This window comes from Schistocerca piceifrons, chromosome 5 (assembly GCF_021461385.2).
Source record: "Schistocerca piceifrons isolate TAMUIC-IGC-003096 chromosome 5, iqSchPice1.1, whole genome shotgun sequence".
Lineage (NCBI taxonomy): Eukaryota > Metazoa > Arthropoda > Insecta > Orthoptera > Acrididae > Schistocerca > Schistocerca piceifrons.
The window spans coordinates 425,860,865-426,149,222 of record NC_060142.1 but is presented as its reverse complement, the minus strand read 5'-3'; the positions used below and the strand labels follow the sequence as shown (position 1 = coordinate 426,149,222).

At 44.0% G+C, this 288,358-nt stretch overlaps 2 protein-coding genes across 2 annotated transcripts; one reads left to right on the top strand and one right to left on the bottom strand.

Moving 5' to 3' along the window:
• Positions 1 to 134,242: 134,242 nt before the first annotated feature.
• On the top strand, positions 134,243 to 270,401 carry LOC124799057 (facilitated trehalose transporter Tret1-2 homolog). The gene is made up of 7 exons (XM_047262595.1): positions 134,243 to 134,404; positions 143,539 to 143,707; positions 188,572 to 188,669; positions 246,847 to 247,188; positions 257,561 to 257,992; positions 263,079 to 263,324; positions 266,092 to 270,401. The coding sequence occupies exons 1-7, from the start codon at positions 134,243 to 134,245 to the stop codon at positions 266,428 to 266,430; spliced, it is 1,788 nt and encodes a 595-aa protein (XP_047118551.1). The 3' UTR covers positions 266,431 to 270,401.
• LOC124797958 lies at positions 193,313 to 198,595 on the bottom strand. The gene is made up of 2 exons (XM_047261115.1): positions 198,333 to 198,595; positions 193,313 to 194,575 (listed from the first exon to the last, which is right to left on the bottom strand). Exons 1-2 carry the CDS (start codon positions 198,570 to 198,572, stop codon positions 194,264 to 194,266), a joined length of 552 nt encoding a protein of 183 aa, XP_047117071.1. The 5' UTR covers positions 198,573 to 198,595; the 3' UTR covers positions 193,313 to 194,263.
• Positions 270,402 to 288,358: the final 17,957 nt, after the last annotated feature.

Sequence of the window (288,358 nt, the reverse complement as noted above, 5' to 3'; positions counted from 1 at the left end):
GGAGGTCTAAGAAGTCTGTGAGTTTTTCTTTTTTAACAGAAACGAACACAAGCTTAATGTAAAAATGTAATTATTTGTTTCTGAATGAAGCATGCGACAGTATTTAACGAATCTCTGTAGGTTTCATTTGGTAAAAAGAGACGCAATTGAAGATGTATATTTCATTAATGTAAGTCTGTCAACTATTTCCTTTTTGTTTTTTTCTGACTTATACGTCTTCCAGAGTGAAGGCATCTTCAGGGTTCACGGATTTTATCTGAAGCTTTCCATCACAGTCTTGTGAAACAGTCGCAACTGGTTTTCGTCAGCACTGAAGCTTACCCATATTATCAGCATAAACTCATGAGCGAAAAATTTGCATGTGGCCAAAGGTTTCATACATATGTTACGTGTGCGTGTGCGTGTGCGTGTGTGTGTGTGTGTGTGTGTGTGTGTGTGTGTGTGTGTGTGTGTGCGTGTGTAAAAGAAAACTCGTGAAAAACAGGTGAAACTGTTTAACTTCGATTGCTGCACCAGGTCATGATGGACCAGAACAGTTTAATCTGTGACCCCCTAAAAATAGTTTTATCTGTGACCCCCTAAAAATTAAGTTCTCGCTCTGAAATACGCACAACTCAATAAAGAAAACCAAAACACTGACACCTGATGGATTTCCAATTATGTAATTTAAACATGCGACAGCTTCTCTTTTCATATTTGATTTCTAAATGGGGGTTTATTAAGTTTCCTTGCGGAAAGTAGTTATTGATCATCACTGAGATGATTACGGGGCACCAAGAGCAACTAATCACGATTTACTTCGACAGATGGTAGCATTTATGTGTAAAATAGCAGTGAAGCACTCGCAATTCGTAGCCAGGGTTGTGTTGCTGGTGAAAGCAAATAAATTGAGAGAGCGTCTGATAAAATGTGCTTAATAAATTCGAAATAATTATTTTAATTCCTTACACGTAAAGTAATGCAATTGTTTGTATGAAACTATGCCACTGTGACGACACTATGCATTAGCATGTTCATGCATGTTCTACTTCCTTGAGGATTTCCTCACTATGTATCTCAAAAACGGTTCAAATGGCTCTGAGCACTATGGGACTTAACATCTGACGTCATCAGTCCCCTAGAACGTAGAACTACTTAAACCTAACTAATTTTAGGACATCACACAGATCCAAGCACGAGGCAGGATTCGAATCTGCGACCGTAGCGGTCGCGCGGTTCCAGAATGTAGCGCCTAGAACCGCTCGGCCACCCCGGCCGGCACTATGTATCTATGGAACGAAAATTAGATTAACGCTTTATCGTGTTGCGACTGTGGTTTAATTCTCTTATTATTTCCCTGAATAGTGTGGACGAAAATTCGTTCCACCAACAAGACCACGGCGGTATCAACTGAACCAGTGCTCCATCCGTGGACAAGATTCCGAATATTAAAAACAAAAGAAATTAGTATAAATGGCAGGCCTGTCCAACTTCAGTTTTGCTGCTACAGCTACCCATACATTTTCTGGCACGTATTACGTGAGTTCTCCTACTGAACTAGGATAAGATGCCTGCTCCAACACAGTACAGCGTAACAGACGTTGTGTATTGCCAGTAGGATCGACAAGTGCAACGCACAGGAGTGAAGACAAGGAGCCTTGCATGCACCCACAATAACTCCTTTGTACGACAGAATCATCTGACTGCATTCCATGAAGCAGTCGCGAACCAGGAAATGGTGCCACAGTGAAAGGAGGTATTGTGCCGCCTCCTCCTCAAGCTTAGGACCTGCTAACGAATCCGGTACAAGGGAGAAGTCAACGGCAAAACGCGAAAATAACATTTTAACACATCCCTCACGAAGAGTCGCAGACCGGTATGAGATTCCCTTTAGCTTGCGCAAAAGGTACTGTTTTGCGCCTCTCCAACCCCTTACAGCAATATAAACCATGGCGGTATGATCTCTCACAAACACACACACACACACACACACACACACACACACAGAGAGAGAGAGAGAGAGAGACGAAAGTCACAGTTCGTAGCAGCCTTCACAGCGTAGTGAAAGATTCATGATCGGTTCTCAGAAATATCGTGAAGGCCCTTTGAAGAGTTCACAACTTAATGTGATCACTACTGAATTTTCAAAAGTAAAGTTCCGCGTCTTTTGAGTTCTTTCAATAGATATCATATCTCCCACTTAGTTTACTAATTCTAAAGCTCTCATGAAAATTACGAACTATCCTTAAATGTCTTCCGTCAACCTCACTGTCTTAGAAAAATGCTGCAACACTACCTGCTTAACACATACTACCGGAAAAAAGCAGAAAACCCGTTGAGAGTTTTCCAGATCATTCAAAATTTAATGCAGAAATAATACATACGGAGTACATGGAATATTTACGTTTAGAGATTAATACCTCAAGCTGTTTTAAGGTACCAGTTATGGGCCGGTGCTGCTATTAGTTCGCAATGTAGCCTCCACGGCCGGCAGTGCAGGTATGCGCTCGATCTGTTCCCGTTGCACTGTACTGGTAGCGGATGGACTAATCGTACCAGACACTTGCCGTCTCATCATGTCCTACAGGTGCTCGGCTAGCGGTGCTGGTCAGGGAATCTGCTACACCTCTTGCAAAACACATCGTTTTTAACGGGTGATAGATGGGCGAGTGATATCCTGTTGGAGCAATACATCACCTTCCTGTTGTAAAGAACTGCGTAACAATAGGTGGAACAACAGTCTGCGCGTATCGAATGTTGTTCACCGCTCCCTTCACAAACGCAAAGAGTGAACGTGAGTTGTATCGCACCTCAGATCATGAAGCCTGGGATCGGACCAATGTTTCTGATCGATACAGCGCTCGGCAATCTATATCGCACGGGCTTACAACCATCACTTGACGAGTTTCTTTGCGTGCCCATCGCTTGCGTGCTTTCATCGTTAAGACCACGAAGCACCATTCTATCCTCCAAGCGATCCTTTCGCGGCACCAGTCGAGACCTGTATGTCGATGCTGTGGCGTGAGTGGAAGACGGGCTACAGCTGAGCGTGCCAGTAGTTCCGCTACTAGTAACCAATTCGCGACAGGTTGTGTTGACAAAAAAAATGGTTCAAATGGCTCTGAGCACTATGGGACTCAACTGCTGAGGTCATTAGTCCCCTAGAACTTAGAACTAGTCAAACCTAACTAACCTAAGGACATCACAAACATCCATGCCTGAGGCAGGATTCGAACCTGCAACCGTAGCGGTCTTGCGGTTCCAGACTGCAGCGCCTCTAACCGCACGGCCACTTCGGCCGGCAGTTGAGTTGACACTTGTGACATCTGGCCTTGCCCGTTCCGCGGGAGCTTTACGATCTGCCACTGCTGTCCTTATTGACACGATGGTCTTGGCGGGCGTCTATGCTGCTTGGCCGTCCAGAACTTCTTTTACGACTGAGAATTCTTACGTACTCATGTTCCCAGCATCGCTGTACAACTGACATGGCACCTCCAACTTCTGTGGAAATTCTCCGAAACGTCATACCGGTACTCGAAATGCCACAATTTGATGCCTCTCAAACTCACTAAGTTGGCTGTAGGAAGAACATGTGGCAGTGCCGTGGCGTGGTGCCCGCTTGCTCTAGACGTCAGCACCACACTATGCCTTACGACAACGGGCATTCCTTTTTAAAGGATAGACACATATGGCACTCTGCTACCCATGCCCTTACGCCACCAGCTGGCGGATGACGTTCAGATTATTATTACAATCCCCCAGGTAGAACATTCTGTCATCAGATTAAAGTCTACATCATCTTTCAAGGTGTTCTAATTTCTTTCTGGTTGTATATTTTCTTCAGTTCAAATGGTTCACATGGCTCTGAGCACTTTGGGACTTGACATCTGAGGTCATCAGTCCTCTAGAACTTACAACTACTTAAACCTAACTAACCTATGGATATCACACACATCCATGCCCGAGGCAGGATTCGAACCTGCGACCGTAGCGGTCGCGCGGTTCCAGACTGTAGCGCCTAGAACCGCTCGGCCAGTCCGGCCGGCTTAATTTCTTCAGTAAATTAGAAAAGTTGTCTAAGATGTCATCAGAGACGAAACAGTGGCTCACTAAGTCAAACGAAGGGGATAATTACCACTCGTATAACTGAAGGAACCTTCATGGCAATTGCTTAATGTGATTGTATGGGAATTCACGAAATATATAAACCAGGTGATAGGGTGAGATTTCGAATACCGCTCCTCCTCAATAAAAGACTCCAGTGTGTTGGACAACTACGTCATCATTCTCGGGCAGGCTAGCTGAGTTCGGTTAGTGCAGTGGTGTCTGCTGACGTTGATCTTCGTCTCTCGCAACTGAGTTCAGAATCCGTGGCGTTGGACGCAAAACGCTAGGATCCGTCCTCGTCTGGCATAAAGTTTGCATATGCTGGGAACGGAAAAAAGTAATTTCTTTGTGTTTCACATCTGAAAGCTTAATTTTCAGGAAGTACCATTTAGCGAGTACGTTTACGGCTACTTTTTTCCCGTCACTACACGTGGCAGATCCCCAGCTGGATTCCTTGGTAACATCTCCTTTAAGAGGAGGTATTGGGACGCTGGCAAGCGGACGTAAACATGGCGAGTGAGGACTGCCGCCTTCCCTCTGTGTTGCTGAAAAACAGCGCGTCCCCAAAAGCAATGGCGCTGGTTGTCAAAAGAAGTCCATAGTTTCTTCATGCAAGATGCCGTTCGAAACGTAAAACTGTTAAGCATACCCACTCCTCCAACATACGTATATTAAAATTTGCTTAAGGCACTCCGACCTTTCGAAAGGGGATAGTAATTAGCTGATATACGATTTAAAATTTACTGAATTCGTGCCTAAAATATTTGACTTCCCTCGATTATATTCGTTAATCGTTTAACGCTGGTGAATAAACGTTTATCGTTACCAAAATTGAATCTACAATTACTAACACTCTCGCACATTTTAACACGAACAAACTGTGAATTCATACATGAATAAACCATTGCTTCAACCATTCACTGACCGAATGATCAGTTCAGTTGTCGCTTGTTAGTATACTGTTTCTGCAAAAGGCCTTAACAGTTAATCACTTCCAGTTTCATGGTAGCTATAGTGACTATTCTTGGTAAACGGAGACAGCAAAATAAGCAGAAAGATCTCAGTAATAACTATCAACTATTTTTATAGCATTTTTTCACGCCTATGTACTTTTCAAAACACCACATTCATCATTGGGGCTTTCTGTTGTTATGTAACCATCTTCTAGTTGTTGTGCAAGTTGTGCGAGTTATGTTTGTACCGCTGTCTACACTGCAATGAAGTCCCATATCTAATGAATTCCTTTCCAACGCTCTCTCTTCAGTGCCTCTTAAACACATTAATTTCGCAATCTCACACCATTTCGTGACCCTGTGCGCTAACTTACAGTCATACACACGTATTCATCGGCACAGACAGCTTTGCGACTAACAGGTAAAAAGCTCTTTTTCCTTCAGCTCTAAGGATGTTAGAACGATTTGTGGCTGCTTAATTGTTTGGTTCTCGGTTATAAAGGGGAGTGACCACACACGGTTGCACTCTGTTCCACTGAAATTCAAGGTCTCTGCTTACAACACCCGTGATTATTAAAATATAGAAAGCGAGTAACCAATAACTCTAAGTGACACAAAAATGGTTCAAATGGCTCTGAGCACTATGGAACTTAACATCTGAGGTCCCCTAGAACTTAGAACTACTTAAACCTAACTAACCTAAGGACGTCACACACATCCACGTCCGAGGCAGGATTAGAACGTGCGACCGTAGCGGTCGTGCGGTTCCAGACTGCAGCGCCTAGAACCGCTCGGCCACAATGGCCGGCTAAGCGGCACATGAGAATCTCTTCGACATTCTGTTTAATTAACATTGGCAGACTATTCCACAGAGTGGGGCACTTGTGTATCTAGTGAGATAAGATGGGCGAAAGTGAGGTTATCTTTCAGATCTACACTGCAGTTCTTTGTCAATTAATGCTGCAGATTACAGCACTGTAAACTAAGCTGAAGACTGTCACCAACTAACCAACACAGTTTAGACTTCAGACTGCTCACTTTAAACCACTGCACGAAAATTGTACTAAGTGTGAGCTGATATGCCACACGAATAATTCAGAATCCAGTGCCACTGAAGGGTGATCTTTACGAAGTCTGAAACTTGGGCATCTGCATCTAATTGTAGAAAGTTCAACACCGCGGAATTCCAGTAACACAGCATCAGTCTCGGTAACTCCCATCAAACTTTGTAACACATATAACACGCGGATTCCACTTAACTCATTGTTTCCATACTATACCCCTCCCTGCGAGCCCAGTCCCTATGTGCCCACGCCTCTACTCTGCCTATAAAGCCCATTCTTTCGCTGCCCAAACACAAAAAATTACTTCCAGTAATCTACATTAAAACAGTTGGCACTACAGTGTGCCGATTTCAAAGCTGCATCTACTGATAGCAAACAAGGTGATATTTGCGTCTACTGTTTGGCTTCGGTAACGATTTATTAAATTTCTCTTGTCATACTATACTTTAAATAATTTAAAGAATATCATTAAAACGAAGCAGAAGTCTATTCATTTGTAAAGTATGTTTCCATTACCATTGACAATTTGTCTCTAATGTGAATCGTTCATCGCTGATTCGGGATTTTTGATCGCTGTGTTCCATGGTTCCAAATCATCAGAAGTTGCAGTCGGAAGACACTGAGCGCTAATGCATACTTGTGGCCACTGCGAACCTTCCGCATCTAACAATAAAAATACTGTATAGAGCATTATATTAACCACTGCAGTGTAAATTGCGTGCTCAAGTTGTCACACATGTTTGCTTCAAAACGTGTGATGGCGAAAGTCTAGGCCCATCATGGCAGCTACTTATGACTCTTGAGAGAAGATCTGTTACATTACAGAGTGAAGCTAGGGAAAAAATTAACAATGGCCATTGTAGGCTGAGATATACAGTACTAAGTATTATTACGCATTAGTCATTTCCAAATTTTAAATACATTTGATGTATAAAGCTGTATTTAACTTACGGAGGAAGGCTGTTTTTCTACTCACTTTGACGCCATCTTCAGTACTTCGTCTAACTTATCCAGGAAGCAACACCTTAACGCTCAAATTCCATTGCGGACAGTGAGTTTGCGTGTTTCGCTGGTAGTAGCTTAACCACTGGCAGACAAGGACAGGCTCTAGCGGATGGACCGAATGGAATGTGTCCCTAGACACCCATCACTTCAATGACTCATCCTTAAAAATCAACCTATGTAACTATCTAGCGGCCACGAGATGTCTATCGAATTCTGCGTCATCCATGGCGTCATCATCATATACGACCGTTCTCTAATATCCAGAAGGACGCTACATCAGACCCTGGTAGCTTTTCCTAGCTATTAGTATCTACGTGAGCCGAGCCCATTGGCCGGTTCAACTCTCACTGCAAGCAGAATCGCTAAACGCTCAGGTTACAACTACCGGCTGCCAAACCTATCGGCAGCCACGTCAAATTGCCTTACCGATCAGCGTAACCATATGGATAAGTTGTGATTTTTATGTAAATGAGAAAAAATACTATCCACTTTTGGAATCTATTCGTATCAGTGGTCTACAAAACAAATATTCTGTCAGCTCTTGATAAGATTTCATAATTATACAAAGCTTGGAAACTTGCTTTAAATGTTCATAAATACAAAGATGTGCTCTTGACAAAACAAAAAAAAAACGTACCATGCTATGACTATAATATCAATGAGACACAGCTGGAATCGGTCAACTCTCACAAATACCTGGCTAAACACGTAATAAGGAAATACGATTCTACCTGGATCAAACACAATTTTTCTTGTTTTCTTTTCTTCAGAAAAACTATACTCGATATACCGTGCAAAAAATAATAAATACAGTCCACTGAAGATGCAGAACCTTCTCCAAAACGTGTATGAGTAGTAAAACAAAAAAAGATTGTGCTTGTTCAAGGCAGGACCACATTTCTTTATTACATATTAGGAAGCAAACTTGGATAAGGAAAGAGCTTCGGCCACAAAATGATTACCCGAATACACAATCTGTAGGGATATATGTAACGGAGCGATTACTTAATCTCAGTCGTAGATAAAACAGTTGACAGATTGCGGTTCGTTGGTATAACAGTAGGAAAATGCAATCAATCCAGAAAGGACACTACATGCAAAACACTTGTGTCAATCATAAAGAAATATTGCTCAGGTCTGTGGGATTCGTATCAAACAGGACCGACAGGGGATACTGGACAATACAAAGAAGAGCACCAAGAATGGTGAAACGTTTGTTTGACTCATGGGAGGGCGTCGCGTAGATGCTGAAAAAACTGAACTGGCAGACGCCTGAAGATAGACGTAAACTGCCCCGTGAAAACCTACGCAGGCGATGAAACTAGGAATGCACAGGGTGAGGCAAATAAAAGTGGCCCGGACGAGTGGATACGACTGGACGTGAATTTGTGGCAGCATTAACGAAGGAGGAAAGAGAGCAACTGCCCACACAGCCGGACGAACCTTGGAGCACTTTTACATAGTACCGAGTGATCAAAAATTCAGTATAAATTGGAAAACTTAATAAACCACGGAATAATGTAGATAGAGAGGTAAAAATTGACACACGTGCTTGAAATGACATGGGGTTTTATTAGGAACGAAAAAAAGAATGGCTAGACGCGTGCAAGATCTCTTGCGCGCGTCGTTTGGTGATAATCGTGTGCTCAGCCGCCACTTTCGTCATGCTTGGCCTCCCAGGTCCCAAGATCTCAGTCCGTGCGATTATTGGCTTTGGGGTTATATGAAGTCGCAAGTGTATCGTGATCGACCGACATCTCTAGGGATGCTGAAAGACAACATCCGACGCCAATGCCTCACCATAACTCCGGACATGCTTTACAGTGCTGTTCACAACATTATTCCTCGACTACAGCTATTGTTGAGGAGTGATGGGGGACATATTGAGCATTTCCTGTAAGGAACATCATCTTTGCTTTCTCTTACTTTTTTTTTTGCTAATTATTGCTATTCTCCTCAGATGAAGCGACATCTGTCGGACATTTTTTGAACGTTTATATTTTTTTAGTTCTAATAAAACCCCATGTAATTCCAAGCATTGGTGTCAATTTGTAACTCTCTATCTACATTATTCCGTGATTTATTCAGTTTTCAAATTTATACTGACTTTTTGATCCCCCGGTACATCTGAGAGCAGAGGCCAGTCCGGTCGCGGCCTAGCCTGGCCACCCAGGACACCTGATCCGTCAGTGTGCGATTACTGTGTGTGGGGAGACCTCAAGTCTAAGGTGTGTCGCAACAACCCTCACAGTCTTCACGAACTGCAGCAGAAAATTTCGGCTGACACTGCGGCAATTCCAGCTATCCAGCTGCCATCCGCCTTCAGCAACTTGCTGACCAGGGCCCAAAAGTGCCAAGAGATGAACGATGGTCACTTTGAACATCTGCTATAGTCAGGTTAGTACTGTGATTCTTTGTATCTTGGAACTCTGTTCTCCGGGCCACTTTCATTTGCCACAACCTGCAACATATGGCTCCCACAGGGATCGCGAAGACAACATTAGACTAATTACAGCGCGCACATAGACATTAATACAATCATTCCTCCCGCGCTCCGTACGTGAGTGGAACGGGAAGAAGTCCTAACAGCTGGTACAATTGGACTTCACACTCGTTTGCAGAGTGTAGAGGTAGATGACCAATAGTCTAATAGACGAGTTTGGTGAGGGATGACAATTCTAGACATTAGTCGATGTCTTGGCCAATCGATAGGTCCTCGTTCTACAGGTCGATCCGAGATCGGCTTGGTTTAGGAGGCTCCGCGAGTCTGGTGGCATCTGGGCCGGAGGCGGCGGCGTCGTCTTCGCCTCACATTCCGGCGATCTGAGTTATAGCTGCCTAGCCGTCATCTCGATCGCTCGTAATAACGCACACCCCCGGCAATGCGCATCTCTCTGCCTCACTCTACTGTGTGTGTGTGAGTGTGTGTGTGTGTGTGTGTGTGTGTGTGAGAGAGAGAGAGAGAGAGAGAGAGAGAGAGAGAGTGAGTGGGTGAGTGAGTGAGTGAGTGAGAGAGAGAGAGAGAGAGAGAGAGCACAAGTGTATGGCGTGAATCAAACTGACGTCGCGTATCTCCGACAGCCATCTTAAACTTCACGTGTCGGGCGGAGTACTTCAAAGGCCTCGGGAGCCTCGGGTGCCCTCGAGAAATCGCCGGAGAGGTAAGTACGCAATATTTACAACCCAAGTTAAACGATGTAAAGCGATCGGTAGAATAAGAGCGTCTTGTAGAGTACACAGGAACCCCCACAGGAACCTGGATTATCGACCATAAATGTTTAGTGCGTTCGGAAGGTCTATTCGTAAAAATCACGCAATACTAGAACGTACGTCCATGTTTTAGTTCCACTTCGCTGACAGCTCGATTTGAATACGTACAATGATAAATGTAAATAGCTAGAATTCATTAGAAAGTAATTGAGCAGATAAACTGCTCTATGGAGGTGGAGATATTAATTTTTCTTTCTTCGGATTGGGACTGTTCTTTGATTACCACGATATTTTTATCTGTTTTTTTTATTTAGTGTACCTTATTCATAAATACTAATTGTGCCGACTCGACTACTAGAAACCAACCACTCTTTCGCCTTTCTAGAATTTTACCTGGATCCCCCCTCCTGTTTTAAAACTTTCTCGTTGATTTATTGCTTAGCCTCATTCAAGAGAGAGTCATCAAAAAGTGTAGATATCAATAAGTTTTTTTTCATATCGCGTTTCAAAGCCACGAATCTATTAGATGGCAATTCAATTTGCCACTGGGAGTGTGTATTGTCATCACAGTCATTTATGTCACACACTCAGCTTATTTCGGCAATGTGCCATTCCACGAGCTTGTCATATCCTTATAATTTTACAGAGACGCACTGTGTGTGTTTTACAATATATATCTAGCATTTAAAAACATAAATCCTGCCGCAGTACATCCGAAAAAGAACAACGTTTACACGCATCAACAACTTAATTAACACTGCTGCCATACTGGTATACGCATGTGTAAACATAAAAACTCATGACTTACCGCACAGAACATGGGTTTTTATGTTCCTAAAGCACCCATCATCATCTCCAAATGCTGTATTATTAGTAGCAGAAGAGTTTGCTGCTGATCTGTTCGTATGACTTAACGTACAACGCTTTAGACGACGAGATCGGATCTTCGTGCCGGATTAACAGCCCTTGGAATGTTACGACAGCCAGCTCGAGGGTGATTTTCAGGCGGTTTCTTACATTCGTCTGGGCAAATTCCGGTCTGGTGCCAAATCTCCAGCTCAGAAAACACCATACACGAACAGTTCAAATAATACAATGCACAGAAGAGACGGTGCACATAACATTCTTCCCTTACGTCAACTGATTGTAATAATTATATACAAGTAGCTATAAGTTTTAAACACTTGTAACAGCCTCGCCAGCATGTGTGTTTAAAGGATCGGGGGCAGAAGTACACTGCTCATTGCTAATTCCGTAGTATGTATGAAAAAGAAATACATTTGTACATTTGTATACAATAATACAGAGTTAATGTTAGCATTTTTCTTAATTTACGAAATTTTGAGGATAACAGGGACAAAATACAGAGCTCGAAAGATTATTTCCTGTACAGAACACATCCACTGGCTTCAAGAGTCGAAGAACATGAAAGGGAAGCAGTAGTTCAGAAGCGAGTGAAATACGTTTGAACCCTATCCTCAGTCATCTGTGCATCGAGCAACCAGTGAAGGAAACCAAGCAAAAATTTAGACAGACAATTAAAAGTGAGGGCGAAAAAATAAATTTTGAAGTTTGCCGAAGACATCGTAATATTATCAGGGACGGCAAAGGACAAAAAAGATCAGCTGAAGGGACTGAGTAGTATCTTGGAAAGAGTTTGTAAGATGAATATCAACAAAATTAAAACGAGGCAATGAAAGGTAGTCGAATTAAATCGAACGATGTTGAGGGAATTAGCTGAGGGAATGATACAGTAAAAGTAGTAGATCATGTGTGCTGTCTGGGCAACAAAATAAATAACAATGGCCGAAATATAGAGAATATAAAATGTAGAAATAGAAATTTGCTAACATCTAATACAAATTTAATTGTTAAGAAGTCTTTTCTGAAAGTGTTAGTCTGGTGTATACCATCGTATTCAAGTGAATCGTGGACGATAAACAGTTCAGACAAGAAGAGATTAGAAGCTTTCGAAATGTGGTGCTACAAAACAACGCTGAAGATTATATGGAGTTATCGAACAACCGACGAAGAAGTACTGTATCCAACTGGGGAGAACAGAAATTTATGACTATCTTAAGTAGAAGAAAGGGTCGCTTCACTGGACACATCCTGGGTCATCAGCGAAGCCTCAACTTGATAATGGAGGTGTTAAAATTAAAGACTGTAGATGGAAACCTTGGCCTGACTACAGTAAGTAGGTTCCAACTGATGTCAGTTACAGTAGCTATGCGGAGATGAAGAAGTATGCACAGGGTAGAGTAGCGTGGAGAGCTGCATCAAACCAGGCTTCATTCTGTAGATCTTAACAACAGTACAGTTTATGTTAAATCGTATGGTCCTATGAGTCTGTAACACGTACTTCAGAATGATACATATGGAATGGATTGTGTAGGAGACATAAACGTCATGTCAGACAGCAACGTAACTGTAAAAGGAGTAACAAGGGGAAGGCCACAGACACGGCCAACCGATTCGGCTCGTATTTGGCACGTTGCTAAAATGAACACTCTTGAGATATATTGGCTCAACACTCCTCTACCCCCCCCCCCCTCTCTCTCCACTGAACCGATATTGAGAAAATCACCCAAACAGTTCGAAAAAATGACGCTTAATCGACTCAAAACTGTCAAGACCGGTAGAAAATTGAAAACTGAGCACTTTTCATCATAATATATGGAGTCAGCAAATGCATATATTTCCATAAGTCGAGGAAAGAAACTTTATTGACTGGCGCTCTTGTACCCAAAGGGCAAACGCTGTGCAACGAAAGCGCCGCTGGCGTAAGACAAAGGGACTTGGCTGGGGAGCAGAGAACTTGTGTCTGATTGTCAAATGTGTTCATTTTTTTCCATTTACATTTTATTCAGTTTCGAAATTGGTACGAATAGAAGGGTTAATAAGGTAACTAAATCGATATGGATAATAACAAGGAAGGCACATAAAGTTCCCAAACTCTGATAAGAGAGCTGCGAAGTCGAACATTCGACGCACTTTATCGCATAAGCGGCAAAAATGAACTTTTGTCGCAGTTGGTAGTACGGATAAAACCACGCATTCGTACACGACGCAATATATCATACCAGCGCCTGGAGAAAAGTTGACTAAAGTTCACGTGCGCTTATAAGGAACAAATGATTAATTTAGTCCTCGGAGTTTAAAAGAGGTCAATCGTTTAATCGACTCGTTGAACTCTGTTTACGTCACTTGCTCCAAATCCAGTAAACTGACAAACTAAATTTACAAAACACATCTTGCGAACATTTTAAAACCATATATTGCTGACACCAAGTTTTGTTTGATATTAATTCCCGGGATGGTCAACCTAATACTTTAATGTGCGATAGCATGTTTGTAGATGGTGAGGGTCAATCGACTTGGACCGTACAAGTAACATCGCCAAACCTTGGATCTGTGCGCCAGCAAAGTGATGTTTATTTTTATCGCCAAGTTCAAAACTTTATTTCAAGGCTTCAGAATTCTAATCTGCTTCTGGAAACCCAGAGGGTACTGCACAACCGTGCGGATGCAATAACGATTTACAGCATAATTCATGATTGTAAGCGATAATCGCGCTGGTGTAACAAAAAACGTAATTCATCCGACCAAACGACACGTTTCCATTGATCCACCGCCCAACCTACATGATGCCGTTCCCAAAGCAATCATAAATGACGATGTTGTTGCGTCAACATCGAAACACTTACCTGTCATCTGCTGCGTAGCCCCATGTTCAACACAGTGCGCGGAACGGTGGTCTCCGAAGTACCTTTGCCCAGCGTTGTACTCTCTTGTCGGACCTACCACAGATCGCCGCCTATCCTGCTTTAAAGAGCGGACAAGCCTCTGACCTCCACGTATTGTGTGGTTCCACCGTTCTCCAACCAATTTCCATAGACAGCCCTCACCAATAGCTGACTAGCATCGCTGTTTCCGAGATGCTCATTCCCTGGCGCCAAGTCACAACAGTCTGCCCGTTTTCAGTCTCGTACGTCGAAGGGTTTTTCATTTGTGGCCCTTATGGTCCTTAAATATTTCACCACTTGTCTATGCTCCCCTAACATACGAGGGGCCTCCAATAAATAATGCAACATACTGTTTTGCTGTAAGCAGTCTGGTGTTATTCCACAAACCATATCATTCTCCATTCTTTTGGCTATAACACCCGTTTTTTAACATAATCTTCTTCGATGCGACGACCTTATCTTACCTTACTGGGAGGGCCTCTCTGCCCGTCTGGTAGCACTCTGATGGCCGACGTCGGAGTAACTGTCTTGCTTCATCAATAACCTCTTCATCATCCACGTATTGTTCCCCCAGCGCGTGACCTTAACTGGGCCAAACAGGCGGAAGTCCGCAGGTGCGACATCCGGGCTGTCGGGTGGAGAGACGGAACTGTCCAATGAAGTTTTGTGAGCTCCTCTCGGGTGTGCAGACTTGCGTGAGGCCTTGCGTAGTCATGTAGAAAGATACGATCGTTTGCATTTTTGTCGTCTCTCCAGTTTCCTGAGAGTAGCACAATACACCTCAGAATTGATTAGTGCACCATGAGGGAGGACGTCAAACAGAATAACCCCTTCAGAGTGCCAGAAACCATCGCCATGACCTTACCTGCTGAGGATGCGGCGTTCAACTTTTTCTTCGGAGGAGAGGTGGTGTGGCACCACTCTGCGGATTGCAGTTTTGTTTCCGGTTCGAAGTGATGAACCCTTGTTTCATCGCGTTTGACAATGTTCGACAAAAATTGTCACGATCAGCCCCGCAACGCACAAGCAATTCCGCACAGAAAGTCCATCGTTGCCTTTTATGGTCTTCTGTGAGGCGGGCACACACCTTTCAGTACCCCAGTTTGGCTACGAGTGTGTCAGCACTACCAACAGAGACGTCCAGATGTGCAGCAAGGTGTTTGATTGTGATTCGTCGACCACCTCGAATGAGAGTGTCCGCACGTTCCAAAATTGCTTTCTACGGCCGGCCGGCGTGCGGAAGATCGGACAGGTTCGCATGTTTGCGCGAACTTGTTCCGACCATGACAGATGCTTCGCCCAACGACTCACCGTTCACTACCGGTCTCCGAAGACATTTTGCAAGCGCCTTTGAATATCTGTGATGCTCTGGTTTTCCGCCAACTGACAGATCTACACTTGGAACGCACCATCATTATAGACGCCATTTTGAAAACTATGTGTAGCGCCACTACCTATCGGAACTCCATGAAACTATAGGGTCTGAAGCGGGAAAATTCCACGATATCTCACAACAATTTCCGCATTCTTTCAATCCAAACTGGCAGAGAAAAAAATGTGTTGCATTCTTTATTGAAGGCCCCTCGTACTTTCCCTATCATGTCATGTGCCCGCAGTGTCACCAAGCAGCGTTCATTCTCGCGGTATAAAAGTGGAAATGTCGTGTGGGCAGGGCCTCCCGTCGGGTAGACCGTTCGCCTGGTGCAGGTCTTTCGATTTGACGCCACTTCGGCGACCTGCGTGTCGATGGGGATGAAATGATGATGACAACACAACACGCAGTCCCTGAGCGGAGAAAATCTCCGACCCAGCCGGGAATCGAACCCGGGCCCTTAGGATTGACAGTCTGTCACGCTGACCACTCAGCTACCGGGGCGCGCAGTGAGCAGTGTTCTTGATGTTCTGGCTCATCAGTGTCTGTATACCTGTGTGTGTGTGTGTGTGTGTGTGTGTGTGTGTGTGTAGAAGCTTTCATCGCTGCTTATGGAGGTTCTAATAATTAGTTATATTAGGTAGTTGCAATTGATCGACTACCGTAACTACCATAATGCGGCCTAATTCGTACCACTTCCTCATTTTAATGGCCCCTCGCCTTTAATAAGAACTCTGAGGACGTCCGCTAGCTCGCCTCGACCGTGGCTTGCCCTCCGTCCTATACTGGCGCCCCTCCACACACAAGCGGGTTACCGACCTGCGCCACGCGGTCGTGTGTGACGGCTCTATTTAAGCCGCGCCGCGCCGCTTGCTCGCGCTGTAAATGGATTTAACGACCGGCTGATAGGCTGTCGTCCGCGCCCACTGCCTGTACACAAACCGGCGTCACTGCTCCGTCTGTTATTTACATTTCTCGAGCTGACGCCGCCCCGTCCCACATTTGGTTGTTTGGCCCTTTATTAATGGTTCGGCCGATGATGGCCGTAAATCCTGCAGCCAACAAGTGGTGTCGGAGACGGCTTCGGCATCTCGTGCGGGAAACAGCGGCTTGCTGACAGGTTTTGAAGCGATGGTCCAGCTGTCTCGGTGCTGATCTGATTTCATTTATTCATGCTACCCTACTAAAACGGCGGGACAAATACAGTACACACGGGACGACGAGATAATAACCCGACGAGATGATAACCATATTACAGGGTGGCAGCTTTGCTCCATCACAAGATTCCCCTCAGATATCCGGTGTTTTCCTGAGCTGGTTTTTAGTGCATGAGAGACGCCTTACTTTCATAGTTTTCATGGGTATAATGAATTTCTTTATGTTGCCATGTCACTTAGTGGTTTTTTAGAGGACAGATAGCATGTACGGTTTTATTATCGGTGTTGTTAAGTTATTAAGTTCTTGCCGCCCTGGAAACTCCGTCGTGACTTCATTCTTCACCATTCCAAGCCATGCCCTGATACTGTACGTTAACGTCAAGTACACGACATATCATCGCAGGAACAAAACTGAAATGCAGTATCAATTGGCTTTGACAGCAACGACGCATCATGTTTAAGGCTGGACGCTCTTTTTACAACAGTCATTGTTGAGTTGAAGCAACACACTGCAGGGAAGTTGGCAAAGTATTACTTTGCATTGAAATTATTAAAAGGAGAACCGAAGCATGAATATTGAATGCTGATCTACAAATCACCTGTTCAAAAAATGGTTCAAATGGCTCTGAGCACTATGGGACATCTGAGCACATCTGAGGTCATCATTCTCGTAGACTTAGAATTACTTAAACCTAACTAACCTAAGGGCATCACACACATCCATGCCCGGGGCAGGATTCGAACCTGCGACCATAGCGGTCGCGCGGTTCCAGACTGAAGCACCTAGAACCGCTCGGCCACTGCGGCCGGCAAATCATCTGTATTAATATATGTTAACTTACTAATTTTTGAATAAAATATCACCTTTAGCCTTCGTGTGAATGACGAATTCACAAGTATGTGACAACCACGCAATGGCAAATGGGCATGGAGCCCGAGAACCCAGGGACAACAACGAAGATTAAACTTCTAGGCAGATTAAAACTGTGTGCCAGACCGAGACTCGAACTTGGGACCTTTGCCTTGTGCAGGCAAGTGCTCTACCGACTGAGTTACCCAAGCACGACTTACTACCAGGCCTCATAGCCTTTCTTTCACCACAACTTATCTCGTAACTTCCAAATTTCACAGAAGTTCTGCGAAACTTGCAGGACTAGCATTCTGTAGCTCAGTCGATACAGCACTCGCCAGCGAAAGGCAAAGTACGAGCCTCCGTCCGCCACACAGTTTTAATCTATCAGGAAGTTTCACAGCAGCGCATACTTCGTAGCAGGCCGAAAATTTCTTTTTGGAAATAACAAAGATCACCGATGTCAGCGGTTGTTTGACAAAACATTACAACAATTCAATGCACTATTTCACCTTTTATTACGCGTCACCACAACTTATTGCTTCTGTGATCTGTAACAAAAAGACTCAGTTTACATCTTTCCCTCAACGAACTGTTCAACCCCCTGTAGATTATCTCAGAAATCTAAGTGTATTTCAAAGCAACAAGTGTCTCCCAGTATTCCATAAGATTTCTCTGCCTTTTCCAGTTAATGCAATTCCATGTTTTCCAGACAACTGCCAAGCTGTGTAACGTAAAGCAAGCTATGGCAAAATAAGAGGCTTGGTATCGAACAACTAATAGAATGCAATGGTGGAATTATTTCACATGCTGCCTGAAACTGTGTTTCACACATTCCAAATCAAAGAAGTATGTATAGGCTGTGTTCGAGGGGGCGCCATTAAAGTGTAACTATCACGTCAAAAAAAGTAACTTAACGTAATTAATTTTCTGATTGTCGCAATTAAGTTTTTGATTGCTTGTCTGCAAATACACGTCTGCAGACACAGAAAAAATAGACGCCTCAAGCCGTAGTACCATAGCACGCCGCTGAAGGGGACGAAACAAATAGCCGTAGCCCGTTGATGATGTGGACATGGGCTGCGCAACTTTGTTTTCGCTACTGTAGTAGCGTGTTAAGGTACTGTCGTTTGTTTTACTATGTCATCGTAACTTTAACCACCTACACGTTTTTTTTTTATAATAAATAGTGCCAAAACGACGTATGTTTTGATAAATCTTCGATGCCTTGAAATTACATGCTGTCATAGCTCACAAGTTATAACAGTAAAAAATCGCCAAATTCGAAAAGTCTGTCCCATCAATAAGCTTTTTCTCGTTATTTTGTTAGAAGAAATCGTAACAAAAAAAGAGACGCGTTTCATTGCCCTTTTAAACCGCATAAACATAAGTTTATAAAACGTAAGTTATAATATAAAACCCGCCAGATATGAATAACTGTGTAAGACGTAATCTAATACGGGGTCTCTAAGTTCTGCTTATGAGGGAAACGCATCTCACTGAGACGTTCTTTTGCACAAAGCAAAAATTTGACTTGTTTCAGTTTGCCTTTCACTCTAGAATATGCTCCGAAACTTGAAATTATATGTTCTGACGTTACAAAATATGACAATGTCCCCGTCAAACCCGCTTTCACGTGATGTCAAAAAAATGGCTCTGAGCACTATGGGACTTAACATCGATGGTCATCAGTCCCCTAGAACTTAGAACTACTTAAACCTAACTAACCTAAGGACATCACACACATCCATGCCCGAGGCAGGATTCGAACCTGCGACCGTAGCAGTCTCGCGGTTCCGGACTGCGCGCCTAGAACCGCTAGACCACGAAAGCGTTTCTGAAGAAGAGAAATTTGTTAACATCGAGTATAGATTTAAGTGTCAGGAGTGTAGCCATGAATGTAAGTGAAACGTGGACGATAAATAGTTTGGACAAGAAGAGAATAGAAGCTTTCGAAATGTGGTGCTACAGAACAATGCTGAAGATTAGATGGGTAGATCACATAACTAACGAGGAGGTATTGAATAGAATTGGGGAGAAGAGGAGTTTGTGGCACAGCTTGACTAGAAGAAGGGATCGGTTGGTAGGACATGTTCTGAGGCATCAAGGGATCACCAATTTAGTATTGGAGGGCAGCGTGGAGGGTAAAAATCGTAGAGGGAGACCAAGAGATGAATACAATAAACAGATTCAGAAGTGTGTGAAATCTTATGGTACTTAACTACTAAGGTCATCAGTCCCTAAGCTTACACACTACTTAATCTAAATTATCCTAAGGACAAACACGCAAACCCGTGCCCGAGGGAGGACTCGAACCTCCGCCGGGACCAGCTGCACAGTCCATGACTGCAGCGCCTTAGACCGCTCGGCAGATTCAGAAGGATGTAGGTTGCAGTAGGTACCGGGAGATGAAGCAGCTTGCACAGGATAGAGTAGCATCAAACCAGTCTCAGGACTGAAGACCACAACAACAACGTGATCGAAAATCGATTTTGCTGTTAATAAATCATCAAAATTACGGCCAACACTGACCTTCCTTCTATTTTTTTTTTTTTTTTTTTATCTACCTATATGTTATGCGAGGGCTTGAATTTCCCCTGTCCGGCATTCATTTACTTTTACGGAAGCTCGTGTACCGCAGTAGCTGGTACGGGGTCGGAGATTAAAAAGCAGTGCTCCCAGAAGCCGCGATTCCCGTCCACCTCTCGAGAGCGACGTGAAGAGAGGAGCGGCGACCTCTGCCGCGCCATTGTCCGGCGGCCCCAATTTGGACGGGCACGGATTTGGGCGGACGGCGCTGCGAGGCGCTGGGACGAGGCGACGCATTGTCCGCCGGCCACGTCTGCCAGGGATTAGCCCCGCGCTGTGTCCTGCCGTGCCCTGCTGATAGCGGGACAGCTCTGCCGAGATCGTCGCTCTGGCTGCGGCGGCCGCCTGACGGCTGCAGGGGGACCGCGGGGACAATTAGCTTGTTACAGCGAACACCAGCGCCGGCTTCCGGCATTAGGTGCGGAGCAGGAAATCCTCAAGCTGGCCAACATAGTTACAGCTGACAATGCGAGTGTTGTAGTTGCAACGAACGCCGCAGTGTTATACACCGCGTCATTATGTTCACCATATCCGCTACACTGGATGACTCGCCCACCATCAAACAGTTTAAGAAATTTTTTCCTACAGAGGGAATTACATTGCTTTTATTCCCTTTTTATCACTTTAACCACTGAACTACACTTATTCTTTTCCTGTTTAAATACAATGGCCAGCCGGGGTGGCCGAACAGTTCTAGGCGCTACAGTCTGGAACCGCGCGACCGATACGGTCGCAGGTTCGAATTCTGCCTCGGGCGTGGATGTGTGTGATGTCCTTAGGTTAGTTAGGTTTAAGTAATTCTAAGTTCTAGGGGACTGATGACCTTAGAAGTTAAGTCCCATAGTGCTCAGAGCCATTTAAATCATTTTTAAATACAATGACGCCACAAAAGTCATGGGCTAGCGATATGCACATATACAGATGGTGGCAATATCGCGTATACAAGGTACAAAACGAAAGTGCACTGGTGAAGCTGTCATGTCAAAAGGCTTCCGATGTGATTATAGTCCACGACGGGGTGCTTGGAGCTAGACGCATGGGACATTCCATTTCGGAAATTATTCGGGAATTCAACATTCCGAGTGTCAAGAGTGTGACGAGAATACCAAATTTCAGGCATTACCTCTCACCACGGACAACGAACTGGCCGATGGCCTTCGTTTGACGACCGAGAGAAGCGGATTTTGCGTAGAGTTGTCAGTGTTAAGAGACAAGTAACTCTGCGTGACATAACCGCATAAATCAATGTGGGACGTATGACAAACGTATCCACTAGGACAGTGCGGCGAAACTTGGCGTTAATGACTATAGCAGCAAGACCGACCGATGCGAGAGACTGCTAATAGCACATCGCCTACTGCGCCTCCCCTGGGCTCGTCACCATATCGGTTGGACGTTAGCGACTGGAAAACAGTGGCCTCGTCAGATGAGTCCCGATTTCAGTTGGTAAGAGCTGATGGTAGGGTTCGTGTCACAGTTGGTAGTAACTGACGAAAAGGCATCGAGTAAAACAGAAGTGATTTCTGGCGTTCCCCAAGGTAGTGTTATAGGCCCTATATCCTTATCTATATAAAGTATTCGGAAGACAGTCTGAGCAGCCGTCTTAGGCTGTTTGCAGATGACGCTGTCGTTTATCGACTAACAAAGTCATCAGAAGAACCAAACAAATTGCAGAACGATTTAGAAAAGATATATGTATGGTGCGAAAATTGGCAATTCACAATAAATAACGAAAAGTGTGACGTCATCCACATGAATCCTAAAAGGAATCCGTTAAACTTCGGTTACACAATAAATCAGTCAAATCTAAACGCCGTAAATTCAACTAAATACCTAGGAATTACAATTACGAACAACTTAAATTGGAAGGAACACATAGAAAATGTTGTGGGGAAGGCTAACCAAAGACTGCGTTTTATTGCCTGGACACTTAGAAAATGTAACACTACCTACACTACCCTTTTCAGTCCTCTTTTTAAACTACTGCTGCACAGTGTGGGATCCTTACCACATAGTATTGACGGAGTACATCGTAAAAGTTCAAATAAGGACAGCACGTTTTGTATTATCGCGAAACAGGGGAGGGAGTGTCACTGAAATGATACATGATTTGGGATGGACATTATTTTTAACAAAGGCGTTTTTCGTTGAGGAGGAATCTTCTCACGGATTTCCAATCACCATCTTTCTCCTCCGAATGCGAAAATATTTTGTTGACGCCGACAAACAAACAGAGAGAAACGAACAGCATGATAAAATAAGGGAAATCAGAGCCGTACGGAAAGATATCGGTGTTAGTTCTTTCCGCGCGCTATACGAGACTGGAATAATAGAGAATTGTGTAGGTGGTTCGATGAACCCTCTGCCAGGCGCTTAAATGTGATTTTCAGAGTATCCATGTAGATGTAAATGTAGATGTAGTTGTGTGTGGCACAGATCCCACGAAGCCATGGAACCACGTTGTCAGCAAGGCACTGTACAAGCTTGTGGTGGCTCCATCATGGTGTGGGCTGTGTTTACGTGGAACTGACTGGGTTCTCTGAATCGATAACTGTCCGGAAATGGTTATTTTCGGCTACTTGGAGACCATTTGCAGCCATTCATGGACTGCATGTTCCCAAACAACGATGTCATGCCACCGGGCCACAATTGTTCACGACTGATATGAAGAACATTTTGGACAGTTCGAGTGAATGGTTTGGCCAACCAGATCGCCCGACATGAATCCCACCAACATTTATGACACACAATCGAGTGGTCAGTTCGTGCACAAAATTCTGGACCAGCTACACTTTCGCAATTATGGACGAATATAGAGGCAGTACGGCTCGATATTTTTGCAGGGGGCTTCCAACGACTTGTTGAGTCTAATGCCACGTCGAAATGCTGCACTACGCAGGGTAGAACGAAGTCCGACGCGGTATTCGGAGGTATACCACGGCTTTTGTTGCCTCAGTGAACTGCTGCAGCCACCAAATGTATCTGGAGTCATGTGCCAAACAGGGTTAGGCAACAGTTTAACAACAAAAATATATGACAACAGTTTAAAATAATTTACAAAATGAAATACTGCGCTACGAAATTTTTGTATGAGGCTAGTGTGTGACAACAGTTTAAAGTTCACTTACGTTGATTTGACAATATATCTGACCTAGCCGTGATTCCAGTAAACTGTAATTACGATCACTTGTAGGACGTCCAGTTTGGCTCTTCTCGGTGGGGACTGCAGTCAGGGTCTTGATGGGGTCTTCAGGTACTGTTAACACTGCCGCTGATATGGTCTGAGAATAGCTGTGCGTCCGCTTATGTCCGCTTTTGGCAGACGGTTGTCCGCTTGAGAACTAAGAGGGCTAAGTTCATTTTTTTTAACTTCCGATCGGTCGCGAAATTAAAACAACAATGAAAATCCGGTGAAGTATTGCACAGACCTGTTGTGTAGTGCCTCTAGTATGCCCATCTATCGCGTCACGTCGCCCTTTCCAGCTCTGAGAGCTCTTGTGAGCACATAACGACGCCTAGAAAATAGTGTCACCTGCCAAATATGAAGTCCTGTTGAGAAGCTTCGCCTGATTCCATGTAGCCCACATAACGTTATCTGTTCTGCGTTTCCTTCTTCGTGACAATTCTCGGCTGCAAACTGTAGGTGTAACGAAAACGCTCCTGCAGGGTTTTCTGTGGAAAGTGTTTGATAACCCATCATCCACCATACAGCCCGGGCTTGGCTCTCTCTTATTTTCATCTCTTCGCTCAGATGAACTGCTGTCTCTGAGGACAGCATTTCGGCACAGACAACGAACTGTAGACCAGCATAGGGAATTGGCAGAAGTCACAGGCAATTGCCTTTCATGACGGGTATTGTAAAGATGGTAAGAATCTACGACAAATGTCTAAGTCGGAGTGGAGAGAATGTAGAGAATCAGCTGGAACATGTAATTAAATGTTGCAAATCAAACATTTTTGGTTTGCACTGTGGTTTCATATTCGCAACACATCGGAAGTTAAAAAAAGTGGCCCTCGTATTTTCGTGACGTACGGAGGACGCATAACACAGTCTGTGTTGTGCGTGCCCTCTATGACATTGAGTATAATCACGTAGATTGGCCTTGCTGTGTGGCGGCCTCTGTGTATGGCTGTAGGCGGTATCTTCTGGAGGGAGCAGCAAATACTATCGATTCCGATACTCCTCCTTTAGGCAGAACGACGCGAAAATCGATTCTTCTACTTCTTCCTCCAAGCCTTATTCTGTGTCTCCACTAGGTCGGTGTGCTATTTTGGGTTAAGCAACGTCACTGGTAGAGGATGGTCGGATGACTCTTCCTGACGCCACCACTTCCCCGCAGTACGGAATTTGTATACCCTCTCTATTTACGTCTACTGTTATGTTAACGTATGAGAACGTTTTACAAATGTTGGCATAGCGTGTATCTTAGCCGGGAAATCGGTAGCAGCCCGGTATTCACCCAGTTAGAGGCGGGAAACGATGCGGAAAGAGATTAAATCCGCAAAATATGCGAGTATCTGACACAGTGCATGAGGACACTGCTAATCTTCATCTACGTCCTTAATGTGCGAGCCATCTAAGAGTATATGTGGCGGAGGGTACTTCGGGTACCGCTATCGTTTGGCCCCTTCCCTGTTCCATTCGAGAATAGTACATGGGAAGAATGGCTATGGTTCAAAATGGTTCAAATGGCTCTGAGCACTATGGGCCTTAACTTCTGAGGTCATCAGTCCCCTAGACTTATAACTACTTAAACCTAACTAACCTAAGGACATCACACACATCCATGCCCGAGGCAGGATTCGAACCTGCGACCGTAGCAGCAGCGCGGCTCCAGACTGAAGCGCCTAGAACCGCTCGGCCACAACGGCCGGCCGAAGAATGTCTATCGATAAACCACCGTATGAGACCTAGTTTCCCTCCATCTCAGTGGTCACTTCGCAAGACATGCGTGAGAGCAAGAAATACGACCTTGGAACGCACACTCTCGGAATTTCAAAAGTAAATTTCTCCGTGGCACACAATGCCCTCTGGTAGCGACTGCACTGGAGTTTGTTGGGCATCCCGACACCCTCTCGCTCACAGCACGATGTAATGAAAAACATTACATCCGTATTTACCCTACCTGAAAATTAATAATTATAGCTATTCGGAACAGTATGTTTTCAGGTTGGTTAGTACATCCATGTACAGGTGCCAACAGTAAGCCATTAATGCTTACTTTCGCCTGGGAAGTAGGTTAGGAATTCAAATGTGGACGCATGAACGGAAAACGGTTAGTGTCTACTGACAGCCGTAGTCTACTTAGAGCGCAGTTACGACTGTGCAGAAAACTACAGATAGTAAATTATGTGACTTGTTTGCGGAAAGACTGTAGGGACATGTTAAGGTACCAGTGATCACAGCATCTGCACTTATACACCAAATAGCCTGTATGTAGAAATATATTCTCGGAGCACTATCACTGTCGTTTCAAAAGGTAACACTTCGGTTGCTTTATGTAATTTGTAATGAACACTATAATAACTCAATACCCACACCACATCTAAACAGGCGTGAAAATCAGCGCTAAATGTTCTATGTGCATTGTGCATTCGACAGGCCAGCGTGGCAGAATGATGCCACTGGTTGGAGCGAAACTTGGTACACCGCCCCCACCCACCACCCGTCTTCTTACGTGCACGGCACGGTCTAGAAAAACTTTTTCTCAGGACAGATTTCTGCCCCGCGTCTGGAGCCATCGGATTACACCGATAGCACAGCGATATATATAGTCGCGGATGCTGCTGCTGCCGCCCCCGCAGGCGCTGGGTGAACGTGGCCGGCGAGCCATGTGCTCGCTCGCCCGCTCCCCACCCACGCCGGGACCCGATGGCCCCATTTCTCAAGGACGGCGGGGCGTGAAATGAGGAAGAAATGCGTTGCTGCGCCGATCCCCGCGAGCACGCACGCTCAATTAATACGCGTGCGCGCACTTATTACGTGTGTGTGTGTGTGTGTGTGTGTGTGTGTGTGTGTGTGTGTGTGAGGAACTGGGGGAAGTAGATGAGGCGCCCTCCGCCCCCTCAGCACTCTGTCAGCTGTATTCCGAGGGGGAGGAAGCCTATCTCGTTACGTAAACATTCATTACCATAAGTACAGCCGATGCATTGTGTACACTGGGACCGGTAATTGTGAGGCATCTGCTGTATTTGTACGCATGAATAGTCATAGCTGTTGTCGGTTGTCTGCTGTCGTTCGTTCCGTGGGAGTCGGCAACACGCTCGGTTGACGGTGAGGAATGAACGAAGGGCCGCACCTTGCGCCAGGTGTTCTTCTGGCTTGTGTACGCTCCAGCACACGTGCGCCGCGCTCTCTCTCACGTTCAAGAGGTTACTTAAATGTTTGTAAGTAGCAGCTTCGTACATATTCCCGACTTTTTTCAACTTTGGGTACCACTAAGTGGAAGGAGAGCTTTATCGCGACACAGGAGGAAATCCGAAACATTTGCCTCTGTGGGAGACCACATAATTTCCAGCGAGATTTGTGGATATTTTGCATCAATGGATGCGAGAGCTAAAGACGCGCTAGCGCGCTACTTTCTGGATTAGGGGCTGGCAGTATAAAGTTCTCAGACGAACGGCTCCTCGATGCAATGGTTTCGCAGGGCTCTTTTCGCAAGGCAAAGGCAGCGCTGCAAACGAATTTTAAATTTATCTCTGTACGAGAAGTTTGGTGAGCATAATACGAGACCAATAAGAACTGCCTCTGAAGGGCATACACGATCAACAGCTGGAATTACGACGATTGGTCGCTCAAGGGAAAACAAGGAAGAAGCAACTTGCTTCGGGTCGTGTACTCTGTTATATGTATCTCGTGAAGCACACAGTTTAGTGGAAGATATCAGTGAATAAGGTCGCTCATTAGCGTTCGAGACGGACAAGGCAGTTGCGGCCTCAGAGATGGACACAATTTCCGTCACTGGACTTGGCAGGAACGCGGTTAGGACGTGACAGCGTACAGGTTCTTACCATCAGATCGTGCACTTGTTTTATCTTTAGATACAAGCGCTTACTACTGATCTTTATCGCGCTGCCACGTGCAATTCGCAGAGAAATACGTTGCTTATGCCATTTCAGCGCTAACTGTATAAGCCACCTTGTGGAGATCAGGAAGTGGAAAGTTGTAGTTTTGAGGACGCTGTAGGTCACGCTTGGGCGGTTCAGTTGGAAAAGCCCTGTTTGCAGGACGTTCGACACGCCGACACCTGGTCCGGCACACTGCAGTGCAGTGGTTAGTATACTGGACTCGAATTTGGGAGGACGGCGGTTCAAACCCACGTCTGACCACTCTGATTTAGGTTTTCCGTGATTTCCCTAAATTGCTTCAGGCAAATGCTGGGATGGTTCCTTTGAAAGGGCACGGACGATTTCCTTCCTTATCCTTGCCTAATCCGATGGAACTGATGACCTCGCTGTTTGGTCCCCTTCCCCAAATCAACCAACCAATCTGCAAATAGTTTTAACTAGTCTCAAAGCATCGCCACTGCTCTCTCTCTGTCTGTCTGTCCGTCTGGCTGGCTGTGTGTGTTTGTGTGTGTGTGTGTGTGTGTGTGAGTGAGTGAGTGTGAGAGAGAGAGAGAGAGAGAGAGAGAGAATGTGTAGAATGACTGATGTGTTGGCAGAAGAGCCAACACCGTGTTGCTAGAGGAGGCCGAAATGCACGCGTTTAAGCTCACGCAGACTGGCGTGAGGCCTGGAACAGTTAAAGGAGTTGAGTCTACTAAATAAAGTACGGAGTTGCTTGAATACTTAACTTTAATCCATAATTGGAGAACATCGCTCTTGATGATACATTAATTATAATCTCAATATAAACTGGTAATGGCACCCTGCTAGGTCGCAGCAAATGACGTAGCTGATGGCTATGCTAACTATCGTCTCGGCAAATGAGAGCGTATTTGTCAGTGTAGCATCGCTAGCAAAGTCTGCTGTACAACTGGGGCGAGTGCTAGGACGTCTCTCTAGACCTGCCGTGTGGCGGCGCTCGGTCTGCAATCACTGACAGTGGCGACACGCGGGTCCGACGTATACTAATGGACCGCGGCCGATTTAAAGGCTACCACCCAGCAAGTGTGGTGTCTGGCGGTGACACCACAATGACCAAGGCAGAAAACATATAATCTGCCGGGCTGGATTCAATACCATACTGCTTTTAATACCATTTTTTATCGATTTTCGATCTGTAAAACTGCGTCTGTGATGAATAAAGTTATTCAGAAATACCTATTACAGTCACCTTTCCCGACAGAATTTTTATTATCCGGCTACAGGTTTCAAGTCGTCTAGCGACTCATCATCAAGAGATTCGAGGTCTTAGCATTTCTTCACAGCATGGGGCAAGTCGTTGCTTAGTTGTGGCAAGATAAAAATAGAACGAAACATCGAAGCACTGGATGTGGTGAAGTATTTGGAGTTATTTACATCATAAAATGCCATCAAGTCCACCTTGACGTTTTACAACGTCATTAACTCCAAATACATCACCACATCCACAGCTTACTTAATTCGATATTTTTCTGTCTTGCCACAGTTACAAAATGACCCTACGATGTAATGAACGAATACTAAGAACTATACTGCCCGATGATGAGTCGCTATGCGACGTGAAACTAGTGACAAGAAAATAAAAATTTTACCTTCACAAAAGCATACTGGTTGCTGTCATTTATGAAAACCTTTCAACAGCCATTAACTTTCAATGCCATTTTTATCGATTTTCGATCTGTAAAACTGCGTCTGCGATGAGTAAAGTTATTCAGAAATGGCTATTACCAGTCACCATTCCTGACAGAATTTTGATTTTCCGATTACAGGTTTCAAGTCGTCTAGTGACTCATCATCAAGTGATTCGAGTTCCCCCTTCTTCATTTCAAATGTCACAACGCTTAACAACCGCAACCCTTAGGAAACAGCTCCAGCGTCAGCACTTAACACTAATGGGTCCGCCTCCGTACCTAGTGGTTAGCGTGGCTGACTGCCATGCAGGGGACACGGGTTCGATTCAGAGTACTGCCAGGAATTTTTCCTTGGTGAGAGGACTGGTAAGTGGTGTACTGACCCTCGTGAAGCCAACTGAGGGCATACTCAGCTACTACTAGCAGAGGTTCCAAGGTCAAGAAACCCGACAACGAGAGCGATGTGCTAACCACTTCTTGTTCTGCACTATGTCCAGTCGATGACAGAGGAAGGACCAGATGGCCCCCGTGTTGTATGTTTATCTTTACTCTCGTCAATAAATTTCTAAACTTCATCTTCGGACTGTTCCTTGCAATTCTTCTTCTCAGTCATTGTTGGACAAAGCTCGAGAACCTCTGGCTACACTACGCAGTTACACATACAACGTTACAAAGAGGGGTTACAACTTTTCATTAAAATTTATTTATATATTAGTCTAACAAGTTTTACGTAACACAGTGGTATAGTGGTACAGTTTAGAAAAGTTGGCACCCTAGATGCTTTCGCAGAGCTTGTCATTCTAATTAAGTAATTAAATATTCAACAACAGATGACAAACTGTACGTTGCCTCCTAAGCCTGTCTGATTATTCTGAAAACTAACCTCCTGGTAATAGAGGGTTTCGATCCATTGGATCTCAACGTGCCAGGTATTTGCTATACTTAACATAAAATTAACAAATCTAAGAATAACACTATCAAACACATTAAATTAATAAATCAAATGTTTGAGTAGATCGAAGATAAAAAGCTAGTAACGCTGCTGCTACTACTACACAACCACCAGCGTTCCATTGTTTTACGAGTATTATGATAGCAACTCACGCTAACCGAAATTTACTCGAATAATTCAAACCGAAGCGGTAAAAAGGTGAACTGATCACATTTGTCGTCGTGCAGCGCGTTCGGCCGCTCCTTGTTTACTAATCCGAATAAAGTGAAGAAAATGAAATGAATCTAATTTTACGACTTTTCACTTGGAAGTGACTTGAAGGCTCATCACGTGTCACTTCGCTACTTTTATTCAATGACACCTTAAGCAGCTATCAGTCGACAAGTCCATGTGTTACAGGGATAACAACAAAGAGTAAAGCTTTCAATTTCATACTAAAATAATAATCTTACACAGCGTGGTCTGTAACTTCCGGGATTAATTTTACTCCAGCGCGTGTGTGTGTGTGTGTGTGTGTGTGTGTGTGTGTGTGTGTGTGTGTGTGTGTGTGTGTGTGTGAGAGAGAGAGAGAGAGAGAGAGAGAGAGAGAGAGAAAGAGAGAGAGAGTGAGTGAGTGAGTGAGAGAGAGAGAGAGAGAGGAGGGGGGGAGGTGAGGGGGACGAAGGCGGGGGGAGCATATAGCAATCAGATTCAACTAAAATTTATTTCTAAGCGACGAAAGTACAGAAAGTAACACACAAAACATACGATTTCTGGGTAGGTAAAGATGGTGATGGTCACTCTTTTCCGTACTAATGGCATGATTCAAAAGGAATCCACAGCTGCACACAGAACTGAAAGTACAGATACCACCGATCCTCCTTTGAGCCACAATATCATCAAAATGGTGGACATAAACCACTCTTCAGTGTCTAATAAGCATAAAATAGGGGCCAGAACAACAATGTTGGATTCACCAGACCACATAAAAACTATTATCGTCCAACTTAACCTAGATCTCGGATTATGGTTCAAATGGCTCTGAGAACTATGGGACTTAACATCTATGGTCATCAGTCCCCTAGAACTTAGAATTACTTAAACCTAACTAACCTAAGGACATCACACAACACCCAGTCATCACGGGGCAGAGATCTCGGATTATGCTACACATTAGTAACCACAACCTACATCCAGAAAATAACATAGAACGTAAATATCATCAGCATTTTGTTCTATTTATTTTTGCGCAAGTAAATGTGACACACAACACAATTAAATGTCACACCCGACGTTTAGTATCGGTAGGTTCGCCTAGCCCGAATACTGAATAGGTAAATTTATCAAGAAGTGTTAAAATGCTTTCTAGTTCCAAACCTTTTCGCCGTCGTGACTCTTTCTTTCTGTTACACGACACCCCAGTTAACAGTAACGAAACGTCATTTCAAACTTAAAATGTATCGACGTTGCTCCACCCAAATTATTCGACGGATCTGTCACCTCCTAATTGCTTTCTCTCTCTGAAACTGAGGAAGCACCACGGGTGCCCAATCGCCAACTTGATTGAGGAGATCCAAAAGGCTGTGGCCGACAAACTGCCGACAGTTCCAAAAAAAAGAAGACTTCTTTGAGGCCACGAAAAGACTGAAAATTGGTGCTCATAAATTTATCTCGTCAAATTGATCCTGTTTTGAATAAATAGTCGAAATTCATAGGTCTCTGGTTTCGTATTTATGATTGCTTTAGTCAAGTAACTTAGCAACCGCGCTGTGTTTCTGTGAAGATTTGAATTGTCCTTTTTTTTAAAAAATGATGAAATCAGATGGTCCATGGAATTAAACGGAAGTACGATGTAATCGAATGCGGGTACCAGAACAGCTACGGAACAATCAGACCAGCGCCTATGTAGAATCGGTCGATTCGTCTCGGTGTCCACACCCACCGCTACACGGGCAGCGTTATATCCGGTCTGCTGAAAATACGAGTAATCAACCGGCCGCAGGAACAATAGACCGCTTGGCTCATCGGCTGTCGCACAACGACCGACCGAGACAGCAGAGACGGTGAAAAACATGGACTGCAACTGGTGGACGGCGCCCGCTGCCACTCGTCACACACTGGATCACCGTAATGCGAGTAAAACGCCACCAGACCGTGAATTTGCATTCCGCACAGTCAGAAGTACACTTGTTCCCAAGCCTGGCAAAATTCTACCAATGAAGCTTCACTGGCTGCAATATTTATTTCCCAGCCGTGTCCTCGACTATTGTGAACGTCACAGTCCGACTCACGGTATCCTAGGGAACTGGGGTGTTATTCACTCTAGAGATTATGCGCCGTAATCGTTTTTAAATTGGTTTGTTCTGGGGGGGGGGGGGGGGGGGCCTCACTATGCCTGCTGAAGAGTGAGTGATTTTCTTATGATAGCTGGTGCTTTCCAGCTCTAGTTTCAAATCAGGCTTTAGAAAAGAACTGGCAGGAAGCAGCACCATGCCTAGAAATGCTACACTGCCTCACAAAAAACTGAAGCACCAAGCGGAAGACATGGCAAAACGCCCACATCAATGAAGTTTCACTGAATGGTTCGCACGCTGTCACTTGTTGGTGGCCCAGCTTTGAAATTGGCAGCAATTTGCGGAAGGCTGCACTTGGCACGTTGAACGATTCTCTTCAGTCGTCGTTGGATCCGTTCCTGCAGGATCGTTCTCCGACCGCAGCGATATCGGAGATTTGATATTTTACTGGATTCGTAACATTCACGGTAGATTCGCGAAATGGTCGTAAGGAAAAATCCCCACTTTATCGTTATCTTGGAGATGCTATCTCTCGTCGCTAGTGCGCCGAATGTAACATCGCGTTCAAACTCACATAGATCTTGATAACCTGCAGTATTGTATTGCATTGTATGTTAACCGGGGGCCTATTTGCGTGGTAGAGTAATGGTGGTGTACGCGTACATGGAGTACTTGTTTGCGCAGCAATCGCCAATGTAGTGTAGCTGAGGCGGAATAAGGGGAACCAGCCCGCATTCGCCGTGGCAGATGGAAAACCGCCTAAAAACCATCCACAGACTGGTCGGCTCACCGGACCTCGACACAAGTCCGCTGGGCGGATTATCGCCGGGGACCAGGCGCTCCTTCCCAATCCGGAAAGCCGTGCGTTAGACCGTACGGCTAACCAGGAGGGGCTAACCTGCAGTAATCGATCTAACAAATACGCAGGGCACTTGTCTTATATAGGCGTTGCCGACCGCAGCGCTGCATCATGCCTGTTTACATCTCTCTGTATTTGAATACACATGCCTATACCAGTTTCTTTGGCGCTTCAGTCTATAAATATCGATATGATCGAAGATCCTTAAGCCAGAAACGGGTTATGTAGGAGATTCTCTCTCTCTCTCTCTCTCTCTCTCTCTCTCTCTCTCTCTCTCTCTATGTGTATGTGTGTGTGTGTGTGTATGTGTGTGCGTACGCGCGTGTGGATATCGTTTTTCAGCGGTTTCCCACAACCAACTAGGTGAATAACTGTCTGGTAGCCGAGTCTCGCCCGAGTTGCACGATTCGGAAACATTTAGAAAAACTTTGCACACTTTCACATCGATCACACTACACCCAGGCAGCTGAGTTACACAGACTCCTTCCGGGGGATAACGGGGTGGCGACAGGAAGGGAATCAGAGCACCCCTTCAATTAACCTCGCTAAATCCGTTAATAACAATGCCGACCATACGCCGATACGGGACAAAGGCAGGAGGCGGAGGAAGAGGAAGAGGAGGAGGAGGAGGAGGAGGAAGAGGAGTAGTAGAAGAAGAAGAAGAAGAATTGGCGAAATACGGCGACATTTAAAAGATGCGATCCCGCGGTTGGCTTCTCGGTAAAGGCGACACTCCTCCTCTTGCTCCCCCCCCTCCTACCGCCAGGGGGCAGGTTGTGTTCCTCCCCCCCCCTCCCCTCCCATCTTGCGTCAGAGCGAGCAGCTCAGTCTCCAGAGCGGAGCGGCGGTCTCCTGGAACCGTCCTTCCGGGGGATAACGGGGTGGCGACAGGAAGGGAATCAGACCACCCCTTCAATTAACCTCGCTAAATCCGTTAATAACAATGCCGACCATACGCCGATGCGGGACAAAGGCAGGAGGCGGAGGAAGAGGAGGAGGAGGAAGAGGAGTAGAAGAAGAAGAATTGGCGAAATACGGCGACATTTAAAAGACGCGATCCCGCGGTTGGCTTCTCGGTAAAGGCGACACTCCTCCTCTTGCTCCCCCCCTCCCACCGCCAGGGGTCAGGTTGTGTTCCTCCACCCCCCCTCCCATCTTGCGTCAGAGCGAGCAGCTCAGTCTCCAGAGCGGAGCGGCGGTCTCCTGGGACCGTCACCAGACGGGCCTCAAGGCGGACGCCACTCACTCGCGTAATCCTCTTAGGAGGCCACGTCTTCTTTCCGACTCTAGCTCATAGTGCTGTAATAACGGTCTCCATACCGAACACAGAAAACCTGTTCCATCAGGACGCAGCTGTGCACGTGCGTGGAAGTCACATGCGAACAAACATCTCACATGTCCTCTAATACCCGACTCTTTTTCTCTCCCTCTCTTTCTCCCTCTTCCTCCCCCCGCTCTCTCTCTCTCTCTCTCTCTCTCTCTCTCTCTCTAGCACACCCATATAAGCAACAACACACTTATCACCTCCAACGAAATTTGTAATGCGAATAAATGATGTAATTCCTGTCCGACCCCGTTAGCTGAATGGTAGCCGGCACGGTAGCTCAGCGTGTTCGGTCAGAGGGTTAGCTGCTCTCTGTAATAAAAAAAACTGAGTTAATGGATCAACGACGAACTGAAAGGGGTGTCTTGCGACGTCCGTCCCAAGCAGACACAACGATCAAATACGAACAAAATGGGATTAAAAAAAAGAGGTCAGCGTGACGGATTGTAAATCCTCCGGGCCCGGGTTCGATTCCCAACTGGGTCGGGGAATTTTCTCCGCCCAGAGACTGGGTGTTGTGCTGTCCTCATCATCATCCTCATCGACTGCAGGTCGCCGAAGTGGCGTAAAATTGAAAGACCGGCACCCGGCGAACGGTCTGCTCGACGGGGGGCCCTAGCCATACGATTAAATAAATAAATGAATGTAATTCATCACTAATGGTACTCTAAAATATGACATATTAAAGTTACGAAACACGACATCTGAATGTTTAGTATAAATTTTATTTGTTCTGACGAGAGGGTAAAAGATAGAGTTGATTGTATGTTATTCACTTCTCTGATAGTGTTCTCGTACGTTCTGACTGTATATTTAGATGCGCATTCATTCAAATGTAGCTAACTTTCGAAATTGCTCTGGAGTAGGCGGTATTCCCTTAGAATGATTGAGATCCTTGGGAGAGCCAACCATGACAAATCTATGCCATCTCTTGGGCTCGATATATGAAGAATGTTCCAGTGAGTACAAAAAAAAACTATTACACAGCTTTTTATGTTTGTGCGTCTAAACCGTACTTGCATCAAAAGTAATTTCTTTGGTTACATAAAAGCGCAGAAGTTATGGGATCAACTACGGTTTCTTACTTATAATACGCAGTTTATATTTTGCAAGGATATAGAAGTCTACACAAAGGACTAACACCAAGGATATACAATAGTCTACACGAAGGACTAACACCAAGGATATAGAATAGTCTACACGAAGGACTAACACTGAACTATGTGCGGTTCTAATTACATGACAAACAAACAAACAACAAAGAGACGTCGTCAGCTGCCAGTTTCTCTCTAAGACATTCATTATGTTTCGTTCCCTACCAGTGCTACCTCTACTACCGGTAATCCAACCATTTGCTACGTCATTTATGTAGTGTACCAAAACGACCGAAGCGTAGTTTTGGTACAGCGCAACTCCAGACACACAAAATACCCGTAAGACTGCAAGATGAATGTAATAATTCCACGTTCGAAACGCAGGTGCTGACTGGTTTGAAAATGACGGAACTATCTGTTTAATAAGGCATTGTGTCAAAATTCAGATACAAACTATTTACTGAATAATGGAAAAATCGGTAGAAGTCAAGCCTAGGAGGATATTAGTTTCTGTTCCGGAGAGATACAGGAACATAGCGGGCCATGTACGAGTACAAAAGAAATGCCCAATCTTTGGAAGCGGTAACATCCATCAAGTATCTGGGTGTGACTATTCGAAATGATCTCAAATGGAATGATCAGATTACACAAGTAACGGGCAAGGAGAACTCTAAAGCCGTGAGTGGGACAGAGGGGGGGAAATATGACTTTTGCGCGAATTGTGCCCTCCGCCACACATCGCTTGGTGGCTAGCGGAGTATATATGTATATGCAGATGTAGACCCAACGACTTTTCTTACGAGGCAGAGTAAAGAAAGGCAAACCTATTTTTATAGCATTTACAGATTTAAAGGAAAATTTTGACAAGGTTCACTCGAATACACTCTTCGGGATAAGATGTAGTAACTCAAAGATCATCTACAACCTGTACAGAAACTAGTATGTAGTAACAAGAACGTACACGAAAGAGTAGTAGTAGTTCAGAATGGCCCTTCTCGATGTCATGCGATCTCTACACTGAGCAAGCTGTGAAATAAAACAAAAATAAATTTACAAAAGGAATTAGAGTTGAGCGAGAAGAAATAAAAAAATTTGAGATTTTCTGAGGACATTGCAATTGTATCAGAGGTGACAATAGACATGAAAGATCATCTGAACGGAATGAACAGAAAGAGGCTGTAAGATCGGCATGAAAAAAATTAAACAAGAGTAATGGAATATAGTCAAATTAAATAAGGAAATTAGGCAAGGGACTGAGACTGGGCTGTAAAATAACAGATGACTGCCAAAGATGAGAGGATATGAAATGCAGACTGCCTATATAAGAAGAAATGGATTCCTTGAAAAACATATATTAAAACTAGGTATAAAGTTAAGTATTAGGAAGTCCTTTCTGAAGGTATCTATCTATATTGAGAGTAGCCTTCAACGGAAGTTAAACGTGGACAATAAGTAGTTCAGACAAAAAGAGAGCAGAAGATGTTTTAAACGTTCTTCTACAGAATAATGTTGGACCGTTAGCTGAGTAGATCGAATGAGGAGATGGTAAACCGATTAGGAGGATAATAGAAATTTAGGGACCCATGTCCTGGCTAAAAGAAGGAATCGGTTGATAGGACACATTCTGAGGCATGAAGGACTCGTCAGTTTGGCAATGGTGTATGTGTGTGCGGGGGAGAGGGCGGGGGAATCGACTGGACGTAGAGGGAGACCTAGGTATGAATATAGTAAGCAGGTCCAAATAGATGTAGTTTTCAGTAGTCTTTAGTTAGGCACAGTGATGAGGCTAAAAACATTCAACAGCCTAAACGCATAAAATATTTCTGTGCTTAAGACAATCGGTTTCTCCAGACTTTGTTATCTTCAGGTCTTAAAAGTCTTTTTGTTCTGAAAGTTTTAATTTTACATTGGACCTCACGCCGAATGGTCATGTAGATAAAAATGGGCACTTTGGCCTATCGTCCAACGTAAATGGAAACGTTTCACAACAAAAAGGTTGCTACGACCTAAAGATGACAGCAAAGTCTGTCGAGACGGGTTGTCTTAAATACAGAAATATTTATGCGATCTAGGCTGTTGAATGTTTTTAGCAAGACAGATCGCTACTTCGGTATTCTCAAAATGAGAAAATCCAGTCACACAGAGGAGGCCTGCAGAGGATACACTAGCTTGGTGAGCTGCATCAAAACCGCAACAACAGCAATAAACAAGATAAAAAAGAATTGTGAACGGTAGGGGTCTGTCATAAAACCTGTTTTATAAACAATATCCGTATACATGATACTAGCTGCTGTGGTGGTGTACAAGCCGAAGAGCGTAGTTCTTGTGTGGGCTACACAGGTGTCAGGTCAGAGCGACAGGCGTGTCGGTAGTCGCGCAGCCCGCGCTGTGATGAGGTGCGGGCGTCTGTCGCTTGAGACAACAGCGGCCGCGTCTGTTTATCTTTACTCTGCCGTAGCGTGGCGTGGCGGAGGGACGGCCGTTAAACGGGATTAGCACCAGCGGTGGGTGGTCCTGCTTGCTTGCTCCAGGTGCGCCGTGCCTCAGGGCAGGTGGCGGGACCACTGCTCCAACACTGGACGTTGTCACAGACACACCTACTGGGATACCACGTGTCCGACCGGCAGCCGTCAGTAACCAGGCGGTCGGACGGCCGGGGTGGCCGAGCGGTTCTAGGCGCTTCAGTCTGGAACCGCGCGACCGCTACGGTCGCAGGTTCGAATCCTGCCTCGGGCATGGATGTGTGTGATGTTCTTAGGTTAGTTAGGTTTAAGTCGTTCTAAGTTCAAGGGATCTCAGATCTTAAGTCCCATAGTGCTCAGAGCCATTTGAACCAGGTGGTCGCATTCGCAAACCTCCAGTACGCTGCTCTTGTGCAACCCTTCGCCTTTATGGCGGTTTCAACGCTCCTGGGGACATTTTCAATAAGGTGTTGAATGTCTATGGAAGAATGACAGCCCATCTTGCCTCACGAGCCGAAACCAGAGAACTTATGGACGGTGGACGCTGGTGCCCGGAGCGAAGTAGACGTTCTAACTAATATGTATTTTAATGCGTTCAGATCGGGACTCCGGACAGGCCAGTTCATTTGAGGAATGTTATTGCCCATAAGCCACTGCCTTAGCGATGCTGCTTTAAGACTGGGTGGACTGTCATGTTGATATAAAGTCTTCAAAATGTGCGATCATATCCTTGCGCATTTAGCGTTTTCTTATGGGCAGCAAGGGAACCACGCTTACTACGAAAAACACCCTCATAACTATAAGGGAGTTGTTTGTGTTTTTCAAAAAAAAAAAAAAAAAAAAAAAAAAAGGCTCTGAGCACTATGGGACTTAACTTCTGTGGTCATCAGTCCCCTAGAACTTAGAACTACTTAAACCTAACTAACCTAAGGACATTACACACATCTATGCCCGAGGCAGGATTCGAACCTGCGACCGAATAACCTCTAAAAATCGGAGACAATATTTCTAACATGCAACAGAACTATCCGTGGCAAAAAATTTCATCAGCAATTTTACACACATCCCCCCATTAAACTGTTGCTAGAAGGGGCGCACGTTATTTTGCATTATCTTACACGTATCTCATCTGGTCCTGATGCCTTTTCATTTTTATGCGACTCTGACTGCTTTTCTATCTCGCGATAGGTTATCGATATCCGTCATTTCAAGATTCGTACGATGACTACACACGGAGACAACTGTTCCGCTAACAGATGACTCAGTACAGGAGGCATTTACAAAGAGGACACACAATATTCAAGGTTGAACAGTTGTGAATGGTCCAGAGCCATTCTGGTGATGGCTCGAAATGAACGGGTACGTTCGAAACTAGTCACTATCCAACCAAATGACAGTGCATCTGAGAAAGGAAAAAAAAAAAAAAAAATATGGAACACAGTAGCTAATCCTTCTGCCAATGCAGAGCTGGAACTCTGCCTTACGCACTTAATATGAAATAGCAGACACTGGTGCCAACCTGATTATAAATCGCTTTTCAGCAATTAGTGCGCCCGCATCCCGAGATTGAAAAGCCGCTACAGTGCTGACGCGAAGCCAAAGCTTCGGCTAATCATTACGTCGGCAGGGCAGCACAGCACCCCCCCCCCCCCCCCGACTCACCAAATCAATGGCGACGACTAAGCAAACGAGGCACGGCCATTGGCCGCTGCGTCATTAGGCGCCGCTAATCACTTCATTGCCCGAATTCTGCCAGACTGCCCGACGGATCTGAATTGAATTCCCGTTCGGTCGGCGATCGCAACAGCTGCATCAAAGAAACGCGCCGAATTATTCGCAGTCGAGATTTAACCGCCAGCTCAAAGGGGCGCCGGCGCACGTAATATATAGGGATTTCGGCCGGCTGCGGTAATTACATCGCGGCTATTGGAAAACGATGCACCGCCAGCAAAGTGGCCGATTGCACACACTGTGTACGGACCGCGCAGTTTGGGAACTGAGTACTTGGAATTGCATACACGGTGGACGTAAAAACAGTGCAATATTTCGCAACTTCGTCAGCCACTCTTTCATCATGTTCCCGCCCTGATTCTATAGTAACTTCTACCAGAAACGGATTTCGCCAGTTTAAAATGCTTAGTTGCTGCTACAGTACTGCACGGACCAGGTAAACATATTACCTTAACAGATTTTAACGTTGATTGAAAAGTCATCCGCAAATTGTGTTACAGCCATTTGGTAACAGCCAGTATCTTCCGTTTCCGATACCTTCGAATGACATTACGAAGAGTGCATCATTAATAGTTCTTTCAGCAACTCGCAAGAGTTATCAACATTAATCATTCTTGTAATTATTCGGTCACTCATTTCGATAATTTGAACCTTATCTAAAATATCCGAATTCGCTGGGATATCATTTATCCTGTTTTTATCACTGGTTAGTTTAATGCGACGATGCATTACGATACGAAATGTCTCAACGAATTACAATGTCAATAGATAAACTAAATCTTTCAAGTGTAATGAGATTTTCACTCTGCGGCGGAATGTGCCATCATATGAAACTTCCCACCACATTAAAATTTTGTGCCGGACGGAGACTCGAACTCCGGACCCTTGCCTTTCGCGGGCAAGTGCTCTACTGACTTTTTTTCTTTTTTCCTTTCCTTTGCATTTTGTTCGGTATTATTCGTTGCGTTTGGTCTGCGCGGACGTCAGAAGACATCCATTCACATTGATCGTTGATTCCTTTACTCAGTTTTTTATTACAGAGAGCGAGTCGCTCTCAGTCCGAACACGCTGAGCTACAGTAACGATTCAGCTACCCAAGCACGACTCACGACTCGTCCTGACAGCTTTATTTTCCCCGTTATCTCATCTCCTACCTTCCAAGCTTCACAGAAACACTCCTGCGAAACGTGCAAGACTACTGCGCCTGCAACAAAGGTTATAGTGGAGACATGGCTTAGCCATAGGCCGGGATGTTTCCAGATTGAGATTTTCACTCTGCAGCGGAGTGTGCACTGATATGAAACTTCCTAGCAGATGAGATACTACTGGAAGTAAAGCGTGAGTCGTGATTGGGTAGCTCACACGGTAGAGCAACTGTCTGCAAAAGGCAACGGTCCCGAGTTCGTGTCTCGGTCCGGCACACAGTTTTAATCTGCCAGGAAGTTTCATCTTTCAAATGTCTCGAAGATCACACCTTTGTCATTTTCACAGTCAGTGGTATCCTAGCCTAACATATACTGTGATTATGACAAACGAACGCAGTACTAAGTTTCAGACAAAATATAGCGCGCATGCAGAGCCAAAACACTTGTTGAGAATGTTTATGGAAAAGAAAGATGTGCTAAACAAGTACGATCTTATTTTCAAAACTATTATTAGTCAGTAGTCTGGACCCTAAAAAATAAGAAAAGAAGGCTAAATGCCCCCTAGACAACGAAGTAGGTTCAAACGGTCGATAACTTCAAATGATTATTAATATAAGAAATGCATTACGCAACCAAATTAAAATAATTGTCTCCACTGCGATGCATCAGTTTGAAATTTGGCTTAAAGGTGCGTACAACCTTGCTTTGCAGTGGTGCAAAGTCATGGCGCTCTGTGGTTCACTCTTCGGGTCGGCGGCGCTTCAAACAGCAAGGTGTTGACACTTGCGAGAAAAAGGCCACGTCTGAGCAGTTCATGTGAGCTGTAAGATAGGTTAATGACGTCACATTGGCACCAAATTTCACCACAATTCTACCCAACGCCACCGTGGACATGTCACACGATGGGAAGGTCGTCACACCCCCAATTACCCACATTTCATCCCTTTTTTGACGTCTCTGCGATGGAGGTCAGAATGGCGACACCCAGTGTTGAAATCATGCTGTTTTCGTGTGGGTGGTCGAGGAAAACATTTAAAACACACCGCCGCTCGGAATTTTCACGACCAGGCCTCTGTGGCTAGCATTAAGAGGGCCTTCATTCATACGAAATTCGCGGTCGAAAACGACCCCTTTGAAGTGTAGCGTGACATCAATTTTTTCTATGGCACACAAGATGGTATCACTAGTAAGCAGTCAAAATAATTCGACGCAATTTGAACGTGATCCGAAGCCGATAAATGTGTTTATGCCATTTGATCCCTCCTTTTTCGTGCCTTCTGTGGTGTGATCACAGGAGAGTTTGACATTGACACACGCGTGAGTAAAATGGCACAGTGTCCCTCGAAAACCACCCAGTACGGCAATACCCTCGGTACCACCCACGCACCTTTGTTGTGCACGTTAACAATGTACCTGTCTGAACCCTCGAACCCAATTCAGCCGTGCAGCTGCTCTACTGCTGAACGTAGGCGAAGTCCATCTACGGGTGTCGAAGGGTTTGGCTAACCCTCAGGCCCTACAACAGCCCCGCTGCTAAATCGCTACTGGCTATGTAAACAATTTAGATATCCAGATGTGAATTTTGTGATACATTATTATTATCATCGATTCTGAATATGTCATATTTTTATGTCTGACACGTGCGTGTTAACGTCCCACCGACATGACATGCTTCGTGATATATACTACAGAATACACACACAAATAATAACAAAAGCGCGGTTTTACATTGTTAAAATTGCTTCAAGATGTCTCGTGTTTCCCGTCTTTCCGGCGGGAAACTATTTCGGAGTGACCGTTTGGGTTTTCTACACGGATAAAATCGAAGATCAAATCAAACTAAAAGGCAACCACGGCTCAAGTCGTTGCACAAAACACACACGCGCGCGTGCATAAGGATGTTTTCTCTCCTATTAGCTCACATTAAGTCGTCACCCGATCAGATGCTGGCGACTCTTCGGTCGCTCGTCGGCCTCCTACCTCCTCAGGGCACGTACAGAGGGAATTTTCATCGGTTCTCTTCAAAGCAGCCGCAATACCATTAGCGAGCGTCGCTTCCATGGTGTAATAAAAAGAAAAATTCTGGCCAATTATGGCTAATAGCATCCCCCTCCCTTCCCGCGGCGGTGCAGAGTTTATCGCGGAAAATTGTTCGACAGAGCCTGAGGCGACCACGACCTGCAGGCATGCGCATACCCACCTAGCTACTAGCACGACGAGTGGGTGGTGCCGTTCGGCCGCTGCCTGCATTACCACGCAACAGCGAGAGGCCCATTCACAAGTTCTCTTGGGCCCTTCCCACCCGCTGGTAGTTTTATTTCGTCCTCCTCAAAATTTCCCCCGGGCGAGTAAAATACTCCTTACTGTAAGGTACACCCTCTCGCGCCGTCCGGGAAACGCCGTGCCTCATTCGAACAAAGCCGAGAGGCAGACCAGCTTCATCAGATACAACTGCTTCTCCTCTTGCCAAGGGGAGATAAATCTGTATTCAGTACCGAGCGAAGGGAAATTTATACGGGCCCAGATACACAGTGCTCCAAACGGGTGTGCGCTCAAGGGTAAATTTCAGCGTCGTTATCGGAGAATTCCCCGCCCGAAAGCTCGCAGTGGCGCATTTACGGGCGCGCAGCTTCCTGAATGCCGTTGTAGGTAGGAATTGATGTGAAGAGTGCGTAACAGTAGGAAGATCAAATGATTAACGCCTGACAACTCAAGTGCCTTACACTGCTGGCCATCAAAATTTCAACAAGGAGGGATAACAAGTACCGAAGCATGAAGAATACATGACTAAATTAGAAGGTTAACTAGAGCTGTGGAGTGCACGAAATTTAGTAAATAGAACTGCCACTTGCACGAAATTTAGTAAATAGAACTGCCACTTATAGTGGCTCTAACATGATCAGTCATCGAGTAGAGTTCAGACTGGATGGCAGAAACGAGTCCGTCATTCTAGGCTCTATGCCAGAATTCATAAATAGGCGAACGGAGGCGCGCCGATCTCCCAACAACCCAAAACCAATTATTTTCAATGGGTCGGAGATCTGGATAACATGCTGGTCATGACAACAGTCGCGCATCCTCTGTATAGAGGTAGATCAGGGCAACAAGGTGACTTGATTATTGAAAGATGACGCTGTGGAAGCCTCGAAGACTGGGCTCGTCACCGGCATTTTTTGAATAATCAGTCTTCTAATTAGTCTGATGCGGACCGCCACGAATTTCTCTCCTGTGCCAACCTTTCCACCTCACAGCAGAGCTTGCAAAATATGTCCTCAATTGTTTGCTGGATGTCTTCCAATCTCTGGTCAAGGTTTATAGTTTGTTGGCACATCTGTAACGCTGCAGGTAGTGCAGTACAGCACGAAAGTAGTTCAATTGTAGTTCTCAGTAGAATAAATAGTACAGCAGTAGCTTTCCCATTGGAATTAACTGTATTAACACTACCAGACATCAGCTGCGTGTTTAACAATATTGCAAGATCATAGGACACACTAATTAGCAAGGGAGAGGGTTACTGATGTAACATTAACATTGTTATGAAAGAAGAATACTTTTTAACGAAAAAAAGATCTATCTTCATCTACTATTTTTACCCTCTACAGCGCCCTCTAGTACCATGGAAGTTATTCCCTGATGTCTTAACAAATGTCTTATCATGTTCCTTTTCCCTGTCAGTGTTTTCCATACATTCGTTTCCTCGCCGATTCTGTGGAGAATCTCCTCATTCCTTATCTTATCAGTCCACCTAATTTTCATCATTCTTATGTAGCATTACATCTCAAATGCTTCCATTCTCTTCTGTTCCAGTTTCCCCACAGTGTATGTTTCACTACCATATAAAGGTGTCCTTCAAACATAATTTTTCATAAATTTCTTCTTCAAATTAATGCCTGTGTCTGATACCAGTAGACTTCTCTTCGCCAGGAATGTGCTTTTTGTCAGTGCTAGTTTGCTTTTTATGTCCTCCTTGCTCTGTCCGTCATGGTTTGTTTTGCTGTCTATGTAGATAAATTCCTTAGCTTCATCTACTTCGTGATCACCAATTCTGATGCTAAGTTTCTCGGTATTCTCATTTCTGCTACTTCTCATTGTTTTCGTTTTCCTTCGATTTACTTTCAGTCCATGTTCTGTACCCATTGGAGTGTTCTTTCCATCAAGAGATCCCGTAATTCTTCTTCATTTTCACTGATGATACCAATTTCACCATCGAATCTTATCATGTCTATTGTTTCGCTTTGAATTTTAATCCCACTCTTGAACCTTTCTTTTATATGCGGCCATAACACTTCAGAAATGTACAGACTGTTGTCCAAATTACTGGCAATGCGCACCATTATCGTGTTGAGTACACAATGACACCATATATCATCACGCCAGACGATGAATCTGGCAATTTTCTACTCTGATCCTGCATAAACAGATAGCCTGATGCGGTATGCAGTACCGGGACTAGTATCAAAAGAAAACTTGGTGGTATTCCTGCGTCATCTGTTGTTTCGTCTATTACTATCGGCACACCTCTCTTTCCCACCGAAGCAAATGAAGGAATTAAAAAAATAAATCAAACGAAAGAAAATAATGTGTCACAAACGGCGACAAACTCCACTGCTTTCAAAAACCTCACGTACAGTTTCCACGGAATAACATCGCTGTCTTGCGGCACTGCTGGAGTTGGTATTACAGGAAGGATGCCTTAACGATCGAACCAGGTGGTACACAAGCCACACCTTCCCTTTACCGTGTAATTATTAACCAAATATTTACCCTGTATCAGCATAACTAGCCGATCTCTGGTCTGTCCGCTGAAGAAAGAAACAAAAAATTGAAGAAGGGGCGCCAGTTGCCGTGGCGACATCACTAGCTCGGGCGGCCAGTAATAAGTTGCTGATAATTACAGTGGCATACCAATAGGGCCAGGGGTCTCCACCTGCGCCTGCGCCCTCTTTCCGCGCCGCGAACAACCCTCGTCAGGAAAGGCCCGAGCGAGGAGATAGGTTCAAATGGCTCTGAGCACTATGGGACTTAACAGCTGTGGTCATCAGTCCCCTAGAACTTAGAACTACTTAAACCTAACTAACCTAAGGACATCACACACATCCATGCCCGAGGCAGGATTCGAACCTGCGACCGTAGCAGTCCCGCGGTTCCGGACTGAGCGCCTAGAACCGCTAGACCAGAGGAGATAGGCTCAGCACCTAATGTACTTCTTTTCGATGATAAGATATGACTAATACGAGGCGTGTTTTCCGTTTTGAAATTAAAAAAAAAGACGTTCTAAAATATCTTAATAATTTTATTTTTACATGAAAGCCTGTACCTTAATCTACGCACTGACACCATTACAGTCTGATTCTTCCTTGTCTACGTTGTGTACTGAGTGCTTAAGATGCCTCCGATAATCGTGAGTCCCGCCGACTGTGAAGTACGGGCTGTTATAAGATTTCTTAGTGCTGAAGGCCTAAAAGCGATCGATATTCATCGTGAGATCTGTGCAGTTTACGGAGAAAACATTATGAGTGATGGAATGGTAAGAAAGTAGGTGAGAACATTTGAAGATGGCCGCACAAATGTGCATGATGAACAACGGAGTGGGCCTCCTTCGGTCGTTAATGAAAGTTTGGTGCAGGAAGTGGACAATAAGGTGAGAGAAAACAGACGCTTTACGATTTCCTCCTTGCGAGATGACTTTCCTAATGTTTCTCGTAGTGTTTTGTATGGCATTTTAACCGAGCACTTAAATTACCGAAAATTGTGCGCACGTTGGGTACCGAAAATGTTGACGGATGTGCACAAAACCAAACGTTTAGACAGTGCATTGACTTTCCTTGAGCGGTACCACAACGACGGTGATGATTTCTTAAGCCAAATTGTTACGGGCGATGAAACATGGGTGGTCTACGTCACACCAGAATCAAAGCAACAGTCCATGGAAGTTGAGCAAGAACATCGTTTTGCAGCAAGACAACGCCCATCGGCATGTGGCGAATCAGACCAAAGATCTCATCACATCTTTTCGATGAGAAACTCTAGATCATCCTCCGTACAGCCCCGATCTTGCACCCAGTGATTACCGTTTGTTCCTGTACTCGAAGAAACACCTGGGCGGTCAGCGTCTTCAAGACGATGACGAAGTCAAAACAGTGGTGGTGCAGTGGTTAACATGTCTGGCGGCAGACTTCTATGAGGAGGGTATTCAAAAGCTGGTACAAAGTTATGACAAGTGCCTCAATATTGACTGAAATTATATAGAAAAGTAGATTAAGGTACAGCTTTCACGTAAAAACAAAATTATTGAGATATCTTAGCACGTCTTTTTTTAATTTCAAAACGGAACTTATTAAAAAACACGCCTCGTATATTCATAACTGTTACACGACGTTTCTTAAGAACATTGCTTATTGAAACAATTTTGGCACTGACTACTTCTTTCTTTTTCAGGTATGTCTTGAGATCCCACCTACAACACTGGCGGAAAAAGTAAGTGTGCACGTATTGGTAATTTACGTCCTGCCTGCGGTACTGACCATCACCAGTTACAAAATAAGCCTATTTATGTAAGTTTTTCAGATTGTACAGTATCAGACTAAATGTCAAGAACTTTAAGAGTTAGTAATGACACAACAGTCGACAGTCAAAAAGCGGAGAGCCCAACATTAATTTAGTTTTTTATAGTCATGAGTTTTCGATTTGGTTCATGTTACCTCTCACCTCCTAATATTATTGTCCCTGCATACCTTCAACACACAAACGTCCCCAAAAAAAACTGTTCTACATGTATTCCAATCTTTATGAAATTCCTTGAATTCTTCGTTCTACTGTTAATTTTAGTGTCGCTAATTATCAATGCCTCTATACAAGTCGCATGAATGTTTCTTTATTCTGCTACGGATTTTCCATAATTTTTCCCGTTCTATTCTTTCCAGTGCCTCTTGTTCTAAATACTTCATTTGTCCACATCACTTTTAACCTCTTTCTGTAGCACTACAACACAAACGCTTCGCGTTTTCTCACCTGCGATTTACGGCATTTCATAATACTGAAGGTTTTTGTAAAGTCCCACAAATATTACAAAAGTACCGTAGTCTGTCTTTACTCTTGCTTCCACACTAGAAGCAGTGACAGAATTGTTTCCACAGTGTACATTTACTCTTTCTTAAGTAATATATTTCTTCATCCCGTGCCTCTTCAACCTTCTGTTTTCGTTATTCTAATTAGTAATATACACCTACCAATTGTTTAATAAGACTGGCATTCCACGCTAGTTCATCCTGCACAAACTTTTTCATTTCTGCATGAGTAATACAACCTACATCCATTTGAACGTGTTTACTGTAGTCCAGCCTTGGGCACGCTCTACAGTCTCCCCCCCTCCCCCCCCCCCCCCCCCCCCCACACACACACACATTTTGCACCACCACCGAAACGACGAGTCCTTGATGTCTCAGGATGCAATAAAGTTCTTCCAGAAATTTCTTCGCTGTGCGATTCACAACTTCCTGATTATTTATTCAATCTACCCATCTAATCTTGAGGATTTTCCCGTAGCACCAAATTTCAAAAGCTTCTATTCTCTTCTTGGCCGATCTGTTTATTGGCCACGTTTCACTTCCGTACACACTCCACGCAAATACCTATAGAAAAGACTTCTTCACATTTTTTTATTACATTTAAACAAATTTCTGCTTCTCAGACGTGTTTTTCTTGCTATTGCTAGTCTGCATTTTGTATCCTTTCTACGGCGTTCACAGTCAGTTACTTCGCCGCTCGAATAGCAAAAAAACATCTTCCCTACGGCGATAACAACACATTTTTAGGTGACAGAAAGTGAGTCTCCTCTTTCACGTGCCAAACACGCACATGCACAGTGAAAACCCAAGTTCTTTTACAGCTGAGATTTTGTGTTGTTTCCACGTGTCGCGTGCGCCTCGACCGTCGTATCCCGCGCCAGAGGCCAACCGGAGGAGACATCGCGAGGAGGGAACTGCTGCGGAGCGCTCGTGCGTGGCTTGCCCACCCCTAGAATGGATGGCGCCCGTACGAAAACAAGTATAATCGGGGTATGAATATGTAAATAAATGAGACTACATAAAGAAAAATTTTATAACAGGAGAATCGGGGAGAGGACAGGGTCGGAACATAAACTGGGGAGGAGTGGCCCTCCTGTGCAGTCGCCAGATAAATATCTCGGTGCCGGCCGGCTCCCTCTGCCGCCGTCTCCCCCGATGCTATCTGCCGCAGCGAGCAGGGCGTCTCCGGCCGATCTCACACTCCGCTGAACAAACAGGGGCGACGTGACGCGGGCGTCAACGCCGCGAGTCGCCACGAATCGGCACCTCCCCGTCGTCTGGAGCAGCGATAAAAACGGAGCACTCCAGCCGGCCGTGATTAATAGACCTGCTTTCAGGGACAGTGTCGCTGCTGTAGGCGTCGGTGCAGGAGCAGCAGATCCACAAAGAAACGCGCCGCGTCGTCGAAAGCTGAGCGACAATTTGTGGTCGATTCACACTGGAACGGCGGTGTGACGGCAGTCAGCTCACTCTAAACGAAACGTCATGTTCAACATGGTCATGTTACGTCACATTGTGACAGTACTGAACAGTGAATGTGATGTTATAAGGATCTAAACGTGTTACAAAAAGTCACAATTTATCTCTGCGTTAAGCAACTGAAGCAAAACGCACAGAGGATGTCCTTGACAAAGGTATTATGGCCACTGATGGAAGGATGGATCGATGGATGGATGGTTGATTGGTTAAGGAGACCACACATTGAAGGTCATCAGTCTCCTATCTGCCCAGCACAACGTATACAGTGTATTCAATCCGTCTGCATATAGAGTAAATACTGTGTGCAAGAGTAACAAAATATTTTTAAATATTTGCGTAGCTTTTAACTGAGACGGGACTTGGGTACCACACTTGTATTCAACTTATGGATTTGGAAAACCGCCAAAAAACCACATTCAGGCTGGTCGGCAACCAACCCTTCGTCGTCAATCAGTCGGGTGGATTCGACCCGGAGCCGCTGTACCTCCCCCATCCCGGAAGCAGTCGCATTAACACGCGCGGCTAACCGGGCAGGTGTATGGTAAGGGAAGGACGACCCAGAAAACTTAAAAAGAATGGAAAGTATCTTACATTTGCAAAATCTTAAACATGGCTGCGAAACAGCAACTGTGTAAGTCTGAAGAGGTAGAAAAACTTCAGACAACCAGTTCCCAAACAAAAGCTTACTAGCCCTTGACCTGGGTTTCGATAGTTCTAAAAATATCTTCTGGGTCTTGTTATGTCACTTGATGGTACATTAGATTAGCTCGGCTGCAGCTAATTTAATGTACCATCATGTGATATTTCTAAAAATATCTTCTTCGGAAGGCATGGACCTTGTTACATCACCACCATGATGGTACATTAGCTCGGCTTCAGCTAATCTAACGTACCATCGTGTGATGTAACACGGTCCACTCCTTCCGAAGAATATATTTTTAGAAATATCGAAACCTAGGTCGAGGGCTAATAAACCTTTGCTTGGCAACTGGTTCGCTGATTTTGTCAAGCTCTTCTTACATTTGCATTTTCTTCTTTTTTTTCATCAATCCTCTAACTGATTGGATGTGGTCCGTCACGAATTCCTCACATGTGCCAAGCTCCCCATCTCAGAATAGCACTTGCACCGAAAGTCTTCAATTATTTGTTCGACATATTCTAGTGAGTCGTCTCCCAGTTTCCGCCCACCACAGATCTCTCAAGTACCATGGAAGTTATTCCTTGATGTCTCAATATATGTCCTAACATACTGTCCCTTCCTCTTGTCAATGTTGTTCTCATGTTCGTCTCCTCAGCCATTCTACGGAAAATCTACTCATTTGTAAATCTTATCCTACAAAAGTAGAAACCAAAATATTTAGAGCGTAATTCACAGGGCCCCTTTTAATTGCCCTTTTGCCACGTTCCCTTCTAGTTACGAAGTAAAGTCGAAAGACTCACTCTTGAAGCAGATACCAAGCCATAACGAACTCAATTCTAAGCGTCTATTCATGTCCACATTTACACATAGTATAGATGTTTTCGTTGTACATTTATCGTAAAATGCAAATAATACGTCTATGTCTGGCATTGAGTCTCTGTAGTGGGAGAACACTCGTAGCGAAATTGTCGTAGTATGTCATAGTAAAATCTAATGGATTAAAAATTTAAAAGCAGCAAACGGGGATAAAAATCTGATCTTTGCAAACCAATGGGCTGTATTAAATGAGACGGTCACTTGACGAGCCTGTCCTGTCCGTATATGTGTCAATAAAGTTATTAGGTAGATACCAATCTGCCCTAAGACATTCCCTACAAGGCAATGAGGATGTAAGCTGTTCTATATTAAGTGGATAATACAACCTCATTCCCAGTCATAAATTGTTTCCATCATACAAGATCGTTATTGGCACTTGCACTAATTTCGACATATATACCACTGTGAACATTGCAGCTTACAATGTGCGGTGTATTTCAATTTGGACGATCAGGTAGAAACGTGAACCGCCTCGTCCAGAACATGTGGCCCGCGTCGTCTCTCTCGGTAAATTTAGTCATAAAATGATATTCTCAAAACACATTTTTATTGTCTACCTGTGACTAAAAAACAGATAAAATGTTCACCTGAATTGTTAATGAGTATCTGCGCCTATGACGAATTTCAAATCAACAGGTTTAAATTTGACATTGCAATGTGCATAAAAAATGAGTTATACATTGTATCAACAGTAAAACTGAACATATATCTTCCAAAAGTATTTGCCTTATGTGCATCTCCCATGACAATAGTTCCAATAGAATGCGATACATGACATACTATCAATTAGATATGTCAACAGTATCGAAATAATTCAATCTAGGGGAGAAAAAACTAGTCCACGGAAAAGCGAGAAGTAAGGAGAGCTGAGATATGTTGAAAAAATGACAGAAACACTGTCGACAGGAAAGCTGCGCGAATGATAAAAGGGAGAGAGAGCAAATTTCACTTTTATAGTTCCAACAGAAGTAACGTTCATTTCTGACTTCACATTCCTGCGCTCGTATGCACTGAAAGGCTCCTCCAAATATATCAACATTAATGAAAGTCGAAGCAGTCAAAAGGTGAAGCACACAGTCAACGAAAAGTGCTTCTTTTAACGGTTACTGGCTTTGATTTTTACATTGATATATGTATGTCCTGCACATGACAAATAGACTTGTATACACTCGTAATATCACATATACATGTCACATTTTCACATACCCGTATGGTTTTGTTTGCCCCGACGAACTTGAACAACATTGGCTAAGTTCGTGATGTCTCGCATAATCGCCATCATAACACATACAAAGCATAAAACCAAACAATATCATATATACAAACAATAACTTAATCAACTAAAACTTCTTTAAGGTCTCGTACATCTGCTGCTGGAGAGATAGGCGTTGTAAAAGTTCCACTTCCACAGCGGCAGAGAAAACAGACAAGAACTGGAAGATCTTTATGTCCTTTGTTTTCAGGAGCGTTTTCACTAGAAATGGTCCGCTATGCCCTATGCTACTCAACTGCAGGGGTAGGGCATCCACCGTTGACATCAAAGTCTCACGTGATTACAATCTTCTTCCTCTGCACGTCACAACAGCGGTGAATCGACGAGCTCTTTATTTATTTTTTATTTTTATTATTTCTCAAGCGTTCATCCCTAATTTTCGGGCTTACAAACAGTCTTCGTGGAAAGTTGGTTTGGAAGACCACTGTGTTGCCAATAAAGGAAGCTCCCTAGCCCACCCCCCTCAGATTTACTGGTAAGATAGCCTAGTGGATAGCCCGTCAAAAACTGAACACAGATGAAACGTTAAAACAGGAAGAAGATTTACTGAACTGTGAAAAAAGAGGCCAAATCGAAATAGTGAAGGTTCAAGCTCAAGATATGCAACATCGAGTGCATTTAAATTATGTGCATTATGTGGTCACGATGTAGGACTGCGAAGGGGGAGATCCGTTTTTAAATCTCCCTCGTGGTCCGTCCGGTCATTGACGACTCTGTTCCCTGTATTCAAATTTGTCCCTGTGTCGTGGTGCAACGTCCGTTTGCAGCTGCGAAGAAGGGACCTTCAGACGTAAGTACCTCCCATTTGTTGTACACAAGTACCGCATGTTATGACTCTTGTGTTCCGTTTTGGAAGTTTTGACTCTTGAATTCCTTTGTTGTAACACCGTTCATACCCTTTTATTTGTTGTTTTCATTTCTGTGAGAGGTCCGCACGGTATCTCACCTGCTCTCACTATTCATCACATTTACTTGCAAAGATAATATATTCTTACCACATGACTTATTCTGTAATCAGTGTATAGTATAACTATTGCCAAGACTAGAGAAGGAGAATATACACGGATGGAAAGTTGATAATTTTGTGAAAAAAAATATGGAGAGCAAGGGAGATATGAACATGAATCTCCCACTCTGCAGTCCAACACCGTGAGCACTCAACCACGGCAGCGTGACTCTCGCAGTTTGCATGATGTTGCGTATATTGAGCTTGGACCGTTCACTCTTGTTTCTATTTTGTTCCTTTTTCACAGTTCAGTATACCTTCTTCCTGTTTTCATGCTTGATCTATGTTCAATTTTTGACACGCTATCCACTAGGTCATTTTATCAGTAAATCTGAGGAGGAGGTTTCCTTGTAAGATGCAGGGTTACACCTCAATATTACTTCCCCCCACCCTCCCTCTAGAATCGCTAGAAGTTATAGACTGTTCTACTGGGTTCTTAATGATTGTGTTAGCAGTTGAACGTTAAAGAATAAGATGACGATACGTGGAACAGTCTTCTTGAAAATATAATCAGGAGTTTAATATGTGGTCATACATATATTTGAAGTTGCAGCAGACTAGCGAAGGCACCTTCTGTGGTGGGCAGAGGTGACGTAACGTTGTGAGTGCAGGAACGGCTCAGCAGGGCAAGGAGCAAGACTATTCAGCTTATGGTGGCCAAGAGGGCGACATACACTCTACCGTATAGTAACCAATGTACTCAACCTGTCACGTATATACCAGTTTTCATTCTTACAACAATGGTACAACATCTCGAAAGCGAGCTCATTAGAATATGGATCAGTTGGAAAAGGACACAGTAATGGGTCGGTCATGGCATTGGGGGAGAACCACTCCGAAATAAACCTAGAGTAATTTACGAACTCGGGTACAGCCTATATCAGGATGGGCAGTCGAACATTGGACACGACCCCTTTCGAAAGTGAGTCGAATAGCTCGTCCACTGTGACAAGTCACGGTTGATCATTACGTCTGGACACCAGAGAACAGCAGTGCACAGTAATTCACGGCGCAATAAACCCCGAAAGTTTGCTGTTGCAACATCCTCCGCCGGAGAGAAGAAAGAGCAATAACACCGTAAATTAGACGAGGGAAAGAGAGTAGAGGGGGAGGCAGCAAATAGCCTGGGCACAGCCGAACGAGCACTCTGGCCGCGTAAACACACGACCAGCCAAAGGGGAACTAATGCAACGGCAAACGAACCACCCTGTGACACGCGAAAACGCCATTAGAGATACGAAAATAGCCACGCTAGATTCATTGTTCCTTCGTGGAGAAAACTTTCTCTCGCCACTGAGTGCGGAAAACTGGCGGATTATACACAAAAGTCTGAGCGCAGGCACTACAGCTCCGCCTCTGAAACCGCCGTCCATTACTCTTTCGTGACAGACTTGCTATCGCGAACATTTTTCTCCTTTTAAATCAAGAATTACGGCGTCGAAACAGCAGGCGCGCGTCGATTAGAGTAGCACGCGAGGGGTACATTTCATTCATTAACAGGCCGTGTAAGAATCGGCTCCTGTTTCTCCTCTAGCACAACTTTCGTGATGGAGGCGCAGTGAAGAAACTGGAGGGAAAACTCAAGTACAGGTCTAAACACACGCAGGACTGAATATTTCTCATCTCAGCCCTGCGTGTGTTTAGACCTGTACTTGAGTTTTATCGTCCCCCTGATAACATCACCCTTCACTCTCAGAGTAAAACTAATATAAATGAATGGGCTACACAGAATAAGACATACGAGTAGATCGCTAATAAACAAAACGAAGACACATGTGTGTTATCATAATAATAAAAGAATGAAATGAAAGAAAATAAATGAAATGATATATAAAATAACTTGTAAGTGCCGGTAGACATGTTCCTATCCATATCTCAAGTTGGGTCACAGGACTTTATACGTTCCCTATCTCATAATGTTCAATAGACCGCTTTTTCCGCCTCAGTTGTCGAAAATTCTAAAACAGTCACCCAGGTATATCAGCGACATTAATGCGTGAACTTTAACACTTGTGGAAATTTAATAATCTGTGTACGGACGACCTGTCGGCCATAAGGTAATCAGAGATAAAACACCATCTGATCTAGCTCAAGGAATTTTATCAATATTATCCTGAAGTCACTAATAGAAAACACTGAAGTCTAAAATCAGAAAAGCGCAACCGGAAATTTGACCTGTCTTCCCCAGGATAAGACACAAATGTTTTTTTGTTAGACGTTTTACTTTCTGTTATGTATTTCACACATTTTGTTGATTTTCATTTGCGATATGGGGAGGGCAGTTGTAAAAAATATTTTTTCTTTCGTATTGATCGAGATAATTCCGTTTCAGCTCCTCTTCTTTCACCGTTGTTCACTACGTATCCAGAATATTTCCTTCTTCCCATGTCGTTTTCTTCCTTTAGTATATACTGCTCAAAATTTCATATTTGGATGCACAGACATCAAAGTTTTAGTACTTCACTATCAAAAGAATTTCTCGCCGTGAATCAAGATTCATGGGTACGGTGTCTTTGTAGAACTATTTTTTTTAATGTCCTTGAAACAAGCTGTCTAATTTTGATTGCAGTTAATGTCCCACGGATAGAACGGATATCATGCATCAATAGCTCAGTTCTGTCAAGGAATGACGGAGGCTGTGTGCCTTATTGATACTACGTCTCCTCACTGGCTTAGAGCAATCTGATAAAAACTAAGAGGGATTAGCATACCAGTGTTTCAGTTCTACTTACTCCTTTCATGAGGCAATTTGAAACAGTGCAACAGGTGTAATCCGTCTTTTCGTACGAGAAATGAATTTGTTTCGATAATAGATTACGTATGTTTAAAGGATAACTTGTTCCGTGCAATGTTTTTCAGCGCCCATTCCATTATGGACGTCGACATAATCATCACCGTAAAGTATGTTTTGGATATCTAAGCGAAATCTGATGATCTGTTTCGTCTCCAAAACAGAAGAATGCTCAGCAGCGAATAGGTTGTTGGAGCAATTAAAAATGTCAGATAAAATCGAACACAAATTAGGGAGTGCTATTCCATGAACCAAATGTACTATTAAGTAGTATGAGTGCTTGCAAAACGAAGCTTTCTGCAAACGAGTGACGCGTAGCGTGTTCGTCTACATCTACATTTATACTGAACAAACCACCTTCCGGTATACTGCGGAGAACATTTCGGTTTCTCTCTCAAGTCCTTTCTTTCCTGTACACGAAAACTCCCGTATGAGCTGTAATTTCTCATATTTTCTCTGTGTGGTCATTACGCGAGACGTATGTTGGGAAAGTACTGTGTTCCTCTACTCTTCGTGGAAGATATGACCTTAGAATTTCAGTGGTAAATGAATGAATGAATGGACGAATGTTTGGCCTGTCACTGTAATGCTGCAGTAGACGGTGCTCCATGTGTGGACGAACTCTATGAATTCGTGCTTTCAGTTTTCTGTCGGTCTCGCAGTAGCATCCCAGAACGCTGTGAGCACGACTATGCCTGCTGACGGTTCGGTCTTTAACTTTTTGGGCGTCAGTGATCCTTTGTGGCGGAACTGTACTGATCCTCTCTTGTTTTTGGGGTCGAAATGGTGAACCCACTTTTCATGACCTGTCACACTACTGATGTGACAATCATCACCGTGTGCAGCTTTCATTCTTCTATGGATTTCAATTGTATGCACCTTTTCTACGGCTAGAAACTCGATTACAGCAAGCTGTTTCTCATGCACCGACACAGTTACGTTGAACACCGCCATGTTACACGCTACAATTGGGAGCCCTCTTGCGGCAGAGGGTTGGAACTAGGGTCATCTACGGGGGACAGTCGACCGAGTAAAATGCATGATACGTAATTCCTGAAACGATATTGAGAACAGAATAAAAAATTCGCAGACATTACTTTTCAGCACGCCCTCGTACGATTACTCATATTTACATAGCGCATAATGTGCCAGAAAGCTACAGTGATAAATGGGGCTTCTTCGTTGCTACACAATGATAGGGAAAAGGTTACATGATCTCGTGATTCACAGTGTGTAAAATTTGTTTGTCAGCGATCAATGTCTTTAGTTAACCAAGTGAACCAAATGGGACGTGCTGGTTATGCCGATATCTGTCTTTGGGTACAGGCGAGAACTAAAAAAAGCGTCCTCCGGCAAATATAGTGCACATACACTCTCATTATGCATACATTAGTATAGCGTTGAACATCAGCTCTCGTGTCCTGGTTAGCGCTGCTGTCTCAAAAAGCTTACGTCGCAGGGGTTTCCACTTCGCTATTCCCCCCTCCCACTCGCTGCTGCTCCTCTCTCTCTCTCTCTTTCTATGTGTGTGTGTGTGTGTGTATGTGATTGTGTGTGCGCGCCTGAGAGAATGTGTATAAATGAACATTTCGTCAAACTATGTCATACAGGCCTCTTCAAACATGTTGGGGCAACTGAATGGCAGAGAAGAAATTAGCCACTTAAAAAATTAAAAATATAAAATCTCCACATAATTTCTCGGTCGCTAAGCATTTTTGTACCAGGTTTTTGCTCGCACTCAGGGATTTTTGTCGAGACAGTTTTGTGGGAAATAACTAGCGTTAACCTGTGTACAACGCTTTTTAAGAGGCTTCCATAAACGGATGGAGCTCCACATGGCGAGTTATCTTCGATAAAAGCCAGCAGCCAAAACTGGGGCACAGGATAAAGAGCACTTCTTTCTTGGTAACGGGTACGGGATGACTCGTAAGATGACACAGCCAAGTGACTAATAAATATGGCCTCCTTATCCGCTGTTTGTTTGGGCACCACTGACAAACGTTGAAATACTTCGTTATCATGGCCGCTTTAACGTGTTTACATTGCTTTCTTTGAACAGATTGTGGATAATTATTCCTGAAGTATATCATTGATGCGACGTTCTAGGGAACGGAATAGTGAAAGAAGCTTCCGACAGCTGGAATCACAGCCGTTTACAAAACACTCTAAGAGTCGATTCACACTTGACGTGATCAGAATGGAAATCAAAACATTCCACTATGCATTTCAAATGGCAGCATTCAAACTGTCTACGAGACGTAGATTTCAAGGTTTCTCAGCAAGAAGACGTTCTGATGTCAGTGTCGGTTAGACGACGGTGACTTCGTCTGCTGACATCGGAAGTTAATCTTTTCGGCCCGAGCTCAGTAATGATTTAGCAGCTGGTTTTGTACTTTCTGACTTTGTAGTCATTGTTTTACTGACTGATTTGATTTCGTGATACAATGAGAAGGATCCACAACGACTTAGATATTGTGTTTAATATGAGTGTTCTTCCTCAAAATCTGAATGCCAGAAATCAAGTAGGTTTTACAATAATAATGGAGCAAAGAAAATGCCTTCCCTTTACAGAAATAACACAAATTTCAGAAAAGAATTTTTATTTAATAAACTTTTTAACAGTGAAAAAGTCAATTCTAATGTAATACTACGAAATTCCCACATAGATAAGCCAAAAGACTTATATGCATGCTCCAATAAATAATTTTTGGCATTCTGTACATACGTATTTTCGGTAACAAATAAATATAGATTTTTTGAAATGTTTGAACCAAATTTTTAGTCTTGTTTGACTTTTCAGCAGTTTTCCACACAAACTTTGCCAATAACATCCGTTACCAATTTTCCTTTGTCCCTTAATATACAGTGTCATTGAGAGTTCCTTAATTCTGCTGCTATATTCCGCCTTTTTGTATCACCAATGCTATCTCAAATCCCCACTTACTCCGTTCGGTACTGAGCTACCCGAAGTGACGTGATGACGTTTAATCTAGTGTGTGGCGATAACGCCGCTTTCGTCCCGTTCCAGTGAAATCCAGTGTGAATCGGCTTTAAGGCGATGGGTGAGCATCGCAAATGAAAACCTCGGCAATTTAAAATGGTAACCAATACAGGTATAAAGTTTTACTTCACACTGATCACGTTGATTCTTCTTGTGTTGTTTGTGTGTCTCTCTCTCTCCAAGAGCGTTGTCGATCAGAATCATGATCTGTTGATTGTCCATGACTTTTCTATGCGGTTCTGTGCTCAGTCAAAACCACTGGCTGAAGTTCTTTAGCCAAAATAATCTCCCACGTCCTGGAACACGTCTGCCACCTACACTAATCCGCCAGAACATTATGACCACCAATCTAACAGCCATTATGTCCACCTTTGGCACGGATAACAGCGAAGACGTATCGTGGCATGGAAACAACGCGGCCTTGGTAGGTCGCTGAACGGAGCTGGTACCATATCTGCACACACAAGTCATTTAATCCCCGTAAATTCCGAAGAGGACATTGTACTCTGACGCCACGTTCAATCATATTCCAGGTGTGTTCGATCGGGTTCATATCTGGCGAGTTGGGGAGCCAGCAAATCAACTGGAAGCCGCCACTGTGTGCCTCGAACCATTCCGTCACACTCCTGCCATTGTGACATGGAGAACTATCTTGTTGAAAAATGCCGCTGCCGTCGGGAAACATGATAGTCATGGGCTGTACGTGGTCTGTAAACAGCGTACGATACTCCTTGGTCGTCATGGTGCCTTGCACGAGCTCCAATTTGTCCACGTACAATCCCCCCCCCCGGAGCACAATGGAGCCCCCGCCAGCTCGTCTCCGTCCCGCAGTACAGGTGTCAAGCAGATGTTTCTCTGGAAGACGAACGATTCGAGCACTCCCATCGAAATGATGATGATGAAGGTATCGGTGTTCATCAGACAAGGCAACGCTTTGCCACTGCGTCAATAAACAGTGCCGATGGTTACATGCCAATTTCAGTCGTGGTGTTAACATTGCCACATGCATCGTCGTCGGGAGTGTTCGGTGCGCTGTGTGTTCAGACACAATTGTACTCTGCCCGGCATTAAAGTCTAATGTTGGTTCCGACACAGTTCGCCGCCTGTTCTGTTTTACCAGTCTGCCCAGCCTACAACGTCCGACTTCTGGAAAGAGCGATGGCCGCCCAACCTCACGTCGTCTGGACGTGATTTCACCTTCCTTTTCGCTACATGTTGAAGACACTCACCACAGTGCTCCTCGAACACGCGACAAGTCATGCAGTTACCGAAATGCTCGGTGCCGAACCTCCGTGCCATCACACTCCGCCCTCGGTCAAACTCAGAAAGATCGCGTGCCTTCCCCAGTCTGCTAACGGACAGCACGCTCACTGATACTACCTGCACAGTGCGTCTGTCGGACTAGCAGTCATTCCTCGCCAGGTGACGCTGCTATCGCCTGGACGAGATTATATCCAGGGTAGGCCGGCGGTCATAATGTTCTGGCTGATCAGAGTATCTCTCCTTGAAGTATAAACTTCAACAGGTAGTATCTCTTGTTGTGCATTATTTAGCCACAGTATTCGAATTTCTTCTCTTGATGGTATAGAGAATTTACAATTTTTTTATTCATAAACCGTAGTACTGTCCCTTTTCTGTCTGTCCATGATATCTTTAATATCTTTCGATACGTCCACATTTGAAATGTCTCCGATTTCTTACCTAATACTGCGGTAAGTGTCAATGATTCAACTCCACTGTAGGGTACTGAACACGTAGCATCAAAGTAGCAGAGCGCAAAGCGTAATACCTACATCAAGGCTTGTCAGAATTTTCTTCACTTTCTAGAAAGAACTTTTGGCCTATTCAATTTTGCAGCAAATTTCTTGACAAAAGTCCCAGTTATCTCTAATTGAAGGAGCACAAAAGTGTTACTTCCCTGCTACAAGTACGCTGAATACATTCGAAAGCAACGACATCTGGCGTCCCCGTCAACGCTTCGTTCCATCGTAACGAGCTACATGTGGAGCCATTAATTCCGAGCAGTGCGACGGAGCTGCAGTCTCGTCTGCCATTCTTCTTCCTTTAGCTCCGCAGGGATGTTCTCCATACGGCAATGCATCACCAACCGTTAACTACTTACGAGTGTATCCAGTGCTGTAAATCTACGAGTCGAATTCAAACAGTGGAGGTACGCGTCCCGTTGTCACGGAAGGCCGTTTATCATAACGATAAAAATTCCTCGGGTCAATTTAGGCCACCGGAGTGCCATGCCACAAATCAGTAAACATGTTATTAGATTCTGGATGAAAGACAAGTCAGTTATACGAGCATATGTGACGTATTATTTTCGTAGCAGCGGAACATAAATTCTAATATTATCGGTTGCCTTTGGGTGCACCAGCTATGGTTGACATATTGTTCGAAGTGAGGTTCATGCTCTTAATTCACTTTTCTCCTTTGCAGCCGCAGTAAGCAGAGAAAGTTCAGCGACCAAACGACGTGCGTTGTTTAAGTGTTTCGGAAATAATGCCACGTTCCCCTTCATTGTTGGCGATATTTGTTTTACGGGCATTAGAGCGTGGTCCAATGCGTAATTCTCTGCCTAACGTTTCGTCTTCGGAAGCTGGGTATACCATCAGACACTACAACGACTAAGAAAGCAGTTGCAGTCTCAAACTAGCTCTGATTTTACGTATCCAAGCACCGGCCGATTCGTGACGTCGATACGTATAAATACATCGGCTTGTGAGCTAGTTTGAGACTGCAACCGCTTTCTTAGTCATCACAGTGTCTGATCGTGTCTCCAACACTGGAAGACGAAACGTTAGCAAGAGGATTACGCCTTCGACTACGGCATTAAGCTCAAAATATCACCAAAAAACACAAATACCAGCTGCGAAAGCGTGCAATCTACTACGTTCCTCCTTACACAACCAATTTTTCGCCCCTCTCCTCGAATCTAAGCTGAATACTCATGCGATCAGTTCAGTCAACACTGAGTGTTCAACTAGCCGGGAACACCAATCAATCCTGATGATCTCTCAGCGGAAGGGTCGAATCACAATGAACAGGAAAAGTCAAAACTTTAACCTTTTTCTTTATTTCTTTACCTCTTTACAATTTCAAGTTTTTTTACACACCAAAAAGAGCAATGAATTTTTGGTTGTGACTGAGAGGAAACCTGATGTCTGGAATCAGTCGCACCAAATAGTGATCTTTATTGTTCCAAATCGACGCATCGCCTAAGCCAAGCGGCCCCCCCCCCCCCTTCCTGATTTAAATATTGTGGCTTCCACAGGACACCAGTAAGTGCAATTTAATGTTTCTTGATAGTAAGAAAATTTTAAGTAGATCAATTAAATCGCTATCACTTCCACCGCAAGTCTCGAAGTGCGAGGACAGACGAACGGACGGACGGACGGACGGACGGACACACACACACACACACACACACAACATGCGCGCGTGTGTGAGAAATTAAGAAGGGGAGTCAGTATCGAGACACTATAAAAATCAAGTAAGGGTGCTTAGAGTTTAACGTTCCATCGACAACAAAGTCACTTGGCACAACATACTTAGTTTATTTTCAGTGTTTCCTTCTTGCGTTTTTAGTGACATGTGCACAATACAAAACTAAATCCTGGGGGATTTCGACATGGGCCATCAGTAAGCAGCGTCTCATGGTTTGCAGGTCAAGATAGAAGTCACATACGAAAGATGATAACTCAAACGACGGAATTTTCGATCCTGGATGCGTATAGGAAATAAAAATTTAATAACCCGAAGTACAGAAAGTCGACGAACTTTTATTCATAAAATATATTCAATTTTTTTGTTCTTGAATTACAATATACCGATAGCAGAAGTTAATTCAGTACATTTATTTACCTGAATCAAAAAGACAAACACAATACATGGTAATTACCATTAAAAGCAGAAGTTAATTCAGTACATTTATTTATTTGAATCAAAAAGACAAACACAATACATGGTAATTACCATTAAAAACAGCTGAAAGAAAGAATTATAAAGCTACACTACTGGTGACCAGAATCTTGCAACTTCAAATGCGCTCGGATTTGCTTTATAGTCAGTGTTTGTACGTAGTCACTGCAGGTGGTATCCACAGGAAGTGTCATTTCTGTAGATTGCACCTGAATCTCCCAACTTCAGAACAGGGTGGGGGCGGCGGGGGGGGGGGGGGGGGGGGCTGAGTGACCTCCACACGATTCAACTGTGTTCATGCCCAAGTGGAAGGGTCCCCGGCCAGGCGGTGTGGCCGAGCGGTTCTAGGCGCTTCAGTCTGAAACCGCGCGACCGCTAAGGACGCAGGTTCGAATCCTGCTTCGGGCACGGATGTGTGTGATGTCCTTAGGTTTCTTAGGTTTAAATAGTTCTAAGTTCTAGGGGACTGATGACCTCAGATGTTAAGTCCCATAGTGGTCAGAGCTATTTGACCCATTTGAGGGTCCCCGCAGGGAGAGGTCACACATAATTTATTCTCAAGTCAAGGAACCCACAATTGTTTCCTTGCTGTTGATTTGTATGGTTCTCCTGGTGAGGGTGATTTGTTCTCTCCGTGTTAGCAGCTATTTCACGGCGAATATCCGATGGTGCTATGCCTGCGAGCCGGAAGAGTTTTGAAAGTGGTGTTGGTTTCAAACAACCGGTAATAAGCCTATACGTTTTTTTTAGTGCCTTATCAATTGTGTTTGCGAGAGTACATTTGCACCGGACTGGGGACGTAAACCGTGCAGCACTGTGAGATGTTGCTAGAGCCGATATTTTCAGTGTCTGTGGTCGAGAGCTCCCCGTGCTACCAGCCACCTTGCGAAGGACTATTTCTGGCTCCCACTTTCATTCTCGCATTCAAGCAATACTGCTTCTACACGGAGCGATCTAAAAGTTTCCGCATCACGGCGTTGCTGCAGCTTATGTGCAACGTAGCGCGAGTCCGATGTTCGTATACAAACACGGACATATAGCCTAAAGATTAGTGTGGAACTCCGGCCTTTCCGAACAGCGTTCGGTAAATGCGGAAAGGTGAACTACGCCAACGTTATTACCGACTGCGTCCAAACAGGACCAGCGTACTTTCTTTTCTTCGCTTCCGAAGGACAAACACTGGTAGACATCCATCGAAGAATGAAGAACGTGTATTGGGCAGCTTGCCGGTCGAAAGCCACGGTTGTGGAATGGTACGCTAAGGGATGCTGCTGCTTCATGATAACGCAAGTCTCGATATCGCAAAAGTCGTAATGTAGACTTTACTGCAACTCGAGTGGGACACACTCGAGCACTCGCCCTACAGTCGTCATATCTTCCGATGCCATTATTACGACTTCGGTCTTCTTTATTTATTGCCAAATTATAGACCTGTTACCTGATGTTTAAAACACGTCGTACATCTTACAATTTTCGTTTTTCATTTTTTTACAGTTTTCTTTCCTTTTGTTTTATCTACAACATTTACAAAGAATGATACTTTTCAAAATAACAATAATTTAAGGTTGAAATATAAATAAAAATTTATTCTTTTTTAAGAAAAATATAAAAATAAGATAGGATAGATGAGAGATTTGTTAGTACCACCACCGAGTGTGACTGACGGTGAATAACTCGGAATGGTTTCTTCGAGCCGTTGACCGCCAGTCACACACACACACACACACACACACACACACACACACACACACACACACACACACACACACACACACACACACAAATGGTTATTAGTAGGTCTCTTGAAGGCTGCGGTGTCGTCGAGTATCGAGAGCGACGCAAGAAATAGCGAACGCCACAAAGCGGTATCACGAGGAGCCAATGAGATGCCAGGAAGAAGCCGTAACTCCCGCAGACCCGAGGAGCCACTGCCGTGACTCTACTATCAAATAGCGTCGCCAGAGGCCAGGAGGGCAGTTCTGTTCGAAGTCGGATCCTGCCCACTTCCAGGAAGTTCCTGTCGGAGTAACTTCGTTGTGCTGCCCACTCGCCGTGACGCAGCCGGTGTCAACCGTCGGGGAGTGAAGAGACAGCCAAAGCTATCAGACCTGTGTCAACAAGTGTCTACGAACTTGCGTATCCTCGTGACTGTAGTGAAGACACAGTACGGCCATTCTGAACCGCAAGTCCGCGTGTGCAGTTTAACAGCTACAGCCGAATAAGGCAGCAGAGATAAGTTTTGTTGTAATTAATAAAGTATTACGTATTCAGCGTGTTCTAATTAATTTAGTAGCCACCTCAGTGCCGACGACGTCTGATACAACAAAAATGACCTTGGAAGGTCGACGATTTCAACTTGGTTTGTCGGTGGGATGTTCAAATGTGTGTGAAATCTTATGGGACTTAACTGCTAAGGTCATCAGTCCCTAAGCTTACACATTACTTAACCTAAATTATGCTAAGGACAAACACACACACCCATGCCAGAGAGGACTCGAACCTCCGCCGGGACCAGCTGCACAGTCCATGACTGCAGCGCCCTAGACCGCTCGGCTAATACCGCGCAGCTGTCGGTGGGATGATTGCCTCAATGCTCACGGCGATTTTGCCTGGTTCGCGTACCGATTCTGGACTGTACGGCCTTCGAACGGAAACTTGTTGATCATCCCTTACACATCAGGCACTGCTAGTTCAAATAGTTCAAATGCCTCTGAGCACTATGGGACTTAACTGCTGCGCTCATCAGTCCCCCAGAACTTAGAACTACTTAAAACTAACTAACCTAAGGACATCACACACATCCATGCCCGAGGCAGGATTCAAACCTGTGACCGTAGCGGTCGCGCGGTGTTCCGGACTGTAGCGCCTAGAACCGCTCGGCCACTCCTGCCGGACACTGCTAGTTATTTTGGATGGGGTGTATTTACTATGATGTGACAAGCATGAAATTAGTGAATGTTGTTATTGATTTGATGAAAGCAAAATATCGGCGAAAGCTACAGGAAAGTGTTTGTCTCTCATGCTGTATTTCGACCTGCGTGGAGAGCGTTAGAAGAAGGGAAATTCAGCACGTTCACCATCCACGAGCGAAATTTGCCTCTTCCGAGTGCTTTTATCAGCAGCAGGGATCGTTCAGCAAGAGATCTATCGCAAGGGGCGGTGTCAAGAATGACAGTCTGCGACACGGGGCGCTGACAGATGGCCCGTCGCCGGGTCGCGCTGAATGGCGGCAGACGCGTGGAGGTTTTGCCGGCGGCCACGATCTGTCTAACCGCCGCGTCCCCGCTACCCCTCCGGACGCGACCCTGTCGTCACCCGCACGCACACGCGGCCAGTGACGTCAGACGCCGCCTATTGTTCTCTGACTTTCGCCCATCGCCGGTTAATTACAAAAAAACGGGCGCGCGCCGGCCACGCCGCGCTCACAATGGGTTTCCGCGGCCCTCCTCGACCCAGTGGGGAACGTGCCTGGCTGCCTCGCTGCCCGCCGGCCCGCCCCCCTTCACGTTAACAGTGGCGCTCGAGAGCTGACGAGCGGCGGCGAGAAAAGCAAGGATGGGAGGAGGACGCACCGGCATACGCGCTCGTTCGAGGGTGGCGGGCGCCAGCAGCGGCCAAACAAAACGACCGGCTGCGCAGCGAAGCGAATTTTTGACATTCCTCACTGGAAACGAGGTACGGGTCCTGGGTGGGCTTGGGCTTCTGGAGGTGGTCGCAGTTTCTTACTTTCTTCTCCTCCCTCCCCCCCCCCCCCCCCCCCCCCAATCCAAATATCATTTGTTGTCACTTTTAACGTACCACAGTTGCCTAGGAATCAACATAACAATAAAATATATAAAATGTTTTAATACAACAGTAATAATATTTTCCTTGCATTAATGCTTACGATACTCCTTTAGCTTAACTTGTTACAGGGTAGCCTGCGGAAAATACACTCTTAAGAAAAAAGAGAAGGAAAAACGACGCACCGCTAAGGAATTATCCGAATGGGATGGAAATATGTTGTAAAGGTACAAACAAACAAATGATTACAATTTCAGAAAAAATTAATGATTTATTGAATAAACTCGTTGGTCTGGCAGTTATTTGATGATGAAGAGCGTAGGGGACAATGCGGGAGACCCGCACCTCTGTACTACGCAAGGTCCTAGTGGAGGTGGTTTGCAATTGCCTTCCTCCGACTGTAATGGGGATGAATGATGATGATGAAGACGACACAACAACACCTAGTCATTTCGAAGCAGGTGAAAATCCCTGACCCCGACGGGTAACCCGGGACCCCGTGCTCGGGAAGACAGAACGCTACCGCGAGACCACGAGCTGCGGACTGGCAGTTATTTGGCTTGGCACTTATTCATACAGTTGTTAGATATCCTCTTGAAGCATATAGTGACAATTTCTGTGCAAGTGGCGCGTTAGATCGCCGAGATCCAGAGGTGGTTGGAGGGCCCTGCTCATAATGTTGCAAACGTTCCTAATTGGGGAGGGATCCGGCATCCTTGCTGGCCAAGGTAGGGTTTGACAAATACGGAAATACAGTAGAAACTCTTGACGTGTGAGGATGACCATTATCTTGGTGAAATGTAGCCCACGATGCTATACACGAAGAGCAACAGGGCGTAGAATATAGTCGGCGTACCGCTGTGTTTTAAGGTTACTGCGGATGACAGCCAAAGAGATCCTGCTATGAAATGAAATGGCACCCAGGCCATCACTCCTGGTTATCAGGCCATATGGCGAGCGACAGTCAGATTGGTATCCCACTGCAGTCCAGGGCGTCGCTGGTCGTCGGGCTCAGTTCGATGCGGCACTGATCACTGAAGACAACTCTACTCCACTGGCGGAATTAAGGCTGTGAGGGCGGGGCGTGAGTCGTGCTTGGGTAGCTAAGTTGGTTTAATAGTTCAAATGGCTCTGAGCGCTATGGGACTTAACATCTATGGTCATCAGTCCCCTAGAACTTAGAGCTACTTAAACCAAACTAAGCTAAGGACATCACACAACACCCAGTCATCACGAGGCAGAGAAAATCCCCTGACCCCGCCGGGAATCGAAACCGGGAACCCGGGCGCGGGAAGGGAGAACGCTACCGCATGACCACGAGCTGCGGACAGCTCAGTTGGTAGAGCACTTGCTCGCGAAAGCCAAAGGTTCCGAGTTCGAGTCTCGGTCCGGCACACAGTTTTAATCTGCTAGGAAGTTTCATATCAGCGTACACTCCGCTGTAGAGTGAAAATTCCATTCTAGAAACATCCCCTAGGCTGTGGCTAAGCCATGTCTCCGCAATATCCTTTCTTCCAGGAGTGCTAGTTCTGCAAGGTTCGCAGGAGAGCTTCTGTGAAGTTTGGAAGGTAGGAGACGAGGTACTGGCGGAATTAAGGTTGTGAGGATGGGGCGTGAGTCGTGCTTGGGTAGCTCAGTTGGTAGAGCACTTGCCCGCGAAAGGCAAATGTCCCGAGTTCGAGTCTCGGTCCGGCACACAGTTTTAATCTGCTATGAACTTTCATATCGGCGCACACTCCGCTGTAGAGTGAAAATTTCATTCTAGTAACTCTACTCCAGTCACTGCGAATCTAGGCTGAAGACGTCTCTGGAGGCGGGCAGTGGTGGGACACTAACCTGACTGTAATACCCCATACCATCCAACAAATAGGAGTGATGGTCTGGGATGCCATTTATTTTCATAGTAGGTCTCCTTTGATTATGATCTGCGGCACAACTTAAAACAGCACAGTGGTACGTCGACGATATTCTACGCCTCATTTTGTTGACCTTCATAGCCTGCCATCCTGGACCTACACTTCAGGAAGATAACGCCCGCCAGTACACGGCGAGAGTTTCTACTGCTTGTCTTCGTGCTTGCCAAACCCCACCTTGGCCAACAAAGTCTCCGGATCTTTTCGTGATTGAAAACGTTTGGAGCATTATGGGTAGGGCCCTCCAGCCAGCTTGGGATTTTGACGATCTAAAGCGCTAATTGGACAGAATTTGGCACCGGTATCCCTCAGGAGGACATCCAACAACTCTATCAACCAATGACAAACTGAATAACTGCTTGCATAAGGACCAGAGGAGGACCATCGCGTTGTTGACTCGCTCAATTTGTGAAGCTCTTCCTCTTGAATAAATCATCCAATTTTTCTTAAATTGTAATCTTTTTTTGTCTGTACATCTACTGATTTCCGTCGTATTCGGGTAATTCCTTCGTGATGTTTTTGCCTTAGAGTGTATTTCACCTCGGTACACCAAACCTTCAAGAGTGCCCATGTATTGATCACATTCAAACGCCCCAACCACAATGACAGGGTCTTTTCATTACCTAACAACATTTTCCAGTCGTCCCTCTGTAAATTTTACGGTAGACAAGTAAGTTGTTTGAGCCGTGGACAAGTTATTAGTTAGGCTCTCTCCGTTACTCTTCACTGTTTACACGCTGACTTCTTGAGAAACGTATCTAATACTTTGTTGGAGAATTTAAGGCTTTACATAATATTTTTTTCAAACGATAGAGGTAACTCACCTTCTAACACGCACGTGGCAGACGCTCCTTTTCTTGCCGATAATGGGGCCTACATAACGCCCGAAAATACCCCAGTAACACAAACTCTTGATGTTATGCTACCAGTAACGACGCACTAGAATATTTGTTCCGAGTCGGGCAAGTGGAGAATGGAAACGGCTTTAGAATTAGCGGCCACAAATCAAAGCGGCGATTACGTAATTAGCCAATTATTGAGCTCGCAAGCGTTCGCCGTGATCCACGCACAATCGGCGGGCGCAGCTCTGTGGGCGTAGCGATTTACAGGCAAGCGGGCGCGGCTTTAGAGCGCGCTAATTAAGAGATGGATATCTGGCGCGGCCACGCACGGCAGATAGCTTCGGCCGGCGCCGTCCGCCGCTCAGTGGTGTGCTGTGCGGGTTGCGGCCGCGGCGGGCGTGCGCAAACGAGCGGCTGACGGCGGACAGCCGAGGGACGTTAATGGCCGCTGTATGCTGTCCCCTGACGAAGCACCACAGCTGCTTGTAACGACGCGGCCCACCATGAAAATTCATGCTCCTCTGTCGGAACGTGCAATAACCGCCGCCACCCCCGCTGCTGCTGCTGCGAATACGCCGACCGTCACATTAATGGATGCGTGACCTACAGCTACAGTGGGCTAATATACCTCCAGCTACTCGTCACTGCTACAGACAACGTTCTATGTCTAGCTTTATATCTGCGAGCCACCAATGGTGCACCGTAAACATAAGTCCCCGTACTTCTTAAACTCAAAGAAGTTGCGAGGTAACTCATTTGAAGAGGAGGAGGAGCAGGAGATTAGTGTTTGACGTCCCTTCGACAACGCAAGCTTGGATTAGGGAAGGATGGGAAAGCAAATCGGCCGTACCCTTTCAAACGAACCATGTCGGCATTTGCCTGAAGCTATTTAGGGAAATCACAGAAAACCTACGTCTGGATGGTCGGGCACAGGTTTAAACCGTTGTCCTCCCGAATGCAAGTCCTATGTGCTAACTAACCACTGCCCCACCTCGCTCATTTCGCATTTATGACTGTACAGGACAGATGTACAGGGTCTTAAGGAAAAGTATTCCACATTTTGACAGGTGCTACAATGGAGCAAAAGAAGACAAAAACGTCCTCTAAACATGGGCTCTAAAACACATATCTTAAGAACTACATGCACTTGTTCATCTTCGCTACTGTGAAACATCTGTTATACTGCAAGCTCTTTGCTATTACGTACGACCTACAGAATGCAGCGAACAAATGAGAATACATTCCTCTGTTTTACACGGATACGGCACGCTGTAAAAACCTGTTAGTGTTGAATGTTGGGCTCCATAAGTTTCCCTTTCTGTGCAGCGACCGTGGAATATAAGATTATAAAGAATGTAGCAACCAGTTGCGGAAACATAATTTATTTATTTTATTGCAAGTTGATTTCGACTGATATCAGTCATCATCGGTGCATTTTTCAAACCGATACATGCCATGAGTAGAAGTACTGTCCTTGACTTCATGACAGAAATCTGCCAAGGACAGTACTTCTACTTATGGCATGTATCGGTTTGAAAAATACACCGATGATGACTGATGTCAGTCGAAATCGACTTCCAACAAAATAAATAAATTATGTTTCCGAGACTGGCTGCTACATTCTTTATAGTCCTGTTAGTGTTGTTATTGCAATCGCATTCACAGTTTACGGTAAGCGCAATGCATACATTAGTTTTAATGGAAGTACATTGTGTTTTGATAAGTTCGTGAAATACACTCCTGGAAATGGAAAAAAGAACACATTGACACCGGTGTGTCAGACCCACCATACTTGCTCCAGACACTGCGAGAGGGCTGTACAAGCAATGATCACACGCACGGCACAGCGGACACACCAGGAACCACGGTGTTGGCCGTCGAATGGCGCTAGCTGCGCAGCATTTGTGCACCGCCGCCGTCAGTGTCAGCCAGTTTGCCGTGGCATACGGAGCTCCATCGCAGTCTTTAACACTGGTAGCATGCCGCGACAGCGTGGACGTGAACCGTATGTGCAGTTGACGGACTTTGAGCGAGGGCGTATAGTGGGCATGCGGGAGGCCGGGTGGACGTACCGCAGAATTGCTCAACACGTGGGGCGTGAGGTCTCCACAGTACATCGATGTTGTCGCCAGTGGTCGGCGGAAGGTGCACGTGCCCGTCGACCTGGGACCGGACCGCAGCGACGCACGGATGCACGCCAAGACCGTAGGATCCTACGCAGTGCCGTAGGGGACCGCACCGCCACTTCCCAGCAAATTAGGGACACTGTTGCTCCTGGGGTATCGGCGAGGACCATTAGCAAACGTCGCCATGAAGCTGGGCTACGATCTCGCACACCGTTAGGCCGTCTTCCGCTCACGCCCCAACATCGTGCAGCCCGCCTCCAGTGGTGTCGCGACAGGCGTGAATGGAGGGACGAATGGAGACTTGTCGTCTTCAGCGATGAGAGTCGCTTCTGCCTTGGTGCCAATGATGGCCGTATGCGTGTCTGGCGCCGTGCAGGTGAGCGCCACAATCAGGAGTGCATACGACCGAGGCACACAGGGCCAACACCCGGCATCATGGTGTGGGGAGCGATCTCCTACACTGGCCGTACACCACTGGTGATCGTCGAGGGGACACTGAATAGTGCACGGTACATCCAAACCGTCATCGAACCCATCGTTCTACCATTCCTAGACCGGCAAGGGAACTTGCTTTTCCAACAGGACAATGCACGTCCGCATGTATCCCGTGCCACCCAACGTGCTCTAGAAGGTGTACGTCAACTACCCTGGCCAGCAAGATCTCCGGATCTGTCCCCCATTGAGCATGTTTGGGACTGGATGAAGCGTCGTCTCACGCGGTCTGCACGTCCAGCACGAACGCTGGTCCAACTGAGGCGCCAGGTGGAAATGGCATGGCAAGCCGTTCCACAGGACTACATCCAGCATCTCTACGATCGTCTCCATGGGAGAATAGCAGCCTGCATTGCTGCGAGAGGTGGATATACACTGTACTAGTGCCGACATTGTGCATGCTCTGTTGCCTGTGTCTATGTGCCTGTGGTTCTGTCAGTGTGATCATGTGATGTATCTGACCCCAGGAATGCGTCAATAAAGTTTCCCCTTCCTGGGACAATGAATTCACGGTGTTCTTATTTCAATTTCCAGGAGTGTACACTGAAGTGCCAAAGAAACTGGGATAGGCTTGCGTATTCAAATACAGAGATATATACGGGCTGAATACGATGCTGCGGTCGGCAACGCCTATATTGTATAGGTGTCTGGCGCAGTCGTTAGATCGGTTGCTGCTGCTACTATGGCAAGTTATCAAGATTTAAATGAGTTTGAACGTGGTGTTACAGTCGATGCACGAGAGGTGGGACACAGCATCTCCGAGGTAGCGATTAAGTGGGGATTCTCACGTACAACCATTTCACGAATGTAACGTGCATATCAGGAATACGGTAAAACATCAAATCTCCGGCATCGCTGCCGCCGGAAAAATATCCTGCAAGAAAGGGACCAACGACGACTGAAGAAAATCGTTAAAAGTGACAGAAGTGCAACCCTTCCGCAAATTGCTGCAGATTTCACTGCTGGCCCGTCAACAAGTGTCAGCGTGCGGACCATTCAACGAAACATCATCGATATGGGCTTTTGGAGCGAAGTTTCACTAGTGTACTCTTGAGGACTGCACGACACAAAGCATTACGCCTCGCCGGGGCCCGTCAACACCGATACTGGACTGTCGATGACTGGAAACATGTTGGCTGGTCGGACAAGTCTCGTTTCAGATTGTATTTAGTGGATGGATTTGTACGGGTATGGAGACAGCATCATGAATCCATGGACCCTGGATGTCAGTAGTGGACTGTTCAAACTGGTGGGGGCTCTGTAATGGTGTGGGACGTGTGCAGTTGGAGTGATATGGAACCCCTGGTACATCTAGATACGACTCTGAGAGGCGACACGTACGTAAGCATCCTGTCTGATTACCTGCGTCCATCCATGTCCATTGTGCATTCCCACGGACTTGGGCAATCCCAGCAGGACAATGCGACACCCCACACGCCCAGAATTGCTACAGAGTGGCTCCAGGAACACTCTCCTGAGCTTAAACACTTCCGCTGGTCGGCAAACTCCCCAGAACATTATTGAGCATATCTGGGATGCCTTGCAACGTGCTGTTCAGAAGAGATCTCCATCCTCTCGTACTTTTACGGTTTTATGGACAGCCCTGCAGGATTCAAGCTGTCAATTCCTTCCAGCATTACTTCAGACATTAATCGAGTCAATTCCATGCCGTGTCGTGGCACTTCTGCGGGCTCGCGGGGCCCCTGCACGATATTAGGCAGATGTTGCAGTTTCTTTGGCTCTTCAGTGTACTTTAACATTGTTGTTTTACATCTTTGCATAATCGAGCCCATTATTCCACGGGAAATGGCAGAGATAATCTATTATGATTTGGTAAATGGAAGCAACCATCGAGCCCGTGATCGGTGTGCTGAAAAATATTCAGAATGCGCGGTACCATCTGCACAATTACTCAGCCGTCTTTTCCAGGGACCAGAAGACTCCGGCTCCATAAATCCAGCAACAGCAGATCGTAGTAGACCTCGCACCATTCTTATTCTTGCTGTGGAGGCGCGTGTGGTGTAAAGAAAGGGAGAAGATCCAGGAAATAATGTACGTAGAATCAGAAGCTCAGCATCTATCGTGGTTAGTCGTCGTCCAATAGAGGCGACCCTGCGTGAACAGTTGCAACATCCATATCACGTACAGCGTGTCCAAGCCGCTCGGCCAAAAGATCAGGTTGCCATAATGTAGCTCTGTTGTGAAATGCATTTTCCACAACAAAGCTACTGTTCAAAGACGAGGCTGGTTTCACGCGAGATGGGATTGTCGACTTTCATAACCAACATGTGTGAGCTCATACAAATTCACATGCAGTTCAAGAAGCAAGGCATCCCCGCCGATTTTAAATCAATGTGTGGCATGAATTACTGGCGACAGACTAAGAGGACCTTAGATACTACCAAACAGGTTCACTGGTCGACGGTATCATCAGTGTCTTTGAAACAAATTGCCTACGCTGCTGGAGGAGTTACCGTTCAACCAGCGGCTGGAGATGTGGTGCATGCATGATGGAGCAGAAGTCGTTTTGCTTCAAAATGTCCAAGAACACCTCACACAGCCATTTTATAGGCAATGGATTGGTCGGAGAGCTCCTGTGCGTTGGCCAGCTCGTTTCCCTGATCTTAGGTTTTTGGTTGTGTAGACACTTCAAGTCTTTTATGTAAGTAAGTTCCATTACAAGCCAGACGTACAAGAATGCTATCCATGCCTTCCATCTCATCCGTGACCAACCTGCAGTTTTTCAGAGAGTGAGTGGTTCCCTAAGACCTCGAACAGAAGCATGCCTTACTATGAATGAACATCATACTGAGCACTTCCTTTAGCGATGGCTGACCAGTTCTTCTCTTTCACAGTAAGGGAACAACGTGTTCTCCTTCGTGTACTGTATTCTATAGGTAGTTCGTAATAGCAAAGAACCGGCACTAGAAGAGACACGTTTCACAAAGGCGAGGAAGAACAAGTGTTCAAAACTCTTCAGATATGCATTTTATAGCCCACGTTTTACTGTACTTTTTTCGTTATCTTAGTCCACAGTACCACCTCCCAAACACACTATTTTTAAACACCTCGTATATGTTGACAGACTGATCTATATACTGCGGCGTGCCTGAAAAGGAATGCCCCCGAATTTTGTATGTGAAAACTCTTAAAAATCTTTTTAAATAAAACAAGCGTTATTATTTATTCTTCATGTCTACATATTTGTTTCTCAACATAGTCACTGATGCGGCGAATACATTTCTCTCAACGAGAGACCAGTTTGTTGATAACCTTACTGTTGAATGTTTGTTGACGCAGCCACCTCACCTTTGCTTGCACCGCTTCATCCTATCAAAGTGAAGTCCTCAGAGGTGTTCTTTAAGTTTTGGAAACAGATGATAACCGGATGGGTCCAAGTGGGAACTGTACGGACGACGAAGGATGACAGGGTCCTCCATGTTTGGACGAACTCTTCGAATTCGAAACGATTACGGGACGATGTTTCTCACGTCCCGACATAGTTACGTTACACAGCCATGTTACACGCTTCAATGCGGATCCGTCTCACAGCAGAGGACTACATGTATGCCGACGCGAAGGATAAAGATGTGGAATGTCAATAACGTTCGTTATTTTAAAGACTAAGAGTTGTCACGTGAAAATTTCGGATTCATTATCATTAAGCACGCCTTCGTCGACAGCAAAATTTACAGATAAACGACAAGAAACTGTTGTGAGATGATGAGAACACGATATCAGTGTGTTTAGGGCGGTATAAGGTGAACGAAATATGGGCACCTCTGAAGCTTTGATGCACCTAAAGAAAACAGAAATGATTTTCACGACTCTCAAAATCAAAGACACAAATCGCATACAGAGGGTAGTCATTTACAATATTTACAACAAACTTCTCCGAGAAATACAACCAGGAAATGAAAGAAGACACGTAAATAATACGAAAATCACGATTTATTTTAGCTCTCATACAGTTTACAATTACATTTAATAGTTAATTAAGGAACTGTAAGACAATTTTCCTGTGGCTGAAAGCAGAGAATAATTACAAGAAGCCAGTTCGCAATTCTTTTTGTGCTATTCAAAAGCCAAAGTTAAGGGGTACTGCTGAGAAAACCGAGAAAGAAGAGAATCGAAGCGGTAGAGAGGTGGCGCTACACAAGGACCGTCTAGGAGACAGCAGAGATTACTGGCGCGCGCCTCGGCAGACACCAGTACGCCCACGGCACTCGTTGCCCCCTACCTTCACGCACTCAGACGCGACTCCCCACTGGCGCCAGAGTACGCCGTTGCTAACTCGGTACGGTGATTTACAGGGCCGAGAAGGAGCGAGGCGGCTGCCAATTACGAGAGGACAATAGCCGCGCGGAGCGATCTGCCGCCGCGTTCTTGCCGGTGTCGCGGTGCGGTTCAAGGCTGTGGCCGGCGACACCTCGGCAAGGGCGGCGGTGCAGGCTGAGGGTCAAGGCCTCCACCGCGTCGCCATATCGTCCACTCTACGACGCCGGGACGTCCGTCACAGGGACAGACACACACTTCTGTGGGTCACAGATAGCGCGTCGGAGACAGCCGTTTTCCTCGCTGCACAGCACCACGGAGGCACTTGACACTGGGTGCCAGTACGAACTGATAAATCTACATTGCATTATAGTAAGGAAGAAGGAATAAAATAAATAGGAAGTGTAGGAAGCTAAGGCGAAATGGTTGCATGAAAAATGCGATGAAGTCGAAAAAGAAGTGGTTGCCGGAAAGACTGCTTCAAGAAAAATAACGTTCCGTGAAAGGTGTCAGCAATAACAGTACGTGAGAAATTCAACCGTTAAACGCAGAAGAGAGGGCGGATAGGTGGAAATAGTACACTGGCGGACTCTACGAGTGGGAAGAATTATCTAATGATGTGACAAGAGGAAAATGAGACACAAGGACTCCATTATTAGAGTCAGAGTTTAACAGAGCTTAGGAAGACTTGCGATCTAATAGGGTGGAAGGTATAGGCAACACCCCATCGGAATTTCTAAAATCATTGGGTGGAATGACAACTGATAGCTATTCAGATTGGTTTGTAGCCGTCTGAGTCTGAATATAACCGGTCCTTGAGAACAATGGAATGTGCAAACTGGCTTAAACCCAAAAGGGCAACACAGCTGTTCTACGTGCTGTTCTGCGCTCATAGGTAGCACACCGCTCCTAGTACACGTCCACCACGGCGCTCGGGGGCCTCAGCACCCTTGCGACACCTGAGGATTGGCTTCTGAGAGCCCGAAACCGGTCGCGATAATAAAAGAAATTTACAACTGAAGCGGTATTTTCACCCTCTGGTCATTTCATTGCATTTAATACCCGGCTCAAAAAACAGAGATTACTTTACATCTGTTATTAATTCCAAATATACTGGGGTACTACTCACTAGAGCACACCACACTAGGCCTGATGATGTACTATAATGAACACCGTACAATTGTGGTTTCCAATAAAGTACCAATTTCAGGTCACAGTTTCCGTGGTATATCTGTGCGACGATGATTCTCATTCTTAGGATACAACGAGTACCTTCTTTCTTGTACTAAAGTTATTTTTCTCACAATTCACGTTTTGCGTGTGGGAACGTCGGCCGATTCGATCGAAGAAAACAAACTGATTTACATTTCGCAGACCGCAGTCTGAAAGTACGTTCGAGCGTTCAGATCGGTTGCACTGAGGTATTCAATACTACATCTTCATCTGTACACCGCAAGCCAACTTACGGTATGTAGTGGAGGGTATTTTCTGTACCTTTGTTACTTACACCCTTTCATGTTCCAGTCCCAAATGGTCTGCGGCAAGAACGACTATTGGTAAGCCTCCCTGCGAAGTCGATATCTCTCTAATTTTACATTCATGGCCGTTTCCCGAGATTTACGTAGGAGAGAGCAATATATTGGTTGACTCTCCTAGGAACGTACACCATCGGAATTTTAACAGCAAACCAAACCATGACGCAGAACGGCTCTCTTGCAGCGTCTATCTCTGGAGTTGGATGAGCGCCTCTGTGACGTTTCTTTCGCTTATTAAACGAACTGTTGACGAAAAGCGCTGCTCTTCTTCGGATTTCTCTAATTCTTCTGCCGATCCTATCTGATAGAGATCCCAGATGACGAGTAATATTCAAATATTTGTCGAATGAGCGTTTTCTACGATCTCTTTCGTGGATGGACTACACTTGCTGAGGATTCCGAAGAAGCTCAGTCTGGCATCTACGCTAGCTGTGATTCATCCCGAGCTCGTTCCATCTGAAATTGCTTCGTACGCATACGCTGGGATATTTAATAATGGACATGACTGGTTCCTGTGATTGTTCTGCAATCGGAAATTGATATAATAACGGGTCTTTCAGATAATGTGCAATACGTTAGATTTATATTGAGGCTTAAATACCAATGGCTGCACCAATTTTACATTCGAGTAGATCCTCCTGCATTTCGATATAACTTTCATAGTGAATTCTGTGTATATAATAGCCTCATCCGCGAAAAGCCTCATGGAACACGGTGTCCACCTGAAATCTACCTGATTTCCAAACGCAACTGATAAACTATTAGCCATATATATTTGTAGTTTGCGGCATCATGTAATGTAACACAAAAAGTTTCGTACAAAAAATTAATCCACTTTTACATGGACTCCACTCGTAGCCTGTAAAATGTTTAGATGATACTCTATCCCAACTCACGTGTGCACAGGAGTTCTAAGCTATTCTTCTGCGGAGTTCGCCAACGTCACGTATAGGCGAGGCATACATAACGTCTTCCATATAAGCTCACAGGATGAAATCCAGGCAGGTTATGAGCGGAGATCGTAGTAGCCACTTGGTTGGGAGCAATGTGTGAGACTGCCACTGCCGACAGTTTCGAGCTCACACGGCCTATCCATCGCTGTGGAAATGTTCTGTCCAGGAACTTACTAACTCGTAGATTCCAGTGCGGTGGTGCACCATCCCGCTGGAAGGGGAAGAATCTGAGTGACAGCAAATTGCTCAACCACGACCATATAAACGATTCCTATTAATGTTTCCTCTATGAAGAAAAATGGTCCAACTATGCTATCTTGCACCAGCACACACACCACACACCAACCACTCCCATTCTCGCTGTCTCAGTCATCTTCCCGGAAACTGTGGGAATTTTCCAAATTCCATATGCGAATGTTGTGGCAATTAAACTTCTGACGTATATGGAAGGCAGCTTCGTCACAGAAAATATTTCCTAGACAATTGCGGTTTTGTCCGATCCAATTCAACATCTCAAAGGCAAATTTGTGGCGAAGCTGCAAATCGTTTAGTTTCAAAGCCTGCACAATTAGAACTTTGTAAGTACGTAAGCGAAATCGTTTATGCAGTACCTTGTGAAGTGTTGAGATGCTCGTTTTCTGCCATAACCTGACTGTATGTTTACACTCCCAGTGGCTAGGAACTTGTCACACCGAACCTTAATCGCCTTAACTTCTGGTGGCTGTCTTTGAAATTCGTTTCGGAAATTATTTTGGACAGCAATGGGTGATTTCGTTTCCGCATACCACACCACGCGTTGTGGGTTATCTCCTGAAATGTAATCATTTTTTATTAATCATCTGAAACCAGATAAATGAAGTCGTTTGGAAAAAAATCAATTCGAGACTTTCTGTTGCTTTTTTTGAGCACCCTTCATATTATGAAAAGCAATGATCCAGTAACACTCACTCGGAGTGCGCCCGAAGTTACTTTCATGTTTGAAAATTTCTCTACGTTAAGAATGACATGCCGGCCGCGGTGGCCGAGCGGTTCTAGGCGCTTCAGTCCGGAACCAAGCGACTGCTACTGTGGCAGGTTCGAATCCTGCCTCGGGCATGGATGTGTGATGTGCTTAGGTTAGTTAGGTTTAAGAAGTTCTAAGGTATAGGAGACTGTTGACCTCAGATGTTAAGTCCCATAGTGCTCCGAGCCATTTGAACCGTTTTTTTTTTTTTTTTTTTTTTTAAATGACAAACTATGTTTTGACCGTGCACGCACTGGCGTACTGACTGAAAAAGATCTGCCCTCCTCGACAGATGTCGGTCGTCAGTGGAACAGCCCGATGTCGGTGCCACCCTGTCTGCCCCCTTAGGTGAGTGCTCAGCACATCTGAATGCCAAGAAGCGGGCCCGGGTTCAGTTCCCTGCCGGGTCGGAGATTTTTTCCGCTGGGGAACTTGCAGTTGTATTGTCCTCATCAGTATTTCAATATCATCGACACGCAAGTCGCCCGATGTGGCGTCAATTGATAAGATTTACAACACGGCGGCCGAACTTCCCCTGGTGGGGACTCCCGGCCACCAGTGCCATTAGGTCATTTCATTTAATGACGCCAACAGCCTTGCAATGTTCGTAACAGTTGTTCCCACCCGATCAACGAAGTTAAGCGACATTGGGCCCGGCTATAACTTGAATGGGTGACCGTTCGGGGAAAACTGGGTACCGTTGGTTTCACGGGCATCCAAGTCGTCTAAGTGGCGTCCAATTGAAAGACTTGCAGGAGTCCGTGGTGCCACACGACATTTACTTGATTTCAGTGCCACCGTCACCGCAGCCTAAGTGAAGGCCTGCCAGTCTACCTCCACCAGACGCCTGTCGCGCTGCACGTGTCGCCGTGTCACTCATCTCCCCGCCGCGCCTACGGCTGAAGCCAAGGCCGCGGCGGCGATAGCAGAGCAGCGGGCGCGGTTCGGCGCAGCGCGTGGTTGCTTCCGAAAATTAGCCCCACTTGCCGGCTCAAAAGCGGGCACGGTCTCAGGGAATGCCTCGCTATTTCAGACTTCGTTTACACCGACACGCCGAATTTAGGCTACACATAAACCCATTTCTTTGCGTGTCAGCTGACGCGCAGGAAAGAAAACGCCGATCCCTCCCACACAACTCTGGTAGCAGGGAGAATAAACACATCTACGTAAAGATTGTCGCGCGTAGGAGTGGTCCCACGTTTACGGCGGTCGCCGTAGACATTGGAGAGTATGGCTTTGTTTGAATGCCACCTTGTCCGCTGCCCTAACCTCCACGGACTGCAAACAAACCGGACAGGGAACGGCGTTTTTGCAACTCGCCCACAGCGCGTGCCCGTTTGCGAGAACACGAGCCGGCCAAACAGTCCCGCACAGAGCGGCCGTCTCGGAGAATGCGGATGTTTACTACGCCCACAGCCGGTCACATGTGCCACCATGTTTCCGATTGTTTACGGCCGCTTGTTTACTTGGGAGCAGGATGCTATGCGACGCTCGACTCAATCTGCGAGACTGCCACATGTGACACTTCTGAGCTCACAACTTGCAGTTTCGTGGACGCTTACAATTCCATTCCTCTACAACTGCACTTGCCGAGCAAGTTCGAACAGTTATATAATATCCTTCTTCTTTCCTTAAGCGTTAGGAATTTGCCTGTTACGTCGCATTGTTCAGTGCCTCTACTGTCTGTGGTTGGTTTCTACTTGATCTCTCCACCTCTTTCTCGCTCTCCCCATTGTTCTCTCATTCGTTCTTGTGCCATTGTCACCCCATTTTTTTGTTCTCCTGGGTCTGTTCCTTTATCCTTTTATCCTGTTTATCTGTTGTATTCCTCATCATATCCGATAATTTGTAGGCAGTTGCTCGTGTTAACAGACTCGTATTTTTCGTTCACTTCCAGCTATTATCGTTCAGGTCTCACTGCCATTAAGTATATATGTTAGCGATTTTGGTTTCTAAGACTTCTTTACCATTAAGCCTCCATCTTTTTACTGAGTTATCTGCATATGGTCACATTAATATATTTGACACTGCATATTGCAATAATATTCTACTCACTGAATACACATGCGTCTTCTGCATTTACAAAAGCACTAATGGTTTCGGATAACCTATCCCACATCCTCCCTCACTGCCTCATACATGGCGAATTCCCGCAAATATTTCAGTGGTTGTTCAGCTGCATTTTCTGATTATTCCGGTATCAGAGACCCGTAGCCTCGGGTGACTAGTTGTAGAGTAGAATTTCGGAACAAAAATACTCTTGCACGCAACGTTATTTTACATTAATGACGCATTTCACTCTTTTGGGGCATCATCAGATTGTGTAAAAGTAGCTGGATATGTAACTTACCCGTCATAAAGCCATATAAAATTGAAGCAACAGTAACTGTATATGTTTGCGCCCATTTTCCTTTTTATATGGCTTTGTAACGGATGGGTTACACATCCGCCTACTTTTAGACAATCTGACAATGCCCGGGGTGAAACGTGTCACTGATATTAAATAACTTCGCAATTAAGAGTGTTTTTATTCTGAAATAATTCGAAATTAGTTGCTGTAGCACCCTGCCACAGTGGAGTGGAAAAAATTTACAATTAGGATTTATTCAGGTTTGCTTATTTGATAATAGTTTCACAACAGTGAAAAAGTCTGTAAAACGTACGAAAGTAATGTTGTTGTTGCCGCTGCGAGAACAGCCGAGCATAGCACCGTTGTGCCGCTCTACCATTGCATTCAATGAAGCCATACCTGAGGTGCCCATTAGCCTAGTCTCCATCAGCAGATCTGTCAATACTGCCGCGCATAACTGTCAAACCCGAGACACAACCGAGCAGTAATGAACGCAAGCTTGAGGGCAAAGAGTAAAAGTTGACTTAAGACCGACCCGCGCTTATTGGGAATTTCGTGTTGATGTGCAACATTCGCAAGCCGCGAGCACGGAGGAGATTCGGCAATTTATATCGACTTCGTTGCAACGCGCATCCTAAGAGAGTCGCAACCATATTACAAAATCCAGTCTCATGCGGCTAAGAGCCATCTGTCTCTTTAACAGCAAAAGTAATCGTGACTAGTTAGCAAAACTGCTGATTATCCTCCAAACACGACTGAGCCTGAAAACCGATCAAAATGCAGGTACTCGCAGGCAGAATGATGAGTCAACGAACAGTATGAACTGATTTAATTCAAAAATGGCTCTGAGCACAATGGAACTTAACTTCTGAGGTCATCAGTCCCCTAGAACTTAGAACTACTTAAACCTAACTAACCTAAGGACATCACACACATCCATGCCCGAGGCAGAATTCGAACCTGCGACCGGAGCGGTCGCGCGGATCCAGACTGTAGCACCTAGAACCGCTCGGCCACACCGGCCGGCAACTGATTTAGTGAAACTAACGAAAGTGCGTACGAAAATGTGCTGATTCAAATTTGAATCCACCTCCTCTTGAATACTAATCCATTTCGTTAACGAATGTGCCGCTTTGTAGTGGGGCATAGTGTGCAGGTCAACTTAACATTCTGATACCGGATTTCGGCTTCGTCCCTTGATGCACTGCCATTGTGGCATAAGACCTCATATACGTGCAAACACAAAGAGAACAGAACGATGACAACAGTTTTTGGCGTCTATTTTATTTTTTGGAGCGTAGCTCATGGTGATCGATCTGTAGCGCAGCCTGAAATACATAGAGTAGGTCGAAAGATGACAATCTGGTTGTGAATTTGCGAATGTGTGAATATGAAATCTTAGCTGATTTGTAGTGTTGCCTGAGGTCTAGGTCAAGTTGGAAGGTGACTGACTGACTGCGTGTGTGGAGCGGTATCGAACTCTTCAGTTATTCCTACCGTGTGGTTCCGGCTGCCCCTGAGGCCCGCCCCCAGCCACAGCCACTTACCTGTGGGGCCGGACAGGCAGCGCATCAATCAGCCGTCCGCTCAGCCTCCGTCACCGTTGCTGCTGCTGCCGCCCATATTGATCAGGCGCACCTGCACGCGACACCGCGACCAACCCCGAAATCCCACACGCACAGCGCGCCCGTCTCTTTGCCAGTCTACCGTCGGGTGCTTCTCTAGCGTGTGAAGTGAGCGGAGTAGCAGACGCATTACGTTCTGCACTAATAGCCGAGAGCAGTTGTCGATTCCTTTAGTAAAATAAAGATTCAGATGTCTTTCAGCACAATGAATGTCCATCATTAATGTATTGGAGCAATTACAGATTCGTATGGCCCGAAGTACCATATTATCTTCAGAGAAGCTGTTGTTTCAATCAACGACTTGCAGCGCTAGCTGGACTTGTAAAAAAGAATCGAATCTTCCTGCCACGAATTACTGCCGCGTCTGTATATCCTAATTTCTTCACTAGTTTCTCCGCGTGAAGTTGCATACGGACGGCTACGTTGGATTAACTGCGAGAGTAAACCCTAACAGTCTGCACTCGGTGCTTCGATTATTGCTGGAAAGAAGTTCTGTTTCCTGCATGTTTTCAGGCGACATCCACTTGCCCGCAATTAAATTCTTCTACCAAAGTCGCGGCTTCTACCACAGCTACTTTCGCCATTGAAAGTAAGTGTAGTCAGCGGGATCATTACTATTGCCACTTCAATAATATTCAAAGTTTTGGTACAAGGAAAACTGATGCTACCTCACATTGACGTGACAGAAACCACGGGATACCTCCTAATATCGTGCCGGAACTCCTCGATGTATCACGGACTCAACAAGTCGTTGGAAGGCCCCCACAGTAATTCTGAGCCATGCTGCCTCTACAGACGTCCATAATTGCGAAAGTGTTAGCGGTGTAGGATTTTGTGCACAAACTTACCTCTAGGTTATGCCCCATAAATGTTTGATGGGATTCATGTCAGGCGATCTGGCTGGCCACATCATTCGTTCGAACTGTCCAGAATGTTCTTCAAACCAATCGCGAAGAACTGTGGCACGGTGACATTGGGCATTGTCATCCATAAAAATTCCACCCTTTTATGGAAACATGAAGTCCATGAATGGCTGCAAATGGTCCCCAATTATCGGATACGACCATTTCCAGTGGATGATCGGTTCAACTGGACCAGTGGTCCCAGCCCGTTACATGTAAACACAGCCCACACCAATTCGCAGCCGCCCCCAACTTGCACAGTGTCTTGTTGACAACTGGAGTCCATGGCTTCGTGGGGTCTGCGCCACACACGAACCCTACCATCAGCTCTTACGAACAGCAATCGTGACTCATCTGACCAACCCACGGTTTTCCAGTCGTCTAGAGTCCAACCGACAGGGTCACACGTCTAGGAGAGGCGCTGCAGGCGATGTCGTGCTGTTAGCATAGGCACTCGCGGCGATCGTCTGCTGCCATAGCCTATTATCGCCAAATTTCACAGTACTGTCCTAACGGATACGTTCGTCGTACGTCCCACACTGATTTCTGCTGTTAATTCACATAGTGTTGCTTATCTGTTAACAGTGACAACGCTTCGCAAACGCCGCTGCCTCGGTCGTTAAGTGAAGGGCATCGGCTACTGCGTTGTCCGTGATGAGAGGTAATGCCCGAATTTGGTATTCTCGGCACACTCTTGACACTGTGGATCTCGGAATATTGAATTCCCTAACGATTTCCAAAATGGACCCATATGACTAGCTCCACCCATCATTCCGAGCCCTGTCTGTTAATTTCTGTCGTGCGGCCATTATCACGTCGGAAACGTTTTCACAAGAACTATCTGAGCACTAAAAACGGCTCCGCCTATCCACTGCCCTTTTATACCTTGTGTACGCGATACTACTACTATCTGTATAGGCCCAAATCGCTATCCCATCAGTGCATTTGTCCATCCAATTGTGTGAAGTACGGGAACTAATATCTGGTGATACGAGAAAATCAATGCTGCGTGGGACACAATAAAGATCAGCAAGGTAATGTTACAATTACAATGTCTACTCACAATATCGAGCACTGCAACTACTATACCTAATATCGCTGTCTTATGTTGGGAGTCAATATCACGTAAAAAGTTGTGCGTAGCACTTTAAAATTTATTTCAATTTTGACAACAAAACCGTAACTCGTTCGCACGGTAACGAGTTTCGTATTAACGTTACGGATCACCAAACTAGACTGCTTAATGATCACACCTAAAAGTTTCTCTCTCTCAGGATAATATAGTAATACCAAAAGTACCCTCCGCAACACACCGTCAAGTGGCTTGTGGAACAGAGATGTAGATGCAGATGTAGAGAAATCTTGTAGCACCCATATGAAGATGGATTTTTTCAGACCTAAAATCAGTTATGCAGATTTTTAAATAAAAGTATTAAACCTTACTTAAAGCCGGTTGTTGTTTTTAACAGTCATTTTGAGATAATAGCATAGTTTTCCTCACTTTCGTAAAGGGGAACACGAATTAGCGCAAATTAGCTTTCCACGTTTCTCCAGCATTATGTCATATTAGTTTTGTATGCTTATATGCAAGGCAATGTTAGAGCTGCCGGTGTGGTGTGGGGGTTAGGCGGGGGGGGGGGGGGGGGGGGTATGTACTTTGGCTGGCTCTGAGCACTATGGGACTCAACTGCTGAGGTCATTAGTCCCCTAGAACTTAGAACTAGTTAAACCTAACTAACCTAAGGACATCACAAACATCCATGCCCGAGGCAGGATTCGAACCTGCGACCGTAGCGGTCTTGCAGTTCCAGACTGCAGCGCCTTTAACCGCACGGCCACTTCGGCCGGCCATGTACTTTGGCAATAGCCAAGGAACAAAGAGAAACTGAGAAAATTCTCGGAAATTTGTTTCACCAATAAAGAATAGATTGCATGTAAACAATAAACAAATCCTTTACCGCACTCAAATACCCGTTTCCAATTAAAGAAATGTGTAATAGAACTGTTGCATATCGCATGTATTCGTAACTGAGTAACGAGTATTCCATGAAACTCAAAGTACCGTTTCATTATTGTCTGAAACCTTTCATTGCTCGCATGTTTTCTTCCCCGCACGATGTTCGTCATCAACACAGATCAAGTCGGTAGCTTCCTAGTTCTCGGCGGAGCAAGACGTTAGTGACAAAGACCATCAAACGCATTTTGTCTCTCGCCATCTTCATGTTTTCTTTCCCGCAGACAATTCGTGTCTGACTCGGGCGGAGTTAGCAGTATTCGTTAAATCTCCAATTACTTCGTTTCACAGGCTACGGATTCCGCCATACGGCAATTCGCCGTGCCTTGCCAATGCAAAGACCAACCGCCATAAGGCAGAATTGCCATGTCTGCTTATAGTGGCCTCCGCCAGCAGTGGCGTGGCTATTCAGTTTGGAGTTATTTTGATACGACAAAAAGTTCAGTTTTTGCAAATGCACATGTTATAAAATTAATGTCAGTATAGCCATGGTGAGTGTTCATCGTCATGTGGAAACTAAAAATCTGCTCAAGAGGACTCACTGAAATGTCGCATTCCGAGCACGGTTATACCGACAACTTGCTACGATAGCAAAAAAGTATTTCTGTGTCATGATTATCTCAGTAATGATGTTCAGTAAAGAGTAACAAATAGTGTTTGAACGGATGTGTGGACAACTTTGAATACACACCGTACAAAACTGAGTTGTTACTTTTACAGCCGTAACCCTATAACGTAATTATCGTACGAGCGGCGAACTTTCGAGATGCAGAATCGCCTAAAGGTAGTTCCGCACGTCACCAAATGGCTCTGAGCACCATGGGACTTAACATCTGAGGTCATCAGTCCCCTAGAACTTTGGACTACTTAAACCTAACTAACCTAAGGACATCACACACATCTATGCCCGAGGCAGGATTCGAACCTGCGACCGTAGCGGTCGCGGTTTCTAGACTGAAACGCCTAGAACCGCTCGGTCACAGGTTACACCTCACTCAAATACGCTGCTGCCACTGTTGTGACTCGGAGAGGGCTCATGAAATGATAAGAATTCGCTGTCGCTGCAATGAGATGCGTTAGTCTTCTCACCGAACGTGCGTACAGAAAGTACACGCAAGACACCTAGATATTCCGCTGAAGATCATGTCCCTTTTGCTTCCAAGACGAAAACTGAATATGCATCACGGAAACTGAATAATCTATGCGAGTTCCTCGGCGTGCTGGCATAAGCGAAGTGGTACGAAGAGGCCAAACGCTGTGAGCACTCATCCTCCACGTTGCTGCGTGATTTGCATCTTACTCGATGAAAGGGCCTGCATTAATCAAAAACGAATAAGGAAAACCTGAGCAAACCAAGAATCATGCAGCCAGAAAGCACGTTCTTGTGAAATCCTCAAGGCTGATACGCTTGTTACATTATAAAACGAAATCGCAGAAGTTCGAATAAGTGTTCCGATTGTTAATTACAGCACTGTTAACTGTAACTATCATAGCGCGCTAAGGAATGAACACAGTTCCACAACAACTTAAAGAATCTTTTAATGAAGCAGTCTTCATTTCCTCACACACCGTCAGAAAACATTTAGTAACAGAAGATGGGAATGCCTGTCTAACGGTCTAAAATCGGTGATATCGACAACTTAGAATAACGTCTGAATACCGGCAGTCGTTCAGTTAGGAAACTGTAATCTTACTGTAATATGTAGTTCCTATATCCGTGAAAAAATTTTTGGTTGCTGTCCGTTGTTTACGTTTGAGATAGCGTGGCACACAGGTGAGCATGAAGGGAGAAATGCTATGACGATGCATCTCTGATTCACTCCATTTACATTACAGATAACATGGGTTAAAGTATGTTAAATCAATTTTAATTGCGTCCATTTACAACAGCCCCTGTCGTTTTACAATTATGGTTTATGTGGCACTTTGATGAATACTGTGGATACGTTTATGCAACTCAGAAAAGGAAAAAGTGAAACATTTTGGGAAAATGGTGATAAGATGTCACATTATCAGCGGTCATCTATACTAGAGATAAAACTGTAAAACAGTCGTATATGTCCGCTTGTCTATCTGAACACGTTAGTCTCCAAAACTTCGGAACAAATGTCCATGGGGTTTTCCCAAGTATCTTGAGCGTCGCTTCGTGCAACGTATATGTTTAATTGAATCAAAATGAGAACAAGAAAAAAAATATATCGTAATTAGAAGTTTTAGCTAACACTGTCTGCTCAGCTTACTAGTTCGGATGTTCAATCATCATAGCATAGTACACTAAATAACCAATAGATGGTAAAGCTAGTTTTTTATAAGTGAAAACCAACTTTCCAACCAGTCGAGAATGTCGAATCCTGAGGCATCAATGAATTGTCAGTGGAGACCAGTGTGTGTGTGTGTGTGTGTGTGTGTGTGTGTGGGGGGGGGGGGGGGGGGGTAAAAATTGTAGCGGCACACCAAGGCCTGGTTACAGTAAGCAGGTTCACATGAATGTATGTATGTAACAGTAGCTACGCAGATATGTAGTGGTCTGCAACACAATGTAGCGTGGAGACAATAGACTTAGACTTCGGGCTGGAGACACCAACAATGAGAACGTCGAATCTACAACCACATGATGCCAATGTGAAATTGACATCGCTGTAGTATGAGAATGATTATAATTTAACGTGCTGTCGGAATCAAGGAAATTAGAGATACATTATTACTCTACAGAACAAGTAATTATCCGAAGGTCTGCAGAAGCAATTAAAACGGCGTTCGCAGAAGCTGATACAGGGAAGCTAAATAAAACAGAAATCAAATTGTACGGTAGGATCAGTTACATCAGCATATGGGTCCGTTGTCCTAATCACCACCAGCACTTTCGTCTGAATGAAGTTTGAGGTGACGAGTATATCGTCGCGCTACCGGGGCCTTCTCCTCGCTGCTGCAGTACAAATCATGGGAAATTTAACTGTCTTACAACAGTACTTGCAGCAAGTACTGAGCTCGCAGACATTCAATTATTTCATCATCACTTTGTATAGTAGCGCCCTCACTTGGAACCCAAACGGATAGGGGTCTTCCGTAATTTTTAATTACAGAGAGACCAAAATTTATATAAGCAATGTCGTGAAATGGCCATTACATGAATTTTTATTATAGATCCAGACATGGTTCGCTCTTTAACAAGGCATCCTCAGTGGGTGTTAGCAAAGTGTATACTTCAGTACTTTAAGATCATTCAGCTTTCCCCATCGTCTAAACCCGTTTGAAGGTCGCACTTTTTCGTGCAGAGTCACTCTAACTTCGTAACTCTCCACGCTAGTATTTCCTGTGAGAGGCACTTCATTGCTGCAGAACTATCGCAAACTACATCCATTTGAACCTGCTTGCTTTTGTCACCTTCTACCATTTTTCCCTGCACTTCCCCCATTATCAAACTGACAGTTTTTTGATGGTTCAGGATGTAATCAAGTTGTTTTAAAAATTCTCTTTTCTCCAGTTTGATTCAATACTTCCTTGTTAGTTGAGCGATCTACTCAACAAATCTTCAGCGTTCTCCTGTAGCACCTCACTTCAAAATCTTCTATTCTTTTCTTGTCTGAACTGTTTAACGTCCACATTTCACCTCCGTACACGGCTACACTCCAGACAAACTCCTGCAGGAACGGTTTCAACATTTAGATTGATATCCCACGTTAACAAATTTCTCTTCTGAAGAATTGATTTTATTGCTGTTGCCAGTCTGCATTACATCCTCTTTGCCTTCTGTCTTCATCAGTTATTTTGCTGCACAAATAAGAAAAACTCATCTACAGCGCCATAGCAGTATAGTCTATTCAAACGGCAGCCTCGCAAAAAATACTAAAGTTCGCTGCCGATATGATAAGTTCACAACGCCTTACACAACCAGCAACCTGCACAGCTTTTGTGCCTCCCTGGCAGCCTACGCAGAGCTTCAGCACCACGTGTCTGGCTACCGCATACCAAAGACAATTATCAGTCTCTCGTAAATGACAAACGGACCACTCTCAGGCGTCAGGAGGGGGCGAGTAAGTCACAACTCAGAAGGAAGCCCTCAAGTCTTCTCTGTTCGAAAGAAATTCTACACTAGTAACTCATGAAGAAACTACAGCGTTTCTTGAGTTTCGCTTTAAGTCTACAGCGGTCTTCCACGTGCTACGGCAATTAGTTAGGAATACAGTGATTTATCAAACGATACTATATGGGTTCAGAGAACTTTTGAAGTCCCAAACATCTCTGCTGCATATATGCAGACTCAAGTGACGAAAGAAAATTTGTACCGAGGCTCGATTCGAATCTCGGGATAGGTGCAAATTTTCATTCTTCGCTTCAGTCTGCATGTATACAAGTATTTGTGTTAGCGCCGAACGAGGTGACATAGTTATTAATATGCTGTGTTCGCATTCGAGTGGACGACGGTCCGAATCCCCATCTGACCACCAAGATTTATAAGCAGCAGCCAAATGAAAACGAGAGAGATGGAAAAACGTAAATAAAACGACATACAGGTTTATGCATTTATTCCACTATGAGATAAGGAGATCAGTGCCTTCATGAAAAAATGTTTGTGGTTTCCTACGAAACCATAATTGTGCCCATGCATGCACTTCTCCTTTCGAAGCAAGTCCACGGCCACGAATGTCTTTCTTCAGGGCTCCAAAAATTTGGAAATCGCATTAGCAGAGATCGGGACTATATGGAGGATCTTCCCAGCGAAACATCTGCAGCGAAGTCGAAACAATCTTGTCAACGTCTTTTCTCACAGTGGGATAAATTTATTAGCACTTCTTCTCAAATTACAGTTAACTTTCTTTTCTTGCATCTGCCTAGTTCATTTTACTGCCCCTTATAAGTTCTCCGCCGTTTTCCTAAATCGTTTAGGACAAATGCTGGGGCGGTTCTCATGTTCCTCTTTTTCTGTTAGTATTCCTTTTTTTTTTCAAAAAATGCCAGTTTCTATGTTTGGGGACGTAGCAATAAAAACAACTATAAAGTTGGTTTAGTCCTTCGAATAGGAAAACCGATCTCTGACGTGGAGTTCAGAACTATGCCGAGTCAGTATTACATAACTTTCCCATCGTTTCCCTACCTTACTCGAGTGACGTAGTTTCTTTCAGCAAAGGCACACTAGTTCGTTGCCATCTTCGACTAATTACTTACTGTACTATAATTAGTAAGCTAAACATCGACGAGACAAAATCTAACATTCCATTCGTTGTAAGTATAGAACGATGCGACATCTGAGTGACAGTTTACATTGCACGGTGCCCATATCTTACATAATATGCTACGCCTGTGTGTAAGGACTGTTCACATATCTTATGTTACAGTGCCTCCAACAAGACAAAGAGCTAAAAAAGAATCTCGCTATTATTAACAACATCACTTTAAAGCTACGCGAGACGTAGCTTACAAAAATAACATGTGTCAGGCCTCTACGACCAAAATAAACAAAGCGTTCGTTGATCTTACTTGGTCCTTACGCTTAAATATTGATTATCAAAGGCTGGTCCGTTGACCTAACCCAAAGTGACGAGAACAAAGTCGCTGCTCTCACGTGCTAAAACAGCCTCAAGGGAAAATAAACTTTTCCGTTGTTTCGTTTCCCTTGCTTGATTTCGGAACCTCAGCATCCTGACGTTGATTTCACGAACGTACTGGCGTCTAGCTCTAGAGTCTTGTTTTACGAACTCTCTCTTACTTGTTGAAGTGTGCACCACGAATTACACACATAATAATAGTAAGTTTTACGACAACGATAAACTACTGTCACACGAAGGAATGCTATTACATCGCCTGAGGAGCCTCCATTAAATAGGTTAAATTGCAGACGTAACAACAGCTGATCGCTTGGAAACGGAAGAGGGTTAAACTAGATATCAGCACGTAGAGGTTCGATTAGTGTGGCGTTCCATTTACATTAAGGCAATAAGCTCCGTTAATCAGGTAATGCGTCGCGCCTTGCAGCTAAGTGGTCTGTGTCCCGTTAATAGGGGCTAATGCAGTTCCGCTCTGCGAGGCTCGCCTGCCTCAGCGGATCTGCCGAGAGTTTGACGTCTGCTGAATCGACCCTCATCTGAACAAAGTTTTACGAAACAACCAGATGTCAACTGGTGAGCGGTAGTTCCGAGCGCGCGTGGGTGGTAGTAATATGTTTCCCGACTCCTCTTACAGCGCATGTTCCCAAAATTTTCGTAGTAAAACTATGCGTCATCCACAACGCCTTGCTTGTATCGTCTGTCTCCGGAATTTGTTCAACATCTCCATAAGCTCTCCGGTCGATTTAACGATCCCGTGACGAAGCACTTCTTGTTCAAGGTCCTTGACTGATCAACAACGCCTAAAGCCACTACTTTCGTTTATGAATTAAAGATAAACCTGTGTTTATATCATTTGTAGACTTTGAAAAAGCTTTTCGCAATGGTGACTGGAATACTCTCTTTGGAATTCTGATGGTAGCAGGGGTAAAATACATGGAGGAAAGCCGGCCGCGGTGGCCGTGCGGTTCTACGCGCTTCAGTCCGGAACCGCGCGACCGTTACGGTCGCAGGTTCGAATCCTGCCTCGGGCATGGATGTGTGTGATGTCCTTAGGTTAGTTAGGTTTAAGTAGTTCTAGGGGACTGATGACCTTAGATGTTAAGTTCCATAGTGCTCAGAGCCATTTGAACCAAGGAGGGAAAGACTATTTCCAAGTTGTACAGACACCAGACGATAGTTATAAAAAGTCGAGGGGCATGTAAGGGAAGAGTGGTTGAGAAGGGAGTGAGACACGGTTGTAGCCTAGCCCCGATGCTATTTAGTCTGTACATATAGCAAGCAGCGAAGGAAACCAAAGAAAAATTTGGAGTAGGAATTAAAGTCATGGGAGAAGAAAAAAGAATTTTGAGTTTTGCCGAAGACATTGTAATTTTATCAGAGACAGCAAAGGACTTGGAAGAGTAGTTGAAGGGAATGGAAAAATGTCTTGAAAAGAGGGTGTAAGATGAACATCAACAAAAGCAGAACAAGGCTAATGGAATGTAGTCGAATTAAATCTGACGATGTTGAGTGAAATAGTTTAGAAAACGAGACACTTAAAATAATAGATGACTTTTGTTCTTTGGGTGGCAAAAATCACTAATGATGGAAAGAGATAGACAGGATAAAAATGTAAATTGGGAATGGCAAGAAAAGTGTTTCTAAACAAGGCAGATTTGTTACCATCGAATACAGATTTAAGTGTCAGAAGTCTTTTCTGAAAGTATTTGTATGGGAAATAGCCATCTGTGGATGTGAGTTTGGACGATAAAGAGTGTAAACAAGAAGAGAATAGGAGCATTTGAATTGTGGTGCTACAGGAGGAGGACATGATTAGCGTTTAACGTCCCATCGACAACGAGGTCATTAGAGACGGGTGGTGTTACAGAAGAATGCCGAAGATTAGATTACGTAACTAAAGAAGAGGTGCTGAGCAGAACTGGAGAGAAAAGGAATCTGTGGCGCAACCCGATTAGAAGAAAGCACCTGTTGATACGATACATTATGAGACATCAAGGAATTACTAATTTAGTCTTGGAGGGAAGTATGTGCGTATGTGGGGGAGGGGTGGGGGGTTGGGGTAAAAGACGAATACAGTAAGCAGATTCAGAAGGATCCGCAGCTCTAGTGGATAGTGTTGCTGTCTCTGGATCACGGGGTCCCGGGTTCGATTCCCGGCCGGGTTGGGGATTTTCTCTGCCCGGGGACTGGGTGTTTGTATTGCTAGCCTCATTTTCATCATCATCATCATCATCATCATCATGCGTGACAGTGTAAAAATTGGGACTTCGTACGAGCGCTGATGACCGCGCAGTTGAGCGCCCCACAAACCATACATCAAAACATCATAGTGATTAAAATTCTTCTGGGTATTATGCCGCGTCATTGCTAAAAAACTAACAACAATAATAAACTAAAACCGACGTTTCGGACGAATTGCAACGGCCTTCTTCAGGGCACGACTGGTTTTGCATGGGGATAGGTGTTTCTATTTATTACAGACTGTCGATGTCTGACGTCACAGTTGTAAAACGTTCAATTGGCCCTTTAATATGATTGGCTAGTCATGACGTAAGGGAAGATGGGAGGAAAGGAGGCTATTCGTGGATGTCCATGTCGTCAACGATTGGTAGCTGTACGGCAATCAGCATTCGGCTTCTGGTCGGCAAGTTTTCCTCCTGGTGTGCGCGGAAGTGGACTGACAACTGCTCTACAGCTGCTTGTGCAGATACGTCCGTGTCCCGTGTAGCTTCTGCCCCGCGACCGCTGACGCCTGGAGTGTGTAGCCATCTTCTCTGTTGATGTTGTCAGGCTGCTTAATAATTTCGATCGCCTCGCGTATTTTGCGTTCTCGTATCCACGATTCTTTCGGCAGTAGTCGGACGTATCTGCACAAATAGCTGTAGAGCAGCTGTCAGTCTACTTTCACGCACACCAGGACGAAAACTTGCCGACCAGAATACGAACGCTGATTGGCGGACAGCTACCAATCGTTGACGACATGGACATCCACGAATAGCGTCTTTCCTTCCATCTTCCCTTACGTCATGACTAGCCAATCATATTAGATGGCCAATTAAAAGTTTTACAACTGTGACGTCAGACATCGATAGTCTGTAATAAATACAAGCACCTATCCCCATGCAAAACCTGTCGTGCCCTGAGAAAGGCTGTTGCAATTCGTCCGAAACGTCGCTTTTAGTTTATTATTGTTGTTGTTAGTTTTTAGCAATGACGCGGCATAATACCCAGAAAAATTTTAATCACCATGACACAGGCCGCGGAAGCCTACGCTCTTATATCGAAACATCAGATTGAGACGAAAGGAAGTTGCAGTAGTTATTCGGAAATGAAGAGACTTGCATAGGACAGATTAGCTGCATCAAACCAGTGTTCAGACTGAAGACCAGAAAAACATCATAACAACAATCCCACAGCTATGGTGTTCATGACAAACGTAGCTCAACTAGACGTGATAAGAGAGTCGTCAGACGTGTGCAGCTGAACGTCAGTGCGAGACGAGTGAGCGTCTGTGGCGGGTGCGAGCAGCGAGGCGAGTGGTACGCGGCGTGGCCTGCGAAGCGGAAGGCCAGCGTGAAAAAGCGTGAACGGTGAGGCGAGGTGAGGTGAGGTGGTGAAGGCTGCCTGCCAGGGGATTGGCGGAAGGCTCGGGGTGGCGTGCGCCGCCCCGCAATCGATTATCCGAACCATTAAGCAGCGGCCTGCGGCACGCGCTCGCGCTGCGTTCCGTTACGTGCCGTCCCGTCCCGCGACGTGGCAAAATACCCTGCTCAGCTCCGCTCCTTATGCACGGGGGAGGGGGGGGAAAGGGCGGGGGGGGGGAGGGGGTGATCCGCGGCCGCCCCGTCTGTGAGATGCACGGAACTACTGGGCGGCCAGCAGGCTGCGTCTACCACACTTCTACACGAGTATAAGTGCGCCGGATTCCTACATCTAAATTTAGATTTACATTCAGCAACCCAGGTTGAGGCGTGTGGAGCACGGTAGATGTGTGTCACAAAACTTCATCCCACTTCTCTATTCCACGAATGGTGCGCAGCTAAAAATTGTCGAAAACGAATATATGTATAGGCGTCGGTGGATCTTGTCACGATGTTAAAAGATGTGGCCTTCTGAAGGGACTTCTCTTAGAAAAACAGCCGGCCGCGGTGGCCGAGCGGTTCTGGGCGCTTCAGTCCGGAACCGCGTGACCGCTACGGTCGCAGGTTCGAATCCTGCCTCAGGCATGGATGTGTGTGATGTCCTTAGGTTAGTTAGGTTTAAGTAGTTCTAAGTTCTAGGGTACTGATGACCTCAGATGTTAAGTCCCATAGTGCTCAGATCCATTCGAACCATTTTAGAAAAACAAGAAGCATTTAAAATGATTGTCCTGTATTCTGCCAGTGCAGACCACACTAGCCAGTCACGTTTGTGGTATCACGTACCGATTCCACCATGTTGGTGTCGTAGCAACGGAATTTCGAGTTCCCGTCTGACGGTGATATCGGTCGCGCGCGATCTGGCGGACGCAACCGTGCGCGTCCACTGAGCCGCGCCTACAACAGCTCCGTAGTACGAGCGCCCTCCGTCGCCGCGATATAGGACGGTCGGCGGCAGCCGCCGACCCCCTTGCGCTTGGAGGCACTACCCACTACGCTACGACACGTCCGTTCGTGCTTCTTTCTAGTGACGTCGATAGCTGGACTCCATTTCTTTGTAATGAGTCTTCGTACGTTTGGAGTCAAGTAAATCTTCTGTTTGCTGCGTTACTTTTTCACTAATCATTTTTGCTCCTGTCCAGTTTTCCTACAACCACAGTTGCCGCACCATTCCTTACCTCATCTCTCCTTACCGTTGCGTACGAAGTCGTATGCAACAAATGTGGTTACGGAAATATGCCTTGTGTCAGAACTAAGTTCGAAAACAATTAGGAGAAAGAGAGGAGAGGATGTACGCCACGTCTAGTTGGCGGCCGGGACCAGAGGAAGAATCCGTAGTTGGTCCGACGCTCTGGCTTTGTACACACTCCTCTTGGGCCATTCAAACTCGGTGCATAGGGACTTGTCGGTCAGTGCATTTTACAGGAACAAACAGCCTCTGCAGAGGCGATAATTCTACTCGGCACTTAGGCCACAACAATGGGTACTTTCATATTACGGACTGAAAGTTAAGTGAAATATAAATTTAGAATTAGCAAAAAATTCGTCGCAGCCGCCCCCCTACCCCCCCTCGACTGCCTAATCGATCTGCACATACAACGTATCCCACCATGAGGGATCGTCGGTATCAATGATGTGACAGGGGTAATATAATTCGAATCAAAAAAGTAATCATTGGCTCTGCAATGCATATCTTAAAAGAATTACGAACACTTACGTCTCTTCAGTACTGTAAACAAATCTCTTCTACAGCACGTTTTTTGAAATGCATATTTCGCGTAGAGGTAGTATGGACCGAAATGTAGTGTGGCGGAAACGTCGGACAGTTTTACATCATAAGAATGCGGTCAGATACACTGAAGAGTTTTAATGACAAGCAAAAAATGGTCTGGTAAATGTATGCATCTTAGAGTCTACGTTATAAGAGCTATGAGCACTAGTTCAGTAGAAGAGACGTGTTTCACAGTTCAAATGGTTCAAATGGCTCTGAGCACTATGGGACTTAATATCTGAGGTCATCAGTCCCCTAGAACTTAGAACTACTTAAACCTAACTAACCTAAGGACATCACACACATCCATGCCCGAGGCAGGATTCGAAGCTGCGATCGCAGCAGTCGCGCGGTTCCGAACTGAAGGGCCTAGAACCGCTCGACCACCGCGGCCGGCGTGGTTCCTGTCATACCTAAATATTTACCATACTTCTTGGAACATGCTGCATAATAGGCAAGCCACTTTATGACTCGTGGCGGAGGGTACTTCTGGCATAGCTAATTCCCCCGCCCCACAATCCCGTTTCCACAGTTCAATTCGCGAATGATTCGTGAGAAAAACGATTATCTCTATACACCACCATCCGACCTCTGATTTTTTTCGTCGTGGTCATTTCGCGAGACGTATGTAGGACGAAATAATTCTTGCCCTACGTACCTCTCCTCAGTTTTTCAACAGTAAACCTCTCCGTGTTACAAGACGTTTGTTTTGTAGCGTCCGTGACTGGAGTTTGCTGAGCAAATAACTTCCACGCCCCTTTATAAGTCAGAGCACATGGAGAAGACGCGACGACCCTTGGAGGACTGCAGTGACACAAGTGGCATAAGCATCAGTTACTAGAAGGACTCACCCAGAATCAAGGACAGTATGAGAAAAAGCGGTGTACATCCAACAGACGAAATCAACTACTTGTATTTGCCAGACATCGCTAAATGTAAATACTGTTAATAAAAGTATGTGAGTTTTACCCATGCATCTGTGTGTCTTTGTGATTGTACCATAAATGTCTGCAGACACAACACTAAATTTCTCACCTAACTTCCGGAGAGTAAAGCGGCGTGAAAACCAAAGAGTCATGAAAAAAATCTAGGAATCTTGGAAACTAAAAACTATGTTTAACGCAAGGCATTTTTCTGTTTCTTGCTTGAGGACGGGCTTGCTGCCTGACCGCATGCTGAGAATAATCCTGGCAGGAAGAGGCGCGCATTGACAGGCGACCACCCTGCTTGTCAGCAGAAACCCAACGCAGTTCGTCAGTCCACAGGCAAATCCGGCTAACGGGAAGTCGAAAACCAAGACAGAAAGACCTCAAAAAAGGAATAACTGATTTCCGGAACGTAGGCCGAAACGACTGAAAGAAGCAATTACACATTGGTACAGCCATAATCTGAAAACCTGTGTTCGCTTTTACTGTGTAAATCATGACGTCGTTAAAGTGTGTGAGTTAATTGTTGCTGTAGTTCCTATATCACTCATTTGACAAATCAACTTCTCAAATTCTCGAACGAATGTTTTTCAGAAGCTGTATTGCAATTCTTTTTGGAAGGTACACTTTGCGACGTTCTAACCATACATGTAAATAAATTTACAAAAGTAGCAGTATTATATTAAAAATATATTTTTGTTGTTATTATTAAAACTGTAGGCATCTCTGCCATGTTAAAACGGGGGTGATGACAAGTTATATTGGAGACAGTAAGAAACCGTCTGTGACGAAACGCCCCCCACTTCGTAAGATCTTCTCTCTCTCTCTCTCTCTCTCTCTCTCTCTCTCTCCTTTCTACATACATCAAAAAAACTTTTCCATCACCTCGGTTCCGAGAGTTCCGGAACCTGTACAGGAAACTGGAATAAAGATCAACATAAACATCGTTTCCGCCCTTTTTATTGCTCAAGAACACCACACATTGCATGTTGTACCACCATACAGCGAGACCTTCAGAGGCGGTGGTCCAGATTGCTTTACACACCAGTACCTCTGATACCCAGTAGCAAGTCTTCTTGTATTGCATGCCTGTATTCGTCGTGGTATAGTATCCACAAGTTCATCAAGGCACTGTTGGTCCATAATATCCCACTTCTCAACAGCGATTCGGCGTAGATCCCTCAGAGTGGTTGGTGGGTCACGTCGTCCAAAGCCCTTTTCAGTCTATCCCAGACATGTTCGATAGGGTTCATGTCTGGGGAACATGCTGGCCACTCTAGTCGAGTGATATCGTTATCCTGAAGGAAGTCATTCACAAGACGAGCTCGATGGGGACGCGAATTGTCGTCCATGAAGACAAATGCCTCGGAAATCCGCTGCCGATATAGTTGCACTAACGGTCAGAGGATGGCATTCACGTATCGTACAGCCGTTACGCCGCCTTCCATGACCACCAGCGGCGTACGTCGGCGCCACATAACGCCACCACAAAACACCACGGAACCTCCACCTTACTGCACTCGATGGACAGTGTGTCTGAGGCGTTCAGCCTGATCAAGTTGCCTTCAAACACGTCTCCGACGATTGTCTGGTTGAATGCATATGCGTCACTCATCGGTGAAGAGAACGTGATGCCAATCCTGAGCGGTCCATTCGGCAAGTTGTTAGGTCCATCTGCATCGCACTGCATGGTGTCTTGGTTGCAAAGATGGACCACACCATTGACGTCGGGAGTGAAGTTGTGCATCATGCAGCCTATTGCGCACAGGCGCACAGTTTGAGTCGGAACACGACGTCCTGTGGCTACACGAAAAGCATTATTCAACATGGTGGCGTCGCTGTCAGGGTTCCTCCGAGCCATAGTCCGTAGGTAGCTGTCATCCACTGCAGTAGTAGCCCTTCAGTGAGCATGTCATCGACAATTCCTGTCTCTCTGTATGTCCTCCATATCCGAACAACATCGCTTTGGTTCACTCCGAGACGCAAGGACACTTCCCTTTCTGAGAGACCTTCCAGACACAAAGTAACAATGCTGACGCGATCGAACCGCGATATTGATCGTCTAGGCATAGCTGAACTACAGATAGCATGAACTGTGTATCTCCTTCGTGATGGAATGACTGAAACTGATCGGCTGTCTGACCCCCTCCGTCTAATAGGTGCTGCTCATGCATGGTTGTTTACATCTTAAGGCGTCCGCAGCTAGTGGTCTTGCGGTAGCGTTCTCGCTTCCCGCGCACGGGGTCAGGGATTTTTCTCTGCCTCGTGATGACTGGGTGTTGTGTGTTCATCATCATTTCATCATCATTGACTCGCAAGTCGCCGAAGTGGCGTCAACTACATCTACATCTACATCTACATCTACATCTACATCTACATTGATACTCCGCAAGCCACCCAACGGTGTGTGGCGGAGGGCACTTTACGTGCCACTGTCATTACCTCCCTTTCCTGTTCCAGTCGCGTATGGTTCGCGGGAAGAACGACTGTCTGAAAGCCTCCGTGCGCGCTCTAATCTCTCTAATTTTACATTCGTGATCTCCTCGGGAGGTATAAGTAGGGGGAAGCAATATATTCGATACCTCATCCAGAAACGCACCCTCTCGAAACCTGGCGAGCAAGTTACACCGCGATGCAGAGCGCCTCTCTTGCAGAGTCTGCCACTTGAGTTTATTAAACATCTCCGTAACGCTATCACGGTTACCAAATAACCCGGTAACGAAACGCGCCGCTCTTCTTTGGATCTTCTCTATCTCTTCCGTCAACCCGACCTGGTACGGATCCCACACTGATGAGCAATACTCAAGTATAGGTCGAACGAGTGTTTTGTAAGCCACCTCCTTTGTTGGTGGACTACATTTTCTAAGCACTCTCCCAATGAATCTCAACCTGGTACCCGCCTTACCAACAATTAATTTTATATGATCATTCCACTTCAAATCGTTCCGCACGCATACTCCCAGATATTTTACAGACGTAACTGCTACCAGTGTTTGTTCCGCTATCATATAATCATACAATAAAGGATCCTTCTTTCTAAAAAGGACTTGCAATACGGCAGCCGAACTTCCCCGCATGGGGCCCCCGGCCAACAATGCCATACGATCATTTCATTTTACATCTTAAGGCGGGTTTAGTGACTTCTCGGAACAGTCAAAGGGATTGTGTCTGTGATGCAATGCCCACAGTCAACGTCTATCTTCAGGAGTTCTGGGAACCGGGGTGATGCAAAACGTAGTTTGATGTGTGTGTTAATCCTAATTCTTAAGTCTTACAGACTGCCCGGCCAAGCAGGAGATTTTCTCCGCTCGGGGATTTGAGACTGTGTCGTCCTTGCATTCGTATCGTCATTATTGAAACGAAAGGTGTCTCAAACATACTGTCGTATCGTCTTTCCAGTATTGAGATGGCTGCACGGACACGAACCGCCGGCCGATGTGGCCGTGCGGTTCTAGGCGCTTCAGTCTGGAACCGCGTGACCGCTACGGTCGCAGGTTCGAATTCTGCCTCGGGCATGGATGTGTGTGATGTCCTTAGGTTAGTTAGGTTTAAGTAGTTCTAAGTTCTAGGGGACTGATGACCACAGATGTTAAGTCCCATAGTGCTCAGAGCCATTTGAACCATTTGACACGAACCGAAAGCGAATAAACTAAGATAAAAAATTAATAAATAAATAAAGTCTTACAGACTAGAAACAATACTCAACAACCAGTCGAACAAGAGTACTCTTTCTCTTCCGATCATTTCTTTCTTGGATGAATTACATTTCGTTAAGATAATCGCAATGTATCTCAGCCTGGCATCTGCTTTTCCTATAATTTGTTTTATGCGATCATTCCACTTCATGTTCCTCTTACATTAGCGTCACTTGGGCTATCATGCCCATCTTTCGATAGCTTAACTTATGTTATTACACTACTAGCTCAGTCTCCTTCTCCCTGTCCATCTGCTTCTCCCCCCTCTGCCCATATCCTCGTCGCCCTCTCTCCGTCCATCTCCTTCTGTTCCCTTTCTCTGTCCATTGCCCCTCCTGTCTGTCAGTCCATCTCCTCCTTCCTGTCGCTGCACCCCCCCCCCCCCTCCTCTCGCTTTCCATTTCTTATTTCCCGCCTTCTATCTCTACGTTATCATCTCCACCCCAACAGAAGCTTGATAGTTCTAACCACCACAGTATTTCTTTGCAGATAGTAAATAATTTCTGGACCAAGTTTGGGTAAAATTGATCAAGGGATTTATGAGGAGATTTTTACCTGAGGTTTGACCACATGCGCACATGTTCCATGTACTTCATATTTATACAACATATTTGACTTGTATGTGTACACATATTTCACATGCATCACTAGCGAATTTCGCCGTCCAGTTTCGTTTTCAGGCAGCTCAGTGTATATGACCCCAAATCTCCTGAACGGCGTGTCTTACAATGATAAAATGTTGCAGCTACATCTTGTCGTATATGTGAATACTGTCTGTGAAACGTTTTACTAATAAAGTTAGCAGTAAAGAAGTAATAAATTAAAAAGTCATGTCTGATTCGGCAGTTCTATTGCATGAACAGCAAAATGTAGTAAGCGATTTCTTTTAATTCATAATTTTGTGGGGGGAGGTGAACGAGAAAAAGTCCCATAAAGGTTTGATATTATGTGTAAAGTTTGTTGCAAGTCACTATCTGCAGTCGTTCTCACATACTAGACGTATATAGTCTCGCTACTTGCGCGTCGTGAGGTATGCTTCTCTTTCACAGCCACCTTCACCTCTTTGAGAGGTAGGTACTTCCTACCCCAGAGTGCTTTCCAGAGAGTAACTGATCTTGAAGCCAAGTTTGTTGAAATCGATCGAGTGGTTTAGGATGATATATCGGATATATCGTACATACATACATACATACTTTTATAACACGTATGGATTAGATCTGTCAGCAGCTGTTCCTCTCCTCCTACACTGCACAATAATATTGAGTGATTGAAAAAATATGCTACCGTACATGCTGCTGAAACATATAAAGTGCGTGAGTTATACTGTGTGCATTTATATTTATTCTACTGAGTGGCGTTTTAATGCATGTAACTCATTTGATATACTATCAGTTGGATACATCGTAGCATATTATTCAAGACATCCACACAGCTTATAAATTGACGCTAACTACTAAAATATTTCCAGAATGAGATTTTCACTTGCAGCGGAGCGTGCGCTGATATGAAACTTTCTGGCAGGTTAATACTGTGTGCCGCACTGAGACTCGAACTCAGGACCTTTGCCTTTCGCAGGCAAGTGCTCTACCAAGTAGGAGGCGAGGTACTGGCGGAAGTAAAGCTGTGAGGACGGGGCGTGAGTCGTGCTTGGATAGCTCAGATGGTAGAGCACTTGCCCGCGAAAGGCAAAGGTCCCAAGTTCGAGTCTCGGTCCGGCACACAGTTTTAATCTCCCAGGAAGTTTCTTACTCAAATTTTCTTGCAGCAAGCGAGCAGACGACATACTGCTGACAAATTTAATACTACAATAAAACAATTGTAGCCATCTGAAGATAAGGATTATACCCGAAACTGGGCATAACAGTAGAACACAGCTACTGAAAAGTGTTTCTCAATGGTTGGATTCTCGATCAACAATCCTCAATCAAAGATATTTCTTGAATTTTGAAGAGGGCTGTACCCACAGCCTTAATGTAAGCAGAATGTCTGCAATGATTATTGTAATCCAACCAGCACGTTGACTACAAGATCGATTCATTTCGGTGTATTTTGTGGATGTAATTTTTATTTTTCAGCAAGCTGATGGCTGTTAGGATTATGGTTGCCACATGGCCCGTGCTTGCAGGGTGTGTAGAAGTGCGGCCATATTGATACATCCACACGTACACTTAAGGATCTAAAGTACCCATACACTCCTATGTAATGCGGAATTGACCTCTAGCTGTCACTAGAGGCGAACCTGCCAGTCTAAAATTAAGTGGGGAATATGGTCGAGTCTGTAGAGAAGCAGTAACAGCAGAACTGATCGATTAGGAGAGCCCGGTGACTTCGAATGCGGGAAAGTCATTGTATATCATCTAACAAATCCATCATGAACACTTCAATCCTCCTAAAGCAGTTCAAGCCGATTATTTGTGGCGTGCTTATGAAGTGCAAACTCGAAGAAACAACCATAGCTAAAACAGGACCAGGCAGACGTCATGTACTGAAGGACAGGGGCCGTCGAGCAATGCTGAGGTTGGTTGTGAAAAATGGCATGAAATCACCGGAAGGCGTCACTCGTTAGTTCCAAAGTCATATCAGCAGTCTAGCTAGCGCAATGACTCTGCGCAGGGAGTTAACAAGGAAGGTCCACAGTGGTCGAGCAGCTCCTCATAATCCACACATTTCTGCAGTCAGTGCCAAGTGTCGATTGAGGTGGTGTAAACAGCGATGCAACTCACCAGTAAATGTCTGGAAACGATTGGTTTAGAGTGATGAATCATACTATACCATTTGGGTCAGACTGGTGGAAGGGTTTGTGATTTAAATAATGAAAACTGAACCAGTTACTTATTTTTTGCTGCTTAGCACAGCACGTTTCGAGATTTTCAAGAGAAAGAGAAGCATAAAACCACACATGCAAACATCACCAAACATATCCACGTACACAAATGCACAAATGCTCTTGAAAATGAGAATAAATTCTCGAAACGCGTAGTGCCAAACAGCAAAAAACAAGTAACCGGTGTAGCACACTCCGTCTTTACGCCACGAATAGCCTACCGGGACCATCCGACCGCCATGTCATCCTCAGTAAAGGATGCGGGTAGGAGGGGGCTTGGGGTCACCACACCGCTCTCCCGGTCGTTATGATGGTATTCTTGACCGAAGCTGCTACTATTCGGTCCAGTAGCTCCTCAATTGGCATCACCAAGCTGAGTGCACCCCGCAACAGCGCATGGCGGCCTGGATGGTCACCCACCCAAGTGCCGACCACGCCCGACAGCGCTTAAGCGCTTAACTTCGGTGATCGCACGGGAACCGGTGTATCCACTGTGGCAAGGCCGTTGCCAACCGGTGTAGTTTTCATTATTTACATCGTGAATGACACAGTTGCGGGCTTTCCCGAAACATCTGATATGATAGATAGAATTAAGGAAGGGTTTGGGTTTCGCGAATGTCTGGAGAACGTACCCCGCCACTATGTTTAGTGCCGACCCTGAGGTGCGGAGGAGAGGGTGTTACGGTATGGGGGTGTTTTACGTGATTAGGGTGTGGTCCCACTGCTGCGCTTAAGAAGAATATGAACACAATTTGCATCTGTGACACAATGATTTGTGAATAAAAACATTTCTGACATGCAAAATTGTTAAGGCTTTCGTGGCCACTTGTTGACAAACTGCCTATTGGCTTCTGTCTCGGGTTCTTCGGCCGACGTTCATCTGATGATTTTACTGACGTTTCGCCATCACCAGCAATAGAAGCTGAAGCTTCGACAATGCCAGCCACTCGTTCTGGCGAAACGTCAGTAAAATCATTAGATGAACGTCTGCCGAACAACGCGACACAGAAGCCAACAGGCATTTCTAACATGGACAGGCCTGCCCAGAGTCCGACATGAACTCAGTGGAACATGTTTGGAGTAAGTTAGAACGCCGACATGGCTCTGGATTCCTGCGTCAAACGCCGAGTTCGCTCCAGATCCTATGTCCAACTTCACTACCTTCTCTGATTTAGGCTCTTGAAGAAGAAGGGGCTACCATTCCTCTTCAGACATTCTGATGCCTCACTGAAAGAGTCCCCAGCAGATCACAAAGGCGAAGGGTACACACATTCCGTATTGATGTCTCCCGATAGATGTCCGGATATTTTTCATCAGATAGTATATTTGGACCCAGACTGGTGGTATGTATGTTTGAGTATGTCACGAATAAACTTGTACAGTGGGCCTTAACATCTCACTGTTCTTGCAAACGACAAAATTTCGGAACTGCGTTGTCAAAAAATATTTTTAACACTCATTGACGGATACAGTGGCCTGTCTTCACAATACAACGTCCTTCAGGCAGGCACGTATGTGCGAGCGAGTTCGAGCCCAGTCCGGTATGAAGTTCTATAAGTCGCAAACATCTGACATCAATGCATTTTTAACACTCATACAGAGAATGGACACAGTCAATACAGAGATTTCGCACATGTGGACACTTTTTATCGCTGTGAAGTGTTACTTCGCCAAGATACGAGAGGTGTACGAGTTTGGCAGGTGGAAGGTCACGGTGTCCCATTCATAAAAGGGACGGCGTGCGCGATACGAAGGGAGCGGCTGGAGATCGATGCCGGGGGGCGGCGGCGGCACCGGCGGCGGCGGCCGCACAGCCGGCAGAGCGTGCCTCGCGGCGCGGTGGCGTCGGCGTCGGGACGCCGGGCGGCAGCGCGCCTGCGCGGCCAGAGGCGGGAGGTGCGCCGCGGCGCCGCCTGCCGGCTGCCGGGCCAGTAGTCCGATGGCGGCGCGGCCGCACTGCGGGCCCGGCCCGGCGGGGGCGGCGGTGGCGGGAACCACGCTCGGCGGAGGCGGCGTCGGGGTCGGCGCGGCCCTCTGGCGGGACGAGCACCTGCGCTGGGCCGCCGAGCGGCGGCGCGGCTGGCGGCGCAGCGCGAGCGACCTCCTGCTGACCAGGGCCGGCCTCGACGACGACGACGACGACGACGTCGACGGCCCCGAGTACTACTCGTCCCGCGGGTACGCCGCCGGCTACGGCACCGGCAGGTGGCTCCCGAGCTGGAGGCGCGACGTCGGCGAAGACCTCCACAGGACTAGCCTCGACACGAACAGCGTCCTCACATCCGTGAGAGTGGCCGCCGCGCGCGAAGCCTGGAGACGGAGCGTCGCCGCTGACAATCGCCTCTGGAACGACTGGAAGGCGCGACCCAACATCACGGCGAACAGTCTCCTTACCGGAAAGTACAGCGGTATCTTGGACGACGATAGATTGCAGCAGCATCGAGTTTTCAGCCGTTCCGAACTACCTCGCCTGAAGGTGACGCCGTGCGACGACGACCCGCTGAGTAACGACAAGTACTACTGGTCGCGAAGTGACTACTCCCCCCTAGGCAGGAGGCGGGCGGGTACGGCCGAGTCGATACAAGCCGCGAACCGTCTCCGGGTACCGGACGCCGACTGGAAGCGTGACGCGCCGTGGGAGCGAGGCTACCAGCACGTGGTCCGCCGCCTCCGAGAGCTGCCACCGCATCCCGCTATGCGGTTGCCGCCGCCTCCGCCACCACCGCCGCCGCTGCTGCGACGCGACGAGTGGCGTCACAGCGGCGGCTACTCCTCGCTGCCTCGGCACCTGCCGCGACGTTCGGTCGTCCAAGATGAGGACCTGCTCTCGAAACAGCCAAAACGGTACTACGCGCCGCTCTCCAGCCCGAGTCGCATCCACGGAAGCAAGGAGAGTTCTTCCGACGGCATGCGGAGCCCCAGAGCGTCCTCACGTCTACGAGGGAACTACCTGCCTCCCAGTACCTCCGCGGATCGCGTACAGAGATCGAGAACGTGGCGGTACCAAAGCCACGAGGCACTGCCCTACGTGTCGCCTACGAGAACGAGCGTTCGAGGTGAGAAATATGATCGCTCAGGTAATTACTCGCCGAGGATCTCGCCGCCTATGCGAGACCGTATAGATCACCTCTCACCGACGGCTGATGTGGAGAACGGCGCTCGTTCCAAGGGGCGGGGTGGGAGGCGTTCCGGCAGGGATGACCGCCCGCCGATACCTCCCAGGCCGTTTAAAATGACGGGCGGTTGGGACGCGGCGTACGGCAACCAGCCGACGTCTACACTGCAGGTCGTCAGGGACGACGCGGACAGGTCGGTGAGAACCAGAAACGGCCGAGAACCACCGGTGCCGCCGCGACCGCCACAACTGAGACGCTCCGAGATGGTAGTGGAGGGTTACAACGGGCAGGCGAGAGGCTGGGAAGAGCAGCGGTCGAGCGTCCCGAACACTTCTCCGGCGGCCCGGACGCCTCGCGACGACCGCTACCGCCCTCAGCGGCCGAAGCTTCGACGCTGGGAGCGCGCCGACGAGGACGAGCCGCCGGAGGACGCAGCGAGGCGGCGCCGCGAAGAGTGGCGCCGCAGCCGCCAGCAGCCGGCGCCGGGGGCCGAGTGGCGGCGCAGCGGTAGCGACGACGCCGCGCTCGCCCGCCGCCCCCAGCGCGACGCCGACGCCGCCCCCGCCTACAGACGCAGCGGCAGCGAGCACCTGCTGCGGGGCGCGCAGGCCGTCGCCAATCACGTGACGCCCAAGCAGCTGTCTAGTCGCTGCCCGCTGCCCCGCAACGCGGCCGGCGACGGCACCAAAGCTGCCAAGGCCGCGTCCGTCGGAAACCACGTGAGTCGACACGATACCCGTATTACCGGACACGTTCCCGTCCCCAAGTAGGTCCCCAGCCGTACCCTACAAAACACACGGACGACTTCCTCGAAAACAACACACACTCGTATAACCCCCCGGCCAGTCACGATCCTTCACAGTTTGTTGACGCCTTACGTATAAGTTGCAAAGCACGACGCTGTTCGACTATTACTGTCTGCAGCCAGCAGTCACACCGCTCGTCTCTTCGCGGCGATAGAAAATCACATTATTGCATTTATCTCCTAAAAGAATCACGTCAAAAATCTGAAATTTACATATCTATAAAGCGTCTCTAAACATCTCGAAAATCCGTTCTTACTTTTAGCTAGAGTCCGAGATATTATTATTATAATAATAAAACAATTCAACTGGCGGAAATACTTTTTTTTGTTAATTACTGCGATACCTCGCTCGACAACGGATCTATCTAAAGATTCCTATCTAATTGCGTTTAGAATGTATAAGCTTCGGAAAAAGGCGTTTTCTTCAGTATATTGTCAATACTTAACTTGTAACAACTATGAAGTTTGAAGTCTCTGTTTACTACATACTGTGAATCACGTAAAAATTCTGAAATTCACGGCTGCTACAGATCTCTGTGGTGCCTCCACTAAGTACCTTTTTCGACTGCTTTCGTCGCACATCGTAAGGCACAAGAAGCTGAATGCACACAAATCTTCTGTCGCAAAGGACCGCTTAGAACTGACAGCTATAATGCTCTGCGCAGCCGGAGCGGTTAGACACTGGTAGCCGTCCATGGCAGCTCTTCAATTGGTGTATCGATGGCAGTAACAGTCCAGCCCGGCTGCTGTAAGATGCCAATTAGCTGAAATCCAGCTGTAGTTCTCGCATAACTTGTCGCGTTAATCCTGTATGGAAATCCGAGATTTCCACAACTTCACCATTGTCTTCATCAAGAAGCAAATGACTGTCGAAGAACTGACGGAATCACAGATGTAACTGATGAAGTAGTGTAGACTGCAATCAGTGATTACATTGGCGCCACTTGCAGCTTATTAATTCCCATCACGACCAACAGTATTCGGGACAAACTCCTATGCAGTCGCTAGGCATCACATGGCTGTTTCCAGGTGCTGCTGAGAGCGAGTATCTTCATCAAAGTTGTTCCACAGTTCCTCTGATGACTGAAACCCAGTAGTTTGAAATATGCGCTAGAGTCCATGCCAGCTCAGACAGAATTTTGTGTTTTTTCATAAGGCTGTGACAATTTTGAAATGTTGTATACGATCATGATCGTTACATAGATTATATGGAAATTTGTACAGCGTCATCTTTTTCAGTATGTTTTAATACTCGTCGTATCGGTCTTCGGAACTTCAGTCTGCTGTAATCAGTGGGCAACCAATACCGGAACAGATATTACACTTCACAGTTTCGGGGCTGACACGTGAAACACGTGCTGCGAAACAGCACAATGCGATTAGCCAAATAAATTTATAAAGAATCAGATAAAAATCGGACGTCGATACGTGGTTCAACGCAGATTTCACGGACCGCATCGTATTCCCCCTAACCTTAGCGGCAGTTCAGCAATACTATCGCAGAAAAAAGTTAAAGAAGTGCAAAACCAAGTTGTATCGACAACTATCTTTCGGAATGAGATGTTGAACGGCCTCGTACGACAGGGACATGCTAATGGTTAAAATTTCATATCCATCGGCTTTCTACTGCGAGGCCAAGATATACGGAACAGCGTTCCTCCACCTAGAGTGCCCCAGTCGATGACGATGGACCATCAGCGAAAGTGAAGTTCCCTTGCAGTCTATTATCCACGGAGTTTGCCCCTACAGTGTTCAAAACCATTTTCGTCTCACGAAAATCATTCGCAGCGTATTTTATGATTTGCTTCGTAACATTTGCGCACATTACTTCAGCACCGCTATTGAGACTAGAACTTGTGCGAAGGGCGCATCACCTCACCTAAGGTTTAAATTGGTCCGTATCTCTCTACCTAAATTCTGAAAGCCTTCTCGATGTCAGTACATGTAGAACCATGTTTCGGAACGCCACTTTGACTTCTAGCTTGAGGAGGAATACTACAAAGATATTAATCGTACGTATTGGCCTTAGAAATCCAGACGAAGAAATAACCGTAACCGTATCGCGCATCCCCTTTCACTTATCAGCAGTCAGTAAGCGTGGAAGTGAAGACATGTTATTTCTCGTGATCTCCCCACCAGAATAAACGCACCCCGACAGAAGCAGAAATTCGCAAGGTAGCGATGTACTGCTGATGCACAGTAGCATGTTATGTATCGCTCGCGCAGTCACAGAGATCGATTTCGGTAGGAACAGTGCCCAAAAATGAGCTCAATAAAGAACGTACTATCATTGACAAAGAACCAGTTCGAATCCACAGCAATATACGTCGGAGTAAATAATCCTTCCAATGACGAAGCCTACTGTGCCAGGTAGTCACAAACTGGCATGGAGAATCGGTTGTTAGTTGCTGCCTACGGAAGACAACAGAGGGGCACCGCCCCACTGCGCCGCTGTGAGCTCGGAAGCACCACGGAGCTTTTGCAATGGAAACTTCGAGGACAACAGAGCAGTGATCGGCACCGCTTTGGACGACGCGCCGCCCAAGCGCACCTGTCCTACCACTGTGGACCGCGCGCTGCGGCCCAGATGCGCGCGGCAGCGACGACCGCACGGGCCAGACTAGCCGGCCGGCGTCGCTGGCGCAGCCGACGCCGGCGGCGTCCCTCGGCGCCGTGGTTTCTGCGTGGACGCGTACTCGACCGCCCGGCGCAGGCGCACTAGGCGCGTTCACTTCGCTGCCTGGCGCACTGACGCTGTCCGCAGTGACTGACAAATCACGAATCAAGTTCCACGCGGCTTTTCGCGGATGATGCTGTAGTATACAGAGAAGTTGCAGCATTAGAAAATTGCCGCGAAATGCAGGAAGATCTGCAGCGGATAGGCACTTGGTGCAGGGAGTGGCAACTGACCCTTAACATAGACAAATGTAATGTATTGCGAATACATAGAAAGAAGGATCCTTTATTGTATGATTATATAATAGCGTAACAAATGCTGGTAGCAGTTACTTCTGTAAAATATCTGGGAGTATGCGTGCGGAACGATTTGAAGTGGAACCATCATATAAAATTAATTGTTGGTAAGGCGGGTGCCACGTTGAGATTCGTTGGGAGAGTCCTTAGAAAATGTAGTCCATCAACAAAGGAGGTGGCTTACAAAACACTCGTTCGACCTATACTTGAGTATTGCTCATCAGTGTGGGACCCATACCAGGTCGGTCTAATGGAGGAGATAGAGAAGATCCAAAGAAGAGCGGCGTGTTTCGTCACAGGGTTATTTGGTAAGCGTGATAGCGTTACAGAGATGTTAAGCAAACTCAAGTGGCAGACTCTGCAAGAGAGGCGCTCTGCATCGCGGTGTAGCTTGCTGTCCAAGTTTCGAGAGGGTGCGTTTTGGAATGAGGTACCGAATATATTGCTTCCCCCTACTTACACCTCCCGAGGAGATCACGAATGTAAAATTAGAGAGATTCGAGCGCGCACGGAGGCTTTCCGGCAGTCGTTCTTCCCGCGAACCATACGCGACTGGAACAGGAAAGGGAGGTAATGACAGTGCCATGTAAAGTGCCTTCCGCCACACACCGTTGGGTGGCTTGCGGAGAATAAATGTAGATGTAGATGTCGAGAGGGACTGAGTCCACGACACTGCCCGTCGTTTATACATAACGCTGAGCTGAAGTCCTTCGCTTTCTTTTTCTGTGTGTAAGGTAAGGAACTACTGCAGGGGTTTTGATACGCTTTTCACCAACAGACGGACTCACGAGGAAGATTTATCTCTATATATAAAATGCAACGTCCTGGCTGACAGACAGACAGACTCACTCAATCACTCACTCACTCACTCACTCACTCACTCACTGATTCATCATCGCCCAGACCGAATCATTACGGATGGAAACTTGAAATTTGCAGATGGTGTTGATCATACACGGTAGGCGTCGTTTAAGCAGGGATATTTCGAAATTCGACCCCTAAGGCAGTGAAATAGGGGATAACGGTTTTTTTTTTGAAAATATGTCGTTACTAGGGCAATTTTGAAGCTAGACCTACGAAAAATTGGTATTTGGTTTCTCGGTCAGAAATAAAGAAGTACGTGTTTCAGCACTTTTTGGAAATTCAACCACTAAGGGAGTTAAATATTGGGTGAAAGCTTTTTTTAAATATAAATCATTACTAAAGAACTACTAAAGCACTTTTAATGTTACGTATATGAAAGTTGGCATTTGACTTCTCGTTCAGACATAAAGAAAAGCGTATTTCATTGTTTTTTAGAAATTCAACCTCCAATGGGATGAGATAGGGGACGAACATTAAAAAATACATATTGTTTAATTTAAAAAATATATTGTTTAATTTAAAAAATTTAAAGCTAAATCATCGAAAATTGCTAGTTCACTTCTCTATTAGATACAAAGAAAAGTTTCTTAGGCCATGAAAACTTCCAATGAAATAACTCCACGTAAACGTACAAGCCGTGATTAACAATAACGCTGGACTCCAACTACCAGAATTGATTAAACAGTAACAAAGAATTCTATGCAAGCCATAAAGTCTACACGAGCGAGTCAGCGGGCGCTAAGCTAGTCTACATGATGTTGTTCTATGAATTTTAATCATAACTTCACGTAATGGCCCATAAACGATATTACCGCTACGTCATGTAGGTCGTCTGGCCATGGATACTTTCAAGGGAAGTGCGTGATCATGAAAGCTCGAAACCGCAAGTAAACGTGCTCAGAATGCAAATCTCGAAAACAGTCATAAGAGCCATTCGCAAGCAAAACTGACCGTCTTAACACGGGAGACATTTCAATGGTCACTTACTCAAAACCTAAGAGATACAAACAACTTTCCGGGAACGGCAACCACAGTTCACACACATTGTGAATAATTATAAAAACAGTCACCACTCAATAACTATTCGGAATAGTGTTTCCAAAACCCGCACAGCTATATGGCACGAAGGTGCTTTATTCGCAGTTACCCGTTTCACGTCAATATAGACGTATCTTCAGGGTTATAATGGTTACATTTTAATAATTAGTGAGACAACTGAGGAGTCCCAGCATCTGCGAAGTTATCCACGTTAAGAGTGAAACCACATTGGTGGGTTGTCATAATAAAATTGAGTACACGCATTACAAGATCGTGTAGACACTGGCTGTATAAAACCAATTTAAATAAAACTTAAAATCCTCTATGATGCGCGTACTTCCGTCGCATTGCTACCCAGCCGATGTGGTGTAAGCAGACCGTGGACGTTAGCAATACACCGTAAGGTGGAAGGCACCATTGGCTAACCATTATAAACCTGAAGATGCTTCTATACTGACATGAAACCGGTAGTTGCGAATAAAGCACCTCCATATAGATACGAGGCTTTTGGAAACACATCATTCTTGACTTCTGTATTTGTCATAACTTTTATGATAATTTGAATGACTATTGAGTGCTGAGTGTTTTTTAGTGTTATTCTAAGAGAGGAACTTTGGGAAGGCGAAGAAACAAAATACCGATGTAATATGTCCAAAAACACACGGAGTTCAATGTCATGAATTATTGCTATATTTCCCTCTGCTTGAAATAGTTACGCTACCTGAACAACAAACTTTTCCGCTGACCTGACAGAGTTGCACAGCTATTCAACGTTCAAAGCACAGGTGTGTGATTTCAATGAAAAGGTCAGGGCAAAGTGCAACAGAATAACATGCGCATCAGGCTGATGTCACTTTTTCGCATTCAACACCACTTCTGTACTCAAACGGTCCAGTATCAAAGGCTACAGTAACTGTATTTTGAAATGATGACATTGGTATGTCAATGTCATAACTTGCCTTTTGTCAAGCATGTTGTAACACACGATTGTACTTCGGTGAAAAAAGTTGATTGTATAGTACAGAGCGAAGTCCCATGCTGAAATGACGATCGTGTAACTTGACTTGTGGTTTTCACATTGCTATCCTACAAAATCAACTGTCCTTCTCATGCACAACTTATGTGCCTAAGGAAGTACACACCAAGATGTTGTCAATATTTTGTTGTCTTCGGTGTGTTTTTCGTCCTGTTATAGCGAAATTTTATTTCTTCCCGTTACCAAAAATGCTCTTTTACACTTTGACTGGTGATCGCTCAAATATATCTCGTGTTTAAGAGGCGAAGTTTTACAAGCGAACAGCTCATACAATTTCTTCTGAGATGAGCGATTTATATTTTAAGTACATCTTCGCGCCGTTCTGAGCGTTAGAGGCAACGCACTTCCGTTGTGTTAGCCGTACGAATCCAGGGTGAGTCGCTACTGGTTACTAATAATTCCCTGACATTACAGAACGTAAGAAATCGTAGTATATGAGTCTAAGTAGAGGTATGATCCATTTCATAACGGCGTACGAATCTTTCCTTTATAGCTGCATAAAATCGGGCAAGGTCAGAACAGATTCGAATATGGAGAGATCGGTATACATTATAAAAATGTATTACACTGTTTTCTAGACAATGAAATCAGGTACAACACAGCTGAAGATGTGGACCTCCGACCCGCATTAAGGAGTCCTGATTCCTGGGAAGCTATAAATGACATTGCTAACCGGATATCCCACAGGAAACTTCCATGGTTCTTACACCATGTGTTTATAAGATATGCTGCAGGCAACCCTGGAACAGGTCATGTACACTAATAGCCTTCGTAAATAATGCATGAATGAATGTCCATACGATCGTGCACTTCATAGTGTCGCTATCATTCGATCGTGCTCTTATTCTCACGTGCGGTCACGTCGATACCACACTGTTTCATAACAGCGATACAAATACCAAAGCATACGTTCTGGAAGTACAAACACTGTGTTTATCTGTGTCGGCTGTGAATACGAACACAATGTTTCGAGATAACATCTATCCTCTTGCGTCTGAGGAAGAGGATTCAGGTGGCCTCCGAAACGTTTGAGTTTTAATTCACAGTTAATGCGGATACAACACCGACAGCCTTTCACGTAAGGATGCTGTCGCGAAAGACTTTTGAGGATAAATTGGGATTAGCGAGTCTAGATCAGCAAAAAATATCAAGCAGAGTTGCAGTGAGCTACTGTCCACATACTAATGCACGTAGTGTTCATCTAACAGTAGCTTTTTGTTTCTGTGTAGTGCGAACAAGAGTTCAGCTTGACCAGTATTAAACACGATTTACGCAGAAATTCTATACTAAACATCGCAAACATGAACCACAGTATTCTCACTGCAACAATGAGTCTCAAGCTGAAATATTTGCCACAACAAGCTGAAATACTTGCCACAACTTTTGAAATGGAAAATATTTATTGACGAAGATGTATTTTGGAATGAGTTGCGCTTTTAAACAGCATGGAATGTTCCTCACGATTAACCGTTGTCTCACGTACTTTTCAGTGCTGTTCACAGATTGTGTTCTAGTACGTATGAACAATATTTACTTCTATTCAGACTGACTGCTTATAAAGGATCCGGTGCAGTGGACTTCCTTCGAAATGACAGTACCCAGTTCCGCTCACTTCTTTACCTACAGCAGCGAAACATTTATCGTGTAATCAATGTCAACATGCAACGTTAATGATTAATCATAGGGCTTATTTTATATGTGATTATTTGTACATCACCAACAACCAGGTAGTTGGAATTAGTCGTGCTTTACACTAAACTGACACGGGATTTTAAAGGCTAAAAACTGAAAAGTGTGTCGTTCAGACCTCAACGTCAATTTATCTTATTGTATGTAGGAGGTTAAATTTTACATTCGAGTATCCTAAACAAGCTATACCAACCTAGATGTAATCTGTACAACAGAAAAAAAACGTACATGGAGATCTCTTTGTTGATGCTGTATGCGCTGTTAAATTTTCTCTCTCTCTCTCTCTCTCTCTCTCCCTCTCTCTCTCTCTCTCTCTCTGACACACACACACACACACACACACACACACGCGTTTTAACATTGCATCACTCTACTCGGTGTAAAGGCTCTGACTTAATATACCAGTATTATATCTTCAGTTTCTATTAGCGTGATATCTTAACAATGCTCTTTAACGTATGACAGGAACATGTTTGGTCAATTTACAATTGGCTGTCGCTCCTGACCTATCAAACATCTCCCCTTCATTTGTAGCGTTTCTCTGGTTAACTCTTCACAGTTCTTTTTTTTTTCTCTTTCTTTCATGTTTCCTTCACCACGTCAGGGCATGCCATCTGCAGTTGGTAGCAGCGGTCTCGCAGCGAAGGATAGATCGGATTTCGAACGATCACCGAAATTAAAGCATCGTCGGGTCCAGTTAGTACTTGAATGGGTTACTGCGTGGGAACGCCCTGTGCTAAGGGAAACCAAGTCACCGAAGTGTCGTCGACATGAAAGTTTTGCAGCAGGCCGTTAAGCTATGCGATATTACTACCATTTCCAGTAGGAGCTTCTAAAAGATTATGAATAAGACTTGTACAGAAGCGAGTGTAAAAGCTCATGTACTCGCCGTCGAGCTCTTCATTAGTCGCTGCAGTACTCTTACCAGTTTCCTTTACGTTAGCTGGTGGACTAACATACTGACCTCCACAACTATTATGTTAATGTACGGTTTTTCAGGACATATTTTGAGGCATCAAGGGATCACAAATTTAGCATTGGAGGGCAGCATGGAGGGTAAAAATCGTAGAGGGAGACCAAGAGATGAATACACTAAGCAGATTCAGAAGGATGTAGGTTGCAGTAGGTACTGGGAGATGAAGAAGCTTGCACAGGATAGAGTAGCATGGAGAGCTGCATCAAACCAGTCTCAGGACTGAAGACCACAACAACAACAACGGTTTTTCAGACATTGTCAACGTCAGGAAAACCATTGGCGAGGTGTGAGTACGACTCACGCACTGAGGGTTCCGTACAGTATTAATTACATACATATTTCATCGATTCCGGGAACCTAGAATCTCAACCATTTTTGCCTGTTATCTACATTGATACTGGCAAGATACGGGTCTCAGGGATTCTAATATTTTTGAAAATGTTTTAATTTCATTAACACAAATGTGACCATGCAGGAAGAAGGTGACTATCATCATAACTATCAGTAGTTCTCTATTAAAGCTGACTAGGTCGCAATGGTACAATTAAAACATCAGACAAGGAATGGCTTTACTACACGTAGATATGGACTTTCACATAAAACTTGAAACTACAGACTAGGCTGCGAATGTCTGCCTCACATACAACTTGAAACGCCATATTTACGTGCAGTAATCGCTCCTGGCTATCTGATGACGGATGAACTCCGAAACAAGTGGTATCCGCAATAAAGTCGTTCGTTGCCTGATGTTTCGCTTTTACCATTGTGACCCAGTCACGATAAAAGGAGAACAGCTGATTGTTTTAATTTCAAGTTTAACTCGGATACAAAAGGAGAAAAAAATTTTTTTCTTTTGATGTAGTTACAAATTAACAATTTTCGGATTACTGTGAAACCTTATTTCTTGCCAAATTTGAACACTGTAGAACAACAGGAGGTATCCTAGAGGTTCTGATGAGTGACTTTGCGTAAATGAACCTTATGACTGCACCGACTTAGAAGCTAATGTTTATTATACCGCCAAAGGACCATAGTTCTTAGTATGTGACATAAATTTCAACTTGATACGCCTGAGAAAAAGGATTCTTAAAAGCCCGACAGCTAGACGGATAACAAAGCGATCCTGTAACGGTTCCGTTTTTACCAATTGAGCCACGGAACCCTAAACATCCAGTGTCCTTTAGTTTCAGGACAGTGTCACACAGAAAGAATGTTAGCTGACTCATAAAAAAAGCCTATACTAGGCAGCAACGACACTGAACCCAAATTTAGTGCTGCACACACAATAGCGATGGGTTCGAAGAATCTCAAATATCTACAAATCCTTTCCATGCCAATGGAACATATGGTCAGTCAGATGACAGGATTTCGGTTCCACGGATACCCCTCCTTCGCGTCTGTGATCTGGACAATAAATCCTGTTGGGAACACTTTGTAGGAGGACAGGAAGAGATTGGCGTGGGGAAGAGAAGAGGAAGGCGGCCAGCCCATCCCAGTCCAGGCGCTGCTGGACGCTGTTTTGTATGCGCGCTGCCCGGAGTACCGGTAGCTGCAGAGCGGAAGTCACGCCCTTCCCGACACAGAGCTTTACACCGGCGCCATAAATTCATGTCTGGCGCGTCTGGGCGATAGGGGACGTGAGCGCGTTCCCCAATCGCCAGCCGGGTCGCTTAACTGGGTCCTCCAGGGCCGCAGAGTGTTTCTGGGGCAGAAACAAAATTAAAACTATCTAAATCAGGCGCAACACTTAATGGATAATGTAGTCCCTTAATACATTAAACCGCTTCATTGCTTTTTTTTTTTTTTTTAATGAAAGATATTAACGATACTTTCTGGTAGATTAAAACTGTGTGCCGGACCGAAACTCGAATTCGGGGCCTTAATGTATGGTTACATTAATTCACGTCGTAGTCAGAAACAACAATGTGAAAAAAATAACCGTTTCGTTTCCCAAATTGAATACGTCCGCGAAGGCGCGACAGCAGTCCGCTTTGCAAACCTGTTCAGAGGGTTGCCATCTGCAGGCGCCAACCAATTCGATGCAGCAATACGGAGCACAGGGTTAACTTTGATACAGCACAACCTACAGGTGCAAGCTCTAATTGTAAGAATTCCGTAAACCAGTAGCACGATTTTCTTTATCAGTGGATCACTGATAAACAGCAATTAATTTCTGATTACTTATCGTGGGGGACACACGTCCCAATGGTAGTGACAGGATTAACCCATGGTTAAATGAGAATTTTCGTATAGCTTAATCTCTCGACAGCTTCGTGTCACTATCTTCATCTGAAATACGTCAGCGGAAGTCTGTAATACGCAAGTCTCGAGCTTAACCACTTTCTTTATACTATGGATAACGTTACAAATTCTTTAAAAACTTACGTAAGGTAAAGGAGAGAATTTCGGTTATTTAGGGATGAACATAAGGTACTATGGATGACATGTATCGACAAACGGATCTCAACAACTCTAAAAGGGGCGACGATAGAGGATCTACCCATTCTGCAGATTGGTGTTGCTGTCTCTCGTTGCATGAAAACCGAGCAACGAATCACGAGGTGAGTGCACAGTAGCATTGGGCTCACGGCCGACCCTGTCACCAGTTCAGCAGCCCGCCACTGCCATATACTATTCTAATGTCATTGCGTTCTAAAGTGACTATAAGGTTGTTTAATATATGTGACTGCCTGCAGCGACTCCTCTGCAATCGTGTAATGATACTGTTAACGACCAGTCGAAACTGCAATCGTCCGGCCAAAACTGTGTGTTCTTTCTTTACTCTGGGAGCTGGCTCATCTGAAACACATCATATAAAATATTAATTCAGTTCATTACATAAATGATAAAAAGATTTACACATATTTTAAGGCAGTTATGAGCTTACAAATACTTTATAAAATGCACGACACACAAATGCTAAATTTATTTATATTTTATTCCAATCGTTTTCGGTGTTCCCAATCCTGTACGAAATACAAAACAAAAATCACGTCAAATGCATAAAGCAAATGACCTATGGGGTTACAAGATTATTTTGAATATAACAACAGAAAAATTATTACGTCGAAAAATTAATCTGCAGCCAACGTTGTATGTCAAAACGGAAAGTATGGTTCACTTCGAACATTACAAACACGATATCTGTGTGAAGAGCAACTAACTGAAGAGAACCAACACGAGACACACACTGGCATTCCAGGGCCAGAACTCATGGTAAACTATTCAACGATCAAGGACTACAAAGATATCAAATTCTTAGTCACGATGAGGATAACATTAGTCATACACCTCGCAACAAAATTGTATTCTAACCAGCATTTTCAAGAAGACAATGCAAAAAACATTTGGCGTTTTGACATGTAATGTTGGCTGTAGATTAATTTTTTGATGTATGTAATTTCTCTGTTGTTACATTCGAAACAATTTTGTGACTTTGTAGGTCATTTCCTTTCCGCATTTGATACGATTTTTGTTTTGCATTTCGTACAAGATCGTGAACATGGTTTATGAGCGAACACGGTCGGAATAACATATAAATAAATTTAGGATCTGTGGGTCATGCATTTTATATAGTATTTGCAAACTGGTAACTCCCTTAGCAAGATGTGTTACTGACGCAGTAAGCAGCAGAATGGTCCAGTATTAATGTCAGGAACAAGCCGAGATGGTGTTTGTGTACGTCCAAGCAGATGGAAACGGTGGCGACGCAGCACGGCTACACCAAAACAAGTACCCTCACAGACACTAACCATCACATATTTCAAGACCTTTTTAGGCGTTTGTGTGATTATGGGTCTATTCAGACAGACGAACGCGCAGGGAGGCTGCCGACTGTGCATACACCAGATTTGGAGGACAGGGTTCTACAGTCTATTGAGCCGAAAGCTAGTACAAGCTCCAGGCAAGTGGTCCGTCAACATGGTGTAAGCCATAGTACGATTATGTGTATCCTGCATGACAACTGCTACTATTCCTATCAATTGCAACGAGCGCAAGAATTATCAGCAGCGGATTTTCCTCTATGGGAAGGATTCTGTCAATGGTTTTTGCACCAGATCACCACAATTACGGGGCTTCTGTCAGCAGTCCTCTTTACCGACGAGGCAACCTTTACCAGAACTGGCGTCATCAGTAAGCATAACCGCCATGTGTGGGCTACAGACAATCCTTGGGGAATGGTTGAGGTATCTCATCAGCATCGGTTCAGCATCAATGTGTGGACAGAGATTCTTGGCAACCACAACTTGGACCGGCTATTATTCAACAACGCCTCGATAAAGGAACGTACCTGGACTTCCTGCGGAATTATCTGCCTGGGCTCCGCGCTGCTGCTACGGTCGCAGGTTCGAATGCTGCCTCGGGCATGGATGTGTGTGATGTCCTTAGGTTGGTTAGGTTTAACTAGTTCTAAGTCTGGGGGACTGATGACCTCAGATGTTCAGTCCCATAGTGCTTGGAGCCACTTGAATTTCTGCCTGGGCTGCTTGAGAATATGTCTTTGGCAATACAAGAGATTAAGTAGTTTCTGCACGACGGAGCACCACCCCATTTCCGCATTTCAGTTCGCCGACACTCAACATCATCTTCCCCGGAAACTGGATAGGACGCGGAGACTCTTGAGCATGGCCTGCTAGACCACAGAACATAATCCCCCTGATTTTTACATCTGGGGGCATCTGAAAAGCGTTGTGTATGTTGAATCATTTCCTAAAATGCAGTATCTTCAACGGCGTGTTCACGACGCCTGTGACGCTACTTGAAGAACGGCCGGAAGGTGCGAAAGAGTGCAGCAATCCATGAAGAGACGTTTGAACGCTTGCGTTGCATCCCATGGAAGCCACTTTGTACATCTGTAGGGACGTGGATGCGATGCATCTCTGTACTTTTTGTTGTCTATTTCTGGACACATGTTCGTAGGACCTTTTTTCCTTCATTTCAAGTCAGGAATCCGTCCCTGCATTTTGTCAGTTTTACTAATGTTCTTGCCTATAAGAGTCTAATAGGCATGGTGAGACGAGAGGGTCAGCGACGATGACGTCACTTCTCAGCACATCTGTGCGTCATGCCCACCGCGTATTCCAGTAACTGTGGATGAAAATTTACGCCACTAGGGTCAGGAGTCTGTAGGGCCGGGCGGCCTCTGGGCGGTAATTAAGCAAGCTCGGCACTCGGCGCAGTAAATCAGGCGGCGAACGTTTGCGCCTACAAATACAGGGCAGCGGAACAGCGCTCTGCGAGGCTAAGTCTCGCCTGGTTGCCACGCAAGATGCAGCCGTAGGTCTCTCAGCGCGACGCCCCAGTCTGACGAGAGGCCTTCCGGAACAAACGCAGAAAACTTTACGCTTAACGGCCAGCCTAAGACGGAGTCGTTAGGGACGGACCACGGACTTTGACTGGATCAAAAATGGGGAACAAAATAGGCCGTGTCGTTTTCGAAGGAACTACCCCGGCATTCGCGTTCTGCAGTTCAGGGAAATCACGGACCATCTAGATCAGAATGGCCGAATAAGGATCTGAATTCCGCTCCTCCCGAATCTGTGTTCTGTGTCTTCCCCACTACGACCTCTCTTCGGGTTTCAGGAAATCATACAATTAACATCTGCAGCAATATATATATATATATATATATATATATATATATATATATATATATATATATATATATATATATATATATACAGGGTGAGTCACCTAACGTTACCGCTAGATATATTTCGTAAACCACATCAAATACTGACTAACCGATTCCACAGACTGAACGTGAGGGGAGGGGCTAGTGTAATTGTTTAATACAAACCATACAAAAATGCACGGAAGTATGTTTTTTAACACAAACCTACGTTTTTTTAAATGGAACCACGTTAGTTTCGTTAGCACATCTGAACATATAAACAAATACGTAATCAGTGCCGTTTGTTGCATTGTAAAATGTTAATTCCATCCGGAGATATTGTAACCTAAAGTTGACGCTTGAAACCTCCGATGTTCAGTTGCGTGTTGTAACAAACACGGGCCACGGTCGGCGAGCAGCATCTGCAGGGACATGTTTACGATGACGACCGTGTTTACGAGTGTGGCTGTAGTGCACTGTTGTGGTTTGGTCTAGCTGTCGCAGTGTCCGCATGTAGCGCTTGCTGCTATTGTTATTCTGCATTCGTCTCCGCACGCAGGCCAAGTGTAATACACCGTGTTACCAGACGTCTGTGATAGTGTAGTGTTGTAGGAACTGTGACCATGGTGTATTCGGACTCTGAAAAGGCGGAGATGATACTCATCTATGGCGAGTGTCGACGGAATGCAGCTGAAGCCTGCAGGGTGTATGCAGAACGGTACCCGGACAGAGAGCATCCAACGTGCCGCACATTGCAAAACATCTACCGCCAACTGTATGCAAAAGGTATGGTCGTAGCATGCAAACGGGTCCGTAACAGGCCCGTCACAGGAGAAGCGGGTGCAGTTGGTGTGTTAGCTGCTGTTGCCATGAACCCACACATGAGTACATGATTACACGGGACATTGCGAGAGCCGGTGGACTGAGTCAAAGTAGTGTCATGCGCATACTGCATCGTCACCGCTTTCACCCGTTTCATGTGTCGCTACATCAGCAATTACATGTTGATGACTTTAATCATCGAGTGCAATTCTGTCAATGGGCATTAACAGAGAATGCGTCGCAGTTCTACCTGTTTACCGATGAAGCGGGTTTCACAAACCACGGGGCAGGGCAGTGAATCTACGGAACATGCATTACTGGTCCGTGGACAATCTTCGCTGTCTCAGACAGGTAGAGCGACAGCGACCGTGGACTGTAAATGTATCATTGGCGACCACCTCATTGGTCCTCACTTCATTGCAGGGGCCCAAACAGCTGCAACATACATCGCGTTTCTACAGAATGATCTGCCAACGTTGCTCGAAAATGTCCCACTGAAAACGCGTCGACGTATGTGGTATCAGCATGATGGTGCACCTACACATTCCGCAATTAACACTAGGCTGACCCTTGACAGGATGTTCGACGGGCGTTTCATAGCACGTGGAGGACGCATAAATTGGCCAGCCCGTTCTCCTGATCTTCGACCTCTGGACTTCTTTCTGTGGGGTAAGTTAAAGGAGAATGTGTACCGTGATGTGCCTACAACCCCAGAGGATATGAAACAACGTATTGTGGCAGCCTGCGGCGACATTACACCAGATGTACTGCGGCGTGTACGACATTCATTACGCCAGAGATTGCAATTGTGTGAAGCAAATGATGGCCACCACATTGAACATCTATTGGCCAGACATGTCGGGGGACATTCTATTCCACACCGTAATTGAAAACGGAAACCACGTGTGTACGTGTACAATGATAATGTACATGTGCGTCAGTGAAAAAGACCAATAAAAAGGTGTTAGCATGTGCTGTTCCAGTCTCTTCTGTACCTAAGGTCCATCACCGTTCCCTTTGGATCCCTACGTAATTCGGTGCTCTCTGATACACATGATCGAACAGCGGAGGAGTGGTACTCAAGCGTCAACTTTAGGTTACAATATCTCCGGATGTAATTAACATTTTACAATGCAACAAACGGCACTGATTACGTATTTGTTTATGTGTTCAGATGTGCTAACAAAACTACCGGGTTCCATTAAAAAACGTAGGTTTGTGTTAAAAAACATACTTCCGTGCATTTTTTATGGTTTGTATTAACCAATTACACTAGCCCCTCTCCTCACGTTCGGTCTGTGGAATCGATTCGTCAGTATTTGATGTGGTTTACGAAATATATCCAGCGGTAATGTTAGGTTACTCACCCTGTATATATATATATATATATTACTAACTGGAGTACACAGTACTAATGTTCCACAATGATCTTTATCTAATAGTTCGTTATGAACCGGCTTTCGGCTTCTCTGGTCATCGTCAGAGAACTTAATGCTGAACAGATAGTCCTCACTTCAGCGAAAATTCATATCTCTACAAAGATTGTTGTACAAAGATACGTGACGTTTTATGACTATATCGACACAAAACTATAGCATAATGTAGTACCTAAAGGGAATCTGAACAAATAAATCTTATAATAGAACATATTCCAAAATTAAAATTATATGAATGTGTAAACGAAAAATGTTGTACACGTGAGTAACGACACAGGTTGCTATGTCCAATGGACAAACTGGCGAATGTGATGAATAAACGGAAAGTGGGACGGATGAGAAAAAAGTCTATGGAATGTGCGTGTGGAACACTTATAACAAGCTTATTATCTAATGGAGAAATAATAATTGGTGAAAGAAAAAATAATGGCTAAATAATAACTGGCTGCTGCTACTTTAATAAGGGTGAGTAATGGAACTGTGTTTGGTCATCAAGGAGAGGTCCGGATTCTCTGATTGGTCTAGTAGTTATAGCCCTATCTGACTGACCTACATATAATTTGCCACGCCGACTGCAGGAAATTCTATATATTCCACTCTGTTCTTAATGTGGAATCCTATCTTTACTGTTGAACGGAAGGTGGGCAACAGTATTCCTAGAGAAAATAGCTGGTGTATCTTCCCTGGATTTTAGTTTCCTGGCAAGAACCTGAGAGGTCCTATTCATATACAGCACGAGGGCCCATTTGTTATCAGTGTGGTTTTGTGCTGTCTGATGTGGATAAAGAATTGCCGTTATCCTCTGTCTCTTCTTTTTGCTTATTATGTTGCCTATTAGGGTAGGACTACAACCATTGCTGTATGCTATTTCTTTGATTATTTTCAATTCATTTTCAAAATCTCTCAAACAGGCGGATACGAACTATACAGTTCAAAAATATCGAGGAAGGGTTGTCCAATCACCCTATCCTACAAATGCGTGCGACAGTTTTCTTTGTTATTTTGACACTACGTTTGAATAGGTTCACCCTAAAATTAACATTTCTGCGCCTTTGAAGTGCGTTTCCTACAAGCTTAAATGTAATTTTTCGCTTAATAGTATCTTCTGAATAAAAGTATTTGCAACTGAAGTTAGCTATTATATACTCTACTTTCTTTAAACACTATTTCATCCTCCTTTTGTCAGCTAGGACGTTTTAGACACTAATTTGCCTTCTTTTTAACAATTTGTAATGAACGTGTAACAGAATTCTCCAGCTTAATATTGCTACACTTCTACTGCGTTCAGCGCAGCCAAGAGAACAACACAGATCTGCTACTACAGTTCCACAGTTCATGTACTGGCTATGAAGGCATTTTTACACAAATTGCGGAGTTTGTATATTGAGCGGGTAAAACTTGCAAAGTTCGTGCGAGCTTTTATCCGAAGGCGAAAGTCGTGATGTGTTATTGTGATTATTTTACGTAGCCAAATGTGAATCAGCGGAATCTATGCGCCAGCTGGAAGCTTGATTTAATATAGCGCGAGACACATGTTGACCAAAAACGTGCGTCCATTTTGGTCGCCACACGCATCACCTTTCTGTACATGAAGCCACGAAGCGTGCCTGGGAAGTGGGAGCACAGTGCGGCTGCGGCGCTGGCCAATCACAGCCGTCCGCTCCGCCAAAGGGCGTTATCTCGGCCACGCAGCCCAGGCCTCCCCTCGGCGGGCGCGCCGAATTCCCCCAGACTTAATCCGGGCGCGCTGCTAATTAGAACAAGTTAATCAGACAATTTATCCGCCGCCCAGCGCAGCGCGGCGCGGTTCTGCGTCCCCCAAGTTCGGCCAGCGCGTGCCGCCTTCGGCTCTATTCCGCCGGCGGCGGCACCCACTCCACTCCACGTGCACACCAAGCCGCGGGCCTTTAATAACTCCTTAGGTCGCAAAATGAAAAGAAAAGCGAAACTGTTAAGAAAGAAGTGAGTAGAAGAAATGGAGGAATGGGAGGGAGGCGTGCGCCTTTGTACAGAGAAGATATTAAGAACCGCCTGAAGTATTCCACTGTTCTGCACCGAGTCAAGCATCCTACAGACACAAGCCGAGATAACGCCGCATTTTCCGTGGTGTTAAAGACGACCGGCTGAGATACTTCTCGTGAAAAATGTGTGCTCTCCAGAGAATCCAGGCGCCTCTTCAACCGTGTGAAGTATACTAGGTGAGGTACTAGAATGGTCATTGTGAGCCATGAGTGGTAGGCTCGAGGCAATTCCGTGACACCCAACCCTGAACCGCATTGCTGGCGGGACAGCACTGACGTGACGAGCGTCATCGAATAATGTATGCCGTACAGATGGCGGCAGTATCGCTAACACAAGGTATAAAAGGGCAGTGCATTGGCGGAGCTGTCATTTGTACTCAGATGATTCACATGAAAAGGTTTCAGACGTGTTTATGGCCGCACTCGGGAATCAACAGACTTTGAAAGCGGAATGGTAGTTGGAGTTAGTGCATGGGACAATTCATTGCGGAAATCGTTAGGGAAAGCAATATTCCGAGATTCACCGTGTGAAGAGTAGACTGAGAATACCCAGTTTCATGCACTATCTCTCACCACGGACAATACAGTGGCCGACGGACTTCACTTAACGACCGACAACACCGGCGTTTGCGTAGCGTTGTCACTGCCAACAAACAAGCAACACTGCGCGAAATAACCGCATAAATCAATGTTTCAAGTACGACGAAGGTATCTGCTAGGGCAGTGCGGCGAAATTGGCTTTAGTGGGCTATGACATCAGACGATCGTGGCGAGTGCCTTTCCTAACAGCACGACATCGTCTGCTGCCCCTACCTTGGGCTCGTGAGCACATCGGTTGGACCATGGACGACTGCGAAACAGTAGCCTGGTCATATGAGTAACGATTTAAGTTAGTAGGAGCTGACGGTAGGGTTCGAATGTGTCGCGGACCCTACGAAGCTATGGAACCAAGTTGTCAACAACGCACTGTGCAAGCTGGTGGTGCCTCCATAATGGTGTGGGCTGTCTTTACATGAAAGGGACTGGTATCTCTGATCCAATTGAGTCATCCCGTCCAACTGCACCAATCATTGAATGGAAAACAATTCAGATACTTAGAGAGCACTGATAGCCATTCATGGACTTCATGTTCCCAAACAACGACGGAATTGTCATCCGGCCACAACTGTCCGTGATTAGTTTGAAGAACATTCCGGACAGTTCGATCGAACGATTTGGTCAAGCAGATCGCCCGACATGAATCCCATAGAAAATTTATGGGACAAAGTCGAGAGATCAGCTCGTGCACAAAATTCTGCACAGGCAATACTTCCGCAGCTATGGATGGCTATACAGGCACCATGGCTGAATATTGCTGCAGGGCACTACCAACGACTTGTTGAGTCCATGGCACATCGACTTGCTGAACTAAGCCGGGAAAAGGAAATCCGAAAAAATGTTAGGAGGTACCCCATGACTTTTGTCACCTCAGTGTATAAGTAGATATACTTCGTCTATACTAAGTATACTACATCTTTACAATCTTTTTTTCGATCTCCTTATTAATTTTTTTTCTACTAGCCTCTCCTCTTCCGTAATTTTCTGTTTGCAAATACAATAAAAATGCACCCAAAATGAAATGAGGTAAATCGGACAAATGATCACCCCCATGCCAACCAGCATGCATTTCGAAAACATCTATCGCGTGAAACCCAACCCGCAGTTTTCTGACATGACATAATGGAAGCCTAGGATCTAGTCAGTCACGCAGATGCAGTATTTTACCATTTCCGAAAAGCATTTTACTCAGTGCCACACATACGCTTACTGTTGAGAGAACGATCATGTGGAGTATCAAGCAAAACTTGTGATTGGATTGAGGATTTCTTGGCAGGGAGGACGCAGCTTGTTACCTCGGATGAAGAGTCATCGACAGATGTAGAAATGACTTCGCCTGTACCCCACGGAAGTGTGTTGCGTCCGTTGCTGTTCATGTTGTATATTAATACTTCCCTCATACGTATCGTAGATGATGCAGTTACCTGTAATGAAGTGTGAAAAGAGATGTACAAATACTGAATCGCACTATGGCCTTCACGAAACTAACATAATATACTACGACTACAATATCAGAGAGTCACAATGGTAATCGGTCACCTGATACAAAATACTTGGGTGTAATACTCTGTAGGGATATGAAATGGAATGATGATATAGGCTCAGTCGTAAATAAAGCAGGTGGCGGACTTCCGTTTATTAGTAGAATATTAGAGAAATGCAGTCAGTCTACAAAGGAGATTGTCTGCAAAATACTCGTGCGACCCATCCTAGAATATTGCTCAAAAGTGTGAGACCAGTACCGAACACGACTAACAGGGAATATTGAAGGTACACAGAGCACAAACGGACACAGATTTATTTGACCCGTGTGATTGAAATGCTGAAGAAACTGAACTGACTGGCATTTGAAGATATACGATGACTTACACAAAGTTTCAAGAACTAGCTTTAAATTATAAATCTGGGAATGTATTGCAATCCCCCACGTATCGCAGTCATTGAGATCGTGAGGTCGAGATTACAAACATTCTCCTCGTGCTCGATACGTGAAAGCCCTAATAACTCGAACAATGTGAAGTACCCTCTGTCATTCACTTCTCGGCAGTTTGTTAATTACGAATATAGATGTAGACCTGCAGAGGATGACCCTCATAATGAGACACGAAACCAAATACTTTACATCGCCGTTGGCGGGATACGATCAACGGTGAACCTGGTCAAAATAACGAGGTGCAGCGGCTGACAGGCCATGTGGGGTCCACAGCCAGCCATAATGATGTTGGCGGCAGGTTATAAGACGCAAGCACCAGCGGAGGAGAAGAAAAGGAGAATTTGATTATATATCAGGGGAAACAAGTATTCGTAATACCTAAGAAGGCATCAACCTTTCTTGAAAATACGATCAAGCTCGCTAATGCAAAAAATATGAGACGCGCTGCCACTTGAACCCCGATTACTGGATGTCACGAATAGGCTTCTACAACTGAGTTATCCAACCGCGTCATATCTGGTTCTCTCGCTCCCCACGAAATGAACACCTCTTAGATAGAGCATTCGTCGAAACACAGTTCAGCGCGCAGTTTCGAGCAGGACGTTGCGTAACGCAATCAGTTCTGTTCACGGCATATTTTAGAGGGGCTACGTTTAATTTCTTTCCGTCCCTTCGCTCGAAGTGTCAAGCCAGACTGAGGGACAAAACACAGCACGGCATCGTATTTGGAAATGCGCTCTGCGATGAGTTCCAGCGGTCGCGTGCAGCCTAATTAATACAAGCTTTGCTGCTGAATCGACCATTCATCATGCCTCTTCCTTTCCCCCACGTAGCTAATGCTATTTACACCCCAACGCACGAAATACGTGATGCGTGACTACAGGGGGGGGGGGGGGGCAGTGAGAGGGGTGTGTTTCGACGTTGTACTTTTTCAGTGGATGTCAGATGCACGCACAAGCCTACCCCGGATTTCTTAAGGATGACTTGTTTCCGCTGTTAACGGCACATAATTCTCCAAACAAAACGATGTATCGTGCATGAGCGGTACCAAACGCTCGTTTGGTTGTGACGCGTATGATACAGCCCCTAAGTATTAGGTGTTAATTATCTTTTGGGATTGGTTACAAGCGTTCTAAAATAGATAAAACTATTCATAACATTTAGTTGTAAATGGATAATTCTGTACGTACCTACATAGTACTTCCAGATTTTTTCCTTCTCTTCCAGGAATGGTGGAGTGACTTTGTGATACCTTAGGCCACGGGAAAAGTACGTAGGGGGATCTAAAAGTAAAATATATATCGTTTGCAATGGTGATATTCTGCGACGGAAAAGCATGCTTGCTCGCTTCGCATGAAATAGTGTCAATCTTAGTTCCGGGTGATTAGCGACATCTATCCTATGCAGATCACCGTTAATTGCGTGTGAGCTGTCAAGGGTCCATCAATAACCTCTGTGTACTCAAGCACTATCCAAGAGAGAGAGAGAGTTGTAGAATACACCTACACAGAGTGTTTGATTAACAAGGGTACAGACTAAAGGTGCGACTCTGGGAACACATTGCGGATTGCTGTCAGTGTATTCAGAATACACATGATATTTATGAAGGTGTAGTCAAATGGTTCAAATGGCTCTGAGCACTATGGGACTTAACATCTGAGGTCATCAGTCCCCTAGAACTTAGAACTACTTAAACCTAACTAACCTAAGGACATCACACACATCCATGCCCGAGGCAGGATTCGAACCTGCGACCGTAGCGGTCGCGCTGTTCCAGAATGAAGCGCCTAGAACCGCTCGGCCACACCGGCCGGCAAGGTGTAGTCATCGATGAGGAGAAGTGCTGAAGCCTGGCTTCACATGAATGCTGGCTGGCCATGTAGTTGTAATGCATCTTGTCCTGAAATGTATATTTTCAGTTTGGTTCCTCTGGGACTCTGTAATAAGGTGCTCATGTACTCAGTCACAATACATCGTATCGGGAAATCATTGGTTTCCGGACCTATGTTCATTACGATTATTTGCTTCTTTCATTGTCATACATTCACCGCTTTCGTTTCTACTTAAGATAGTCAAATATCCTGTACATCCCACTGAAATCCAATTCCAAAAATATTCGCCATATAACAGGCAGCTTTCACCAACAATCTGCCCTGTCATACTTTGCGGGGATTTATTTGGACAATAAGTAGTTCAGACAATAAGCCGGCCGTTGTCGCCGAGCGGTTCTAGGCACTTCAGTCCGGAACCACGCTGTTGCTACTGTCGCAGGTTCGAATCCTGCCTCGGGCATGGATGTGTGTGATGTCCTTAGGTTACTTAGGTTTAAGTAGTTCTAAGTCTAGGGGACTGATGACCTGTTAAGTCTCATAGAGCTTAGAGCCATTTCAGAATAGATATTTTGGAAATATTGTGACACAGAAGAATTCTGAAGATTAGACTGGTAGATTGAGCAGCTAATAAGGAGATACTGAATCGGAGTAGGAAAAAAGGGGTTTATGGTACAACATGACTGAAAGAGGGGATCGTTTGACAGGACACACCATGAGACATCAAAGAATCATCAATGTGGAAATGGAGGAAATTACTGGGGGCAAACATTGTAGAGCAATATCTAGACATGAATTCAGAAATCAGGTTGAAGTGGATGTGAGTTGCAGTAATTATGCAGAGATGAAGAGGCTTCAACAAGGTAGGGTGGGGAGCTATATCTATCGTTCGCTCTACGGAAACTACGATACGGAAGTGTTGGCAGATTACATAAATAACATAGTAAATGGTAGTATTTCCGGTAGCACTGGTAGAGAAAGAAACATAAATGACTGTGTAAGAGAGAAACTGGGAGCCGACGACTACTCTTTGTTTTATTTCTTCGTTTATTTGTTTTCCACATAATTAGACTGGCAAATCGTCCAGTGTTAGTCGACTGCGTATTTTATGTCTTTACTGGCTATAAATTGTATTTTATACATAATAAGTTGATTGTGTAACTTCGGCGCTTTTAACCAAAACAATTACTTTCGATGCAAGAACAGTTCACGTGCACAAAGATAAAAATGTATGTAATTATAATTATTGTTATTTTGTGCTCAATGGTATTTCTTCATCATGATCAAAGGCAAGAGTTTTATGTTATTACTGATAAGTGCGAAAATTATTGATGAATAAAGTACATACTTTATAAAAGTTCGACGAAGTATTGAAGCAGTTCAAAAAATGTTCAAATGTGTGTGAAATCTTATGGGACTTCACTGCTAAGGTCATCAGTCCCTAAGCTTACACACTACTTAACCTAAATTATCCTACGGACAAACACACACACCCATGCCCGAGGGAGGACTCGAACCTCCGCCGGAACCAGCCGCACAGTCCATGACTGCAGCGCCTTAGACCGCTCGGCTAATACCGCGCGGCTATTGAAGCCGTGTTTCATATGTTTTTGTTTTGCGGTTTTTTAAATATTAGCTTTTTTAAGGAAACTGCATTTTTAGCGCTATACGATAAATTTGTTACTTTTTGGGTAACATACCTCTGTTTCACGTCACAAATCAACAATTTGCGAATAAAACCAGATTTAAGCATTAACTATTTCAGTTTTTGTTACAAATACTGTTTTTATTAAGTAACAGACAGGAGGTTCAAATGGTTCAAATGGCTCTGAGCACTATGCGACTTAACTTCTGAGGTCATCAGTCGCCTAGATCTTAGACTAATGGCTCTGAGCACTATGGGACTTAACAGCTGTGGTCATCAGTCCCCTAGAACTTAGAACTACTTAAACCTAACTAACCTAAGGACATCACATACATCCATGCCCGAGGCAGGGTTCGAACCTGCGACCGTAGCAGTCGTGCGGTTCCGGACTGCGCGCCTAGAACCGCGAGACCACAGCGGCCGGCGAACTTAGAACTAATTAAACCTAACTAACCTAAGGACATCACATACATCCATGCCCGAGGCAGGATTCGAACCTGCGACCGTAGCGGTCGTTCGGTTCTAGACTGTAGCGCCTAGAACCGCACGGCCACTCTGGCCGGCAACAGACAGGAGGATAACTATGTAAAACAATAATGTTCTGTATGTAACCTGGGCCTTATAAACCCTCACTCAGCTTCTAGAAGGCTCACCGCTTCTGGTTTTTAGGAGAGTCTAGTAAGACACTGATCGCATATGTAAAGAAAGCAATCGTTATGTGGTAACGCCAGAAAGGTATGCAACACACCCAACGTACGGGTAACGCGGGTACGGCCTTAACTGATCAACGCTACTGGGAAAACTACCGCAGTCCACACGTCCGTACGATGATCTTGGGAACGAAGACCCCAACAAGCAGCTGATGCGTTTCTTTGTAACACCACGAGTTCAGCGTGCAAAACAGACGTTCTATACGCACGTCTTCTTGGACTGCGGAGCTGAGAGCAAATCAAGAAACGTAATTATGTCGCAGGTAGTTGCAAAATATGCAGCAGTGGCAGGTGGTGCGGCCCTCGCTGCGGCGCAACGGCCCGCAATTGATTCTGCAGCCGGCGGCAGCGGCGCCTTTCTCGCGCAGTCATAAATTGGCTCAGGCGAAGCGCGCCGCCCTGGGGCGGAAGTGGGGCGGCGGTGTAGGCGAAGGCGGGGTAAGTTATGCCGGGCTGCGAGGCGGCACCGCCGTGTCTCCGCACAAACTTGGGCGCGTCTGCTGTCTGCGAATAGCGATGTTTCGATACCAGTCAGCATACAACATTTCACATCCACACCAATAACGAAGTATCCAAGGACTTCAAGAAGAATATAATAATTCAGCAGGTGCTGACAGGTGTGAATATTATCGAAATATCGGTTTAGTAATTCACGGCTGCAAAATTCTAACATGAATTCTTTACAGAAAATCGAAAAACTAGTAGACTCTGACCTCGGGAAGATCAATTTGGGTTCCGGAGAAAAGCAGGAACACGCGAGGCAGTACTGATCCTACAACTTAAATGACAGGTTACGAAAAGCCAAGACTATGTTTACAGCATTTTTAGGCTTAGAGAAAGCTTTTGACAAGGTTGACTCGAGTATTCTCTTTGAAATCCTGAAGGTAACAGGGGTAAAATATAGGGAGAGAAAGGCTATTTAAAACTCATACAGAAACTAGGGCCGAGTGGCATGAAAGGGAAGCAGTGACTAAGAAGGGAGTGAGGCAGGGCTGTGGCCTATCGCCGATGGTGGTTCCTTTGGGACCAAACTGCTTAGGTCATCGGTCCCTAGGCTTACACACTACTTAATCTAACATAAACTATCTTACGTTAAGGACAACACACACACACACACACACACACACACACACACACACACACACACACACACACACAGGCGCGCGCGCGCGCACGCCCGAGGGAGGACTAGAACCACCGACGGGGGCAGTCGCGCATCGCCGATGCTACTTAATCTGAACACTGAGCAAGTAGTAAAGGAAACCAAAGAAAACTCTGGAGTAGGAATTAAAGTTCATGGAAAAGAAATTAAAACTTTGAGTTTGCCGATGACACGGTAATTGTGTCAGAGACTAGGAAGGACTTGGAAGAGCAGTTGAACGGAATAGACAGTTTCGGATATAAGGTGAACATTAACAAAAGCAAAATAAGGATAACGGAATGCAGTCGAATTAAATCAGGAGATGCTGAGGAAATTACATTAGGAAACGAGATACTTAAAGTGGTAGACGAGTTTTGTTATCTGAGCAGCAAAAATAACTGATCATGGCCGAAGTAGAGACGGTATAAAATGTTGCCTGGTAATGGCAAAAGAAAAAAGGTTTCCGAAGAAGAGAAATTTCTTAACATCGAATACAGATTTAAGTATTAGGAAGTCTTTTCTGAAAGTATTTGTATGGAGAGTAGCCACACACGGAAAACAAACGTGGACGATAAATAGTTTAAACAAGAACAGAATAGAAGCTTTTGAAATGTGGCGCTACATAGGAGTGCTGCAGATTAGATGGGTTGATCATGTAACTAATGAGGAGGTACTTAAGAGAACTGGGAAAAAAGAAATTTGTGGCACAACCTGACTAGAAGAAGGTATCGCTGATAGGCCACATTCTGAGCCATCAAGGGATCACCAATTTAGTATTGGAGGGAAGTGTGTGTATGGGGGGGGGGGGGGGGGGGAATGGTTCAAATGGCTCTGAGCACTATGGGACTCAACATCTTAGGTCATAAGTCCCCTAGAACTTAGAACTACTTAAACCGAACTAACCTAAGGACATCACACACACCCATGCCCGAGGCAGGATTCGAACCTGCGACCGTAGCAGTCCCGCGGTTCCGGACTGCAGCGCCAGAACCGCTAGATATGGGGGGGGGGGGGGGAGGGGGGGTGAAATTGCAGAGGGAGACCAAGGGATAAATACAGCAAGAAGATTCAGAAGGATGTAGGTTGCAGTAGTTATTTGGAGATGAAGAGGCTTCCTCAGGATAGAGCAGCACGAAGAGCTGCATCAAACAATTCTTCCGGCCGAGGACAACAACAACAACAACAACAACAATAACAACAACATTTAACGCTGTATCGATAGCTTGATATCAGTTTAATAAAACAGTATCGACGCAGAAAATAACACTATGTACTGATTGTTTCTTTTACGTAGTTTAAAGCTCTCATTTGATACAAAAGCATTCATTGAGTATAGTAGCCCAAATACGCAAATTATGTCATGCTTGCATGCACCAACTTCAATATAAAACTATATGCAAATGTAAGCAGTAAATGACAAATATTTCGAATACTCACTCGATGCAACAAATAATTCACTCGTGGCCATTCCACTCTGCCCCGTTTCCTCCACTTGCGAGCTTTTAACAGAGGTGCCATCTGGCAGCCAGTGAAGAAGGGATTTCCCCTACTGCTGCTGCGTACAGAAAGTGGGTTCCCATATTCTCAGTCCTTTAGCAACTGGGAGCAGGAAGGGGTACTTGAAAAATATATTTCTAATTAATTACTATCGCTTTCCTTTACCGAAACTTAGTTCACTTGCATTTCAGCAACAGAAAAACTTTTCCAAGGCAGTGCGCACATCGTTAGTATTACTGATGTACGTTGCTGAAATCCGGACCGTACATTAAAGACTGTGCACATATTCCCTGTACAGTACGTAGATACTGAATTCATTTCAACCCCCCTGCACTAGCAGCGGAAGGTTATTCATTTCCTCCACAACCTTCGACATTTTCGGTAACAATACTGGTAGTTCTTACGATACTATTGAATTATCGAATGTTTTGCATCAATACCGACACCCCACGGAGTAAAACAAAGATGTCTATACTTACTTCAGTATTACAAGTTATATACTACGCGTTGAAGGCTTGTGTCTGCCTTTATATCCGTCGATGAAAAGCTTCCCTGATGAGGTGGAGCAACTAATGTGCTGGAGTGCTATGGCAATCGATATCTCGCTTTCAGTCGATGACACAAACAGGAGATAGCTCAATTTTGTAGAAATACAATTATGATATTTACCATAATGAAAAAACTATCCGAGTAATTAGTTATTTTCCTTTTGCCGAAGGTAAAAAAAGTTGGTGACACTGTTAACCGATCTTTGGGGGGGGAGGGGGGGGAGAAGCACACTTTGCACTTAATTTGGATGTCAATTTACATAACTGTCAATTATTGTCAATTGTGATAAGCCGCTATCCAAACTTCTGACTTATATGCGTCTTCATTTGTTGGGGGAAAAATATGACTATTCTAATAGCAATATGTATCATTATTAAAACCGTTCCAGGATTTACTAGACGTTCTCGAAAATCTTTATGCCGGTTCTGGCAATAGATTACCGATTTTTCGCCTATTCTGTTATTGTTGTTGTTTTTTTTCGTCACCAGGTATATTTCTTTGAGTTGTCTCTGTAGTGGCTTGATGCCCACATACAGGCAGGCCCCCAGCAGTTCACGCAAACCGTTAAATCTGTGTAATGCATTGCCGAGAATGCAGACACAAAGTAGAAGTGATTTTTCGTCCTCCACCCAAAACAGCTGCACTCGTGGGCTCCGTCAAAGATGATTTGCTCCTCCGAAAATCTGGAGTTTACAAAATTCCATGTGAATGTGGCCTTTCTTACATCGGACAAACAACTCGTACTGTCCAAGAAAGATGTACAGAACACCGGAGGTACACACGACTTTTACAACCTAACAAGTCGGCAGTGGCATAGCACTGTATTGATAATGGTCACAGTATGTTGTATGACAACGTCGAAATGTTGGTAACTACATCATCCTTTTGGGACTCGATAGTGAAGGAGGCAATTGAAATTCGCTTGACGTTGAATTTAATTAAAGAGATAGTGGTTTCAATCTTGATAAATCATGGAATCCGGCACTTGCTGTAATAAACTCGCAAAGACGTCGTCACAGTGCAACTCACAATGACATATCGATATGCCAACACAGATCAACTGCGGAGTCATAGATACAACTCGCGCATTATGCACGTCTTCCCGCCGACCAACGTCTCTGGCGCATTTGCATCTGTGGCCGCATGCGCAGTCGCGCGGTACAACAGTATAAAGGGACGAAGCGAGCACTGGAGCGGCTTCCCCTCCTCTGCCTACCCCACTCCCTGTCGCGTCTGCCCCCCACCCCTCTTATGGGTCCTCATCCTCCTTCAGCTCCTTTCCCGGCTCCCCCCTTCGCTTTTACTCTCCTTTCCCCCCCTTTTTCGTTTTCCCATCTTCTGTCCAGTTTCCCCCCACCTGCTCTCGACTGTGGTGTCACATTTGCCAACTGTTTAGTGCAGTGTTCCAGTGACTATTCAGTGTTGTTTGTCTTTCTCGTGTTGCGAACAGACACCATGCTGTCGCTCGGTGTGAATTTTATTTCCTTTGCGAACAGAATCCAGACTGTCGCCGTGTTTTTTAATTGTCTATTGTTTTCCCTGTCTACTTCGTATGTATTTTTATTAGCGTCATCATCCCTGTGTTGTTGTTTTAAGTTCCACGATTTCTTTTCGCCTTGTTACTCTCTAAGTCTCCGATTTTATCGCCTGTTGTTTTTCTTATTTGTTCTCTTGCTCTTTGTCACAAAATCTGTCGGCTGAAGAGCGGCGTACTAAGCTGCTGCCAGCCCGCCCCCTTCGGGGGGAATTGAAATTCAATAAATGAAAAAAAAAAAAAAAACTGGAGCGGCAGTCTTGCGGCTCACTCTGAAGATGGCTGAACGTTATACAGCCGAAGTATTAGAAGAAGAAGGCGATTTCTTGCGGCTGCACACCCGAAACTTAATGGAACAGTCTTTGCACCGCCAAAACCTGAAGATTCACATGTAAATATTAGTTTTTAAAATGGTAATTACAGATCGTCGAAGAAAACACATAAAATTATGAATTCATAACTTTTTACCACATGGTGTGGTTTTCCTGTTGTATTACGTTTTCACAGTGACTGTTTTCTTTCACAGATTGTCGTCTGCGACCATATACAACTTAATGTAGACAAATTATTTAAGTAAAAATTACGATTTGGAAGCTGTTATGGCTATGCCTGAAATTAATTAATTCAATATTCCGAGATCCACAGTGTGAAGAGTGTGTCGAGAATACTAAATTTTAGGTTTTACCTCTCACCACAGGCAACGTAGTGGCGGACGGCCTTCACTGAACGACCGACAGCAGCGGCGTTGCATAGAGCTGTCAGTGTAACAGACAAGCAACAATACGTGAAATAACCGCATAAATCAATGTAGGACGTAAAACGAACGAATCCGGTAGGGCAGTGTGGTGAAATTTGGCGTTAATGGGTTATGACAGCAGACGGCCGACGCGAGTGCTTTTGCTGACAGCACGACATCCCCTAAGCTCATGACCCTACTTGTTGGACCACTGACGACTGGAAAACCTTGGCCGGGTCACATGAGTCCTGATTTCAGCTGGTAAGAGCTGATGGTAGGAGTCGAGTGTAGAGCAGACACACGGAGCCTTCAACCCAAGTTGTCAACAAGGCAATGTGCAAGCTAATGGTTGCTACATAATGGTGTGAGCTGTGGTATCGTCGAATGGTCTGGGTCCTCTCGTTATGGTCGTCTACTTGGAGGTCATTTCAGCCATTCATGGATCTCATTTTCATGGCTATGGACGGAGCATCGCTCAATATTTCTGCAGGGGACTTCCAACGACTTGTTGAGTCCATGCCACGTCGAGTTGCTGCACTACGCTGGGGAAAAAGAGGTCCGACACGTTTTTAGGAGGTATCATATCACTTTTTTCACCTCAGTGCGTATCATACATACGGCTACCGAAAATTGTCTTCCCCATACACCATTCGCAAACGAAACAGGATTGAGGCCAAATGATAGTGATATCGAAGTACGCAATGCCACATGACAAAGGGTCGTTTGGGGAGTAATGGCGTTCGTGTGGAAAGAAAGAACCGTGCTACGCAGTCTTGAGAGGCAAGCGAATAAAAAAAATAAGCGAGGCCCACAATGTTTGCAAAGACGGGTCTCGAGTTGTGCGCCATGGAGGAGGGAGGGGACGGGCGAGCAGCTGGTGGCTACTGCACTCCTCTCTGGCCGCCGGCAGCCGGATGGCGCGCAATTTACTGGGCAGCCGCGTATTATACTGGCGCCAGCGCTGGCAGCCAATTTAATATCGCTGACGCCGTAGCTGGCCCCGGCGGGAACTGTAATCGCTGGCGCACTGGCCCCGCCGGCCCGAAAAATGGACTGCAGCGGCAGGGGGATGCGGCTTATTGTCTCTGCAGCGCCGCTGCGTTATGAAACTCGATGGCCGAGTGGCCGCCCAGCCGCACTGCGACTCGTCCGCCACACTCGGCAGCTCTGCAAAGGCGGGGCGTGACTAGACCGGAAGATGGCTGCGAGCTAATGGTTCTGGGGACCAAGGGTGCTGCCGACGTCAGAGAAGTCGGCCACTACCTTCCCTGGACCGCACTTTCATCCAACACTAACTCACAAGACTGCGTCGCCAATTTACTCATCTGTCACAGTCTATTAGAGGGGAGGAGGAATGAAAACTAGCTGAAGCGAAATATACGCGTAATTTTGAACTAATCCACTAACCTTGGGGCGTGCAGACGCAAGAACTCAGTTTACTCAACTGGTATTTCACCTTATATCAAACGCCTTGGTCCGAGTGATCTGACAGATTGCAACTACTCCATTTCCATGAGTTGTTTTATACACGAGAGTAGCGTCCTGCACTTGGGGCCCCAGAACAACAATTGCCAGAGATAGTGTTCGGCGCAAAGGGCTTTGTATGAACTGAGTATGTGATTAGATACTCTATCCATGCCGAGGTATCAATACGTCGTTAGGAACTGCTCTGTACCAGTCTTTGCGAGTTGATCACAGAAAGCGCCTGATTCCGTGCCATGTCCACGCTGATAATGCTTATTCTCCTTCGCTAAGAGAATTTTTACGTCTTCCTTGAGGACAGTGTTCCAGAGCAATGAAGTCAGAGCTACAATTTTGACATTGCCATAAACACAGCATTAATGGTTTCAGCCTGGACAAAGCACGGAATTCGATGCTTCATTTGATCAATTCGCAAAAGACGTCGTTACAGTGCTGTTCCTATTGATGCACCGATATGATAGCAAGAGAAGCGCGCGTCTAACCACATATTTTGTTCATGCAAAGCTCTTTGCCGCCGAGCATCTCCGGAACTTATGTATTCTTTGGCGGCAAGCACCGTTATGCGCAGCTCTCGCATTTAAAATAACAGATGTGTTGTCTCTGTGAATTAGATACGCTGAAATAAAACGAACGGACGATGATTATGAAATAATGAAGAAGAAATGATATCAGTGAAAGCTCATCAGATTTACTGAATGTAATGAATATGTGGTGACGACTCACTATCTGTTACAGATGTAGACTCAAAATAGGAGTTCATGACCTTCGTGCGCAGCCGCCTTAACCACTACGATCCCTGAGGGCACCTCCAGGCCCACATCAGATCTTTCAGTGACAATAAGATTATTGAGACAGCCTTAACGGTACTCAGACGGGACGTATTTTAAAGCTATAAACAAAAAATAACGAAATCTGAAAACAAAAGGAAAACGATACCCTGGCAGACAGTAACAGGCAATAAATAGGCTAAAGCAAGCGAAAAATAGAAGAAGAAATTTAAAAAATAAATCTTTTACAAATTCACCAACGGTATGATTAAAAAGACGTCTTTTATATCTCTCAGGGGTGCAAGAACTAAGCAATTACCTGGTCAAAGCACCCTTGAACAACAAATACAAAAGTTTTCCCTAGGAGAAACATGGTGATCAGCAAACCGCTCCGCAGTACTTAATACGCTGCCACAGTGGTTTGTTGGCCACGAACAAGCACTGCAAACTGAAACGTCTCAAAGGTAGAAGCGAGATGGGTAAGATGGCTATATTCCTTGGATGAAACGTGTGTTACCAGCTCTCTTTCCTGTTGTGATAGTGACTGCCCCTATAGCGCCCAGCGCCTTCTTTAGTCAATCTTCTTCTAGACAAAATTGTGCAAGCGTGGAAAAATTTCCTAGAATGAGTCACAGTCTTCACACACAATCCTGTATAGCACTTTTTTCAACCAGATCATTTTCAGGACTCGTATTTAAATGCAAATTGCTATTTTTTAAAGTAGTTTTTAAGGCAGTGGGAGTAAAAATGTTACATGCATTCACGTGCAGCAAAATTTCGTCACTTTGCGTAGTATCTAAGGCTTCTGCAAGCATTCGAGTTTAACATTAGCAGTGGCTGAGTGCATATATAGTGCAGATTATGGAGAGCGTTTGGCATACTGAACAACGCCACAGTCTACAAGCAAGTGGAGGATAGAATACTCATAGCCTAGACACATTTCAGTTTGGAATCTTTTGTAGAAGAACCCAAAACAGTTTGTGACGTCAAGCATCAGTGCTAAGTGTATTGCTTTAGTAGCAAGTAGGCTGGATACCGTAGCTCGTAACTTTTCTGCTCTACATGAGACGGATCCAGCATTGAAAGTGCCTGTGAATAACCAAAAATGAAACCAGTACCGGAACCGACTAGGGAATAAAAGTAAAAACGGAAGTATCACCTGGACAGGCAGGCAGCATTATATCAGTCAGAGTTTGGTAATACAAACCGATAAGAAGAAAAGACATCAGTCGCGCCTTGCAGCAGTGACAGCGACAATTATCGCCATCTGGAGATGTCGAGCAAATGCATCGATGAAGTATTGTGCGATTTACACAATACGATCCGGCAGCAAACCCAAGAAGTATATTTGCATCAGATGACCTTTCTGACGATGGGTGTACTCCTGAGCCCTAAACAGGCGTTAACACCTACAGCTTGGACTGCAGAAGAAGCGGAAAATAATGATGATTATCCAAATGTTCTAAACCTTTCATGCGTAACACAGCTCACTATAATTGGCACCAAAATAATGAGCACCAGTTTATCTCTTACATACCCCCCCCCCTCCTTCTTTCGGTTCACCCTGATTCGAGAACTACTTCCCCTTACTTGGGAGTACAATACATTACGCAAACAAGGAACGATGTAGAGTCCGTTGTACGGGTAACAACGTGGGTGTACGGCGCGAGGAGGACCAGCGCGCGGCGTGATCGATCTGAGAAGTGGGTCGGCAATTACCGCCCCCGTTTTTTGTCCGCTCCGTATCGCGTCCAATCCAGGAGGAGGCGGCGGGGGCCGCTCGTTAGGGGGCGGAATTAGCGCCGTGATTTGTCTCCGAGGCTGCCAGTGCCGCCCCCGCCGGCAATACTGACATCCCGCCGGCAGAGCCGCGCTGAGAGAAAACCTGTGTTTGCAGCCGGCACCCCGGCTGTGATCCCGCGCCAGGTAGACACAGCGCGGGCTCGGCGGCCAGGGGTCGGCAAACGCGCCCGCCGCCGTCTCACGGGCGACTCCCACCCCACTTCCGGCACGGAGCTGTCGGCCTTGACAGGCAGTGAGCGACCGACGAGCAGTTTCGATTGCTGTCTCACTTAAAGTCGAGTCACACTGGAAGTCAACGGAGCAAACTAAATTCCAATAATCCCATTGTACCCCTTCTGATAATCAATCCTGTAATGCTGCCGCGCCTTTTGTAAACAGATCCCACCTACACACACTCTGTATCCTGGCACGAGGAAACCTCAACCGACTCCCTATCCTAGAAAAATGTGATCCGCGCCGATATTTATCCCTCCTACCAACTGTAACTCTTACCCACCTATCCCGCTCCACATAAGGGCTCCTCTCTCATTTCCCCTCTCCTTGCATCCCCATCCCTTTCCTCCTGTTACCACTACTCTATCTACACACAGAAGTCATCTTCACCCTCTGTCTTTAACACCTTCCATATTCCCACTGTTTATCCCAAAGCGTACCTTCATCTACATAGTTTTGCTAATTGACTGTCTCAACTCTATGGAACATATTTTCTCCTTCTAAAATACTTCTCACCAGGTGCAGGCTCCAGATTTTACGTGAAAGTGCAGCGCTTCAGTGTGTCTTCTCAGAAGAATGTCACCATTCTGCGATGTGTTTTAAAATGCATATATTTTTTTTTTACTATCAAAAACATTCTTGATCACAAATTATTTACTCCGGTCACCGGTTTCGACCACAATTGTGGTATCTTCAGACCAATGAGTAAGAATCTCCTTCTGGTGGTAAATCACCAGAAGGAGGTTCTTACTCATTGGTCTGAAGATGAAAAAAATGGCTCTGAGCACTATGGGACTCAACTGCTGAGGTCATTAGTCCCCTAGAACTTAGAACTAGTTAAACCTAACTAACCTAAGGACATCACACACATCCATGCCCAAGGCAGGATTCGAACCTGCGACCGTAGCGGTCTCGCGGTTCCAGACTGCAGCGCCAGAACCGCGCGGCCACTTCGGCCGGCGGTCTGAAGATGACCACAGTAGTGGTCGAAACCGGTCACAGGAATAAATAATTTGTGATCAAGACTGTTTTTGATAGTAAATATTTGTAACAACAATGATCACTGCTCACTCCCACAATGTATTCAAAAGTAATGCATATATTTTTGTTTTTTTGGTTGCCCATCTATGATTTTTTAATTTTTCAATAGAAAAAGCTGTCCTAAAGTTTTTTCTTATTCTCGTTATATTTTTTAATTCCTTTCGCTGAAAATCCGAATACTGTATCGCTGACAGATCAGCCCCCGCCCATATGGGTGAGGGGGGAAAAGGGAAAGAGAGAGAGAGAGAGAGAGAACAAGAAGTCGACGGACGGCCAGGCACGTATCGGAACCATCAAATGAAGACATGCTCACTCTACATGAAACGTCAACATAATATCTCGTCGCTCAGCCCATTGTTGAACGGCGGAAATGAGGTTATGAGGGACAGCCAGGCTCATGAAAAGTTGCAATAGCCCTATGGGCAAAACATCACTCGCCCCCATAAGAAAGCACACTTGTCGATAAAATGAAATGATAGTGTGGCATTGTTGGCCGTCGATATGGAACGTTGTTGATCATATCATCCAGTCAAGTGACCCCTCACCGCTGACGTCATGGGAGTCAAGTGGTGGGTTCGGGCCAGTTTGTCGTATGGACTCAGCGCAGTAACATGGGTCGACGAGGAGATGTGACAGAATGGTTGCCCGATTTCTTCGGGCATCAACGCGGACTGTCAAATCTGTCTACAGGGAATGGTGCACCATCGCAGCCAGTTGCGGAGAAATCCAAATTATGATAGGGCCCACAGACGAGTGTCACACTTTGTCCCAAATACTCGGTTTCAAAACCGGCAGAAGCTCATGCTCTCATTGCATCGAAGTCAATCTCAATCAGTTTGCGAATAAACATGTCGACGGGAAATGCATACAAACGGGTACTTCGTAAGAAGCCACTGATCACAGCGTCTTCAATAGGTCAAACGACACTAAAAATGAACAGTAGTTGAAGGAAAGCGTTTAGTGTACGGACCAGAGACGCGTTTAATACGCAGTACATGGTGGGTTCAGTTCAGGCTACATTAGTTGCGTGATGTTTTGGTTTTTTTTTATGTACCATGGCCTTGGTCCAATCATTCAAGTCATACTACCAGAATATTTGTTTTAACATTCTCAGTGACTAAGTGTTCACGTTTTTAATAAATATTCAGTGGACATTCCCTTCTCCCAAGATGACGACAGCTGTGTTCACAGTGCTACACGCATACACTGATCGGCCAGAACATTAGGACCACATACCTAATGGTCGATAAGTCCACCTTTGGCACGGATAACAGTAGCGACGCGTCATGACATGGAAGCAATGAGGTCGTCGTAGATCGCTGAAGGAAGATGGTACCACATCTGCACTCACAAGTCACCTTCTGACATCACGTTCAATCACATCGCAGATCCGTTCGATTGGGTACAGATTCGGCGAGTTGGGGGGGGGGGGGAAGGGGTTGGGGGGAGTAGCACATCAGCTAGAACTCGCCACTGTGTTCCTCGAACTACTCTGTAACATTCCTGGCCTTGTGAAATGGCGTATTATCCTGTCGGAAAATGCCACTGCAGTCAGGAAACATGATAATCATGAAGGGGGTCTGATACTCCTCGGCCGTCGTGGTGCCTTGCAAAAAAAGTTCAAATGGCTCTAAGCACTATGGGACTTGACATCTGAGGTCATCAGTCCCCTAGACGTAGAGCTACTTGAACCTAACTAACCTATGGACATCACACACATCCAAGCCCTAGGCAGGATTCGAACCTGCGACCGCAGCAGCACCGCGGTTCCAGACTGAAGCACCTAGAACCGCTCAGCTACAGCAGCCGGTGCCTTCCACAAGCGCCACCATACATCCCTTCACTATTATCATGTTTCCTGACTGCAGTTGCATTTTCCGACAAGATAATACGCCATTTCACAAGGCCAAGAACGTCCATGTGAATGTTCCCCACTGTAAAATGGAACCGCCACCAATTTTCTCCGTCCCACAATACAGATGTCAAGGAGCTGTTCTCCTGGAAGACAACGGATTCGCGCCCTCCCATCAGGATGATGAAGGAGGTATCGGGATTTATCAGACCATGCAACACTCTGCAACAGCGCCAACGTCCAATGCCGATGGTCACGTGCCTATATCAGTTGTAGCTGCCGATGGCATGGGGTCAAAACTAGCATATGCATGAGTCGTCAGCTGCAGAGGCCCATCGTTAGGAGCGTTCGGTGCACTGTGTGTTCACACATATTTGTACTCTGTCCACCATTAAAATCTGATGTTAATTCCGCCACAGTTCGCCGCCTGTCCTGTTTTACCAGTCTGCCCAGCCTACGACGTCCGGTATCTGTGACGAGGGGTGGCTGCCAAGCCCCACGACGTCTGGACCTGGTTTCACCTAGGTTTCATACGTCTTGAATACACTCACCACAACACCCCTCGAACACCCGACAGGTCGTGCAGTTTCCGACATGGTCGTGTGGAGCCTCCGGGTCATCAAAAACTGTCCTTTGTCAAACTCTGATAGATCGCGCACCTTCCCCATTCTACTTACACACGGACAGCACGCTCACACTAATACTACAGTCCAACAGTTATTGAGCTATGTGGAAAAAATGTAAATTAGTTACAAACTACGGCGTGCACACACTTTATTCAACATGTAAACATCACTACAGATATTCGGACTTAGGCTATGACATGTTCGATAAGCCTGCCATTATTGGCGAAGATAAGGCGCAGATGAATAGCGAAATCCTGCATAACCCGCTGAAGTGTCGGAACATCGATGCTGTCGATGAGCCCCTGAATGGCTGTTTTCAGTCAGCAGTGGTTTAGGGGTTATTACTGTACGCCTTGTCTTTAATACAGCCCCACAAAATGGGAATCGCATGTGATCAGATCCGGAGAATATGGCGCCCAATAGAGGCCTCTACCAGTAGCTTCTGGCTACCCCAGAGTCATAATGCTGTCCCCAAGAGCTCCTCCAGGACACCAAACACCGTCCTGCTTCGATGGGGACGAGCTCCGTCTTGCATGAACCACATCTAGTCGAAATCAGGGTCACTCTGGATAATGGGAATGAAATCATCTTCGAAAACCTTCACGTACTGATCGGTAGTACTCATGCCATCAAGGAATACCGCACCGATTCTCAGTCCCCCAAATGCGCCAAATTTGCTTATTGACAAACCCATCCAAATGAAAGTGGTCTGCGTCGCTAACGCTGTGCGCATACCCATACTAATTCCCATCATTCCCCGCGACCAACCATGCACTTTGAACGTCCTAACGCAAACCGTTCAGAAGTTATGACGATTTTACTTCATGTAGTTCAATAATTGTCACTCTGGACACGCAACGTCCGTGTGTCTGACTGACAGTCATTCCTCGCCAGGTGACACTGTTATCGCCTGGGCGGGTTTATATCAATAGCAGGACGGTGGTCATAATGCTCTGGGTAATCAGTGTGCGCAGCTGGTTTGACGAAGATTCAAACATCGTATCGCATCTCGACTGGCCCGCTAAATCATCCTATCTTAATGCTACGCAAATAAAATTGGAACTATTTGCAAACAAAATTGGCTCTAAGCACTATGGGACTTAATATCTGAGGTCATCAGTCCCCTAGACTTAGAACTACTTAAACCTAACTAACCTAAGGACATCACATACATCCATGCCCAAGACAGGAATCGAACCTGCGACCGTAGCAGCAGCGTGGTTCCAGACTGAGGCGCCTCGAACCGTTCGGCCCTATTTGAAAACAGCGGCTCTATTCTACAGGATCTCATCGTCAACCAGTGGCTTCGGCTGGATATGACGTAACTGGAAAAAAAAAAACGTTGTGGGCTCTCTTCCTCGCCGAACTGAGGCCATTTATCAAGGCTAGAGGCGCTGTTAACTAGTATTAGCGCGATGTCTCCTGGAGGTATTAACTTTTTGTCCGATGTGTTTAGAGCCAGCACTGCGGAACTAGCAATGTAATAGGAGTTATTAATAGCGAAACCAATATTCATGTTGTTGCCATAATGTGGTAGTTTTCTCCGTGCTACTGGGAAGCTAAGTAATTAGAAATACTGTTTTAAAACTTCACCTTTTTTTATGGACAAACATGTGAAGGGCGTCCCACATGAAACAGGTACGCCTGATGCTTGAGATTCAAGTGACAAAGAACTTCGTAGCGTTAAAAAAATGAAGTTGTCTAGCTACAGGAGTTGCTCGAAATGGTGGCCATTGGCTTCATGCACTTCACAAGCAATTCGACTAGACACATTTACTGGTACATGTTGTGTGCCGGTTTTATGTGGGACACCGTGTACATTCGAACACATGCAATAATATGTACATGACAATATATACACTTTGTCAGTTTGTCTTATTTTCTTTAATTGGCACATGACGTTACAAGAAAGGATATTTTTCCCTCAATGGAGCTGACGTTTCCATTTTTGGAACAATTTTCACTAAAACAAACATTTTTTTATCTTTCTGTAGCCTTATTTATGCCCAATGTCAACTATTACTTCGTACAGACTTTCTAAAATCTAAACCTTTTTCATTTAGACATATCCGTTCTCTTTTGTCAAGAGAGTCAAGTATTCAGGCCTTCTTAATGAGCCATGAAAATAAAGCAAGCAGTTAAAAGAAGGTTAAGAAGAAACAAAAGCACTACGACGTGAGCGGGAGTGGCGAGAATAGATGTTGCAGCAGACGACGCCACTGTCACGTGCCCCGTCAAATTCTTCCCGCGTATTTTTGACGATGACGTTCTGCGTATTTCCATTCCATTGGTTGTCAATGTGAAAGCTGCCGATCGAAATGCGTTCCTGATGTTCTGTTACCTTCTGTGACATCAGGTGTGACGTCAGCACGATTTACCTCTCCGTTCAACTTTGGGCATGTGTTTGGCGATTTCGGCAGTCAGCGATCCCTACTCTATGAAATTCATAATATTTTCCATTAGAGTATATATAATAACTGATGTTATTTTATTATATGTGTGCATCTCTCACATACAAGGAAATACTACTAAACTTCACTGCCACTCCTTTAAGTACTTTGAATTTCAAGATGAATCACAGAAATCTTCTTTAATTTCAAACTTAGAAAATATGACAAATAGGTTTCCATGAAATGAAACATCGTGGGACCTTCGTGGAAACCGTATCTTGTCTAAAGATTCTCATTTCCTAGGCAGAATACCAAAACACTACAGTGAAATTTGATAGCAAGTAGATTGTGTCAAATAGTGGAAGCTAAATGTGTTCATCGTATGCGTCGAAATTGACTGATCGTACATGACTAATACTGAAAATTCGTTACGTGGAAAACGATTATTTACACCCGTATCTGAGCTACTAATTTCGTGTTTCAAAATAAAACATTTGTGCAAAATGTTGTTGAGGATTGTTCTGAAATTGTAAAAATCCTGACTTTTGGCAGATAACTGGTTTCGCACAAACGGATCACGTGGAAAGTTTCGGACTTACAAGTACGTTGTCAGTTACACGATGATGTATACATTGTGACAAGAATCACGTGTATATCAAGTCAATGCAAAACTTACAGTCCCGTATGTTTCCTTTGTTTCTGTGAAAGGATCTTTGGTGTATACGCACTGATTATTGTGTATCTAGTCTAATACGATATTGTGTTGGCTCTTGACTTTCTAATAGCACCATGATTCTTTCCCAGAGACACAGAAAGCTAGGGGATCGCGGTGAAACGGGCGGGAAGATGGAGAGACGGATGTTGCTTGTGTGTGTGTTTGTGTTTGTGTGTGTGTGTGTGTGTGTGTGTGTGTGTGTGTGTGTCATACGAACTGTGTATCGTTCCGTGAACCTAAAACCGGCGATGGTGGCACGCAACCCCTATTAGCACAGATGAGGAGATAAAATGCACTCAGAGGGTATACCCACGCCGTGTATTGGAAGAATTAAGGGGATCTGGCGAATGGTATTTTATCAAAAATCCATTAGCGAGGACTGAAAAGTTTTTAAAACAGAACCGTTAAAAAAGAAAGTCAAGAAGCAGAGAGGGTAGGGTACACATAGCTGCGTAAATCTGTAGCTAGCAATCAAACGTGGAATGGTTCCTTATAAAAAAAATTCAAAAAATGCTCCGATGCCTGCTCTGTCTGCAGCTTCTGTCAAAAGAAATTGCCAACAGGCTCAACTTAATGATGTGCTAGCATGCGATGTAGAAGGAATGAGTATCACAGAGTGAATGGAAGCGCTCCTTCTTTGCAAAATCTTTCAAGAGGATCGAACTAGATGTAATAAATAGCCTGCGTGGAGTTACATGCTACCTGACAACTCGCACAGGTGTTGAATATACATATAAATACAATTCTGGAAGTATCCTGCGTTTAATTTGACCATCGGGCACGTTTTTGTTAATCTTGAATGCTTAACGCTATGAAAAACTAACGGTCTCGCTTGATCTTCGCGGGGTTTGCTAAACCTATTAGTGATTAAATGTGTTTAGCTAACTTCCCAGCAGGCATTTTTTTTTTTTTTGCAGAATATCTAAAGTGGACTAACGAGACCTGTAATTGAATCTTATCTTCCGGAATGTGTGCGCTGTTGTTGACTCTAACGGTCTTCTAAAAAATCTTTGTACTTCATTCTTGAACAGGTGTACAGCTAGTTGTTTGTCAGCGCGCGCGCGTGCGTGTGTGCTTGTGTGTGTGTGTGTGTGTGTGTGTGTGTGTGTAGGAACTGTCATTCTCTGAGCCCAGATGGAGCGAATTCACAGGAAGCTATTCCATCTCTAAGCCCCCCCCCCCCCTCCACCCCGCCCCAAACACACACACACACACACACACACACACACACACACACACACACACACACACGTGCGCGCGCGCGCCTCCCACCTATTTCCGCAACTCTTGTTTTTTTTTTTTTTTTTTTTTTTTTTTTTTTATCTTGGAATATAACAGAAGTTGAAGTCCCATCACTTCTCTTTTGCATTTCATTCTTTCTCTGCTTACCAATGGAGTATAAAGAACCAATGGCGTTGTTCCATGTTTATTTACAGAGATGAACGGAACAGGTGGTGTTACAGTACGGGGGTGTTCTCGTGGTTAGTGTGTACTCCCCCAGCTGCGCTTCAGAAAACGCCAGATGGGGAAGGATATGAGCACTGGGTACTGCGTACAATAGAGGGACAGTTCTGAGATGATGACCGTTTGTATTAGCATGACAATGCACCTGTCGTAAAGCAGCAACTGTGAGGCAATGGTTTGTGGACAATAATATTTCAGAAATGGACTGGCCTTCAGACAGGCCCGACCTCATCAGAATGGGTCACATTTGGGGTGAGTTAGAACGTCGAGATCACTCCAGACCCCAGCGTCCAACGTAACTACCTTCTCTGGTTTCGCCTCTTCAGCATAATGGGCTGCCACTCCTCCGCAGACATTCAGACATCTCATTGAAAGTGTCGACAGCGGAATTCAAGCCGTCAGAAAGCTGAAGGGTGTACACATCGCACATTAATGTCCACTAACAGGTGTCTGGGTGATGAGATGTGTACGCTCCGATCTTATGCATAACGAAAGGTTACAGGGGATATAGCGGCGAGCGAAAAAGGAAGTGCTTGCGACATGTAGTCCTGAATACACGTGGCGCAGCCGCGGCATGCGACCTGACGTGACGCACCGTCACCGTGAGAGGCGCGCGCCTCTGAGGCGAAGCCACAAGAGCGGAAGGCCCGGTCGTCGCGCGCCGCGCCTAGCCGCCTTTACAGGGTTTCCGCATGTGACCTGCCCGCCTACATTACTGGCGCCGCCAGCGCCACCGACTTGTCCCGTCCGTCGCTCGTCGTCCAAAGTTAGCCCGTCTCTCGTGTCGCTTTTTACGTAACATAACGTGGCGAGAGGCCGAGTCACGTGCTTCCGTCCTTGCCCTGCGTTACACTAGGTGAGCACCACTCGCTGCTTAACATACTATCCCCTACTCATTCATTCATACCCAGTGTTTATAATTAAAGTCCAGCTAATCACGGAGGTCCACTTTGGGGTCTAGTTATCGTATGGCAGCGAAACTTTGTAGCTAAGCCAATGCGTTAATGCAGAACCAATTTACGTTGGAAAAAAATTAATTCCAATTATGGCCACCAAATGTAAATCTGGCGCCGTACAGCATCTCCTCGGCTTCTCTGGTACTCATATTGAACAAACTGGGTAAGCAGCGGATAATAATAAAATCAACATTATGTCTTTCTCACCTGTTTGACGTTTTCTGCCCACGTTCCGTTCCTAATTACACCTCCATTACATATGGAAACATTTCTATACGTCTTTCTTGCATTCGCAGCGCCACGTTTGCGCCTGGTGGCCAAAACTGTAACTAATTTTTTTCAGCGTAAAGCGGTTCCGCATTAACGCATTACAAAAAGTTTCACTCCAATACAAAAATTACATCCCAAGTGGGCCCCTGTGAGTAGCTGCACTTTAATTATAACCTCTCGTTACGTACAGGGTGCTTCCGCAAGAGCGTGCAAAAATGCAACAGGACATAGAAAATGCTCCACTGAAAAACTTGATGTAGGGAACCTGGGGTCGCAGAAGCCAGCTTAAGGAGGCATGGAAGTAAACCTGTCTACCGCTTTGTCTCGCATTACTGTTTTCCAGCTTATTTACAGTTAACGTGCGTACAAGTTTACACGTACTGTGCTGTTTACTTACACGTACATTCTTTATTTGCCGGCCGGAGTGGCCGAGCGGTTAAAGGCGCTACAGTCTGGAACCGCACGACCGCTACGGTCGCAGGTTCGAATCCTGCCTCGCGCATGGCTGTGTGTGATGTCCTCAGGTTAGTTAGGTTTAAGTAGTTCTAAGTTCTAGGGGACTTATGACCGCAGCAGTTGAGTCCCATAGTGCTCAGAGCCATTCTTTATTTCTTGCAAGGAAACAAGGAATTGCCAGAATTGTAGCTGTCTGTGATGTGATTCGAAACACAGCAGGGATATTTGTCAAGGTGCGTCAGAATTTTGTTCGCCGATGTCACGCTTGCACTGGGGCTGATGGCCAACAGTTTCAGAACATTTTGTAAGGTAGAGTACAAAGGGTATGTTCAGTGTGTCAATGATGGTATTTGCGGTTAACTGCAACTGATATAAACAAAAAAGTACGCAGGAATGTGTTTTTATTCTATTATCTCCTTAAGCTGGCTTCTCCGACCCCAGGTTCCCTACCTCAAATTGTTCAGTGGAGCATCCTCAATGTCCTGTTAAATTTTTACACGCTCTTATGGAAACACCCTGTATACAAATTCTACCACTCTCAGTCTCTCTCTCTTTCTTTTTCTCTCACTCTCGACGTAAATGACGTAACGTGCTGTGCTGTTTATTTACATGTACATTCCTTATTTCCTGCAAGGAAACAAAGAATTGCCAGAATTGTAGCTGCCTGCGATGTGGTCACTGTGGAACAAGTGGGCCGTTAGATAATTTTACTACTAAAGGAGATCATGGTGTGGGTTCCTGTAGTCATGTCCTAGTTCATGAACCACGGGCAACGTATGAGTGGCCAAGTAAGTGGTCCCGACAGTCGGGATACCAGTTACTTTGGAATAAGGCTGGGCATCTCGGACATATTCTGAGTCGTGGTCACCTTTGTGCTCAGACGGCAAAGACTACCAAATCCACCGGTTAGTCCCTCAGCCGTTAGGGGTAAAACCCAATGGGACTCGGGGCAAGTAAGGCTAGCAACCTGCTTCCCTGGTACTTTAAATATGATGCTGGCAACAATCAGAGCAAAATGCCTCGAACCTTTGGAGGTGACGGAGTCCCACCTCTAACTGACAAACCAGGGACTCCTAAGATACGACTTGGCAAACAAATGGTAATGAGATGGGGAGCTATTAATATCAATGGGGGCTACTCTTGGAAGAAGGTAGAGCTGGCAGAGGCTGCAAGTAAGATGGGGCTGGACGTTTTAGCTGTTAGTGACATTCGGGTAAGGGGTGAGAAAGAAGAAGAAGTGGGAGAATACAAGGTCTACTTGTCAGGAGTCAAAGCAGGAATAGCACAATGGGGTGTAGGGCTTTACATCAGGAAAGAAATGGAACCCAGCGTAGTTGCAATAAGGTATGTACACGAACGACTGATGTGGATAGATTTGACTGTGTCTAGCAAGAAAATTAGGATTGTGTCAGTATATTCGCATTGTGAAGGGACTGATCAAGATAGGATGGATAGTTTTTATGAGGCACTCAGTGATGTAGTTGTTAGAGTAAAGGACAAGGACAGTGTTCTGCTCATGGATGATCTTAACGCCAGGATTGGAAAACGAACAGAAGGGTATGAAAAGGTTATGGGTAAATTTGGAGAGGATATGGAGGCCAACAGGAACGGGCAGCAACTCTTGGATTTCTGTGCCAGTATGGGCTTAGTAATCACAAACTCCTTTTTTAAACATAAGAACATTCACCGGTATACTTGGGAAAGCAGGGGAACCAGGTATGTCATTGACTATATAATAACAGATCAGGAATTCAGGAAGGCTGTGAGGGACACACGTGTATTCAGGGGATTCTTTGATGACACTGATTATTATTTAATCTGCAGTGAAATTGGGATTGCGAGGCCGAAAGTGCAGGAGGTCAGGTCCATATGTAGGAGGATAAGAGTGGAGAAACTTCAGGATAAGGAAATCAGGCACAAGTACATAACAGCGATCTCAGAAAGGTACCAGTTAGTTGAATGTAGTCAATTACAGTCATTGGAAAAGGAATGGACAAGGTACAGGGACACAGTACTAGAAGTGACTAAAGAATGTCTTGGAACAGTAGTGTGTAAAAGTAGGAGGAAGCAAACTGCTTGGTGGAATGACACAGTCAAGGCAGCCTGTAAAAGGAAAAAGAAGGCGTATAAAAAATGGCTACATACTAGAACTCAGGTAGACAGAGAAAGTTATGTTGAAGAAAGAAACAAAGCCAAACAGATAATTGCAGCATCCAAGAAGAAATCTTGGGAAGACTTTGGAAACAGGTTGGAGACATTGGGTCAAGCTGCTGGAAAACCATTCTGGAGTGTAATTAGCAGTCTTCGAAAGGGAGGTAAGAAGGAAATGACAAGTATTTTGGACAGGTCAGGAAAACTGCTGGTGAATCCTGTGGATGCCTTGGGCAGATGGAGGGAATATTTTGAAGAGTTGCTCAATGTAGGTGAAAATACGATCAGTAATGTTTCAGATTTCGAGGTGGAACGGGATAGGAATGATGATGGAAATAGGATCACGTTTGAGGAGGTGGAGAAAATGGTCAATAGATTGCAGTGCAATAAAGCAGCTGGGGTGGATGAAATTAAGTCGGAACTCATCAAGTACAGTGGAATGTCAGGTCTTAAATGGCTACACAGGATAATTGAAATGGCCTGAGAGTCGGGACAGGTTCCATCAGACTGGACAAAAGCAGTAATCACACCAATCTTTAAACATGGAAACAGAAAAGATTGTAACAACTACAGAGGTATCTCTTTAATCAGCGTTGTGGGTAAAATCTTCTCAGGTATTGTTGAAAGGAAAGTGCGAGTATTAGTTGAGGAGCAATTGGATGAAAACCAGTGTGGGTTTACGCCTCTTAGAGGTTGTCAGGACCTGATCTTTAGCTTACGACAAATAATGGAGAAGTGTTATGAGTGGAACAGGGAATTGTATCTATGCTTTATAGATCTAGAAAAGGCATATGACCAGGTTCCTAGGAGGAAGTTATTGTCTGTTCTACGAGATTATGGAATAGGAGGTAAACTTTTGCAAGCAATTAAAGGTCTTTACATGGATAGTCAGGCAGCAGTTAGAGTTGACGGTAAACTGAGTTCATGGTTCACAGTAGTTTCAGGGGTAAGACAAGGCTGCAACCTGTCTCCACTGTTGTTCATATTATTTATGGATCATATGTTGAAAACAATAGACTGGCTGGTTGAGATTAAGATATGTGAACACAAAATAAGCAGTCTTGCATATGCGGATGACTTAGTTGTGATGATTGAAAGTTTGCAGAGTAATATTTCAGAGCTAGATCAGAAACGTAAGGACTATGGTATGAAAATTAGCATCTCCAAAACGAAAGTAATGTCAGTGGGAAAGAAATATAAACGGATTGAGTGCCAAATAGGAGGAACAAAGTTAGAACAGGTGGACGGTTTCTCACAGGATGGCAACATAGTGAAAGAACTGGAAGCGAGGTGTAGCAAGGCTAATGCAGTGAGCGCTCAGCTACGATCTACTCTCTTCTGCAAGAAGGAAGTCAGTACCAAGACTAAGTTATCTGTGCACCGTTCAATCTTTCGACCAACTATGTTGTATGGGAGCGAAAGCTGGGTGGATTCAGGTTACCTTCTCAATAAGGTTGAGGTTACGGATATGAAAGTAGCTAGGATGATTGCAGGTACTAGTAAATGGGAACAATGGCAGGAGGGTGTCAACAATGAGGAAATCAAAGAAAAACTGGGAATGAACTCTATAGATGTAGCAGTCAGGGCGAACAGGCTTAGATGGTGGGGTCATGTTACACGCATGGGAAAAGCAAGGTTACCCAAGAGACTCATGGGATCAGCAGTAGATGGTAGGAGGAGTCGGAGCAGACCAAGGAGAAGGTACCTGGATTCGGTTAAGAATGATTTTGAAGTAATAGGTTTAACATCAGAAGAGGCACCAATGTTAGCACTGAATAGGGGATCATGGAGGAATTTTATAAGGGGGGCTATGCTCCAGACTGAGCGCTGAAAGGCATCATCAGTCGTAAATGATGATGATGATGATGATGATGATGATGAGATCAAAAGTGGGCGGTAAGTAGCAAAGTTTGATTACCCCTGTTCTAACGCTATATCCACTTCTGCCGCAATGAAAAGCACAAAAGTGTACAAGTACCCCTCTACAGGGTGTCCCAGGAGGAATGGTCAATATTGAGGGATACGACAGGAACTATCATTCGAAGCAAAAATGGGATATAAAATGCATACGTTAAGAGTTATGAGCTCTTCTTCATCTTCGATACTATGACACAAATCTCTTCTACTGCAAGCTCTTTGCTTTCCATGTTTTGCAAAGAAGTAGTATGAACAAAAATAACAAAAATTGTTTAGTAAACATGGGCTCTAAAATGCACATTTTAAAAGCTACGAGTATTTTTTCAGTAGAAGAGATATGTTTTACAATAGCGAAGATAAAGTGCTCGTAGCTCTTAAGGTGTTCACTTTAGAGCCCATGTTATCAGACATTTTTTCCTTGCTTTGGCCCATATATCATCTCTCAAAATATGGACAACAAAGATCTTGCAGTGGACGAGATTTGTTTCACAGTATCGAAGATCAGGAAGTGCTCGCAGCTCTTAAGGTATGCATTTTGGAGCCCATGTTTGCTATACTTTTTTGCTTCAAATGATCGTTCCTGTCATATCCCTGAATATTGACCATTTCTCCTTGGACAGCCTGTATATCAACAGGCAGAGAGAGAGAGAGAGAGAGAGAGAGAGAGAGAGAGAGAGAGAGATATTTTGAAAATTTTCATTTTTTATATTTTTTACGCCACAATCAGAGGAGCAGAGGAACAATGCCATAATCTTTAGGTTTGTTTATAAATAAATCTTCTGCTACCATTCACGATTTTCTTTATTTACTTTTCGCACGACGCGTTTCGGGAAATGATTTCCATTTTCAAGTGCGTTTTTTGTAGGTATTAAGCCATTTCTATTGATCATGTCAATATATGAGAGTCTGCTTCATTTCGTTGAATTTTACTGCAATATATAATAAACACGCGATTTTTTCAGAATGAGATTTTCACTCTGCAGCGGAGTGTGCGCTGATATGAAACTTCCTGGCAGATTAAAACTGTGTGCCCGACCGAGACTCGAACTCGGGACCTTTGCCTTTCGCGGGCAAGTGCTCTACCAACTGAGCTACCGAAGCACGACTCACGTCCGGTACTCACACGCGATTTTTTAGTTGGTTATCGATTATTTTGATGTTAGTGGCGAAATTTAGAAGAATTTGTACTTACAGTTTTCTAGTGGTCCATTTGTGCAGAGTCTCACACACACTAAACATCACATACAACTTGTTGTACACTTTAAACATCGAAAATATATAAACAAAACAGTTGCAAAGATGTTCTTACAAGTAGTCCATGGAGATAACATTATAGGTCTTCCACAGATTATGATACGCTTTTGTACACAGGTTAGGTTAGGTTAGAAGAACATCTTTGTAACTGTTTTGTTTATATAAGATATTTTCGATGTTTAAAGTGTCCAACAAGTTGTGTGTGAGAGACTGCACAAATCGACCGTTACAAAACTGTAAGTACAAATTCCTCTAAATTTCGCCACTAACTTCACCAAAAGAATCGATAACCAACTAAAAAATCGCGTGTTTCTTATATATTGCCGTAAAAGTCAACGAAATGAAGCAGACTCTCACACATCGACATCATCATTTGAAATAGCTTAATACACACAAAAAAACGCACAATGGAAATCAGTTCGCGAAACGCGTCGTGCGAAAAGTAAATAAATAAAATCGTGACTGGCAGCAGGAGATTTATTTATAAACAAACCTATTGTTTTCACAGTCGCAGGCTTTCAAAAACCATTTATAATGAATCAAATCAGATGCCGTAATCTGATTCGACCAGCCAGCGGCCCGTTTCACACTGAAGACACGCAGCTTTCATTGCGTTGTCAGCTATACTGAACTACATCAATAATTTAGGTTTATTCATACGAATAAAAAAAAATTGTGGTGTTATTTACACTTTGTCTTGTGTGATTCACATGAATGTTTACGCACACAAGTGTCACAAAAGAGTTATTTTCATGCTGGATGGGTAAGTAAAATCTCGTACTTCGACTACAGGTCTCTCAACCTCAGACACACGTCGAAGGTGAGAAGCCACGTCGCAGTGTTCTGCCGTACAAGAGGAATCGCAGGCACAGTAAAGTACCGCCCAAATTAATCGCTGACAGAATTTTTTTTTGTACCATGCGAAAACCACGGAAATAAATGTATAGACGCAATAAAATACTTCGCGATTAATTTGGACCCGTCACTTCGCTGTCCACTCAGTAACTCAATGAGATGTAGTACTGAAAATTCGATCAAAGGGATGTTTAACCATATTTTAACTGGACTGAGGTTTTCTTTTCCATACAGAGTATTATCTCTACTCGGAAAACTTCCACACAAATACACCGCAGGTAACGATGACAGTAACCGCTTCTGCATTTTAAACGACTTGACACACAATATTTCTTGCAGCTCCACACTATTTGTAGATGGCTAAGTAGTAAACAAATAGAACGTATCAACTGATTTGGCAGAACAAATTTAAAGTTGCAAAGTTCACTAAGTGACAATTGGTGGCCTCTTCAGAATAATAATAATCGAACACAATAAGAATCAATAAGATACAACAAATCAATGTACGTGTGTTGGAGTACTTTCTCAAGATCACTTCCAGTTCAAGTTTACTTTTCTATTTACCTGATGGAACCATTTCTGTCATTATTTCTGGCGTTCTTCCTCGCCGGCGCACAAGGGAGTCTTTTGGGAGACGTCTTCCATATGAATGAGCTATAGTCTCTCATCAGCGGTAGACAGATTTCAGTCGTTCCACTTTCGCATCCAGGTACACCTAAATATTTGTTTGAAAGCAATGAGTCTAACTGCGTGAGTAATTCGCAAATTCAATATGGCAAAATTAATTTTTTTGCTGAAAAATTACATCTTACAGTGCAGTTTATATAGAGTTGACTAGGCTTTAGCGCAGTTTTTTTTTTCGGAGCTCCGTCTTACAGATAACAACGGCAGCTGTAAAATAACACTATAACCGTCTTTCCATGGATTTCTCCGAACACTCTGTTCAGTCGTAATTGCCTCGCGCTTTTTTTACCGCTGCAGGATTCCAGGAAACGAACTGTAAAAGCGTAAAAGCCATTTCCCGAGCAGGGAGGTAACCCTGCCGGAGGCAGGTATCCAGGTAAGCTCGATCCACGTTCAGGCTCTGTTAGACGCTACAAACGTTGCAACACAGCGCAAAAGCATCAAACACACGTTCCTACATTGGATAAGTATTTCACCTGTTTTCACAGAGACTTCATGTAAATATTCCAGTGCTTCTTGCCCTATTGTTGGTGAGTACTGCCAGGTCATATGCAAATACAAGGCATTTTATGGTTACCTTGTTTGCACGTGTTCTTCCTAACGGAATCCTTTTTACTTTTTCTTCCCATTGTTTGATAATTTTGTCCAAGACCATGATGAATAAAACCGGTGAGAGACCATGTCCATATCTGACCACTGTTTGTATCTTGAATAGTTCTGAGATTTGTAGCTTACAAGTATTGCAAACATATGAACTGTGAGATTTGGTCAAGGCTGCAGCCTAGAAAGGAAAGGAAGGAAGATTACTGGTTAACGTCCCGTCGAGAGCGAGGTCATTAGAGACAAAGCACAAACGCGGAATCCGAAATGATGGAGGAGGAAATCGGCGGTGCCGTTTTCAAAGGAGGGAAATCGAGGAAGATGTAAATTTTGATGCCCGTTCCGTTCTTCTCCCGAATGCGAGTCTGCAATTGGAAGCTTGCTGATGGAAATAAACGATGTTGACGATTACAAATAAAAACTGTGGTTCTTAATGTACACCTTGTCTAGGTAGGGAAGTTAACAGTTTTTTTTTTTTTTTCCCCATCAGTCTACTGACTGGTTTGATGCGGCCCGCCACGAATTCCTTTCCTGCGTTAACCTTTTCATCTCAGAGTAGCACTTGCAACCTACGTCCTCAATTATTTGCTTGACGTATTCCAATCTCTGTCTTCCTCTACAGTTTTTGCCCTCTACTGCTCCCTCTAGTACCATGGAAGTCATTCCCTCATGTCTTAGCAGATGTCCTATCATCCTGTCCCGTCTCCTTATCAGTGTTTTCCACATATTCCTTTCCTCTCCGATTCTGCGTAGAACCTCCTCATTCCTTACCTTATCAGTCCACCTAATTTTCAACATTCGTCTATAGCACCACATCTCAAATCCTTCGATTCTCTTCTGTTCCGGTTTTCCCACAGTCCATGTTTCACTACCATACAATGCTGTACTCTAGACGTACATCCTCAAATTAAGGCCGGTATTTGATATTAGTAGACTTCTCTTGGCCAGAAATGCCTTTTTTGCCATAGCGAGTCTGCTTTTGATGTCCTCCTTGCTCCGTCCGTCATTGGTTATTTTACTGCCTAAGTAGCAGAATTCCTTAACTTCATTGACTTAGTGACCATCAATCCTGATGTTAAGTTTCTGGCTGTTCTCATTTCTACTACTTCTCATTACCTTCGTCTTTCTCCGATTTACTCTCAACCCATACTGTGTGCTCATTAGACTGTTCATTCCGTTCACCAGATCATTTAATTCTTCTACACATTCACTCAGGATAGCAATGTCATCAGCGAATCGCATCATTGATATCCTTTCACCTTGTATTTTAATTCCACTCCTGAACCTTTCTTTTATTTCCGTCATTGCTTCCTCGATGTACAGATTGAAGAGTAGGGGCGAAAGGCTACAGACTTGTCTTACACCCTTCTTAATACGAGCACTTCGTTCTTGATCGTCCACTCTTATTATTCCCTCTTGGTTGTTGTACATATTGTATATGACCCGTCTCTCCCTATAGCTTACCCCTACTTTTTTCAGAATCTCGAACAGCTTGCACCATTTTATATTGTCGAACGCTTTTTCCAGGTCGACAAATCCTATGAAAGTGTCTTGATTTTTCTTCAGCCTTGCTTCCATTATTAGCCGTAACGTCAGAATTGCCTCTCTCGTTCCTTTACTTTTCCTAAAGCCAAACTGATCGTCACCTAGCGCATTCTCAATAACAGTGTTTATTCGATGCATTCCTTAAGCTCACTGTTTCTGCGTTAACGATGTCAATGGCGAAGTTTATTCGTTGAGAAAACTAGGCAGCATCTTCAGAAAAGTCTGCATTAACACAGGTGCGATTTTTGCAGTTGTGAAGGTGTATTTTAACATTTTTACATTCCTAACTGGTTGTTATTGTTGTTTTTTCCAGCTGCGTTTTAGAGACTATTTAGATTACGATGATTTATATGGCGAGGTAAGACGCAAAAACAGCCTTCATGGAGACTACAGCACACTCTTACCGGCTTTCACTCAGTTGTATTTCACTATACACCCAATTCTGTTATTGTTGTTATTGACGACAATGCATTATCATTAACGATGATGGCAACCAAAATAAGAACTGCCACCGCCGTTAACAGAGTAATCCTCTAGCAGTATAACCGAAACGAGTCTCCGATGTCGTGTGTCATCCTCCTGCGAGGGTCATACTGACTTCTCTTTGTCGTTCGACTTTCTATAGACGTAACACCGATGTGAGTATGACACCCAGCATAGTCAATGTCCACGGATTGGACGCGTCTTTGTTTCGCTGTAGGATTAACTACCAGCTGGCGTTCATCAAATGCCTGCTGCCTCGTCCATCCGCAGTCAGGCAAACTGTATTGTCATGCTGCACATACCCGCAGACCTGCCACGGTGTGGATTATTGGACGAATTCATGTCGTTTCCACTGTACTGCGAGGTAGTACTGGTGAAAAACTAATACCTCTCCATTGGGTACAGTGATGTACTTCTGTACTCGTGACGCCGGTCGATAGGGTATCTGTTCATTGTTTCATCCCCAATGTTATGGTTCAGGGGTTTCATTCGTGGGCAAATGTTTTTCTCTTCGTCAAGACTCAGGGCGGACATGGCGTGTCAGAGAAAACTTCGCAACGTGAAGCCGCAGAAAGGGGCGTCAATGAGACTAGTTTTTGAGCTACAAACGTCATTTTATGTGAATCTGCTCAGTTCCTGACGCAGTGGGATATCATGCTCATCGGTTTTGTTTTGTGCGAGTGAGGTACGACTCTGCAAGGGCCGCAGATGTGTGATTAATGACTAATTTTGACGATCGGAAGTTGTGTGCACGAGCGAGCAGGTACAAGCAATTTATTGTGTACGTGACGAATCAGAGCCGTTTTGACGCATTCAGAATTTGTGTTTATCCTTTATAAGTCCCGTAAATAGTCTCTGTCGTTTAAAACCGCATATAGTTTACGCTGATTGGGTGCTTGCCATTTCAATATATACCAGGTGTCCCTCCTATGAGTCTTCAGGGGCAATTTCTCTGCTATTTTGGCAGGTATTTTTAATTTCGTTTTTGCAACGTTTAGCTGCAGTCATTCCAAACAAATACTGCTCATCGCGTCTTTCATACGACGCCCAGCGTCGACGGAAAGATTCGGTTTGTTTACCGTCGCAAACAAAATGGTTTTTAAAATGCAATTTTACGTACCCGTACGGTAGAGCGATCGCAAATTAGTGCGTCATTCGTTTTATCAATATAAATCAACAGAAACAATAAAACACGAAGAATAATCAGTAATCCAACAGCGACTCGGCAGCACTTCTGTTTGGCGGTAGCAGTCAGCGCGGATCATTGCATTGCTGTCGCTGTTGAAGTACTGGTTATTTCTTGCGTTTTACTGTCCCTGTTAATACACACCGATAAATCGAATATCGCAGTAGAGTAATTTTGAACCGCTCTGTCGAATTGGCACGTAATATTTCACGAGTCGTTTTGTTTGTAACGGGAAAAAACCGACGCTTTTCATTGACACTGGGTGTCACACGAAAGAAGTGATGAACAGTATTTGTCTGGGCTGCCTCCATCCACACGCTGCAAAAACAAACTGCAGGTATCTGCCGAAACACCAGAGAAACTGCGACTGACGACTCTTAGGAGAGACACCCTGTGTATTGGACACACAGTACTATTTCTGCAGACTTTTCTTCCAATTAAACCACATCCGACGCTGGCCAATATGAATCCCATGGTCAAGGGACTATCGATTTTTCTCATTTCGACCTGGCACATAAAAATACGAAACATGATATGCGTAGAAAACTCAAACTCTTCCTCTTCAGTGTGTAGCTGCAGTTTGCTGTGTTCCAAAAGTAGTCGACACACAAATAGCGAGAAAGGGAGGCATATAGACAAACACGGCAAGTGCAAAGAGGAGAAATAATCATCCAATATAGGAAAGTGTGTTTGATGCTTTTGCGCTATGTTGCAGCGTTTGTAGCGTTTAACAGGTGTGTAATATGGGAAAACGCAATAAATAGAAAATAAGAACAACAACACGCAATCAATCCACACAAAATACGGAAAGGCTAACAGAAAGGATAAATTTAAGTATCTAGGCGAATATACATGAATAGGAGAATGAAACGAGCAGAAAAACTTCAGAAAGCGTACAAACGGACACGGACGCACTACAATAAAAGAAATATTTCAAGACAAGTCAAACTCGGCCACTACAATACAGTTGTACTACGAGAAGCACTCTACGCAACAAAAACGACAGAAACGGATATCAGGCAGAAAAAAATAGAACGTAAAATTCTCCAAAAAAAAAAAAAATTGGATCAGTGAATAGAGATGGCATATGGATGAAGAGACTAACCAATAACTTATACGAACACAAAGACAGACTCGGAGAAATGATCACAAAACGCAGACTAACAATCTGTGGACACACCAAGAGGATTTTTGCTATAGTAAACACCTGAACCAAAACAAACAAAAAATTCAAGAAATGGAAGGAGACCTCATACAAGCAGGAATCAGTAGGACCATGATGAATGAGAGACAAATTCATAAACAAAATTATGAACACGAAATTTGAATTAAAAGAATGGAAGAAAACGGGGAAAATATCGACGGAGCAAAGGAACCAGAAACATAGTCAAAAAATGACGAGATTTTGAGAAGAGAAAAAGGAGAAGAAAACAAGGAAAACTGAACAGTCTTGTAACGTTCAAGTTGAACACTGTCTTAAGGACAAAAAATGTGTTGTAATAATAATAATAATAATAAGCTACAAATGAGACATTAAGTAATTTATAGATCATCCACGGAAGAATTCTAACAATTTTAAAAGGCAAAACATCGGAAGCAGGACAGATTTCTCAGAATTATGGAGGTTCCAATAGTGATATGTCTATGATTACAAAGTAAGAAGAAAGGGGACGGCTCCACAACCGGCGAAAACTGTGACAGCAGTGAAATAGCTCCAGATTCAATTGTAATTTTGTTTACTTTATTTGATTACATTGTTTTTTTATTAGTTCCTCCCTCTCTCTCTCTAATCTGTCATGCCCATTTTTGATAGAGCTCACACTTTAAAACAGTTATCGTAGTTCTCATGAACGAACTAAAATATTCTGTATTTTTCTTGCATTATGTATGTTATATTCACTTCCAAATCTTACATTCTATACGAGATGGAAAATATCGAAATGAATGTAATATAAATATGTAGATTGCCTGGTTAGATGTAAGAGAGGGCCTCATGACCCTAATCTCAGCAGGTTCAGTTAACAAGCGCAAGCAACTTCCGGAGAAACGAAAAATAGAAAAAAGGTAAATGTAATTTTAACAGTAGTCTGATGATGAACTGTCTGTTCGAAAGCGTACACAGCTTTTTTTTTTTTTTTTTTGCGAAATGGCACTGTTAACTGCGATTTATTGTTCTTTCTACTCGTACTTTCTTTTCTGTGCGGTCAAGATCTACAAATTCAGCCCTCCAAGCATTGCCTTGGAGGATTTGAACCGCCGCCGAATGGGTGACAAAAGACTGACAATAAACGGGACACCGCTCTTTCGAAACAAAGCCCTGTGCTACTGTGAACCCACGAGTAACCGCATTCCAACCCTTTACCACCAGCATTCCAAAGGCCTTGCACGACGGGCATTTACCAATAACTTCTGGGTGGCCACCACGCGACTATAGACGGCGCCGCTCATGGCTAAAGCACACTAAATAGCAGAATGTGCGCGCACACAGACCCCCGGCACAGCGGGCAGCTATACCTGCCCCTCAGTCTCCGCAGACTCCCGTGGCGCGCGGCGTACGTGCGCCTCTGCCCCCGGTCGGCCCCATGGGAGGCGTCCGGCCACACGTCTGCCGGCTCCTCCAGTACACGCCACCCACTACCTTCAGCCGGTAGTCAACAAACAGACTGAAGGAGGGAGCACCGACCGCAACTCGCACGGTAGATATACGATCTATGTCTCGTCGCTGCAAAAGTTCCGAAAATCGTTTCAAATGCCGGCGGTCACACCAATTTCTTCACGGCCACAATATCAATTCTTGGAAAAACAGAGAGAGTAAAGTGATTGGAAAACTTACAGCAAAATCCGTTCACTGCTTTTTCAATCGCGTTTTTACTTTCCTTGTGTACATTTCCAATTGACAGCTCCATCAGCAGTGCTGCGAATTTTGCTGACTTCTGTTGCATATCACATGACAAGTAACTGCTGCATGTTAAATACACAGCTACGTCAAGATACCAAGTTCATACGCCTTTCTGGCGTGCTAATAAGGCAATGATAGTCCTCACACAACGACTGAAGCTCTATTGATGAGGCCGTGACTCCGAAATGTGTGTTAAGGAAGTAAAAACGTCATTGAAAAGACAATAGAAAGATTTTATACTAAGTTTCCCAAAATACACTGCGCCACAGTAATCTGACAAGACTTGTCTTTAGCATGTTCTCGCAGCGGCTGTTGGCGCCAGTCATTCCAAAAAGTTTCGCGGACGTGTCAATAAAAAATAAGAGGAAAGTTATGGGGGGACCGCGCAAACCGTGGCAAGGCGCCTCAAATCACGCGGCTACATATTGATGTCTCACATTCTTCTTATTTCAGCTTCCTGTATTGTGTAGAATTAACCATAGAAACTTTGTTAGTAACATGCAAAACGAATTTTGCTCTGGACCATCATAATAATTACTTGTTACTTGATACCGAAATTAAATACTGACATTTGGTAGGATGAACTGTCCCTCATGACCAAATATTCCACTTTTAATGAGGGGCGTCTAGTGTGAATCAACAGAGGACGCTGCTGTGATTTCACATCCCATCCACGTCCAATGGGTGACGTCCTAAAGATAATGTATTAGGCGCCCAATACAGACATTTTTATATGTTATTCCATTTCTAGAAAATATACAGTTCATTAAATCAAGTGGTGGAGGAGGTCAGAAACTATTTATTTCATACCATTACGTCTTTGCGTTGAGAAATGAGACCGTTTATAGTCACTTCATATTTTCGCTGTATGTCGTACAGCCGCCTTAAGCGACCATGATGTGAGATGGACAAGGGCAGAACACTGGACCCACAGACTGTTTTCATCCCGGTAGATGCCGCTAGAAGGGGAAGAACACAATGCACCGATGGAGAGATTATTGCCACCCACGGCGTCTAACACTGTCCGAATAACAAGTAGCCATGCAGCATAAAAGGCTTAGTATACACAAGACATCAATGCATTGCTGTGGAAATTTTAGTAAGGGCTATGTATGATATAACGGTTGCGCGGCCGACGTCCATTTCAGTAACAGTATTACGGGTGAGTGACCGCACCATGATATGATAAAACTATTGCACGAAGCCTTCATTTGGGTTACACATAAAACCTATCTTCAATAGCAGCCCAAACGTCGGTAGTTTTGCCATATCATGACGCGGTCACACAGCCGAAGACCCATACTGAAATTGGTAATGATTTATTTAGAATGGCTGAAGAAAAGTTCAATAATTTTTGAACAAAGGAAGGCGCTATTGCTGGAAGAAAGGATACTTCCCTGACTGCCCGGAAATCGATAAAAGATCTTCTTCTGCCTATCCATTAACGGACGTTGGCGGCCACACGATGCACCTGTATTCTATGAACCGCAGTTATATCGTTGTTGATCTGCACTTGGTAATAAGCCCACCATTTTTATGTTACCGAACCAAGACATTCTCCTTGGCTCTTTTCTTATTTTATCCTCGATTTCCCTTCTATAATCAACTGCAGAAATATATATTTGGTGTTCTGTACTTCTGAGAAATTTCTTAAGTTTTATGAAAGCGTTACAGGCGTTCTCTATGCTACATTTCTATCTCCAATCTTCACAGGGTCACGTTCCAAGGTACTTAAACTGGTTTACTCTTTCTATCACGCAGCCAATGTATCTTAATTTTCATTTTTAAAGCAGTCGGGCTGTAGCGAGACGACATAAAATTCATCTTTTTTGTGTAGATATTTAGACGCAGATTACTGCTGTAGTTTCTACTAGATGTACAAGTTGTTGAAGATCATCTAAATTGTCAGCAATCAATACTGTATCAACAGCGCAGCGAATATTGTAGGTGAAGGCTCCATTAACCTTTGTGTCTGTCTACATCACCAAGTTCTTCATGTAAGGTATTCTCAGAGTATCAAATGGTTAACAGAGCTGATAGCACGCATGAAAGCGGTACCACCAGTATTCTCAAAAAAGAGATGACGCAGACACAGTCTTAACAAGGGAGTAGATCATTAACCTAGTCAATAAAGCAAAATTTCAGAATTTTAACTCACATTTCGTGCTTGACTACACCAAAACACACAGTTTCCCTTTCCTCCGGTCCGCCAATCCCCCCTCTCCCTTTTCTCCCTCTTTAACCCACTAAAACATTTTATTTTAAATAAGTTAACTCGTGCAACAAGCAACTCCAGTTCTGTGTACACAGTCTTTATCAAACAAATATCGCTGCGCAAAAACAATTTAACAAAATAAGCAGAATTTCTTTTATTAGTACGCTTTTCCACGTTAAAACTATTCTCTTAATTGTACCTTTGATAATTTCCCTATTAAACTGGTGCCTATGCTGAAATAAAATTATCAAACATATATCAGAGAATGCAGTCATACACTCTGAAACGTTTAACACTACAATATTCCAGGAGAGTATAGCTGATTCCTGCGTACAGTCTGTTTTTATATGAGGAAGGAAAGCTTAAAGATCACTGTTGTCAAAATAGGGAACTGTGTTACACTTATTTCTTTACTTAACTGCTCTGAGTGATGTAGTTGTGCTCCTCAGCCCACACTCCATTTCAGTAGCCCTCCTTGTCAATCTCTTTCTGCTCCTGCCCATAAAACATTTTTAGTCTGCGTTAAGACTTTGTTTTTTTTATTTTCCTGTGCCAGTGCCACAGTTTTTAGAAGTTGCTTCGTTGCAAATAAAGCAATGGCAGATCATTTCCATGCACACAGCACCTAGCTGTCCAGGGCCGTCACTGAACCGACTCCTTGATATATTCATTGCTACTGTACCAGCACAACGAAGTTTGACGGAACATGCTAATCAATTAATTCACCAAGAAGCACCATTTCACCTGAAATACTTTCCAATTTATTCTTTGTTACCTTAGTCGGAATCATCTAATGTGATAAACATAATCCGTTCATTCCTTGTCGTTTTGGAATTACTGTATGTGCTTCCTGGCGTTACCTATATAACACACCGTAATGCGGCGTGATCAGCTCAGTGCAGTAGTAATTCGAGTACTGCAGCACACACTGCAAGCCAGAATGCTGTCCTTCAAAAAGTAACGCGCTAGGAAAATTCGAAAGATGTCAGTTACAAATGGTTACAATTTCGGAAGAGCGCGGCTTTGTAGTTGGCGTCTGCTTCGCTGCAGCTTCGCAATTGCAGCGTTAAATTCTGTGCAAATAATTAATGATGGTCGTTTTAACGCGTAACTGACCAAGTTAGTGATAAAATCACTTGCGGTATACGACAAATAACAGGCGGTAAACTGTTGAGAAAAGCTGATCCAGCTTTCACAGTAAATAGACTCATTCGCAGGATAATAATATATTAAAGCTCAATACCCCGAAGATGGGGGACTATTAGCAAGTGATTAATTTAACCTAATGGCGAGAGATAGGGCTGTCGCATTCTCTGTTCGTAAGAGGGGGTTGGCTTGTAGATTTTAAACAAAATATGTTAGCAACGGAGATATTAGCAGGGCACTCACTTTAGTTCCGTATATAAATAACTGCTCAGAGAGTGGCCTTGTTATTATCCCCCTCCATGTGTTATGTACTTTCGTTTACTCGCTCATTAATGTGTTTTCAGTTAAATCACTGACTTTATATTAAGTCGAAATAGAAAGCATTTTGCGAGCGAATAACTCGATAGTATCCTGCAGCTAATTACAGCACTCAGATAATCACTAAATAAATACCCCAAGAAACATCGGAAACAATATCATGAAAAATATTGATCATTTTTCAGCAAAAAATTCAAGCCTTCTTCCCCCGCGTACCTGTCTTCTAGTAGCTACCATTGAGCTATGTTCACCAAACGCATCAACTATAAATTATCATTCAAAATGTTGCGAAACAACACTGGAAAGAACTAAGAAAGAAAGCATTTAACTGAGGAGGAGGCGATCGAAAAACTGCGTCGGGTGTTTTGATTCTCTTCTTACAGTGTTATGTAGTGCAACATGCATATTAATAGCAGGTAACATTTGCACAGCAAAAAGAAAGGCACTTAAGATACAAATTGGAGTGACCCACTAAGACAGGTTTTCGTGTTTACAACTACAAATCAAGCTTAAATCTGAAGCGTATTACTCTGTCTTAGCTAGATATAAGAGCATCAATTGAGTCAGTACATAACAGAGGAAAGAAGTTTACATCACGAGAACTATTCAAAAATATGTGCAGAAAACTGTAACACACATATTACATCATATCCCACATGAGTTGAAGGATGTTAGTGACACGCCTCATGTTTTCAGACGGAAATTAATGGGTTTCCTTTCCCGGCTGGAATACTTTAGGTCCACTTAATTGTGTTCTGGCATGCAATTCACTGAAATGAATGGATATTAGAATATATGTTCACCTATGAATACTTCAGGCTTCATTGACTGCGTGATTACAACTGTTAAGTTACTAACGTACTCGTACATACAAGGATACATCTACCGTCTCTTGGACGGCACCAACTTTGTAACGGTGTTCGAGGTAGGAGTATCGACCATTTACTGCAAAAATGTAATTGGAGAAAAAAAAGTGGGTTTAAAATTTAATTTCTGTCTTTTTTTTCGCCATTGCCTTATTTCACACTTACTACAACACTTGTTACAATAGAAGTTCATTCATTAAGTCTGTACATTAGGAAAAATTAACGTATGTGACCTTTAGGTTTCACTATTAATAAAGTGCATGTTAGTGCACTACATATCGGCTATCTTACTGCAGTACACTGTATTACAAATTTAATTTCATCGCAATACTTTCAGCGTAGTTGATTTGATAGTCAAGCCTCACGCAGTAAACATTACAGAAAATTCGCGTCTAACGTAACGTGCCACTAAAGTTTTACCAGGTTTGACTGTTCTGCTGCAGCTACATTAGCTATAATCTATTCATCATAAGAGTAAACCTGATGTAAACAAACACAAACGTGATGATTGGTCAGAAGCCGTAGCATGCGTACACTGGTGGTGTTACGCTCTTGGAAGTAGGTCTACTTATGTAATAGATATATTACTACTAAGTTACGTTAGATGAAACTTTAAGATATCCAAATGTATTAACAGCCATCAACGTTTTTCTTAATCACGCTTTAGCTACGTAGTCTTTATTTCAAAAATCGTGTACAGACACAGCCTCTGCAGCGTTGTGCTCTGATCGTCGCGCTGTTAATGCGCAGTATGAAAATGGCTGAGGCTGCTTTCTGTTCCGTAGTGAAACACATATGAAATACTGATTGTTATAGTTTTAAATTACGTTAATTTTAGTATATGTTGTGACTGAATCATCAGCACACAACCAACCACATTAATGCTGAAAATTAACATAATTTTTTGTTGGTAATCATTGACGTCAGCATGCAAACATTGTGTTTGGAAATGGAAGAAAAGTAGGTGACCAATGGAACTGTATTGCGGTTCAGGCAGTAACTGTGAGTACAGCCGCACCTCGGACATATCAGCTTGCTACTACACTGGGACACCCCTACATACCTTGGAGTAAAGTTCGACTGCAGACTTACTTTCAAAGACCACTGCATGGAAATGAAGCTCAAGAACTCTGCAGCCGAAACACTACTACAGGCAAGCTCACTAACAGGACATGGGGGGTTCGACTAAAAGTTCCACGTACGTCTGCTCTAGCTCTATGCTTCTCCACGGCAGAATATGCAGCACTAATCTGGCACAACTCAGGACACATCATGCACGATGACACTGCTCTTAACGAGACAGACCGCATTAAAACTGGTTGCCAGTAGGCAAAACCCAGTAGACGAAGAACAGCCGCAGAGGTTGAGGAGAAAAAGGAAAATTATTTTGGGCATACTATGTTTGGAAGCGAATGATGCAATTACATTGTCACCTTCCGCTCGCCGAACAGAACTGGTGAAACGAAGCAACTGGAAGTAATAGTTAGAACCTAAAGGAAGACCCCGCTGCTGGTTTCCAACTACCCTACCACATGTGGAAGACTTTGAACAGACTGCGAACTGGAGTGACGCAGTGTAAACAAAACTTGAAACGGTGGGGGTACATTACTGAAGATGTAGTCTGCGACTGTGAAGCATTTCAAGATGATGAACACCTCTTGGTCTTCCCGAAGTCGCCCGAAGCCTGCACGGTGGCAATCAAGACTGCCGAATTCTGGGCTTCAAAATCAATTTGACACATACAAAGTCTTGTGTACCTATCCACAACATGTTTTGAATTTGTAAATTAACTGTAATGTAGGACCATGGGTACAATAATAGTAAAAATAATAATAATACTCCTGAAAACCGGCTGAAGTATCAACAGGACACTCTTCGTCATTACACACAAGGGTAGTGTCAGGAATGCCCCAGGGGAGTGTGATAGGACAGCAGTTATTTTCTATATACATAAATCATCTTACGGACAGGGTGAGCGGCAATGTGCGACTGTTTGCTGATGATTCTGTGGCGTATGGCAAGCTGTCGTCGTCGATGACGATGATGATGACTGGTTTGTGGGGCGCTCAACTGCGCGGTTATCAGCGCCCATACAAATTCCCAACTTTTGCTCAGTCCAATCTCGCCACTGTCATGAATGAGGATGAAATGGTGAAGATAACACAAACACCCAGTCATCTCGAGGCAGGTGAAAATCCCTGACCCACCGTGAATCGAACCCGGGATGTCGTCATCGAGTGCCTATAGAAAGATACAAGGTGATGATTCACAGCTAGCTCTAAATGTAGAAAAACGTAAATTAATGCAGATGAGTATGAAAAACTATCCCGTAATGGTCGAATATACCATCAGAAGTGTGCTACTTTACACTGTCCGATTAAATATCTACGCGTTACGTTGCAAAGCGATGTGAAATGGATCAAGCATGTGAGGGTTGTAGTGGGGAAGGCGAATGGTGGACCTCCGGTTTATTGGGACAGTTTTAGGAAAACGTACTTTATCTGTAAAGGAGACAGCATACAGCACACTAGTGCGACCCATTCTGGAGTACTACTCGAGTGTTTGGGATCCCCATTAGATCGGATTAAAGGAAGACACAAGCAATTCAGAGGCGAGCTGCTAGATTTGTTACCAATAAGTTCGATCAACACGCAAGTATTACAGAGATGCTTCGGGGACTCAAATGGGAAGGAATCCTTGCAGGTAAGGCGACGTTCTTTTCGAGGAACGCTGTTGAGAAAATTTAGAGAAGCGGCATCTGAAGCTGATTGTAGAACGATCCTACTGGCGCCAACGTACATTTCGTGTAAGGACCACGAACATAGGAGAAACCAGGGCTCGTACAGACACATGATCCCTCGTTCTATATGCAGCCGGTCGTGGTGGCCGAGCGGTTCTAGGCGCTTCAGTCCGGAGCCGCGCGACTGCTACGGTCGCAGGTTCGAATCCTGCTTCGGGCATGGATGTGTGTGATGTCCTTAGGTTAGTTAGGTTTAAGTAGTTCTAAGTTCTAGGGGACTGATGACCTCAGATGTTAAGTACCATAGTGCTCAGAGCCATTTGAAGCATTTTTTTCTATATGCGAGTGGAACAGGAAGGTAAATGGCTAGTAGTGGTACGACGTACCCTCCGCGACGCACCGTACGGTGGCTAGCGAATTATGTAGACATGTGTGTAGAGAAGTGACGAGGACACTGCCTGATGCGCGGTTGTGAATAGTAATCGGACGGTTACACGTAGAATTTTGACATTCAGAAAAGACGAAGAGAGGCCCTCGCCCACTATGTTTTTATTTTATTTCATCAACGCCGCACATTTGTAACTAGAGATTTGTTGTTTTAGACGAATGTAGTTTTAGCGTTATCACCCTCAAGAGAGAGGGTGCGCTGCGATTTGTGTGAAGTACGATTTGAATGGTTGATGGCTGCCAATTACTATTTGTAGGAGATTATTTTTTTAATGAATGAGTAGCTGTACACCAAAGCTCGCGCCGAATTTGTATAACTTTGAGCGTACGACCAGTAACCAGGCGGTCAATGACGACGTGAACGGCGGACGTAACATCCGGAGGACAGCGTTCGCTAAAAGGCGGTCCGGAGCCCCAGTTTCGGCGCTTCCCCCCTTGCCCTTCTCTACCTGAGCCGCGGGGGTGGGGCCGGACCTCACCTTACCTTCGGGACGGAAGCGCCGGAGGAAGCAGCAGCAGCCAGCTATAGTCGGCCAGTCAGTCAGTCAGTTTGGGACATCGCTCGCCGCAGGACAGGGACACGGAGGCCGCTGCACGCGCCTCTCACACGCAGCACGGCTCAGCTCAGGGGATGCCTTCCAGCCGCTACCACAAGGTCAGTCGGTCCCAACACGCTGATAACACCGAGGGAGGCCCCGCTGTTCGCCAGATCAGTCCGCGTCCTGCGATACGGTACGATACGCGGCCACACTGACCCGTGATGGAATCGCGCTTCAGACTGCCGTCTCATCCGATCCGTAGCTAAAGCCGTTGGCACACGGACCATGCTGTCGAAAGTTAACGTTGAGCTTGCCAAGTTCAACGTGTTGCTGAACGCTCAGGAACGATGCGACTTGTGCGTACGGTACGTGGGCCCCAACGTGGTATACGCGATCGCAACGCACTCCAGCGGCAGTTGAGGGATGTTTCTAGTTCGTAAATCACACAGTTTACTCAAAGGGCGCGCGTACAATTCCTACGTTAGCTCTATTAAAACGCACATTTCCTCCATCGTCCACGAAAAGCAAAGTACCATGTCCAATCAATAAGGACACAGGTTTATAAAAGCTCCATTACAAACAGTGCGTTACAAATTTGGAATACTTCTCCGCATAAGATAAACATTATTTCATCATTCCCACATTTTAGTAAAGCCCCAAGGTCAGTCTTACTTGATCACTGTTCCTACCCAATAGCAGAATCTTTGCAACATGTGAATTACGAAGCGTAAAAGAAAAAGGGGCAAAATATATTTATACAAGTAGCGCAAGCTGTCCTGTAGATTAAGCCAATCGCACGAAGTTACCCCTCAAAAAGGGTGAACTTATATTTACATAACATCAAATATTATAGTATATACTTATATCAAACAAATAATACAGTATAAGAACCTAATAATAACGCGAATATTTGGAAAAAAATTGGGAGTGTCAATACGCGAACCACCGCCCCACTAAATAACTCTAAACAGGACAGTAACGCTATTCATTGCGCTAAACCAACATCATGCATTTCATAATCATATTATATTACCGGTTGCTGAAAACCTTAATCGCAGATATGTTACTAATTAAAATTTAATTATAACAAATTGTACCGAGAACAATGCGTTTTGGGTGGATATTCAGTGTGTCGCTGCCTTTAAATAGCCTACTCTCATAATACGGAAGTTACAATAATTCTTTTGCCACGAATATGATGTTTCTCATTATTTGATTGGAACGAATCACACAGTTAACAACGGGTTTTCCAGTGATTCTCAATTTGCTGGTGCTCAGAAACGGCATACATACATATAGGCTTGAAATGAACGCCAATATGGCACCTCACAACTCTGTACTGAAGGGAAACGGCGTGCTTGTGACGTAGGTGGCGTTATGCCATCTCATTGGTCAACGCTCAGACGCACGCTCAGAATATCTGACATGCCAGATATTGCTCTGCACGCTCGGAAAGACTGCCGAGCGTGCTATTCCACGCTATGACGTCAGAAACTCGGAACGCTCAACGTTCGGATGCACGGTCCGCGTGCCGACGGCTTAACGACAGCCACCTTCCGGTCGCGCTCAGTGTCTCAAGCACGTTAGACTCAAATAAAACACTTCATTTTCTTCCGGCGACCCCAACGCTACCTATGTTCTTCGCCACCACGTGTCAGTATCATTCTAAATAGTAGGTGGTGTATAAGTTCGCAGCGTTTTTCCATACATTTAATAAACACAACAAACACACGTAACAGAGACTTTAGTAATCAATAAAATATTCTCCTTCACTATTTACAAGTCTGCCAACGCTGGGGTAACTTTTCGATTCCGCGACTGAAGAAACCACTTAGTTCTGAGACGAAGTACTCGTCATGTTCGGAGCGCATTTTCATCCGGAAAGGAAGTTCCTTGAATAATGTACGGTAGATAGCGGAAAAGGTGAAAATCTGAGAGAGCAAGACCAGATGAACCAGGCGGGAGCAGAAGGACTTCCCAACCTAACTCCAGTATAGTGTTTTTTGTCAGGCTAGCAAAATACATTGCGGCACGTTGTTGTACTCAGAGATGTGACTGTTGTGCAGTGAGTAGGAATGATACAACGTTGTCCAGCCCACAGCACATCACTTACATAGAGATCGCGAAGAATAAGAGTGTCCCATAAGAGCTCATTCTTCTCAAGTAGCATTCGCGAATGGAAAGGAAAGAAACGGTAATACATGGTACAGCAGCTAGTACCCTCTCCTAGGCAGTTATAGTGATTCGCTGATACGCATACGACTCTAGAATTTCCTCGCGAAGTCCATATTAAGTGCACAACAGAATTTCTTCCCAATTAGTCTTTCTTTCATGGCTTAAGGTATTACAAATGCCTGAAATTCTTGAAGTATCCTCTGTAGCCATAAAAACGAAACCACACAATGAATGCTGTCAGGCCGCTGACTGCTGTACATAATCGAAAGCTTTCCGCTACTTATTTTGCTGCTTGTTCGATGTGTGTTTCATCTTTTTGACAGCGGAAAACTGGTATATTGGCTTTGGCACTCTCTGTACCTTCATTATTTGCTAACGTCTACCACATCTGTTCGCTTTCTTAAGGTTACAAATAATGAAACGTTCCAGTACCCGCGTAAGGCTCATGTAATCTATGTCCTGCGTTTAACAGCATCCTTTTCTGTGCGTGATGTACATTTCAGAGAAAAGCTTAAAAGCGTATTTAGCTCGTCCTATCGTCGTAAGCGCAAAGAAATTCGATCAGCTCCTCACGCTTTGGATCATCTGTAAGAACAGCGGATTTTAAAAGTAAACTGTGTCATCGTTCCGATCCTGTTATGTGTCAACAACCGAACCAGCCTTTGTTACAGGGCAGTACTTTGCGTTTTGACAGCCAATCAGTTTGAACGAGAAAAGAAAACAACGTTTCGCTCGGAATAACAGCAGAGGACAATAACTTCGTTGCCAGTGTAACAGTTTTGGAGCAGTGATGGACAGGCAGCGATGTGGAACCCACATCACTCCACCCTCTAGCAGGTTTTGCGTGTACGGTTTTCATTTATCGCGGAGCGCGCCCGTTGCCGATAAAACTCTATCCGGATGCAGATCCTATTAGCGCGTTTCCTGCGGCGGTCTCCCGTTGTGCCGCCCGGCACGTGGTATGTAATCTGAATGCGTGTTTATGCGTCCCTATCGCTGGCAGCCCGTTCCATCCACCCAAAAAACAAACATCGTTACCGCACGTGCTAAATGCGTTTCGCCAATATCGCCCTAAATCCCAGAAAATTAGTACACTACCGTACATTGATCTTCCGCATTTTTCGCCCAATTCTATACTGCAGTACTACTGACAATACGTAGTCACTTCCCATGGTACTATCTAGATTTTACTTCAGTACCTATGCTTGATTGAGCACTATCCATAAACATCAGACGGGAGTTTCGTCACCGGGACACGACCGAGAAGTTGCTGTTAGAAACAGCACCTTTGAGAAATTTACGAATTCACGTTGATAAATAAAAACAAATCGCTTCAGGTTCACGTTCCCCTATATTTTCGCACCACAAAACGAACTAAAAACGATTTACTGAAAAAAAAGTGTTTCGTAGCAGTCAAGTTTTAATGCAATAACCGCCAAATACGACCTTTTAGTTTGAGAAAGTTGTAATCTAGTAACACGCCTGCTCAGTTTGCTTTTATCAGCCAGATACAGCAAAAGGCACGTGACGTCATTCAAACATGTTTCTGGCTATAAAACAGAACACAGCCGCGATTCTTTTCAATTTTACTGGCTATTTTTTTATGACGTTAGTGGTAACAGACTGATCTGTAACACAGTGGCGAAGCTAATGAATGTGGTTTCATCTTAAGCATTCGTGCAGCATGGGTTATATTCTGGGCCTTGATGGCCTGTTCGGGCGGAGTTTAGTTTTATGAATCATGAGTTACAACACACTGACGTCACACTCTCCTGTGCTGTCGATAACAGCGAACTGAAAATACGTCATACTGTATCCTATTTTATGTGAAGCTGACTGACGTAGTGTACTTGGTGGTTCTTGCATTCAAACTTGCATGTGAAAAAAAAAAAAATATGCTGCCCGATGAATCGGGGCATTGCAGGTTCTCTGGAAAGTATGTCGTTTTTGGTAATATTTGCGATATGCAGATGTCAAGGAACATGACACCGGCACATAAAACGGTTACATTGCAGAAACACTCCCCAATCGAAGTGTGGAATATTATAAGTCTTTTGCTGCACTATTTATTTATTTACTCGTAGTGATACAAGTTAAACAACGGTATCGTTTCGGCTTTTTGCCATTGTCAAGTATACCTGTAAACATGATTATGTTAGTCTATGTCTACATATGGCAGCTTATGCTTACGTCTTAGCTGGTATGACGTGGTCCATAAAGCATCTCGGAGCGTATATGGTTCAAATGGCTCTGAGCACTATGGGACTTAACAGCTGAGGTCATCAGTCCCCTAGAACTTAGAACTACTTAAACCTAAGGACATCACACACATCCATGCCCAAGGCAGGATTCGAACCTGCAACCGTAGCAGTCGCGCGGTTCCAGACTGAAGCGCCTAGAACCGCTCGGCCATCAGAGCGCATATGTCGGCTGTCTTTTTGTTATGATATGATCACGTTATTTGTACGTTTACTTTTTATTTGTGTGATCATGTAAAGTTATTTTTGATAGCTTCGGTACAATCGATGCTGTATGTTTAGAACGGAATTTCTATTTTGCGGAAAGTGATTACGTTTAATTTTTCAGAGGTGGAGTTTTGTGGTTTTTGTGTAAATGATAAATGTTCTATTGTTTTGTATTTCTAGCGATTACCCTCTTTCTTTTATAACGTCAATAAAATATAAAAAAATCTTCGAAAATTTTATTGACGTTATAAAAGAAAAACGGTAAATTATCGCGATAAACAAAGGATAATAGAACACTTATCATCTATATAAAAAGTATAAAACGCAAAAATAATTCCTCTGAAAAAATAAACGTAATCAAACTTACCAGCGAAATATAATTTCGACTGTAAACATATAGCATCACTGGAGCCGAAGCGTCAAGAAAGCTGTGAAAAATAATTTTAGAAGATCACGCAAATAAGAAATAAACATATAAATAACATGTTCGTATCATGAAAGAAAGACAACCGAGATTTACGCACCAAGATGCCATATGAGCCACGCCATACCAGCTAAAACGTAAGCTATATGTAGACAAAGACTAACATAGACGTAAGGAACAATATTACACCTACTATACCCCGTTCACAGGTACACTTCATAACGACAAAACGCCGTGTAACTCGTATCACTCCGAGTAAATAAACAGTGCAGCCAAAAGGCTTAAAATATGCCGTTCTTCGACCCCGTGCAAGCTGCGGGCCTACTGGAAAGGAAATTCTTGAATATTAATGCAGCGGAGGTAAATAAACAACGAAACGGACAAGACGACAATCACTCCTACCACAAAGCAAGCCGCGCTGACGACAATCATTCCTACCACAAAGCAAGCCACGCTGAAAGCAATTCTTGCTGCTTGTTCCTTCAGTGCTTGTTGAGTTAACAGTGTTACCGCCAGTGTTGCCCTGGTTACTGCTGAGTCAGACAGTTTGAATTTTCATCGAGATTCACACCAAATAACTAACGGTTAGATTTAATTGCTATTTTGAAAGTAACTAATGAAATATTTTATTGGCATCTCACTCTACACCGCAGAAAACAGAAATGTTTTGTCAGCATACGTAGTTCCTGGAACTGCGGACGGAAGCAGCCGATTACGTGCTGCTAAGCGCTCTGGTGTCGTGTTGGAGACCTCGTTAACGATAGAATCATGAGTTCACAGCTCTACAGCAGTCAGTCTGTTGATATAGATTTCTAATAAAAACTCAACAATCTTACGTAGACGTTTCTCTTGCTAGTATGAAATTTTTCTTTTGATGGAAAAATTGGTGTTTATTTAGGACACAACTAGAATAACGATTAGATTGCCGGTAACTATGCGTAAACCGTAAACATTATTGCCGTTTCAAGTTGTGCATATTTTGTATTGTGTTAGATTGCAATCTTGACAACGCAGTCAGTTACTGTTCTTTTCTTTTAGTAAACACAGTCTATTTTATGTGTTGCAGTGTGGTATATTACAGTTAATTCAGACGGGTTTTATTTTCGAAAAGTCTTACGTCATACCTTTGTTTACTGCGTTAAAAAGTACAGATTTACAACAGTTCTATTTTGTTTCTGCGTAAGTTGAATAGGCATTTTCACGGTAGAGATTTTAATGACTTGCGCAGTTTTTCTGCCTCAAGTAATCACAGGATTAATGTACACTAATTTTCAACTCTTTTTAACACGTTCACGTTATATCTAATCAATATGCTATTTTCACAATTTTCGGGTACAGTGTGCAGCTGAGTAAATTAGTACTGTATTTACATTTTGTCACACGCATTTCAGAAAAAACTGTTAACAAGTCTCTTCATGGACCAGGAATATACACATATTTACAATTACTGGCAACATATTCCATTTACTTATTCTGACACTGTACTTTTAGAAAATGTGTAGGCTCCATATTTCAGGCCACTAAAGATGTTTGTTATTAAACTGAGCTCAAAAAGAACGGCAAAATACATTTGAATCACTGAGTTGTAGAGGCATAACCGCATCTCCGTTAACATTGTAGGCGGGGTAAACAAAAGTGGCCCGGAGAACAGAGTTCCAGGGTACAAAGAAACACACCGGAGGAAAGGAAATACAATACTAACCTGACAATAGCAGATGTTGAAAGTGACCACCTGTCATCTCTTGACGCTTTTGGGTCCTTATCAGTTAAGTTGCTGAAGGCGGATCGAACCTGGACAGCTGGGGTTGCTGCAGTTTCATCCGAAATGTTGTGCTGCAGTTCTTGAAAACTATTAGGGTTGCCCTGATGCACCTTAGACTTGAGGGCACCCACACAAAGTAACCGCACATTGAAAGATCAGGTGACCCGGGTGGCCAGCTAGGGCCGCGAACAGACTGTGAAGATTGTGTAAATGCAAGTTCGGTCGGCTGTATGGGCAGTTGCCCATCCTGTTGGAAGAAACTGGAGGTCTCTTCCTCCTCCGTTAAAGTTGCCACAAATTCACGTCCAGTCGTTTCCGCTCGTCCGGGCCACTTCTGCTTGCCCCACCGTACTTCCAACCGACGATTGGCAGGTCGAAAACGATGCAGATTTTTATTATTTTGAGTTCACAGTATCTTATTTCAAGCTCAAAACATTATCAAAAAAACGTTCCCATTGGTTTTCTACGTAACATTTTATCAATTCTGACACATTTGATGTGGTTTTAATTTACAAGAAGACTACTACATATTTAAAAGAATAGTTTATATCATACTTGCTTCGTTCCTGTGTTATGACAGTTAATTAGGGGCATTGGTGATAATTTGTAGAAGAAGCTCGTTTATTTTTCGCATAGCATTTTTTCTGCCTTTGCTTTACAAATATATTTACTTTTACTACTCTGCATTGCAAAATGTCGAGTGCTGTGTTTATGTGAAAAGAATGGTTTTCATAAAATAACGGCTTACTGACAATTTACTTGTAGTCCAATCAGCGAACATCGAGATCAGTCTCTTTTGATCTGGTTATCCTCCATAGCAAGATTTCAACAGCAAATTTCACTGCTATTTTATTAAAGCGTCAAAAACAAATTTCAGAAATTCCGTGTACAGTCTGGGCCATTTACCCAGCGCCGCCATCTCGTGCAGCGTATACTCGCCAGCGAACAAAGACCGCAGGAAGCAGCCTCTGGCTACACAGTCATCATCGACCCAGGACAGAGCACAAAGGGGCGCTTCAGAAGCCGATCGAGGGGCGAACGATAAAGAGAGGCAAAAAAACCTCTGGAAAAGCCGCATATGAAATAGCACTTTCAGGGATTAAACGCAGCCAGCGGCAACGGTTTTTGCCAAGAAGATTCGACGTCGGACGGGCGGCAAACATTTCGGTGACCCAATCTGAAGCAGGTGATGAGGTCGCGGCGGGTAGAGGGGTGAGAGCTGCGCCATTCCTGGGAAACTGCGAGTCCCGGCACAGCACCACTTTGCATAAATCCAGGCGGCGCGGCGGCGGCGGCGGCGGCTTGTCTGCCAATTCCATTAGCGGCACGAGTCTGGAGACCCGCAATCGTATCGCTAGTGCCTGGGGTTCGACTCATTCACTCGCCGCACCCACTGTATGCCTTTCTTTGCGTTTTCTTTGTTCCACGAGAACGAAGTATGTAGCTAGTTCTGCAAACGTCAGTGTCGATGAACAAAGCCGCGGCCTGCTAGCAATGTAGCAGTTTAACCCTTAACACTATCGACCGTCTCTCAGACCGCTAACTAATTTTTGTGTCGAGGTATTTCTCACACCCCTGCAAAGCCAAATGGACTCTTACATGTACCTTCCTATTGGCTGTCAAGCTACACGTGTCAGCATTCTTGCATTGTTGCTGCTCTTTGTTTCGTAATTATTGGCCTTGAGAGATCTCACAGACAGAATTCGAAAATCGAAAAACGTGCACCTTTTGCCCTCCGCGTCTGAAGAGGAAAACAAGGTATGCATGTAAACAGCACGGTGTTCCGATTTGTTTGGAGTGTTCCAGGAAGGTCTGCGTGAAGTGTTTGCAGTTGGAAATTGAGTAAAGTATGATTCAGTAGCACATGAGAACAAGTATTTAGTTTTTACTTGTAATTTCAGAAGTAAAATGCTGGCAAAGTTTCTCCATTCATAGACTTATGGACTGAAATATTCGCTTTACATTGCAAAGTGAGTCGTAAACTGAAAGCTGACTTCGCACACAATTTATCGTAAGTCATGTCGGATTTTTCCACCTAGTTATATTGCCAATTTGTAATATAATCCCTCTGATGAAAATCTATGTGTGAGTAGAAAGCTAACAATTTGCTGTTATTTTCGTAACTCATAAAATAAAAATATAATCCAGATTTCGCATTGTTTTAATTGTCGAAATGTTTAAAATACCGCAGTGTTTAAAAAAAATCAAATTTCTACAAAAGCCACCTCTAAGAAGCGTAATGATTGGCTGGAAGTCAAGAAACTATACAGGGTGTTACAAAAAGGTACTGCCAAACTTTCAGGAAACATTCCTCACACAAAGAAAGAAAATATGTTATGTGGACATGTGTCTGGAAACGCTTAATTTCCATGTTAGAGCTCATTTTATTACTTCTCTTCAAATTAGATTAATCATGGAATGGAAACACACAACAACAGAACGTACCAGCGTGACTTCAAACACTTTGTTACAGGAAATGTTCAAAATGTCCTCCGTTAGCGAGGATACATGCATCCACCCTCCGTCGCACGGAATCCCTGATGAGCTGATGCAACCCTGGAGAATGGCGTATTGTATCACAGCCATCCACAATACGAGCACGAAGAGTCTCCACATTTGGTACTGGGGTTGCGTAGACAAGAGCTTTCAAATGCCCCCATAAATGAAAGTCAAGAGGGTTGCGGTAAGGAGAGCGTGCAGGCCATGGAATTGGTACGCCTCTACCAATCCATTGATCACCGAATCTGTTGTTGAGAAGCGTACGAAGACTTCGACTGAAATGTGCAGGAGCTCCATCGTGCATGAACCACATGTTGTGTCGTACTTGTAAAGGCACATGTTCTAGCACCACAGATACAGTATCCCGTATGAAATCATGATAACGTGCTCCATTGAGCCTAGGTGGAAGAACATACTGACGAAACTAAAATGAGCTCTTAAACATGGAAATTAAGCGTTTCCGGACACATGTCCACATAACATCTTTTCTTTATTTGTGTGTGAGGAATGTTTCCTGAAAGTTTGGCCGTAGCTTTTTGTAACACCCTGTATATATTCAGCAAAATTCTGGTTTGATATATAAAATAGAAAAATGCGGTCTGTGAAACCCCTCCATAGTAATTGTGTTCCTGTGAATGACCATAGTAGTTAAGGGTTAAAGTGGCGTGCTTGATTTGTGTGTGCGTGTATGAGGGAGGGGGATGGTGGCGCAGGGCTGTCAGATAAGTTTACATTATTCGTTCAAGCACTTGGGATTCACTAATAGTTTATTTTAAACTCACAGGTGCGTTTATTTTAGTTCAAATGGCTCTGAGCACTATGGTACTTACCTTCTGAGGTCATCAGTCTAGAACTACTTAAACCTAACTATCGTAAGGACATCACACACATTCATGCCCGAGGCAGGATTCGAACCTGCGACCGCAGCGGTCGCGCGCTTCCAGACTGTAGCGCCTAGAACCGCTCGGCCACCACGGCCGGGGTTTATTTTAGTCTTACAAACGGCTGGGATGATATGTCCGACGGAACCCGAAGGGAATCCACAACCACACTGTAAGAATGCGGTTTGTTGCGCTGGTTAAGACATTCCAGGCAATCGTTACGTCATTAGGCAATACAATGAAACTGGAAGTAAAATCTTCTGGGTTGTTACGCCGGGGTTGTTACCCCGCCACATATTTATTCTAAGCGATCGACGTTTCAACTCATCTGCTGGGTTCTTCTTCAGGATCTTCTGGTGTCCAAGATAAACTGAACGGTGTCCGTTAAGTTAGTTCGATGGTATGAAAGAAATTTGACGCAGCCTAACTACCTAAAACATTTTATCTTCAGTGACAACGACTGCGGAAGCCTGCAGACATACGATAATTCATACAGTTTAATAGGAACGAAAGCTATTTCGACATTACGACCGAGCGATGTCATTGACTGTCCATATCTGATTGGTGATCTGTCGCGCTCACTTCCCATCATTCATTGCGCAAACAATTAACGATTTCAGCACGCAATGAAAGAGCCTGGTACACTGTAAGTGCACTTTTCCCACAGTCTCATTTCTCTGTTCTGAATTAAGCCCAATAGTTTTATTAGAATCTGAAATAGTTCTTGATACTGCTTACCGTAATAAATGGCATATTACCTTGTTTGATGTCAATGAAAAATAGAAAACTAGTTCTAAAATGGTTCAAATGGCTCTGAGCACTATGGGACTTAACTTATGAGGTCATCAGACCCCTAGAATTTAGAACTATTTAAACCTAACTAACCTAAGGACATCACACGGTACTTAATAACTACAGCTTTTGTGACTTCCCTTCTTGGTGCGCATTTAGACTTATATTTCGTTGTCATGGTTTTGCTAGTACTGCGCAATGTCTCGATGCCAGCTGTACAGCTTTTTTGCCATACTCTGTTTTGTTGTGAAAAATGGTTATTTTTGCTATAACCACTTCGCTTTACTCCTGCTTCTTACATACATTCGTAACTGTAAACATCAGTCTCTATTTTAACAACGTAGCTATAAAGTTCGTTTCGTTCAAATGGCTCTGAGCACTTTGCGACTTTACTTCTGAGGTCATCAGTCGCCTAGAACTTAGAACTAATTAAACCTAACCAACTTAAGGATATCACATACATCCATGCCCGAGGCAGGATTCGAACCTGCGACCGTAGCGGTCGCTCGGTTCCAGCCATAGCGCCTAGAACCGCACGGCCACTCCGGCCGGCGTTCGTTTCGTGACAATGGCTTCAGTTTCTTTACGATATATATCAGTACGGTACACTGTCGTCTCCATTCCACCTACAACACTTCTTTTTATGATACTCGATGTATCTTCTTTCTTATGTATATTTCTTTTCTGATTTTGGGACACAACATCGTGATTGTAATAATTACGATATATATCAGTACGGTACACTGTCGTCTCCATTCCACCTACAACACTTCTTTTTATGATACTCGACCTATCTTCTTTCTTATGTATATTTCTTTTCTGATTTTGGGACACAACATCGTGATTGTAATAAGGTTATTTAACCAGGTTATTTTTCCGATGCAGAAAGTTCTTGTAATATCTGTCTTATTTACAGTAATTACGCAACTAGTCAAACAAGCCACTTTGTATCGCAGTCTTCAACTTATCCGAAATTCCGATTGTAACATTACGGGGTGCAACAGGCAAAATTCGTTTCAAAATGCTGTTGACAATGGCTGAAATATCAGTGTTCGTGTCGTATCCTTGTAATCCGTCAGTATCGATTTGTTTCACTGAGCGCTACATGTAACCTCTAATTCAAAAATGGAAATTCAAGGTACTTATATCAACAATGTAAAAAAAGATGGATTACTACTTACTGAAAAGAAGACACAAGTTGCAGAGAGGCACAATTAAAAGACAATTACGTAAAGCTTTCAGCCACAGGCTTCATCAATAAAAGATAGACACACACCATTCACACTTCCCTGCCACCTCCAGATTGCTGCTTGCATCACGTGATAGTTGCATTCAAGCCCGAGATGCTGAAGCTGACGGTCGTATGTGTGTGAGGTGAGGTTTTGTGTGTGTGTGTGTGTGTGTGTGTGTGTGTGTGTGTGTGTGTTACTGACGAAGACTGTGGTCGAATGCTTTACGTAAGTGTGTCTTAATTGTACCTGTCCGCAACTTAGCCTCTAATTCAGTATTAAACAGTAATCTTATGGTAAATATTAGTTCTTTTGTGCCGTATTGGAGCCCGCTGAAAATAAACTGTTGTTATTGATTGGTTGATTTGGGGAAGGGACCAAACAGTGAGGTCATCGGTCCCATCGGATTAGGGAAGGATGGTGAAGAAAGTCGGCCTTGTCCCGTCAAGGGAACCATCCGGCATTTGCCTGAAGTGATTTAGTGAAGTCGCGGAAAACCTAAATCAGGCTGGCCGCGGACGCGAGTTTAAACCGTCGTCCTCCCGCATGCGAGTCCAGTGTGCTAACCGTTGCGCCACCTCGCTCGGTAAAATGACAAATGTACCATTCTCGGTAGCTGACATCATCCTCCTCCCCTCCCCTGCCCGGATTATTTTTTTTTTCTTGTCTTTTTCTTCATAGTCCACACAACTGACTTCTATGTCTGTCACGGGTTACGATTCGTCAGACGAGTTACGCCTAGGTGACATTAGAGGTTTCATCTTATGACTGCTGAAAAACTTTTAGCGCTGAAGATGCAAATGTTCGAACGTAATAATTTCAAAACTAGAAACAATACACATGTAAACAACAAATGACAAGTAGAAGAACGAAATGGAGATTAGAATTTTGAATACTGTCGAAATATAAGCGATAATGAGCGCCACAAATAGAAGAACCCACTTGCAAATATAATGTAACCCTGGTACAAATGGATGTTTCAGGTGACGGTGATGCCGACCGACCCCGCCGATGGCTCGGCGGCGGCCTTGACAGCGACAGCAACAGCGACGCCGACATCGACGGGCTGCAAGGTGCCGTTGCGCAGCTCCACCGTCAGCGTCGTCACCAAGCCGGACCGGCCGCAGCACTTATCGCAGGTAGGCCGCCCACTTCCGATCTCGCCCTCGTGGCAGCACAGTGGGAGAGCTGACGACGCCGCAGCCGGCGGCATTTTTTTTTTTTTAACCAAATACATTTAATTCCGTCAGCTAGCTCAAGCATCAAGTTCGTTTCCGCAGCAACTATACAAATACTCGTTAATTTTTCTTGCTGCAATATTGTTATTGAATATCCCAAATGCGGTTCTCCTTTTATATGAGAAGTAACTTCAGACTATGCTCTGAGGCAGCATACAATTTGTCTAAATAAAAACAGACGCTAAGTAAGGAAACAGTTCTTCCATTCGTTGTCGTTGGCGGCCATCTTAATTGAATACCGAATCATTAGTGAAGTGCTCACATCTCATAGCAAACACAGAACAGGATCCGCAAACGTAGGAAAACAGAAAATATCGATGCGAATGTGTGTCAAATTTTCGTAAGTGAAGTTTAAGTGCGTCTTCCGACCCGTGACCATACGGGTGGAAGTAGGCCCACATCAGGCAACAAATAAATAAATAAAAACTGTTAATTCTAGAATGAGATTTTCACTCTGCAGCGGAGTGTGCGCTGATATGAAACTTTCTGGCAGATTAAAACTGTGTGCCGGATCGAGACTCGAACTCAGGACCTTTGCCTTTCGCGGGCAAGTGCTCCACCATCTGAGCTACCCAAGCACGACTCACGCCCCGTCCTCACAACTTTGCTTCCGCCAGTACCTCGCCTCCTACCTTCCAAACTTTACAGAAGCTCTCAGAGCTTGCCCGCGAAAGGCAACAGTACCCACTGTTTATTTTTCCAGAGCATCCACAGCAGATGCTTTTTATACAGGGTGTCCCAGCTATCGTGTCCACCCAAAATATCTCTGGAACAATAACAGCTTTTGGAAAACGTCTTTCACTGGTATCAATGTAGGGCTGGGGCCCATGAATGTACATATTTGGAAGCATTCTAAAACGAAAGCATATGTGTTTTCTAACACAAACTTATGTTTTTTTAAATGGACCTCCTATATTTTTTCTTGAGCAATTCCATAGCATGACAAAGCACATACACAATGGCGTTGATTGCATCGCAATATTCCCATTACATCCCGAGATATTGAGACGCGAAGTTGACGCTTGAAACACCCGACATGCGCTGCTAGCGCACGTCCTGAGGCTCAGGCGTGAACCCCATGCTGCCCGTATTCGCGATGTGATTGACATGTGTAATCACACCTCCATACTTATAAAGAGGGACACTTACTTACATGTGTAATCACACCTCCATACTTATAAAGAGGGACACTTACTTGTCAATCACATCGCGATTACGGGCAGCATGGGATTCACGCCTGAGCCTCAGGACGTGCGCTAGCAGTGCATGTCGGGTGTTTCAAGCGTCAACTTCGCGTCTCAATATCTCGGGATGTAATGGGAATATTGCGATGCAATCAACGCCATTGTGTATGTGCTTTGTCATGTTATGGATTACTGAAGAAAAAATATAGGAGGTCCATTTAAAAATACATAAGTTTGTGTTAAAAAACACATATGCTTTCGTTTTAGAATGTTTCCAAATGTGTACATTCATGGGCCCCAGCCCTACTTTGATACCGGTGGAAGTCGTTTTCCAATAGCTGTTATTGTTCCAGAGATATTTTGGGTGGACAAGATAGCTGGGACACCCTGTATAAAAGGGAAAAAGCATCTGTGATATTAAATACCAACATTACAGCAAGGAATTTTTTTTTAATATGCATAGCTCATCACATCGCGATTACGGGCAGCATGGGATTCACGCCTGAGCCTCAGGACGTGCGCTAGCAGTGCATGTCGGGTGTTTCAAGCGTCAACTTCGCGTCTCAATATCTCGGGATGTAATGGGAATATTGCGATGCAATCAACGCCATTGTGTATGTGCTTTGTCATGTTATGGATTACTGAAGAAAAAATATAGGAGGTCCATTTAAAAATACATAAGTTTGTGTTAAAAAACACATATGCTTTCGTTTTAGAATGTTTCCAAATGTGTACATTCATGGGCCCCAGCCCTACTTTGATACCGGTGGAAGTCGTTTTCCAATAGCTGTTATTGTTCCAGAGATATTTTGGGTGGACAAGATAGCTGGGACACCCTGTATAAAAGGGAAAAAGCATCTGTGATATTAAATACCAACATTACAGCAAGGAATTTTTTTTTTTTAATATGCATAGCTCAGATATGGTGCGTAATACCAAAATGGTTGCATCCAGTAGCAACATCAATGAATCATGTAGTTATAGTCGTGTCTTTTACATGCTTCTAGCCCAAAACTCCTCATCAGGCCGTAATAATTATACAGTATCATCCTATATCATCATAACCTCAATACGAACTTTTGACGTCAGTACTGTAGCTAAGTCGGCGTCAGTTGATTCCCGACAGTTGCAGAGGGCTGGGCGCGGCCGTTTCGCGCGCGCCGACCTCAACCAACTTTTTAAATCTCTATGACAACGCGTCAGTGTTGTCATACTTATGTAAACGACTACTGATGTCGCCTGCAGCTGTTAGCGCTTCGCAGCTGAAAGCTGGCAACAGTGCTGCGAGCTGACCGGTAGCTTCTTACGCCCTCTTGGCTATGGGTTTGAAACACTAATTTTTAAACGGCGGCTCCGAGCACAGGCTCGTCATATGTTGTGGAATCTTGGTGTGGTGATGGTTATTACAACAGAAATTTGTTACATTCAGTGTAACGAAAATAAAGCGCTTTAGACTGTTACCTTCTATTTTTACAAGAAGCATTTATGTTGTGGCTGCGTTGCATGAAGGATACAGAGCTTAGTCCCTCAGCATGCTGGTCACTCATTAATCTCTTACTGACAGCATATGAGCCAAACCGGTGAACCGCTGTGTACTATCTGCTTGATTCTTTAGTGAAAAAATATACGTACTGGCTTTTGACGTTACTGGAACTTACTGACAATCAATTTTGAAGAAAACGTTTTATTTTCCAAAATACAAGAAAAAAGTGTTTGGCACATTTCAGACACACCATGTATTTGAGATGCAATATCTAGCAGTTATTTTTTTTCTTTACCGCTACTTTACTTACGCGCGCGCGCGTGTGTGTGTGTGTGTGTGTGTGTGTGTGTGTGTGTGAGAGAGAGAGAGAGAGAGAGAGAGAGAGAGAGAAGGAGTAAGGGCGGAAACTTTCAATAAGTTCCTTACTGCAAGTGTCAACGAGTATTAAAGGGCATTGTGAGCCATTGGGCAGCATGAGCTATTATGTCACATTTATTCACTCGCCGTGTAGTTTTTCCCCCGTGCAGCTCTAGTCCTACTCGGGCCGAGTCGGCACTACTCGTAAGCCTCCAATTCCCTATTCCCAGATACTTTTCGGACACGTAGTACATGGCGTAACTCCAGTGGGAGCTTTGTGTCTCCGTTATAAATTAATTCGACCTACCCACGTTTCTTATAAACTGTACAGGTCGACTGTAACGCTCAATTGCGGTAACGAAATGTTCTATTTCACAGAGACTCGATATACTATCTATATAAGTAAACATTACAGATTATTTAGCACATTTTCTCACAGTGTGCAGAGCAATCATCACATACAGCAAAAACAGCACAGCTTAAAAGTTTTCTATTTTTATTTACCACCTGACAAACCTGGCATTGGCCGGGTACTCATTTTACCAAATTTCAATTAGAAACGAAAATAAAAAAGAACTGTTTTTGAAGTGTAATTTCGAAGAAATTTCATTTCTATGTGTTCGGACGAACACCTTTGAAATTATGAAATAGGTGTGTAAAGAAATACGCATAATGCACAAATGTAATCGAAATTAAGAAACATAGTATGTAAAATAGAAATTCTTTGTAATTTTTATTTAACCCAGAAACTGATTATAAGCAATGTTTCTAGTTACATGTCCAGGAGCTACGACGAATAAATGCTTCGGTGAGCTCAACCTTGAACAAGCGACATAAAGTTGTCCATGATGAAAACATGGTGATGTCAGGTCCATTTCACAATATTTAACATACTGCCCCTGTCAGATGTAACTGTAATGGCAATGTCTCGGGAAACCGCAGTCTCTTGAAGTGGAAGGGGCGCAGCAGCTTCTCGTTTCTACAACGCGGTTTTGTAAACGTCTCTGTGACAACGCCTCTTTAAAGCTCTATAGACGGCTATTTCGCCTAAAGCCATTTGCACTTCGCAGTCGAAAGCTGTCAAAAGCGCTGCCAGTTGTCAGGGATTTCCGTAAGTTGACTCGACCGTAGGAGTGTCTTCGTAGGAAGAAATAGATGTATTAAAATTTCATGCACGATGCGGCGTTTTTTCACGAATCTCAGTGTGTTGACGTCATATCTCTTGAACTATGAGTCGTATAATGATATATTTGTGTAGGTACATTTAGTGGTATATTTGAATACTGTCTATGAAACATGTTGCGAATAAAGTAGCACAGAAGTAAGAAATTAAAATGTCCTGCACAATGCGACAATGTTTCACGCATGCCAGTGTTTATCATGTCCCGTCATGTGGACTATGATAGGTAGGTAGTTTTTATCGCCAAAGCGATTGTTGCCTGACAGTAAGGGATATGTGTACCAAGTTTGGTTGAAATCGGACCAATGGTTTAGAAGAACATGTGGAATATACACACACACACGTTTTTATAATATTTATTGATTTATTTATTTTTGAAAACGAAGCGCCAGTTAAAAAAGCAAAGTATGATTTGCGTCCACAGTCATACATCAGGCAGAGAAGGGTCCACAACACATTTCAAAAAACCATTCATACTTGATGACACTGAGTATCGAGCAATTTCCGCATATCTATCCTTGCTAAATATGAAGAGAGGACCACAGCCGATAGGAATATTACAATTTTCAGCGCTACCGTTAGCTATAATTTCATTATCAATTTACTGACAACTTGTTTCGACGGTCACTTCTTCATCATCAGGCCCTCTAAATACATAGTGGATGAATTTTCCCGAACGCCGCTTATTTTCACGTGGGGTTTCTGATGGATGTCGTTCGGGAAAATTCAGTCATTATGTGTTGTGAGATCTAGATGACGTGTAGCGCCGAACCCGATTGACAATAAATTGATAATGAAATTAGAGATGACGGTAATGCTGAAAATTGTAATACTGAGTAACATGGGTAGAAAATACTTTGACACTGGCATGCCTCGACCACGCCGAATACATACGGTACAAAATTTAGTCATGTTTACAGCCCTGTCAAACAAAAAGATGTTTCTTCTTCAGCAAGTAACATGCCGAGTATATTTACTAATATTCGCCAAACTATATTACTCTCCTTTGGTAAGTGTAAATTTGAAACTGGCAATGAATAATTATAACAAAATATTCTCGAACGCCTACTACTTTCATTATGCTCTTGCTGGACCCGTCCTCGTTAGTGTAACACCAAGTCTGTCTTTTGAAAGACAGCAGGACGAGGTCTCTGAATAAAAATTCCGTAATGTGTAAAATATCAAAGTTCGAGCCACTGCTGTAGTTGGCCAAGGAGTTGAATTGTTACACACGGCGACATTGCCACACGGCGGGGCGAATTTCACTGGGACTAGCTCGGACGGTGAGTGGTCAGTACCAGGAGCCGCCGGCGCAGGGCCAGCAGGAGGGGGCGGACGCCCCCGCACCGGTGACGTCGACGTCGGAGGGCGCCGGCAGGTAGGTCTGCCGCAGCGCGGGCACGACTCCGCCCGTGCAGTTGAGGAAGGCGTCCACGGTGAAGAAGTAGCCGTATCCGACGGGCGCGCGCACCTCCAGCGACACGAACGTGTGCCCGGGCCCGCCGCCTGTCAGCGTCACGTTCAGCTGCGCCGTCTCCGCTAGCTGGTCCAGGGCGCGCACGCAGCTGATCGTGCACGTGGGGGCCTCGCCCGCGTACACCACCTGCGACCGCACACTACAGTCGCACTCATCCCTACACTAAGGCAGGCTGTCTTATTCTATTCGCGCTTATTCCGACTCAGGTCATCAGCTTCACTGCTTTACTCCAGTACTGGCAGTCAAATAATAACACTCATCTAACGATCCTCCGACGACTGTTCCCTCAGTTCCCAAAGACCGCCTCAGCTCGTAAACTATATCTGGATGATTAACAAAGTGAGTGACAGATAGTTCTTTACGGAAAAGTTGCCACAACAACAACTCAAATGGGAATCCCAGGAGGGATGGCGACGTTCTTTTCTTAGAGAATTGGCAATTGGAGATGACTGCAGAACGATCCTACTGCCGCCAACGCATATCTCGCATAAGTACCACGAACAGTGCTATTGTTTGTGTATGTCCATCATTTTAGTGGGATGTCTCTGGGACGACGAGTGTTTACTATCGTGACAAAAAACAAAAACACCTACAGCCGTCCTAATCATTTTAATTTATTTTGTCGCTACCAGTTTCAACGCTTCATTGCGTCATCTTCAGGCCGTCTTTGATGAGGTACAGGTTGATATGATCACCATACATAACCCACCAATTGCAGCATTACTGGATACGCAGATGTGTCAGTACTCCAACCATCAACTGCCAACTGATATGATCACCATGCATAATCCATCAGTTGCCAGCATTACTGGATACACAGATAATGTGTCAGCACTCCAACCATCAACTGCCAACTCAGTTGATGGTTGGACTGACACATTATCTGCGTATCCAGTAATGATGGCAACTGATGGGTTATGTATGGTGTTCATATCAACCTGTACCTCATCAAAGACGGCCTGAAGATGACGCAATGAAGCGTTGAAACTGGTAGCGACAAAATAAATTAAAATCATAAGAACGGCTGTAGGTGTTTTTATTTTTTGTCACGGTTGTTGTTTGTTGTTGTGATCTTCAGTCCAAATACTGGTTTGGTGCGCTCTCCATGCTACTCTAACCAGTGCAAGCCTCTTCATTTCCGAGTAACTACTGCAACCTACATCCCTCTGAATCTGCTTACTGTATTCATCTCTTGGTCTACCGCTATGATTTTTACCCCCCACGATTCCCTCCAGCACTAAATTGGTGATCCCTTGATGCCTCAGAATGTTTCCCACCATTCGATCACTTCTTCTAGTCAGGTTGTACCCAAATTCCTCTTCTCCCCAATTCTATTCAGTACCTTCTCATTAGTTACATAGTCTACCCACCTAATCTTCAGCATTCTTCTAAAGCGCCACATTTCAAAAGCTTCTATTCTCTTCTTGTGTAAATTGTTTAGCGTCCATGTTTCACTTCCATACATGCCTACACACTATACAAATACTTTCAGAAAGGACTTCCTGACACTTAGATATATACTCGATGTTAACAAATTTCTCTTCTTCAGAAATGCTTTTCTTGTCATTGCCAGTCTACATTTTATATGCTATTTCGACCATCATCAGCATCATCAGTTTTTCTGCTTCCCAAATAGCAAAATTGATTTACTACTGTCTCTCATTTCCTAGTGTAATTCTCTCTGCATCACCTGATTTAATTCGACTACATTCCATTATCCTCGTTTTGCTTATGTATGTTTGGGAGCGGTTTCTGCACTTGTATCGGGGTATTTTCTAAGATACGTAAGTAATTTTTCACGTTTATAGCTTCTGAATTACGCCGCCTTAAAGGAACTATCTACTATTTTCTGTCGCACTGGAAACAGATTTTAAAAAGGGACTTCAACGGATTAACATGTAAAAAATTTGGTCAAATACTAACAAGGCAAAAACGCCGAAAACCAGTCAGGAAAAGAGTGCAAGGGCATCCATATCCTGGGGCAAGGGGAAAGGAAAAAATATAGTGCACGCAGGTGCTTTACTTTTAAGAAAATGGTTTATAAGTACCTATTACGCAGGTTTTCGGCGATTTTGTACATCACAACGTGTTCAGTTTTCGCAAATTTGGCATTTCGTTTTAATGCTCACAATCTCACAAAAATTGCTGCCTAGTGACATATTCATCCATATTTACAACAGAATATTTATTGTGTGCACTTTGCTTCTTCTTCTTCTTCTTCTTCTTCTTTGCAATATTTACTTGAATCCCTATTCGCTCAGGACCGTGCCCTTTTCCCCTATCGTAATTTGCTCATCATGTATTTCCTGAAGTTTTAGCATTTTTCACGCACATTCCATCTGGTTTTTCATCAGGACTGTCACTCCTTTCTCCTTCTCATCTTTATTAAATTTACTAGGTTTAACACTCGTAATACTAGGGGGGAGGGACGACGACGATGACTTTGTGCCAACCTTGTGAAAATATCGTAATCTAGTCTGGTACTTTACATTTGAAAATTATGAAAAATATATTTACTGTTTTTAATGATTTTTTTTATATCAGATTCAGTAACTGTTTTAAGTTTTTCAGTAAAACGTAACATAGAAATTTAAGTCTTAGTAGTGAATGTGACTTTTCACAATGTCATATCGGTTATTTTCACGTTCTTAGTAGTGACAGTGACTTTTCGCAACGAATGTCATATTGGTACTTTCACGTTCAGGGCTCTTCTCAGACTTAACTTTAAAAAGTATGATGTGAATGAAAATCAACGACAGTTATCAAAATTTGTATTTTTTAAATTTTTTGCGGTCAAACGTAGCCCTCCTATCAGTGCAAACATTACGGAAAATGCGTTGGTGTTGCTAAGGTTGTGCTAAAAATATTTTCAGGTTCTGTACCCCACTTATACGTCAGAATCTATTTAAAAAGTTTGTCGTTAATAAAAGTTAAATATATATATGTACGGTGCCTGTTCTTTCGGACGTGTACAAAAGAACAGGCAACCACTTTGATCCTCCAGCCACCATGAATCAAGACATAAGGGAATTAAAGATTAAAGACCTTGGCTGCCAGTGGACACTGATTTGTATCAACGGGGGAAGTTTGTGCCGAGAAAAAAAAAAAAACCACCATATATATATGTAAGTATAGCGAGGACGGCCAGTGATCACTTCCTGTGCAGATGCACACTTAGATCGAACCCTTACGAGAATCTAAATGTAATTTGTGCAGTTGCGGTGACCACTCTGTCTGGATGGTGTAATGATCAACGTATCTTCCTAGTAGGCAAGAGATCCGGGTTCGATCCTAGTCCGGCACAAATTTTCTACTTGCCTCATTGATATAAATGAACGCAAACCGGCAGCTAATGCCTTTACTTCCATTGTGTCTTAAAAAGTTTAAAACATTTAACGAATCTTTTTAGGTTTTTTGGTGGTGGGCCCCTCCCTTCTTCTTGGTATTACGTGTTATGGTAAATGCGTCGGTACTGCTAGGGTTAATAGGAAACAGTCATAGCTGCCTGTGATGGCATTTTACGCGACCATTTTCCTTAATTGCACTGCGAGGTAGGAACACGCACTACTTTGAAGCGGAACGTTGCTGTATCTTCTAGTCACGTCATCGTTCTAGTTCCCGCCACAGCCGGGTCTACCCTCGCTTTGTCCAGTGACGGGGTTTGCGTGTTCACTATTCTGAATCACATATCAAGCGCTCAAAATTTTGACCTTGTGCAATGACACACGCTCTGAAGCTATTGCCGACAGACAGTTCTACAGGTTGAATTTTATGGGGACCTATAAGTGTATTCGTTCTGGTTATATCAGGGATGGGCTCCCTCACTGCTTCAGCACCAAGCAAGCACGTGGAAGGCTGTTTATTTGCTAGCCCCGGGGCTCACCTGCGTGGTCCTGAGAGTGACATGCGTGGAGAGGCGCGCGTTCGGCACCGAGCAACGCGACACCACGGTTCCCAGGTGTCCCCGCGAGCCCTCCTCCACCCAGGAGCAATCGCCCAGCTCCAGAGAGCGGTTGGTGGCCGGCAGCTCCACAGGAAAGCCGGCGCCCGGCTGTCCCAACATCGTCGCGGCAACCAAGAGGACGGCGCCGAGCAGAGGCGTAGCGGGTGTTCCGGCGGCCATCGTATCTGGCGGACGACTCTCCGGATGACCACCGGCCGAACAGTGCCTGCGGCTTGCGGTCAGAGGTCAGCCGCTGCCGGCAGCACAGATAAACGTCCCCTGCCGATAGCCACCCAGCTCGGTTAATGCGCTGACCACAACACCACGGATCAACAACTCGTTGCATATGAATCACGTTGTGCGCGCACTGGTACTAGGCACTCTGCATCTATTGCTGCCTCTCTCCGTGGTGCGTGTATGTCAAGACATTAAGTTTGGTACTCGTATTAGGTCTTAACGTGCTGACAACAGCCAGTTGATTAAAAGTAGAACACTAATAAAATTCAACAAGCCTATATTCACACACTGCAAGTGGTACTATAGGCTATAGCATAACGTCATGTTCCGTCAGCGTCGTATCGAGTGGAATTGTCGGGTAGCTGAACATACCTATTGCGGATGCAGTCTTCGTCTCGTGATACAATGCTATGGAGTGTGTCGTCATCTGTGTCCGAACACGAAAAGAACAGAGAATTGACAATATTTTTTCGTGCCTGTATTGCTTTTTTCAATGTAGGTTGTCATGATAGGCTCATCCGTAACGTAGCTGTAGGCTAGAATGAGAGTTGACAATTCACTTGTCAGTGAACGTGAATGTGAATACGCCGGCCTCTGTGGCCGAGCGGTTCTAGGTGCTTCAGTCTCGAACCACGCGGCTGCTACGGTCGCAGGTTCGAATGCTGCCTCGGGCATGTGTGTGTGTGATGTCCTTAGGTTAGTTAGGTTTAAGCAGTTCTAAGTCTAGCGGACTGATGACCTCAGATATTAAGTCCCATAGTGCTTGGAGCCATTTGATTTTTGAATGTGAATACGAAATATTAGTTTTCATATGAACGCGCGGTGTCTGTTTTCACGGACATGTCCGAAAGAACAGACATCACGCATTCATATAATTGATTCGCCTCGACGAACAATGAATCCACCACCTACGGTGTCGATGCACATGTACGTTCGACCTCCTGCGGGATTCTCAGAGCAGAGGGCATGTGGACATGTCCTTTCAAAGCATCTTACCACATTTTGAGCGGGAAAAGTCTCCGTCCCGTCACTAACAGCGTTTCACTAACTGACACATCTGAGTACACTTAACGAAAAAATACAGCGCGTCATTGTCAGTACACCAACACTACGTTTCTACTGATGCAAACTATCCTACTACGACAATAGGATTTGATCCTCTGCATGAAAGATAAATTACGGAAAATCTCCGTCGTACAAAGGCTGCTTTCAAAACAATATTCTGCTCTGTGGCGGGCGAAACAGTGAGCTGTAACAGAAGAGTCAAGTCCTCAAACAGCACAACACTCAACATCTTCAGCCCCTAGTTCTCTAGCAGTGTAATGCATCAGGAGTCACGCTTCTTCCTTTTTTCTTTTCTTTGTTTTATTCTTCTGGCTGGTTTGATGTGCCTCAATATGAATTCCTCTCCCGTTCCAACCTCTCACGGTAGCCCTTACACCAAACGTACTCAGCTTTTTGTTGCGTATATTCCATTCTCTGTCTTCCCTTCAATTTTTACCTTGTGCAGTTCCATCTACCACCACGGAAGTTACTCTTTGACTTCTCAACGCTTGTCCTATCATCCTGTACCTTCTTCTCAATATTTTCCACGTGTTTCTTTACTCGCCGATTGTTCGAAGAAGAATGTCTTTCGACATCCTTCTGTAGCACCACTTCTCAAATTCTCCTAATCTCTTCTTCCCGATTTTCCCGCAGTCCATGTTTCACTTGCATATAATGCTGTGCTCCAAACGTACATTCTTAAAAATCTCTTCCTCAAATTAAACCTGATATTTGATACTAGTAGACTTCTTTTCTCCAGGAATGCTCTCTCTGCCCGTGCTAGTCTACTTTTTATGTCCTCCGTGCTTCGTTCTTGTTGTTTTGTCTTCCGTCCAAGGTACGGCAATTCCTTCATTTCACAAGCATTCTGTTGGTGAATAGCCCCACCCTGTCTCATTAAGATGTCCTGACTATGATCGTCTGCTACCGAGCAAGGTTACATATTGGTTAGGTATCAGGACTGGCTTTCCGGAGGACGACGGTTCGAATCCGCGTCTGGCCAGTCATATTTTGGTTTTCCGTGGTTTCCCTAAATCGTATCCGAAAATGCCGTGGTGGTTCCTTTAGAAATGGGGCAGTCGGTTTCTTCCCCATACTTGAAACATACCGAGCGTACGCACCTCTTCGGATGACCTCGATGTCGAAGGGACGTTCAACCGTAATCTTCCATCTTTCCTTAAGATCGCTTCCAAGCTAAAGCGTTGTGCAACACAGTCATTCGACAGCAAGTCACATTCTAACCCATTCGATCCATCCTGTGGACCCGTAAGCTGCTTCTCTCTGTGAATGAACTTGCTGACTGTAATAAACACGGAGGGCTACTTACAGCTCACCGCCCAGCGAGATAGCGACCAAAATTGGGCCATGAGAGCAGGAAAAGGAGCGAGTACAGCGGTATCGCGTGCACACGCCGCGGGCCGGTGGCTTCGGCCTCGACCCTGACCCCTGCGCGCAGTAAACAAACAGCTACAGATGAGATCGCGCACTCTCGGCAGTCGGTGGGCAGCCGAAGTTGTGAAGACGCTAGACCAAGTTCTAAACAGATATGCTCCTCGTCGCCTGTTCAGATTACAATAATTTAATTTTGCACAAACAAGCTAAGATTTCTGGTCGCAGGATATTCTGCACGTGCGACGCAATTCCCTCCAGGTACAGGCAGCGCGCAAGAGCTGCGGACGTGACGCTGCATACTCGTAGCGCCTCATTTCCTCCGGCGACGGCGACACCTGCGGAAGCTGGGGGCGCCCGGCACGTAGCCGCAATCGATAGGCCGCACTCCGCACCGCTGCGGCGACGGCGGCAGTGGTCTCTGGCCCGCTGGCCCTCTTTGGTGGGTGCTGGCGCCTCGGGCACCTGTCGCGAGCCACAGTCACCACCGCCGGCCTGCGACAATACGGGTTTTCAAATTCGTGCTGGCATCCTGAGCGTCAAGAGGAATCGTGCCAGTTTCCTAAAAAGGGAAATGTGTGAGCTCTAACGCTCAGAATTGCACGAAAATGCGCTTAGATTATATACCGCCCATCCCGAAATAATGGTATGAACCATTTGCTTGCAAACCTGAGCATCTTACCACGACGGACATTTCAAAAACCGTCTATGCATGGTCTAAAAGATGTAATTTGGTGACACGAAGAAATGAAATTTCGCTGGAATGAATGTCCAGCGTCGCCAGAAGAGAGTGGAAGTAGAGATGGCAAAGTAGCCCCGAAGAAAGGCGAGAAATAAACGGAGAATGACGGGGGGGGGGGGGGGGGCACGCAACCACCTTCTCAGACGCTCTTGATATGATGATGTGGGAGTATCTGCTCGGAGACAGTCTTTTGACTGTATACAAATTGCTCCACTACTAACAGCCCTAACTCTTGACCTACTACAGGCTTGATTTTCTGTAGGTTCATTTCCCACAAAATTCCTGATATTTGTACATGATATTATCCCAATGTATTTGTGCAAGACCTAGGTCGTTTGTTAGTAGATCTTGAAGGTTTCACAATAATCCAAATTTCCTGCAGCAAAACAACATTCCTGAAGGAGAAGTGTCTTCAATAGGCACTGGAATTCTAGAGAACGTGTACGTTTATAGTGGACATGGTATCCTTTATAAAAAGAATGGAATGTCCGCTACCTCCACGTGTATTCCCGGGAAGATTTTAATAGGTTAACACTCATATTTGTGCCGGAAGCAATTAACCTTTTGCAGACAATGTATGTAGCTTATGTGATTTATCACCTAAAAACCAGAATCAGAGCTACCGGCACAAGGAGGTGTTACAAATCGTAGTGCTTTCACTGGCATGCCAATCATGAGCAGCTCTACAAAATACTACCGTTAACTACTGCTTTCAGGCGCCAGTGGCAGATATCCAGATGTCAACTTGCAAAGCTCCGGCTATTCGCACGAGCGACCGTTATCATAGCAGCTGACTATTAGCTTTTTTATTATTATAACTATTTTTTCTTGGTGAATTTTGCAGCGCGTGGCTATCAGCATGACCGCTGGGGCACTCCGTATTCCGTCTCCGTATATGTGGAGGACCCGTGCTGCATTGACAAGTTTGCGTCGACCGTGCGACCACGTTCCCATACATCTGCGTACGTACTACGTAAGCCACCACAGGATGCACGGTGGAGGGTCACTTGTACCATTGATTCAATCCCTTTCTTTTTTCGCCCGCAAGCGTAGCGAGGAAAAAACGACTCTCTGACCCCTGATTCCTTCTATGTTGCCTTTGCGTTTCTTACGCTAGATGTACGTTGAGGGGATAGGATCGTTCTGCATTGTGTCGCAGATTCCTATTTCTTAAACTGTCTCAACTACATGTATATGCGAGGACGGCCAATGATCTCTTTAGTGCAGATGCTCGGACTCGTACGGGAATCGGAGAAATGCCGCGAGTAATGAGGATAGCGGAAAAGGGACACTACAATAGTAATGTATGGGTAAGTTGAGAATATGGGTCTTACGGGAGGAGTGCTGTGATAGTCCGCGTAGTTGCGATGAACGCGGTTAGCGAAGTGATCAGCGCATCTGCGAGAGACCTGTGTTCGAAACCCGGTTCAGCACAAATTTTCGACTTTTCCCATTGATTTAAATCAATGCCCACTCGCTGTCAATGTATGTAAATCCTTTGTGTCTTTCTCCAGCAATCCTCATTTGAATTCGCGAAGCATCTTCTTAATGTTTCCGTCCTGATCGAAGTTAGTGGTAACAAAGCCAGCTGCACGCCTCAACAGCTTCGATGTCTTCCTTTAATGCGACGTGGTGTGAATCCCAAACACTGGAGCTGAACTGAAGATGAGTTTTGAAATTTTTGAGAACATATTCAGCTATCTTAAAAGTAGTTAAAATTAAAATTTAAAACAGTCTTGATCGCAATCTTGTTAAAATATTTTTCTTTATTGGAGTGAGTGACCGGTTTCGACTCTATGAAAGAGTCATCTTCAGACTCCGGAGCGGCGGATGGACACTGCTAGATGACCCATCGACCCTCGACGCTCGTATAACTGCTGAGACCTGTCACCGATCACTCACTAAAAAAAATTAACAAGATTGCGATCAAGACTGTTTTAAATTTTAATTTGAACTGAAGAAGGGTTCCATATGCGGTGTTATTTACGGACGAGCTACACTTTCGTTCAAATGCTTCAAATGGCTCTGAGCACTATGGGACTTAACATCTGTCATCAGTCCCCTAGAACTTAGAACTACTTAAACCTAACTAACCTAAGGACATCACACACATCCACGCCCGAGGCAGGATTCGAACCTGCGACCGTAGTGGTCGCGCGGTTCCAGACTGAAGCGCCTAGAACCGCTCGGCCACACTGGCCGGCTACACTTTAGTAGAGCCGGCCGTCCTTAGGTTAGTCAGGTTTAAGTAGTTCTAAGTTCTAGGGGACTGATGACCTCAGAAGTTAATTCCTACAGTGCTCAGAGCTTTTTTTTCCCGACATATCGAAGACGATCATTCGCCTTCCCTACTAACTTCCTTACGAGCTCGTTCCAATTCACATCGCTCTGCAACATTACGCCTAGACATTTATCAGACATGACTGTGTCGAGCAGCACACCAGTAATATTCAATTCTAACATTACTCATCTGGATTAACTTGCATTTTGCTAAATTCAGTGCAAGCTGCCATTCAAAACACAAAATAGAAATTCGCAGTCATCATCGGCACTCGACGACACTTTCCCTTACTTCTTCCCCTATGCCTAAGGTCGTTTACGTTTACAGTAAAAAAGAGCAATCATATCACACTTCCATGGGGGCATTCCTAACAATACACTTGTCTCTTATGAACACTCGCCGTCCAGGACAACGTACTTGGTTCTACTGTTTGAAAAATCTACGAGCCACTCACATATCTGAGAATAATTATTCTGTACGAACGGACCTTCGTTGAGTCTCCGGCGTGGATTAGTGTAAAACGCTTTCCGAATTGTTGGGACATGAAATACGCCTGTTGCTCTTCATCCATGGTTCACAGGTTATCGCGCAAGAAAAGGGGAAGCTGATCTTCGTAAGAGCGATGTTTCCTAAATTCGTCCTGTAAGTTTTAGTTGTGATAGACAAGAAAAGGGAGTCGATATCTGGGATAAGCGAATTTTTTGTGAATTGCCATTTTTTTAAATTCACCGTTCAGCTTTACAAAAATATATTCGAGGCAAATATATTTACGAGAAGTTTAAAAGGGGATTAAAACTACAGCCATGAGCGCACAACCGAGCTTACGTGTAGTGGCAAGTTCAAATTAATGTATTGCTAGTGAGGATGGGCAAATAAAGAGATTGAAACCGTTGTGGCATCAATGAGCACCTTATCTAAAGATATAAAAAAGGAAAGTTAAGGTTTGGTTCGTCTCATTGTAGATGATCAGTCAGTGTGCTTCATATATACATTATCGATCGAATATTAACCCAGTTGTGCACCATTTTCAATGCAGTGGACAAATGTTAATGATCGCTTCTTTGGCGTTTTCAATCAGTGCTAAGGCTGCAAATGCACGCAGGCCACAGCGTCAGTAAAGAGAGTGCCCACTGCAGTGTATTTGCAGCCTTAGCACTGATTGAAAACGCCAAAGAAACGATCATTCACATCTGGCCACTCCATAGAAAGAAAAGTCTTTTGCGTTACTTTTTGTAAATTTATTTCTATACTTTGTCTTGGATGGCTGGAACGAAATTGGAATGATTGCGGAAAATATGTACCACGTCATCCAGTTACTTTAACATCAGCTCTGGAACAAAACTCGAATGGTTGTTTAAATATGAAATACATCATCCACTTAAGATTAACAAAATAGCTGGACACAGCTCTTTGAACAAGGCTGAATGAAGAGAGTTGGGATTGAAAGGCCATTTAGGTAATGGCACTTAATGAAATCATCACAAATACTGCATGCTGTACTGAAGGTGAGCGGAAAAAAAATGACAACACATGAGCTGGGAAATTGTAGATGAACAACGTGCTAAGAAACTGCCGAACACATGACTGTGTAGTTCCGTATTTGTGTTCTTTCACGGTGTGGTTGTCTTGTGTCCGACTAGTGACTGCGAAATGAGCTAGACGGTACACGTAACGAAGTGCCGTAAGTAAGTAAAGACATGGCAGGTCCAAAAGAAGCAGTTTGCGAAGCTAGGACAGGGCCAAGAATGCGAAGAGCGGAGGCGAAGCGGGGAAAATTGGCTGCCCCCACTTTTTGCGCGCCGCTCCCTGGAGACGATCAGGCCACACACTCTCCCCCTCCCTACAGAATCTCTCCACACGGTCGCCCGCGGTCTGTGGCCTGCGGAGACAAGATAACGTGCTCCGCGCTTCTCCACTGCCGCGGGAAGCGAGAGTGCTGGCAACTGGCGCTTTTCCCCTTTTTTTTCCTTCTTGGTAGTAAGGCGCACTTTTTATACGAGTATGGAAGATAACGTTTTGCTGCCGATGCGGTTTTGGAAATGAGAGGAATAGTCAGATTACTGCGCGGCGCTTCGGCGACGGAACAGTAGCAGCATTTAATTTCTTCAGTTCAAAACATTCCAGGATAGTCACGGCTCCTACATTGAGGAGGAGAGCTATGCCCACATATCTCCTATTACGATAACCACGCGGGGACACTCCATCTTGACAGGACATGTCTTGGCTGTTGTATTCATCTCATTTCAGTTGGAGTATGATTTATGATTCCTGTGTATTACGACTGATGGAATGGTACCGGATTTACGACCGAGTTGATCATTCCATTTTTAAAGACAATATTTTCGCGGCTAGACAAGTTCTCTACTTTACGTGCCGCAAACTGCTTAAACCTCAACACGACTGTTGGCTTATTATTGGAGCGGTTATACTTCAGGCATCTATTTTGCTTTACTGTTGAAGACAGGTGTGCCGCTAATGTACATTGCAACTCTCCTCGTGTTTCCCAATAATAATCAGTCTGTTACAAATACTATATAACTATGTTAGCACCAAGTGCGGTCTACATCTGTCTAGATCAGTGATTCTCAACCTTTCTGAGGCCACTACCCCTGAGTGCAATCAGACGTTAGCTAGTACCCCCGCCCTCTCCCCCCACCCCTCTGCCGTCTGTTGCTCCTCCCTCCCCCATATTATCACCAACTTTAGCACCTAACTAAACTATAGAATGAAAGACTTTTCTAGGAACACTTCTATTTTTAAAATGAAGACAGATGAGTGATATTTAGTTTGTGTTTGTGTGTGAATGAATGACGAAGGAATTCATGGTGCATCGTAAGCGCTACTCACCTGTTCTTCTCAGATAAGAAAGCTAACTTTCCACAGTGTTGGGCAGCCACTTAATACAAAACATACTAGCTGTGTATTCGTAAACCACTTGACTGCTGCATTCCTTACTTCTGAATTGGCAGAAATTGGAATACTACAGGGTGTTAATACTTTGTGTCTGACCACAACTACTAATAGTAATAATAGTAAGAATAATAATACTGTGTACAGCACCATATAGCCCTTATGTAGTTAACTGCCGTGTCGTGCTGTCAATTAACTCACTTATCTGACTCGAAGCGAGTAATGACGCAGTTTCTGGACTAATGCAGTTATTACCTACAATTTGGAGAAGATATTTTCTTGAGATATTTAGCATTCGTTACGTATATGTCTCACTTGTATCATCAGCGCAACATGTGTGTGTATTGTATGGACTATCTGAGGAACCTGTAACCTCCACTGCACTAACGCAACTAACTGAGAAAAAGTAAATATCGATAACTTATATAATAAATGGAGTCTTAGAAAATTGTCATAATAGCAATTATCTTTTGAAAATAATTAATTTTCGTGACTGAAACGGAATCTTTTTGCTTCCTTGGGGATCTACAGCCTGTAAGTGTTTAATAAAAGACTACATTGTCCGTTGTAGGCCGTATTGTGCTATATTAAAATCCTGCTATTAGCTAATTGCGGCCGTGAGTCATGATCAAACACATTTGTTATGTCATGTATTACGTATCATGCTCACTGTGAAGAGTACTGTGGTAGAGGTTTCTGGCGCAAATCGAACACTGCAGTATGTATGCGCGAGACAACGAGTGTTCACATTGTGACCGGTGACCAACAAACGCGCGCGCGCTCCTAGTTCCGGGACGGTCGAAATATCGTGCGGAAAAAAAAAGGTCGTCAGTCTGTTGGGAATACGTAAATAAGTTACGCACCCAGTAATTTGTCATACTGTATGTAATTCTTCGACGGCTTTTTGTGGACTAAAGTGTCTGTGTTGATCTGATGTCCTAAAGTACTGCCCACTCTACTCACGACAGCTAGAAATAGACACAAACTTAATTTCTGTAACTGCTGTAATTGTCAGTTGTTTTATTTTTACTTTGTATGCTGATGTCACTTTATGACTATTCTTGTACTATCGAAACAGATAAAGTGAAAAATCAGTTATTCGAACATTTCTGCCGTTAAAACGATGAACGTTAATGACATGTTTTAATAACGGAAGCATTTAATTTCGACGCCACACCTCCTACTCAGCTTCAGAGAATATTGTCGACTCTTAGTGGGAGACATTTATTGCCAGAACAGTTTCATGTTTCAGCACAGGTGGCGCTGTAGCAGTGCAGCAGCTACTGTCTGCCGTGCTTTAAACGACTGTCATGTATGCGACAAATAAAAAGTGATGGGACTGATTAATAAACATTCTGTGGACAGACAACACATGCTTTAGAAATTATGTGATCATACGCAGTTGTCTACTATACGACGACATCATGCGTTGTACTCCCCTTCAAAAGATGAGCCACTTATTGGTGAAACGTAACTTCACTGGAAATAAATATTTCCATTACTTACAGGTCTAACTGCATTTTTATGGAATTCTTACCGCATTTTTATGGAATTCTTAACGCACTGTAGGCAATGCTTCTTAAGAATTTTTTTCCTTTTTGTGTCAGCAGGCTAAACTGAGCTAGTCAACACTGGTGACTGATTATCTCGATGTAAAAAAAGTAGTCATGTCCCAAGGAAAGGAAGAGAAGAAACAGAATACAGACAGTAACGAAAGTTCATTTATTCCTCTGTTTATGCCGATTTAAGGCTAGCTGCCATTCATTTAATCAAATGGGCTTTTTGTGATTGTCGTTCTGAATTTAGTTACAGTTATTTGTGAGTGTCCGAATTGAGAACAATAAAACTCGTACGGCCGTTTCTGGGGGCTTCCTATCCCTTTTTTAATATTAAATAGTAATAAAAATAATATTCGCTGTCCTGGATAAGTATTAGTTTCGGTCTGTCCGATATTCTTAGAGCCAGTTACATTTGCGAATGTTCTTCATATGATGGTATGTTGTTCAGAGTCCCGGGCGGCCATCCACCACCCAAATTCAGGTTTTCCGTGATTTCCCCAAATAGCTTAAGGCTGGAGTTGTAAAACTACCCTAGACCATCGTAAGCAAGAGTAGACTGCGGTAGTTTTTCTAGTGCCTCATAACGATCGCTTTCTTTACGTATGCGAAGAAAACTATATAAATTTATCGTACAGCGCCAGAAAAAGCAATTTCCTCAACAAAAGGGTAAATTTAAAAAAAACGCAAAACAAAAATACGTGAAACATAGCTTCAATTCTTCGCTGAACTTATATAAAACATGTTTCTTTATTCTGAAGCAACCTTTGCATTTATCAATAATAACAGGAAACTCTTGAATTTGAGAGCGGTGAAGAACGTTCTATTGAATACAACGACACAGTATATATTTTAAACTGTACTTGCATCAAAAGTTATTGCTTAGGTTGCATAAAAGAAGAAGTTCCTCGATCAACAAATTTTTATTACTTACAAAATGTAATTTATTTACTGTAAGGATACAAAATACACAATGGACTAATAATGAGTGATGTGGAAAAAAAATGATAAGTCGTCAGCTCTCTGTTTCTCTCTTATACATTCATTTATCTTTCTTTCCCTACTAATATTACCTGTAATCCTACCATTTACTCCGTCATTTATATAGTGCACCAAAACTACCGAACCGTAGTTTTGGTACAGCGTAGCCTTACTTAAAGCAAATGCCGGGATGGTTCCTTTGAAAGTGCACGCCCGATTTCGTTCCAAACTTCCCTGATCCGAACTTGTCTTTCGTCTCTAAAGATTTTGTTATCGATTGGATGCTAAACTCTAACCTTCCATCTTCCTTCTTTTGCCATCAGTAGGCAGAGTTGTACAGTATCGAATGCGTTTCAGAGATTGCTTTTGTCGATTTTCCGCTAGGAGAATTTCTTAAATTAAAAGCAAGGTTTGGATTTAACATCCCTTTGATGTCGAGGTCGTTGGAGACGGAGCACAAGTTCTGACCAGGGTTGGGGCAGAAATTCGTCCGTGTCCTTTTCAAAGGGACCAGCCTTGCGTTCACTTCGAGCGATTAGCGAAAATACGGGTATCAACCGCCCTCTTTCCGAACAGGAGTGTTTTAACTTATTTGTGAAGTGTCTTGCGTACAAACATCGCTTCACATTTACATAAATGATGCTTCCCAAATTCGTATTGAACAAACTCACGAAAGGAAAAATAAAAGGTCCAAAATATTGAAATCTACAAGCGCCTACTTTTTCCCGTTGTGGTAAGTGAAATGTTAACAACACATTCCTACGGAAACAAATAACACGGTCGCCTTGGCTCGCCGCCGCTCCTCAGTCCCGTCTCGCAAGGTGGCGGAGCGGGCCAGAAGTAGTGTAGCCCGCAAGGCTGACGCTCGTGTTATTGGACGTCCGCACGGTGCGGAAGCGCTGGGAGCCGGCCATACATCTCGGCGTCCGGCGAGGGGTCGGGCCGAGGAATGCGCGCGGTGCAGAGCAGAGCAGGCGCCCGCCACGTGTTCATAGTTTAAAGTAATGGATGAGTTGCCAGCGCGGTATTCAATTAGAACTACGCCACTGTTAATCACGGGCGCGCAGCTCGCCGCTATCTGATGCTACCGCCGCCCGGCGCGGCGGTCTAATAACGGAACCTCCGCCGCACTGCCGTTGCTATTACTTCTGCGGCGATCGACCGTCTCCTACACACCACCGCGCACTCGGAGGAGAAGGAGAATGCTGAGTATCCCGCAGGTCGCCAGTTGTGCCCTCTACATACTGCATGGTCCCGAATGCCGTAACATTTCAAATGATTCAATTGAAACAATCTTCCATAAGTGACACTGAGAAAAGGAAGAATACTATGGAAAACAATTAGGAACAGGGGAGAGGGGTGCTTTTCACACAACTTCTTTTTCGGATAAAAGATCAGTTACGAAAACGTACTGTACAACTGAAAGTTTCTGGCAGGAGCGTCTACTTTTTTTTTCTTTTTTTTTTTTTACCGGATTAGAGTTTTCAGTCAGTGGTCATCAAACTGCAAGCTGCGTGCGTCCGAATCAAGTGTGCACGCAGTGTTTTTTATTAACATGCGAGTAGCAACTAACAGCAGAATCCAAAAACGACAAGTAACGTTAAGAGCTTCTTAAGAGCGTATTTCTCTTGCTCAGCAACAAAAAATATACTTACAGAAACAGTAATATTTTAAGATGTGCTTAATTTTAATTGAGATTGATGATTTCGGGCCGCGCGGGATTAGCCGAGCGGTTTAAGGGCTGCAGTCATGGACTGTGCGGCTGGCCCCGGCGGAGGTTCGAGTCCCCCTCGAGCATGGGTGTGTGTGTGTTTGTCCTTAGGATAATTTAGGTTAAGTAGTGTGTAAGCTTAGGGACTGCTGACCTTAGCAGTTAAGTCCCGTAAGATTTCATACACATTTGAACCTCTTTTTTATGATTTCGGCCGTGAGCTAAGTAACGTTTCCCGCTTACGTCACGGGCAGAGTAGCACGTACAACGACCACTGCAAGATTAACAGAAGTGAGACGGGGAATATTTTACAATGTGTCTTCCAATGCTGACAACTCGAAAGTGTGCGCAACTAGCACCGATGCGCTGGTACGGTATAAATGTCGGGCGGAAGTAACATGGATTCGTGAATGTGTATTATAGAGACAGTCATCTTCAAATGTACATTTTGGTAGCAAGAAATATGAAATCAAATTAAACCTGTTGTAATACAACGCGATCAGTAAAAGGAACGAGACATTCAAAACAGTAAATATTTTTGATCGTGTCTCAAATTGCCACTACTGTTATAAATTAAAAATACCATAATAATTTATGTAGGTTACCAATTAATAGCAAGATTGGTAGACGAATTGCAGTAATGTGGCCACGACGGAGAAAATGGAAATCGCGTATTTTTTGCTCTGCCCATAATTAGAAGTCTCACTATTTCCAATATACATCGCCGTTGTTGTCAGTGAGATTGACATGGAGGTTATTCGTTATTTTATGAATCGTCTAATGTAAGTCATTTATAGTATTCTTGTTACTTCACCTACATGGAGAGTAACAATTTTTTGCAATACCAATTTTTAAACAACGTATTTTGGTGTACAAATGTAGTTCCTTGTTATTTATTTCAGTTTGATAGTTTCTTCTGTGGATCACTAATGCCATCACAGCCTCCGACTGCGATAAGCCGCAACACTAATCGTCGGCAAAAGTGACCAAAGTCTTCACTATAACCTCTGGCCTATTATATTTCTGACAAACGTCTGACTGAAAACGGGCTGTTGCAGCCGCTTGGTATTGTTCCGGATACTAGGGTGTGAAGACGCCTAGAAAATGTGTTTGGAAATCAGAAAAACGAACTTGGGATCCTGTCGCGATGACAATGGCCACAGTACCCGCTTAGGTTCGGAAAAGTGATCAATACGTAAGTCTTCAGAAAAATATACTAGTTCCAATGTACAGGATGCATCAAAAAGAAACATCCGATTTGGCACGTCTATATTTCTGAGCCGGCCGGTGTGGCCGAACGGTTCTAGGCGCTTCAGTCTGGACCTGTTTTCTGTTCCTGAATTATCGCTGCTTTCACTTACACAATCTTTGTTCAGCAATATCGCTTTAAGGAACTTAGTCACTCAGCTCTTGCAACCATTCCACCCATACATCACTATGTCTGCTAAACTCTGCCCTAGGTGTTTTTTTTTTACCTTTCGTAGGTAAGTATTCTAGGTAAAAAGCAAATTAACTGTAGTTTAGATCCGACTAATATTACGCACATGAAAGTTGTATTGAATCTATGAGAGCAGTACAGTAACAAGTGTTACTTTGTTTCAAATTGTACCAGTAGTCCTCGCGCGGATGACTGGTGTCGTCTAGGCTACAGTAACGTTTCATGAACAATGCAAGTTGCGCAACTGAAAGTCGATGATGACTAAAACTAATGGAGGGAGAGTTAACGAAAAGGTACTGAAAATGGTGCGAACTCAGTCGAGCCCCCTCAGACAAAATAGAACGGGAAACTCTTGTGGACGACGAGTGTCATCCGCACGAGCAACGGAGGTTTAGAGGAAGTTTCTCATTTGTCCGTGAGTCGCTGCTTTCGTACTTTCCATCCGACACCTATTGCTACGAGAAGCTCGAGAGCCGGGGAAACGCGCGGGCCGTGTAATTGAAACGGAGGAGGCCGTTGCGCGGCGCCTGCAGCGCCAGGCTAATCCTGAGGCGAGAGCCCGGCCGCGTCTAATTAAATGCGCCCGTCACTCAGCGCCAGCAATGTTCACCAGAGAGCCACACCGCCCGCGCGGCGCAAGGCACGGGCCGGCCGGCTGGGGCTGGAGTCGGGGCGGCCAACCACTGCTTCCACCGCGAGCCGCTCTCCGTTCACGTGTCCGGTTACAGATCTGGCGATCTTGAGATATCTGGTGGGCAAAGCACTTTATCTTTTGAGAAATTATAGCATTTTCGCCATTAAGTTTTATCAGACGTATTACACTGAGGTGACAAAAGTCGTGGGATAGCGATATGCAGATATACAAATGGCAGTATTATCGCGTACACAAAATATACAATGGCAATGCTCTGCCGGATGTGTCATTTATATTCAGGTGATTTATGTGTAAAGGTTTCAGGCTTGATTATGACCGCATAACGGGTATTAACAGACTCTGAACGCGGAATAGTATTTGGAGCTAGACGCACGTGACATTTCATTTTGGAAAAGGAAATTCAATATTCCGAAAGCCAAAGTGTCAAGAGCGTGCAGAGAATACCAAACTCCAGGCATTACCTCTCACCACGGACAACGCTGTGGCCGACGGCCTTCACTTAACGACCGGGATCAGCGGCGTTTAGATTTGTCAGAGCTAACAGACAAGCAACACTGCGTGAAATAAGCACAGAAATCAAGGTGGGACGTACGACGACAGTGCGGCGGCAAAATTTTGCGTCAGTGGGCTATGGCAGCAGGCAACATCGCCTGCAGTACCTCTCTTGGACTCGTGACCGTATCGACTGGACCCTAGACGACTGGAAAACCGAGGCCTGATCAGACGAGTTCCGATTTCAGTTGGTAAGAGCTGACGGTTCGAGTGTGGCGCTGACTCCACGAAGCTATGGACCCAAGAGGGCAACAAGGTATTGTGCAAACTGGTGGTGGCTTCATAATTGTGGGATATGTTTACATGGAATGGACTAGATCGCTGAACCGATCATTAACTGTAAATGGTATGTTCGGCTACTTGGAAACTTCATGTTCACAAATAACGATGCAGTTTATATGGATGATAATGCGCCATGCCACCGGGCCACAATTGTTTGCGATTGGTCTGAAGACCACTCTGGACAATTCCAGCGGATGATTTGGCCACCCAGACTGCCCGACATGAATCCGATAGAATATTCATGGAACATAATTGAGAAATCAATCCTGCAGCGACAACGCTTTCGGAATTATGAACGGCTACAGAGGCAGTGTGGCTCATTATTTCTGCTGGGGACTTCCAACAACTTGAATCCATACAAATTCATTGTGTATACAGACAGTCATCCGTTACGGTAATCGAGGATATTGACGACTTTTGCCTGATATCGTCATTACTACTGGCAGAATATCTTTCCCGAAGGTTCTAAGACGTTCGAGAATGCTTTAATTTCAAGTTCGAAGTCGGTTAACAAATGACAAAATCAACAATTTTGGAATTTTCTTTACTCGCAGAGTGAAACCACGCTTCTTGTCAAATTCCATAATTCTATGTCAACGGGAAGTACCCTATAGGTTTTGATGACTGAGTTTTCGAGTGGCAAATATGTGAACACAAATGGCCGTATCTTTTGACTCAATTTAATTATAAGCTTAAAAATGTTTATACCGCCAAGGGACCGTAGACCTTAATACGTGACATAAATTTGAACTTGTTACGTGTACTCGTTCGGGACAAAAACGTTTCCTAACAGTCAGGCGGACTGGCAGACAACACAGCAATCCTACTAAAGGTTTCGTTTTTACAGATTGAGGCACGTAACCCTAAAAGACAAGTTAATTTTTGCCAGTCCCTATTTATTTCCACAGCGCTTTTCGAACGTTTACATCTGCATTATCGGGTGGATTTATGCTGATTATTATTGTATGCACGGGTTGTGTGCGTCTTTGGAGGAATCGTGGCACTGACTAGTAAACACAGGTTACTCCCAAGTCGCGGCGCAACACTTACATGCCATATTAATCCACATAAATTCACCTGATGACAGATGTTTAAACCTTGGAAAAGCGTTGTGCGAATTAGTTGCGTTTCACATAAATAAATCACGGTTAGGCCAAAGCAAGAAGTTTGCAGTCAAACTAAGTTGAGTGAATTTGTGATTAAATTCCTCGTTCGAAATACTCTTCGTATTAATGAAGTGCTACGTCCCCTGCTGTAGGTTTCGAAGAATCTTCTGACTTCATCGTCGGGCTTCGTGATCTATTGCTAATGCGCGTGTCTAGAAACTGGGAGGTCGCGAGATGGAATTTCTGTGGGATCATGGAATTTTCATACGATATTGCAGTGCTCGTCTCGTTCAGAAGTATGATGAAATGTTCCTTCGGACAGCATGCATGACCGAAGGAACAGGGACTGCGGCGACTACAGTGAAATACGTGAAATGTATTCACAGTCGTGAATATGGACAACCGTCAGCCCTATAATGGAATGACGACCATGAAAATTTGTGCTGAGTGGGGCTTATCGCGAGTTGTTGCCTAACCATTACGCTATTCGAGCACGCTTCACTTCCAGACCTAAACTTCCGTATGTAGTCAACCATGTGTCTACAACCCGCACCCATACATCCATTATGTATATTCCTGTACAAGGGGGGACAGTTTAATTGGGAGTCGCTTGCTCGATGGCAGATAAATACGATATTGAAGTGCGTGTATGGCTGAGAAGACTGATGTGATGTTCCTTCGGACAGCGTGAGTGTTCGGGCCTAGCCGTGATGTGTGCTCGGATAGCCTAATGGTAAGCCGACCAGTCCCGATAAAAGGGATATCCAGCTACGAGTCCCAGTCGGACACAAATTTTCACTGTTGTCATTCCATTATACAGCTGAAGGTTGTTCAAATTCGCAACTACGAATACATTTCACGTATGGAATTTTCAGTCTGTCCTTATGTTCGTGCTTAGACCATACCTCTCCATGATGCGACAGAGCGAGAGGTGGCGCAGTGGTTACCACACTGGATTTGCATTCGGAAGGGGAGAGAATCACGGATCAAATCGCCATTCCACTATCTTGATTTATGTTTTGCGCGGTTTTCCTAAATCACTCCAGGCAAATGCCTTCCCTGATGCTGACACTCTCCAAGCTCAAGGGCCGTCTCTAATGACCTCGTTGTCGACGGGATGTAAAATCCTAATCTTCCTTCCTTCAATAATGCGAAGGATCATCAGTAAACAGACGTGGTTAGATTGCGCGTTTAACTGGATGGGTCCCTTTACCCAGGTACAAGCACTGGGGTAGTCACCGAAGTGGTATCCAATTGAAAGATGTTCACTAGGCCGTTGGGTCACACTGAGTAGTTGTTATCATGTCGTATCTTTCGTTCCACATCAACGGGACTGAACAGAGAGACAGATTTCTCCTGTATCTCCAACGCTGACGTTCGGTAGAAAAACAATGCTGGGGTATCCAATATTCAGAGGCTTCGTTACGTAACACGTAAGGGACATGCAAATGATTGCTCACACGACGACAAGTAGTGCCAGTATTTTACGTGCTTGTAAAATTGTGTCTGCTCGCTCGCTCTCTCTCTCTCTCTCTCTCTCTCTCTCTCTCTCCTCGTACGTGAGAGGGCGCGCGCGCCCGTGTGTGTATGTGTGTGTGTGTGAGAGAGAGAGGAGGGTAGGGGGGGGAGGGGAGGATGCAGAAGGTGGACGAATGATTATTGAAAAAATTCAGCTGCACAGGCGAATCCGCCGATTAGCAGCAGAGAGTACTGGGAGTATTTACTCCAAACAAAGGTTTATGATTTGGCCTGTAACGTGCAGACTGCGAAATCTGCGTACATAATCATTTTTGGCGTCAGAGGACTTGGTGCGACGTGAAAAGGGGATTGGGGGGGAGGGGAGGGGGTGACGCGACAAAGTGCATGGAATGTACTGTTGCCGCATGTGCGTGCCATTTCGGAGTGGGAAAATTTAACGTTATTAACAAAGTACTGGACAGCAGCGTAATGACCACCTCTAATCCGCTCTCCACCCTGCCGCTGCCACCGCCACCAACAAAGTGAAAATTACTGCGGGCGCACTGCGATTAAACGCCGCGGACCAACAAGTACGTAACGTCCACGAGAAGAGAGGTCTGGTGTGGTGTGCTGGGGGGAGGGGGGGCATGCGGCAGGAAGCGGGTAAAAAACAGCGACTGCAATGCAGTGGGGCGCGGCCACGAAATGTTGCGGGCAGGCCAGCGTGTGAAACATGGCGCATGCCAGCCGCTGCGAGCGGCGACGCTGGAACGCGCTGCATTACGCTGCCTCCTGCCTCTGCCCCGCGCCAGGGCGCACATTTCGCTCCAACACGTCGATTCGCGTCCATCTGCTACTGCCTCATTCCCGTCACCTGCCTGCGTCAGGATAAAAAAAAAAAAAAAAAAAAAAAAAAAAAAAAAAAAAAAAAAAAAAAAAAAAAACAAAGCTGTTTCTCCATCCGTTTCACCTCCAAACCTTCCCCTCTCTGCTCACAGGAGTGTCCGAGAGACTACCGGACTCAATAAATGTGAGCATAACTCCTAAACACGATGTCTGAATGATCCATGCTAGAAGATTAGGACATCCAAATAAGTCACCTCAGATATAAGACAAACCAAGGGAACATTGACCTTGTGACAACAACGATAGATGAGGATGGAGGAACTACAAAACCAAATTCGAAAATTCACGATCCTGTCCCCAAAAGTGTAAATACAGCACTAAAACACCACACCAAAACACGTCAAACCAGACTGTGGGGCTGATCTTCAACAACGTTACACACAAGAAAAGGATGATGATGATGATGATGTTGGATTTAGGTTGCTCAATAGCATGGTCGTCAGCATGGACATCGACATCCATATCTTGCGCTTCGAATTGATGTCTTTCCTCACAAGCGAAACTGTTGTGAAGATTCCCGGGGAATACGCATTAGCAGTTTTCTTCCGAATGTCTGGCTACATCGACAAAAATATCTGGTTCGATGAAGTTGCGACATAAAGTCGCACCATCAGAATACCACATAAAAGGACTTAGTGCAGATTATCTTGTTACATGATTCCAGTCACGACATTGGTGCTCAATCTGTATTAACTTATTTATATGGTAGTCTGATGATGAGCAATGCCGAAAACTCGTAAATTAATCAAGTTTTTAAAAAGTGGACAGTTGTTATTAGTGGCCAAAAAGCTGTAAAAAAGACGTGCACAGTTATATGTCCTTCGCCACTGATAAAATCTATTGATCCATTAGCTTGTCACGTATTAAAATCCACAGATAGTTTGGAAAAAATCTTAACGACACATAAAATTGCTGTTACCTTTATCAGACAAACGCTTTTACTTTTGCATTATTTACTGGCCATAAAAGTGTAATACACCTTTAATCGCCGGATCCTTATATCCGGAAAAAAAGAAGTCCCCAAAAAAGTAAGTTAAGTAGAAGGAACTGACACTGGAAATAGCCTAAGTTCAGCATCAATCAAAGGCAATCAGTGACACTTTATAATTCATGAAAAGGTCCCGAGTTTTCCGCATGACGAAGATAACGACGGTATCACAGATACTGAAGAAACGTTTCAGAGTTCATCACCTGCATTCCAGGATTTCTGACAAAGACAAGAACACAGCACAGTCTAGCAAAGCTGAGGGACGTAATCAGCAGAGTCCAGCAGCAATGGCGGTCAGAAGACGGTGGCGTAGCATAGCTGGAGCCGCTTGAATGGCTGCCCGAAGAGGATTTCGGCTGCTCTGCGACTGGTTTTAATGCCCAGAAAATGGCTTCAAGTGTTTGGGATCGATATCAAATAGGACAATCAACAAGTACTGAAGGTACAGAAAGAAGGGCAACACCAATGGTCATATGTTTGTTTGGTCCACAGGAGAGTCTCAGAGAAATGCAATGAAACCCGAGCTGTCAGACGCTTGAAGGCAGGTGCAAACTGTCTCGCGAAGACTACTTGTAAAGACAGCAAGAACAAGATTAAACTAATTACAGCTTGCTCAGAGTCATTTAAGCAGTTATTTTTCTCGCGCTCTACATCTACATCTACATTTATACTCCGCAAGCCACCCATAAGGAAACCTTAATATGTAGTACAGTGGCAAGTACCCCAGCCACGCACTTGACAGTGATTTGCAGATTATGGATTTAGTCGGAGATGGAGACGTATGGTGTGCAAGTAACCGCGTAAATGAGCAGTAGTTCTCTGAATAAAGGCGCTGCTAGCGTGACCTTGAAGCAACCAGTCAAATCTCACGTTATCAGGATGGTCAGCGATGGTCGATTCTTGCACCATTTTACGACACCGGCGTTCCATTGTTCCTAACTTTGATGATATCCGTAACAAATGTTACATCTTTAAAGGTTTCCGACATCTGCAAGGCGGCGTTTTCTGAGCAGACGCCTCGCTTCGTGGTGCTGCAGAGGTACTCGCCTGGCGGCAGCTGTTTGCCGTTCCCCGCTTGGCGCCATCCATCAACCGACAGACAGCCTCCGGAATGCACGTCGGAGCACCCAGATGGGAGGGGAATACACGCCCACGCCGCCAGCGGTGTTTACGTTGTGGGTGATAAAAAACCAATCAACGGGCAGCTGCTTTCGTACGCTGACAACTCCTCTAAGACGTCGGTACCGCTGGTGCTATTTTAACTCGCACTGAACCATAGCTTCCCGCTCATAACAGCTGTACGGGGTAAATAAAGATGAAATGGACTTAAAATATTTCTGAATATATTAGTATTAAGTTGATTTATATATGAAATAAACCTTTACTTTTCCACAGAATAATCAAGGATGTCCGTGAGTTACGTATGGCAATGTAGAAGCATATTTTTATTCTAACTTCATGTTCCACTACGTTTTGAATCTGATCATCGCTTGTGTAAGTCCTCCCGTACAGGTACTATTCAACTATGGAACCAAGCGAAAGTCATTTGGTATTGGAGCTGCTGCAGTGAAAGATTCGCGATTCGTGCGACGGGCTTTGTCAAATAGTTGATATGACCTGGTGTTGTTCACCTCAGACCTAAGCCCTACATCTTTATTAAACTTCGTTAGTCTCGGGTAACTCTGCAAGCAATCTTTGAGAAAGGTTGAAAATTCGTGAATCATTACGCTTGATAAAGCTCTCTCCATATATTGGAATTTTGCAACATGAATTTAAGTGAATGGAGAACTTTTTTTAAAAATTACGGTATAGGGGTATCATTGTAATTCTGTGAGAGACGGCGAAAGACATGGGAGATTGATTAAGCGCGGAATAGAAGTGTCTTGAAACGATCTTTCAAGGCAAATATTCAACAAGAGTAATGGAATATGGCAAAATTACATCAGGCGATACTGAGAGCATTACATTGTGAAATGAGACACTAAAATTACAGAAGGGGTTTTGCCATTTGAAAAGCAAGTAAGTGACAATGGCCGAGGGAGAGCGGATATAAAATGTAAACTGGAAACAGCAACTAAATAATTTCTGAAAAAGACTGAGCTGTTAGCATCAAATATAAATGTAAGTATAGGAACTGTGTCGTACATTACAGCGCTGTACTTATTTTTATTTTGCACTCGATTTCACTAGCAATCTGACCTTCCTCGGGCCTTTTATACCAAAGGAGAACAAGTGTATATCATATGCAAACAGTAACCACATGTAGTGCCGCGAAAAACGTTTTTTAACCAAAAATAAACGCATTATAAACAGCATGTCACTAAACGCACTATAAACAGCATGTGACTTAAATACACAATGGCCGGCCGCGGTGGTCTAGCGGTTCTAGGCGCTCAGTCCGGAACCGTGCGACTGCTACTGTCGCAGGTTCGAGTCCTGTCTCGGGCATGGATGTGTGTGATGTCCTTAGGTTAGTTAGGTTTAAGTAGTTCTAAGTTCTAGGGGACCGATGACTACAGATGTTAAGTCCCATAGTGCTCAAAGCCATTTTTGAAATAGATAATGAACATATTCACAAAAGACGTACAAGTACTTAACTGTAAATTTCACATCTGCAATAATTAATCAAAATGTTGAAATGCTCCCTTTTGGTATAACTTATGATGTAATTAGTGTCTTCTCTACTGCACCAAGAGCCAAGTTACAGCCACTTTGAGTATCGACATATTTTGACCGGAAATGTTTCCAGGACGCCAGATGGTCCGAGAAGATCTGTCTGCGACCTAAATCGACTGTCAAAATAAAAATAAGCGCAGCTGTGTATTCCATGACGTAGTTAATAACCCTTATTAAACCTGTTCAACAAGCCCGCCCCCCCCCCCCCAAAAAAAATACCTATTTATGTGTTAGAAAAAATCTTTTCTTAGCGTATTTGCCCTTAGTGTAGCTTATACGAAAGTGAAACGTATTCAGTAAAGATTTCAGACAAAAAGAGAATTAGCTGGGTAGATCGGATACCTAATGAGGTACTGAATCTAACTGGGGAGAAAAGATTTTTACTGCATGCTGCTGTAATCTTTAGTCCGAAGACTGGTTTGATGCAGTTATCCACACTAGTATATCCTGTGCACGCCTCTTCATCTCCGAAGAACTACTACAATATGCATCCACTTGAACCTTCTTATTGTGTTCCTCGACCGTCTCCGCAAATCAGCGTGGCTGACTGCCATGCGGGAGACCCAAGTTCGAATCCCGGTACTGCAAGGGATTTTTCCTTAATGGAAGGGCTGGCAGCCTCGTGAGGCCAACTACTGAACGACTCTACCGATTAGTAGCGGTTCCCAGGTCAAGAAACTCGACAACAACTTGGAGAGCAAGGTGCTGTCTCCATGTCCCTCTACACCGTATCCAATTATGGCATTGACAGAGAATGACACGGTGGCCGGTAGGGCTAGGGCCCGTGCGGCTCGTCTAGGCCAGAAGCGAACTTAACTTTACTGTATTCATCTCTTGATCTCCCTCAACAATTTTTACACCCACACTTCCCACCAATACAAAATTGATAATTTCTTGCGGCCTCCGAATGTGTCCTATCAACTGACCCCCTCTTTTAGTCAAGTTGTACCATAAATTTCTTTTTTCCGGAATTAGATTCAGTACTTCCTTATTAATCACTCGACGTAGCCATATAATCTTCAGCGTTCTTCTACAGCACCATATTTCAAAAGCTCCTGTTCTCTTCTTGTCTGTATTGTCTCACTTGTAGGGAAGCACGCGTGGTGCACGCCAGGGGCACGAGAGCGGTCGCTCGACTACTGCAGGTACCTACGCGGCTTCATCACGGAAGAAGCCGAGCCGCCGAAATAGTGGTACACCGAACGCCCGCGGCAGTACCTCTATGCCTAACCGCCTCCGCTGCTGCCACTGCTTAACGGGCTTTCTGATAGCCCCGCCCGTGCAGTCGCCGTTCCAGATTTCCAATCTGGCCACCGAGCAAGCACGCCGCACAAAATTTATGGGCTCCGCCGGTCCGCCGCGTGCCTATTTGAATTCCAGCCGGGCTGGCTCGGCTCGGCCAATTTCCATTAGCGACGTCCAACATGCCCCCCCCCCCCCCCCCGGCCCATCACTCCCCTGCCCACACACTTCGTTGCTCACTACCCCCGCTAGTGAGCTTGCCACTGTTTTAACGACTTCCATAATCAGGTTGAACCGCAACTGTCGCCGGGCCCCATCAGGCCGTGTTGTCAATGTATTGGCGACACGTAGGGGATCAATGTCCATTGACGGGACACGCCTAAACCAGGCAAATGTTACTGTATCACAACCGTACTTCGTGCTGACGTGTTTTCGTCAGACCACGTATCATTGGGGAGATGTAACTTCGCAACTGCAACACGCCAGAGCAGCGTAGAGTCGTAAACGTGCTCTATAATAGTGCTGTGCAAATAAAGGGGCGGCCGCGTGACACATTTTGCGCAAAAACGGACGGAGAATACTTGGCGGCGTCGCCACTGCACTCTGTGTCCTGGTGTTTGGGTGGGCGAGATACCTACCCCGAGACGACGATAAAGAAAGCGTTTTGAGTCGCCCCAGCCAACAGAAATACAAACTAAACTTTCGCAAGGGAAAAAAAAATTTTCTCCTCACCGTCTACAAATTATATGTTGTAAAATTGTTCTTAGTTTTTTTTAAATAATTGGATGGGAATACTGAGAAACCCCAAACGTCCATTTTTGACAAAATTAAGTTACCCGTGATTTTGTACTTTGAACATATAGTCCGGCCAATAACGAAATCCTATATGTTCTGGTATGTTGTGTGTTATTATGCAGCCATTGTACAGGTTGTCCTATTCGAAAGAGGCCTCACAAACAAACATTTGCTTAAATTACACTTAGAGGCTTTGCGTAACAATCAGGAAATGTCATACCTTGTTCATGGAGAAATAAAGATGAATCACAAAGGGTGTTGGAAGTGGCCGCACTAGATCTTGCCTTTAGGCCACCCCTGGGGAAAAAGCCGGCTGGTGTTAAATCAGGTGACCCACTCCCTAACGGCATTCTCCTTGTCTTTTCACACTTTCATCTATGAACATTGGGTTTCCTTTTTAGTCTAGATTCCGATTGACACCCTCACCCACTTTACAATCCCAAACAACTTTTCGCTTTGCTCTTGCCCTGAGGAAGGAACCAATGCTTTCGAAAGCTATGTTCGCACTAGGTGTTAGTTCATGTACTGCTATCGTTTGCGCCAGGGGCCAGGTATATTGCAGGTAGATGCTCGTCACCCACCTTTCAGTGAACGAAGTAAATAGTTTATAAACTGAGAGAGTATACAGTTTTGATTGCCAAATAGAAAGTGAAAATATTTTTTTTTTTACAAATCTACGCTAACTGTTGTCAAAGAGAACACATATACATTGATTTGAAAAAGCTCAGCACTGCGTGGGCTTCATAAATAACAGAGTGCTGAAACTTCCTGGCAGAGTAAAACTGTGTGCCGGACCGAGACTAGAACTAGGGACCTTTGCCTTTCGCGGGCAAGTGCTCTACCAACTGAGCTACCCAAGCACGTCTCACGCCCCGTCCTCACAGCTTTACTTCTGCCAGTACCTCGTCTCCTACCTTCCAAACTTTACAGAAGCTCTCCTGCGAACCCTGCAGAACTAGCACTCCTGAAAGAAAGGATATTGCGGAGACATGGCTTAGCCACAGCGGAGACATGGCTTAGCCACAGCCTGGGGGATGTTTCCAGAATGAGATTTTCACTCTGCACCGGAGTGTGCGCTGATATGAAACTTCCTGGCAGATTAAAACGGTGTGCCGGACCGAGACTAGAACTCGGGACCTTTGCCTTTCGCGGGCAAGTGCTCTACCATTCTGGAAACATCTCCCAGGCTGTGGCTAAGCCATGTCTCCACAGTATCCTTTCTTTCAGGAGTGCTAGTTCTGCAAGGTTCGCAGGAGAGCTTCTGTAAAGTTTGGAAGGTAGGAGACGAGGTACTGGCAGAAGTAAAGCTGTGAGGATGGGGCGTGAGTCGTACTTGGGTAGCTCACTTGGTACAGCACTTGCCCGCTAAAGGCAATGGTCCCGAGTTCGAGTCTCGGTCCGGCACACAGTTTTAATCTGCCAGGTAGTTTCATATCGGCGCACACTCCGCTGCAGAGTGAAAATCTGATTCTGGAAACAGAGTGCTGAACTACTGGCTCATTTTGTATAAATAAGTGGCGAAATATGCATAACGAAACGCCCCTGAAGATAGGGAGCGGGACAAGAGAGTTCGAGCCCCCTTCTCTCTTTGCCCTTTCCTTTTTTACTTGTTTTATTTGCGTGCGTGCCTTAGAATGCATTCACGCAGAATGCAGACAAATCGTCGCTACCGGCGCGGTGTCTGGTCTCGAGAGCGGGCGTGAGCACATGTGCCAGTGAGGCGAGATAACGACCGATTGTGCGCACAGCCTGCAAAGGAGAGGAAGTCCGCTCCACAGCACAGGCTCGGCGCGCGATGGCCGACGGGCGCAGCGCCCCGCGGGAGTAGATGTGACGTGAAAAGAGCTGCCGGGCACCGTTAATGCCCTCCGCTCGGCCTGCACCTGCCGGCACTCCACTGCACGTCTACGACCTCAGACTGGCTTGCGGCCACAACGGACTAGAGTCGCTCCAAGCAGCGTGCAGCGTTGGCTGTTAAATTAGGGTCTTCTGTTTGTACCTATATGATGTGTCGTCTTCCGACAGAAGACTGACAGTATGGTTCCCCATTGGAATCTACAGGCCATCCTAGAGGGCCAATGCTGATTTGCCTCAAGGCTTCGTGTTGGTTCCGCTCTTATTTCTGGCATGTCGTGCTCGTACGATACTTCCTCATACACGGCCCAGTCGCATTAATGTGACCACCGCCTATGTTCGACGACAACGTGTCATAACCACTCACAGACTTCACGTGACATCACTGGCAGTGAGGGGTCTATAAAGAGGGCATGATTATTGGCTTCCGGGCCAAAGGTGGAAGCATTTCCGAAACAGCTAACGATGTAAACTGTTCGCGTGCCGCCGTCCATGGCAAAATGGCGCTATCCAAAACAGGCCCCGAGGTAACTGTGGTGCACCACGGGCTATAGATGACAGAGGTGAACGATGGCTGTAGAGAAGTGTATGGACGAATAGATGTGCAACTGTTAAGCAGCTGACCGTCCATATGAACCAAGGGGCTAACAACAGTGTCTCCTCCCCCATTTCGCCACAGTATCGGCCACATATGTATATACTATGTATGTGCCGAATGTTACGTTTCTTGTACGTTCTGTTGGCCACCAGCTGCGATACTACTCACATGTACCACGTCACAGCAACACATATATGATGATCTCTGTTACGAAATGTAAATACTGACTGTGTCAGTTGCTAAGTTGTAACGGCATAATGTCGTTGTTTTATAACCATCGTTCAATTACACTGGCCACGAAGGATCAAAAGTTGCTTTAACTGTCATTTTAAGAAATATATTAAAGATGTGTGAGTCATAATGCCAACAATACTAATCAAGAACGTTTTATGATCTGAAGATGGCTAGATTGTTAGCCGAAACTAATAATCCAAAAACATGGTACAAATTGCTCTGAGCAATATGGGACTTAACTTCTGAGGTCATCAGTCCCCAAGAACTTAGAACTAGTTAAAGTAACCTAAGGACAACACACACATCCATGCCCGAGCCAGGATTCGAACCTGCGACCGTAGCGGTCGCGGTTCCAGACTGTAGCGCCTAGAACCGCACGGCCACCCCGGCCGGCCCCTAATAATCCAAATAAAGAAAATTTAATGTGTGATTTTGACTTCATGGGTTTTAAATCTCTAACGTAAATAAAAAGTATAAATCATTGCATTGTATTACTGTTAATAGGAAACGTAAAATTAATTTTAAGCATCTAATACGAGTACATGTTACTGCACCACATTCTGAAAATTAACATCCTCCTAAGCTTTTCAAATAATGCAAAGAACGGTTCATCATTATTTTTCCCGCGTTATCATCAGTATTCAGTTCTACTTTATACAGATGTCATTACGTTATTTTACGAGCTATTGTAGCTATAATTTTATTACTTCATCTCATTATCAGTCGACAGTCAAGAAATGTAGGAAGAACAATCAGAAATACGACCGGCATTAATCACGTCAGTAAAGGTGTGTTTATATATTACTTCAAAACGCATCGATATAAAATGAAGTAACAAACGAAAGAAGGAAATGAAACTTTGATTGGCTGTGTTAATTTCGTGACGCTAAGCTGATAATGTTGATTAGCTTAAAAAATTTGTTTCTTTCGCTGTCTGTCTAGGCTTTCATTTAATAATTCATTTTGTCAAGATCGCTTTTTCTACTACAAATTTTCACATTACGAGTTACTATTGTCTTCTTCAGATATGATAAAAATCCATTAAGAGTTTCGTCATGATGCATAAACTCTAGTTATATGCACACTGAACACCATAAAAATGGTATGAAACATGTCAATAAAACATGCAGCATTCCGTCACAATGTCGGAGCGACCATTTTCATGATATTCAATAAGCATATAACTAAAACATTATACTTCATAACCAAGCTGTTAGTGGATGTTTCCACATTTGAAAACGGCAATAATACGCTGAAAACGATAATGTGCATTTTTCAGTAATCAGGTGATCTGGACATTATAAACTGTTAATTCAACATTTATAACGTTGTCTCCTTCCATTTGACAATTCCAGTTCATACGAAACGCCTCCGTTTGTATGTCATACGATAAGCCGCCTAGGGGTGGCAACCAAACGTCCATCCTATGATGGGTCTCGTGCTCAAAGGGTTAAGGTAATCGTGGCGTTCTGCTGTGTTTCCAAAGTGCGCGTCATTTATGTTGGCGGCCGAGTTTAGGTTCGCTCTGCGCATCTGACGTCACAAAACACAGTCAGCCAATGAACAGAGAACGACGTTGCCAGATCTCAACTGCAGTGCATAGCATGGACGAGTGTCTTCAGTATTAGAAACGTTCAGTCATAAATAAAGTAATAGAACGAAAGCAATGTCTTGATAGCAGACTTTCTTTTATAGAAAGTTTGGAAAAAGCGTTCTTTATACCAATTGCTTCATATTCTATTAATTAATTAAACCAAACAAGCAATAAGACTCCTAATTCAGGTGATAGGAAGGAAAGGTGTTTGTATGAATCTCACGAACCGCTTTTTTGCACTAAAGAAGAGCGGTAATTGTTTATTTCCTATTGTACTTCGACGAAGCGTGAGTAATTCATAGTCATACCTAAAGTGTTTGTTAGACTCCTCACTGTGTTCTGTAGGCAGATGATCTGCACTAGCGTTATGGTTAAGGTGTTGGACTTCTACGCGAAAGGTTATGAGTTCAAACCTTGTGCGGAGGTTAATATTTTAATTATTTAAAAACAATATCGAAGTGCCTTACTTCATGAATTATATTCGTTTGAATGCAATTTTTTGATATTTCTAGTGCTTTGTCTCTTCATAAACCCTTTCGCTGCTGCAGACACGTGCTCCCCGCATTCCGCGCTGTGCGCAATTTTGTCATCACTGCACTGCTCGCCTGTGCAGACACATGGTGTTCCCACTGCTTTGACACACTTATCATTCGATTTCACAAAAACTATTTGGCCCAAAAATCTGATTTTTACACGTCTTCTTGACTGATCCCTCCCCCCCATAAATGACTTAATTTTGTTTCGATGTTCAACGCAGTTATTATGCAGTATTAAATGTAGTAAACCATTGCACGAAATTTTGAAGAGTTTGCAGAGGTCGAAGTCCATAGCGTATACTTTCTGTATGGTCGATTTTAGTTGCCACAATCTCGAGAATGAAATGTGGACAAGATACCTAAATTTCATATAAAATTTACTGTATAACAATATCTCATTTAATTAAAGTACCACAAACGTGTCGTATGTAATATTGAGAAATATTCCGTCTTTCGCGATTGTAATAAAAGTTTTATTTACACCGGACGCGTTTGGCTTTATTTTAAAGTACTTCAATCAATGAAAGGTATGGCACATACACAATGGTACTCATGTTCTCTTTCTTGTTTTTGTTCCACAGTCGCAGTTTCACCAATGGTACTGAAATATATTCCTCTTCTGCAACTGTAATAAGCGACTTATTTAGACCAGACGCGTTCTCTCTTTTGAAGCATCTTCAGTGGACAGTATTTTGTCTCCTCCATTGCCAAGTCACCTTTCGTAGTTTTGTGCTGCGGTAACACAATATTCAACGTTTGTGTTGGCTGATCAGTGTTTTAGCAAATAAATGATGTTTGTGTGTGCCACACACAAAAATTATATTTGACATAGCTGAGAGCACTTCACTGATAGACGGTATATTCAAGTCCTAATGTTTTTCTAAGTCCACAGTTTTGTTTAATGTATTTTGTCTACTTCCTTTTGATTCATTGAAGTGCTTTAAAATTAAGCCAAACGTGCTCAGTGTAAACAAAACTTTTGTTACAGTCGCGAAAGACGGAATATTTCTCAATATTACATACGACACCTATGTGGTACTTAAATGAGATATTGTTATGCAGTAAATTTTATATGAAATTTAGGTATCTTGTCCACATTTCATTCTCAACATTGTGGCAACTAAAATCGACCATACGGAAATATACGCTATGGACTTCTACCTCTGCAAACGCTTCAAAATTTCATGCTGTGGTTTACTACATTTAATGCTGCATAATAACTGCGTTGAAAATCGAAACAAAATTAAGTCATTTATGGGGGGGGGGGGGTATCAGTCAAGAAGACATGTAAAAATCTAATTTTTGGGCCAAATAGTTTTTGAGGAATCGAATGATAAGTGTGTCAAAGCAGTGGGAACACCATGTGTCTGCACAGGCGAGCAGTGCAGTGACAAAATCGAGCACAGCGCGGAATGCAGGGAGCACGTCTTTGTAACAGCGAAAGGGTTAATGCGGCCGTGGTGGCTTTACTTCATGAACTGCGCGCTCCCCCCTAAACGTAAGCTTGCAAACTAGCTATACTATGGCGCCGCTTCTATTGGCGCGTGCGTCGTGTGCAACTGGCAACGCAGCAGTCTCCCGCGTCTGGGCGGGCATGCGCGAGCCGCCAAGATAAAAGAATTGAACTATAGTTGTTATAGCAGCAAAACTCTCCTGTTTCCGTCGAAAAATTCCTATCTTCAGCACTCGGTGGTGGTGGTGGTGGTGGTGGTGGTGGTGGCGGCGGCGGCGGCGGCGGCGTGGGGATCATGGTGAATGAATTTAAAAGCAATCAACAACGATCTAAAATCTGTCTTGATTTCCACTGCATTTCTCCATTTCGCCTCGGGCGAGGAGGCTGGTGAATTAAATCACGGCTGAAGCACGAAACGCAAGATAACATCTCCTTTCGACAATGAAATAAAATGAATTATTATAGTTGAATTATTGGGACCAATATCCAGATCCTATCATTCGCACATACTCCCTGTGGAACGAACGCAGAGGGACATCCCCTACCAACACTGAAATGTCATTAAACTACTTGGTGGACCGTGCTAAATAACCCTACGTGGTAACTAGACAATGCGGCGTCCCCACAGCTGTAGGAGGTGGGACACCCGCACCCTGCAACCGACGTCGACCCGTTGTGGGCGCAGGAGAGCGGGTCAGGCCCACGGCGAGCAAGGCCGGCCATTACGGGCCGCGTGCAGCGCAGCGTGTAGCGTCGCGGCCTGCGGTCTGGCGGCCGCATCCAGCCGCCCACGCATCGATTTTCGGCGCGTCCAACGGGCAGGACCCCCCCCCCCCCCCCCCTTCCCTACATCCCCCACCTCCTAACCTCACCAGCAGGGTGCGCGCACTGCAGGTCCACAACGTGAGGACACTCCGGCATCTCGTCTTCTCACACCGCTCCAAGAAGTGCACCAGTGAAATCGCCGTCTTTTGTAATTCTCGAGGACTGGGATTAAAATCTAGTACCGGTCGCCTTCATATCGGATTTGGATGCCACAAAACGGCTCAACATAAATCTCGGGACAGTTAAAATATAAATTTCAGGACAGTTGGCATTTCAAGGGCAAAGATTATATGCCTCCTCCCTCATCCTCACTCCCAGTTCAAGAGTTATCTGTACGAGTGAACGTCTCAAATAATATAGAGGACGTTACGCAAAGAGAACTTATCCGATTTCTTAATGAAAACAAAGGTGAGCCGGCCGGAATGGCCAAGCGGTTCTAGGCACTACAGTCTGGACCCGCGCGAACACTACGGTCGCAGGTTCGAATCCTGCCTAGGGCATGGATATGTGTGATTTCCTTAGGTTAGTTAGCCCAGGGGACTGATGACCTCAGAAGTTAAGTCCCATAGTGCTCAGAGCCATTTGAACCATTTTTTAACAAAGGTGGGAGTGGGGAAGGGGGGGGGGGAGGGGGAACAGTGAAAGTTAGCTAATCCACTAAAACCGCTAAAATATTCTGTTCATTTAATTCCGAAAGGTAGAAGATTCCACAGTGAAATCGTCTTCGGTGAAGCGTTAGAGAAATACGGGACTGATTATAAAACAAGCTGTCTCGTTAAGGAAACCATCATCACCACAGAGTTCATAGACATGGGTAGTAAACGCTAGCATAACATTACGACGGTCGATAATAAACAGTTTGCGTCAGGTATATGCTGATAATATCGGTACACGATACAGCAGCAGCCTGGATGTTCAGGGAGGAGGAAAACAACCTGATGGCCATCGCTCCGCAACAGTGCAATTGTGAGCTTTGGTTATCTCGAAAATTTTACTCTGGCCTTATTATCAGGTTCTACTTCCCCACCTTGCAGATCGAGACGCTTCGTGAAATTGGTGAAGAGAAGGGATTACAAATTACTCGTGAAAGGATATAATGGTACAAAATGAAAGACACACCCCACACATACCTTAGGATCGAAAAACAGTAATTCACTCAGAACAGTGCAACTGACTGCACCTCATAAAGCAAGAAACACATATTATAGGAATCTGGAACATGGTAATTTAAAAAAAAAAATTGAGAAAACTCTTGCGATCTAGCTAACTGAGACGAATAAAAATTACGATCAATGCTGCAAAAAAATTTAACAATCACAATTAAGAAATATGTATGTGCTTTTTCGGACACTCAAAAAAACAAATGCTATAGAAGAGAACATTTCAATGAACCACTAAATAGTTCGAAGCCAAATAGAGATAAGACCTAACTGATTAAACGAAATAAATAAGGACGCGGCAGAGGTATACTTAAAACAGGAAGCAGTTTACAATAAACTGTAAGCAACATGTAGGCGTTCACAGACAAAAGAAAGAGAAAAAAAACACACACTCATTAACTTGCATAATTTTACGTAGATGAAACGAAGAAATACAAACCAAAACTTAAAAACATTAAAATGAAGAAATAAATGATACAAGAAATACTTATGCTTAACCCGACCGTGTTCGAAACCAAGATGAACAAGAAATGCACAGAGGTTTACATGTGTTAAGTCATTACGATGCCACACACAGTACTGCATGCTAAACCGTGTTTACGCTTATATAACATTTCAGACTACCTTGGCTGTCAGTACAATACGGCTCTATTTGAACTTGGGCAAATATATGATTCAGTACGTTTTGAACACTTTGCAAAAAATGGTTCAAATGGCTCTGAGCACTATGGGACTCAACTGCTGAGGTCATTAGTCCCCTAGAACTTAGAACTAGTTAAACCTAACTAACCTAAGGACATCACAAACATCCATGCCCGAGGCAGGATTCGAACCTGCGACCGTAGCGGTCTTGCGGTTCCAGACTGCAGCGCCTTTAACCGCACGGCCACTTCGGTCGGCAACACTCCGCACAGCGGTCTTTCATATACAAGAACACATGAGAATTTACTTCAGGGAATTTTTTTTCCTGAAAATATTGTACGACAAGAATTGGAACATAAACAGTACAGAAAAAAGTCTTTCACCTCTACATATTATTGCATTTTGATACACGTTTTAAAATCAAAGAGAAATTCACACACAAAATACACGTCAGGGCGGTAAAACAACGAAGATGCCGCGTCCTTGTAAGAAATATAAGCAATTTGTGCCGACGCTAGCTTTTGGCGGGAAAGCGACGTCGATGCTGCAACTTTATACAGCAGCGCGAATCATTAGTTTATTCCCGTGCAATGCTAGGAGGAGTGGATAAAGGACGCATGTCTCCAAGCTTCTTGGCGAGTTGCGCCAGATAGACCACCATACAGCACTTTACATGTATTGTTTTCATCGGCATGCTCCAGACTGGCAGGACGTAGTCCATGTAATCGAAACGTAACGGCGACGTCAGCAATTTCGTCCAGACATATATGATGAAAAAACGGAGCTTCTGTAAGTAAACCGCCACACAGTGGCCCAGATTCTACAGATACTAAGTTACAAAATACTCTGTATGATGTATGTACTATCTTCATCTGCATTATTACTGTATATCTGATATTAACTACCATGGATGGTGTTCTTTCGTCACATGTATTGGCATCTGTCCTTTGTGTAGTACGAGTGTTGTGTCGTATGTGTTTGGAGCAGATGGCAGTAATGAGTACATTGTTGACGACGAAATGAGAGAAGCCACGTAATGGAACCAGGTAGTTGTACATAACCTATTTTTAGGCGCTGCAGTCCGGAACCGCGCGACTGCTGCGGTCGCAGGTTCGAATCCTGCCTCGGGCATGGATGTGTGTGATGTCCTTAGGTTAGTTAGGTTTAAGTAGTTCTGAGTTCTAGGGGACTGATGACCTCAGATGTTAAGTCCCATAGTGCTCAAAGCCATTTGAACCATTTGAACATAACCTATTTCGCTCAAATACTCGCTCTCACCAATACTGGAAAGAAAGAAGCAAATTTCGAATTAATCCTGTCACTTGTTTTACGTGATCCTTGAACGGAGATCTGAATTGCTGTTCTCCCGAAATGAGTCTACTGACTTACCACTGCGCTATCTTCCTCGGTCACAGAAATTTGGCAATCAACCCAAGGCACTGAACTATAATATTTCGATCAAAACCTGTAGGCCCTCATACCTTCCATAAATAAGCAGAGCTCCCAGCATGAAGGTTGGTACTGCAGTGGTTTCCTAGGCGTGTTTTTGTTGGACGTGGTATGGCATTCCTTTCCTACAATCTTTGAACACAATCCGACCCGCAGTTTTAGGTCAGCTTCGAATGGCGGTGCAGTTGGCATTTTCTATGTTAAGAAATCATTGTCAGAGTGAATGAAGCGCCAGGAGACTGAAAAATATCCTGGGACCGAATAAGTATTGCATCCCAGGCCTCTGAATTTACAGTTTTAACGCTTATCGACTGGGCCATCTTGCACTGCTAACCATATTGATCGAATTTAAAACCGAGCGAGGTGGTGCAGTGGTTAGCACACTGGACACGCATTCTGGAGGACGATGGTTCAAATCCGCGTCACGCCATCCTAAATCGCTTCAGGCAAAATGCCAGGATGGTTCCGATGACCTCGCTGTCTGGTCCCCTTCCCAGAATAAATCAACCAACTGCAGTGACAAATTTAAAATTCTTTTATAATCTGCATATTAATAGGCGTAATCTTATGTTAACGGTTTAATATAATATAGACGAGTGTTAAAGTTAAAAACTGTACGTATATATCAAGCACGTAAATTACTCAGGCTATAGTCATTCAGTATTTGACAATGAGAGTACTTGGCGACTTCCAATAGACTTTTCACGTATTTTCAAACCTGTACGAAACTTGTTCTCGCTGACATCTCCCCACCCACAAAATGACAAGAAAAATGTTCATTGCTTACTATATTTTCGCTGTTCGTGCAGTATTGTTTCTTCTTTACTGAACTGTATTCCCAACACATTTTGCAGACAGTATTCACAATAGTTTGAATGTATTTTCAAAATTATATCATGGTACAACACACAGTTTAGGAGATACGACGTCATAGACATTCAGGTACCGAAAAGGTAGCTTTTGCTTAAAACAGCACGCAAATTACCCAGAATACACCATTCGAGTCTTTGATACTGAGAGCATTTAGTGACCTCGAAATAACTTTAAACAAAATCTCAAACCTTTTGCTAAATTATCTTACAACCTTAACGTCATATGTTTAACACATTAACTCATCTGTAATACTACTAGACGTTTGAAACTGTTTTGTACATGAGAGTTTGATTCTTTACGGAATCGAGAGTTTATTGGTATATTTAAATTTGTGATAAAGTCGCTCAGGAGGCCTGGGAGAATTGTATGAGTAACTGATAATGCCCTCATGACCTCTTTAGGTCGCTAACACGCGTTAATAAGTTTTAACAACAGCTGCACTCTAATATTAATGACCCAAAGCTGTCATAAGGGAGTGCTCAGTTAACCATATACTTGCTATGAAAAATGTTGAGCGCCACCCGTCTAACGTGCACAGTTAACTCAGGGTGGCCTGCCGTGCATCTCAATGGCACTTCTGCCGGTAACTGAAACGCGGCGACGGCTCGCCCGGCGCAGAGGGACATCGGTCTACAACAGGCGGCAGTAGCAGCTAGGTTCCGCGGGTGCGACGCAAGGTGGAAGCAGTTGTGCGGCGTGGGGCGGAGTGCTGCGTTTAATTCCGTCCAATTAGAGCGCCGCCTGGCGGAGCGGAGCCAGTGGCGCCTGACGGCTGCGCGTCTACGCTGCCACCAGCCGCCGGCCAATTAATTTGGCACCATCGTCTGCCGCGAAGTCTGTGCGCCGGTCCCCGGCGGGCGAGGAAACCGATACAGCTGCTACGTCCACACCACTATATGCGTCACTATAACGCGGTCACAATGATAGTCATGTCGGCGCACGAATTACGACCCATCGACCTCTACGTCGTCATGGTCTTGCCGTCAGGCGCTTTAGATCCGAAGTTTACACTGTCTGTAAGCAGTTACAACAGCGCTCCGATGCGATAGATTATCCTTTTTGCATCTCCCCCCACATCTCTCTGAATCTTTTACAAACAACACACAACAAATCAGAAAACCGAGTATAATGCATAGAGCTCTATAGTGTGTCTAAGCACGTACAAAATCTGTCTGACTTTAATTGAACGGCTGAAATTTTCCTTTCACAGAAACAAATTCATATTTATCAACTGATATCGCGAAAACTACTGAACAAATACCTTTTTTTTTTTTTTTCGAAGATTACCTAACTACCTCACTAGGCGACGGTCTTTTGCGTCGCTGTTCTCGAGACGGAACTAGGATCAGACGACCTAGAAAAGAACTCTAAGAAAGCAATAACACTATCACAAATTAATTCACGAAAAGACGGCTACAGTTCTGCGGACACTTATGCAGGATGGATGAAAACTGACGCGTTAAGAAAATTTTCAACACCATTAATGCAAGTAAATTAAGGCCAGTTGGATGAAAGAAACACAAGACGATCTTGAACGGTTGAAATTCTCAGAATACGGATTTAAGGACAGAAAGCACGAAAAGTGAACAAATCTAAAGAAGAAATAAATAAAGGGGGAAAAATGGACAGAAGAAAGAGCGAAAAAACGCAACGAATTAACGAAGATGATTTGGAAAGAAAACAAAAGAGGAAAAGGAAGAAAGCTGAGATTGGTTCAAGTGAACACGCCCTCTTAAATGGGAATAATCAATGACGAAGATGATAATAAGGATTACTATTACTATAAAAAACGCGCGCACTTTGTGTGTTTCCAATGAATATTACACTGGGAAACAGCAAATAATTTTACACTGAGAAATAGATCACTATGAAGTGCTTCAATGCACGACTTCCTTTTAGCCGGCCGCTGTGACGGAGCGGTTCTAGGCGCTTCAGTCCGGAACCGCGCTGCTGCTGCGGTCGCAGGTTCGAATCCTGCCTCGGGCGTGGATGTCCTTAGGTTAGTTAGGTTTAAGTAGTTCTAGGTCTAGGGGACTGATTAGCTCGGATGTCCCATAGTGCTCAAAGCCATTTGAACCATTTTGAACTTCCTTTTAAGAGCACACAAACACATTTCATGGTGAGCTGCCACTTTGGAATGGCATAATACGCCGAAATCAGATCCGTGAATAAATGTATTTAATGACAGTTCAGGCGGAAACTGTTGTGCTTTCTAAAGTGACGCATATTTCATAGGCGACACAATTCTGACAGTGTGCAGTACGTGACAACTTGTAATGACTTAATCTGCCTTCATAATGTGGAGGAAATAGTCTGCGAAAAAATTTCAGTGGTATCAGTAATGAAAAAAATCTCTAACAATTGATACATTACAGCCTCTCATTTACTTAGTACGTTTCTTCGTGTCGTAATTACTGATAAACACACGGTGTATCAAAAATGAATGTAGAAAGTGAGATGGGTGGTAGAGTGGGTCGTAACAATCTTTTTTCACATGGCAACCCATATCTGCGTACGGCGCTAGGCGCCGTTGAACAGCGTCGTGCTCCGGCAAGAGGGCAGGCACACAAAATGCCATTCGAGACTTCATGGTAGCAGGTCTGCAGGGCAACGTTTTGATTGTATTTGTGGTATCAAGGTAAATGAGAAGTCGGGGTGAAGTTTTATGACCTTTACTTAAAAAGAGTTACAAAAAGTGCTCGAAATTACGCCGTCCTGCTCGACTGCACGCCGTGCGAGGACACTGGAGTGACTGTCGCACTCTTTCAAACACTGCTGGTAAAGTGGAAATTGCATCGGAGGCTGCCGTAATGCACGCTAGGCAATAGATTTCAGGTGGCCGCAGACGAAAATATCAATGGGTGCCACGTTGGGGGAACGTGCAGGACATGCCACCGGGCCACTGCGCCCTATCCATTTCTCACCAAAGGTTTCATCCAAAAGCGTTCGCACTGCATGTGAGAAGTGCGCAGGTGCATCATTGTGTTGGTACCACATTCGCCGCGCATGATGAGCGGGACATGTTCCAACAACTCTGGCACAGTTCCTCGTAAAAAGATTAATGTATCAGATTATTGCCTACCAAGCCAGCCCAAATATTGGCAGGGAAGCGATCTTGGTGACTACGAACAAAGGCGGCATGCGGATTTTCCCGTGCCCACACGTGTTGATTGTGGCTGTTGAACATACACTCTCTTGTAAAGGATGCCTCGTCCGTAAAAAGTACACGGTTCGGAAAGTCCGGTTGAATAGCACATATTTGCAAAAACCGCTGGCAGAATTCAATTTGATTTGGAAAATCGTCTTACATTAAGGGCGTGAACGTTCTGAAGGCGGTAGTGGAGCAAATCATCATGATGCCACACACGCCAAATTGTGAAATGGCTTGCACCCAATTCCAGTGCAACACACTGCGAGCTTGTTGAGAGTGTGTTTTCCAGCAGTGCTAACGCCTCCTCTTCGAGCTCTGGTGTACGCACTGTGCGTTGACGAACGAGAGCGCGAGGCCTTTGCACCTGTAGCAAAATGAACACACCGGCGTACGAAGTAGGCCTTAAATGCACATGTGTCATTACGAGAACGTACCTCAAGTGAACCTGTTCTCGTAGGATCTGTGGATGGCAGCAAATGGGCATGAGGCTGGCACTCGACGATTTGGAAACCTACGAACGTAGGGCTGAGTGAACATTTCTATCCGCCGTCCCTAAGCATAGGGTATGTCTGACCTTTCTTCCCAAGAATTGCGCTCCATTTCCTGTCCGCTCCACACTAACAAATACAAGTGTATCCCCGTTTCGTGACAAATTAACGCCGGTCGTACCAGAGTCCGTAGTGTGCACAGATGCTGCCTTCTATGTGACAACCACCCCGACAGGCATTTGCACAGTCAAAAGCAACAAGTTCACGTCCCAAGTAAGAGGTGGAAAACCCGAAATGATGTCCCACCTGGAATATCCGCAACTTTGTCGACTACAGCGTCATAAAACTTCAAGCCAACGTCTCTTTTACCTTAATGTCACACAAATACATTCGAATCGTTGCTCTGCAGACCTACTATCATCACAGTTCGGGTGGCATGTTGTGTGCCTATCCTCTTGGCGGCGACGCTGTTCAACCACGCCTGGCGCCGTACGCTAAGGGATGCGGACATGAGTTGCTATGTGAAATGTGCTTATGAACCACTCTACCAGCCCTCTCATCTTTTACATTCATTTCAGATACACCCTGTATATATAAAAGGTGTGACGACTAATGATCCATTCTTTCAGTGTGGGCGCACACAAGCCCAGTTTGTTGCGGGAACCCGAAACGGCAAGTGAGAGGTTCATGGTAGTACTGTGTAAGTTAACCGGAAGATCGGATTCTATGCCCGGTCTGGCAGAAATTTTCACCTTTTATCATCGATTCATTTCAGTGCCCAAAGGCGGTAACGTCATTGAAAACCTTTTCACAGTGTCAAAATATGGTCATGATCGCCGTCTTATGTTCTTACTCAGTGGAATCTTAATTACGAGATCTGGTTTTAGCAGACTAAAATTAGGCAATCCTACTGTCAGGGCTCCGGCAGACTGAACGGATTAAAATGATTTACAAACTTCATCCGCGGATGCGGATAAAAGACTTACGGATAGAGTTTCTCTTGCTCACACAGACCCCTAATTGTGTGTCTTGTTTGGTAAGTGTGTCAGAACAGTGGGACGGAAATTCTAAATCGTCAGCTAACGCCAAATTCATGTCTGTGTTATACAAATCGAGAGGCTTAATTTGTTTGAACGCCGTGTAACCATATTTCTGATTCTCTCGTGGGCGTAACATGGCGCTCTTAACGGTACAAACTCGACAGGAACAACCCATGATAGTGTGATACAAACGTTATTGTTTGCAATATGTATAAATGATCTGGAGGATTATGTAGCAAGCTCCAAGAGGCTTCTCGGAGATTATGATGCGGTTTTCTGTAAGAAGGTAGCAACGCCAGAAGACTGTAGAGATTTTCAGGAAGAACGGCGGAGGACTGATGAGTGGCAGTTGACCCTGAACGTAAATAAATGTTAGTACGCATAAATAGGTGAAGAAATCAACATGGCAGTCAATTACACTAGTGGCGACAAGCCTCTGAAAACTACCGTCAAATGTTTAGGAATAAGTATCCAGAAAGACCTTTGTAGAATGACCACATATAACAAATAGTAGGAAAAGCAGTTGCCAGGCTGAGATTCATAGGCAGAATCGTAAGGAAGCGTATTTCATCCACAAAAGAAGCGCCTTACAAAAAGCTCGTATTTTTCGCCAACCTGGGACCCTTACAGGTTGAATTAATAGAACGAACAGACGAGATCCAACGAAGAGCGGAGCGTTTCATCACGCGATTGTTTAGCTGTCGCGAGAGCGTCACAGACGCTACAAGAGAGATGTTGGGTATCATGGGATATTTAATACTGCGTTTCCGCAGAAGCACGTTCTGGGCAGAGCAGATCAATATATTACTGCCTCCCACAAAATTAACACAACGAGAAAATTCGAGAATTTAGTATACCTGTAATCATTTTTCCCAGGCGCCATTCGCGAAATGAAGAGGGAAAGGCGGCGGAGGTGGGGTGGGGAAGGATACCAGAAGTATTCTCCGCCGCTTACAGTAAGCTGACTGGCGGAATATATGTAGATGTAGACATATGCGGAGTCAGACTGCGCGCGCTGGTGAAATCAGCGGCAGCGAAAACAAGCCAGTGCGTGTGTCTGAGGCAGCCCCTGGAGGCGACGCGACCCGCATGCCAGCGCGAGATACGGAGCCCGTAATGAAATCCTCCGTCCCCACCCCAGGCCCGCCCACCGCCGCCTCCCTCCCTCACCACCCCTCCCGCTGTCGCGGCCGGATGCAGGCCGTATCTGCGGCGGTCCCTGCTCCACTTTATCTCCGCCTGATGCCCAGCTTGATCTCTCCGCTCCCCCCGTCCCCCCCCTTGCGCCACCGCCTTATCCTCTATATATACATGTATACTTTATTTGCCACCCTCGCTGGTTCACAATCCGCGTTCCCCCATTTTCCCCTCTCTGTCCTCATCCGTGGTGGCCATCAAAATTTATCTCCAGCTGCCTACACTGCCCAGCATACGACGCACTTTTACGTTGTATCTTCTCCCGTCCTCACTCTGTTTACTACAGAACGAAAAATGGAAAAAAATGCGATCAAAAGAAGGGATTGAAATTACGTAAAGGAAGAACAATCTAGTTCTCCCAGGTGCAGTTCGTCAGTAGTTGTAAGAACTTAATATAAAACTATGTAAAACATGGTTTCCAAAGACAAGACGTCAATTACGAAATAAGCATTGTTCAAAGCAAGGTTCTTACCTTTCTCCAACCTTCAAGCCAGCTATCGGGGGGTCTACAGTTTAACGTGGACTCGGGCTGCTTGGCAGTTCGACTGATGACCACAGAAGTTAAGTCCCATAGTGCTCAGAGCCATTTGCTTGGCAGTTCTCAAATATGGTTATAAAAAAAGTGCAGTTACTCACGGAAGTCCAGTGTTGGCTATAATTATCGTATGGCAGCGAAACTCGGTAGATATCCAAATGTGTAAATGCGGAACCGATTAACGTTGGAAAAAAAATTAGCTCCATTTTTGGCCGCTAGGTGCAAATCTGGAGCTGTACAACGTCTCGTCAACGTCTCCGGTGTTGATAATGAACAAATTGTGTAAGTGGGGGTTAATAATAAAATCAACATTACGCCTTTCTCACGCGTTTCATCCTTTTTTGCCCATGCCCCATATAACCCATTACATAAGAATATATTTCTATACGTCTTTCTTTGATTCACAGAGACTGATTTGCTCGTGGTGGCCAAAACTGGAATTTTTTGTTTTTCCAGCAGAAATCAGTTCCGCATTAGAATATCTACCAAGTTTCGCTTCCGTACCACGCTTACAGCCCACTTTGGTCCTCTTTGAGTAACTGCACTTTACTTATAACCACTCAGTACGCCAAGAGTTGAAAAACCTTCTTAGGACTGAACCCAGGAGCTTTGTTTTGTCAGTCTGACATTTAACTACTTAGTCACCGAATTGTCCTTTCAGTAAGTTATATGTGCCCTTTAAGCACTAGTAACATAGTTTGACTGGGAAAACTCTTCAGTAGTTAACTGACTGAATGCATATTAAGGAACACAGTTCAAACCTCGATCCACTTACAGTGACTTGGGTTTCATCAGTTTTTCGTAAATTACATAGAAAAAATGGACGGAAAATAACATTTAATAGTCATGGCGGAGTTATTTTGTTATCGCTGTTTGACAGAGGCACATTTCAGTCTCTAATTACGTCGACCTTAAAGGTACGGATATTGGTCATACAGCAAAATAATCACCTCTATATGTACCATCATTGCGTAAAACTTTGTTATGGCATCTTCGTACTTGAAATACCTTATAACGTATTAAGTGGCTATCCGCTCTTTGTACAGAGTCAAACCTGGTATTTAGCGACTGATCATTCAACTATAGCCATTATTGTCATTGCTCGCGTTGCTTGTTGCACCGAGCGGCAGCCGCACTGGTTCAGAAGCCCCCTGTCCAGAATCTCACATATACGCAGACTACACTAACGTTCGGTAGCATCTCGTGAGTTTTATTTTGTAGGTGATAATCGTTGTAGGACATGGCAATCCCGCAAATATAACGCACAAATGAAAAACAATACCTATCTATAACACACTGAAAAACTGCAAGTGATGTTCATCGTACTAATTTCTCTGAGTCAGTTAATATCTCTTCAAACGGCCTCATTTTAACGTGTAAGAATGATGTACTGAGAAATCTCTTGTGTGAATGATGTATGTAAGCTGCACATCTGCCGATACTGTAAACAGGAATTAATTTATTATGATGACCTTACATCTAACGCCCTTTTGAAAATGAAGCATGTTACCTGGAAAAACGGTTGCGTTATAACATCAATAGAATCCAACTAGCTCTGGAAGAATATACATTACAGTCATCAACTGTGAGGCTGCAGATCCCTCCAAATGATCATCGTCAATAATATGTTCTCCTTCACTAGTTACAACAGTCTGCCAACGCTGGGGCAACCTTTTGATTCCGCGACTATAGAAATCAAGTGGTTTTATGGCCAAGAATATGTGAAGCCATGTTCGGAGCGCATTTTCATCCGCAAAGGTTCCTTGAAGGTTGTTCGAAAGAGAGCAGAAATGGTGAAAATCCTGAGGATGCAAGATCAGGTGAACATGGTAGGAGCGGAATGACTCCCTAATCCAACACCTAAATAGTGTTTTCTGTCAGCCCAGCAGAATGCAGGCGGTCGTTATCGTGAAGTAGCATCACTTCACGCAGTCTCCATGGTCGTTTTTCTCTGACTGCGTCTGTAAGACGTCTCAACTGTTGACAATAAATGTCAACAGTAGTGGTTAAACCTTGGGGAAGTAACTTTCAGTACACCGCACCGCCGCTTTTCCACCCGATGCATAACATTATCTTTTGCGGATGCACGTACATCTTTGTACGGGTAGTTGCTGCTTTGTGTGGCTCAACATTCCGTTTCTTTCAGCATAAAGACATCATTTCTCGTTAACCATAACGATACAGGATAGGAATGATCATTGCTGTTCACGAGCCAACTGACGACGAGCAAGTAGAGATGAACGTATGTCCACCACCAACTGATATTTGTGATTATGGCTTAGACTATGCGCTATCCATACACCCAATTTTTGAATCTTCTCCACTGCATACAAATGTCGCACTATGGTGGAATGACGACTTTTATCACATTTTCCAACTCTCGAGTACCCTGGCGTGGATCATTGTGGATCAATGCGTTTAAACGATGTTCGTCAAAAACCCGGAGGTCTTCCCTAACGTGGAGAGTCACTGCTGTCACTGCTCCATACGAGAAAAAAATGACAATCGATAAATAAACCTATAGCAGCCGGAATACCAACATGCATAACAAAAATGGTACGAAGTTATGCACCAACCAAATAGATTAGCGCTATGCACTTTGCATGCTATACCCTGCTCATGTATTGGCTGATGGTGACAGGTTGCGGTCAAAACGGCAGCCGCACTGGATGTATGATGAACGTATCGAATAAGCATAAATCTGTCGATATTAGTCTACAAGAATTATTTAACGTGCACAACAGCAGGGCCGGTAAACAAAGTCGCGGGAAGATAAAACCTCAGCAGAGGCGACGGGCGTATAGCAAGAGTCTGCAAACGGAACGCGCGACGGCGGCAGGTGGAGGCGCGCGCGCGCAGAGCCGCCTTAATCCCGCTGCCGCGGCCGACGTCATTATGGTAATCCCGCCCGCTGCGCCGCGCCGCCGGCGTCAGCACAGGCCGGAGCAGGTGCCGGCTAAAGCGCGACATAGCGCTGCAGCACGGACGCGCTCCTGCCCTCTAATGATACCACGTGTCGATTCTGTCTGACCAAATCACTACACACCAAATAAAGAAATATGTCGGCCAGGTGAAGAACTATCAGCCAAGAAGGGAGGAAGCTCAGGGCTCTAAGGTCCCGTCCACTATTGTATCATTAGCAATACGGCACTGCCTCCGATTGGGGAAGGACGGAGAAGGGCATGGAACTCGCACTTTCACAGGAACCATCTCGGCATTAGCCTTAAGTCATCTATGGAAAACAGGGAGAATCTAAATCTCGATGGCGGGGCGATGATTTGAACCGGCGGCCTTACGAAAACAGAGTAGGCATACAGTAAAGGCCGAAGGTAGGCGAAACGCTACGGAAAAAAAAAAGAAAAAAAAAGTGTGTGAAATCTTATGGGACTTAACTGCTAAGGTCATCTGTCCCTAAGCTTACACACTACTTAACCTAAATTATCCTAAGGACAAACACACAAACGCATGCCCGATGGAGGACTCGAACCTACGCCAGGACCAGCCGCACAGTCTATGACTGCAGCGCCTTTGCCCGCACGGCTAATCCCGCGCGGCAAATGCTACGCAGGCAGCGGAACTGTACAGAGAGCGATATCCTGACAAGAACACACCTTCCCGACGGATGTTTTCTCATCTTGTTGTGACTCTGCTGTAGTTACGATTGGTTGCGTAATTACAAGATATTTGCGTTCCTTTGAACGTCAGCGAACCAGGCTTGAATTTTTTCCAAGAAAATAGTTGAGTGTGAGCATATACACTTTTACAGTCACTTTATGGTGTTACAGTATACGTCTACAGTAGAGTGATGTAAAGGGTATTACGCATTACCGTACTGCTGTACATGTATAGGTATTAAAATCTGTGTTTATCACTTAAAACGAGTTTTTTTAACGTGAACGCTCGATTTTTCGGTCCCTTAAAATTCATTTTAACAAGGTTATATACACATTAGTCTTGAAAGGAGGTTGAAAGGAGGAATTAGATGAACACAAACAAAAGCAAAACAAGGATGTTGGAATGTAGAAGAATTAAATCACGTGATGCTAAGGGAATTAGATTACGAAACGACACTTAAAATAGTAGATAAGTTTTGCTATTTGGGTACAAAAATAACTGATGATAACCGAAGTAGAGAAGATATAAAATGTAGATAGACAATGGCAAGAAAAGAATTTCTAAAGAAGAGACATTTGTTACCACTGAATATAGATTTAAGTGCAAGGAAGTCTTTTTTGAAGATATTTGTCTGGAGCATAGCCATATATGGAACTGAAACATGGATGATAAACAGTATAGACAAAAAGAGAATAGAAGCTTTCGAAATGTGGTGGTAAAGAAGAATGTTGAAGATTAGGTGGGTTGATAACGTAACTAGTGAGCGTATAATGAATAGAATTGGGGTGACAAGACATTTGTGGCACAACTTGACCAAACAAGCGTTTGGTTGATAGAGCGCATTCTGAGAGATTATGGGGCTTTCAGTTTACTACTAGAGGGAAGAGAGAGAGAGAGAGAGAGAGAGAGAGAGAGAGAGAGAGAGAGAGTGTGTGTGTGTGTGGAGGGGGACGGGGATAAAAATCGTAGAGGGAGACCAAGAGATGAATAGAGTAGGCTGGTTGAGAAGGATGTGGGCTGCAGTACTTATTTGGATGAAGAGGCTCGCACAGGATAGAGTAACAAGGAGAGCTGCATCAAACCAGTCTTCGCACAGATGACCACACCACCACCACCTTGTACACTGAAGAGCCAAAGAAACTGGTACACCTGCCTACTATCGTGTAGGAGCCAAAGCGAGCACGCAAAAGCGCCGCACCACAACGTGGCATGGACTCGACTAATGACTGGAGTAGTGCAGGAGGGAATTGACACCATGAATCCTGCAGGGCTATCCATAAATCCGTAAGAGAACGAGGGAACAGCACGTTGCAAGGCATTTCAGGTATGATCAATAATGTTCATGTATGGCGAGTTTGGTGGCCAGTGAAAGTGTTTAAACTCAGATGAGCGTTCCTGGAGCCACTCTAACAATTCTGAACGTGTGGGGTGTCGCACTGTCCTGCTGGAACTGCCCGTCTGAATGCACAATGGACATGAATGGATGCAGGTGATCAGGCAGGATGCTTACGTACGTGTCACCTGTCAGAGTCGTATGTAGACGTATCAGAGGTCCCGTATGACTCAAACTGCACGCGCCCCACACCATTACACAGCATCCACCAGCTTGAATAGTCCCCTGCTGACATGCAGGGTCCATGGATTCATGAAGTTGTCTCCATACCCGTACGCGTCCATCCACTAGATACAATTTGTAACGAGACTCGTCCGACCAGGCAACATGTTTCCAGTCGTCGACAGTCCAATGTCGGTGTTGATGATGTTTCGTTGAATGGTTCGCACGCTGACACTTTGACGGCCCAGCATTGAAATCTGCAGCAATTTGCGGAAGAGTTGCACTTCTGTTACGTTGAACGATTCTCTTCAGTCGTCGTTGGTCCCGCTCTTGCAGAATCTTTTCCCGGCCGCAGCAATGTCGGTGATTTGATGTTTTACCAGATTACTGATATTAACTGTACACACGTGAAATGGTCGTACGGGAAAATCCCCACTTCATCGCTGCCTCGGAGATGCTGTGTCCCGCCGCTCGTGCGCCGACTATAACACCACGTCCAAACTCATTTAAATCTTGATAACCTGCCATTGTACCAACAGTAACCGACCTAACAAGCGCGCCAGACACTCGTTACCTTATACAGGCATTGCCGACCGCAGCGCCGTGTTCTGCCTGTTTACATATCTCTGTATTTGAATATGCATGCGTACACCAGTTCCTTTGGTGCTCCAGAGTATATAAGAACGAACTGTTGTGTTGGTGACAGGTGCTGGCGGCGCTGGCGGTGTCGCTGGGGCCGTTCGCGGCGGGCCTGGGCAAGGGCTACAGCTCTCCGGCGATCGCGTCGCTGGAGCAGCAGGGCGCGCTGTTCCCCGTGTCGGCGCAGCAGACGTCGTGGGTGGCGTCGCTGTCGCTGCTGGGCGCGCTGTGCGGCGGCCTGCTCGGCGGGCTGGCGATGCGCTTCGGCCGGCGCCGCCTCCTCCTCGCCACGGCGCTGCCGCTCTCCGCCTGCTGGGTCGCCACCGTCTTTGCCACTTCCGTCGAGATGATGTTTGCCACCGCCTTCTTCGGCGGCTTCTGCTACGCCATCGTGCTCGTCGTCACCCAGGTCCGTCGCTGGCACGGCTTCTGACCGCGATCATTAGGGCTCCCGGAGCAGTTCTACATCTACATTTATACTCCGCAAGCCACCCAACGGTGTGTGGCTGAGGGCACTTTACGTGCCACTGTCATTACCTCCCTTTCCTGTTCCAGTCGCGTATGGTTCGCGGGAAGAACGACCGCCGGAAAGCCTCCGTGCGCGCTCGAATCTCTCTAATTTTACATTCGTGATATCCTCGGGAGGTATAAGTAGGGGGAAGAAATATATTCGATACCTCATCCAGAAACGTACCCTCTCGAAACCTGGACAGCAAGCTACACCGCGATGCACAGCGCCTCTCTTGCAGAGTCTGCCACTTGCGTTTGCTACACATCTCCGTAACGCTATCACGCTTACCAGATAACCCTGTGACGAAACGCGCCGCTCTTCTTTGGATCTTCTCTAGTATAGGTCGAACGAGTGTTTTGTAAGCCACTTCCTTTGTTGATGGACCACATTTTCTAAGGACTCTCCCAATCAATCTCAACCCCGCACCCACCTTACCAACAATTAATTTTATATGATCATTCCACTTCAAATTGTGCCGTACGATTACTCCCAGATATTTTACAGAAATAACTGCTACCAGTGTTTGTTCCGCTATCATATAATCATACAATAAAGGATCCTACTTTCTATGTATTGGCAATACATTACATTTGTCTATGTTAAGGGTCAGTTGTCACTCCCTGCAACAAGTGCCTATCCGCTGCAGATCTTCCTGCATTTCGCTGCAGTTTTCTAATGCTAACGCCGACCATTTCAGAGCCCTGGACCTTTGTGCGATTCAACAGAAATTACGCTCATTTCATTTAGTCTTTTTACTCTAAGTTTGAACGGAACGAAAACAAATTTCACAATGGATTTTTGTCCGAATTTTCGCAGCCAAATAAAGACAGGCAGATGGGCAAATGGGATATATATAGCTGCTACGTATATAAATGAACTGTCAGAAAAGTCATCTTTTCAGCGCCTAGCTATTTTGCGCACAGAAGTTACATTCGTGAAGAAATTGACGAGTTCTTTTTTCACGTTGAAAAAATAAATATCAAATTACAACATAAACTGAAATTTCCCTCCGATTACAGACAGATTTGACGCGCCTCATTTGCTGTGCGTGATTCCGAGCACAATTTCTCTCCTTTAGACAAATAATTTCTCACAATATTTGAATTTTTTTTTCAATTTTTTTTGTCAGCATGTCCGCGACGCCGAATCAAACGAACCGGCAACCATTCGTCCTGTCCGGCTTTGTAAAACTTCATCTTCTGTTAGTCGCTTTTGGTACGGGCCCCATTCACATCAGCAACAACATAGTACAGGTCGGACGAATGTTCTGTAAGCAGTCTCCTTTCTAGTGTAACTGCATTTTCCCAGTATTCTACCACTGTCTCGAAGTCTGTCACCAGCTTTACCTACAACAGAGCTAGCGTAATCCTTCCCATTCATTTAACTACACATTCTTACGCCTACTCATTTCTGTGAGTTGAACGATTCCAACTGTGACTTGTTGGCATTGTAGTCGTTTTTTTTTGTTTTGTGAAGTGTACAGTTATACTTTTCCGTGCATTCGAAGTAAGTTTGCGCCACTTTGAAATCTTATCAATATTTCATTTCATATCTGTGCCGCTGTTTTTTCACACAATACTTCGTTATAGATAACTGCATCCTCTGCAAAAAAATCTGGCCTTACTAAAATGTCGTCTACCACGTGATTAATACACAATGTGAACAACCACAGCCCCACTGGACTTCCATGGGAAACGCCTGGAGTTACTTCTACTTGTATGGCTGACTCTCCCTGCAAGGTAACATGCTGCGTCCTCCTTACCAATAAATCCTGAGCCCATTCACAAATTTCGCTTCAGTCCGCACACGATCCTACTCGTTGGTGCGGTAACGGGTGAAGTCACGCCATGCCGAAAGACGCTTCTGCATGTCTAAGTGTGGAGGAGATGAAGTTTGCTTTGCTTATCGTTTATCGCTGTCTAGCGCTGTGCACGGCAAGGCATCCCAAAGAACAATGGATCTCGTTCGCTGCTGGACGTTGGTAGTGGCGGACGCTCAGAATGATTTAAAACGGGACCGTCTTCCGACGTGACGGGCACTTTATCCTACTGTAAAAATATCATCCCTGGCATCTTTAGTAAGGTCTGTAAAATCAATTCAGTGTCCTGGGTACACAGTTACGATAACTTCTAATTACATCCGGCATCACTTAATTGCTATCAATCGCATGTATCTAGAATCCTGCTAACCCCATATCCACCGTGAAAATTAACCATGCAACGGTATGAGTTGACGTAGATAACATGCTGACCACAATTTGCCACTAATAAGAACAAATTTTCTTTTTCTTCAAGGACATGATCTCAAAATTCAATACTGTCAATTAATATTTGATTCGGTTAACTCAACTATTTTTATTTAAAATAATAATATTACTAATTTCAGTTTTCTTTTAGTTTTGAAACTGCTTAATTTCGTATATTAGTTATAGATCACAATTAAATATCTAAGAACAAAAGTACAATCCGGATTTGATGTAAGAGCGAACCTTAAGTTGAATTATTCATTAGAATTTTTAACGAAGTGTAGCGCATTTTCTAAGGTGAAATACACCTAACTAGACTGTTTCAGATATTTGTCAAGTAGTACTGACGAACGAGTTGTACGGAGCCCTCGTGAAACATTAAATCGTGAATCAAAACGCCAAAGTAAAACATTACTACTGCCATCGTTATTTCTTATATACGCGAATGCAACTGACAGGTATGTTTCGATGGTTCCTCTATATACCTCTTCGGCCCACGCTTATAGAACAGATATAGTTAAATGTCTCTAAACGCCTCGCAACCTGCGAGACTTTAAAAAAGAGCTGCGAGACTTTAAAAGAGAGAGAGAGAGAGAGAGAGAGAGAGAGAGAGAGAGAAAGTTGGAGTCCTCCGAAAAAAATTAAAATCAAGGAAATGAACACAGAGCTGAAAGTACGAATCCATAGCGGGAGAAGTTCTTCAAAAACAAATGGGAAGTGGAAGAAGCGCGTGGTATTACCGCTGCGGAATAGGAATTATTTAACAAATATACATAAGAACAATTTTGGCTGCCTCCGTAGAGGTATTCGTTTGCGATGGTGTTAAAAAAAAAATGGCTCTGAGCACTATGGGACTCAACTGCTGTGGTCATAAGTCCCCTAGAACTTAGAACTACTTAAACCTAACTAACCTAAGGACATCACACACATCCATGCCCGAGGCAGGATTCGAACCTGCGACCGTAGTGGTCGTGCGGTCCCAGACTGTAGCGCCTTTAACCGCTCGGCCACTCCGGCCGGCGGTGTTCAAAAATAGCTCTGAGCACTATGCGACTTAACTTCTGAGGTCATCAGTCGCCTAGAACTTAGAACTAATTAAACCTAACTAACCTAAGGACATCACACACATCCATGCCCGAGGCAGGATTCGAACCTGCGACCGTAGCGGTCGCTCGGTTCCAGACTGTAGCCCCTAGAACCGCACGGCCACTCCGGCCGGCTGCGATGGTGTATGAGGCATCCTTCACAATCGTAATTCGATTCAGCCTGTAAACCATCATCGATTCGTTTGTGAAGATAGTCACAGAATTTTTTCGAGGCTGTTGTGACGTAAAAAGTCAAAGCAACACACATCATTTCTGCAGACGTGCTAGTAACCAGTGTTGAAGAATCCAATAGTAGACGGCCCGTAGGAATCTGTGCTGGGCCTTTTGTTTCCACTACTCTGTAGAATGGCGCACCGTGCCAAAGCGGCTTTGAAGTTCCGCCCAGCATTGCTACGGCTTGGTTGCCTCCCGCTGTTGGTCTGTGTGTAAAGGGAACGCGCATCTGATGCGACATACATATTCAGCACTTGCTCTCACTTGCTGTTTTGTCTGCTGGTTCTCTATAAACTGCTGCCGCTTTCGCGCTGATGCTCATTCTGTCTTGTGGCTTAAGACGGCTGGTACCCTCCAACTTACAGCAACAAAAAACAAAGACAATTATATTTTTTAAAAGTACCACGGTTGCTTTGTAGGTAACGACATAAACAATGCAAGATTCTGCTCAACATTCATGCTACAAGCATATCATTATATACTAAATATATGGTATGCGACGCCAAATTTCCGAACATTTAAATAATATGATGACGATCAATGAGATTATCGGCTTCCGATATACATTTGGCTGCAAACAACAGTTCAAGACAATCGAAACTTGCTGTACCATTATAACTGCTGATGATTTATTGATGTACCGATACAACTATTACACAAAGAATCAGTGCTGGTAACGGAAGAATAAAGAGAAAGTTCTCAATAACATGAAGTCGGTCTTTTGGACAGAGTGGAGGTGAATGTTAGTTGCCAATGACTTGTGATGTGGAAGGAAGAAATAAAACAGCTGGTAGTTTGCTTGTTTCTTCGCAACAACTGGCCTTCATTAAGAAAGAGGAAACTACGAAATTCCCAAGTGGGCATATGCTCATCCACGGTGGATAAAGTAACAGACCAACTAAGCCGGCAGCTGTAGCCAAGCGGTTCTAGGCGCTTCAGTCCGGAACCGCGCTCCTGCTACGATCGCAGGTTCGAATCCTGCCTCGGGCATGGATGTGTGTGATGTCTTTAGTTAGTTAGGTTTAAGTAGTTCTAAGTTCTAGGGGACTGATGACCTCAGATGTAAGTCCCATAGTGCTTAGAGCCATTTGAACCATTTTTGAACAGACCAGCTGAATATATAACGTTAGAGAGTCGTTTACCTTAACGTTTTCGAGTGTTTCTATATCATCGAGTTTCACAAGCAATTCTGGCCTGAATGTGTTGTCGTTCGGTGTTTCCATCGTTTGGAAGTAGAAGGGCTGAGCCCAGACTTCGTACTCTTGTCGTTAATCAATGTTGTTGGCAACAAAGCAAACTAACAATAAGACACAATATGAAAGCAAAATCGAAGAGATGCAATGGCGCGGAAAGAGGGGGATTAAGGTACCGAGAAAACGGAGTATAGTCTTTATGTATTTTAGGACTCAATACTTTCTATTTATTGTAGAATTTAAGACTTGTGTTAGTAGTGCTTGCGATTTACAAGTGTACTATGTGTGTCCTATATTGGACCCAGTAATTGTTTTGATACAAAGGGCGCTTACTCTCTGTCAACAAATAAGACCTAGCTGTGCGCTCAGTGAAAATGACACCTGAGACCAATTGTGTAATTGTTGGAAGGAGAGAGAGGAGTCATCTAAAAATGATGTCTGTGCTGGTAACTGCAAAAAGAAAAGTCGTCGTCAACTCAAAAATTGGTATAAACACCACAGCGCCAGCGCTTTGCTAGGCATGGTCCTCTTGGAGGTGGTATGCTGTTGTCTTTCGCAAACCGTTGTGCGAAGTATGGCGGAAGTACTTCATACCAATATCAACGATTTGTTCTTCTATTCCAATGGTGTATTAAACGAATGAAAAATGTCCGTTTATATGCCTCCCTACCATACCCTAATCTCTCTCGTCTCTTTCTCATGGTCCCCATGCCAAATGTGTGTGAAGTCCTAAGGGACCAAACTGTTGAGGTTATCGGTCCCTAGACTTATCCATTACTTAAACTAACTTACGCTAAGAACAACACACAAACCTATGCCCGAAGGAGGACTCGAACCTCCGGCGGGGGGGGCCGCGCTCCGATGCCAGGCATACTATGATCATAACAGGATTGTCGCACAATCTCTGGAATACTGATTCTCTCAAAGTATCCAGCAGTTTCGCCGGACCTTTGTTCCAAACTTCCCATTTACGTCTGCCGCGCATCTGAGTTACACGTTAAAGTGGGTGATAGTGACCTATTACGATGATAACAACTCGTCTGATTTCCTTCGATGCCTGTTGACACTACTTGATAAAGACTCCTAACGCGACAGCAATATTACATAATCGGCGCCTTGAATCGGATTTCCTTTACATAAGCACTCCTATTTCCGAAACTTGTTCCAACAAATCTAAGTCTTAGATTACCTTTTCCCTGTTACAGACTTGACATGCTCGTCACATTTTGTACCACTTTTTACTATTACCCCTACCCGTGTAGGTCCGAATCTTAAACTTACGTCGACGTGATATTTTGGTGTTCGAATTGGCCGCCATCTTCAGATGCTAAGTTGAACTGCGAGACGCCGCAGCTCCTTCTCCATCATCATCATCATCATAACCATCATCATCATCCCAACGGGTGCGGGACAAAGTCAGGACATGCGGGGACCAAGCAGCAATCGGTATTGTAATTGTCAACTGTCGAAGCTGCGTTGGTAAAGTACCGGAACTACAAGCGCTGATAGAAAGCACCTAAGCTGAAATCGTTATAGGTACAGAAAGCTGGCTTAAACCAGAGATAAATTCTGCCGAAATTTTTACAAAGGTACAGACGGTGTTTAGAAAGGATAGATTGCATGCAACCGGTGGTGGAGTGTTCGTCGCTGTTAGTAGTAGTTTATCCTGTAGTGAAGTAGAAGTGGATAGTTCCTGTAAATTATTATGGGTGGAGGTTACACTAAACAACCGAACTAGGTTAATAATTGGCTCCTTTTACCGACCTCCCGACTCAGCAGCATTAGTGGCAGAACAACTGAGAGAAAATTTGGAATACATTTCACATAAATTTTCTCAGCATGTTATAGTCTTAGGTGGAGATTTCAATTTACCAGATATAGACTGGGACACTCAGATGTTTAGGACGGGTGGTAGGGACAGAGCATCGAGTGACATTATACTGAGTGCACTATCCGAAAATTACCTCGAGCAATTAAACAGAGAACCGACTCGTGGAGATAACATCTTGGACCTACTGATAACAAACAGACCCGAACTTTTCGTCTCTGTATGTACAGAACAGGGAATCAGTGATCATAAGGCCGTTGCAGCATCCCTGAATATGGAAGTTAATAGGAATATAAAAAAAGGGAGGAAGGTTTATCTGTTTAGCAAGAGTAATAGAAGGCAGATTTCAGACTACCTAACAGATCAAAACGAAAATTTATGTTCCGACACTGACAATGTTGAGTGTTTATGGAAAAAGTTCAAGGCAATCGTAAAATGCGTTTTAGACAGGTACGTGCCGAGTAAAACTGTGAGGGACGGGAAAAACCCACCGTGGTACAACAACAAAGTTAGGAAACTACTGCGAAAGCAAAGAGAGCTCCACTCCAAGTTTAAACGCAGCCAAAACCTCTCAGACAAACAGAAGCTAAACGATGTCAAAGTTAGCGTAAGGAGGGCTATGCGTGAAGCGTTCATTGAATTCGAAAGTAAAATTCTATGTACCGACTTGACAGAAAATCCTAGGAAGTTCTGGTCTTACGTTAAATCAGTAAGTGGCTCGAAACAGCATATCCAGACACTACGGGATGATGATGGCATTGAAACAGAGGATGACACGCGTAAAGCTGAAATACTAAACACCTTTTTCCAAAGCTGTTTCACAGAGGAAGACCGCACTGCAGTTCCTTCTCTAAATCCTCGCACAAACGAAAATGGCTGACATCGAAATAAGTGTCCAAGGAATAGAAAAGCAACTAGAATCACTCAATAGAGGAAAGTCCACTGGACCTGACGGGATACCAATTCGATTCTACACAGAGTACGCGAAAGAACTTGCCCCCCCCCCCCCCCCCCCTTCTAACAGCCGTGTACCGCAAGTCTCTAGAGGAACGGAGGGTTCCAAATGATTGGAAAAGAGCACAGATAGTCCCAGTCTTCAAGAAGGGTCGTCGAGCAGATGCGCAAAACTATAGACCTATATCTCTTACGTCGATCTCTTGTAGAATTTTAGAACATGTTTTTTGCTCGCGTATCATGTCATTTCTGGAAACCCAGAATCTACTATGTAGGAATCAACATGGATTCCGGAAACAGCGATCGTGTGAGACCCAACTCGCCTTATTTGTTCATGAGACCCAGAAAATATTAGATACAGACTCCCAGGTAGATGCTATTTTTCTTGACTTCCGGAAGGCGTTCGATACAGTTCCGCACTGTCGCCTGATAAACAAAGTAAGAGCCTACGGAATATCAGACCAGCTGTGTGGCTGGATTGAAGAGTTTTTAGCAAACAGAACACAGCATGTTGTTATCAATGGAGAGACGTCTACAGACGTTAAAGTAACCTCTGGCGTGCCACAGGGGAGTGTTATGGGACCATTGCTTTTCACAATATATATAAATGACTTAGTAGATAGTGTCGGAAGTTCCATGCGGCTTTTCGCGGATGATGCTGTAGTATACAGAGAAGTTGCAGCATTAGAAAATTGTAGCGAAATGCAGGAAGATCTGCAGCGGATAGGCACTTGGTGCAGGGAGTGGCAACTGACCCTTAACATAGACAAATGTAATGTATTGCGAATACATAGAAAGAAGGATCCTTTATTGTATGATTATATGATAGCGGAACAAACACTGGTAGCAGTTACTTCTGTAAAATATCTGGGAGTATGCGTGCGGAACGATTTGAAGTGGAATGATCATATAAAATTAATTGTTGGTAAGGCGGGTACCAGGTTGAGATTCATTGGGAGAGTGCTTAGAAAATGTAGTCCATCAACAAAGGAGGTGGCTTACAAAACACTCGTTCGACCTATACTTGAGTATTGCTCATCAGTGTGGGATCCGTACCAGATCGGTCTGACGGAGGAGATAGAGAAGATCCAAAGAAGAGCGGCGCGTTTCGTCACAGGGTTATTTGGTAACCGTGATAGCGTTACGGAGATGTTTAATAAACTCAAGTGGCAGACTCTGCAAGAGAGGCGCTCTGCATTGCGGTGTAGCTTGCTCGCCAGGTTTCGAGAGGGTGCGTTTCTGGATGAGGTATCGAATATATTGCTTCCCCCTACTTATACCTCCCGAGGAGATCACGAATGTAAAATTAGAGAGATTAGAGCGCGCACGGAGGCTTTCAGACAGTCGTTCTTCCCGCGAACCATACGCGACTGGAACAGGAAAGGGAGGTAATGACAGTGGCACGTAAAGTGCCCTCCGCCACACACCGTTGGGTGGCTTGCGGAGTATCAATGTAGATGTAGATGTAGATCCTACCTCAGTCCACTACTGGATATAGGCCTCTTCCACACGTTTCCATTGTTTTCGTTCTTGAGCCACCTGGTGCCATCGTGTTCTAACCACAAGCTTCACGTTATCATGTTTGCGGTCTCCCAGTGCTTCCTTGAAGTCCCAAGGTCTCCACTGAACTATTCTACAGGTCCAGCTCTGCCGGCCGCTGTGGCCGAGCGGTTCTAGACGCTTCAGTCAGAATCCGCGCGCCTGCTACGGTCGCAGGTTCGAATCCTGCCTCGGGCATGGATGTGTGAGATGTCCTTAGGTTAGAGGTTAGTTAGGTTTAAGTAGTTCTAAGTCCAGGGGACTGATGACCTCAGATGTTAAGTCCCATAGTGATTAGAGCCATTTGAACCATTTTTTGATCCAGTTCTAATCGACCTACGTACGCGGCCCACTGTCACTTCCGTGTTGAAATTCGCTCTAAGACGTCTGTTACGTTGGTTGTCCTACTGTCCTCTGATCGAATATTATCCCTTAGGTGACTTCTAGCATCTATCAGCTCCATGGCTTGTTGTGTGCGCTGTAGATTGCGAACGCTTGCCTCAGAGTCATCATTTCCAGACTGTAGGTTGTAATAAGTAATGTGCATATATTATAGACCTTAGATAGGCCTTGAAGGCCCAACAGTACTGAACTACCACGGTTTCATCCTCAGCACACTGACGACACGGAATGGATGCAGATACAGAGGGACATGTGGTCAAGCACACTGGTCTCCCGGCTTTTGTCAGTTGTCTCGTTCAAGTAGTTCCACTGCTGACCTCACAAGGGCTGAGTGCATACTGCTTGGTAACAGTGCTCGGCGGACCCGTACAATCACCCATCCAAGTGCTAGTCAAGACGAGAAACAGTTAACTTCGGCGAAGTGACTGAAACTGGTATTACCACTATGGCAAGCTCATAGGCGTTACAGACCCTAGCCTTCATATCATATAAAACATACATGCTGGTAAGGATGCATCTTGGGTTCTGGAATGTTGCCCAGCGCCGTCCTATTCTGCGAGTAATTTCTCTTTTTAATTGTTTTTCCGCAGTTTAATCTTGTGGCCACGGCAGAAGTATTCATCAACAATTTCTATCGACAGGTTTCCTAATGTAAGCGGTTGTTTAGGCTTAGTATTTTTGCTTTACTGATGTTAATCTGCTCTGCAGATGCAAGAAAACAATGCAGAGGATGGTTCGAGTAGCAGTGAGCCGTGTTGATTCGCGTGTCTGTGTGCGCGTGCACGGACAGGTGTACATCAGCGAGATCTCGGTGCCGGACATCCGCGGGTGCCTGAGCGCGCTGCAGAAGACGGTGGGCCACGCGGGCACGCTGACGAGCTTCGCGGTGGGCGCGTACCTGGACTGGCGGCAGCTGGCGGCCGTGGTGGCGGCGGCGCCGCTGCTGCTGTTCGCGGCGGCGCTCTGCGTGCCCGAGACGCCCAGCTTCCTGGTGGTGGCGGGCCGCGACGCCGAGGCGCTGGCGGCGCTGCGCTGGCTGCGCGGCCCGGGCGCCGACGTGCGCCGCGAGCTGGCCACGCTGCGCGGCAACGTGCTGGCGCGCCGCGGCGACCCGGCCGACGGCGGCCGCGCGGGAGGCCGCCTCGGCGCGCTCAAGCGCTGCCCGCCGCCGCCGGGGCTGCTGCGCCCCACGCTCACCACGTGCGGCCTCATGCTCTTCCAGGTAAGCCGAGCTACTTGCTGTCACACTATCAACCGTCCCGCTTTCAATCGTGGCGTCATCAAAACGATGGGCACAAACCACTAACGGTAGAATTGCCATCAGTCCAGATTTTTTTTTTGGGATCGTCCGTACTTTTCTGTCACGCGTGCCTACATGAGTACAACGGGACACCCTCAAGTCCCATTCCGCGCGGGGTTAGCCGAGCGGTCAGAGACGCTGCAGTCATGGACTGTGCGGCTGGTCTCGGCGGAGGTTCGAGTCCTCCCTCGGGCATGGGTGTGTGTGTTTGTCCTTAGGATAATTTAGGTTAAGTAGAGTATAAGCTTAGGGACTGATGACCTTAGCAGTTAAGTCCCATAAGATTAAAAAAAAGTCCCATTCTTTGGATTTATTTTTGCAGTTTGGTTCAAATGGCTCTGAGCACTATGGGACTTAACATCTATGGTCATCAGTCCCCTAGAACTTAGAACTACTTAAACCTAACTAACCTAAGGACATCACACAACACCCAGTCATCACGAGGCCGAGAAAATCCCTGACCCCGTTTTGCAGTTTGAATTTGATTATATCATACTAGCTGTACCTGGCCACTGTGGCTCAGTCTCAGTTAACAGAAAAGAAAGAAAAGAGAAAACACAAGTTTCTGGTATGTGGGAGAATGGGATGTACATCTTAATCTCCTCCCGCTGTCTCTATCTTCTTCTCCCTCCCTCTCTCTCCATTTCCTCATGTCCCCCTCTCTCAGTTTATCACCTCCTCCCTCTATGCTCTGTTCATCTTCTCCTCCCCCTCTCTTTGCCCATCTTCTCCATCCATCTGCTCCTTCCCGTTTTCTATGCCCATTTCCTCCCACCCCTCTATTGATCTCTTCTTCCCCCTCCTCTCTCTGACCTTGAGTCTTGTTTTAAATACAAGTTTCTCGAATGTTTTTTATTTCAGTCTTTGATCACAATATGAATTCTTTAGACGATGACCGGTTTCAGTCCGTAATGACCATCCTCAGATCTTTTTTACACCATGTCCGGACTAAAACCGGTCGTCGTCTAAAGAATTCATATTGTGATTAAAGACTGAAATAAAAAACATTTGACAGTATTGGATCACTGTTTGTACACGCGACCATGTCGCAGTTGGTGAAACAAGTTTCTCGATTGCTAACAACGTTTCACTATTGAACATTTTATATATGTATTTATGTACTAAAAAGTATATAGACTATGTGTCTAAATGTTTATATTACAGTAAAGTGTAAAAATTCGTAGTAAATCGGAAAGGCACATTTTGAGATGTGCCTCCCAGATTTATAATGAAATCCTCATTGTTTATGGGGATAGTATGCTGGCTCGCTCGCACTAATGTGTTCAAGTGGTATCTTGAACTTAAACCTTGCAGTATCAATGTTCACGATGAAGAAACGAGTGGAGGTCCCACAATTGTGACTGGTGACATGGTGAACAAGATCGAGTACATGATCCGTAGGGCAGTTGGTTAACTGTGGACGAGATGAATGCAGTATTTCCAGAAATCTACAGATCTCTTCTACGTGTAATCATTACTGAAACACGTGGTCTTCGAGAATTGTGTGGGACGTGGGTATCAAAACAGCTTACAGATCAGCGAAAAGTCAACAGAATTGCCTCTTTACTGGAATTTATCACCTTCATTGTTGGGCTGTCTGATTACTAGGGTCACCTAATAGAAGCTTCGTCAGTGGTAACACACCGTTTTCCACGGATCTGTTACTTCAATTTGGGTCTGGTGGGCTCATAAAAGGACCGTATGGTGGGTCGGGAAGTATTTCCGATACCTGTATGTCGAGCTTTCCTATCACTGGTAGGGCAATATGCGGTCTTCGTGCAAAATGAGGACGCCTCCTACAGCCACATTAGGCCTTCTTTGACAGATTTTCTGGTGCAGAACATTTTGCAGAAACAGCTTGTAGGACGCGCTTGTTACAGACGTCCCCTTGTACACTATTTGTAGCTATGATTCCAGTCACGTCATTCGCAAAGACCATCTTCAGTTTCACCTTTCGTTGTTGGCAGCGGAATTTTTCTGACGTGGAGTGTCGGAACTTTTGTATTGTGACGACTGAGTGCGACTTCACTTATGGTTCAAAATCTCGTATCCAGGTTTCAGTAAAAGTGCAGCAATGTTTTTCAGAAACTGTTCTCCTTCTGTTCGATAACGTTGAAGCAATTCTTGTGCGATTATTTTGCGACTTGCTTTCTACTGTTCTCAGATCATGCGGAATCTATCTGGCAGCAACTTTTCGCATTTTTTACTTTACGGTCACGATTCTGTAAACTGAAGTGACAGACTTTCTGGCCTCATATGCAATTTCCTCACACATTTTTCGTCGATCCTCTCTCATAATTTTATTAACAATAACCTGTGAAGTGTAGTCCATTCCACTTGATGGCATTTCACTTCTTGAGTTGCCCTCAATGTTTACCCGATCTTCAAGGAACGAGCAGACCACCGTCATACTGTGCTACTATCAACTACCGTATTCCCACACACCCCTCACAAAGCGTTGTAAATTTCCGTTGGGTTCTTTCCACACAGGGTTTCGACTCTGATGTAGGAATGCTGGTCACTACGTGTAATCCAACCTGACTCGGTTTCAGCTTCCATTTCAAAACAGGATACTCACGACACAGCCAAACGAACCAGTAAATGCACATATGGCCGCCAAGCCTTAAGTTTCGCTCACAACTGAAACAAATTTCAACATGATAACGCCACTGTAACGGTCGTTCATACGCAGTGTGGAGGACTTTTGAAATGACTCTCGTAATTGCGTACTCTTACCTTCTGGGGCCTTATTCTATATCGTTCATACCGATCGGTGTAGTAGGTTAGGCTCGGTAGTGACGTCATTTTCGGTTCCTTATCGAAATATCTTATTCAGTACACTTCTGAGACTTGTTACCGAACAGTCCTCCCACCGATTTTACGACAATTGTACCGAGAGGTTTTGGATTTCGGTCAGGCTCTGTCGATCGGTGAGCTGTGGTTTATGTACACCTACAATTTGTTACTTTAAACCTATTTGGCGGTTTTAGCTTTGGATTTAGTGATTATGTTACTAAAGAATCACCAGAGGACGCATCCGGTTGGAAAGTGAGTTCGTAATAGACTATTTTCCTTTGTTAGAAATAAGAGTAGGTTAGGTTGTTACTGTGAATGATTACATCCAAAAAACGCTTTTGGGTCAATATTCTCTCAAAATACGTGTTATTTTTATGCAAATAAGAGTTTAAACATCATTAAATATCAAGACATCGGCTCTGCTTACGTATATTACATGAGAGTGAACTGACCTTACTAGTGCCTTTGTGTACTTATTCCCACAAATGAGTTGGTTAGTAATTATCGAAACGTGTTTACAACTTTCAAGTAACAATGGAATGCAATTATGTGAAGCCTGATATTGGAAACCTTCCAAACTATCACGCATTTATGACTTACGCAGCACCGTTTGGCAACGAAGTCAGCCTACGTTCCTCTACACAATACTACAAGAATGAGCAATGTGTGTACGTTGTTTGGCGTGGCCAAGTGGTTAGCGCGCGGAAATGCGATACGAAAGGTCACGAGTTCGCCCATGAGTGAATTCAAAAAATTTTTTTTCCTCTTCATATATGCAACACGTTCTGAGACATAGTTTTTCGTATAAGTTAAGATTTTTTTGCAATATTCTTTATTACTTACATGCAAGAGCGCTTTTCCTCAGTAATGATTTCGTGATTTCTGTGTGTTTAAAATACGAAATATGAAATTGTTGGAGATGAAATTGCTGTGAGTGAAACAACCGTCAGTGACCTTTATATTTTTTCTTGTCAGAAATAATTCACCATTTTTTCCGAATATGTAGCGATTTCCGAGTATGCGGTTAGACAGGAATCTAAGAGCACAATTTAAATTACTGGGAATGCAACTAGCAACAGTCATCTTCATAATCTTGCTTGTCGCAAGTATTTATGTGCGATCGAATCCTCGACCACAGCAGGCAGAGATGAAACATCTCTGCTGTAATATTTGTAGACTGCAGCACCGTATACGAAACATTTTCATTCATGAGATGCATGTTATAAACTTCGACAAACTGCAGGAGCTCTCGAAAATGCGTTTTTTTTTCAATTTTGTTTTTAAGATCCAAATCGCTGACGCATCATATAGGGAAGTGGGCTACATAAATATTTGGATCTCTAGGAGTGTGTTATAACCATATTCTGTTTATCTTCTTATTCTTTGAAACTATCAGAATCAATTTTTCGGGTGTTTTTATAGATGTATTAGTACAATGTGGTACTACACACTATTCCTACCTAATATTCCGAAACGTAAAATCCAAAACACGTTGTCAGTGTGAATGAGAATAAGATGACATAATGCGGCATTTATGGCAATCTGCAGAATACAGTCAAATACGCTATCGTCAGTATGCATGCATGGAAACATGCGGTCAGAGAAACTGTAAAAAATTTTATGCACTTCAGCTGAGAATCATGGAAATGGATATACTGCGCCTGATACTGTTAAAGGAGGAGGCAAGGGCGATGAAGGCGGGGCTCGATGGAATGCGGCATCATGCGTTATGGCAACGTATTTTCGGTACTTGGAAGAATAGCGCGCCTGTGTCGTCTGTGTTCTGCGCGCTGCAGTGCGCATGCGCGGATCTGCGGCCGCTTGCTTTTGATTGGCTTGCGCGACACGAACCGACAACAGCGCTTCGGTTCTCCAGACTCGAACGGTATAGCTGCCGAAATGCATACTGAATAATGCAGGGACTCTAGACCGTTCGGTGCTATTAAGTTCCGAAACGATTGGCACAATGGCGGAAAGATACAGAATAGGCACCCTGGACATGCCTCGTACATTACAAACTGCTCAGACGTTCTCTTGCATGACTAACATTCCTGGAAGAATCAATATAGCGGAGAAAATGATTCAACCACAGCCTAAGGGATTTCGGAAGTTCTGAAGGCAGAGAAGTACATGAATGAGCTCAAAATGGTGCTTTATGGGTCGGCAGTCTTCAGTGTGAGTGCGGCTACAGCGGCCTGTTGACGTGTTGCAGAGGTTCTCGGGCGCGCACGCGTTCAGCTTCTACGCGGTGCCGATCCTGCGGCAGACGCTGGGCGGCATGGACCCGCACGGGGGCGCGGTGGCCGTGGCGCTGGTGCAGCTGCTGGCGTCGCTGCTCAGCGGCCTGCTCATCGACACGGCGGGCCGCCTGCCGCTGCTGCTCGCCTCCTCCACGCTCATGTCCATGGCGCTCGCCGGCTTCGGCTCCTTCGCCTACTACGAGGACCTCCACCCACAGGTCAGTAACCCGTCTGTACCACACTACGACCACATTCTCAACACTTCACTCGTCGTCGACGGCACACGAACCCGAATCCTTCTTATTGTTCTCCTTTTCCCGTTGCTCGGTGAATCGTCAGAGAAGAATCTTTCTTCTACTTCTACATACGAGGTGGTTTGAGAAGTTCTCGGAACGCAATAGAAAAGAAGTACTTCCAGCACTGAAACTTTATTTTTCAACGTAGTCTCCTTGTAGAATAATGCACTTGGTCCAACGATGTTCCAGTGCCTTTATTCCACCTCGAAAATGAGTTTCCTCCAGGCCTGCAAAATAGTTCTCAACTCTGGCTATCAATTCTTCGTTTGAAGCTAATTTTCGTCCACCAAGAAAAATTTTCAATTTTGGGAAGAGATGGAAGTCTGAGGGAGGCATATCAGGTGAATAAGGCGGGTGTGGCAACAACTCATACCTTAGTTCGTGTAATTTTGCCATGGCGACGGCACATGTGTCTGGGCGCGCATTGTCTTGATGTAAGATGACTTTCTACCTTGCAAAACCTGGCCTCTTTTCGCGTATCTTTTGTTGCAATTTGTCCATGAGGTTAACACAGTATTCTCCAGTAATTGTTTGCACAGTGAGGAGATAATCTACAAACAGAATCCCCTTCGCAACCCAGAAAGAACACTGATGCCGTGACCTTTCCCGCCGAAGGAATTGTCTTTGCTTTCCTTGATGACGGAGAATCAGCATGTTTTCACTGCTTTGACTGTTGTTTTGTCTCTGGGCTATAGTAGTGCACCCAAGTTTCATCTGTATCACAAACCGACGCAAAATATCTTGGTTCGTTTCTCCTAAAACGGGCACGACGTTGTTCCGGTATGCCCCATGCGTTTTTGATACAGCGTCAAGAGTCGTGGCACCCATCTTCCAGATAATTTTTTTTCATGTCTAATTCTTCAGTTAAAGTGTGATATACCCTTTCAGATGACATCTGGCAAACGTGAGAAATTTAATGCATTTTCAATTGACATCCCTCCATGACCATTTTGTCCACTTTTGCAATGATTTCTGGAATAGTGACACATCTTCCCCGACCACTACGCGGATCACCCGACCAAATTTAAATTCATTTGTCCAGTTGAATATGAAGGAGCAGACCCCCCCCCCCCCCTCCCAAGTGTATTCTGGAAATCGGTATGAATGTCCTTTGCTTTCATACCTTTCTTTACGAAGTACTTTATCACTGCTCGAACCTCAATTTCTTCCATCTTCGCAAATCACTACGCGGGAACAACAGAGCAACGTCACCACCACAGCCCTCTTCCAAGAGCACTGATGTGGCAAGTGTTTACAGGCAACCGTCTAATGAATATCACGTGAACAACTCGTTGCGCTAGCTCTGACCTCTCGTGGTGACTCCGAGAACTTTTCAAACCACCCTCGTACATACGCCGCAAGCCGACAGACGGTGCCCCACAATCGACCTTGCGTACATTAAACTTTTCATGTCGACATGACTGTATCGAGCAGTACAACATGAGAACTGTATCTGAAAGTCACATGATCGTTTTTCTACGGATATGCATTAAGTTACACTTTCTCACATTTAGAGCAAATAGTCATTCATCACACGAAATAGGAATTCTATCCAAGACATCCTGTATCCTCCTAAAGTCACTCAAATGTGACACTTTCCTGTAGACTACAGCGTCGTCATCAGCAATCACAGAATGCAGCTCACACTAGCCATACTGTTTATTTATAAAGAGAACGAGAGTGGTCCTATCACATTTCCTTGGGGCACTCCTGGATACCATTGTCTCAATGAACATTCCTCATACAGGATAATTTAACAGTTGTTATTACTTATGAGTACGAAGTCTTTGAGCCATTTACACACATATCTGAGCACCCACTCCATATGCTTGGACCTTTAACTGTCTGCAGCATGGTAATGTGTCAAATGCTTTCTGGAAACCCAGGAAGGTGGAATCTGACTGTTGCCTTCACCTATGGCTCACAAAATATCAGTGGTACAGACGGTGTAATTTTGAGACTCAAGATGGCAGTAAAAAACAGAGCCCAGGTTCACACCACATTTCTTCATTTCTGGAAGATTTTGACACTGTCATTTAGTGAACAAAATATGAATGTACAGAATATCAGACCAGCTTTGTGACTTAGCAAATAGAATACAGTATATCATTATGAATAGCAAGAAATCTCCATACCTGAAAGTAATTTTGTGCTTACCCCAAGGTAGTGTTGTAGGTTCATTACTGTTCATACTATGAGTGTGTAAATTATGTACAAGGCAACTTTAAAAGCTCCATAATGCTGTTTTGGATGATGCTGTTGTGTACAGGGAAGATGCAATGCAAGAAAAATGTACTGGAAAAATTCTCATTGATTAAATATCTGTATGTGAAAGCCCACAAACGTAATTGTATACAGGTAGATGCCTAACAGACATTCACTGGGAGAATTGCCCACGAAGTTTAGTCCGCCCACAAAGCAAGTTGCCTTCAAAACGTTTGTTCTATGGTTGCATTGTCAGTTCAAGGGTTAGAGGAAGCCAAGGGCATACCACCTCCACAAGACAATGCCTGGTGAAACAACACATCGGTGTTCACACATATGCTCAGGTTAATGACAGCTTTACCTTTTTCCCTAACACTCATTGAACAGTTACAACTTTTACTTCCATTTGTACCACAGAGATGTTGTGAAAGTAAACATGGAAGCTTACTCAATGCCTGAAAATGTGGTTGTCATATGTTGGCAGGCGGCTCCGCATCTCGACTGGATTCCGCTGTTGTGTGTGCTGGTGTTCACGGTGGCTTTCTCGCTGGGCATCAGTCCTATTTCGTGGCTGCTGATTGGTGAGCTCTTCCCACTGGAACACCGAGAGCTGGGCTCAGCCATCGCCACAGCCTTCAGTTACGTGTGCGCCTTCGTTGGCGTGAAGACATTTGTAGATTTTCAGCAGGCGCTGGGCCTTCACGGCGCCTTTTGGCTGTATGCAGCCGTCTCGCTGGCAGGCCTCTGCTTCGTCGTCTGCTGTGTCCCAGAGACTAAGGGCCGCGACCTCGACGAGATGCACCCCAAGGGCGCCAGTGCGTAGCGACATGCCGACATCACCGAATTCCCCCCTTCGACACCCTCGTTCGGCGCCAAACGACACAACACGGCCCGTATTATCAGCAGTATCTGCCGGAGATCGAAAAACGCCGCCCGCTTTGCGAGGAATATACGAGATCTGGTCCAGCTTTTCTACTGTGTTCATTATTTTACAATGAAGTGCGTACAACGACTGGGGAGATGTTTACAATAGCTACCTTCTTTAGAACTTTTGGCATTAAACCTCAGGTATTATTCGTCATCAGTTCTCCTTCCCTCATTGATACATGGCTTGCATAATTCAGAATTGCTCGAGTTTCACACTTTATTTCAGATCTACAGCCACTGAACGGCCAGTTAGCTAGCAAACTGGTGACTGAGGGATCAGTCAGTCATAGACTGCACAATGTTTATTCCAGTTTCTTTTAAAATGGGATACTGCTACAAAACTGCAGTTCCACTGTAAATAAATGCCCTACTTGTGAAGATGGTTGCTGACTGTTAGCCATCACCTGAACTGGTTTAAATGTGTGTACATCAAAATTCAGCAGCTTGCTTAAGGTCTGGGGGTATACAAATTTGACATCTTTCATGTTTACAAAGCAATGTTAGAGAGTACGAAGCACATAACTGGTGTATTAACAACATACAGCAGTTAAGTTTCTATAAATCCTCGGTGCTACTTAAATTATATCCAAGTGCAACAGAAGCAACCACATTAGCAGATGGTAAGTAAATATTTCCAAGAGAATTCTACCTTCATATCTCCTCTTTCTCTACCACTTTCATTTAACTGTTGTCACACTCTCTTTTATTCCACCAGTAAGTAGATTCAACTCCAATTGTTGCAGTGCATTATCAGTTTCTGAATCAACAGTGTTGACTGTCATATTACAAAAACAGTCATCAAAAAAAGTGGACAAAGTTCATTTTGTTCGTCATATCATGACTTGGTATTAGAATCGAACATCAACTACTGTACAAAACCGTATTAATTGGATTTTGCTCAAGTAATATCTGTATGACTGTGTGCCTCCAGCATGGTTCATTTGCACTAGAGAATGCACATCAAAACTTTTCAGTTCCAATATTCACAATGTCATTCATAGGTCGAGCTTATCTGAATTACAGTATTAAATGTAATTGCCTGTTGGCGAAACCACAGCGCCACTGACAATCGAAGACAGCAGGGATCACAAATAAGATATTTGGGAGAAGCAACCTGAAGTCTCACACTTTGCTTAACAATCATTACTTTGAATGATGTGAGTGCATTCAATATTTTTCAATAGCTGGTGTTTCACTAAAAGGGAAATAGATTCTGTGCATTATTTGCTTTACAAAAAAGAGATAGCTGTAGTAGACTGTTATGAATGGCACTCATTACTGTGACATCAAACATATTATGGTGCCTTTAATACAATTCTGAGGACATTACTGTAAGGGTCAGTTGCGACTCTTAATTCAGTCCTCTTCACAAACTTGATCTGCTACATTGAGTGAAGTAATGACAGGAAATTTAACGGAGCAAACCCATTTTTAAACTTACAAATCTCAGAATTTCGATAACAGGATTTTGCTTAATATCTTCCAACTTTTTATGATTAATTTTTGAATGATAAAAAATAGAGGTTCCTAACGTTTGATACAGAGAATATTTAGCTGCATGCAAAGACAGTTTTGAAGTAAATGAATTTTAAAAAGATGAATTTTAGAGGGATGATGTCAGATGGTACTAGATGTCATTCTTTCAGCATTTGATTTACAACCAATAGTTGATATAAAACTATTATTGAGAAAGGACACTGAATATATACACATGACAATAACACTTTGCAACTCAAGACAATACATACTGGAAAATACTTTATGACAATAGCACACAACGGACAAAATGTGATGGAGGAAAAGCATCAATTTAACTTTTTCCCAAATGTAATACGAGATAAGTTCCAAAATTTTGTATCATATCACATATTTTGCACAAAAGAATAAACCAGAAATTTTGACGGTATGAAAGTATAAAGACCACTTTAATAATTTTAACTAAAGCATTCATAACATGTCATGATTCCTGGCAGTAGGCTTCCTGTAATTGCAGAATGTGTAAGTGCATGTTAATGTCAATTAGAAATGACAATACCAAGCTATGTAAAGCAGTGCTAATGACAATAATGACACAATATTATTTGTTTTCCCTTCATTATACTGAGACTGTAGAACAATAAAACTGGTCATCATCGAACCACATTTTGATAGGCACTGCATTTTACACAAAGCATCTCTCAAGAGAGCTGGTTCAGTTCTCATAGTATGTATTAACAGTATTAGATTTGCCATACTCGTTTTAAGTTATTTTAATGGTGGTTAATGTATGATTACCTAAATATATTGGAATGCAAAGAGATACGTAGGCCATGCAGAAATAACAGGTCACTTATTAAAGCATGTAGCATTAAAGGGCCTTAGTGCATCACATTATCATTTAGCAAGTATTTTTCATTTATATACAGTTCACAGATTCCAAAATTCTAGTGACATTTGCTCAAGAACTTAAAATTAAAACATAAATCTTCTTCTCATCTTGTGACAAAAATAAAAGAGTGCAAAGCATTCATTTCGTTAACATAAACAAAACATATCAGATTCTAGCACACTAATTTCTTGCTCGTTTTCAGGCTTTTCTTGACAATACTGCCTACTTTCCAACATTTCTAAAATTAGCAGTTTATTGTAACCAACTAATGAAGAAAATCGTTCTTCCAACAGAAATTTATATTGGCAAATGACTGCAATTTTTCTATGACAATAACAAAGTATCTTCATAGCTTTTAGACACAGACAATAGAAAAATAGTTTTCTAGACTCTACAAAGTAAGAATGGGGAATACCGAAGTGAAAATTTATATGAAGTATGAACGATTGGTTTATGCTAGTGGGTACATCAATAAAATGCTTGAAAATTCTTTTACAAATGTATTTCTACATTCCTAACAAAAATCTTTACATTTTAAACCAGCCTTAGTCTTTCATAAGTACCAGTTTCACAGACCAATGTTTCAGGAATGTTGCTGTATAACACTACTTCAGTGCGGTTTCATTTTAGAACAATCAGTCCCATTAAAGGAAAATGTAATATACTGATGACAATCTCAAGTGGCCTCCAAAAAAGTTCACACCCCATTAATGGTGCAAAGGGTTTATCTTATTATTGAAGCAAGTCAAAACATCTGCTGAGATAATCAGATATCATCAACATATACTTTGTGTTGTGAGCTTATTACAAAATTTGAGGCACTACTTTGTTCAAGGAATACAACATCACTTCTCGGACATGTTTACTCAATGAATCTAAAAAAGCTGTTCGCGATCGTCATTAACAATAAGCAAGAAGAAATAAGTTTTTAGTTGCAAAAACGAAAATATTGCTATATTTCTCAATGAAGACACCAACCAGATCAATAAAACATACTATATCTTTAAGTAAAACTTTAATGCACAAGAAAGATTTGTACAATGACACTACACTACAAGTTAGAAATGTCCTGCTGAAGTAACAAGGGTGTATAAGTGATGTGCAATATCATATCCATAATATTTAATTGTTATTTATGTACAAGTTTTATTCTTTGAGTAAACAATGTCCTGTTATAAAAAAAATGGTAACTGCATCTAAAACTTGGGCCCTAAAGAATGTTTTATGCTGTGCTAGTGATTCGGCTGAGAAGCGTTTCTTACACTGTAATAAATTTCTAATGAATGATTAAGACAATAACAAAATCTATGTTGTAGAATCATTAGCATCAGCATTGTCAATATAAGTAACCTGTCAAATGTAAATAACATACTTTGGTTATAGCATATCTATTTTCTCTGTATTCAGTAACTGAAATTTGTAAAATCCTTGCTAATGATGCAATATTTTATATAGTGTATTTGTGGCTTCATTTAATTTTTATATGGACATATATTACTGTAGGCATTATTGTATATTTGTACTGCCTATGTGCATTTCTGTTAAAATTAAAGACTAGTATGAAAATGTTTCCTTTCCTGATGTGTTGCATACACCACCACAAAATGGAGGAACTATTATGTTTTCTCTGCTTAACTGCCTTACAGCCATTAAGAACTGCAGAAAATAAATTATACACAGGAAAGAAGAACTCAATCTCTGATTGAGGGAAAAAATGGTAGTGTTCTTTACAAAGGAACCAACCCAACACTGCCCTCCAAGTGATTTACAGAAACCTAAATCTGTACAGCTGGACTTCAATTTGAAGACCACTCCTCCCAACACAGACGAAAGTAATAATGTAAGTCCTCAGACAGTGTCTAATTCCAGCTTATACCCTTCATATCACATACTAAGGAAGTAGAAGCATATACGTTAATGAAAACATTCAGCTATTGTTGGAATCAGAACATAAGGATTTACATCTGAAAAATATTACCAGTATCAATGTGCCTCTTTACACCCAGCTGCAGAAGAGGTTCCTATAAATGATTTATTAACAGCTGCCATAAATAAGCCTCCAAGAATACTTCAATGAAGGCTACTGAATAACAATTCAAGATAACTGTAAATGGAACTCTGCTAAGTTAATCTATATTACTAAACACAGAACTAGATGCAGATTGGCTATCTGTTTCCAGGGACAGTAAAAATTTGATTCAAAGTATTTCACAGAATTACTGACCAAATTTAAAAATTTTAAATGCTGTAATAATCTGCTCATTAAGAGGAATAATCTTACGTTAAATTTTAACGAAGACAAGTATTACAGTTAGAAACTATTATTTTTTTAGCAGCAGCACGTGTTACCCAGACTATATTCATACAGTAGTTCAGAACAGTAGCTCTTAGCGATATCAAACAAATTTTATAAATAATTTCAAATCTTTAGTTCTATGAAATTTCTCTCACTGACACCCCCACAAAATAAGGGAAGGAAAAAAAGCTTATCACTTACTACATTTTTGCTGTTCATGTAGTAAAATTTCAACACCAGGTATGACATTTTAATTTATTACTTTTTTCCTCCTAACTCTATATTTGCAACACATTTAGCAGACAATACCCATATATACTACTGAATGTATCACTAAAACTATATCACTGTGCAGTAACTCGGGAAATATGTTGTCATATAAGATGCATGAAAAACTATAATGTGTTCAACCAAAAAGATTTTACATGCTTAACTTCAAATATTTACCACATTAACTCATTTTGAAGTAATCAGATGCTGAAGATATTTCACCCAAGGGAGTTAGTGTCTTTAAAGAATTGGGGGTGATATTACCAATTACACAGAAACAGAATAGTACAGGAATAAAATTAAATTTGTTTTCAAATTGAGCCTATTTCTCATAATTGTTAACTTAGAAGCATAAGAACACATCAAAAACATTTCAATGCTTTGAATTCTAGTAAGCTCTACTTAGCAACTATCTATACCGGCAGAAAGTTACATAGCTCGTTACGATATAAATGTCTCGCGTATTACTCTTGAATGTTGGTTTGTGAACACACCAATACCAGATTTGTTGCAGTATCCACACACTTCTGTTGTCTATTCACCTGTTGTGATTGTTTCTTCAACAGTAAGATAAATGAAGAAAAGTCTGTTTTGAGAAAGTTTAATGAAAATGTCAACCATGATCTAGTTGGAACAACCACTCTGGCACTTGCCTCTAGTGAACAGGAAAATCACAGAAAACCTAAACCAGGGGCCTGGAATGTGATTCAAATCTTGCTCCTTTATGCATCTAGTATCATATAACAGTACCAGTTTCTCCCATTCATATTGTAACTACTTCTGTAGTGAGAAAAATCAGCAGCATGAGATGTGAAAGTATTCCAATTTTATGAAAAGATTTATATCATCAGCAAACTTTTTGTAGAGAAAACTAGAAAAAGTCAAGAAAAGAATGATAAATGAACAAATACTTGTTTGGAAAGAGCTGGGAAATAGTGTACTACTATTCTTCTAGAGCTACACACAACACCAGCACATTATTTGTGGTTCAAATGGCTCTGAGCACTATGGGACTTAACTACTGAGGTTATCAGTCCCCTAGAACTTAGAATTACATAAACCTAACTAACCTAAGGACATCACGCACATCCTTGCCTGAGGCAGGATTCGAACCTGCGGCCGTAGCGGTCGCGTGGTTTCAGACTGTAGCGCCTAGAACCGCTCAGCCACTCTCGCCGGACCTTATTTGTGTTTCAGGGGTGAATCATAAACCACAAACTGCTAAACAGAACATTATTTCAACATCATTAGTTCTCAATTTGTGTGTGGGAAGAATGATTGGATTGTATGCCCATGTATGAGACCAAATTTCTCTCATTTGTCTTATAATTCTGAGAGCATTCAAATTTATGAAGCGTAACACCTTGATTTAGCGTCTCCCACAAGTTTGTTGAGCACATCTGTGACATACTAAAAAAATGTGGAACAAATAGCAAATCTCATATCTGAGGCTTCTCTCCATCATACATTAATAGTGATTAAGAGTTTCCAGATATCCAAATAAGTACTCAACAATAATGGGTAGGTAAGTTTTGTGGAGCAACTTATTCACAGGTGAGTGTCTAATAATTCTTTCACTCCAGTTCATCCTGGCATCTGATTTTCTGACTGCTAGATTTGTGTGGTGATCCCATCTAAAGCTATTCTACAAGCAATTCTCACAATGATAATTTTTGTTAAAAAAAGAACATGCTACTGTAATAATGGTTTTCAGGAAGCTGGGAGATATGGCATAAACTTATACACCACCACCTATGACACTGAACTTCATGATTTTACATTCCCCTTTCTGGTGCCATACCAGGACTGATATGACACATCTCGAGGAGAATGAACCATGTCCATATACAAGCTGTTACTATAATTGAATTGCCACTGCTAAAGCTGCCACCTGCTCCCTCCATTAAGTGAAAAATTCATGTACCTCCTCTGTATGCCTCTAATTTAATCTCATGGTCAAGTGTGACATTGTATTTAAAAGTTTTTGAGTATTGTGCATTTGAGGCGGGAAGTCACCCTGATCTTTACCAATGTCGATGTGGAAAATAGCCTAAAAAATCAGGTCTAGGCTGGTTGGCACACCAGCCCCTGTTATTACTCTGGGAGGTGGATTCAATCTGGGGCTGGAGTACACCCCCCCCCCCCCCCCCCAGTTGCATAAAATTACCATCACTTCATGTTAAGATAAATCGCATATAGTTTTGTAGGGATATCTCACTTACTTCTGTGCTAGCTACATATACAGCTGTAAGTCTCTGAGGCAATGTGATTAGCCCTACAAATAAGCTTTATCATACATTTTGTTTAGAATGCAGGTCCTTCACAGGATTGACAAAAATTCAAGTTGGGTGATAGCTGACAAGTAGCACCCATCAGTGATACGATTCCTACTTACAAAAGAAGACCATAAATTCTAACCAGACTGCAGACAAATACATAGTTCAAACTTCCATGTGAATGGATGTTCTCCTTGAACAGTAATGAAATTCTATGTCACTGTTAGTCTGATCTGATTTGGCCCCCTAACATTTGAGTAATAATTCCTTCTGGATTTCACAAGTAGTTTGTGATCTCTTTCACACACAAACTACAGTTTTTCCACCCAATCAATAAATCAAAGCCTTCTGTTTGCTTTTCTACAATTGAGATAATGTGATTGCTCCACTTCATAGCTCTACACAATACCACTGTAAAGTAATGATATGAGATGAATGAGTCTAGCTGTGATTCCTTAATCATTTAGTCAATGGTCAGTGCATTTTTACACTTTGTGACGTGCACCATACCACATTTCAGTAAATAAAGAGCTAATTGACTGTCTCTGCAACATTGTAGACTTTGTACCATTCCAGGCACTGCACCAAGTTGGTATTTCATCGCCTATTTTTGGATAAAAGTTTTTCACAGAAACTAAATTACCTGTGAAAAAATTAGCATTGCAACTAATGTTACCCACTATATGTCATTAATATATAACATGAATGTCACTCATCCAAAAAGACTTCTCAGCAACACATAGATATTATTTCTGTGTGTGTAAGTGGCTCGCCATCCAGAGTAACATGGTGCACAGTGACTGTCAAGATTTTTTTAATCCATTTGCAAACTCAACTGAGTATTCCATATGGATGTATTGTGTTTAGTAGATGTTGGAAAGGTACTTAATCGGCAGCTTTTTGAAAGCACAGTTGCACCTAATTACCTCTATCCACAGAACTTAATACTGTGTGTGAAGAACTTGGAACATATCATAAATGTTTTTGGAATCCACACTGGTTTCCATGGTTGTCATATTCTGCTTCGAGCATACCCTGACGAAGAAAGTGACTCTGCTGACAACCTACAGTACAGAGAAATATCTAGTAATTGAAAAGAAATAGGAATATGCTAACCAGTGGGCAATTCTATGAGCCTTTGAAGACTGGCTAAGTAAAAATGTAATGAAACTTCCTGACAGATTAAAACTGTGTGCCAGACCAAGACTCGAACACAGGACCTTTGCCTTTCGTGGGCAGGTGCTCTACCAACTGAGCTATCCAAGCAGACTCACGCCCTGAGCTCACAGCTTTAATTCCGCCAGTACCTCATCTCCTACCTTCTAAAATTCACAGAAGCTCTCTGCAAGGTTCACAGGAGACCTTCTGTGAAGTTCGGAAGGTAAGAGACAAGGTACTGGTGGAATTAAAGCTATGACATTAGGGCGTGAGTCGTGCTTGGGTAGCTCAGTTGGTAGAGCACTTGCCCTCTCAAGGCAAAGGTTAAGAGTTCAAGTCTCCATCTGACACACAGATTTAATCTGCCAGGAAGTTTCACTTAAGTGCACACTCTGCTGCAGAGTGAAAATTTCATTCTAAAAAGTAATGTTATGGGCAGTTCACTAGAAAAAAAACAGAATGTAATACAGAGAGAAATAATTAAAGACGGACGTGCTACCATTAGTAAAGGGAAACAAGTATTTGTCTGTATGATGATGAGAAACTTTGATGAAATGGTCGGAGTAAAAGAAATCAAAATTTTTGTGAAAATGTGCATCATTTGAGGTGGCAAATAGACTTAAACACAATTTAAGAAATTAATGAACACTGTGTGAGGATATACCGCAGTAAAATTTAGCAAGCATAATTCATATTTTCTGCTTGTTCATACAGCTTAAATCATTCATGAAAACAAAAAGTATCACCTTCCGATTTAACGTAAATGTTGAACATCAGTTTGTCAGATTACATATTTCAGACATTACAATGTTAATGACAACTATTTCAAAATAAAAAATAAGAAAAAGGTTTATTCATATTAACATCAAAAAGGTAATATGAGAAAAAAATTGAAAGTGTATGAACGATTATCCAGCATGAAGCAAACTATTTGTACAGATGTTATATGGTTAATACACCATCACTGGCCATCCCACAGAATACTACCACTGGCTGCCTCCACCTGATATGGTAACAATTTACAAACATCTGCCCTATGCTATGGACATCATCAATATTTTTGTAAAATTTGGCAATTGGATATTATCAGCAGAAGTGGGAACAGGTGAGACATCTGCTAAAACATTAAAATAAGTTCAACTTGACTCTGGAAGGGTAAAAACTGTAAGGGCAGGCAAAGACAATAATATTCAAAAGAAATAATTCAAGATGTACGCAAATTATTACAATATACGAAGAGACCGAGGATAGCATAAAACCATCTGAAAACATTTTGATTTAAAGAGTAACATTCTATTTTTGAAAGAAAACAACTGAAAACATAATTTCAATGTAAAGTTTTAGGGGAGAAACAATTTGTCTTTTATTTTACATTTTTGAATTGAATGCAACGGCAAAAGAAAACAGTAAGTCATACAGCCAGAATTCAAAAGTAGTTTTTCAGATTAAAAAATTCATCTTACCCAATAGCAAAGTTGCCTGGCTATCACATATGTACTACAGTCATCAACTGCAAGTGTTGGTTGCAGGGATTGGCAGCAAAGAAGTGTTTCCATTTCAGGTTTCGGGAGAAGGAGAGTAGATCTTTGACAAGTCCAGCACAGTTAAATTGGGGGGGGGGGGTGTATGGTTGAAAGTGAGGCCTTTGGAGTGGGCTAGAACTTCTGTGAGCCTGCAGATTTTAGTGGGATTGTTTCAACACTGGTTTTAGTGGGATTGTTAGTAGGTAGTTTTGGGGGATGTGGCAAGTTGAAATGGTCAGCCACACAGGGTCTGGTTGCTATGAAGGATTGACAAAGAGGGACTGTATGGGTAGGATAGTGACTGGATAGTGGTGCTCAAAGGTGCCAGAAGCATGATAGCCGACTGGATAACTTATGAAAGTGGTGTCTGGAATGCTCTTCCAGTTGCTGGAGTGTAAGGGATTCAGTTTCAGAGATGTGATGTATGTAGTTGGGTTTGAACAGAAGCAGTATCTTGCAGAAGGAGCAGAGGGGGTTTGGGAATGCTTGTACCATGGCGATATGTTGGGAAATGGTGTAGGAAATGGGCACTTCCTTAATGCCATCCCTGCAATAATGGACCCCTGTTCCATCTTTCAGCACCAGTTCAGGAAAGTATCTTTTTCTCTGGATAAAACCCAGTCCCACATCCTGCTCCTTAAATGTTGCAGCCTAACCATACAAATTCCTTTCTCTGGATCCCACCCCTCCTCTAGCAATCACCTTTCGCTTTTCAGATTCCCTCATAAACCTGGTACTGCAAAAACATATCTCCATGATACAAGCACATCTCTGAATCTAAATCCTTTGCACTGCAGCAGCTGGAATAGCATTCCAAACATCACCTCGATAAGTTATCCAGCTTGCTGATATCCTACTGCTGCCATGGGGAACCACTATCCAACCCCATCCTACCCACAGCATTCCTCACTGCCAATCCCTGATAGCACACAGACCCCGCGTAGATGGCATTTTTCAACTTGCCACTTTCCCCAAAACTACCAACCAACACTCCGCTAAACTCAGAGCTGAAACAATGTATGTAGTTGGGTTTGAACAGAAGCAGTATCTTGCAGAAGGAGCAGAGGGGGTTTGGGAATGCTTGTACCATGGCGATATGTTGGGAAATGGTGTAGGAAATGGGCACTTCCTTAATGCCATCCCTGCAATAATGGACCCCTGTTCCATCTTTCAGCACCAGTTCAGGAAAGTATCTTTTTCTCTGGATAAAACCCAGTCCCACATCCTGCTCCTTAAATGTTGCAGCCTAACCATACAAATTCCTTTCTCTGGATCCCACCCCTCCTCTAGCAATCACCTTTCGCTTTTCAGATTCCCTCATAAACCTGGTACTGCAAAAACATATCTCCATGATACAAGCACATCTCTGAATCTAAATCCTTTGCACTGCAGCAGCTGGAATAGCATTCCAAACATCACCTCGATAAGTTATCCAGCTTGCTGATATCCTACTGCTGCCATGGGGAACCACTATCCAACCCCATCCTACCCACAGCATTCCTCACTGCCAATCCCTGATAGCACACAGACCCCGCGTAGATGGCATTTTTCAACTTGCCACTTTCCCCAAAACTACCAACCAACACTCCGCTAAACTCAGAGCTGAAACAATGTATGTAGTTGGGTTTGAACAGAAGCAGTATCTTGCAGAAGGAGCAGAGGGGGTTTGGGAATGCTTGTACCATGGCGATATGTTGGGAAATGGTGTAGGGAACGGGTACTTCCTTAATGCCATCCCTGCAATAATGGACCCCTGTTCCATCCTTCAGCACCAGTTCAGGAAAGTATCTTTTTCTCTGGATAATACTACTGTGCGATCCCTACTACATACATCATATCTCCGAATCTAAATCCTGTCCACCAAAATGCTTAGTCCCACAGAAGTTCTAGTCCTATGCGAAGGCTTCACCTTAGCCTTACACTCAAATTTAATCATTTTGGACTTGTCAAAGACCTACTCTCCTTCTCCTGATCCCTGCTTCTTTGCCACCAATCACTCCAACCAAAACCAACCTATTCCCAACATTGAACCCTGTCTCTCCCGGTTCATACCACCATCCAACCACAATCCTCCCCCTTCCCACCTGATTACTCTCTGGTCACTTTCCACAAATTCCTTACCTCCAACTTGACCTCACCATTATTCACCAGGTCCCTCCATAAGGACACCAAGGTTACAGCAGAAGAAAGGACAGTCTCACACAGCCTGAAAACAGACTCTGACCTAATCATCCTACTTGCAGAGAAAGTTTTCACCAATGTAATTATGAATCGCAGCAACTATATGATGGAATGCCTCAGCCAAATGTCTGACTCCTCCACCTGTAAACTCTGCCACAGTGATCCCAAACCAGAAGTTGAACATAATCTTCAACCCTTGCTTAAACCCTCAGATCCTTCCCAGAGGCTCTCTTCAGATTCAATTTCCCTCCTCATTCCTATGAAACCCACCACACCTACCATCTACATTCTTTCCCCCAAAATCCACAAACCAAACAATGCTGAATACTCCATTGTAGGTAGTTTTTGTGCTCCCACTGAAAAAATTCCGGTACTCACTGACCAACTGCCCGAAATCTAGCCTCTCACATCAAAGATACCAATCACTTCCTTCACTGACTCTCCACCATCTCCACCCCTTTACCTTCTGGATCCCTGCTCATCACTGTTGACAACACTTCAGTGTATATCAACATCCCTTACTCCATGGTCTTGCCACTAGTGAACATTAAGTCTTCAAGCATCCTTCTGACTCCAATCTCACTACATTATTCCTCTATACCTTACTAACTTTATACTAACAGACATCTACTATGCAAACCTGTTTATCAGCCATCTAGAGGAAACCTTCATAGCTTCTCAAATCCGATATGGTTCAGGCTCACTAACAATATCTGTATGATCTAGACTCAGGGCCAAAACACCCTACCCTCAGTCCTTCACAACCTCAACACCTTCTCTCCCATCTCTTTCACCTGATCCTCCCCAGCTAAGCATGTCACCTTTCTGAATGTTGATCACTTCCTCTCTGATGGTTCTATCCACACCTCTCTCCACATTAAACTCAGCAGCCACCCAAAGTACCTGTATTTCAACAGCTACCATCCATTCCACACCAAAAAATCGCTCCCCCCCCCCCCCCTCCCACCATACAGCCTGCCACCCAGAGATGGTGTTTCTGCAGTGGCAAGAATTCCCTTGCCCAGTGCATTGAATGTCACACGCAAGCCTTCACAGACGGACACTATCCCTCAGACCCACTCTGCAAACAGATTTCCTGTGCCATGTCATAATGCACCCCCAGTAACCAGCTACAAAGAAGTGCTCCTTTCATTACTCTATACCACTGAGTGGAAAAACTGAACCATGTCCTTTGTTATGGCTTTGATTATTTATCATCATGCCCTGAAATGAGAGACATCCTATCCAAGATGTTTCCCACTTCTCCTGAAGCAGTGTTCCATCACCCACCCAATCTCCAGAACATCTTAGTCCATCCCTCTGTCCGTTCACCACCTCCCAATTCATGACTCTTCACCCTCACTGTGCACCACTCTCTGCCAACACTTTCTCCTGGCTTTTTCCCTTCTCCACTCCCCTTGTCACCCATAGCCTCCTGCATCCAGTCCCTGCACACTCTGCCAGGCAATGCTCACTTCTCTACCCACATCTGTACCTTCCCGCCCCTCTTCCTCAACTCACTCCATATTGCTGCTTCCATTCATCGTTAACTGCATTCTGGCCAGAGCAGCCAAGATAGCTGTCATGTGTGCATGAGAGGTGCTTGTTTGTGTGAATGTGTGTATACTCCCTTTTCTGAAGAAGGCTTTGGCTGAAAGCTCAATGTGTAACAGTCTTTCACTTGTTCCTGTGTGCAACTCACACTGTTAAATTAAGCATTCTGCTCTTTCTGAGGAATTCTTTGTTGTTTCACTGTGACAACTTGTCAAGTGCATAAACATATCTGCAATAATCCAACTACATTTCATTACATAGTTACAGTATCAAACTTAATCTTACTGCGGAAGGAATTTTAAAATAAAATATTTATAAACAAAAGAATTCAAAGGAACCAAAACATGCCAAATATAATGCTGGTAAATTGTCTTCACTGGGAAAGTCCAGTGTCTCAATGGAGATGATTCTAAAACAGCATTTATAAATGAATACATGTTTTTAGATTATGGGTAATTTCTATAACTCTAAAAACACTAAATGTACACTGGAAGGAGGATGGTCTTGAGTTTAATGTCTAGTTGACAGCAAGATCATTACAGCTGGGGAATTTTCTAGTTTTCACAATAACAGGGGAATGGTTACCAGACGTAGATAGTATTAAAGGCACCCAAAATTTAGGGAAAATTATTTATGGTTGTCTGGCCAACTTAGGGAATGTAGACAATCAAGAGACAACTCACTATGGACTTTCATTCATTTTTAATAACTCTGCTAGAACTGATGTAAATGTATCCAGAAATTGTACAAACTGTTTCCAAGCAGATGCGCTTACACTACATTACAATTTGCATACAAGGCAACCTCACTGTGCAACTACATTTTAAATTAATAATCTGATGGGTAGGCTTAACCAGCAAAATTGACATAATACAATTACGTGAATGGGTAGAAATTATGTTTTATGGCATTAATAGCACAGACAATATGCAGAACTAGAAGTCTGGCACACCATGAGCTGAATGATGAATAAGAAATTCACATTATGGTTAACTGATAACTAACTGGGAATGCTACCCCATTTTTTGTTTTGTATCATGGCTAACAATGAAACCTGCTAGTATATCTGCACCAAAGAGTGGCCAGTGAATCCAACATGGTCAATATGGACCATGTTGTATCCTGATGCCTGAAAACAAATGCTGATGACCAGTATTTTCTATCAAGATGCCACAATTGATGCAAAATACCATGAAGATTAACTGCACATCAAGCAGTGGGAAGAACAGTATAGGAACATTTTAATGTGTGTGCCACATCTCAGATCTTACATCACATAACTTCCCACAATTTAGATTAAATGAAGAAAGACATACACTGGTATTGCTCAGTAGCAGATGAGAATGAAAATAACTGGATATGATTGCGGTCATCAGTGGCCTAAAGATTTTTGAGAGGCTTCGTTTCAAGAGAGGTAAATGGTTTTCATTATTTATTGTTTCTTAGATAATAAACAAATCATCTGTTCCAAGACTGACTCCTTTTCATTTAAATGCTGTGATTTTAATAATTATGGAATAAACATAAAATAAAGAAAAAAAACAACAATTTGCAAAACTGAGGGAAATACTAGGTTTTAGAGAGAAGAGTAATTGAAGTTCATTTATGTATTTCATACGTACTGTGAATGTTTTACTGGCAACAGAAGTATTGTTCACAAAAATACACAATTATGTCAATAACATCATGACACATCTGCTTTTGATTTTAAAACACAATGTGGTTTATCTGTATATGCAGAAGACAAGCTTCAAACTACAATCAGTTAAAGGAAAGCCTTTGTCGACCTCAAGGCTGATTTGAACAATACTATAAACTTACTTAATTTGGTATGGACTAGTCTTGCGACATTTTCATAAGTGTAAAAGATTTTCAGGGGTTGAAAGCACAACATCAGACTGCAAAATTCCTCAGACCAACCAACCAGGGTTTGAGCCCTGAATTTTTGAATAAGCCATTCTCATTTCGCTGATAACTCAAATTTATTTTATGTACCGTAAGTAACATCAAGATGTTTTTAACATAAAATGATTTACCATATACCATAAAATTATGAGGCACAGTTTGTGGCAAGAAAAATCTTCAAGCAGGATTTCTTGCCTCCCCCCCCCCTCTTTCTCTCTCTTTAAGTGCTGCCAATACACACATATAAAAGCACACGACACTATTAGCATTTGGAACACCCAGTTCCTTTCTTGGGAAGGGGAGAGGGATAGTATGTGGAATGTTAAAATGAAAGGCAAGTCACTAAGTTCAACAAGCTAGGATATTATTGTGTGCTTTTATATGTGACCACTGACAGCACCAAAAACTTTTGCCACCTGAAGGTAAGTAGTGGTGAGGAACACTGTCTCATAATTTTGTAGGTTTCTGAAGTGAATTTTCCTTTTGATAAAATTACTAATAAATATGTTATTTGAGCTGCTGTGCTCTGATTTACAAATTCATTTTGGGATGTTTTTCAGGTCAACGCAGAATCTGAACCAAGGTATAACCTGTCGCATTTCATAAAGCATTATGACCGATGAAATTTGTAGTATGTACCAAAATAAATCCTATTAACAATGTGTGTTCAAATGCTAATCTTTACATTATATTTCTGATACATATCAAGTCAACACATTATTGATACTGACTGGAAACACAAAAAACCTGTTGCACTCGTTAGTTAATTATCTACAGCCTTAAATACTTTCACATTCTTCAGGAGGAACTCTGGACAAATCATTGAAAACCAGTATCACAAATGCAAAACCACAGTAAACATTTGTACAGTCACACTGAGATTCGTTGGAAAAATCTTTAACCCTTTAGCAGTAGCTCGTAAAACAATGTTTGATATAAGTATCAACTTTGAAATGGGAACATGCGACACATGCCGTAAACAATATGGCGATTATAACATGATGTTGTTGGCGATTTTTTCAAACAGGGTAAGATAAACATCAGTCTGTCACCACAACCACATTTTCTTAGTATCACATTTGTTGGCTTCACGAACTCACAGCCAAACTGTCACCTTCCTATCTAACCTAGACCATGGGCTGAACTACCTATCAGTCATGTCACAACAAAAAGTGTTTCTTTACTATCACATCTGTTGGCTTCACCAACCTACAAGCAAACTGTTACCTTCCAACCTAACCTATACCTCGGGCTAAGCTACAGATTGGAGTGTCACAACAACCAGTTTATTTTTTTACTCTCAAATTCATTGACTTTGCCAACTAACACCAAAACTGTGAATATACATGCCAAAACTTTATGTGACAGCAGCCATTAACATTATATCACTGGCCAAAGCCAATGACTAGCATCGAACAATCATCATGACTCAAATTATCAAACACTTGTCGTGACCCAAATTATCCTCTACAATACACTGTAAGATGCTGTGTGGATTGTAGATGAAGATTTTCATCAAGTAAACTACAATAAAACTTAATGGCAGGACAGGAAGCAAATCATGTTAAACCTCTTGAGGGTATCTTCTGTTTTATCAGTTATGCTGTTCCCATTTAAAACTTGTGATTTTAAAGCTGACAGATTTTAATTCTCTAAGAAAACTGTGCATTACAGAAATGTCTGATTCCACCCATCTGCTGTGACCTAAGATCTCATCAATATAGCAAAACAGCTACTTCCAGCATATACAAAATGGCAACAACGATGCCACTACATACACACTCCAAGAAACATGAAAAAAATACAAATAAATAAAAATAAAAATGGCACGATGACGTCTCACTCCAAAAATTAAATGAACCTAACGAGACAATCACAAAAAACTGGGGGTTTACAGCAGGGACAAGCTAATATACAACAACAAAAAACACCGCACAATCCCAAAAGAAATAATGTTAAAAAATATTACATTACCACATTCTGCTAACCTGCAGCTATCAATACCTAAAAACCAACACCTACAACTTCAAAAAATGGAACCAAAACCCCAACAATTCAAAAACTCAAAAACCCCATATTCACTAGCCTACATCAATTAAAACACAACCGATCTTACATAAATATACAAACACAAGACATTACAATTACTACAGAATAAAACAAAAACAAAAATTATTTTACCAACAAAAGCCACTGGCAATACCATCTAGGGCAGCCACCGCATGCAAGTGGACCCACCTGCACAAACACATGCCCCCCTACCCCTTCCACATACACACTCTCCCCCTCTCTCTCCTCTCCAACATAATCTCCAAACCCCCCCCCCCCCCCCAACCTGCCCCATTAACACCACAAGCTTTACCCACGACCACCTCCGCAACACCCATACACACCAAATCCTCTTAACTCACCACAGAAAAAAAACCAACACGTGAAAGATACAATAGTTCTCATGTACACTCTTCCACCAGAAAACTCTTCTAAATAAGAGCGTGTAGGTTGGAAGAGTGCCTCTTTCCCCTACCTATGAGTGATTTAATTATCCCCCAAAACCCCTCTGTCTTTTTAGTACAAGCCCCAGTTTTATAATCCTTAAACTCAATACTTTGATCAACAACTAAATATGAAACTTCTGGAAACAACTAAATAATTATAAGCCCTCTTTCCCAAACCCCTACAAGACGAAAACTATAGCATCCTCAATCCTATAGCATCCTCAATCAGACCCACTAGTTCCCTCTTACTACAGCTCTGCAAAACCCTAAAAACACAATCGCATACTCCCACCCCCCGAAATAAGTCCCCCCCACACCCACAAACCAACCCGAGAACTGCCCCTCCCATACTTCCTCTTATCAAACTGTGGTTCATCGATTTCAACAACCACCCCTGGCCCACCCAACTTCCCCCTATACTTGACGTACTCTGAACAAACCTCTCAACAGAACAAAAACCAATTCAAAACAGATCTCTCACTCACACCAGTCTCAAGCGCACAAAAACTTATACACAACGTATAACAAAAATAATAAGTGAGCAACACAATCTCCCTCCTAGATTTCTCGAACCAGGTATCATATCTTATCGACCGCCAGATATTATCGCACTGACAACACCACATATACACGTCCCTGGTCCGATACGCCAGAACTCTCAACAACTTCATGTTGTTGCCACAAATGTGACACCTAAGTCATCACCCATCTCAGAATGTAATGATACGCTCATGAACTTCAATGTCATCTCCATACCTAATAAAAAACAATAAAAGAAATTAGGCTTCTTTCCGCACAAGAAACACATAATTAATAAGACCTAACGAAAACACCAATCACACAAACAAAGAAAATCTTAATAACTCACTAAAAACATTTCCACAACGCACGTTACTGCACCAACTACCTAAACTCAAAGCCACATTAGCTTGGTCACAAACAAAACTCAAACGAACCCAATACGATACAATAAACTCAGCACATACACATCCACCACCAGAGGACACCATCAAACACAACATAACGTCCACAAACACAACCAACTCAAAAACTCCCCACCATAGTGACGTCACACACCACACCACCACTACCTCAAGCGTCAAAGCACATGGGTAGAATCAGACGCTCCCACTGAGCCCACAGTTTATATGTCATTGTACGACTACTGAATTGCCATGATACATAGAAACTTCTGTCATTCTAGCTGCCAGTAGTAGTTGATCTCCAGGCTTACAATGCTCATGTATCTGTCTCATCAAGAGTCACTTTTAACACTGCAACTGAACAGACATGACAATCTGCTCTGCCTCACTCAAAACAGTGGCTCGGAGAAGCAATGCTATGTCACAGAATAGCTTAATGCTGAATCTCAAATAATGCATAACAGTTATCAAATCAAAACACTCTGCAACTCTCAACCACCATCTTGGAATAAAACAATGAGTTCCTTGACAACCATGTCCTATCAGAACACGGTCAGAGAGAGAGACAAAAGTATATTATAGACAAATGCACTTCAATTAGGCAAGTATATTAATACAAACAGCCATACATGCTCTATAATATGAGCTGACAGGATATTTTACACACACCAACTTGTTTCAGTCAAATGTTAATTTGCTCATTTGACACAAAGAGCTTTACAGACAGAAAATTAACAAACGTAAGGCACCAGCAAGGCCACTTACCTAAGGTGGACACTGACATGTATGTCTCGCAGTCAACAAGGAAGTGTCCAACTTGAACTGCGCCAAGAGCAACGATTCGCTTTGTAAGGAATTCTATAGTTTGTGGTCCTGTGCGATTCTCAACCATTGGAAATTGCTGTAAGCTGAAAAAATTAATATTATTTCAGTTACCAACTCCTATTACTTCAAGGCTTATTACTTGTATCTAAACATAAACTAAGATGAAGGTCCCAGCAGAGGGGTTGAAACAGCGATTGTATGCAAGAAATAGGGTGTGTTTAGTTTAAATTCCTATGGTTAATTTATTCAAACCACTAATGCATTTTGACAACTACTTTATTAGAGCCTCATTTATTGCCCTGCCAGTACTGCACCAATGTGAGAGAATTTTCTTCGCCTGTTGGCTTGTTTGGTCAAAATTAAGAAATAATTTAGGAAACAAAAGACCCGAGAAATTAGTGAAAATCTATAAATTTCTGCATTCCTCCAAGAGGACTAAATTGTATTTTACATTCATTGCGATTCTATGCCAAGTTAAAGTTTTTTTTCTGAAGTGTAAATGTTACTGAACTGTGCTTTTTATATTGTAAGAAAAGTCAAACCACAATATTCATAAAATAAATTCTTGTGACAGTAAACAGTTTCCCACAATAAATATAATGCCCCTTTATAGTTTTTATAAACCAAAGCAATCATATGTAACTAAAGTTGAGGTTTTCTTCTTGCTAAGGTTAAATTACAACCACCCTGGTGACAACAGCCACAAGAGTATCAGACCTTCATAAACTAAGTAGTTACTGAACATTAATACAGAGTCGCAAGTATAATCAAAAACTGCACTTTACCAGTACATTCATGGCCAATAACTAGTATTTTATAGACTGTTCATCGAGATCCAGATAAAATGTGTCCTGCACAACCTAGTACATCAATGAACTGCAAAGCTGTATTTGTCAGGAAGAAACTGTGAGAGCTGTACACAATAACTGGCTAATACTGGTACCTAAATAGGTATTTCAAATAACAGTGAAGTTGGTATCTTATTTTAATGTACAATACACTGATAATATATTCAACTTTACTGTAGAGCAGAAATAGCAGAGACAGAAGTCTTGGAATGCATACTACAATAGCCGAAATGACCATAGAAACTAAAGACATTTTGAAACATGGAAGATACCAAGCAATATGCCAGAACCAGTTACAAGATGCTTCTCATTGGTACACATTTTTGACAGAGCGGACAGACGTGTGAAAAAGGAAGATTTCTACATCTACACCTACATGAATAGTCTGCAAATCTCATTTAAGTGCCTGGCAGAGGGTTCATCGAACCACCTTCACAATTCTCTATTATTCCAATCTCGTATAGCACGCGGAAAGAACAAACACCTATATCTTTCAGTATGAGCTCTGATTTCACTTATTTTATCGTGGTGGTCGTTTCTCCCTACGTAGGTCAGTGAAAACAAAATATTTTCACATTTGGATGAGAAAGTTTGTGACTGGAATTTTGTGCGAAGATTCCATCGCAACGAAAAACGCCTTTCTTTTAATGATGTCCAGCCCAAATCCTGTATCATTTCAGTGACACTCTCTCCCACATTTCCCGATAATATAAAATGTGCTGCCCTTCTTTGTACTTTTTCGAAGTTCTCCGTCAGTCCTATCTGGTAAGGATCCCACACCGCGCAGCAATATTCCAAAAGAAGACGGACAAGCATACTGTACGCATTCTCTGTAGTAGATCTGTTACATTTTCTACATATCCTGGCAATAAATCACAGTCTTTGGTTAGCCTTTCCCACAACATTTTCTATTTGTTCTTCCAATTTAAGTTGTTCGTAATTGTAATTCCTAGGTATTTAGTTGAATTTACAGCCTTTAGATTTGACTGATTTATTGTGTAACTGGAGTTTAACGGATTCCTTTTGGCACTCTTGTGGATGACCTCACACTTTTCGTTATTTAGAGTCAACTGCCACTTTTCGCACCATTCAGATATCTTTTCTAAATTGTTTTGCAATTTGTTGTGATCTTCTGATGACTTTATTAGTCGCTAAACGACAGCGCCATCTGCAAACAACCTAAGACGGCTGCTCAGATTGTC

Bases quoted from the DNA above. Each gene is read 5' to 3' on its own strand.
- LOC124799057 (XM_047262595.1), top strand. From the start codon at position 134,243: ATGCAGCAGTGGCAGGTGGTGCGGCCCTCGCTGCGGCGCAACGGCCCG. The intron at 257,993-263,078 runs GTAAGCCGAGCT...GACGTGTTGCAG, and splicing joins GCGGCCTCATGCTCTTCCAG to AGGTTCTCGGGCGCGCACGC. The intron at 263,325-266,091 runs GTCAGTAACCCG...ATATGTTGGCAG, and splicing joins ACGAGGACCTCCACCCACAG to GCGGCTCCGCATCTCGACTG.
- LOC124797958 (XM_047261115.1), bottom strand. From the start codon at position 198,572: ATGGCCGCCGGAACACCCGCTACGCCTCTGCTCGGCGCCGTCCTCTTG. The intron at 194,576-198,332 runs GTGAGCCCCGGG...GTGCGGTCGCAG, and splicing joins TCACTCTCAGGACCACGCAG to GTGGTGTACGCGGGCGAGGC.